The sequence below is a fragment of the Corapipo altera genome, unplaced genomic scaffold (genome assembly GCF_003945725.1).
Source record: "Corapipo altera isolate COAL_440 unplaced genomic scaffold, ASM394572v1 61411, whole genome shotgun sequence".
Taxonomy (NCBI): Eukaryota; Metazoa; Chordata; class Aves; order Passeriformes; family Pipridae; genus Corapipo; species Corapipo altera.
In genome coordinates, this window is record NW_020884875.1 from 29,894,883 (window position 1) to 30,183,240 (window position 288,358).

General features: G+C 37.9%; 1 protein-coding gene across 3 annotated transcripts; it reads right to left on the reverse strand.

The window, feature by feature from the left end:
• Positions 1-15,774: 15,774 nt before the first annotated feature.
• EDIL3 (EGF like repeats and discoidin domains 3) lies at positions 15,775-239,314 on the reverse strand. Of its 3 annotated transcripts, none has more exons than XM_027635017.1 (11): positions 239,057-239,314; positions 178,342-178,467; positions 149,850-149,879; positions 127,549-127,677; positions 110,033-110,146; positions 87,067-87,248; positions 69,971-70,126; positions 68,762-68,906; positions 63,897-64,081; positions 29,934-30,089; positions 15,775-19,639 (listed from the first exon to the last, which is right to left on the reverse strand). In XM_027635017.1, the coding sequence occupies exons 1-11, from the start codon at positions 239,121-239,123 to the stop codon at positions 19,490-19,492; spliced, it is 1,440 nt and encodes a 479-aa protein (XP_027490818.1). In that variant the 5' UTR covers positions 239,124-239,314; the 3' UTR covers positions 15,775-19,489. The 3 variants fall into 3 exon arrangements, with proteins under 3 accessions (XP_027490818.1, XP_027490817.1, XP_027490819.1); XM_027635016.1 differs by having other exon boundaries at positions 178,342-178,470; XM_027635018.1 differs by lacking the exon at positions 149,850-149,879 and having other exon boundaries at positions 178,342-178,470.
• Positions 239,315-288,358: the final 49,044 nt, after the last annotated feature.

Here is a 288,358-nt window from a genome sequence, read left to right on the forward strand (position 1 = left end):
TTAATACTTATTGTCAAACACAAAAATATGCACTGTGTTCCCTTATAAGATTCTACGCAATTTTTTTCTCCCTTATATTTATACAGCAAATATTTGTGTGATATTGCATTGCAAAGCCCTCCCAGTGGCTGGAGGGTGCTGTCCAAAGTAGGTAAACCTTCTGGCTTAGAAGCAATTTATCAATAGGTAAATGGTTTCATGTTTATTTTCCTTCTGAAGCTACTTCTGTCTGTCAAAAACACGACTTTGACAGCAATTAGCACAGTGCCATCAGTGAAAACTACCCTCTCCTTTGTAATATTGAAGCCTTCTCTTTGGCTCTGACAATAAAGCTAAAAGTAATCCTCTGCTTCTGACACCATCTCATGGTGAAAGTAGTTTTGTGAAACTACTTTCACATATATGTGAAAACAAAGCAGGTATACTTTGCTGGTTCCTCTGTGTGTAAAGCAAGTCACCACAGCTGGCAAGTGACAATTTTTTAAAAGCTTTTAAAATGTCCCTACAGCTGCTTCTGTCTGAAAGGACTGATTATTCATTACTGCAGATTTTATAATTTTTCTCAGACTGACACAGTTTAATTTTATCTATTGGGAACAGCGAGGAAAACAGAAACAACCCACCCACTGGAACCAGTAGAAGCACTTGGAGGATGATGGAACATAAAACAGTACAGTATGTACGGTCAGGTGGTTTAATGATACAGTTTTGTTATGTCATGATAATTAGTGTCACTTGCATGAAGGCTCATCCTTAAAATATATCGATTTACCCAGAGATGTTCTGCTTCAACGGTACCCTTAAGGACAACTGTGAGTAACAACAAAGTCAAAAACAGGTTTGAGTTGGATGGATATTCAGACAGATGGACAGACAGGTAATTTGCATGAGTGTATAATACATAAGTTGGGTCCTACTCATTAAAGAAGGAATTACAAAAAGAGAGGTGGTGAATAATTTCTGGTGTTGTGTGATTGACTTCAAAACTGAGTCTTCCCCCACTGCACTCACTGTGCTACCCATGGGATCATTACCTTTGTGATTCAGTGTTCACTTCTCTTTCCATCTTGAATTCCTTATGTAATCAGTTTTGTTAATCTCAGTCTTTCTTCTGTCCCCATTGCCAGTAATTAGGAAGGGACCTGCACACCCAAGAATAATTTCACCAAAGTAGGGTTATTTCTCATCATCTGAGGATCTGTCAACACTGTTCCTTAGATTTGTTGCACCCACATATTCAAGTTGTAGAAAACAATCATGGCCAACAGCCTTTCCATTTTCATGCTGCAACAGGATAACAGAGGAGCTTTACAGCTGATTCTGTGCTGACATACTACCAAAACTACTAACAAAGTGTAAAGTGAAAAGGGGTTTTAATTTTAAGAAGCTCGGCAAGGGGCAAGGGACGTGGTTCACTGCCATCAACAGCAGAGACATAATCTTTGTGGGACAAGAAAGCTGTCAAAATATCTAGCTTTTTACTTCATCCTTCATCATGATAAGGTGAAAAGGGTTTTACAGAAAAGTACACAATTTTTACAGCATTGTTACTGATGCACTTAAGCCTTTCAATAGGTTTGCAGTTCAACAGCCTGGCACAATCACAAGGTTTCACCTGCAGGCAAACACCCTCAAGGTCTTTTACCACCTCCAGTCCGCCTTTGTACCTGAAAAAACATGATGCCACATGCTATGATGAGCTCCAGCAGAAAACAGAAGCCATCCTGCAAATCCTTCCCAGTCTTAAAAGACTTTTACTGAATCCAAATAAATACAGTTTGTGATTGCAACTGCTTTGTGCAGGCAGGACCTTTTCTCTTTCTATTGCTTTGGCTAAAATATGCTCTGGCATTTTTGTATCTTGTCCAGCATGCAGAAAAAAATTACTGAAAGAAAGATGCTCCCTTTGACAATGGAAAATATAAAGCACGTGACAAAGATGTAAATGACTTTACATGAATGAATGAACTGGAGAGCCATATCTTTTACCCTCATGTCATAGACTTATTCATCATCTATAGAATAATTTTAGTGATAAAACCATTCGTCTAATGAATTCATATTATTGTAATCATATCTATATAATTACCTTCAAAATCCCACCGTATTGAAATTCCAGCATTCCCTTCATCCCTTTTATTTTTATTTTTCTCCACCTCTACTTGCCTATAGTTCTAAATTGTACGCTTATCTCCCAAAAAGATTTTAAAAACATAATGTATTCATGTAAAAGGAGATCATATTGACAATTGAAAGGATCTCTTGAATTGCATCTCTTCCAGTAGTCTCATTCAAGCTGTGCTGCATCATTTCTTTGTCAAAGAACAAGCAGTGCACAGTGTATCTTCTGAGCTCCTTGTCTTTAGGAGCTGGGGAGAATAAAGCAAAGTGAACTCTAATACCATACAGATTTCAAGGTAAACATATTTAGGAATTATCCTTAACATTAAACAGGAAAGATCAAGCAAAACTAATCCATTCTCCAAACCAGAAATTCAATCTCACTAAAACAAAAGCAAACAAACATAAACCTGCCTTTATTCTTTCCTCTGCTGTCCACATGGCCATTTTCTGTCTGGAAAAGGGAAATATCTATCAGAAGGAAAATATCAGCATAACATTAAAGTAGTGCCAGTGAAGCCTGCTCAGTTAGAACCTGATGTAAAACTGTTCCAAGTTAAGGGACTATCAAACTCAATACTGTTAAAACACTGAGAGAAGCTCAGTTTTTCCTAAACCAATCCAGAGGCTGTGCATTGCTATCGTGGCATTTTGACAGGTACACATCAGTCCCAGTCTCTCATGGCTCCCACAGCAACTCAATGGCAAAACCACATTTCCTTTGAGCCGATGGAAGTTCCTACAGCTGGTATTTTAGGAATCCCAGGTGTAACTGGGAGCTTGCAGCCACATGGGCAGTAGATGTGTGTCAGGACCCTGCATTATGGATGAAGGTCACTTCTCTTTGCCTGCCCATTGTACTTTGGGTGTGGTTTGTCACCGGGTTCAGGGTGATAGTGTTGTCAGCAAACCCACAATTTGCCTCCCAAACCTACCATTTCCAAGGCTCTGTGTTGTCCCAAGACAGAGGTGAAAAATTTATACGTCAATATGGATATTTTTGAAGGAAGCTCTTGTAAAGAACAAACATACTTGTTTTGCAGGACTAACCTTGAGCTACTCAGTTTTTTTATGCAGCCTGTTTAAATATGATTTATAGTTCTCACTGTTTGTGGCTATATTTGGGCAATGCTACGTGTATAAAGTTAAGTGCTTATAAGCTATTAATTTCAAAACCTTCCATTAATTAGGAAAAGTCTGAAGGTGGACACACATTGTCTAAAACAGGTAAGTTAACCAGAGTCAGCATTTACACCTTTACCTTCTTAATACTATTTAATAAAAGGGTTTATAGTTGTGCATCTAAGGTGACACATATCTATCAGTCCAAACTCTTCGCAAATTTAGAATCCATAGATCTCTCAGACAATTGTGATGTTCACTAAATTGGTACGTGTTCTGGTTGTTGACTTCACAACCTATGCACTTCCTTTCCATGAAGAAATTTGATTTTGTGCTAATATTTTTTTTTTTTAGCACTCACCTTCGTACTGGATTACTTGTGTTTGAAATGACTTGGCTCAAGTCTCTATTATATTAGTTAAATCATGTTATAAAAAACATTGAATTAAAGGTCTCCTGTGCATTGGTTTGATGACTTGAGGTTTTGAGGAAGCAGTTATCCATTGTTGTACTTCCTGAATCACTTCTGTTTTGAAGGAGTCACTAAGTTAATTTATGCTTTTAAAACTGCTGTGATTGTTCAGTCTGGCAGCTGCAGAGAAGGTCAAGGGAGGTAAATTTGTGTTTCTCAAGCTGTAGGACTTCTGAGAAAGCCTGGGTCACTGACTACTGCCAGTCCAAGCTGAGCATAATGGCATCCTGCCTCCTGCCTCAGAGAGCCTGGCAGTGCCACACAGGAGAATGAAACACACTCTCTGTCATGCACTCTGAGGTATGAATTGGTAGCCTCTTGGGATGTAGCTGGATTTGCCTTAGAATGAAATCCTCAGAAGTAAAACAGCTTAACTGCTTTTCATCAATAATTACACCTGCCACGTCATCATCATCGTCATCATGGCTAGACTTTGCGAATGAAGATTTGGAAAGGGCTCTACCCATGTTTGTTTCAAGCACTTTGGTGGCTGAAAAGGCCAATACAAGATAGGCACATCCGGTTGCAAAAGGTACAGCAGAAAGACTCCTTAGGAGGTATATTCTGCCTTGTAAATCAGGGCCTACTGACGCAAGGCAGATGTACAACATTTTTCTTACTAAATGGAGCCCTCAGCATAACAAAGAAGCTGCCTATCCTGTGTGGGTTGACTTTTCATCTTCCTTTTGGCATGACATTTGTGTCCTGCCCAAACTCAAACCAATGGGCCAATAAAGCCTTCAGTTTCCACCTCCATATCTGGAACTTGTCGTGCCCACATGGACCAACTAGTCTGGGTGCTGAGAACATTTTCCTAATCACCAGCCTAAAGTTTAATTTGCTTGATAGATCCCTATTTTTCTGAGAGTCCCACGACCTTCACAAATTGTCCATTTCATGACAGAGGAGTTTCTGGCCCTGCCTCCCCCCTGAGTTTATGCCTGTATTTGTGAAAGTGCGACTGTGCATGAAAATGTTAAGCAAATTATGCTAGACATTTCCTACACTTTGAAGGGAAATGTTTTCAGCTAGCTATGTGGGAATACTTCAATATTTAATAATAAAAAAAAGTATGTAGTATTGGAAATAATGAAGTGCAACAAATGCTCACTGTTTCTGGGTTAAGCTTCTCTTCTGAGGAGGGTTTTTCCTCGTGACTCCAGAACAATAAATTGTGTGAAGACTAAAATAGTCAAAAATAAAATATACACTTCATTATTATTTAGGTTGAGCTTGAATGTACTGAAATGGAGTAGCAGTTGGTTGTATTAAAAATATATTTGAAACAAGGGGAAAAGAGTTCATGTTGAACACATACTTTCTCCAAAGAAGTCTTCAGTATTTTTATGTGAAATACCCAGACACCTCTGAAAATGATATGATTAATAATAATGATTAGAAGAGGAATATAATAATCTGAACTTATTTTTCCCCTAATTTCTATTATTAATCATGTAAAACTTCACCTATAGAAATTAACCTCGAGAAGATGTTTTTCAGTGCTTTTCATTGTGCATCGCTATTTCTTTATTTCTTTTCTTTTTTTCAAATAATGAACATAATTTTATGAGCTGCATTTCACATATCTTATAAAGAACAAAATACTGCCTTGATTAGAGACTCGAGGTACAAAAAGACTAGAGTGTTCAGCATTCCTTGTCTTCCTTCAGGCTGCGAGGATAAGGCATAACCTCTCTCCTGATGGTAATTGTTTTCTGCATTTATCACATTCATTTTTCTTCTCTCTCAATATATGGCTGCATAAGGATGGAAGAATAGGAATGGCTTCAATAAGAGGGACTGAGTAAACCTTGTCCTGAAACATCACATGACATTCCACAAAACTGTACGAGTCACCCTCTGAATTAATAGTGTCAGCCGTCTGCATAATATCTGACTGGAAAATCTTAGACTTTATGAATTTAAACTACATCACAGAAAGTGAAAGAAAGATCTGAATTAGACACATGTTTAATTTTTTATTAGTACATTTGAATGATGCATTACTCCAAGGCAATATTCTCAGGAAAAAATATGGTTCTAGAATCACAGAATCTCAGAATTGTTGGGGTTGGAAGGGACCTTCAATATTGTCTTGTTCCACCCACTACCATGAGCAGGGACACCTTCCACTAGACCAGGTTGCTCCAAGACCTGTCCAACCTGTCCTTGAACACTTCCAGGGATGGGGAGTCTATAATCTCTCTGGGAAACCTGTGCCAGGGCCTCACCACCTTTATACCAAAGACTTTCTTCCTAATTTATAATCTAAGTCTACTCTTTTTCATTTGAAGGCAAATCCCCCCTTATTCAATCACGGTGTACCACTATGACTCTCCAGGATCCTTTTAGGTGCTGTAAGGCTGCTATAAGGCGATACCTAATAGTTCCACTTCCTTAATTCCTGCTTAATTTGGATTAGGATCAACAAACACTATTTAGGGACCACAACACATTAAAACACTTCAGCATATATTGAATTTGAGATACAAGCTAATGGAATCAGGACAGAAAACAAAGTGGGACAAAACAGACCACTCTATCCACAGGTGAACACAGAGCTGATGGCACTGCAGAGGCCAGTGGAAAAAGACCTGTATGTCTCTGAGGGTGTCCCAGATGTGGCAAAAATCCTGATCTAAACAATGCAGAAGCAGAGAAAAGTTGAGTTTGATGGTAAAGTCCAAGCAAAAGGGACACCTACAGATGTGCAAAATACATATTTGACTGTATTTCAGAATCAGTTGGGTTTTAGATGGTGACTTGCACTCTTCACTCATGAGACCAAGGCAGGTACTGCTGTGCAATGGAGGAATAACCCATAAGTCCTCTTTCCTCATGTGATAGGCTGAATCTGCTCACAGCTTCACTGACACCAGGGGATCTATTTTGCTGTGTTGTCAGGGTTTTGGTTTGGGTCTCCCCAGTGCCCTTAGGTGCTCCACTTGAGCCCTCTGCAGAGAGAAGGGGTGGTCAGCTCCCTCCATGGCAGATTTCCCTATTTCCCTCTTCCCTCTGTCATGTCTCTTGAGGAGGATTAGGAAGGGTGTTGTGAGTGTGCCTTCATCTCCCCTGCTCTCTGTTGGGTCAGTCACACACCTGCCCATTCTGTGCCACATACTGTGGAAAGAAAGAGGCACCATCAAAGCCATAGGGACATGGGAGAAAACCCCTTAAAAAACTTGTGCTCAGTTGCCACCTTCCCTGAGAACAGCTTGTGGAAAGTCCTCCCTCTGGTTTGCAAACAAATCTGATGGTTTTCTTTGTGTCTTGTGTTCTCACCATGTATATATTGACTGCTTTTTTTTAAGGATTCACATTGCAAAGCCAAACAGCGTTTCCTAGGTAAATAAGCAAAGTAACACAGAACGTATTAGCACATACTGATTTTTCATTATAGTGAAAATTAGCTCTCTGGTCTTTGTTTCATTGTCAGGAATAATTAGCACCAGACAAAGATCTAGTACCCCTGTAAGGAGCAGTGCAGCTGAGATCTCATGTCTCATTTGCAATTATGACTAAGGTAACAGTATCACGCAGCAGGCTGGGATCCTGCATAATTAGTTAAGAGACTTCAGTGCAATAAGAATAGAAAAAGTAATGGTGAGGATGCAGGCAAGGATGCCAGTCATGCAGCTGTTTCTACTTCTGCACAGTGCAGTCTGTGCAGGAGTCTCATGCAAATCTGTGCACCTGCCTGTGATTAAAGTCCATCACATATGCACACACATCTGTGGTGCTGTGCTTCCCTTAGATCATAGAGAATAAAATGCCTCTTACCTCCTGCTTCTCAAATAAATCTCAAATTCTGGCTTGCACATTCACTTTTTTCTCTTCCTTCAACTCCTCCACTCCTTAACTTTGGGTTAATAAAAGCTGTGGATTAGTATTCACAGGAACGATATTTCCTATTCTCAAAGCAATCAATTCCACTGCATGTATTCAGATTATCTCACATTGAAAACAGATAAAGAAGAAGCCCCTGTGGAATAGTTGAGATGTGTATTAAGACAACATCGACATTTGAAATAATTTTAGCCAGACTTGTGTCATATGAATTAGTCTTCCAAGGAGGCTGGGTATAAAATTAATTTTTTTAAGTTAATTAAGGGTAACACAACTGTTCAAAACTAGAGACTGGAAAACCTGGAGAGTCACAGAAGTGCTGGGAAATTTAGTTCAGATGAATATCTACCCTTTTCCCTTCCTGTCCCTCTACAATGAATATTCAGTCTCGATAACTTGGATAAAAATTGGTAAAACCAAATTTGCTGCTGCATAAACTTGAGGCAGCATTTTTGAACGGGAGATGCTGACTCTGCCCATGCTATTTTTGGCAGTGATGCTCATAGTTCATAGAGCCTCATGGTTGAAACAGCGGCATGCAGGGGCCACCCAATCCTCCCCTTGTCTCCTTCCACCTTCAGTTTCTGTGTGCTCTGAACCACAGAGAGAATGGCAAGTCTACATCATGGGCCGTGTCAGAGATTCTGAGGCAAAGGGGGAGCTGGAGTCATCCTCAGAGTGACTTTACCAGTACTGTTGGTAAATCTCTGCCTGGACTCCTACTGATGGGAGCTCAGTTACTGCTGCACAGCCAGGGAAGGACGCCTGGAACCTCTCCTTTCTCTATTGTTAAAGTGCAAGCACAAGGATCTGTGTAAGATCCACTGGGATCAGGCCTGGCCTATCACCATTTTACTCTAGAGCTAAAGGGAAGGACTCTTACTTGGGGAAGAATATAAAAAGGGATGGTTATCAAAGTGATTCTCCTCAATGTTCCCTGGTTTGAAGTCATGTTACACTGGCTAAGAAAGCAAATCCAGACTGTCTGGAGGCAGCAAAGCAATCCTAATAAGTCTTTGCCTGTTGTTGCATCAAAACAGTGCTTTGCTGCATTTCAGGAAATGGTCTGGTCTGCAAAAGTGTCAATACTTTCAGTTGATTCACTGTGACATTGGAATACAAACAAAAAGATCATCACTATGTACAAAGACCTCACAATAAGAGAAAAAAGGCAGCTCTGGCAGATTCCTCAGTAATTAACCAACAAACTGTGTACCAATGGAGTTTTTTACAGGGCAGTGCAAGACAATTTCACCATCACTTGTGAAAGATGTCAGGTGAGAACTAGGGAGTGTTCATTTGATCCCTGGTGGTACAGAGCTGTTGCATGTGTCCCTGAAAGGAGCATGGCACCCATCAGAAATTGCAGCACCTCCCATACTGGAACATTATTTACACATTTCACTTTCCTTCAGCCTAAACAAGGTCCTTAGTTTTCTGAAACAGTTGCTTGACATCAAGGTGTTGACTGACCATTTACTGGGCTGGTGGCATCAAGGATGTTTCAAGTAGCCCTTCTATTTAGTATAATGAGAATAGTAGAGCAACACTCCACATCTTGTTGTGGACTTTTGGCAGTCCATTATCTGACTTCAGGAGTGTATTAATCCATTTAGGCAGTCTAAATGCTTGGCAGACATGAATACAAACAGAAAGCAACCCATTGGAGAAGAAATTAACTGCAAATGCCTGTGGTAGGGGCTGGGGAAAAGATTGCTGAATGTTTAAAAATGCTCAAACGGTTTCAGTTGAAGTCTTTTATGCCACAGACAGATTAACTAGGACATGTTTACTGAGCCATTCCTGTTCCTCACTCTGTGTTTACAGATGTAAACTGTGCATGCCATTCAGTCAGCTCAGCTGTTGCACTGGGACCGGGCATATTTTCCTTCCAACCTCATCACACCTTCTTCTTGGGCTGCTCTGGTTTGGAAGTCTGGTTTCTGACTCCCAGAAATATTTAGGGAATGCAACCGTTATGGTTAAAACATGTTTTCAGTGAAAAGTCATTTGTGAATAGATGGGTCTCATTCCCACAGCTGAACAACACTTTCTGTTATGTCTCAGAAACTGGAAAGGAATGGGAAAGGTGGAGCAGCCAATTCAGATGGTGAGTGATGTGCTATATACGTGTATTATATAAATATTGGGTCAGATTCTTCTGGAAGCCACTCTGGCTCCTGAATGTCTTTGTGAACAAGAAAGCCTTCTTACTTATTCCGATCACTGGGCAGTGATAGCTTTTTTTAATGAACCACTTGCAAATCCCTCAGTAAAGGGAAAAATGGTTTAAAACAAGGAAGCACTTCTGACTTTCAAGCACTACTACCTGTTTCCATGTGGAAAAAACATCGCTATCCTGTGAGCCTCTAAACCAAGATATCTGTGGACAAACTTTTTAGCAGGGCCTGGTGTGATTGGACAAGGGGCAATGGTTTTAAACTGAAAGAGGGTCAATTTATATTAGATATAAGCCTGAAGTTTTTTACAATGAGGGCGGTTAAACACTGAAAGGGGTTGGTCAGAGAGAGATGGTGGCGGCACCATCTTTGAAAAGGTTGGTTGGACAAAACTCTTACCAACCTGATCTAGTTCAAGATGTCCTTGCTCATGGCAGGGGGCTGGACTGGATGACCTTTAAAGGTTCCTTCCCAGTCAAACTATTTTTTGATTCTATGGTAACAAACCAGGGACATAAATAAAATACCTACAAACAAGCACACTTCCCCTCATTTTTGCTTAAATGGAAGAAAATTATATTGGCATACATAAGAAGAACAGCTAGATTAGGTTGATGAGCCTAATTACCATCCTTGGAATGTTCCTCTTTGTTCTCTGTATTCCCAGATGTAATATGACATATATGGCACTGACATATAGAAAATGCACACACATATATATATTTATATAAATATATACACACACTATATTTACATAAGCACTGCATGTTTTATTTGCTTAGTAAAAAATTCTCCACTAGTGTCTTTTCTGAAGAAGCTGTGAATCTGTTTTATTAACACGAGTCACATGTAATAAAGAAATTTCTCCAAGTCAAAAATAGCGAAGGCACATCCTTTGAGAGAAAAATAGAACAGATGTAAAAAGTGAGGAAAGAAGATTCAGACAGATTATTTCTCAGTGTGCATAATTCTGGATGCCAAAATAATGTATGTTTTGCATTTAAAGTTGTGTTGGGTTGAGTACAAACATCAGCCAAGCCCCATACAGCTGCTGGCTCACTCTCTTCCACAGGCAGGAAAGGGTAGAGAATAGGAAGATGAAAATTACTTCAGTTGCTCTTTCCTTGTTCACAAATGCTGTAACCCCATTGTAGAAAGCCACCAAATTTCTGAGGCACTATGTGCCCTAAGTGAAGTCTTGCGAAGCTGTCACAAATCACATCCTTATTTTCCAAGTACCTCAGTATAGTTTCCAGGAGGATCTGCTCTTTCATTCCAGGTACACTGGTGAGATTGACCACCCTGTAGTTCCCTGGGTCTTCTTTAATTCCCTTTTTAAAAATGACAGATCCGTTTCTGTGATGGGAACAGTTCCAGGCGTGGAGAAAAACATACAGCAATTGACAGGATTTTATTATATGGACCTTACAGTTATTATATGGACTTTACTGTTACTGTGTGGTTTCTTTGTATTCACACTACACAGTGCACAGTCTGGACATGCCCAGGCTTGCATGAGTTTGCCCGCTCCCTGCTTCCCCCTCTCCTCCCCTTTTTGCCCGTGTCCCTATCCTGGTTTGTCCCCCCTCTTGTCTGTCTCATGTTCTGCCCTATGTTCTGGCTCTTTCCCCTCCAGAGCTGATAAAAGACCGCATGCACGTGTGAATAGAGGATTCTACCTGCATCCCACCTTTGTGTCCCGGATCCGTGCAGTGCCACGGTCTCATCCCCCCTTTGGACTGCAGCACTTTTCCTCTTTTCCAGGCAGTGGGATGTTTACTAGACTGCCATGACTTCTCAGATATGATGGATAGTGTCTTAGTTTGCTAGTTCCCTCACAACCTGCATCCTGTCAAATCCACTTGTGTGCCTTCAGATTCCTTAAATGGCCTCAAGTAGGTAGTTCTTCAGTCCCTGCCTTCACCTTCTGCAGCTCAAACAGCATAATTGGAGCACTTCTTGGTGAAGACTGAGGCAAAAAAATTTTGAGTACCTCAGCCTTCTCCACATCCTGAATCTCTTGCTTTCTTCCAGAGTGGAGCCAAATTTTCACTGGTTTTCCTTTTACCAACAACACACCTATAGAAACTTTTCTTGTTGCCTTTAATGTCCCTGGACAGATTTGATTCTATCAAGACTTTAGCTTTCCTAACCTGATCCTGGCTGTCTGGTCAACTTCTCTGTGTTTTTCCAGGCTACCTGTGATTGTTTCACTCTCTATAGGCTTTCTTTTTTTGTTTTGAGTTGGTTCAGGAGCTCCTTGTCCATTCACACAGGCCCTCCTCCCTGAGGGTCTTGAACTTAACCACTTTGTTGTCCCTGCAGCCCAAGCTGCCCTTGAGCTTCATATTCCTCACCAGCCACTCCTGGTAGGTTTAAATTAGATGTTGAGAAGAAATTCTTCCCTGTGAGGGCGGTGAGGCCCTGACACTGGTTGCCCAAAAAAGCTGTGGCTGGCCCATCCCTAGAAGTGTCCAAGACCCTTGGATGGCTCTTGGAGCAACCTGAGCTAGTGGAAGGTGTCCCTGCCCATGGCAGGAAGTGGAACTGGATGGGATTTAAGGTTCCTCCCAACCTATGATTCTGTGATTCTACACTGGGGTGGATTAAGACTTCCATGAAGAGCAAGGCTTGTGAACATGAGGCTGCTCCTGTCTATAGAGGGTGTCATCTACTCAGATTTCCCGCAGTCTGCAGCATATCCCTGTCCTTACCCTCCCTTTATTCGTGACCCACAAGTTCTCAGTCAGCTCCTCCTCCATCCCCAGGTATAGCTCCATGAACCAGCTCCAGCTGGTCTCTGGCATATAGGGTTACACCCCCTCCTTGTCTCCCTTTCTTGTCCCTCCTAAAGAACCTGTGTCCTTCCATTCCAACACTCCAGTCACAGGAGCCATTACACCACATCTCTGTGGTGCCAGTAAGGTCAAAGCTCTGCAGATGTGCACATTTCTCCATCTCCTCTTGTTTATTCCCCACTCCCCATGTGTCATCAAAGGGACATTTAGTTTGGTTCCTCACTGAAGCCGTTTCACTGGTCAGAGTGGCTGGAATTCCCTTGTCCCTTGGGGAATCCCCTTCAGGTGCTCTCTTGCTGATCAATCAACCCTGCTCAGGCTCTGGGCATCCCTTACTGGCACTGGCATCAAAATGGTCAGAATGGGATGGATTGAGGTTCCTCTTCCCCAGAAACTTTAGAAGGATAAATCAGGCCCAGCCAGACCATGTACAAGTCCATCGTGCATCGGTCTATGGTGTCTAAATCATATTGTCTCACACTTTCACAAGAAAATAACATGTATCACTTTTTAAGGGGCCTTTTATCCACTTCAATGGATCACATACATATTTTATGTCCAGCAGTTTTTGTACTTGATTGCATTTATCATGACCAAGGCAATATATTTCTCCACAACTCCTACTGACCTCTCACAACATCCTGGAAAATAAACACATCTTAAGATGTTCATTTAGTCTACTTTTAATTTTTCAGTTGAATGCAAATGGTTAGTGACCTTTCCTACTGTCTTTTGAGGGCTGATTTCCTTCATGTAGTCAGAAATGTGCCTGCTGACCTGATGTGTCCAATGTGTGACCTCAAATAACCACAACCCATCAGCGAGACCAAGACTTGTCTCCATGTTCTTACGTTCAGAGGAATTTAAATATATATACATTTACAGCTCACCAGGCACTGATACATGCATCATTGAAAGATAATTTGCAATAAATGTAATTATAATGTTACACAACAAAGCTTTTTGCAAATCCTTTTTTTTGTTTTATATTCTTAATCTAGAGCAATCTTTTGCATCCTAAAGTATCTCTCTATTAAGAAAATTATGCAAATTAAAAAGACGTTGGATCAGTAAAATTATCTTCTATTTTCATTCATTCATTCATGGCTAGGCTTCGCGAATGAAGACTTGAGATGGATTCTATCCATTCTTGCTACAAGCATACTGATGGTTAAAAAGGCCAATGAGAGATAGACAAGCCCAGTTGCAAAAGGCACAGTGGAAGGACTCCTTAGGTGGTATCGGTAAGACACGGTTCTTTCTGCATTGTCTTTTCTCCTTGAGAATGATCCTGCTTGCGTTCTCAAAAGAAGCATCAGCATTATGAATAATAGTGTGTCTCCATGTCTCCCAGTTGGAGGCCAGAGTAGATGTTGATCAATATGGCCAAGGCTGAGATGTTGTTTCAGGGAGTCCTTGCATCTCCTCTTTGGGGCTCCTCTCTTGTGGCAGCCAGTGGCAAGTTCGCCATAGAGCACAATCTTAGGGAGGCAGTGGTCCTTCATCCTTGAGACATGTCCTGCCCAACGCAGCTGTGTTCTCAGCAACATGGCCTCAATACTTGTAACTGCTGCCTGTTCAAGAACAGATGTGTTGGTCACATAATCTGACCAGTGGATGTTTAGGATTGTACGGAGACAGTGTTGATGGAAGCTTCTAAGAGTCCCAGGTGGTGGTGTTAAATGACCCATGATTCAGACCCATATAAAAGTGTAGACAGTACAATGGCTCTGTAAACACTGAACTTTCTACTTTTCTTCAGGTGTTTATTACACCAAAATCTTTTATGGAGTTTTCTGAAAGCTCTCTGTGCCTTTGCTAACCTGTTGTCTATCTCTTTGTCAGTCTTACCGGAGGAGATGATGCTTCCCAGATAGTGCTATTTTAAAATTACCTTCTCTTTTTATCCATTTTGCTTTTAAGAAGTGATCACAGGTCACTTAGCGATCACTAAGTGAACAGACTTGTCTCCTGCTGTTTGAATCTAAGGTACAAAGCAAGTGTCATTGTGTTTACCACAGAAGCATCAAGGACTACTTCTTTCACAATGATGTAGAGTGTTGATATGCATGTCAATCCCTTGAACTCATTAGCAGCAGGTATGTGAGGGTGGGCATTGATAAACAGTTGCTATTCTGAAGAGAATTACTCATTATTTTCACTCATTGTCTCCTCTAGAATTCCTGGGGTTATACGTTATGGGGAATGAGAGGAAAACCCACTTTTCAATTCTCCAGGAAAACTCCCCATGTTTCATGAAACAGCCATAATTTATAATTAAAAGTCAGAAAGGTTCAAGATGCATATTTTCAGAAATTTATGGCTGAAGTGCTAATATTCATCCATCATTCTTCAAAAGTACTTCTTTTCTTTTTTGTGTGTGCAGTGTTATTTTTTTATTTTTATTACTGTCAGAAGTTGGAAAAACTGCAATTCTGTGACTCTTCTGTAGAAAGACAATATACTGTTTTGAGTGTTGGCAGACACTGTCACCAGTGCATGGTTGTGAGGGGTTTTTGTCTCTAAAAGACTATTTTTAGTGAAAGAGCACAAGCATGTCTATGTATGGGCTTATTCCAGGAGTCAATCACTGAAGCTCCATCTCCTTTAAGTAAAAAAAAAAAAAAAAAATTATTTAAATTTGGGCATGACTGCCTTTCCATGTACCACTTTAACTGCTAGGTTTCTTCAGAAATTGAAATGACAGAGTTAACTAGACTAGGAAATTTTGGGGAGCAGGCCGCACAGCAAATAAAAGAGAAGAGAGGCAGAGGCATGAGCAAGAACCATCCCTGTTTTGGCATCTCATAGCAGGTTTGGGCTGCTGCTCTTCTTTGTCTTCTCAGAAATTAATTTGCCTATGCAGGAGTGGAGAAGAGAGGATAATGACTGATAAATACCCAGAAATTTGACTTACAGGAAATGAAATTGTCACTTTACATTTCTGGTGCTCATTCAGAGAGAAGTAAGACATGGGAAAAAAAAGTATTTTTAGGCTCATTGAAACCTTTGCTCTTTTATGTGGAAGAACAAAGGGAACCCATTGAAGTGAGCACAGCACCACGGTTGATTTTTTCAAGAAACAAACTCACCTACCGCAAAAACTTCACTAATGAATCCAGGAAAATGCCACGTTGTGTCTCTACTCTGCATTTGCAGCCAGTGATGCTGAGATAAGTTGTATCTCCTTTAAGGTACTGCAACATAAGTGCTTCGAAAAACGACCTCATTTTTCAAAAGTTTTATTGTTAAGTTTGAAGACTAGACAAGGTCGTACTGGTTTTACATTGCTCCACGTGATTTAAGTATATACAAAACCACTTGAATATCACACAGCTTGAAAGGTTTCAAAGGTCATTGTGTCCGAGATACTTCTGTACTTACTGACACATCAGAAGCCAGCACTGAATATTATAGTTCATATTTGTTGTATAGCAAAGATACACTCATCCTTAAGTCTTCAAAACTGAGACTTAATTTGTATGCAGCCATTCCAAAAGAGAAAGTCAACCCCAAAACCGGAGCCAGTTAATGTGATGAACCTCTAACACAGATAAAACAGAGCTTTATTTCCCAGGCTATAAACATAGCACATTACCCAGCTACATAAAGGTGAAGCCTGCCTACAAATACTTAACTGGTTCGGGGTGAAATTTAATTAGGAAAACATTTTTAGTCTTGTTCAATGTCATTGTTACAATTAATGCAGAAGTCAAGGATCACATCAGAGCATTTCTCCAGTCACTCTTAAAGGGACATGCACTGTCCTGCACCTCTGGTTTTGTGATGTTGGTTGCTTTCACTGGGAGAGAACAGTCATGTTAATTTATAACTTGTCCCCTATGGCAATGGTGTTCTGCTCTCCTAGGACACAAAATAAAATTGAAGGGAAAAAGCTTCATTTTGGACCATAATCTAATTCTTATCTGTTGTGCTAAATCTCAAGTATTTCATGTAAACCAAGAGTTATTTCAGACTTAGGCTGCTGGCACTGGGAGTAGATTTGGTACTATGGCTGCACAATGCCATTCCAAGAAAGCTTTTTGGTAACTGAGGAATAATGTCATGTAGGTTGAAATTGTAAGGGATGACATGTATGATTCTTTTGTAAATTATCACAGAGTGTTATCACAAGGTATGGAACTCTCCTTGCAGGATGTGAAGACTGCTGGTAGGTGAGAGCTGGCACAGGACATCAGGATGAAAATATTCAACACTAAATTAATACAAAATAAAATTACTATGTTCCATACCATGACAACTCTACATGTAGATTAAGGGATAACAATTAAATTACTAAATGAAGAAAGACTAATTCAAAACCAAAACTGAAGTCACAAAGGATGAAACAAACAAACAAATCACTTAAGAACATGGAACAAACATTTCAAAAGAACAGTAACACAAGTCATTAAATGAGGGAGCATAATTTTCTGAAATGGCCTTCTGTTTTTTGGATACAGTTGACTAGAGAAATAGCTACATATTATTCTTCATATCTGTAATTAAATTCAGGGTCAATTACTCTCCCATAATAGGAAAATGCCTTTGAATCTCTTTAAGAATGGTGTGTGCCTTTAAGAGATATATATTACTAATTTTTTTTATTATTATTTTTCTTAGAGCTTAAAGTGCAAAAATGGGGCAGTAGGTAATTTGGGGATAAACTTGTCCTCCATTATTCAGATTTTTTTTACTGGTTAGAAGCACCACCAAGATTGACTTTCTCTTTAAAATCGCTCATTATGCTTGAAGACCACTCCATATATACATCATTAAGGAATGCTGTTAACACAGTCACAAACAAGACAGTAACAGTCTAGTGGCTTTTGTTATGCAGCACAAAGTAAAAAATAAAGAACAAATTTAGCAGTGTTGCACAGGACCTCAACATTTCTTACACATACTTTTACCTTTACAGGACTCTTGTTTAGAAGTCTTTAAATGTCTAAGCCTTATAAAATAAATACTTGTATAAATACAGTTTAAGGATTAAGTCATTTTATAGAGGCAGGGTGTTCTGTTCGCTAAAATGTGACAGTTTAAATGACACTATCAGAAAACCGCCACCAATATATCCCCAATTCTTGTATGTAAAATTCCTGGCTGCTATTCTGGAGTCTTTCACAGTTCAATGGATAATATATATTTAGTCTGTGGTGGAGAATGTGTGATTAAATGCAGGTTTTTTTGAAATCCAAACCATTTTGTGTCCAAGGTAAACTTTGTACTTTGCAGACTGTGGGCCAGCTAGCTGTTGGCCTGGGAAGCAATGCCCAGGTTCATACTTCAGAGTTATTAATGAGAATGTAACAGTGACAGAAAGGATAAGTCCAGTGACATTTGCTAAAACATGCAGCTGCATCTCTTTCTCTTTCTTCCTCTCATTCTCTCTCTCCATATCAGCATGTTATGAAATTAAAAGGTTGGCAGTAATCATAAATGCTGTTATTTCAGGTAAGAAATAAAAAGGTTCCTGGTCCATTGTCCTAGGATTTTTTTTTTTTTAGACTTAGGTGATACTTTGACATAGTCACAGAACACTTTATTCTAAGGAAATTCGGATTGCTCTTCAAAGGTTGGCATCGTTACCTCCATCAACAGGGGAAACTGAGTCATAAGGGAGAACACCCCCACTGCTGCTCCATTTTTTCTTCTAAAAGCTACTAAAATTTTGAAGTGGGGTTGCTTACAACACTGCTAAAACAGCATAGCATGTGCAAAGCATTTCTGTAGATGGGGCATGGTGAGGCATGGTAGAAACCAACCTCCTCGTGGCTCACTGGTGTGTGTCTGAAAGGACTTTTGTAGGAGTGGAGGGTGACAAGGGTCAAGGTTTTCTAATCACTCCTATGACACCTCTCACCTTCTGGGAGGAAGGCTGTGACCTTAAGAAGAGCACACAGAGAGCGTTTTCCTGGAATTAAGGGAATCATTCCTCTTGTGTGTCTTTTAGCACGTGGTTCCTCCACTACATTTTCCTCCTCACAGAAATTCAGGGGGATTCTGAAAAGCAGTAACTAGGTGGGCAGCTTTGTTTAGGGCTGTGTGGTCACCCCTGGGTAAGTAATGAAATGGGATTTCTGACACACCGTGTACCTTTACCTATATGGGCACCCAAGATGAGACACCACGAGTAGCATGGTGTCTCATTTCTGCCTCGTTGAGAAAGCACATCTCAAGCAAAATTGAATAAACTTTGGCAAATTCATTAATTTCATAATACACTGAGAGCAGATTTGGTTACATATGCAAACAGGTGACCTCTGACAAGGAAAACATCAGCAGTGATACTAAACAGAAAAGATGGAGGTCATGTTCTATAGCATGCAAAATAGAGGAGGAAAATGGGGTTTATCAGGAAAACACTCTAAGTGCATGGACTCTGCTGTCCAGACGAAAGTGATGAAAGGTAGCTTGTAACACCACAAGTACTGCGCTCCACAGTACCAAGGAGTATCTTCCAAAATATATAAGTACTGACAGTGTTTGATAGGCACAATTACTATAATGCAGTCATCCCCAAGTAAACTTATTGCTAAAAGCTGCAGTATCACTTTTTGCAAGTAAGATGACAGTATGATTTATGAAGAACTTGTCAGCCCAATGTTCCTAAAGCTGCAAATAAGAGTTGTCACACCATTTCTCTTCCCTTGTAAAAAGGATGCTGCTGTTTGGTTGTTTTTTTCCCTTAATACATTTCAACTTGTGTGAACAACTCAAAGGAAAACTAGGAAGATAATTCCACAGCAGAAGGGATAAGACTAACAGATTTCAAGGACAAAATTGGATTGGATCACTTAAAGGGCAGGCTTAGACCTCCGTGCGAAAGACAGTTAGCGGCCTACCATAAAATGAGCGAGCACTTGGTTCATGGAACACCGACTCAGCATCCTACAGGCTTTGCACTGTTTCCTCCACAGAGGGACCCTGGTGGCAGTGGGACCCTCTCAGTTCTCGGCTGTGCAGCCCAGCAGCTCTGACCGCAGTGTGATCCGGCCGTACCACGACCAAGGCAGGATCCGCACGTGCCGCGCGTGGATCGGCGGGTCGATGACGTTCTTGCGGTGTGTGTCATTGTCAAAGTTCCCCTGGAACACCTGAAGGGAGGCAACAAGATGATTTAGGAGTGCGTGGGCTGAGGAATAGCCCCTGATGCACCCATGGGCATTGCTCTGTGATCAAATTTTATCATCCGTGCATTGAATTTCAGTTTTAAACAGACAGAGACAAGGTTTAGATGGGATATTAGGAAGGAATTCTTCCCTGTGGGGATGGTGACGCCCTGGCACAGGTTGCCCAGAAAAGCTGTGACTGCTCCAACCCTGAAAGTGTCTAAGGCCAGGCTGGACGGGGCTTGGAGCAACCTAGGCTAATGTAAGATGTCGCTGCCCATAGCACAGGGTGAGGCTGGATGAACTTTAAGGTCCCTTCCAATCCAAGCCTGTGATTCTATGAAGTGATGCTGCAAAGAGCACCCGCCTTTACTAAGACTTTGGAATTCCATGGCATGTAATGACACACTCTGGTAGATACAAGCTTTTGATTCACAGAATCTCAGAATATTCTGAGTTGGAAGGGACCCACAAGGATCATCAAGTCCAACCCTCAGCCCTGTACAGGACCATCCCAAAGAGTTACACCACATGCCCCAGAGTATCATCCAAACACTTCTTGAGCTCTGTCAGCCTTGATGCTGTGATCACTGCCCTGGGGAGCCTGTTCAGGCTCAACCACCCTCTGAGGGAAGAACTCTTTGCATGATATCCAACCTAACCCTCCCCTTACACAACTTCAGACCATTCCCATGGATCCTGTCACTGGTCCCCACAGAGAAGAGATCAGTGCCTGTCCCTCCTTGATTCAAAGCTTAATCTGCTACTGTCAAGATTCAGGGCCTGGCCCCAAAATTTAAATAAAATACATTAACATTTAAAAAATTAAATGTGTTTCTACTTGGCATTTGTATCATCTCAAATTAATCTCAGGAGATCATGTTATTGTTTCCAAGAAAATAACAATAATTAAAATTAAGAAGAAATTTTATTGTATCACTTATGAATGGATGTAAGTACACAAAGCCTTTGTAAAGTTGGTGATTATCAAGGATATTCTTCTCACGTCAAGCAAAAGTCAGTAGATAAATTAAGGGCATTTGGTTGTGATCAAATGAAAAAATCCTAGCACAGTACAGTGCATGCTATAATCTTATTTCCACTAGTATTGCTTAAGCAACACATGAGTTCCCAAACTTCTGTCTGTGTTAAATCAGTGCCAGATTTTTGCCCCTGACAGATACTATTTAAATTCAAAGGCCATAACACCAATTTTTGGCAAAATGATCAGATTATCCCCTTGGGTTATTTTCAGTTTTTGTGGGAAGTGTTCATTCTCTTAAAATGTCAGACAATTCACTTCTCATTGGTAAAAACTGAGTCTGATGGCTTTTTGACTTGAAATGAATGGCTGTCTTTTGCACCATGCAGAGAAGAATATATGGACCTCCTGGAGGTGTGCTTATACGACTAAATTAATGGAGATTACAACTTTCCTAGAAGTTCTTGGGAAAATGTTAGAGTTTGAATTCAGAAGAGGTTGATCTACTATTTTAACCCTTTTGTAACATGTTTACACAGCTTCTGGTCTCTATGCTGCATGTCTTGTTTGAATTTTGGAAGCCTTCCTCCAGTGTTATAAATTTAGCACCCCAAATGAAACATGTGCCCTCCATTAGTGATGCTCTTTCACAAGTGATGAATTCCCCTTCTTGTCTGGCATCTCACTAACACGGAGATGGCGGCATTAAAATATGTAGCAGTTCAGATAAAATGGATAAAATTGCAGAGAAACTGAACGCAGAAACACCAGTGTTGTGACTCTAAGGAGAAAAAAAATATATTTACCACAGAAAAAATTGTTTTCTGCCTGAGTACAGTGTTGATTGCATAAATCAGCTGGAGCTTGAGCTAACAAGGTTGCACCTGAAGCTGAGTTTCACTTGTAGCACACAATAAAAGGCAGTAAGCTCATTATTGAAATTACGGAGCTGCAACCCCCCAGCATACCCAGCTAGGAAAGCTTAAAAATAGTTTTTCTATATATATGTGACTTCTTGCACATGCATGTGATATATCTGTTGATATTTTTTACCAAGCTAGATGATAAGTAATGCATAAATACAGACAGTTCTTGCTGCAGAATTACTGCTACAGAACTGCAAAATACTAATTTTATTCACTATTTCATTCCCTCTATGGAAGACGCATTTCAAAGATAGCATTTAAATGAAGGCTTAGAAAAAAAAAAGTGGTTTACCAGGAGACCTCTTTACAGCCCCAGTATTCATATCATAATATAGCTATGCAAAATGAATAAAATTATGTGATGCAAACCCAGAAACACATTCACCTGAAGAAGATAGGATTATATAATTTACTTACAGCAGGAAAACAAGAACTAAATTTTATTTTTAACTTATACATAACTTCATTACCACTTGAATTCAAACTCATCTGTTTCAGAGGTTACTTTTATGCAAATATGAAATTCACTTTCCCTCAATATTCAAATCTGGTTTCAAGGAATAACTAAGGGTGCTAGATCAGAAAAAAGATTTCAGGGAAATAAATTTACCAAAAAGAGAGGGAATCTTTGTCAGCATCGGCCAATGTGATCAGCCAATATATAACATTCTAAGACAAACGTACTGGATTTTTTTGCTGTGGCCAAGTGGCAAATTTCTCATAGGAAAAAAAAAATTTGTCACTTTTATTTTGTTTCAGCCTCAATTCACTAATGGAGTGAAGGAACTTGGAAAGAGCACAGAGGGCTAAGGACAAAACATGACATCTGACATCAAAAAAAAGCTATTTGTGTAGCCAAAAGTAACTTTATGTTGCTTTATACCCAAACAGTCAACTCTAAATAAACCACCTAAGCAATTGAAAGCTCTTGAAGAGCTGGTACCTCTCAATGACCACTCCTCAAATTTGTTTCTGAGTAGTGTTTTTCAGGATACACTACCTCTGAAGACTGCAATGATTTACCAACATTCGAGAAGCTGATGTTTGAATTACAACATATAGCTGTATGTAAAAATATGCTCATTGACAAAAAAAAAAAAAAAAAAAAAGAAAAAAACAGAAGGTGACTGAATGAAGTACAGAATGTGAGTTATTAATGCGTGAGAGCATAAAGCCAGTGAAAAATCTTCATTTTGAGCTCTGTGTTGGTGCAGATCTGCTCCTGCCTTATCCCAAATGGCAAATAAATAGAGAGAAGCATCAAGACAGCCACAAGAACTGAAGAATATCCTTTTGCAAATTATTAAACAGATAAGTCCCTTCAGCCCGAAAGGAGATATTATAGATGTCTATAAAACCCTAAGTGGTGTGAGGAAAATGGACAGTAGGTAATATTGCACTGTCGTCTTGTAATGACAGCAGGGTCATCCTGGGCCACCCAAAGGTCACAGGTCCCCATTCAACACATAATTAAACTGTGGCACAACTCTCACAGATTTTAACCGCTGTTAAAGATCAGATAAATTGTGAGGGGCAAAGCCAGCAGGGGCTAGTAAGGACACAGATAAAAAAAAAAAGCCAGAATCTGGGAAATTGCACCAGGGAAGCATAACAGCCCTACTACTTAAATTATCTGGTGTTTGCTACAGGATGCTCCTTCCTTTGGACAGAGCTTCAGCCTCCTCCCAGCCAGTGACTCCGCACATTGCAAGGTGCATTTTTTTGGTAAAAATGGACTAAAAAGCTCCTGTTTTTTGACACTTCTGTTGTAGAATGTTACAGATTTTATACTGGCTATATCTATTTATGTCAGTCTGCATTTTTAAAAGGTGTAACTTGCTAAAACATTTACTCAGCAGCTGCGGCAATTTTAAACATACAGACCCCACATCCATGTGTAGCTCCTCTGTAGTTTAGTCTCTTGCAGCTGTTATTAAAAGAAAAAAGGTAGAAAATGCATCTGTTGTGCTTTTAAATATGATAACAATTCATGATCATTTTAGGCAAAAGAAAATGAAAACCCGGAAAATAGGTACTGATACTCTCTGCCAAAAAAAAAAAAAAAAATTTCTGAATTATAAGCAATTCTTGTTTATACTTGTGTATAACAAGCAATTTGAATGTCTTGACTTCAAACATTCACTGAGATTTTTCAACAGAACTGTTTTATGGCATCAGCAGTAAATCCAAATACTGACAGTGTAAGTTGATTAGAATTTAAAAAAGAAAATTGTTCTATGTTTTAAGACAGAATAATTTAGGAAAAATATCTGAAGACTACTAGATTGAGAAAAATGGAATTTATCACCATCGATGTTTGGTTTGCTCCAAACTTGTATTTAGGGCACATCCACAAGACCTGTTAACAGGTGGCTGTAGCGGGTGAAACAGTTTGTGGTGCTGTACCAGTGGATGTTCACAGAGGATGAAAATTCAGAGAGCCTGATTCTCCACAGAGAGCCTTTCTGGAGCTCATATCTCACAGAAACTTGTATTTACATAAAACGTCTTCATAACCCGTAGCATCTGCTATTTATAATAATGGCTGAGTTGAGACTGAATAATGTGCTCTGAGATGGTGAAGTCACTATGTCGTCTGCTTTAGCTTAACCATATTTTTCACTCTGAGCAGAATATTTTAAACATCTCATGGAGCAGTTAATCCTGCCCATATTAGAAGAAGATTGTTTTATAAAGTGTCTACACCTGACTTTGGAGTTTGCTTCAGTGCAGAACATCTCAGTGGTCATATAAATAAAGGGGACATTATTCATTTAAAATTTAAAAAGAATTTGCATGAAAAGCAATTTCTGACAGTCGTATTCCTTTTACTTTAGCAACATTTTATATTTGATTACTATTCACCAAAGAAGACTTGCTTAAGCAAGGGAAGGAATCTGCAGATTTGAGGAGTCCAATTAGTTACTTTGAAATTTTTTGCTGCTGGTGGAATGACCTCTGCACCACCTTTCTACAGGTGGACTACACAAAGCGAAAGGTGTTGATTCCTCACCAGAAACAGAGCTACTGTTTATAGGGATATTACATTCCTTGGAAGATGCTTTCCACTGTAAAAGACTGGTGAAGGATTTTTTAATAAACATATATAGATATATAAACACACGCATGTAAGTGTGTGTACATGTATTTTGGAGTGATTAAGAGAAGAAAAAAGTCATCCTTTCCCTCTGTTGTTGTACATAAAGTGCATTTATATATGATACACATGATTATATATTACATGACCTTTATTATTTCTTGAGGTTCAGAATAGATACAAGCAGATAAAACCTTTAAACTTATGAAACATATTATCACATTCTTCCTATCTTTCCCATTTAATCTACATACTGATGGTAATAAAATGGGAATTTAGTCTACTCTTCATAGTTTATAGGAGGTTCAAAGTCAAAAAGAGAAATATTTTGAAGATCAACATCCCCCCAGAAATTCAAGGTAGACTGTTTATATGAGCATTTTGTCTTCCCTCAGCTCTTGGTGTGGTATGAGGGAGACAGATGCCTAGAATGAGTATAGCAAGGTTGTCATCTGACAGAAATCATCTTAATACTGCTGAAAATAATAGAAGTTATTTGCAATTTAAACCAGTACAGAAAAAAGTCACTTAGAATAGAAATTACAAGTATTACTGTAAATATTAGTATTAAATAGTAATAATAATAATATTACTAAAACAAAAGCTCTTTACCTGTGCCAAGTACGTAGATTATGTGTAGGAATGAAATCTACCAGTGTAAACCAGGTATTAAATAATTAAACGACATCAGAAAAACCATTAGCAAATCTAGCAGGAAGACTTTTTAATCTGACATGATCTAACTTTCCATTTGTAAGTAGGTTCCTGTCTTCTATTTCTCTGGCAATATAATGTACATACAAAAGCATATAACTTATAACTAATTCCATCATTCTGTACCCAAATCCAGTCGCCATTTGCATACTGGATATCGTCTACCTGTAGCTAATTGCACTGTTGATGGCTGATGATGACTGACAACGATGCAGACTGCCAGACTTCTTTAGGCTACTTTACATCTTCCTGTAAAAAACAGCCTTTGAAATGCCATTTGACACTGCGGCTGGCCTTGAGTTACCTGCAGCAGGATGTGCAATTTATAAATCACATGTGGAATGTGAATTTAAAAAAAAAAAAGAAGGTCAGATTTGGGTTGGATGTCCTTAGTTTTGGAAGCATAGTAAGCTAGTGACCTCTAGTTGAGAAAAATAAGATAGCTATTAGCTCTGGTCCTGTTTCTAAAATATATTTTCTTGCTATATGACAGCCTGCAACGTAGTTTATTTTACTTCTTGGAGGCAACAGGTAAAGCTTTCATATTTTTCCAGGCAACTCATTCAAACCATTTAAAATGAATGAGAAAGGCTTAATTTTCTAAAGTTTTATATTTTTTTTATGCCCCCAGAAAAACTTTTGTCTGTACTCACAGAAATTCAGCACAGATGTGAAATGAAATGACTGGCCATTAAAACAGCAGAAGCCAAACAGGAGCTGGAGGAGACATTGTTCTTGGAGTAGCTTTTTCATTTGAAATGGTGCAAAGAAGAAAACTGAACACTGTATTTATTTCTCCTCTAAACCACTATTTTATTACAGACTGATCAAAGACACAGGCTGCACACAGTGTGTAAGATACAATATTTGATGTATTTATGCAAATATATATACAAGATACAATATATTGTATTTTACACAATATAATACAAGAGAACAATACTTTTTTTCCTTTGTAAAATCACATCACAAATGATGAAGAGGGAAAAGGGAACAGCCTCAGGAATTCAGTGAAATCTCTTGATATGTAGGACTCATCCTATAAACTGAGGAATAGTGAGATGCTCAGCACCAGACAGGATTAAGTTCTCAGCTCTTACTTAAATGCATTAAAGTCACAATATTCATCCACAAATCATTATTGCCAGTCTATGAATATCTCCCTAATTTATGTCCCTGGGACTTTAAAAATATGGGTTTGTTTGTTTGTTTGTTAGTTTGTTTTTTCATCCTGTCTTCCTTTTCCTGAAATGTTTTGGAATCACCTTTCTCCAAAATTTTTGGATGATTATACAAGGATGACAGGACGAGTATAGAATGAGTAAATCACCTGAAGAAGAAATAAGGAATCTGTACATTCTATCCTTCATAGAATAAATCAAGATATTCAGTTAATAAATAGAAGCTAATGAGGGTGAAGTATGAGTAATTTATGCTTGCTGTTTTTGATAGTTGTCAATATCTACCTTTTACCTTCTTTCTGTATCTCCCGAATACAGATGAAATATTTCTCAACAGTTTCACTTTGCTGCAAAAACTTGTTTTCTTCTACAGTGTTCCTGCATTTGGGAACAAATCTTGTGTCTCACCTTAAGATAAGGAAATTGTTGTGGATCCTGTGTGAAGATGACACTGTCAGATAGGACCAGTGATGCTATTTCTCCCCTGATCCTCATGGGTGAGGTACAGCATTGCTGTAGTTTGGTGTCAGACTAGGAGGGTTTGCTGGGTTTAATGGGCTCCTTTCCCCTGGTCAAAGAAATTTAAGTACTCTCAGTAATGAGACGGACAATGGAAATTGATTTACTTGCTATGAGTACGGATGTGATCAAGCTTGTTCCCATTTCGAAAGGTGGGATCAAAATTCAGAGTGGTCTTGGCAAACTGGAGAAAGAACAATATTGTAATTTAATAATGATGAGTAGCAAGCCAAACCTAGGAAGTCATAACCAATGTCACAGGTTATGGAGAATGATGGAACAGGCAGTAGTTCTGTGCTAAAGATTGCATCAAGTTTGTGAAAACACACTTCAGGAAAAGCTGCTCCAATCAGAATACAAAATAATGATCTGATGTTGAGAAAATAAACACTTTGAGGGAAGACTGAAAGAAAAAAGATTGATTTTTCCCCAAGAACAAACCAAGAAGAAATAGGTTAAAGTATTCCAGCCAAGACAAACTGGAAAAAATAAGATAAAATCAGTCTTTTCTGTCCTCTGAGGACAGGGCTGCTGAGGGGGATAAGCCGCTTTCCACCTTTAAGGATATTTAAACACTGGAGTTGACTGTTTACATCGTAGAATTTTCATCAATATCTGTTTCTGTGAACATATTAAATAATAATCTGATGGAGAATAGTGCAGGATATGAGTCTTATATGAGGTCAAGGACAAATAATTGAATTAAGCCTTAGCTCTAGAACTGAACAGACTTATTTCCCAAATTCATTCACTTCTGTAATGTCTGCCATCAGACTTTTGACTTTTTCAGACTTTTGTGATATGGGAAAAACTAAAAATAGAAAAGATATTCTAGATTTGTGTTTCTGTATCAAAGATCTAGGTCTTGACTCTTACTAAATTATCTTTCTTTACTTTGTACAAATTTAGATTCAGGAATGTTAACTTCTACTTTCCAGCAAAGTGTATTTGGTCTTATTCTGCTCCTAATTGCTCTTGATCTGTTAAAGAATCATAATAATGTGCATCTATTTTACTCTTAGGGATGTTAATTAATATAGGATGTGATGTGTTTTAATGTGAGAATGATTAAGAGTTTTCCATTGTTCCTAAAAGAATATGTGTATAGTAATTAACAACACAGATGATGATGAAAACAAAAGAATTTAGTTGCTTTGGTAAATGGTACAAACAAGTGCAGACTGGAACAGTGGTGTTAAGTCAGAGTGCATTTTCTTTTAGATTTGGTTGTGACTGTATTTATCACCAGGGACTTGGATGCATGTTCTCCTTTACAATAAAATGAGTGCAATAGTTCACTAACAAAAGTTTGGCTTGGAGAAGACATTTCTTTCACAGTAGAACATCCTCTTCTCTTTTTAAATGACAGGGAGTTAAAACAGGACGTGAACAAAGCACTGAAGTGACTATTTGTCATTTATATTGAATGTATTTATGGAATTCCTATGAAAGGTGAGCTGTTTGTTTTCAATTTTTATCTGATAACCAGTTATATGAGAGACATCAATAATCATCAGTGTCAGGACCTTCTAAACTGAAGGTCCTGGCTAAAACAACTGATTTAGTTTTCCATATTAAAACGCCTTAGAATTTCACAGAGAAAAATGTCAGTGTGAGTTAAAACCACAGTGACTTGACATTTGGCTCTTAAGTGGGACTTTGCAGATCAAGCACCCATCATCTTTGGGTGATAATCTTACAAACATAACTTGACAATGCAGACAGGGACATACAGCTATGCACATATTTAACCCAGTAATTTAGGACACTTTCCCCCAAAAAATAGATATATATTTGATCAATCATTTAAAATCAGAGAAATTTAGAAGGTGCAGTGGTGTAAACCCTTATCGTTAGATCTTCTTGTACTCACACAACACATGTCAATACATACCAAAATCTTTCTCACTACTTAAAAAAGATTAATTTAATTGACCAATGTGGTGGATATGATTTTTTTTTTCCTGAAGAATCTTTCCTTATATTAAAAAATACAAGTGCAAATGGAAACATTTATCAACCTGAATACCCAGATTTGAGAAGTTATCAGACATATCAGCCATCTGGTATTTCAATAAATGTACCTCCTGTTTCAATAAGACATAGCCCTACTAAGACAACTAATAAATAATTCACATTTTGTCAACTTGCTTAACTTTCTCTTAAGCAATGCATATGCTGTAATATTTTTCTTAACACATAATATTGTGAACTGAGGTACTTGCAGTATGAAAGTGTTATGCAGTTTAAAGGAAAGGTATAATGAATAAGGAAAGGAAAGTTAAATGTTTCCAGGTAAATCAATCAGCAAACCTATACTTTCCCTATGCTGCTCATTAAACATTGGCAAAGGAAGTTGTGAAACTTTTTTAAATGCTTTTATTTATTTTACAGTGTAATAAAAATAATATTTTCATTGGTTATTTGAAACCCATTAATTTCGAGAAAGAGAAAATCAGTCCAAAATGGCTACAGGTAATGAGGTACATTAAAGATGTGTTTCACAAAAAAATACTGAAAATAGTGCATGGTTACTAAAATTTGCACTCAAACACTGTTTCTGAATATGCAAATAAACTGCTATTTACACGCCTTCCCCTTTGGAGTTAAATAAAGAAATAATTCCAATAAATGGAGAACTGCAAAGTTTTATGTCCCATATTTAATAGCATTAAGTCACTGATAGGTGTAATATTGCTGCACTGCGAATGCCATGGTGTTATATGATTCTTTTTTAATCCATCTTGACTTTTATCTGTGGGATCCCATGGAAATGGAACCCCATAAACCAGGTAGTGTGCAATAACCTACAGACTGTGGGGTCAACACAACCCAAATACCAGTTTTGTCTGTGCTTTACCTTATCCTTCTTCTGCTTCTCATCTTGGTATATTTTCCAGTGCTCCCCATCATTGCTGTAGGCAAGTTTGTAGGACCCCACAAACTGGACATGACCGAAATCTTTAGCTCCCTGGGTAATGATCCCAGTGATTTTTGTAGGGACGAGCAGGTCGACCTGAATGGAACAGAAATAAACAAAATAGAGGAGAATGTCATTAGAACAGCTTCTATTTGCAGTCTGTCCTTACACCACACCAAAGCAAAATGGTGCAGCTCTCACCATGGCTCTCCCACAGAAAGTAATTTTCCTCCTCCAAGCTCTAAGCCAACTTATTTTATTTTTCATTTTTTTGTACTTATTGTTTTTACCACCAAATGGCGCAACAGAGCTAACCTCATGCCACTTTCTAGTGTGTTGAGTGTCATACACTGTCCCAACAAAACAGCGAGCACCATTGGGAATGATTTGTAGCTAAAAAGTGTTCCCACGCTCTCCCAATAATCAGATTCCCCAAGTGCCTTTTAATTTCCTTTACAGCCCCAGAGCCCATGCTCTACTAAGTTTTTTAAAATATTTACTATCATGCTTCTTTTCCTGCTGAAATTTCTTCTTTCTTTATGCTTTTCTTTCTTTTTTGTCTCGAGACTTCAAACTTTCTCATTTCTTGATTTTCAATTTTTTTTTTTGAGTTCTTTATTTTGCAATCTTAGCACAAGACTTTTAAAAATGCAAGGCAGGAATCCTAAACCCTAATAAAATCTTAGCTTCCAAGTGCCTTTTATGTGGGTCAGCCAATCTGTAATCAGTTTTTTGGAGCCAGAACCCAAAACTGAATATAACATATTTGTGCCAGATGCCTTGGATTAAAATGATCAAGGAAAAGAATGCAACAACAGAAGTAAATTGACCTATTAATGTATTTTCAGAGAAAGAATGAAGAGTTGAATTCCCTATCAACACTGACATTTTCTTGAAATGTGAGAGTATAACTTAGGTTTCCTTCTGTGTCCCCTAGAAATGTGGCAAGCCAATAAAAAAAAGGAAAAAAAAAGGTAGATTTATTTCAAGCAATAAATGACTGTGAAGCGGCTGGCATTTTTAATATTGTCCATTAAATCTGGCAAGAGAGACTAACAGTAAAAATATTACAGTAGAATGAGAGGACAGCTAAATTCCTTGAGAAGAAGATTAATATGTTTATACAGAAAAAAAATACTAAAAAGAGAATGTGAAGAAATTAAAAATCTCTGATTGATCCAAATGCTGAAAATCCAGTGTTGGATTTTTTGGAAGCAGCCTGATCTGGTGGAAGGTGTCCCTGTCCATGACAGGGGACCTTTAAGGTCCCTCCAATCCAAACCATTCTATGATTCTATGATGCTATAAAGAAGAAAACACAGAAAAGTGTAAGAGTGCATTTATAAGAACAGAAGAGGAAAAAATGACTCTTTGGAGCAATCAGACAAGGAAGCCTGGAGATCCCAACATTTGACCAAAGAGTAGAAAATAATGAGTAGTAAATACTTTTAAGAAAAGAAGTAACTTAAAAATATTGAATACTGAGATACCACAACCTTTACCAGAAAATGTCAGTATCCATCGATGTCTCAAGAATTTTGGTTTTACCAGAATGAACTAATTTATTGCCCTCTGGTAGCAGCACTGTTGCTCAGGAGAGCACCCTAGGATATGAGGAAAGTATCTTTGAGAGGCAAAACTCTTTCTGTGTTCTGTTTGTTCAATGGAGAGAGAGAGAAGAACTCTCTCAGAGCAGTAGTCAGTTTTGGGTGCTTTCATGGATGGCCTGATAGTACTTCTTTTTTTCTATAAGGAATGCAGTAGGGCTTGGTTCTGCAGCCTAAATATGTCTCTGGGAAATGAACACTGCTAATTAGTATAAGTCTTTCATGAATTAATAAACATCAGGTTTCCAGACCTTCCTTCCAAATATTTTGGAGTTTAAATGAATAGTCTGTTTTTCCAAAAAAAACCCCAACCCCAGCCTGATCTGGTAAGGAATCACTAATTGGTCAACACTTTCAGGCAGCTTTTGAACTAAACATTTGAGAGTCAACTTCAGATTCTCTTTATAAATAATTTAGACATTAGCATTTTACAAGTGTAACCTCTTTTTAGCAGAGAATACTTCTTGTACTAAAAGTCAATGTCTCTCCTGTTAACTTGAAAAAATGCCTACACAAAACCAGTTGTTTATTTTTAAAATGATGAAAGTAAGCTGGAAGGATTTCACAAATATTTAACATGGCCATGACACTTGGAGTATTTCTCATTGAAATTCAGAACAGAGAGAGAAAAAAATTCTCATTAAGATTGAGGGGATTCCAAAGGTAAAATCACAATAAATCTCTATTATCACATGATCTAGTGTTAATAAAAATATCCTACTAATGATTGTTTTGTGCTTATAGGACGTATCCATTGGTCGTGTACTCTTGTTCAGGAAAATGATGTGGGAAGCTGGAAGGTAATTTAGCATATGCTCAGTCTTTTTCAAAAAGACTTATATAGGACTATGTAGAATATGTGTGTATGTGTGTATTATATTAAAAAAATGTGAAAGAAAAGAGCAGTATGAAAAGACAGACTCTGTTCCAGGTCTTGACAATACAGACAATACCTGTTACTGGAGATGGAGGAACAGAATAAGGGATATAGCACCACCTTCTCCTTCTCATATTTTAGCACCTTATTTACTTATTTATTCATAAGCTGATGTGAAGCTTTCAAGCCACAAAGATCATTATTAACCCAGTATTAAATAAAACCAGTTTTTGCTCTGTTGCTTTATTACCTTCTACAAATGGTTAACATGCTTTTTTTCATTCTGTACATTGAAACTACTTTAGAACAGAAAGGTGAGAAGAATTTACACCATTTGTAGGCAAAACATCTGCATTAAAGTAGCTTAAGTGAAAGTCATAACTTCCCATCAGGACACAGAGCATATTTATTCAGTTAGTGTAGATTACAAGTAACAGACAATGAAACAAATTACTGGGGAGAGAAGCTGAATTAACGCACAACCACTATGTATTCTTCAAAGCTGAATGTGATTAGGATTAGAATGTGACTCTGGGTTTTTCAACGCAGCAGAATTTAGAACAAGGTAGGGGCAATTAGTCTGCAACTGATAGGATCATTACCTGCTTACAAGAAGAACCATGGTTAACAGTTAATGTACATTTCTACAAGGAGTTGATCAAAACGCAGTTTAACATCTTGTGTCTGAAAGAACCCTCTCAGGCTATAACTATTCCCTTTTCTCACCTTGTTTCAGATATTACAGATGATTCTGTGTGATTTGGAGGAGAATTAATTTAAAGAATGTACAGAGATAAATCCACCTGACTATGAAACATTTTCAATGAACCACTGCCTGGATGTGCAGCATGAACTCCATGTCTGTGCAGTTAGATGTGTAGTGATGAGTACTTGTACTGGAAATCGGTCTTCTGGATCAGGAGAAACAACCCCTCTGTTGCCCAGAGAAGCTGTGGTTGTCCCATTCCTGATCTGGAAGTGTCCAAGACCAGACTGGACAGGGCTTGGAGCAGCCTGGGATATTGGAGATTGTCCCTGTTCATGGCAGTGGGTGGGACTGGATGGGCTTTTTAAGGTCCCTTTCCACCCAAAATGTCTTGCAATTCCATGATTATGAAAACAGTCACAGGCAAGCCTTGCCTAGTCCAGAGCTAATCAACCATAACTCTCAGAACTCTGAGTACAAATAGTAACCTAACACTGCCAAGTCCACTACTAAACCATGTCCCTAAGCACCACAGCTACACAGCTTTTAAATCCCTCCAGGATGGTGAACTCTTGTTCCAGCACTTTACCACCCTTTCAGTGAAGAATTTTTCTCTGATCCAACATGACCCTCCCCTGGCACAGTTTGAGGCTGTTTCCTCTGGTCCTGTCCCCTGTTCCTTGGGAGCAGAGCCTGCCTGCCCCTGCCCCAGCCCCCCCCCCCCCCCCCCCCCCTCCGGGGGTTTGGGGAGGGGGGAAAGCCCCCCCCGAAGCCCCTTTTCCTCCAGCCTGGCCCCCCCCCCCGCTTCCTCAGCTGCTTGTCATCAGACTTGTAGTCTAGGAGGGCACATGAATAATAAGCCACGTGTGGACAGGACCCAAGAGAAGAAATGAGCACCTTTCATGAGGTCATGTGTGGAAGGCGAAGGACCAGACAACTCACACAGTCTCTCCTGGAAACAGAGAACCGTGCTGCAATTCTGGCTTAGGAGAAGACAAGTCTCAAGAAGGCACTCTGGATCCCTTTCTACCCATGGCGTGGGGAGACTCAGTTCTAGTTCCATTTCCATCTGAGAAACCATTCCGACATCTTGAAGGATGGGGAAAGGGAACTCCAGGGGTTTCTTCAGGGGTTTCTTCTGACCCTGAGCCTGGAGGGGAGAGGTGCCCTCCCCTTCTCCCCCCACCCACGTGGCTCCATGGCTGGCACAGAGACAGCACACCGGGTGTGGAGAGGAGGTAAGAGAGCGTTTATTGTTGGGGATGTTACATTTATAAAAGTCTCAAGGGGCTTACAGGAACACCCAATCACAGGAAGGGGTTAACAAGGTCCAATGAGAACACCTTAGGACATCTTCCCAAGACATTCCTGCATGGGAGATAACAGTTGTGGTGGAGGGTGTTGGAAAGAAGAAACATGTGTTTGCAAAGAGACCACAAAAAGCCATTTTAAGACATGTTTAAACAATGGTTTTCCCGTATAATGCCGGTTTACTGCTACAAGGCACAAATGGCAGAAGTCTCCATGACCTCACACATTAGTGGGGAGTTTAGATAAAGTCACAGAATTCCAGAAACCTGAGTTGGAAGGGAACTTAAAACTCATCCGTTTCCAACTCCCTGCCATGAGCAGGGACACCTTCCACTAGACCAGGTTGCTCCAAGCCTGGTCCAACCTGGCCTTGGACACTTCCAGGGCAGCCACAGCAGAAGAAAGGACCCCAAGTATCCAGAGAGCACCAGACGCTATTTCACAGTGAAGATAATGGTGAAATGGCTCACTTGATCTTCAGCTATTCATCTCTTCATTTTAGGATTATTTAAAATGCTCATTTTACTCCTCTCCTTCTACAGATAACTATGTTCCTGCTTCCAGTACAGTTAATTCTATGCTCAGCTTCCAGTACAGCTAATTCTATGCTCAGCTTCTCTTGTTATTTTTTTCACCAAGTTTTCTTTTATTTTACCTTTCTGATTTTGTAGACTGTTTTTTTTTTCTTAAATCACTTGTCAGATAACATTGATGAATTCTGGGTAGCTGTACTGTACTTGGCCAATAGAAAAGTACCAGGATCAAAAATAAAAAACCTAGTCCAACACGAAGTGGGAAAACTGTTGGTTGCTTAAGGTTCTTACCCTTAAGAAATTGAGTATCTCACTCCTAAGAAATCGAAAAAAAAAGAAGATTGGCCTGGTCTCCAGCTGCTAATTCACCAAGGTCCAGATCACCAAGATAACATATGCTGGTCTTGCAATGAGGTCTGAGATATTCTGGGATGCTGAAGATAATGGCAGGGAGTTATGGATGGGCACCTGAATCCCACCAAGAGAGTCCAATGTACTTAACAGGTAAACAACCTGTGCTGAGCAGGTTATTCACTGTTTATTTAAGACCTCGTGATTCCCTTGAATTTCCCCAGGGCAAACTGGTGCGCTCAGAGAGTTGCCACCTGCACTCAAGCCTAAGAAAAGGAGGGCAGGATTGCAGTGTCTGCATCATAAAGGCCAGAAAGGCAACTCTCCTTATCTTATTGCATCAGATGGAGGTGCTTTACATTTTCCTCCATGCCCAGACTCTGGAGATACAGGAAAATCAGTGATGACACAGTAAGGTTTCCTGCAGATGTGCAACATATGTATGTTTCTAACAATGTTTCAGCAGCATTTCTTGTTTGCAAACTGTGGAGGTCAGCATTTCAGGCCGTTTTCCAAATGCTCATAATAAAACCAAAACCATCAAAGGCAAAGCCAACCCAAACAATTATATGGCTAACTTCATCTAAAAACTTTGAAGAAAAAAAAACCCCAAGCATCTATATGCTCCCTGTAGAGAAATCTAATTTTCATCACAACTTCTTACATAGGAAGGTTTTTTTAGTATAGTCACCTAAATATACACTACTAGGGTAAATATTTATTAATACAACCTGAAAAAATTACAAGAAGAAATTAAGTTATGAGACAAAAGGAATTGCTCTAGAAGAAGCCATAATAATTTGATAGAAAGAAGCATTCTGTTCAATATTCTGCTATACAGGATTTTAATGCTTTCTAGGTAAAATAAAATAATATAAAAATAAAATAAAATAAGATTTATTTGCATTTAATTGGGTCTGTATTAGCTAGTATATGTTTAAAATTAAACTTCTCACGAACCCAGGTAGAGATGGGTTGCTTTCAGAAAAAATAAGACTGGAGTGTCATTCTTTTTATTCTTTAAAAATGTGGTATGTGTTTTCCTGGCTTTTTTTTTCATTTAAGATTAGACCTTCAGCATGATTTTAACACTGTGTCTCTATATTCTTAATGTCTCTAGTCCTTTAGGGTAAGATACTAAATACTGCTCCTATATTCTTATTACTCTTAATTGCTTTTCCCTTTGAATGACTTTATGGCAGCAGTAACTGCACTAAAGAAATAGGTTAAAAGAATGCCATGTACCATCAGCTGTCTCCAATTCAATTTAGAAGTGATAAATTGGAGAGTGAAGCCTGTTTGAAATCTCCATGGACCATAAAAAAATATCTCTTAGGCTAATATGCTGAAAATTTTGGAATGAAACACACAACTAAGCTGACAAGTCACTCGATTTCCGCAAGCAACTTCTTGAGTAGCAGCTACTTCTTAAAGAGTACAGATTGTGTGAATCCTTCATTAACTTATTTATATACTTAGTTATCTCTGTTATGTAGATATTATGGGAAGAGGAGGGAAAAACCTCAGCTGACTTGCTATAGGATTTTTTCATCATTTTAGTAAAAATTCAGTCAAATCAGATGTATATGATAACCATGTGGCCATTTTTAGAGCAGTATTTGCTTCTTTCAGAGCAAGTTTTCATTACCACATTTTACTAAGCCCTGAAAAATCATATTTCATTGATATTTCAATAAGAAAAAAAAGGCAAAAAGAAAATTTTAGCCTTAAAATCCAGATTTTCAAAAATGCCTAGGGGAATTGTCGCCCATTTCCTATGTGAACTCAAGGCGCTGAGATTCTGAGGTTGTGTCAACACCCTAGTAAATCCTGCCTGCAGCTCACACAAGATAATACTGTCTTCATACTCATCCTGCAAACCAGAATAACTCCTGTGGGTCTTGGTAACTCTCACAACTTATCAGGGAGTACCAATATTCCCAAGGAAATTGGTAGTACCAGGCATGTTCAGGTCTGAAGTAAAAGAAAATTCAGAATTTTAAAATTACAATATCAGTGATGATTAAATCTACAACCTTCCCTACTAATATTGAATATTTCATATCTATGTACAGAAGTATTTTCACTGTAAATATGATTAGAGGATTTTTGTAGAGATGTCATAGTTGACTGCACCACTAATAAAACAGTGTCAATCTCTCTGTCTGCTATGAAATATTCAAAGCTTATCAGTCCTTGAGGATGCTAGAGGATTTAAACATTTAATTTTTAAAATTTAAAAAGTTAAATTACCAGTGATTAGGCAGGTCTAGACATCTGGTGGAGCTAAAAGAAGCCTTTGAGCTGCATTAGTAAACTCCAAGACCTGACAAAATCTGGAACAATGTTCTGTGTTAGGTCAATCTATTTTCTTGTGGAAAAGCCAAGGACAGAACAATACTTAGCCATTAAAATAAAGCAGAGAGAAAAAAATATGAATAGATCATGAGTAGTTCATGACGCAACATGTTGATGGTGTTCTGCTGCTTTTCTGTCAAACACTATTGCCAGCAGTGCAGTGCAATTCACTAATCCCAGTACCTAGTTATGAATAGCAATAGATAAGGTAATGGTAAAAAAAAATAATTTGCATTCAGTTCTCTACATAACAGTAAAAAAAAAAAAAAGAAACAATTTGAAAAAATTGCCTTTGAAATAAAAAAGTTGCATAGAAATGGATGACAGTAAGAAGTAGCTTTCAGGAGTGTAATTTCTCGAAGACCTAATTTAGAGTAGTTCTTGCTGTGCTGACAATAATAGTGAGAAGTTTTGATCAAATGTGTTGGCTATGAGTAAAGGTAAAAATAAAACAGAAAAGAACAATTACAACAGTAAAAAAAGTTAGCTATTTACTTTTTTGCTTTACTCTCCTCTAATATATGAGTAAGGAATATGCTGAGATGCTAGATGGGCATGCTCTACTCTCTTCAGACACAGAGAAGAGCAAGATAATTCTGTTACCTCTCCTTATTTTACCAAAATATATCTCAAGTGGATGAGGAGATTTATCAGTAAGATTTACTGTGTGCCAGTTCTGTGGGCTCAGTCCCAGTGTAGATTCCTCAATTTTCTGTTAAGGACCCTTGTAGGGAACCTTGAATGCTGGAGTGGGTAAAAGAGCAGCAAAATACTGGCTAAAATAGAGAGAAGAAAATTTGGAATTTAAGCAGGGAAAATGGGGTTTATTTAACAGCAAATTTCAGAATGACATTTAATAGCCAGAAATGTGAAGAGTGAGTTAACATTTTATAACAATGCTTCAAAAACCAGCCAGGAGAAATATAGGTATCTCTGGTTTCATTTGTCTTGGGGTTTTGGCAGATTATGGGTTTTAAGCTGAAATCAAAGGCTGGTGATGCAACGTCTGAGAAAACAAAAATCCTTCCCTACAAATGAAATACTGCTCGGTCTTCAGTAGGGAGGATAATGAGACACTTTTTATTGGAGGGCTGACAGATATCTTTGTAAAAATGTTGGGATCATAAATGGGCTCACCCACACATGAGCAGCTCATTTTGGTTTTTAAAATGAAAAATAATACTGGCAATATGGAAGTTCATTATTTACCTGGTTGTTGGTTTGTTTTTTTTTTCCTCAGGCAATTAATAATGTTGCAAATATTTTCTGCAGCAAATAAAAATGTCCCAATAATCTATGAGTATCTGGGCTGTAGATCAACAAATAAACTGGAGACAGGTTTGCACACAAGATACTGTAAAGCAACTCATAATTAATATAATTACTGAACTGTTGAAATACTAACTAAAACCTGCCTGTAAGCAAAGTTAAATCTGCCTAGAAGATAAGAGGGGTTAAGGTTGAAAGTTCCTCCTTGGTCGTAAAAGCTCTGACTGCATAACTCTTACTTTCACAGGAAATGCAGCCAAGATAGCATCATTCAGCCATTCTTTTTAGGAATGACTTTGCCCGTCTCTCAGCAGGGATTATTATGCATAACCTGTTTCATACAGCTATGCTGCTGTAGCTGTAAGCTAAAAATGTCAACATTGTGATACTAGACTTTGGAAACAACAAAAAACTGCTAAGTTTAATTTTTTTTTTCATTGCGTGTTCCCCTCTGAAATGTTAGGACAAGCTTTTATTTCCACTGTTAATAACCAGCAGAAATGCACAAAATCAGTGCACTACAGTGTAAAAATTGGGTTTGTTTTTTTTTTAGCTAGAGAAGTATTTTTCCAGGTTTACAGAAGAAATCAGGTTTCTTTTCCCTTTTAGGCTAAATGGCTTGGCACTTCTGAGGCGATAATCTCATAATGTACTTGCTTGAATACAATTAAAAGGTCTATTAATCTTCATTCTGCAGGACATAAGAAAGATTATCTGTTATTAGTCAAAAGGACACCCTGGAGCCCCTATTACGGAGCTTCACAAACAGACCTCTGGTCAAAACAAGACTGGGCTACTGGCAGGACAGATCCAACCCTGGAACTCAGCTCCGCCTTTGATCTGACACAGATATATTTTCCTGGCTTTCAAAACACCCTGTAAGGGCTTATCTGCTGTTCACCAACTGCGGAGCCTGTGGAGAGCACAAGGCATGACTGATTTATGGGATTAATGCTCTGCTAAAACTGTTGGCCAGGCCTGGAGTTAAATGGTAAAATATTTTCCTCTTCCCCAGAGTTAAAAAGAAAATAAAGAAGTCACTATATACTGTCAGAAATAAATAAATAAAAAAATAAATCCAGTTAAGAAAAACAAAAACCAAGCAACTAAACAAGCAAACCCACCAACTCCCTCCAAAACAAAACAAACAAGCAAGCAAGCAAGCAAGCAAAAAACCCATCAGCTAAAAAACCCAAACCAAACCAAACAAAAAACCCTCAATATCCTGAAAGATGAAAGATGAAGAAGTTTTTTTTCAAAGAGCTGATCAACACCTTGGCCATTAGGCCTGACTGGTCCAGGTGCACTTTCTGTTCCAGGTAATGAAAAAAAGAAGGGCCATGAGAATGGACTTCTAAATGTTCCAGATAAAAGTAACAACTGAATAACATTTATTACCACTTTTAATATAAATTCCATTCTAAAGCTTCATGATGGAAGTTCCACAAAAACTGATTAACTGGGACTAATCACAGGAATTTTCAACAACAAACTTGTGTTGAATTAACTTCCAAACAGTTCAACACAAAATTTTGAACTGGAACCCACTGATGTTCTAGCAGTTAATTCACACTGCACTATATTGAATTAAATATTAAATAAAGCTGATCTGTGACCAGAGCTTTAGTATTCAGAAGTGATAAAAAATCGATTTGTCTCTGAAATGTGAATGTTAGTTTTCACAAAATTAAGTGATTGACCATTTCAGTAGTAGAATGCATTTCTATTGGAAGTTCAAAATTATCTATAATGTTGTTTCATTTTCAGAAGGACAGGTATAAAAGTAAAAATATGAACTCCGAAGTATCTTGAATTTCGTGGCAAAACCTAAAATGTTGCATTTTCACGTAGAATGGTTTTCATCTCTTTTCATACAAATGAGAAGAGATTGTTGAAAGATTTGTAATTTTTTATAGAAATGATGGCTATTCTGTTCTTTGTACTATTGAATAATTACTCAAAGGGGTGCTTTAGTGTAAAGGCAACAAGGTAAATCAATGGAGACAAGTAACTACCTAAGCTTATCCGGACTTTTCTAAGTCTGAAAAAGAAAACAACACAGAAGGCGGGAGGTTTGTGGACATGGAGCATGGTGTTTGAAATTATGTCTATTTTGGAATTAAGTATCTCTGCTTATGCCTCAGTAGACCATTTTCATTAGGAAGAGAACTGATTGACTGTGAATGACCCCTATAACTCATATTAGCCCTGGATATTGTTTTTAAAATTATTTTTTCTTCTGTTTTGTAAAATTAAAACACTCCTTTTGCACTCTAACCCATGATGAAACATAAAAAGAACACACATAAAAAGTCCACAGAAAGAACACTGGTCTAACCACTTTCAGGGTTATAGAAAAACGAGACTGTGTTTTCTACAACTTAAACACAACCTGGAGCAGGTTCCTACATATAAAGCCTCTAAAAGCCCTTCTGGAATACAGAGAATGGACTCAAAGGCTGTTAATGGCCCTATATTGAGATGACACCTGAAAGTTTCTGCTGTAGATATGTTAAAAGTATGAAACAATATTACCACCATTTCCAGTATAAATAACTATATGTATGTTCTAATAATCATTGCTGCTTTCTACGTTTAACATAATAAAGATTTAGGTAACAGCAAATTATAGGCCATGTTCTCACTGAGCATGTTAGTAAAACCCATTTATTTTTTGATATATGAAGAGTGCCAAAGATTCCTCAGGAGTATTTTGGCTAAAACTAATTGCAACTTTGAAAAAGAATACAATTGGGGGTTTTTTTAAACAAAGACAGCAAAAGAGAAATGTATAGCTATGGCTGCAAAGGTATAAACAATCCTTGCAAAAACATAACTGCGTCCTAAAAATAAGCAAGGCTGGATCCCAAAGAAACTAATATCTGAAGCAGAGTATTTGCAAATTCTGTATTTGCACATACCCACACAACCCCTACTGACACCTGGTACAGCTCACAAGGAACTGTACACAATACAGAGAGTGAGGTTTGCTCTACCGTAAAACAGCAAAAAGATAGGAGATGATAAATTATTAACAAAGTTGAAATCTTAAAAGTTTTTAACACCAACACACAGAGAAGTCTATGAAATCACAGCTTTAAGAAATCTGAAAAAACCATATTTTCAGCTCTGAGTAATGCGTTTTTCTTGCAGATCTATCAGATATTTCTTCCCTTTATTTGTTTTTCTCTTGTGTTCTTAGTGTTGCCTTCTCAAAGATTAATCTTTTAAATGGTTCCTGCAGCTCTTGCTCTGCCAGGTGGGTGTAAATCTAATTTACTAAAACCCAATGTTTACCATCAAGGAATCTACACCATTTTGAAAAGTAAATATTTCAGTCAATCAAAATTTTCAAAACCAGAATTTTTCAGTCAACTTTCGAGCACATGGGAAATGTTGTGACACATCCACTTTCATCTGTGGGGGGTTAAAATTTTATTTTAGATGTATAACTCAGAGAAATAAATTTGAATATCTACCAATTGCACATACCAGCAAAAAGTCCAAATAAAAACATGTCTGAATGTAGATTAACTTCTAATAGAAAGTAAAGAACTACACTGTCTGGTAGACAGAAATAAAAGATCTTTGATTTTTTTGTTGCAGCAGATTGTCTGTTAAGGAGTGTTTTTCATCAAAAATTCAAGTAAAAAGTTATATTTTCACCACTGCCTTTAAGTAGATATTTCACATTCATGCATTGGAGCTCCATGGAGCAGACTGTTCCCTAAGTATTTGCTCTGTAGGCAGCAGAAAATATACCTCTATTACTATAACACAAATCAGCAATAATTCTTGACTTGAAGCAGATTATTGTGCTTATATCAGATGGCTCAATGAAAAAACATAATTTTCGAATTTGCTACGGCATCCAATAGTGAAAATGTTTGTTTTTCTCATAGAAAACTGTATTTCAAAAAGCACAGGCATTAATAGAAAATTCATATATTTTGAGCAGCAGCTTCTTTAATATTTTTCCTCACTGACTGATTCCCAGCAAGTCTTTGCAGAAATCTCTTGCTGCCTGCCTTGCCTTTAACCGTTTGCCAAGGTTGCACTCAAAGGGAATATAACTGCTGTGTTTTCCCCAAATGTCTTGTTAAACTAATCAGCTTTAAGGGCTTTGTGGAATTGAGGGTGGATATTCTGCTTGGAGCAAGCACTGCACTGTGTTTCAGCTGGGATTAAATGGTGTCTTTGTTTTAAGCACAAAACACACACAAAAAGGGGCTGGTTAACCTCCTGCACTTGTGTTAATGGAGTTTTCCCATAAGCTTCAGCAAAAACCCTGGCTACAGGTGCACAGGTACTTGCATTAGAGATCCTGAGTTCACAAGAAGTGAACTTGACCTCTTCTATCATGGGCCAGGAGTCTCACCCCAAAATACAGATCATCCTCCAAGACTACTGAGTTGGGTATTTCAATCCTTTTAAGCTGCAAAGCCACTCGCAAGGCAGATGAAGATTTTTCCTATAGATACTTTTGGTTTTAACAGCAGGGGAGGTTTAGATACAAGATATAGATTAGATATAAAGAAAAATTTCTTCCCTGAAAGGGTTGCCCAGGACAGGGATGGAGTCTCCATCCCTGGAGGGATTTAAAATCTGTGTAGATGTCATGCCTGAGGACATGGGTCAGTGGTGGCCTTGATAGTGCTGGGGGAATTGTTGGACTCAATGATCTCAGATCTCTTTTCCGACCTAAATGATTCCATGACACTATACACCCTTAAGGTTTACCCTGATTTAGAAGTACTTTGTGACTTTCCATGGTAAATGGTCCATATTCTGAACAAGAGAAACAGGGAAGACTGGTAAAACAGAGAAAGTATCTATTACAAAAAGCATTCTTTTCTCAATACAAATTGAATAGCCTGTTCAAAGTAGTGATTTTATTTGTAACATTGTGGAGCAAGCAGATAATTTCTAAATTAGCAACAAACAAAAACATGATAATATACTAATTATCAGTATTTCCAGAATTAGTAATCAGGTTGTATGCAATCAGGTTGTATGCAGAAGAGTATAAAAGTCAGAGGATAAATCAGATAGGAACATTCATGCTTTTAAAGTTATCTTTTCTGCGTTCCCTGCTTCCATTTTTGATGACACATTCAACTCTAAAACAGAACCTGAAAGAAAAGCAGATTCATTTTCTGTGTATAAATAACTCACATTTGAAATGGACAGTGGCCTTTTAGAAAGGAAATAAAAAAATCCCCCAAACGATCCCTTCCATTTTCTTGGGACATCTCACAGAAAGCTTCATTGACTGGGATGACAGTGAAATTACCTGCAAGCAGCAGTCTGGCTGTATTTTGATTGCACAGAAGCCAATTGGGGTCTTTACACCTGCAGGGTTTTTGAAAGAGCTTTTGCTTGAAATGTTGTAAGATGGCACCTACTCTTGACAGCAGGTGGGAAGAGCACCCTGCAAAGACTCTTGAGCTGTCTACAGCACAAAACATCACAGATGTTGAGTGGTATAGGGAACACAGTTCAGTCCTGACACTACACAAATGACTCATGAAGGGTGGATTACTATAAAAATATTCCTATTTATTTCTAATCTATATCTATAGATACACGTGCACACACACAGGTATATATACTTAAATATGCAGAAATACATATGTAAAACTTAGGCAATTTTTGCTTAATGGTTTTCTTAATCTGAGAAGTTGCTCTTTGTGCTTTCTCCCCAGAATATTCCTTAATTCAGTTTTCCATCAAAACTCTAAACTATTTGCTCACTGAGACTAAACCCTACCATAGCACTCTGTGTCCCTATGCCAGGGACAAATAGGGATTTTAAAATGTATTTATATATACGTATATACATATAGGAATATAAATGTATTTATAATAAATTTAAGTGCGATCAGTGAAAATACATGGAAGAAGAAGGGCAAGTTTTAAAAAGAAAAAACATTGCTGAAAGCAAGTAGGAAAAGTTAATTTCTTACAGTAGAGGAAATCAAAGTCTGGGAGACACTATGAAAAAACGGGAATACAATTCTCTGGGGTGGTGTGCCTGATGTATCTGGGGCAGCTATAGAAAAGAGCTTACATCCACAGCGTGAGAAGTTCCAGTTTCATTTTGGTGCCAAGGACATTTTGGAAAATATTAAGTCCCTAATATTTTTTGCCAAAGCCATGAGAAATGTTAAAAACATGCATTTAAATTATTTTTTTGTTTTTAGTCTGAAGTGATGTTTCCTCCTGTAGGTTCTGGATGAATACTTTGCATAGGCACAAGCCCTTTAACTATTCCTGTACTAGGATCAATAATTGAGCCATAGAGCTTCACTGTGGAAAACACCTTCCGGAGAACATCCACAAAGGCAGTTTCTAGCCCTGAGCAGACAAGTGACACCTCCCCTGACAAGTCCAAGCCATTCTGTGAGTTTACAGTTCAATATTATCAGAAGCCAACAATCACCTGTCAGTGCAGCTCCATTTCTCCATTTCCTCAATTATCTTCATTTTTGACCTACATTTGAAAGTCCTTCAAAGCAAATCTATGAGCAATAGGATCAACTTAGCCCTGTACTAGCCCACCAGGAATCACAGAATCAGGCAGGTTGGAAGGGACATGTGAGATCATCAAGTCTAATCCTTGATCCACTACCGCTCTGGTTACTAGACCATGGCACTAAGTGCCACATCCAGTCTCATCTTAAAAAACCTCCAGGGACGGAGAATCCACCACTTCCCTGGGCAGCCCATTCCAATGTCTGATTACCCCCTTTGTAAAGAATTTCTTCCTAATATCCAACCTAAACCTCCCCTGGCACAGCTTAAGACCATGCCCTCTTGTCTTACTGATAGCTGCCTGGAAGAAGAGACCAAACTCCACCTGGCTACAACCTCCTTTCAGGGAGCTGTAGAGAGTGATGAGGTCTCCCTGAGCCTCCTCTTCTCTAGGCTGAACAGCCCCAGCTCCCTCAGCCTCTCCTCATAGCACTTGTGCTCCAGTCCCTTCACCAGCCTTGTTGCTCTTCTCTGGACCTGCTCCAGCACCTCAATATCCTTCCTGAACTGAGGGGCCCAGAACTGGACACAGCACTCCAGGTGTGGTCTCACCAGTACAGAGTACAGGGGAAGAATCACTTCCCTGGACCTGTTGGCCTTCTTGGCCACCTGGGCACACTGCTGGCTCATGTTCAGCTTCCTGTCGATCCAAACTCCCAGGTCCCTCTCTGTCTGACTGCTCTCCAGCCACTCTGTCCCCAGCCTGTAGCACTGCAGGGGGTTGTTATGACCAAAGTGTAGGACCCAGCACTTGGCCTTGTTGAACCTCATCCCGTTGGAATCAGCCCAAGTCTCTCTGCCCAGGTCCTGTATCCCTGAAAGCAGGGGATACTTGGCAAATTAAGAACATGATCTACCTGTTTATCACAGAAAACATACCAGTTGGTCACATAAGGAATATCTATTTTCTCTACAAACCTTGCCCCAGCTGCGTTCTCACTGATGTATGCAAGTGATATGCTATTTATTATGCACACCACCACTTTCTTAAATATTGTTGGAATATCATAGGAATAGCTTTCTTTTATCACTGATTCCTGTGCCAGTTTACATGTCCTTACTCTTATAAACAAGTATACTGACTTTTCTGAAACTTAACACACATATTTTAGGTCAAAATAAGACAAAGAAGACATTTTAACTGGGCGCTGAAATTGCCTTTAGACCATTGAGAAGTGCACTGTTACACATAAGTTACATTTTGTGCATCTTAAATTTACCACCACAACTGTTAAGAAGTATATAGCATATGGAACACCGTGTTTTATTCGTGCATAATTTCTCAGGCAGTGTATCAGAGAAGTCAGGCTTATCTCTATACAGCAGATGAAATGTAATGATCCTGGAGAAATACGGAACTAACCTTTCTGAGGAGAACACCCTGAATTAAAATAAATGAGATGAGACTTGCCAGTACTTTTTATGTACTACGTTAACATAGAGCTCTGTAATATATACATTTTTATCTGCACAAACTTCAGGAGCTGAGCCTTTTTTAAACAGGATATCAAATCAATATGAAGCAATGTGACATGGTTTTCTCTTCCTAAATGCTACTAATGTTACCTTTACTAAACTACACCCTAGTTTTTCTAAAGATACTTCTGCATGCAAGCAAACAAGATTCATAGCTATATACACAATCCAACTTTAGCTGATGTGCTGCCAGACTAATTCTAAGAAATTGCAATTTCATCCACTGCAAACTAGAAACAGTAGCACTTCAAAGTTGTACCTATATCAACTATGGTTTAGATTGCAAGGAACCATGAGACACGAACCATCTTCTGCCTTTTGCAGAGCTTAAATTAGTGTGGCTTTCACAGGTTCCAAAGGAGAATACATTGTGTCCCACTCCCAGTTCCCAAAAGCACAAAAATTAGCCTTGCACTTCGCTTGTTCCACTGCCTGGAACAAAGCTGGGAGCTGTTGCAGCAGCTACACCACCAGTTACAGGTAAAAACTGTAAAGGTTAAGCTTCCTACAGCTGCTCAATTAGGAGTATTCTTATCAGACTGCCTGTTTAACAATTTGTTTCCAAAACTGTTTTACTAATGAAAGGTAGCTGTGCAAAATCCTAGCCCTCTTTGTCCATATTGCAGTCTGCTTAGTTATGTTAAAAAATAAACTGTGATTTTTTTTTTTTATCCCTGAAGAGTAAAACCAGCAGAATACTTCTTACAGGAAAGCATTTTTAAAGTGCTATTCACTATTTTTGACTTACTTCTTCAAATTTAACTTATAATATGTTCATCAGCATAAACTATCCCACAGAGATCTGATTATTAAAGCACTCACTTGAATTTAAACGTAGATTAGAAATATGTTGACACAGCCAGAGATTAAATACATACAACTGCATTTGATCATTAAAGTAACAAACCTAAATACAAAGGGAAATAAATTATGATGTAACATGCTGCAACTGGTTTGCCTGATATTAAAATTACTTGTGTCGGCGTAGTTAGTGCTGAAACTTCTCTGGTTTCATAATTTTGCCCCTATTTTTGATGTATAAATGCTAAATGAATACGGATGCAGAATATTTAAAGTTTTGACTGACACAAATCTGCACCAAATGTCAGCATCACTGAGATGGATGAAGTGATGGGAGGCAAAAGGACAGTTGGTAAAGATCTGTAAAATGCAAACCTTTATCCTTTCAAGGGGATAAAACATGCACAAGAAAATTAAATTGGGATGTTGACACCACAATTATCTGTTTCAAGACACCACAGTTCTCTTAATATGAATTATTTTTCAAGGTAGTCAGGCTGTACTGGATATTTCTGTAGTACAGCTCACTTAACTTCTAAGTTAACATGAGTCTGGCACCTGTGTCACAGAAAATTGGAAAAATGTTTAAAAGATCCTGCCCTTTTTTTCTTGAAAGTGACATACTTACATCATAAAATCAATATATATCTCAGGATACCCTTATCAGCTTGCTAAATCCCACAATTTTAGCATAGTAGACAGCAGTGGAAAGGTGTGGATTACAGCTATTCAGCCAAATCTCCCCATGAATTTGAAAAGAAATCCAGACACCATTAGCGACATTACCACCCCAGGGTAATTCTGATTTAATTTTTATTCTGGCAGTGTGACCAGCGCATGACTGCAATGTACCATCCAATCTAAAGTTCTGCTTCAGATCAATGAGTTTGAACACGATATAGGGCTTCAGATGGATTCTGCAGAAACAACAGTCAACATTTCAGCTCTTGTGATGCAGCTAATCAAGAGCAGCTCATCAGGTCTTGCAATACATTTCATGTTAAATATGTATGAAACTCAGTGAAAATAAAATGAAAATGCATTGGTGATGTTATTATGACAGGTTAAATATTTCTGCAAGTGTTTGAAGGTTTGGGGTTTTTAAATTATTTTTATATATACATGTAATTTTAATTGATAATTGTTTTGCCTGGAAGTGTTCAAGACCAGGTTGGACAGGGCTTGGAGCAACCTGAGATAGTGGAAGGTGTTCCTGCCCATGGCATGGGTGTGGGATGAGGTGATCTTTAAGGTCCCTTCCAACTCAAATCATTCTGTGATTCCATGATTCTATAAAATTTGTAAAAATGTATAATTGCACAAATATGTACTAATTTGGAAACCTGCACAACAACTAGCACAAAATAAATATGAGGAAAATATAAAGTTGTAAAATAAGTTATCTAAACAGGTATTCAAATATTAATTTGCTGCATCCATGCAGTATCCATTGAACCGCTGTACAAAGTGAACCATCACAGCGTGGTGGTGGGGAAACCAGACCTAGAAAAAGTATATCTTATAGGAAACATTTCCTTTTCCTTCAGGTGATGACAAGAACAAACAAGGCAGAAACACTTGTTTGCTCTTTGGTGGGTGGACAAGTTCTTATTTCTATGCCAGTTTCCCAATTCTTCTCATGTTCCCTATAATGTTCCCTCAGAGCAGTTTGTATTGTTATGATGCAGTGTCAAGCGTTTAGGGTTTCCTTACAACATCTTAGCTCAAATCACTCATTCTTCTTACTTACTGAAAGCTTCAGCTAGTACAAAGCTCTTTCATCTTGAACAGAGTGGAAAATCTTTCAGCTTCTGTACAAGCAAGAGACTCCTGTGAGCTCTCACAAAAAAAATACTGAAGCTCTCTTTGCGTGAAGTTACCCTTAAGTACCTTGCTACAGCACTCACATTTCTGAATGCACTCATCTATGCTTCCTGTGATGCTTGTAATCCAACACTAAATCCCGTGTGTCATCCTTATCTGTACAGTGTGTTCTGACAAACACATTTTACATGTAACAAACAGGTGAATTTGGTGGTTTTGATACTGAGAAACTCGTGAAGACCATGAGTTGAGGAATCAGTTTTAATTCTCTATTTTGTTCCCCTGCTAACATTTATAGTGGATATAGCCAGTTACGGTCTATGCCTTGGTTATTTACTCATCAATGTGCCACAAACATGTTTGGATGTTGCAGTAAATTAAGCTTTTTGTACATAACTTATCAGCATCTTGCCTCTTCCCTAATAATTCAATTTAATAGTCTAATAATTTAAAACAGGCTGAACACTAACATCATTTGTATAAAAAGCTGCTGTCAGTACTTTTAAAATTTTACTGACCATCAGAAGCACTTCCAAATTCTTCTGTGAAAAACTATCTTTTGCCAATTTGCACAATAATTTTCTGTTCCTTTATGAAGTGCAAACCCCTCTGTGCAGTTTTGCTTAGTAATAGAAAGAATATTGTGAGGATCATTTGTCACCAACACACATAATGGTAATTTAAGAGTTTAGAAATATTGATAATGAAACTAATTAGGTAATAACAATAAATATGTCACTCTCCTGGCTACTTGCTTAATTGCTATGTATATAATTCATCGTATGGTGAAGGTATTTCAGCTATATAACAGAAAACAGAGCACAGAGTTTGAAAGGAAGTATGTAGACATCCAAAGAGGAAGACATAAACACAGAGGATTTATAAGATATAAGGAAGCCCCTTGTCAGGTATTTATCACCCTTTTTGTCCACTGGCCAGTGCCTGAGGGACCTTAGTTCAGTGATGTGGATAAAAACAGTAGATCTGTTAAAATCAAGTTCCAAATACCTTGTGCTATCTGTCCACACAACCAGGTTGTCTGATTTCCAGGCCCTGGATTTTCTCCGTTTCCCAAGGGATAACTGGAAAAGGCATGTGTTAACTTCAGGACATGGTATGATGGTGGCCCAGTACCATTCTTAACACTGAAATTATTATGTAGGGATATATTTTGGGTTATTAGCCTAAAAATAACAAAAAGAATCAGTTGGATAGTTATATTAAAATGACTTCAAGTAAAAATACCGAATGGAAAGTTGGGGGGAGACTTTTTTTCTTAAATGTAAGGTCCTAAACAAAGCTAACCACGTCAACCCAGCAGAGTCAATGGAGACAACAGGATGTTCATTTTTTATCTCTCAGAGGCATTTCAGGAAACAAGCAATTGCTCTTTGACTCTGTTTAAGTGAGACTAGGGAGGTGGAATGCCAATAACTTCTTTAGATTTGGCTAAAGAGTTTTATGAAAAATGCAGACACACCTGTGCACAGTAAAGAATCATACAAAAATGAGCTTTTTACAGGATTATAAACCAGGAAACATCCCACCGAAAACCAGAGCAACAGTTGCAGGATATGATGTTGCAGAAATAAACCTGAAATCTCTATAAAGCTTGAGTGGCATCCAAAAATTAGTCTTGTGACATTATTCCAAAGTCAATCCCATTATACAAGCACAGTGGAGAAAACTATTTTGATTGTTGAGACTACACATGTGCCTCAAATTTGGTCTGATACACCGAGCACTTACTTTCAGCTAAATGAAAGAGGTATTTTTGAAATCAATTCTGCTAACAATGGAATTGCACAGACATCTAAAAAAACCCAACCAAACAAAAAATACAAAAGGCAAAATATATGCATAAATATGTGTATATATATATATATCCATAAATGTATATATATATACACACGTATATATCCATACAAACATATTATTAATTCATACATATATATACACACACATATATACATATACATGCATATATGTATATACACATGTATTCTTCATTCATTTTTCAGATCCGGGAGTTTCTTGAGCCTCATTTATTCTGTCCATTTAGCAATTTTTCTAATGGGTCTCTTCCTATCAGAACTGAATGAGATTGTGTCCAGTCTCCCCATGAATTCAAATCATCTTCTCACAGCCACAGAATCATTTGCTGGAGTTTCTCTGGTCTGTCATGGGCTGTGTAAAAACAACACCTAAAACCTGGCTGTTGATATTCTTTAGTTCCTGTTGTACTTCTCCTATCCATGCACAACAGGCAGTGTCTCATTATTGACTAACAGGCAGTACAGAGAAGAAAAGAAGGAGTAGAAAGCATGAAATTCCTAATTCCTGAGTTCATAGAGGCTGTAGGTGGCTGGTGGTATGGACTATCACCACTGTAGTGAGCTCAATGCTAGCTCTTAATGTGAATATACTCTCTTTTATTTGTATAAAACTCTACCTGCTAATCTCCTGTGACCCCACATAATTCTTATATTGTGAGAAATGCTGCATACTGCATTCCAAACCAACTTTTATTCTGTATTCTTCCATGATTTTTTTGTTATGATACATACAGGAAACTTAGAAGATTTGACTGAGAATGAAAAAAACCCTACACATGAACACACACTAGCTGGCTACTTGTACCTCTGCTAATAGTAGACATTGTTTATGTTGAATATTGACCTTTCTGTAAAAAGCCCAACATTTTTTTTAATGCTTTAGTTAATGGCAGTTCCTGAGCTGTAAAAATCCTCCAAAATAGCTCCCACAGCAATGTGACCCTGAAGATGGTGTGATAAACTAATTAATGTAACAAAACAACCAAACTGCCTGCCTTTTTGCTTTAACCCCTGCTACATGACAGCTGGAATCAAGTGCAGTTCAGCAATGAGATCTGTATTTTACAAGCGATGCCTTTTTAGAGTCATGGCATTTAATTTCTTTTTATGCACTTCCCTTTAATCTGTGAAATAATGCGATGACACAACACAAGGTGACAGATGATCAAATTGTCTAGAAAGCTCCTCGCAGAGTCTCTATTTCAGTTTTAAAGACCACATTGACTAAATGGCTCAAGTGCCATGCTAAAATGAGATTTACAGGTCTCTGTAAAATTAAGGAACAGATTACATTTGAATAATTAATTTTAATGTTTTCATTTATTTTCTTGCATATTAAAGTTTAACTTGTTTATATCTTTTAATGGAAGAAATAAAATTTTCCCACAATCCAGTTCTTGTTTTAGCCAAAATGAAAAGGAAAGACTCCTGCAATGTGGGAGGACTGCAATGCAAATTGGTTAGCCACAATTTCCACCTTCCAAGTGAGATACCATAATAAATGACAGATTTTTTTTTTTTAAATTCACAACGGTGGATGTTACTCAACATGACAGCATTTATTTCCAATTGCTCCATTTTCCCCTGAATGCTATTATTCCACTTGAAATTTAACTTTTCAGAGGGTCAAAAAATTACAGTGCTGAGGTCCTTCTCTACCCATCCTCTCTTGCTGTAATAGAGGGTGTCATTATTGTTTCATTGAAACTAAAAACAGATAACTTTTTATGACATTTTACCAGAAGAGTGCAATGCAATCAGAAAATTGAAAAAATTATAGTGGAAAAAAATGTGCATCTGCAGAGATATAAAGTAACTCAGACATGCAAAATTCTTAAAAGACCCTTCCTTCATTCTCTTGTATTTTGTCTATGGTATATATTTTAAATGGAAAATTACATTAGAATTACAAAAAAAGATCATGTTGCTCATATACGTAGAATCAGATTCCCTTAGCAACACAAAATTGCATACAGTAGGGTGGGGAATAATGAAAATAAAAGGAGTAATGTTAAGACTCTCTAATAATAACCTCCAAATAACTCTTAAATTCTCATAACAGAGAGATTTAATCTTTAATATCCAAAGACTCTCTAGGACTATGAATTATTGCTGTGAACCTTGGAAAACAAGACTTCTAAGCTCCTCTCAAATAAAAAAAAAAACAACCCCTCTGATGCATTTCAGAACACAAAGCAAATCCTACTGTGGTCCTGCAATTTATACGTGTGTACATTTGGGAGATGTGAAAAGAACAAATGGTTTGGGAGCAGATGCTGTGAAAAATGGTTAAGCTAATAACTAAAGAGGCAGTTGTTTTACAGCAGCTCTAAGGTGTATTTTGAGTAAGGTGGTCCTCCCAGTGGAGGTAGACCTGCAGGAAAGAAGCAGGCAAGCTTGCCTAAGGAGTAAAATGAATGTGCGATTTGGTTTTTTTAATTACCATGCAACCCTCTATCAGTAGTCACCTTCCACTATCCCAGGTTACTCCAAGCCCTGTCCAACCTGGCCTTGGACACTTCCAGGGATTCCAGGGGCAGCCACAGCTTCTCTGGGCAACATGTGCCAGGACCTAACCACTCTCACAGACAATAATTCTTTCACAGTATCCCATTGAACCCTGCCCTCTGGCAGTGGGAAACCATTCCCCCTTGTCCAAAGTCCCTCTCTAGCTCTCTTGTAGCCTCTTTAGGCACTGGAAGGGAGTTCATTAACCACAAGGTCTTCAAAAAGCATTCTGTTAGGTTTTTCTTAACGTTCCTTAGATGAAAAGAGTTATAAGTCTCGTTACCTCTTAACAAGGATGACTCATTAAGATGGGCCTAAATATTTTTACTTTTGCCATTGGAAATTGCAGATCTGTGTTTTCTTTATGAAGGTGTTTTCTTTTCACTAGCTATATATAGAATTAATTTCTAATTGTGAAAATATTTTTCTACTTAATTATACAACAAAGAAAGGCTGGCTTGAAATAGAATTAATATATCTTGTGGTTAATTAAACATGAAGCTTCCAAGGAGATCACTCCAACAACAAAAGCAATTAAGCCTTGGTTATGTATAGCACGTAATTAAGCAGGAAGTTCTTGTAATCCCAAGGACCAACTTTTCGAGCATGTATTCCTTTAAAATAACTTATTTTCTGTCTTGTTTTAAAGAAAACTATCAAATTTAAGTATAAACACTGCCAATTCAGGTGTCTCCTCAGCTTTGTCCTTATATCACATATGAATTATAGATTAAAAAATATCGCTCTGTTCTGAATAAAATTGCCTCCATTTCTGTCTTTATGCCTGTTGATTGAGTGAGTAGATTTACACAGAGACACAAGCCCAAAAAACAGTAGGAAAGTCCTGATGAAAGCCTGTTTTGATACTCTATATTACAACTCTCAAGGTGCTCTTGAACAAGACCCAGATAATTGGAGAAATGTTTAGTTGCAATGTTTTCATGTCTGTGGAGATTTCCCTTTCAGATTCTTTCTCACCTCCTCTGCTCAGATTTGTCTTTCATGTCATGGTTTCTGACAGGGAAACTGCTCTTTCGTTACTTGAGAATGGAGTAGCATGAATGTTATTAAGCAGACTGGAAAGAGAGTCTCGCACAGAATGTTGCTGTCGAGACACATCTGAGTTAACATGGAATGCAAAACCAAAACAAAAGACAAGTATTCTGCTGTGACCAACACTAGACTATGAATAGGGTGCTATTAGGGAAAAACACATGATGAAACCAATGAGTAGGTTAAGATTCAGAAACAGCAAAAGAAATGTTCAGATTTACTTTAATGTGCTAAGAGCATTCAATTTTTCTGCTTACTGCTAAGCAAATGTCAGCCCGGTTAAGCACATTTTCCCCTCCTCTAAAGAAGCCTGCAATGTAGTTTGTTGCCTTCTAATTTGGATTAATCTGAAGTTCCTTTGCCACCACTCCTTCTTTAAGTCTTAATTTCATTATTTACTTAGTTAAAAAGATAAAACCTCTGTTCCCTATTTGCCATGTTATGAACCAATCTGTTTCTATGTACTTCATGTAGGAAACAGAAAAAGTGAAGAGCAGATTTTGAAAAAAGATGTTCAGAAGTCAACTAGGATCTCACAATAAAGCTTCACTTTTGTTCTTAAAGTAGCATAAAAAAAATGCAGAATTGAGTCTTATTCAGTGAAGAATAGCTTTCCTTGACTTTTGTATATTTTACTTACAAGATCTTGACAGCTACCTGAAGAAAATATTAAGTATCTTGCTTAGTCAAGAAGTAACATCTGGGAAAAAAAGCTCAGGGCTAATAAAATATCACATTCTGGTTAATAAAGCACCAAGCTCTTGGAAAACAAAACTAGATTCAGTTCTACTCCATTGTTTCACTCCCACCGTGCACTGACTTTTGCCTCATCTGTGTTTACATCAGGTATTTTTTACTACTTAAAGATACTTGATCTTGACAAGATTGCCTCGCTTCTCTCCATCATCTGTATTTTCTCTGTCATCCTTTTTTCTTGTCAAGACTCAAAGTTTTGTAAGGAAACAACTGTGACAACTTGTGCTTGAGTCTAAAACTAATTCAGAGGTAGCTATGAAAACAACAAGTACTTTTATTAGGAAAAAGTGGATGCTATTTTGAAACATTGCCATGGAAGAAGAGGGCATGAATAAGAAACAGATTTGCACACTTTTTTTCTTCTATATTCCTACCTAGAGAATTTTGTAGCCATTTCATTACTTTAAGGGAGGGCAAGGAAAATACACTTTAGTTTCAAAAATAGACACAGAACATTATTTCAAATCAGTGAAAATGATAGCTTGGTAAAACAGGCAGGCATTTAAAACAGTGGAAAACTAATGTCTTTCCATTAAAATTTCGTGGGTGGTGTTCTCAGAAGATGCTGCTACTGGCATCAAGCAATATCAAAATTTCCACTGTAAATACACAGCAACAAAAAAAAGCCACTTCAGACTCAGATCCTGTGTACATCAAAGTTCAGAAAAACCAGGGACTTTTTACTTATACTCCCAGATTTTCTAGAGTGAGATCAAAACCTGTTATTGTAATAGGAAATGGGTCATTACTCAATTTAACCGACATTTGCAGGGGAGTGATACACAGAGAAAAACTACAAGTCAGTAAGGAAACCGACAGTATCCTCTTGCAATCCTTTAGAGCTATACATGATTCACCTGTTTATGGAAACTTCTCAAGTAATTTTTCTTAGTGATGATGAATTTCTTATGTTTCAAAGACAGGTTCTGAAGCACTGATTTAGCCCCTTAGATTTTACTGAGGGCTTAGCAGAAAGAGTACAGAATATAATCCAATGAACAGACTTTGCGCAATACAACATTTTCCTCCCACAAAATATTAACCACAGCTAATTTACAGGTGAGATAGAGTCCTTCCTTTGTACCTACCTGTCCATGGTTTAGTGGAAGTACTGGGTTGATGCTGTACTTGATGATCTTAAAAGTCTTTTCCAACCTTGATAATTCTACGATTCTATGAAGGTGACATCATACAAATTTTGATCACAGGATATAGAGATAGTGTATCTATCTTATACCTATTTCCTGGACATCTTGCAACAAAGAGCTCTTGTAGTCTGCCTGTCCTTCTAATAATCTCTTTGTATTTCACCAGAGTAAAATCAGTGATTTTACTGAGGCTCCAGATTTTGCTACCTAAATGATAAAATACAGCCTAAATAAAGCATGGAAAAGGCAAAATAACTCAAGATTTTATGCTGCCTTATTTAATTTCAGGGCTTAAATTCAATTACTACTATAAACATTTCCATAAAATGAATTGCAGAAGAAAGCTTTGCAAAGTCAAAAGCAATTTAGAAAGGGCAATGCTGAAATGCATAATTTAGCTACATTATTAATGTGAATAATGTATTTAACTTGAAATGATTTAGGGGGAAAAATGGGGTTAAAGTGTGACCTCTGAAATGGCCATCAAATGCTGCTGGAAGATAACTGAGAGTAGGCATATAACTTCTGTAAGGTATGTTTTTGTTAGTAGTCTTAAAAACACATTGGCAACATGCAGAGAATTTAAAAAAAAAATGAAAAAAGCTTGCTGATTATCTCGAGCTGCATACTGTCTTAAAAATGAATAATGACCATCTAGTTTCAAGATTAAGTCTATGGTTTACGGGCAAGTGAAGTAGTGAATAAAGTGACCTGTTTGGCATTCTAGCCTAGGCAGTGGAAAATCAGTAAATTCAGCAATGTGAAGTTTAGAAGTGGGCATCATTATTTATCTGCTTCTGTCTTTGACTCAGAACTCTTTGACCATTACTACCTTATTCCACTACAGATATCTTTTCATAAGAAAATTTATCTATAGTGAGTTTCTGGCAAAATATGGGAAAGAAAATATTAAAGTATCAATAATTTTTTCCCAATCTACCTTGAGGTGTTGCTGTATCCTGTGAACTATCAGACTGTGAACAGAGTATCACCCTGTGAAACTACTCAAACCAAGGACATGACAAAGCTCAGTGTCCAAATTAAATCCTTCAAGAAGAAATGACAGCTGCCTTGCCAAGGACAGGAAGAAAAGGAAGGTGATTTTGCAGTGAAGAGGTAACATGACCAGTGTTGACTGTAAATATCTTTCTGTATTCCAATAAAAAGCACAAAGGGAGGTCGATTTTTGCACAACTTCCCTTCTGTCATCTGAAGTCTGAGAATATTAAAATTGTGAGAAATTCTGATAAAAAACCAGTACCAACTCTGCATCTGGAGAACCAGAGACAACTCTTGTTACCATTCCACTAAAGGACACTGATTCCTTTCCCGACCTATTGGTGATAGCTGTGGTGTATTGAAGCTGCAGAGAAATACATGTCCTTCATTTAAAATCTAAGTTCACATCTCCTACAGAACACTGCATTGTCCCAAGACTAGTCAGGATGAATGGCTTAGCAGTCCAAGCCTTCTAGAAGTCATGCAATTACCTCATCATGTTAATTACTAGATTGGTCTTAAATGAACATTTCATCCTATTCTAAATTTCTGTCTTCCAAGTCAATATTTAATTAAGTTGTTGTTAAGCATTTTCTGGAGGGCTTTTTTTTCTTTGTTGTTGTTGTTTGGTTGGGTTTTTTTTCTGTTGTTGTCTGTTTGTTTGCTTTTCTTTTCCCCCCCCAGAGTGTGGGGGTTTAGTGGGTTTCTGTGGCTGGGTTTTGGTAGCCAGGGGGCCTACAGGGGTGGCTTCTGTTAGAAGCTCCTAGAAGCTTCCCTGGTCCCGTGGAGCCAATGCCAGCCGGCTCCAAGATGGACTTCCTGCCACTGGCCAAGGCTGAGCCAATCAGGAGTAATAGTAATGCCTCTGTGATAACATATTTAAGAACAGAAGGTTGTTGAGCAGAAAGAATTCCTGCCAGGGAAGAACACAGTGAGAACATGGGAACAACAATGTAGACACCAAGGTCAGTGCAGAAGGAGGGGCAGGAGGTACTCCAGGCACCAGAGCTGAGGCCCCTGCAGCCCGTGGTGCAGACCATGGTGGAACAGCTGTGCCACTGCAGCCCATGGAGGAGCCCATGCTGGAGCAGGTGGATGCATGAAGGAAGCTGTGATCCTGTGGGAGGCCCAAGATGCAGCAGGGTCCTGCTGGAGACCTGCAGCCAGTGGAGAGGGAAGCCCATGCTGGAGCAGGTTTTTCATGGGTAGGACCTGTGGCCCTTGTGGGGGACCCACAGTGGAGCATCTCATTCATGAAGACTACATCCCATGGAGGAGTGACCCACAGGACAGCACTTTGGGAAGAACAGTTGCCCGAGGGATGGACTCACATTGGAGAGGTCCATCAAGGACTGTCTCCCGTGGAAGGGACCCCACTGGAGTAGGGGAAGGACTCCTCTCCCTGAGCAGCGGCAAAAACACAACTGACCATAACCCCCATTCCCCATTCCCCTGCACCACTGGGGGGGAGGAGGGAGAAGGTGTTTTTTAAGACTATTTCTCACTCTTTGGCTCTTATCCTGTTAGTAATAAATTTAAGTACTATCCCCACTTCGAGTCTGTTTTGCCCATGAAGTAATCAATAACTGACCTCTCAGCTTTATCTCAACTTGTGAATCCTTAGTTGATTTTTTTTCTCTCTGCTCTGTCTGGTTGCAGAGAGAGAGCAAGAGAGCAGCTTTAGTAGGTTCCTGGCATCTGGCCAGGGTCACCAACTACAGTGTGTTAAAACAATTTAAGCTGGTGGTCAGACTTAAATCACTTATTTGGCTACTTTAAACAGTACTGGTAGTAATATGTGCTTTGCTAATGATGCAATTCAAAAGATAATTAAACAATTCACAGAATTTTCTCATTAGGAGTTGTTTTCATAATTTAGGAATCAATACAGTGATTTCCTATATAAAAAGCCTCTAAAATTCTTTACGAATAAACAGGTTAATGCAGCAAAAAGGAGGAAAAAGAGCCAGGTGCAGTAACAGACAAGAAGCAAATACCATGAGAAAAAGGAAACAATTTTTTTAGGCACAGAGCTAACACCTATCATTAAAATAAGCTCAGCTAACCAATACTAGATGAAAAATAACCTTCTCTTCCAATAGTTAAAAAAGGAAATATTCACCTTCTGTAACTTTCCTCATTCAAAAATTTGTGTCCTAGCTTAAAATAATTGTCCATCTCTCTCTGTGGTTGATAGAGTAAAGATCCATTTCCAGTCCTGTAAAGTCCTGTCTAAAAAACCCAAAACAAACTGAGAAGAAGCTGGGTCTGGCTCAGCATTTTAACAACCTTCTCATTTGATCACTTAGAAGCTTAAACATTGTAAATAAGTGATAGAAAATGAGCACGAGTAGATCCAATGATGGTATGATAAAGATGGCTTCGTAAATGTATAACAAAAAGAGGATAATTATTTGGAATACAATTTTGCCTTTGTTTTCAAACAAGAGGCATTTTGATGTGAAAAAAGGTGGTTATGTATTAAACTGAAAGACTAATTTGATTGCAGCACTGAGACAATTCTTTTTCAACGGCGTCAATAAAAAAATCTCAGTAATATTTTCTAATACTGGAGTTTAGGTTGGCAGGAAAATACCCAACCCAAATCTATTATATTGCTGGCAATCATAACATTTTTAAAATGAGTAGGTATGATGGTTGTTTTGCCCATTTTCAAACAATCTGTTATCTTTATCAGCAATTGTTTTTTTCTCTTAACAGTACTTAGTTGATCCTATCACACACAATCAGTCGAAGAAACATTAGATTATGATGTTGCTGTTGCCCTCAAAAACCCCACCATATCACTAGTTTTAAGATAAACTACAACAAAACCGTTGTACTATTGTAAAGTTGGGACTAGGATAACACACAAAACAATATATGTAAAGAGGATGGTGGAGGGAGGAGAAGAAAATTAATAGTAGAGTGGATATGGGTTTTGAGGAAAATTTTAACTCTTTTAGATGACAGTCTGGGCTAGGAAAATGAGATATGGAATGGCAAAGATCCATTTACAAGAGCAGTCTCCAAGCATCTGAAAGATCTGTAGCACTTATTTTCAATAATCTTTATAGACTCGGTGCTTCATTTTTGGGCTTAAGGTAGAAAGTTCTGTAACACTTCCTTTAATGCCAAATACTGAAGAAATGGGGAGTGAGGTAATCACATGGAATAACAGTCCTGGATTGTGTCCAGAAGGAGCCTAAGCACTCCAAAAACTAGCAGCATCATCTTTAAAAGAAGAACAAGAATATCTTTGAGGAAGCACGAGAGGAAATTCATCCCCAGTTTACAACTGAGCTACCATTTTGGTCATCTCATCCATTTAACTTTCCCTTCACATCAAAAAAATACTTTCTTCCATCACTAGTGATGGTGTTTGGGGTAAAGGAGTATTGTCTAGGGAATCTGGAATTTGCAGAGCCTAGATCAAAAGAGATTTTCAACAACTGCAGCACCAATACAGGCGAGTATTCTTCTTGTACCTGAAAATGCACAGTCTGTGCATGGAGACACAAAATACTTCATATTCCCGTCTCGGAAGCCAAATTATGAATGCATCAACCCAAACCACTTTAAAACAAAAAGCCTGCTTGTTAATAGCTGCATATTAAAATACATGGAGGACTCAGAGTTTTCCTTTTTGGTAGAAAACTGAGTAAAACAACTGCAACTCATGACAGAGAAGAATTTATCTCTAGTGCAAGTGGCATTTAAGCATGACGCAAACATCACCTCTCAGCAACCATTATCACAGCAGGTGCCCTGAGATATATGTCAGCTTTTAAACAGAGGAATAATAGATAGCAGAGACATTTAGGCAAGGATATTTCCCAAAAATTGTTAGTGAGAACAGATCTTTTCAAGCTGTCCATATAACACAACAGTAATTTTTAAAGGCAGTCAGTAGGCTTTTATCCAACTTTATAGTCTTTCTAGTTTAAATTATAAAATATAAACCAAGAAAGACGTGTGGAGAACATTCAAAAGGCATGGAAAGCTAACACAGTAAATATCATATTACTAGGCCAGCTACTTTAGCAAAATCCAGAAATCTGGGTTAAATGCCTTATTTTAAGCCTATTTTAGGAAACCATGGAATCACTACTGGGCTAATTCCTTGCAATATGTAATGACTGAGGGAACAGGGCATACAGATAAGTTTGCTTCCACCTGCTTTTTCTTACAGATGTGTTTTGATTAAACTCTGTGGAAACAGCATGATGATAAATTTGCAGTCAATGTGTTAAAAGGTTGCAATACAAACCACTGTGTTTTAAGGAAAAAAACCCCACCCAAACAAACAAAAAAACAGAGAACTACCAACAAAGAGAACAAAAAGGAACCGATGAATTCAAATGATAGACATTGTATCTGTTATAGAATCATTACTTACACTTGAAGCATGTGAGACCATCTTTACCCATGGATTAAATTCAGAATAAGCAGCCTACAGTAGAAGCTAATGACCAGTTTAAGCACTGAAAAAACAAGCAGTTTTAGGGCCTTTTGGGGTTTGTTTTCTTTTTTTTTCAAAGAAGTGTTAGGATCCTCTGAATTATCATTATGCAGAATGATCTTCAGGAAAAGGTAAATTGCTCATATTCCTGCAAAGTTACTGAACTGAGTACACAGCCATATGACAAATTAACTAAAAGATGAGCATTTCTTCACAGCTTTCTTTTTGACCAGAAAATAAGTAGTATTCTTGACACTTCAAGGACACAAAGAGACTGTGCAAGTGCTCAGATTAAATTTGCAGGTTCAGATTAATTCAAATATAGCAAGACTTAGAACAGTATGAAGAATTTTAAAATATAAAGATTAACTCTGCAGGCCCTTGCCATCTGTACTTAATTAAAAACCCACTGTTACCCATAGGAGCAAGAACACACAGCAGGAAATTTCTGTCGAGTCTCTGTACACCCTTGGTTTCCCCAATGAGGCTAAATATGACACAATTGTCTCTCTTTCATGTGGAAAATAATTTCATCTGCTTTTCTGCCATAAAACACAAAAATAAATTTTTCCTTCTCTTCAGAAGTTGCTAACTGCTGCTTCAACAAGCTGCTCTAAAAAAAGCTTTTGGCAAATTCCAGGATCTTCAGTTAAACAGACGAGGTAACTGCTGCTTCCTCTCTGCAAAATGTTGTAAACTTGGGAGAAAAAAATAGTAATAATATTACTGACTTGCTTAGCAACTGTAGGTAAAAAAGCTAATATGTCATAATTTATATGTGGAAAGATTGCAAGGGGTTCGTAGCCATGTCTAGTGCTATTGAGGCTTCCCACCGAAAACTGCACTGCAAACTGGCAGCTGACTGAAAACACTGCCATTTTCAACAGTTCAAAAAATGTAAATGTGTCACTGACTGGTCAAATAGGCTTCCACACCAGTGATTTATTGCAATTTCTCACATTAGTGACTTGTATAAATCACTCTTGGGCTGAAAACCACCCCATGCATAGTTTTATAATGAATTTGCGTGCTGAATCAGCCTTTCTGGCCCCAGTCATGTCAGGAGGTGGTTTTGAGCAGCCTCAGTTAGACAAAGATAATTTCTATGAGCAGGATTTGCTAGAGTGCACAAAGCTGAAAGTAAACATGCTTCTCCAAGGAGCATGTTTGGAAGGACAGAAGGGAAGAAAAGAAAATTAGTGCCTCTCAACAAAAGAGGAGAATTCAGTGAAACAGATCTGCAACTATTGTTTTTGTTCATTAAAAAAGAAAAATTTGTGGCTGCTTGGGAGAGTAGAGGCATCCCCTCAGCAGTGTTTTCTGCAACTGTGGTATCAGAGACATGAAGATCAGTTGGGCTTCCTACATGTGGCAGAGTTAGGATGGTTACACTCAGAAACAGAAGAATATGGATATAACCCTAAACCAGAGAATCGTCCCCATACCTGAAACACAAAGGAGACAAATGTTTGGGAAAATGCGCATGAAACTTTACCTGCAGCCATTGTGACTGGTCGTTGTGGCCCGAGGTCCAGGCATTAACCTTGCCTTGCTTGTCCAGCCGGGCTTTCCTGGGCTCCCAAGCAAACATGTCCATGTTGAGTGTACGGAAAACACTGGAGGCAGTGATTTGAAAGTCCTGTATGTGTCCTGATTTCATCCCTAGGGGCTCAGAGCAACCTGCAACAGCAAGATAAGGTCAGGGGCACTATCTACTTATCTCTGTGAGTGGTTTAGATTTTTCTGTTGTGGAAAAAAACCCTGCAGTTCTCAAAGAAAAGGATTTAATCAAGACTATTGTAGAATGAACAAATAAATGAAAAATAGCCAAATTGAGGTACTTTATTTCAACAATTGCTTGGGTGAGTCAAAACCAAGATAGAGAATTCAACTTATCTTATCCTGGCATAAATTTATGAAGACAAACAAACTGAAAAGACAATTTTGTCTCTGCTTATCTTGGTTTTATTTTCCCATCCAGCAGCTTCCTATTGTTTCCCTTGTTCAGCTTGATTTTCTCATGCTTTCATGTCACCCTGCTTCAACCATGTGTTTGTCTACTGAGGAAATATTAATTTTTCATGAAGCCACTGCTGAAGTAAAATGTTAACAATACTGAGATTTTTTACACTTCTAAATTACTTGACATCTGGTTAAAATTCTAGAAAGCACAAAAACCTGCTGAAGGAGCGGAAGGCCACAGAAAAACAACTGTGAAGGAGGGACAATAGTTGGAAATTATAATTTAAGAGAAAACAAGAGTTAATGGCTTATTTGTTTGTGGACATCCCACATAATTGAATTATTTTGGTTGTAGCAAAATATAGATCTTAGGCTTCTCCTTTCTCTGTTCTCCATGAAAAGAGAAAAAAAAATATGTTTTCTCATTTCCTTCCTGCCCCAGTAGTCAAAGACTCTTTGTGTTTCTCCCATAGGTTTAATACACAGAATTAAGTGGAATTATGAAGAGATTCAATCAGGAGTGTAAGACCATAGGCCCTTCATAGGAGGTTAACAGCAGGAGCAAATACACATTACTAGAGACGCACAATGTTAACATCTTTAATGCAGTATGTCCTGTATTTAAATTTTAAATATTGATGTTTTGTATTAAATTTTTTTAAAAAGTCAAACAAAGAAATTAGAAACATGTGAGAAAATGAAGTTAACTTTTTTTTAAAAAAACCCAGTCTTTCAGAACTGATTCTCTGTGCACAAACGAAATTGCGCAGCCTTGTCTGTAGAATGGACTGCCTAGTTCAAAACAACAACAAAACAATTTTCCTGGGAGTGGGAGGGAGCAATTGATAGTACAAATGAGACAGACTAATCTATTGCTTTAGAGAAGGACTTTCCTTATTATTAAATTCTGAATTATCACTCCACAGGATCACAAGGGCTGTCAGCAAAGATGTTTCATCCCAGGAACCTGAAGGAGGCTCCTGACACAAAAACAGGGGCTGTCAAAGTTGTGTTTCAGTGCTAGCCCAAACCATCAAAAATAGTTCTATCTTTTCTGAGCACTATTATTGATCTATGAAACAACAGCTGTGTCTGCCTGTGCATGCGTGCATGAATTAATGGGATTTTACACTTGCCTGCCTCCTCTGCGGCCCCAGAGGGAGTGGGAAGACAGTTGTTAAAGGTAACAGGAGAAAGTGAGAAGAGCAACAGGAACCAGAAGAGACAAACATGATGCACTTGGGTGGCAGTAAAATGCCTTGGTGCTGTGTCACAGAGAGTAACAGCACACCCTGTCTTTTCCCAGCTTCAACAGCAGTAGACAATGACTATTTGGATGGTCTAATTTGTGTCTAAAGACAGTCATATCTCACAGAAATGCAATTACAATAATGCTCATGTTTTCCCAGGACATCTCCTCACTGCTCTATATCTTTCAATTTGCTTTGCCATGTCCCTGTGACATGACAATTCAATTTCCACTCACATTTTTACCACCTGTTAAAGTTTGTGAGAGGTCATGCAAACATACTTATGGCTTATGCCCAGTGGAGCATCTTAGCTAAGAATGTTTGAGATGCTTTGGATATCTCCATCTGTGATAAATAATACCTGGTGCCTCTGTATGTTTAATGCTATCTAGGTATAGCTTATTATACTTCTTATTTGATCTGACTTGGGGAAACAGGAGCAGGGGATTAATGAGGATGAGTGTGGATTAGCATCTGAAAACTGAAAGAATTCAATTTTTTCAATTTTTTAGTGTGTGGATTGTTGACTCTCCCAAGGGTACAATCTTTTACTCTTCAGCCTGAATTATGTACCATGACCTTAATCTAGCTCTTCTTTCAAGAAAGCTCAAACCCTCGAAGGAAATCTTAAATATCCAGTGCAATGAAGGCAAGCTCACAGAGGGATGTGCTTGCAAAGGTCTGCATACATCTCATCTTGGACAAAAATTCACATAGTATTGGCAAAAGCAGCATATGTCAATTATTTGAGGGCAGAGGTGAATTTGTTTTGATTAATACTGTGATATTTTTCTTTTTTAAAAATTGAGAGATTTTACAATTTTTCTTCATGTTAATGAATCATAGAATGGCCTGGCTTGGAATGGACCTTAAAGCTCATCCAGTTCCAACCCTCTGCCAAAGGCAAGGACACCTTCCACTAGACCAGGTTGCTCAGAGTCCCATCCAACCTGACCTTGATATAATGACCATAGGATTCCTTTTCAGACTAGATAGTGCTGAGGACAAACAAAGAAAGACGAATGTGGTATTAAATGCAGGTGTTATGAAGCCCCGTTTTGTGTGAGCTTTGTGTAAATGGTACCTGTAAATACTGTCAAGACAGAGAAATAGTTACCAGGGATCAACATGCCCAAAGAAGATGAAAGTTACACACTCAGGAGATGCTGTGGGTGTCACAAGGATGTTCAGGTTCTGGGGACCAACATCCCTCTGCAAGAACTGAGAAACCCAAAACACCAAGAGTTGGCTGAATTGGTGCATAGGCACTAACATACATGATTATCAATAGCATTTGTCAGGGACTGCTTGCAAGGGCGTGGATGTTTGAATTTGTGACTGAATCCATGAGTAAGCAACAGTGTTGTGCGAACAGTAGTCTGTTTTTAAAACAGCAGCTTCATGCTGCAGCTATTAATAACAGCTTAATGAATAAAGGCATTCTAATAAACAGCAGCTGTGATCTGTTTCTCTCCTCACATCAATACTCTATGGAGGGAAGGGAATTTAGGACACAGAGATGTGCAAAACACAAGTGAGGCAGGAACACAAGGCCATGAAAATTAATGTCTAATTTATTGATGGCCAACTCCACTAGCATTGATTGTGGTTTTCAATAAGGTCTGACTGTGGGTCCTCATGAGTAAATCTATTTACGAGACTGAAGTAGATTGTATTGAATATTTTGTTGAAGTTTGCCCTAAAAAAGAATTAGTTTTTATGATGATCTGGTGCTTCAAGTCTCACTACTGTTCAGTAGTGACCCTCTCCTCTAACACCAGGACATGTTAAAGAAGCCAGAGCTCTCAAAGTGCTTTTCTGTCCAAGACAGACCACTTGGAATTATGAGTGAATTAGTCTCTATAATTCTACTCTTCTTTCAGTAAGGCTGAAATTGTTCTGCTGAGCGCTGGCTGCCTACAGTTTTAAGAAATGATGACCTTGAAACCACTGAAATGAATTCACTGCAGTGGCTTTCACAGTTCTTTGAGCAAAACAATTCCTGGTCATTCTGGCAAGGACTTACTCTAAATTGTGGTTCCAGAAATGGAAGACATAAAAAAAAATAAATCTAATAGACTAAAGCAGCTAGACAGAAATTTCTATTTACTTTTAAACCTATCTGTATTGGAAAAGGGCTACACTGAGATTAATGTATTAACTTTTCATTTCTCAATCTGGTTTTGATGCCACTAGAGGACTGAGAATTATTTAACTCCAGCTGTTTTGATGTATCATTCGTGAACTGGATGACTATTGTTTGTACAGTAAGCAGGCAGCCACATAAAAATCATTCCTAAACGAATTCAGTGGAGTGTTCCTACCAGTAAAAGGTTTATCTCTTGAAAAATATAAAAAATTTACATGCTTTGCTGAATTTGTAAGAGAACATGGTTCATGCAGAGCGTGGCTGGAGGTCAGGCTTTACATTTCATACCTACTCTACGAATCTTAAGAGGGTTTATATTGGCTCCAATTGTTCATTACTTTTAGCTGCGAGATGCAATCCCTGCTCCTGCTAAATCCACAGAACAAATCCAAACTGAAATCTTGATTAAAGCAGTCCAGCCAAATGTTTCTTGTTGCACTTTGAGTGGTCCTGGAAGGCAGTGGAAGGATGTTTGTCCCCTGGAGGGTGTCACAGAGCACATTGGTGGTGTCACCTAGAAGCTAGGAGGAATTACCCACGTCAGGCTTGATCCCTGCTGTTCCAACACATAGCAATGTACAACCATCTCTAGAGTCTCAGGAACCATTTTCAACCCTTAGTTTAGGCTGTGCTGAGTGCACCTTTGAGTTAGAGACTCCCTGTCTTGTGGTCTGCTCAGTGTGGCACATTAAGAGTACCGATATCCATTGACACTCACTAAAACTGTCATAAATGAGCTTGTCCAGGTCACGTATGACTGGAGGTGCACAGAAAAATTTACCAAGTGTTAGGTTGACACAACATTGCCTTACTACTATTACTGCCCTACTGTTGTCACTGACATTGCTTAGCTAAGTGTTGCTGGTTGTATAATGCACACAAGAAGAGCTGAGTAACCGTGTGGACAAACTCAGGCACAAATGAAACTACGTTTCACTGGGGACAAAACACATGCACAGTTTAGACCTGCCCGGTGCTTGACGACTGCAGGAACCCCACCTGTGAGTTCACATCCCAGGAGCTCCATTCTCAGTGTGCAGTGCCTCCTGCACACCTGAGGGTACAGCCGAATGTACTGGGACTTGATGGGTGGGGTGAAGGAGTTGGTGTAAGGGGTGTTGTTGTCCACATTCCCACGGAACACCTGTGACGAAATAGCACACTCACAAAAACATGCCAGGAAGATTGATGGATGTTCAGTTAATTTTCATGTCTCAAAAGCATCTATTTTGACTGCCCCTGCAAGCTTTTCCCAAATAGCAGTTGTTTCAGCATCTCTAGCGCCCGATACAAGTTTTTAAGCAAAATGTCCTGCCTTTGGGTCACATCATGACATCTTTGAACCAGGGTTTCTATCTTGTCAGTCCCAGAAGCTGAAGCTATTAATGCAACTAAATTATGCCTTCTCTAATTAGTGTATTAAATAGTCTCAATTCAATCTAACCTGCAATTATTTACACTGATTGGCATTTCTTTTTTTCCTCTCTAGTTCAAGAACCTGATCCAGCTCTCACTGAAGTGACTGTAACCCCTCCACTGGTCACAGGGGGAGCTGAATTAAACCTATCAGCATTCTTCTATACACTCCTCACTCTAACCAGATATCCTTTTACTGTTTTCTTCCCTCATTATATACCTCCTCACACAACATTTTAATTTCCTAATAGAGAAGCTGTGTCTAACTCTTCACAGTGCATTAGTTCTATGTAAACTTACACAGTAAACGGTTTTTTTTGCTCCTTTGTATGCATGACTCCACCAAAAATAATTGGTAACTGTAAACTCTAACACACACATCCCACTGGATGATACTGTTTGTGCAGCACAGAGATTAGCATTGATGAATGGGTTCTATGTTTTCAAGGGTTAACACTAATCTGCCATTGTAATAAAACTAAATTGAAAACAGAGTAATGAGTAATTACTGGTAAACTAATTAAAATGAAAATCAGTTAAGTGTAATAAACAGGATTATTCTAGCTTGGGGAAATAGTATTTATAAAACCATCAATTAAAGTATAAGAAATTCTTAGCAAACAGAAAATGCAAATTTGTTGATGCTATTTTTTTTTTAATTCAGAGAAAAATAATGATAATGAAACCTATATCATACTTCCAGGCAATTAGGCTTATGTAACACTGACACCTCATACTTCTAAACGCAGTTAAAACATAAGCAATATTCAGATACAGATGACTTAATCTTACCATATCTTCCTTTGTGCCTTTTACTTTGTACATTGTCCAGGAATTCCCATCATTACTGTATGCAATTTTATAAGACTTTACGTATTCTGGACTCCCAAGCCTCTTGGCACCTTGAGTTATAACTCCAGTGACTCGCATCTTCTTCTGCAGGTTTATCTGAAATAACAGTATATTTTTATCACTAAGCATCTGAGGGGCACAATTCTGATCCTCGATTCCTTTGATTCTTCTTTTCTTTCCTTTCTTAAATGACAGAAAAAAAACAGCTGTAGCATTTAAATTACTGCTTTTATACTTGCATTAATTCCTTTTGTCTTTCATTAATTTGATGCACAAATGCACACAATGAATGGAAAAAACTGAACCAAAAGCCTGGACTATGCTTATTTCATGTGTATGTGTACACATATGTATTCATATATTGTGGTTATACAGAATATTATTGGTGAATTACTGGGATATTGCTTATTTCTGGCATTGTCATGGTTTGAGATAGCCCCCAAATCCTAATTCCCTAGTCTAAGCCCCCTCCCACATCTCAACCTAATGTGAGACGGGTTTTTCCAGACAAAACACAACAAGACTCAGAATGGGGGAAAGGGAATATATTACAATGACTGTACAAATAAATACTATAACACATTATACACACGATCACAACTATCTCTACCATGACATATAGTATTTACAATGGATCAGATCTCTTCTCCCCTCCAAATAAAAGTCCAGAAGGGAAAGAAGGACAGATCCCTTCCAGTCTCTTCCAAGGCAGCAGGTTTCTCCTCATCTCATGCATGCAGCAGCTGTGGTTGGCTTTCTGCCAGCACTCACGAGGGAGGTATCCAGGCTCCCTCGGCCCCTTGACGCAGGCAAAGGGGTCTTCCTCCATGGACTACGTCACCCCAGACAAGGTCGTTCCACCACGGTCATATCACGAGCACAGGGGGCTTCGTGACAGTTTGGCATCTCCAGGAGATTCAAGCTCCTTGCAGGGCCTCTGTGCCCTGCCTCAGGCTGCCACCTTGGCAGCAGTGCGAGGGGGGAGCCAAGGTCACCCCCTCTGCATTCCTTTCTGTCCCGGTCCAGCTTCCCAGGACGCTCTGAGCTTCTCAGCTCTTCTCTCTCTCTCTCTCACTGGTGCTGCATGTCCAAAACTGCTCTCCAAAATAGGAGTCCAGCTCCCTCTTTTTCTCAGCTCTCCTTCCAGGAGTTCTTTCTCTGGTGCTGCATGTCTCTGTTGCTCCGTCTTATCTCTTCTGGCTCTCTGCCACCGTTTCTCCGGTCAGTGCTGGCTGCTGCTTTCTCCGGCCGCTGCCCACGATGGAGAAAACATCTGCCAGCATAACTACAGGTACCTAGCCCAGCTTTATGCTGTTCCAGGTCCCTGCAGCTCCCCCAACCTGGGGCTGGGAGGCCCCAGAGGCCCCGAGGGGCTCAGAGCCCCTTCCTCGTGACTCTACAACATGGTCACTTCTCCTAACAACCCAAACTACAACTCTTCTCTTCCGGTCTGGTTGTGGTATGTTTACATTTCTGCAGGAGTGTCCATTGGATAGAACTTCAAAACTTCCAGGGGTTTCCACCCCTTGGGGGTTACCACTTTTTAGCCTCTGGGGGAAAACAAGGTTTAAACCACTACAGGCATATAGGGTTGCTGCTATATTTATTTCCTTCCTGAAAAGTAAATACAGTAAAGTGATAATTTACCAAAGGTTGCATCTTCTGATCTATTAGAAGCCAATTTACAATACCATACAAAAGGTCCTAAGTTAAATCCAGGCAAAATGTCTTTGTGATGTTGAAGATACATGGAAGTTCTGAAAGCAAAGAAGTATACTTTTTCTTGGTTCTCACTGAAAATTCATATATCTACAGATCAAGGTTGTAATGCTAATCCTAAAACAGTCAATAGCAAAATATCAATCAGTGGATGTGGACATGCCCTGTGTACTTGTCTGAGTTGATGGCAATACTTTGAAGGACAAAATAAAGATGTTCAGAATCAAAAAAGGAAGAATTCAACAGTATTCCACCAACCTTAATTTTGACTTTTTTATCCACCTATGGACATGGAAAGCCAACTATATTCCCCAAAAGTTCAGAATGTGGTATTCAAACCAAAAAATGTTGTCACTGTCAGCCTCGTCCCTGTGATGGAGCCGATCTGTGGCAGCTGTACTTCTACCTCTGGTGGGCAGCTGAGATCTGCAACTTTTGCACCAAATAAAGCTTAACAAAGAGTTGTCACATCATGAGAGCTGAGTGAAGGTGTGTGATAAGAGGAGGTGAATGGAAATACTGGAGAGCAAACTACTGGGCCCAGGTAAATAATGAGTGAACAACATTAGCACTCGCCTCCTCCAAATGAGTCTTATCTCTGCTCCCCAATTAGTGAAGCTGGCCCAGTGCAATGTTTGGACTGTTTGGAATAGCAGTCCCAGCAGTCCCAGCACAGGTAGATGGGGACTTGGAGACAGATCAGGTATCTGCTGTCCAAACACCTTAACCTCTTTATTCTTTGCAGTGTGGTCTGAAGACTTTCTCCCCCTTGGCAATATAATCTAACCTCTGTTAAGGATGCAAGATTACCAGACTTCAGTGTTTCAATATCTCACTGTGCACACAGTGGGAAATAGGAGGAAGTCTGGCTATTTCTCTGCTGCTTTTCTGAAATAGATGGCTTTTGGTGTAGTTTTACCACAGCTCTCCCCATAAGAAATTAATAAACACTCATAAACCTTCTAAAAAAACAATGCTTATTTTAAGGGTTTTGACTCATTGAGAGAGGAAATCTTCCTATTAAAGATCAGATTTTTTTACAGGATCTTTCCCACACAGGTTAGGGAAAGCTGAGGAACATTTTCAGTTCCAGTGAGGAGAATGGGCTCATGCCAGGATTTTAGACAGGTATAAATTAGAAGAGATCCATGACTTTTTACAGTCTTGGAAACCTTCTTTTGCCTAGTTACTGGTTTCCCCAGGGGGGAAAACAAACCCAAACAAATATGTTATATTTGTAAAAGGACAGCTATAGAGACTATCAGTCCCATAACTACATTAAAAATATATTTAACATGGAATAGTAAACAGTTAAAGATTTATGGAAGTCTCTTATGCATATTTCACTCTCTCTATATGGAATTTCAGAATATTAATAAACAGGTAAGTAGACCAATTTTTCATGTACTTACAAAATTGCTAATAATGAAGTGAACGCCATCTCCAAAAACAAATTAGAAAGCACACTCAAACAGAAACCAACCATTGATTATTTGCTGACTGATAGTAACTTCACATTTCACTTAACGGGAAAAGAAAGGTATCATGCAACACCAAATAAATTTTCTTTGATCCAATGATGCATTTAACTAATATTCTTTCAGCTTAACCACAAACTTTTCTTATTCCAGATGATAACCTTGGGGAGTTTTTCAGATGAGAACTTATGGGGGTTCTTTTCCCCCTTGTTTACCCACAGAGAGTAATTTTGTAATGAAACCATGGCTTTAACAACTGGATGATCTATTCCCCCACTGGCTCCTTTCCACACCCCAGTCTCCACATCCAATGCACAAGAAACAAACCACTGCACTTCAGAAGTAAAACAACAACAACAAAAAAACACCCAAAAGTAATCTGTCGAAGAGTTTCACACTGTAACTGAAACTCTAAAAAAAAAAAAAGTCACACTGAATGAAGAGAAGATTTGGCCAGATGAAAGAAAAAAAAATCTAATTTTTAAATAATCATTTAATATACATCCTGATAAACATACAAAGAGAATCTTTCTTTTCACAGGAATTCTTGATCAGTACCCATCCTCCAAGGAAAATTCTAGTGAAGGGGGTGTGTGAAATGCTTCCAGATACCTTTGGTTTGCTTATATAGAAGTCCCCACTAGACTAATGTCATGTTCGTGTTAGCTCTGGTAGCTCCTTTCGGTGCGTATGGATACACCAGGAATTAATTGTCCCTTTGGGTCTTTGGGTTCTTTTATGTGTTTTAAATTTTTCAAGCCAGAGCATAGCAAAAATTGCAATGTTACAACTGTGGCAATGACTACAATGAAGCAGGTGATGAAATCTTTCTTACTTAACGTACTTCAGTAGGAAGCTGTGAAGAAATATGAACTACCTCTTTTAACAGTGAAAGTTTTTCCAAAGGTGTTTTCCTGTGGTCATTGTGAAGAAAAACAGTTCAGAAAGCTCTGCTTTGTGGATTCAGATCTGGGATAGAAAGTCATATATTTTAATTACATGGGTGACTGTGTTTTAAAACAAAGAAGTGAAAGTCACCAGGACAAGAATAAGAGTTTAACATATCTTTTCAGAAAAGGTAATAGCTTATTTACTTATTAAGGATCCTTTATCATTACCTAAATAAACAGGACAAAAATCAAGGATGATAGAAGATCAATAGTGTTTTGAGAGGTTTACCCCAGTAATTCAGGCAATAATGCACAGTAAAGACATTGTAAGAAGAAGATACTTGCGTAGACATTTGAAGAATCTACTTAAAGAAAAGAAAGAAGAAAGAAAAAAAAAAGAATCTGATCACTTTTATCAGCCCTACTTAAAATTTAGGGTTATTTTGAGAGCAATGAATTTGGACTTGACACTTGACCCCTGTTCAGCAACAGCTCAGAGGAGTTTCATCCAGTAACTTCCACGGGACCTAATTCACCCAAGAGTGCAGGGTCTTCCCAAGAACTGGGGAATAAAATCAACTCCCATTAATTTAAGAAGTCCCTGAAATTTCTTCTAATCTCGTTCCTTTCAGCCAGCCCAATCCTCCCAGCTCAGTGATTAGACAACTTTGACGATCCCAGTAGGTTAGAGAGTCATGGCCTTTCCCAAAAGGAGGAGAAAAAGTAACCAGTGAGCCATGTTTACTGCTCTCAGCACTGATTCTATAGGACTAATTATCTATTAGCCAATTTTCATAGGGTATAGTAATGTTTTTGACTGCAATGCACCATTTTCAAAGGCAATTCAGAGCCAGTCCTGCAAATCTGCATTTGTGTGTGCTGCTCGACTTGTAGCTGGGACTAAATGTGGGAGTTTGTTTTCTCTAAAGAGTGCAAAGGGGTCCACAAAACAGAGACCATAAATAACTTCTCAGTGTGCTTAACAAACCTTAGAACTGTAGAAAAAAAAAAACAAAATTCACTGTCATAATATGTGAATGAAACAGAACAGTAGGGATTAGGGACAGGACAGGTGGAAGATGTTCATCCCCCTCTTCAATTTGTGATCAAATATCAGTATTTTCAGTTTGCAGAAGCTATATACTTGACAAAAAAAATAAAAAAACCCACCCAGTTGCACCTCTCTTATCTATATGATTATGTAATGGAGAGAAGAGGGATGAGAAGACAGAGTGCCTCTAGGAAGACACCCTATCTGATGCGCCTGTACAGAATACATAACCATGTTCCCCTCATTTGTTATCACGCTGTTAGTGACAACACCACTAACACTTCATATGAAACAGATTTGTCTGAAGTAATCCTTAAGAACAAGCTTGACAGAAATGCTCAAATTAAAACCTTCATGAAACCTGGGGTCTTTGAGACTTAAAATGTAGTTTTACATTCATAAACAGAATGCATTTTATGGAGAACTAGGTTGTTTACCTGTTTCAGTTATGAGATAGAATAACATTGCCATAAATAATTCGCCATCTTTTCTAGCATAAAGTAAATGCATTTTTACTGCTACTCACCATTACTCATACAAAAATAAGGTTGAATAAGAAATCAAGGTTATACTGGCATTAAAACAACCTTTTCCTGATGATCTCATCAGTTTTTGAAGGATTGAAGTTTAATTTTTTTGTCTCCTTTTTTTCTTTAAAGTCATAATTCTGACAAGGTTAGATAGAAAGCACCCATGGAAGCATTTTGTGGTGAAATATAGGGACACTTGCCAATAGAAATGTTTGTAATAATCTCAGGAAAGGAACAACCTGAGAAAATTCCTTCAATATTGGGAAATCCAATGTGTCTTAAAGCTCCCTCCCATGCTTCCTTTTCAGTCTCCAAGCTCCAGAGCCCCTGAACAGGGCTGAATGTTGCTGTTTCATCCTAATGCCACGTTAGGAGTGCAGAGCTGGGCTTGTACGTGATAAGGAGTGGGGAGGTAGCAGCAGGTCACTTACTATTGACTCCCCTGTTGCAAAGTCCTACTGACACCCGAGCACAAGGTATTCATCTGTCTTGCCTGTTTGTGGCTTTTTGATACTCTCCTAATCAGCACTGTCAGCAGAGCTGTTCTGGATTTAGTTGAGGCCATTAATGTAGTCAGTATAGTGGCAGTGATACATGTTTTAACTGGAGCCCAGCTCAGTTAACACAGTGATTTATCCATAGTAGCATCACAGCTGTTGCTGACATGCTGGAAGGAGGACAGTTACACGGAGAAAAGCCAACATGTTTTACCTTTTAATATTCACATTGCAATGTAAAGTATTGACTTCTAATAGCCTAGGAGAACTAACACGGTCATTTGCTACAAATAATAATTCCTAACGTGACTGTGGAATTGTACCTGAGGAAAAACAAATTAAATACTTTAATATATATTTACTTTATATAAATACTTTACTGTGTATATTTATAATATATATACTTAATATATAAATACTTTAAAGAAAAGTTTCTGATCCCAAACGATTTTGTCTCATTTAAGTGGACGTGGGTCCAGCAAAGTCTTTTCATAACTTTGCTATTAGATCCTCTGCAAACTCATCCTCCTGATGGTGTTGTTTTTAGTCTGTCACACCTCAAGGTAACAACAAACGTTCTCACAACCTTACTGTACTCAACTGCATCTCAGGCCCAGTCAACCCCCTAAAAGCCACTCATCACCTTTGCCATCTTCAATAAGACTCATTTACATACTTCAAATTAGGCATGCTGAATCAGAGATGCAAATTGACCCACTAATTTAATTTGTCTCTCTGTGAAAAGATCAGAATATAGGTTAAACCCTGCTTGTATGGAAAAGAAAAATATAAAGATTTTTGGTCCATGCAATGCTAATGTGGAGGAACATATGTTATGGGAATTATCAAAACCAACCTATTTCATTTTGCTTTTGTTGAGAACTTTCAATTTATGCCTCAGAGAGCTTACATAATTAGACAGAATAAAAACTGCTTAGTCCATTCCTTTTTACTATTAAGCCATTATTTTAGTCCCCAAAGGTAGTTGTTATGAATGCAATTAACTGGATGACATGAATTATTCAAATACTGGCATGTGGAGACTGTCATCTCAAAAAGAGGCCCATAATCAATCTCTTGTCTTTCAGAGGTTTATAGCCCTGCAAAATTTCATCTTATTTACAAGATATTGATTAAATGAGTATTAACTATCTAAAATTTAAGGTCAGCTAAGAAACACCAAGGTCGTTTATTGCTAGTATTAGTTTCTTCATATACTTTTAACTTATGAATACTCTTCTTGTCTTTGGCATGCTAATGTCTCCTGGAAAGAATTTCCCAAGAATGTCTATAATACTTCTTAAAGAATCAGTCCAAGAATATGTAAATAAGAATGTCTGAAAATATCTGTATGTATTTCCCCTTGTAAAATAGCTTTGATCAATAGGATTTAGAAGACAGGATGTCAGACTCAGGTCACAGAAACAAACAGATACTTTTCTTTTTATGCTACATGAAACCCCCCTTCTTCAGGGAAAAGAAGTGAATTTATAAGGTACAATATTAAAATCACAATGAAAATATACTCAGAGAAATTTCTGGTTGTGCAATAATTTTAAATATCAGAGGTACTTTCTCTAACATACTTTCCACCTACTTTTATGGCTCTTTGGCAGATGCGTTCTGCTAACAACTCTGGTGACAAATAATACCTTCTCTCAAAGCTAAAATGGACAACTGAAAAAACTTCCAAATCTGATTTCATTTGGCTTCATTCTTAGACCAAGAAATCATAGAATTATAGAATTATTAATGTTTGAAAAGACATCCAATGTATTGATTAAATGAATAATAACTATCTGAAATCTAAGCTTAGCTAAGAAACACCGAGGTCGTTTACTGCTATAATTAGTTTCTTCATATACTTTGAACTTATGAATACTCTTCCTGTCTCTGGAATGCTAATGTCTTCTGGAAAGAACTTCCTCAAAATGTCTAGAAGACTTCTAAAAGAGTCAGTTCCTCTTAAAGAATCTTAAAGATTCTGAACCTCCTTTTCCTCAGGCTGAACCCCTCCAGGTCCCTCAGTAAGTAAGCAGATGGTAAGTAAGGAGGAAATGTGCCAGAAAATGACAAGTCCGTTGCACAGATGAAGAAATTATCTGCTTTAGTTTTGAAAGATGGGGGCTAAAGCAAAAACTGAAATAGCAGGGAACATGCAGGAGTTCAGAGTTCCCTGTCCATGTAAGATCCCTACTGTGAGACAGCATTGCGCATTCCCAGCTTATCTCAACACAGTGGGAAACTACTTAGTTCCTCAACCAGAATAAACTCAGCAAGTGATAATAGTGCTCCCAAACGGTGCACAACCTGTATTAAAATACACAACTTTACTCTCTTTTTTCCATGGTCAAAGTCATCCTAATGAATGTTTACCTATTAAAATTGTCTTTTCCAATGAGCCTGGCCACCACAGCAGCCTATTATCCTTGCCCATGCCATCCTTTTCTTTTCCCATATATCTGCAAGTGTCTTTTCTAGTCACTGTTGGGTTTTTTGGTTGTCAGTTTATAGAGGATGAAAAGTACATTGAAGTTGCAGATGTAATTAGTACTTCTGACTGAGATGGGAATGCTAAACATTATTAGGACTGTTAAGACTGTGCCCACATTATGACAAAATTTGTGGGAGAAAGACAAGTGGCAAAGCAGGAGTGTATGAAAACAATCCTTCCCACATATATTACCATCTTTGAGAATAATCTCTTAGTTGCTATGAGACTGGTTGTGCAGGGAGAGAGGCCAAGGTTTGAGATGCACACAAGAGGAGTGACGAGTTAGATCAGTAAGCACACAGGGGACAGATGGCTTTGTGATGGATTAAAAGATTATGCCACTCAAACAATTTCTCCATCCTCAGATGTTACAGAACACAAAAGGTTGGCTCAAATGATGAATGTCTCCTGAACCTTGCGAAAGTACTTTGTTGAGTATTTGTTGAATAATGACAAACATACTCATAAAATATTTTTCATTGTCTTTTGAAATTAAGAATTAAAGGACAAAAGAAATTAATTTCTCTATCTATTGTCTATAACTAAAAGTTACCCTTCCATGAGACTTCCCTTATTTCTCTATGCATTTTTCCTCAGAATTCTTTCTACAGAAATTTTCAGGGAAAAGATTAGATTGAAAACATCAAACATTTCTTGGTATTGTGATAGAAAATTTTTGAAAAGTCTCTCTGAAAGACTCAAGGCTTGAACAATGTCTTTTTATCTTAACCACTCATGGAAGAAGAATGTTCTAAGAGTGTAAGACTAAAATATGCTCCTATTTTTCAATCCGTAGAATTGATGATTGACTGAAATTAAGTGACCTTTGAGATGACAAACACATGCTGTCATTTCCAGGGGAGGCCAAGAGCATGAGTTTACTTTAGTAGAGAAGGACCTGGGGGTCCTGGTGGACAACCCACTGTCCCTGCCCAGCCACATGTCCTTGTGGCTAAGAAGGTCAGTGGGATGTTGGGGTGCATTGGGAAGAGAATTTCCAGCAGATCAGGGGTGACTCTGCTGGAGCAGGGAAGTGGTCCCTTCCAGCCTGACCCATTCTGGGATTCTGTATATAGATGTCTTGTACCACACCAAAAAAAAAATTCTAATATACTGTCATATGATTTAACTTTTTCTTGAGCTTTTGTTTCCTGAACCTAAGCTATAATGACGTAGCTTGAAAAAGTGTTTTTCTAGAAATCAAGTCTAGTAGGAAAGTAACTAAGAGTAAGGACCCTTTGCTCTGCCAGTTTTGAAAGAGAGTGTTTAGAAGATGACCTGTTTGACTATCATCTATCAACATGGTATCATCTTTCAGATTTAGATCCTGACCCCAAAACAGGGGGACTCTGATCCTCATACAGCACCACCACATACGTGCTGGGGCATCCCTTTTTACTGATGCAAGAAACCAGGTGGAGACACATTTGTTCATTTCACTGTTACCACTTTCTGGTTTGGTTGTTTTTAATATGAGGATGGTAAATGTGGAAAAAAAAAAAGTATTTAGCTGAAATGGATGGAGTCACAGATGCAGGAAATAATGTGTTTAAAGGTCCTATTGCTTCAGCCCTTTATCCACATTACAGGGAGTAATTAAGGAGAGCTGGCACATGGGCTGACAGAGCACGTGATGGATGTGTTCACAACAGCATCAAATCTCAGTTGCAATGGGGATACTGACTCTGAACTGACTGATTTTGCGGACCTGAAACCTCAATCAAAAGTTGTTTGAATATGTTGTGCATGGGTATTTGTGTGTACGAGGAATGAAACTGGGAGATATGATATGAAATAGATATCAAGATATAGGACTCCAGGGAGTTTATGGATGATTACACTAAGAAATAGGTTCCCCGTCCTTTTTGTTTTCTCTCCTTCTTTGAGTACATAAATTATATTTTTGGTCTGTAAGCTAAGTGTGCAGATGCTGAGAGCAGACATTGGTATTGAGTTCAGTGAAGCCACTGAATCTATGGCAAGCTTTGGTTAGCTGATCACCTCTTCTAACTCCTGAAGTTCAAAGATGGGATAGTGTGATAGTTTTCGCCCTAGGCCTTCCTGGAGACCAGCTTGTAACCAGGAAGGAACAAGGGTAGTGACCAAGGAAGTATTCCATGCTATTCCTTTACGTAACCTGGGGTATAAATAAGGTGTAGATAAGAGGGCTCGCTCTCTTCTCTTCTGGCAAGGTTCGAGAACAGTAGATCTCTACATGGTCTTGCTTATCTGAAGTTGAGACCTGTATCGACTGCTGCTGTCTGCCACGCATAAGGGGAGAGTGCTGGGCCGCAGTCTGACTGTCCTGCTTTCTCAGGGGAAGTGATGAGATTTTGCCAGTTCTTTAGTCTGTTGGTTACTGGGTTTTTAGATTGTGCATACCTGTTTTGTTTCTGTCCCTTTTCATCCTTTTTTTGTCCTTTTTTTCCCTTCTCCCTTCACCTCTTCCCTTTCAGGAAGCTATTTGGGGTTTCTGGGTTTATAGGTATATAGTATTCTCACTGTGTATATCTATTTTATATGTAATACAGGTATATTTTGCTATAGCTTGGCTGTTTGATTTTTTTTTTTTCCCCCTCTCTGGGAAGCCAGGATCTGTTGTCAGGTTTTGGAGACTTGGCGGCAAGCCAGCTCTAAACTTGCACAGGTAGTTTTGAGAGAAGTCAACTGCACTTGCATTATTAGTTTCCGTTCTCTACTGTCAAGGGCTCTCAAGGACTTACTGCCACTCTTCAATATCCTCCAAGGTAATTCTTCAATGATATTAAGTCAAATATTGGAGTACTGACAAAAAACTTTTAACAGTTTTTTCAGCGTCTAACTTAGCAGGTGAAGTCTTCCTATATGTTGGGTATCACCATACACAATGACTCTGTGTGTTATAAGGTTCACTGGCCACATTATACCAAGATGAGAGCTATATTAAGTAATATTAAACATTTAAGCTGTGACAACAGATATTTTTGGAGGCTGATACAACAGTACTCTTGAACGCAGAAATGAACTTTGACAAAATGAATGGTTTGACAGATGGTAGTTTGCTTAGAGCTCTCATCAACAGATGTCTGAATGAATGTTCTGCAAGACCTCTGTGTATTTTCAGTTTTATCATTTCATTAGCAAATAGCTATCACCTGGTGTATACTTGCTCTTTGGAAGCTCTTGATGAGGAAGCTGTTAATCTTTTTTTCCTTGTTTTTTTTTAGGTTAAAAAAACACCCAGTACTTTATGGTTTCCTGCTTGAGGGTAACAATGATGGAACTTAGAAAGTTTCTATTACAAGTATTTTTTTTTGTGTTACACTAGTTATGATTAGGTCTGTGATATTCATAGTCACAGGTCTAATTATACCATGGGACTGCAAGCCTCAAAATTGTGAGGCTGAGTACCAGAGACGGAATTGAAACCAAAAGTGGTGTGGAGACAGTTGTATAAAAACCAAAATAAGACAGAATAAAAATATAAATCTACCTACCAGAAATAATATTACAGTATATTTAGGCTTTTTTTAAAAAAGTATTTAGGCTTTTTTTAAAAAAGATTTGACAGTAATCACAACAAAAAACTAAAACCAAAAAACAAACCAACTAAACAGAAAAACAACAAAACCACAAACAATAACAACAAAACACTAAATAAAGTAATTCTAAATTAGGCAGAAGTTTTGGAAATATTTTGCCCTGAAGCTGCTGGAGTAGATTCCTTTCCATACCAGATCACCTGTTTTTATTAACAATCTCTTCAGGAAGATTATTTACTTATAGTTTCAAGAAACATGATGAAAAAGTTTTATTAAAACTGCGAAAAATTATTGAAAAAAGCAAAAAAATATTATTTACAACAGGTGCAATGAGCAGGTAAAAGTAAATGAAAGTTTTATTTTGGAATGGAATACAAATATATTGAAATTACCAATTAGAAGTTAGACACATTTTTGATCAAACTATTGTATCTCAGAATATAAAGTCTCATCTGAAACTCAGCACATAGTTTTAGAAAAGTCATTTAGGTAATAAATTAGAAAAAAGCAAAAATTAGAATGCTCTTTTCATATATTCTAAACAAGACTTCTATTTTTTCCCTTTTGAAATTACATTTGACTTTTAAAACCTGACCCTGGAAAAGAACAAAAATGTGAAATAGACCTGGAAAGGGATGAATTCTTGGAAGAGAAAAAAATCCCAAACTCAAATATTTTTGATATTCTTGTATTCAATAAAAACTAGAGTAAAAAAGCTAACTACTCAACCTGAACTAACTTTACTTCCCCTTTTTGATTCTGCAACCAAACCAAGCAGTCCAGCTGTTTTGTAAATGAGTCTTTCTACTTATCAAAATAATAAAATAAATGTTCAAATATTTTATTTAAAAACCCATTTGTAACCACACCAATGTCTCTAGAGAAAGAGTTTATGCTATTTTAATGAAAGATAACAAAATAGATTTCTTAATATTCTATTTAATAACTAACATTTGTATCCAACAGTCTCCCACAACAGTTCAGGTGTTCAATCACATCACTTACACAATGGCAGGGTACACTGTAGTAAGCGCATTTTCTTAATATTCTCTAAATGTAGGGTGTGGTCAAATCTGCTTTTGGTGGCTGTGGGTTAACACCTTGTAAAAACAATTTCCATGTCCAAAAGACCGCAAAATACTTAAAAAGAAGAGGTGGTAGTCTCTTAAAAAAACCCAAACCAAACAAAAAACCCACCCTATAGGCAGGGATCCTCTTCACGATTCATGATTTTGGATACGATACAAACATAACAGAATCAACAATCCTGACCATGGAGATATTTATTCTGATTCATACTGCCTTAAATAATAAAAAAAAAAATTAATATAAAAATAAAGATGTGTGCAAGGAACAAGTAGGGATGAAGTGAAATCAGGATGAAACAAACCAACATATTTTAAAGCCATAAATGCAAAAGGATAACAGAGAAAAGAGAAAATGCTGTTTTTAAAAAAAGAGTTGACAAAAACGACTCATTGCTGGACAAGGTAAAGTGACCATTTTGGTTATATTTCAGGACTAAGTAATTAAAAATAAAAGCATGGGATTTTAATACCACTAAGAAAGTGGTAAGCAGTACACAGGTGTTGTTTTATTCCAGCCGAATCGTGAGGAGAAACAGAGGCCAGTAGAACTTTAAAAGGCAGGTATGACTGACTAATTTGCTTTTGAAAACATGGACATTGACCCTTTAAATCACAAGCCAATTACAAGCATTGTAGTGCCATTACTAATTACATACTGAGAGTGTAAATTTAAAATGGAGATTTCAATTTTCAGTTCATTGGGAGAATGCAGAAAAATGAAATTGTATACTAATTCATGTATATCAGACCCCTAAAAGATTAGAGAAAAAAAGCTGTGCACTCATTACAAGTGAGTTATAAGCAAAGCACTCAAACCTTTTATTTGCCAGGATGCATATAAATAAAGAAATTAAATTATAAAGAAAATTGATAATGATGGATCAAGGCAAAAATAGCTACAGACCTGCACATAATTATACTTTGCCTGACTTTGCCAATTATACACAGCTTCCCCTAGAATCTATCTAGCATTGGAAACTACAAGAACAGGTTATTGCTTCAGGTTCACTAAGCTAAATGTTCATTTACATTTCCCAAAGGGAGACTTTCTGATTTTGTAACTTTTCCCACTTTATCTCTGCCAAACATTCACACCATTTTTAATGCTTTCCTCTGGACCAACTTCTTTGTCACTGGGAGCAGCATGGAGAAGATTCCATGTACAAGCTGCTCACAGTAGGGTCTGAGGAGGAGCTGGTGACAGGATAAAGTAAAAACTCAAATAGGTACTTGTCAGAGGTTTTTTCTCCCGCCAGACCAGAAGGAAGGTAGCTGGTAATTTAGCCCAAATCAAGAGTGGGTTGACTGCTTTGCAACCCTCCACAAACGTTGATGAAGCGTCTCCCTGGCTACCACAGAACCTGTGCGAAAACAAGTTGTAGGATTTCTGCTTCTCCTCTTCCCTCAACAGGAACTGTTCATCCACATAAGGGTCAGGCAGTTTTTGGCTCTTAGAGCTCATTTTATGCTTGAAGAACAGTTCTCTGACATAAAGAATTACTATGCAGTGCATAAAGTGTGAGTGTGTGGAGCTCTGTACCCTTGACAAATCAAAACAGGGTTCCTGCAGAACACCAAAAAGCATTTTTTTCCCTACAAGCATAATTCCCCTAAAAATTCCATATTTTATGGTCCCAGGTGTTTTAAAGAGAAAAGTCTTCAGAAATGGAAAGAAAGAAATCCTGTTAAGATTTAAAGCTCTCTTCTGAAATTATAGAGTACTTTAAGTTTTGCTGTGAATTAAAAAAAAAAAAATAAAAAAAGAGAAAAAATATTTGGTAAGTTTTGTGAAAATTATAGACCAAGTTTATTATGCAAGAAGAGTGAGATGAAAAAGAAGGAACTGCTCGTTGCTTAGAATACATTAGTCATATTACTTAACTCTTCTAGAAAATCCTTACACACTATGGTTGTCAAAATTACAGAATAACCTGTATGGGATAGGAATTACTTAGATTACCACTGACTCCAAAAAAAAAAGAATAAATTGTTCTGATCTGATGCCATGGGCTGAGATTTATAGACCCATTTTCTCCATCAGCCCAATGTCCCTCCCAGGTAAGAGGAAAGGGAAGATTTTCCTGGGAGCAAAGGCCAAGGCAGACCCAAGTCTGGTTTGGGTACATACCTGCACAGGGATCTGGGGCTGCCTCCACTGTGGGTTGCGGCTTTGACAAGTGCAAATATCAGCAGAAGCGTGAGACCATCAGACATGCCCATCCAGTTCATCTCCCAGAAAAAGATGTGTCTGGGAGTTCAGTGCTAAATGATTTTGAATTTTTTTCCCGAGTTCATTTAATAAAGCCCATTCTCTAAAGAAACCCAAAAGCTACTGTAATACTGACATTTTCATTATCCATTAAAGTCACATTAGCTTTCTGCTCCTGTAGAAATAATTCTGTCGGAGTCCCTTAGCCTTACTTTTTCCAGTTCTTTCTCAATGTATAAATTTTAGACTTCCTAACCCCTCTGGTCTTTATGGATAAAAACTGACTTAAGATACATTGAAGGGTCTTTGTGTTTTCACTCTGCAATAAATAACAAATAGTAACACTGGCTTTGTTTTCCAGAACTGACAAAATTCAACATTCTCACCATCCCAGTTCCAGAAAACCTCATCAAACAGCACTTTGTGTCTGCTCTCCAAACGAGAAAAATGAACGGGTAATCCCTTGTGCTTTTTCCCCAGAGCCACTCAGGAAAAATTACGAGTGGCAGTCAGGACAAAAACTTGAATATGACAAATATTATGACTTGCTCACAAAGGTAACTTGGAGTAGAGTGTGTCTGACACACCTGAGGGACATTATGGGCAGTTCAACTTAGTGCTGACAGACAAGATGCTCAAATACCATGTTTAGCTAAATCCTGTCTTCACTGGAAGGGAAGCATCCTCTTCACATATTGACTATCCCGATTAATGCAAAAAGTTTTCCCTTAAGTATCTAACTGACTAACCTTTATTAACCAACAGCTGAAATTGCCAAAGCTTAGGCCAATTCATATATCATGAAAACCTCATAAGAGCAAAGAGCTACAGCAATCACTAGATAATCATTATCTTCATTAAAATACTGCCACAGGACTTCATATTCACTGCTTCCACTGAAATCATTTGTTGGGCACAGAGAAATCCAGTTCACAATGAGGGCACTGCCATTTGAATCGTTCCAGCAATAACACCCTTGAGTGGGAATGAGAAAATCTGTATTTTTGGCCCCATGGATGTGGCTGAACTAACAGCTGTTCCAGCCTTAATTAAAACACTTCTTGTTACTTCCATTACGATGCACATGATACTTAACCTGTGTGCCCAGAGCAGCTCAGCAGAGAGGACGAACTCTTCCTGCAGGCTCTGGTACAGCCAAAACCACATTAAAGCTCTCTAGAAAGATGCCCACAGAAGACTGCATATGTCAAAACATCTTCACCATGAGATATTGCTGTGATGTGCTTCTAAGGACCCAACTACTAAATGTAACCTCTGTGGAAAGTAGCTTCTTTGAAAGTAGCCTTTATAAACTTGCTTTCCACAGTTTAGAGCCACAAAGGAACATATGTACATTTTTAAATAAAAAGATTTGTGCTTTTGTAAAATCAAGATTATCACTGTTTTGCAACTAAACAGTCCCTTTTAGCCTAGGCCATGTTTCTGACAGTGAATAAGAATCTAGCTGTTCATTAACCGCTTGTCTTCATCAGTTTCTTAAGTGACACTGGCAATTGAGTCAAGGAGATTTTTTTTTCCCCCTCAGCTCCATCTGTTACCTGAATCCATGGCCATCTGTCATTCTCTGCAGCAGTCCAGGCATTCACAAGACCCTTCTTATTAAGCCGTGCATAGTATGGGTACCATTTCTGGAGGCCAAAAAGAGCTCGATGGGTGGATGATGCAGTGATTTGTTGGTTTGACACAATCCCTCCTTCTATCCCTAGTGGGCCAGAGCATCCTGCAAATGCAAAAGGAAAAAAGAAATGAATGCAACTCAAATGATCGAGTCTTCTGAGCCCCAAGTGGTTGTAATTGCAATAGCATAGAAATAGATCCAAAAAGTCATGCCAAACACAGCTTAGAAGGAACTTAAAATACTCAACTAGCATCTTGGTTTTGTAGAAATTAAAAAAAAAGAAGTAAAAAGTACTTCTGGTAATTAACTGTTCTCCTTGTAAAATTAATGTAATGGATTAAGCTTTTAGTTTACTCTCTCTGAAGAGTTGAGGGTTTGAGTTTTGTGGACACAATTAAAAAAAATAATCCTCAGATTCAAATATTGAAATGATTGCTAAAAGCAAATTTAAAATTCTGCAATTACTACCAAGTTCCATATGGTTGCTCTTACCCCAGAGGTTAGCATTTAGCCAACATACCACAAATTGTTATTGCTGGTTTTTTTTAGAAATAGGAAACTAGACACATTATTGTTCAGTTACACCAAAAATATTTACCGGTCTTATACATTTAATCAGCAACCACTAAGTCTGTACTTGACTGTAATGTCCCAGTGTTCATAATTTCATGTGTGGTATTCATCATTAATTTATTCACCAGAAATACTTGTAGACATAATATTTTAGAAAATCAAGATAATTCTGCTAACTTTGTTTTCTGAAGCCACTCCATTTGAATACAGGAAGAAAAACACTCAGTTATTGTGAACAATCCAAACTGAGAAAATGTTGAAAATTCATTGTATACAAATTTATTGGCAGTCTATCTACTATTCAACACCCCCAACCAGTTCCAAGTAAATGAGATATTTCTTTACTCAATTTCAATGCAGAATCTAAAGAGAAGGTAAATTCAGGAATTATTCTGGCAGCTAGTATTTGTCTGTTGTCCAAAAGACCTTCTGCTTTGTGGGTTAACTGCACTTTGTCAGTTTTTGGTACCACAGGACAGATGTTTATCCACATTTCAGATTTTCTCAGGAACCTTGCAGTGTTTCACCTCAAGCAGTACCCAAGAATGAACTCTGAAATGCCCACATGGGCAGAAAGTCACAAATAATTTAATTCCTCATTAATTTAAAGGCACAGAGAAGAAAAAGTGACTGTTGCAATTTGCTCCTCTTGCCAGGGAGACAGTGCAGGGAGCCACTGGTAGCACAGTCCCCAGGTACTGTGTGTCACTGGTGATGGAGAAAAATGTAAACTAAACTGAGGTTTTAAGCTGATTGTGGAGGAAGTGCCATGAAAAAGCATTTACTGGTGCTTTGAAAAAAGGTAAACCAAACCTCCCATAAGGGTGGGGTTCAGGGTGTGATCCTTCAATGCAAAGCCTGGATAAAACTTCCAGGGTATCCTTAAATGAAACCCTGGCCCCACTGAAATTAACGACTGACTTGCACCACACTATGATTTCACACATATTTTTAACACTCCATGAAGCTGGGCTAGAATCTATTCTTCTTTATCAACCAACAATAAAGGCTTTGCATCCAGCACTTGACTAATAACGGTGCTCAGAACATGACAACACACAGTTCTCTCCCATTGTGGTGCCAGGCATGCAGTAGTGCCACAAGAAAACAAATCCTTTGTCACTAGCACAGACAGGCTCAATATAGAATGTATTCTATGTTGGAAAAGTGTCATTCTTCATTGTATTTTCATCACACTGTTACTTAAGAATTGAAAGACCTATTCCAAGTCTTAGCTCTGCCTCTGAAATATTTCCATTGAAGCAGAATAAAATTCTTTGGTAGATGAACTGCTATATCTGCTCGCAAGTCAGAGGTAAACAACTTTAGTTTTTTAAGGAAAGTGCATATCTTCAAAAGTTTCTTATATTTACTTATTAAAATACCTTTGCTATTTCATAATGGAAAAGAAATGCACACGGATGTGTCTGTGTGTATGTGCAGCTCACAATGCACACAGGATACATGTATGAAATTAACCACCCTTAACAGCTGCAGTCATAGATTGATAATTATTAAAAAATAGAGATGTGAGAAAGCAGGAGAGGTCTCCAAGGGGACATTAAAAAGGAGACATGTTGAAGGTGTTAGGTGTGTTAGTACATCTCTTGTTTGAGATGCATTAAAAGTTTTTTGAAACGTGTGAAATCCTTATAAGAGAAAGTTGAATTTTCCTTTCCGGATTGAAGGCAGTTTAATTACCAAGTACAGCACTTAACTCTTACTGTGACCATATATGCTCAGAAGTGTTTATCTTCCTTATCTTTAAGAGGATTATTCCTGCAATCCAAAGCAAATCTCTACCTGCAGGGAATAGGCACTTTATTGTACAAGCTCCTTATTATCATTGCAGCTCCAGTCATGGTTTGACATGTTTGTCACTTTTTCAATGTGAGTTACACGCAAAATTTACCACTCTTAAAAGTTACAACCACCACGTTAGAGATATTTTGGTGTTCAGTTCAGGCATTACAACGTGTGATGTGTAGGAAGTACGAGAATGGATAATAATTTCTAAACAATATTATAATTATAAGTACATATCTTAAATCAGAACTTTTTGGTATTTTTTAAATTTATTCAACAGCCAGGACTTCAGCAGAAGTCTCATTAGGATACTGTGAGTAAGCTCTACCACTGTTATACCTTCCCCTTCACTCACCCTTTAGGTCTTTATTTTAATCAGACAGTATTCAACAAGAAAACCTTTCAATTTACTTTATTTTATCAGTTAAAATGAAATATTGAACACATTTTTGGGTAGTCAAATACCACAGCAAATGGACTTCTCTTACCCATATGCTCATTAATTTCTTCCAAATACTCCACTAGATTAGCAAGTCATTCTTTCTTCTTATGAAAATTCTAGTGGGGTTTCTAGTCTTTAAATTCGCAAGAAATTCACCTTTCCTGAAAGCTCTCAGCTGAATGACTTATCTCTGGTTCCATCAAACGTTTTATGTATAAAGGACTGGTTACAGACTAGTTTCTGCATAAGATATTAAGTTTCAGACGCAAACAATATTTTTCTTCAAGTTAAGGTGTAAGTTATTTCTTTAAGTGTTTAAGAGCTGTGATGTGCCATTGACCACTAACAATGAAGAAAACAAGCAACGACAGCTTTTTCAGATTGTTTCTTTTTTAAGGAAAACTGAGATGCATATTTTAAGCAAGTACAGCTGGATTATATTTTATTGTTATATCCCTACTCCTATTAAATCCATAGTTCATTTAACAAAAATCATGACAGCTTGAGAAATAACAGCATCACTGCAGTGTGCAATTTAGACTGGTCAACATTAGTTACTAAATAAAAAAACCCATTTTTATTAGTTAATGCTGACACATTGGGGTATGACAATACACTTGATGCAAGAAAGATTAAAAAAAATAAATTAAAAAGCAATAAAAAGCTGCCTGACAGGTTCATTATACAGATTCACAAGGAAGATTTTGTCATCTGGATCTTTTGTTTTAGTGTCATTAAAAAGCAAGATACTAACTCATGTAATACTGGTTTTAATCCTACAGTGACAATTACTGTTATGCACTAAATAAAATCCCTTTAAGGCTTCTCCTGTTCTCATCAAACACAATTTACTTTATATCCTATATCCATAAAATGTCACTGTCCATGGAGGTAACAGAATGCAAAGATACCAACAACTAAGTGAATGTGAGTGGATCCAGGGAATGATGGGAAAAGCTAATAACATGGGAAAAGTTAATAACATAGGAAAAGTGAATCTTTCCAGTTCTCCTAAGATTCCCCACCAACTAACATGAAGACAGCAATGGTTATAAACCTGCCTTGAAGAATTCTTATACAATCTCAAACTTAATTAGGTCTAGAAACATTATGTACCATTTGGCACTACAAACCAATTGATTTTTAGTCCAGATTTCACTTGTAGGCTGAGAGTATAGGAATAAAACAGCTCCCCAGACAGAGGATGAGTTCTATGCTTCCACTCTGATCTCTGACAACAATAAATCCCTCCAGTTGAACAATAACAATGGTGTAAAAGGAAACAGAAGATGACAGTCAGCTTACTGTGTTTTACATTGATATCTCCTCAGGAGAAAATTGAAATAAGGAAATAAGTCATTGAATCTCTCTCTTTATTGTGAAAAGACAAAGCCTTTTATAATAAAGAGTTACTACAGTAAGAGATAATAAGCAGAAAGTGTTGGGTAAACATGAGTATGTTCAATTTGAACTTTTATATTTATGTCATTCCACAAACTAAGCAAAACCTCCAAATGGTTTAAAAATTGCTTGAAAATGTGAGGATTATGCCTCTGCAAACAGAATGAAAAGACTTCTCGATACTGATGGTGAAACATGCCTGATTTCGCAGCAAGAATATATTGCTTTTCATTCCCTCAGTTGGTCTGCCTCTAGCCAACATCATCAAAACAAACAGATGCAAAATTGAAGGCAGGTGGAAAACAAATCTTCTTTAGGTATCTGCAATCATGCCTTCCTCCCAGCACCTAGTTTTCTGGAATGAGACTACTCTGGCTGTGCTTGGCATGGCCTGGTGACGCTGTTGAATGCAGCTCCTGACAATGGAATTACAGATGACCTCTGGTACAACAGTAATTCATGCTGCCCCCACCATGCCATCCCAGCCTCCTCTTTGTTCTTCTTGTTCCTCCTGCAAGGATGCACACATCCTCGCCCAGTTTGTTCTGTCAAGGATAGCTGTTCTCACTTAACAGTGAGTTTGACTCTTAGGAGCTGGGTAGGTGTATATAGATACGGAATTAGCAGTCTGTTATCAAAGTGCCCACCGATATGAAACAGGATGTTCTTGTAGGGTTTGTTTTTTCACAACCATGACATGATAATGCTAAAATCTTTTTTACAAATCCTAAGTAAAGTGCTTTTGCAGGGAGATGGTTGGATACACACTTTTAGTAACATGACGGTTCCTGGTTGCCAACTTCACCACCGAACAATGGGATTACTCATGATCACAGACATTGCATTAATTAATGCTGATATATGCATAAACTAAACATACAATCTAGTATTCAAGCTATTTCTTCTGTATCTTTCACACAGAGGCTTCAGCTTTCTGTCCATAAACATTTTCTCACACTGGGATTCAACTCGCTCTGATGGACATTCAGAGGGATTTTCTACCTTGAGTAAGTGTGCAAAAAAATTATGTTTCCAACATAGAACAAAAACATATGGAGATGATAGCTCAGACAGTGAAAGCAGATTATGTCTTTTTTAAACAATGTTGTGATTGAAATAAGAGGATAGTTATTCAGGACTGATTTGCTTAGTTCTAGTTTGGCAATTTCTCCATTCTGCTCTTTGAATAGGATGGATAGGATTGCAAATTCCCCACCAAAACACACAGGGATTAATGTTGGGGAACTGCAACCTACAGTACAGTTGAAAAAGGGACCTATACAACAGGAGTAAAATTAAAGGAAGATACAGCTTCTGAAGAAACTGAAGACTACTTAAATTGAAGACTACTTGAAGCTGGGAAAACACAATGGGAGAAACATTACTTGATGCTTGTTCATGTTCTTACACTCATTCATCAAGCATTCACTTCTGATCAGACAGGACTCTTGGACTGCCACTAGACCAAGCATGGTTATTCCTATGCTCAAAAAGAAGGGTACATCTAAAACCTCATATCTACAAAGCTGTAATCAGAAAAATCACAATTTTTAAAGTATTTCTCCATGAAGTGATTGTTTTTGTGTTGAGCTCTGTCATGTTAATGCTACTGACATCATCCTCAGGCATGTTCAAAATGCTTTTGATGGAGCTGGCCTGAGAAGACTTACAGAATGAACACATACTGTTTGTGTGTCCCTATCTGAGAAAATCAGAGCACCAAACCATCTGGAAAAATCTCTATCCAAAGAAACATGAATTACATTACAGCCACACCATTCTGACAAATGTTTGCTGAATACCTTTTTTTGAAATGATCCAGTAGTGAACATTCAACAACCCCATTTGGTGTTTGAGTAAGTCCAACCTGAATCCTTCTTACTTCATTTGTTATTTCTTGTCCCGATTCTCTGAATGTGGACAAAAGTGTCCTCTTAAAATAGCTTACAGTATGTGCCTCCTCTCCTACTCTCTGATTTACCTGGGGGATGCCAAAAATCACAACTTAGACCAAGCACATGATGCAGCACCAGCTGTGAATTATCACAATTCTCCTTGCTCTGTGGGTTACTGGCTAGCTGGAGGTACAACCCAGCAGTCAACAATTTACTGATACACATTGCCTTTATTTTATTTTGTTGCTAAGCAGCAAAGATGAATTTTTGCAAGAAAAAAATATTATTTTGTAATGAGGACTTTAATTTCCCAAACTCTGCTTCTGAACTCTCATAGAGAAATACTTCAATCTTTATGTGAAAAATTATTTTGACCTTTAAAGTTGGCACTGCGAAAAATAACATTTCTACCATGTTGGAGTGTTGTCATTAACCATCAACATAACTCACAGTCACTTAAATACTACTAAAATTATTCTGAATAAAAGAAACTATGGGGCAACACTGAAAAAAACAAACCTCCTTACAAGAATGAAACTGCATTCATATTATAGAAGGTAAATTCATAGTAGTTTTCAAGTCACCCTGTAAAGTAATTGCCATACTTACACACTTCAGGGATGACAGACACAGAAACCAGAGCTCCTAATCGCCACATAAGAGTAATTAATTATTATTATTTTTATCTTAGGTTGCAATGACATGACAAGATACGTGATTCTGAATTGTGATTTTTTGGTGGATCTGGATTTGGGCAGAGTCCTATGAGTGGAGGAGGTAGCTGTGGATCTATTAATTACCACCTTTATTTCTAATGATTACAAATGGTTATGGCACAGTCTACAGCCAATTAACAGTTTAAGCACAACTTAGTCATTTAAAAACAAAATTAGGAACCAAACTTGATTTAAAAATGATCTTCTTTATTTGCTTCTCCTGAATCCTGTACTGGCCACGCACTTCTCTGCTCCCTAGGTATGGATAGAAGTATTTCTTCAAAGAATACAAGAAAACTCAACAGCTTGCCAGCTCTTTTAGGAAATTTGTTATTTAGACACAGTGTTCTGAGAGAGTTTAGCCTGACTTCAGGAGAGCTGCAGACAACTTCTTTCAAAGTTTCTTAGTTTTATATTTACATTCACATGTCTTTAGTGATGTGTAGGTTTCTTTTTTGTTGTTGTTTATGGAGCATGTAACAAAAACAAAAGCTTACCTATGTGGAAAATGTAGTGTATCCTCTCCTTCCCCTAAGTTCACTCCAAAGGAGTTGTTTGTTTTTGATTTTTTTTGACACAAAGTAGCATTACTACAAAAATTCATGATTTTAACCTAAAGTAGCTAAACAACTACAGCTGTTTTGAAGGTAGCTCATAACACATGCATCCATATGCTTGATGATTGCTCCCTGTTAAACCTGCCTGTTAGAAAAAGCAGCTCTGGAAAAAAACAAAACCCAAACCCAAACCTTGTCTTGGAAGTGAGACTGAAACAACAAGATATAGTCACACTGAAAGACAATCTTCATTTTTGTAGGAGGTCTACAATGGGAATCAGTGGGATTACAGCACCAGTGTAATTAGTATTCCTGCCAGCCTGCCTGATGATGAGCATTTTCATTTACTAGGAGAAGAGTATGTGCTTTTCAAGAGGCAGTTCTTATTTTGCTGCCTAGAGATGTTCTTTCTGTCTTTGTGGTTTGGCACTGTTTGATTTCTTCCCCCCTTTAAGAACACCAACTGTTTCTAGAAATGATAATATTACTTGTTGCAAGATGTTTTCATTGAAATTGCTTAAAAATTACCAGTGGCACTAATATGAATTCTACATTACAATGAATTCTACATTACATGTTCTTCAGAAAGAAGGAAAAAAGATGGGAATATCCTACAATATGTTGCTGAAGTGGTGTGTTAATATGAGCTATATCCACAATACTGGACACAAACTGCATGCAAACGACTGTTATTTAAATCTGACTACACAGAAACAACCGCTCTTATGGTCTCTAAGCTGTTTGTATCTTCTTCTACAACACATCTAACTATTTAATAACTGGAAATTCAGATATCTGCATTTAGATCTTGTTCCCCGAAGCCATTTGATGTAGATATAACCTTATATTCATGTAAAGCAGCTTTAAGGATCTAGGCTTGAAGCCCTGTTAAAAAGACAGAATTAATTGAAAGGTCATGCACTTTTATGAGGGTGGAAAAAGAAAATCATAGCGAAGATTCATAAAGGTTTCTTTTTATATGTGCAGTGGAATTCTTTCATTAGTATAGCAGTGTAGTAAAATGAGATGATATGTTTGTGACTCCATGGTGTGTTTTAAGAATAAATCTGTAACTCTAGATTTTTTTAATATCCCTTAGTTTTCTGTGTATAGTCTTATTTTTTTTTCTTATCAACATCTCTTTTCACCTTAAAAAGAACATTATTCCTAAGTGTTTAAACTGAGCAATAGTTAATTGAGCAAAGCAACCATAAGGAATACAATCCATGCAACCCAGCTTCAGCCACCTAAAAGTTCCTTATCTACACCAAACTAACTGCTCAGGCTCTGCTTGATATCTGTGGGAGGTAATACACAAACCTAAACCAAAATTTTAATTATTTCATCCTTTCTTTAGAAAGCATCTAACACAGATATAATCAGCTTTTCTGTATCTACTAAACAAGAATAAACCTGGAACACTATCTTCAACTTAGAGCCTTGGTTTGAGAGGCTAAAATTAATTGAAATGAATCCAATGAGTTTTGAAAACCTTGCAAAGGCATTGCTTTAAAAAGACATGATCATTTATTTTTCTGAAAGGCCAGATTTACTAGGCAGTCAACATACTTAGGCTTTCTGGAAAGATTTTAAAATGGGAAATTCGATGTGAACACAAGAAAGCAGGGTTGCTTTTATTTGTAGGGGCTTTTTTTGTTTGGTTTATTTGGTTGTTTTGCTGTTGTTGTTGTTATTCTGTTTTGTTTTGTTGTTTGTTTTTTTTCTGTTTTTTTTTTTTTTTCTTGGGTTCCATGAGTAAGCAGAACATGTTATACAGATGTGCTTGCAGTCCCAATTTTTTAGCATAAATTTAAATATGAATATGTGAATATATTAATATAGTTCGGTCCCAACTTGTCCAAGTTTGTTAGAATGATACCTGACAAACATAAAATTCTACTTGTTTTCCTATAACGCATCAAATTTTTGCTGATAGCTGCATGGATACCTGGTATATTTTAAGAAGTAGAAGTTGTTCTAACTGTAGGAATTACATCTTCATTGCAGAAGCTAGAGGCCCAAGGAGACTTTTCATTTTACCAGAAGATGCTGCCTTTGCATATGTGTGCAGATCATATGTGTGAACTTACACCACGACAGACTGAAGAAGAGTTGAAATCTGAAGGCAGTTGAAGTACTGGTTTGGCTTTGTACATTCAGTCATTTTACTTCAGTCATTCTTGCACACATATTTTGTGGAGGTATTGTGAAGGACAGTCATGTATCTCAGATCATTATCCAATTAACTGTGTCATGGTTTGGCTTCACTAGTCCAACAGCACTGATTACAGCATACCAGTCCAGCTGGAGGTGACACAGACATGAGAGGTATATGTATTGGTATATGTATTTTTTGTAATGTATCGGTCTCTTTTTTTTTTTTGGCCAAGCACGTTCTCACTGCTATCTCATCTGCTCTTGAGTTCATGACAGTTCATTCCTCTTTCTAGTCCATCACAATGCAAAATGAAACCAGAAAATGGAATGTGCAAACCCCTTTTTAATTTTTGTTTTGACTTCAGTAGACTTGGAGAACACATAGTGTCAGGGACTATTTCAGACAGTTTTTGTCTATTACTAGATAAAAAATGAAAGTCACAAGGTTTGTAACTTCAAGGTGACTTCTAACTACAGAACGAAACAACACATTTTCACCCAGATCTCTTAAGTTTATAAAGCCATTCAGCTCTGAAATCTGATTAACAGGAGGCATTTATCTCCACAAGTTTGCTTCACAGATTTAAACCAAAACAAAATGGATCTTCTTGACCTATCAACATTTTGATTTGTGAAGTATGACTTCAAACCAGTTAGTAGCCAGTGTGGCATTGCAGCACTGAGGTGAAGGATATGATTAATCTTGTTTCACGCGTTCACATAAAATAACGTATGTCAAAGGCAACATCTTCACCAATTTGCAGCAGTAGCAGCTAACGAACACGCAGACACTTCTGGACAAGTAAACTTTTCAAATGATGTTGTGTTAAGCTTCAGGTCTGCAGGAGGTGACATGAAAATGAAGTAATTAATTACGTTTCATGCAACAGAAGACAGCTTTTCAGATAGTAATGGGAAAAAATGCCACCTATTTTCTTACATGTCCAAAGAGATTAAATGCTTTTTGTGCTAAGGTAGCATCTCCACCAACAGCAACGCATTATTCTGTTATCACACTGGTCAACATGTGTATAAGCAATGGCTATCAGAATAAATCAAATACAAAGAAATCGGATGTTATGTTCTAATTCTCAAGAGTACCATTACTACTAAGTGATTATCATGTACTTCTATTATCAAACCTTCTCTTCATACTTTTATAGGAAGGTCATAAAATTAAATTTTGGCCTTTACTATGCAAGCTCCACGATGAAGACACAGACTTAAAAAAATTTAGGTGTGCTGGTTTAAAGGTAAACCGGCAGGGGAAATGAACCCAACTCAAAAGAGAGATTATAAACCAGAATAACAATTTAATAAAATAATACAGTAAGTACGATTATACAGACGAACAATTGCTTTTAACCCACAAAACCCAAATGTATAACCCAGCACTCTGGGGCATGAACAGAGTGGTGTTTGTTGGCCCCCCTGAGTCCAAAGTAAAAGGAGAGGGGAAAACCTGTTGGTGAGAGTGCTGTTGCAGTCTGGTCAAGAGTGGTGGTCTGCAGTCTGGTTGAGAGTGGTGGTCTGCAGTCTTCCTCTGGATTCCACGAGTGGTTAAAAAAGTCCTAAGACTCCAAGATTATATATCCTCCAGTTCAGGCAGGAATGCCCAGTACCTTCCTCAGGGCTGGGAGTTCCACAAAGGGTGTGAGGATGGGAGGCATCCTCCTATCTTGAAGGCCTCTTAACACCTAGTTTATAGCCTAAGGAGTCAGGCATGCTGTGGGCAGAGGGTGTAAATGGTCTATTGATAACAATTTCTGAGAAATGGTATGGAAGGCTATAGAATACACAGTTTTGGGTTACACCCATACAGTGATGAACTGGTCCCAGCTGTTTTAACTAGGACAGAAGGCAACTCTTAGGTAGTCTGAAATAAAAAAACCCAAACAACACAACCCCCTCATCCTCCTGAGCCCTCCAAAACAATGGAAGAAAAAGTATTTCAGACTTCCTTCAGACTTTTTTTTTTAACCAGTTTTTCTGTTGGTGAGGTTATTTCATGGTATGGTGTTTTCAAGAATTGTGCCTAGATGAAGCAGATGGATTTCGGGACTACAGAGCTCTCCTGATAGATCATCTCATCTCCAAAAAACCAGCTCTAGGGTGCATTGTGGAAACTACAGGCAAGTGAGTCCACTTTGGTACCTTGTAAGCTGAAACTTCTATAATTAAGATCACTAAGAACCCAAGAAAAACTTTAAAAAAGAGCCAACATGTCACCTGTAAACAACAGTTCTTCCCAAGCTGGTGAAGTTCTTTAATGGAGACAATATGCAGAGGGATAAAGGAAATACAGTGGAAACAGCACATTTGGATTTTGAGAAAGCATTTGATAAGGTTCCACAAGAAAAGCTTTTGCCAGGGTGTGAGGGAGAGGCCCTGCTATAGACAGAAGTCTAATTAAAGAACACAAAGTGGCTTTTCAGGTTGAAAAGTCAGCAGTGGTATCCCCAAGGGTCATTGCTGGAGTCAGTTTAACTCATCAGTGACCTGGAGGAAAGAGTGAGTGGGGAAACTATCCAACTCGAAGTTACCAAGCTTTCTTTATCAAATGCCATTGTGATGATGAGCAGCTTCAGAAGGACATAGAGAAATGAATGACTGGTTAAAAGGGTGACAGATGAACCCCAATGCACACAAATGGAAGATAGAGCACTTATAAAAAAAAAATCTCTAAAAGGTTCCCATGCTATATTGAACTTGTAAGTGGCCATTACAACCGCAAGGAAGAGCTCTCAGAGTCACCATCATCAGCTCTCTGAAGTCATTGGCTCAAAATGCAGTAGCAGACAAAAAAACCTAATAAAAATTTAGACACTGAGAACAAGGTATAGGAGTGTTATTTTACAGTATATGAAATGTGGGTGTGACCACACACAAGGTTTAGTTCAGGTCTCTGCACCCCAAAAAGATGTAGAGCTAAAGAAAGTGTAGAGCATGGCAGTTCAAATGATTAAAGGGGAAAAGCATGAGAAGGAAATAAAATCCTAGGATTTTTGAAGTTGGCTGAGGAGGGATACAACTGGACTTTACATAAGCATAAGACAAGATGAATATAGAACTGTTCATCACATTACTGAAATTAGGAGGCACTCACAGAAATTCACAGGAAATTTGCTTAACCCATGTGAAAGCAAGTAGATCTTTACACAGTGGCTAGTGATCTTCTGGAGCCTTCTTGAGACAGATACAGCACCCAAGGGTTCAAAAAGATTCAGGCACAGTAGTTTCATGGATGATGCTAAAGAGACTGACGAGAGATATACCTTTAATATTCCTGTTAAAATATGTTTGTCAATACCACAGGCAAAGGTTAAGCCAACCAAATTGTTGGACTACCTGACCTAATATGATGGGGTTTTATGCTCTTAAGAAATTACCACTAACCTGGTAGTAGAATTTAACTAAGAATCAGGTTATTCAGGTATATAGCCTATTTAAAAACAAAACTCCTCAAGAAAACACACTACATACATAATGAATACATACAGCAATTTAATTAGAATAGAAACTAAACACTGAAAAGCTACTATTTCAGAGAGCATTTCCTTTTAGCACTGTTTATAGTTTTTTGGCGTTCTACAGGAAAACTATTTATCCAATAATTTAATATTATACTATATAATAGAAAAAAAAAAAACAGGGGATTACCACAAAGAGAGTTGTATTTCTAAGCTGACAAATAAAGAAATAATACCCCCTTTCCTGAAATAAAATAAACAAGGTCAACAGAGGCACTAAATAACTGTGACTTTTTCATTTCAGGTGTTTGGAGAAGAGGTGGAAGGTTTTAGAGAATATCATGTAGTCATACAAATCCAAATAATTTAGCATTTTTCTTGCACAAGTAGTGCATGAATAAATATTTGAATTTATTGTGGAAGAAGTCTTCTCATCTAATTTACAAAGGGCCTAGACGTTTGAAGAAGTACAGATTGACTTTGCAACTTTCTTTTATAACCATGTAAAGACAACTATTAATAAATATTATAACAAAAGGCAAATGGAAGCTACCTGTCAGTAATAAATAAATAGGTGCAACTCTCTGCACTAATTCTCCTTAATTCATTAAACTCTGATAGCTGAATCCAGCAGACCTTATTCTGCTGACAATGTCTGCATTAAGAAATTCCAAATAAAGCTGCACAAGACAAAATTGCAGTGCAATTACCATAGCCAAGTTGTTTGGTTCTTTTGATTCTGTAAAGTAGTAATAGCAGCATTATTTGTAATAGATATTATTTATCCATAATGACTTATCAAAAAACTTTATGTTAAGAAAAATTAAACATTACAGTTTAAATCCCCAAGAATCCTCAGTGCCAGTGCAAAAAGCTCACATGACCCCTGAAAATTCCTAATGTCTTTCTTGTCTAAGCCTCACTAGGTAAATTTCTTGTAGTTTCCAATCCTTTTGGCTTAACATGGACTACAGCATTGTAATGTTGGATGCTGATTTGCTAATTCATCTGCAATAGAATTGACAGAGCAGGGAAATTTGTTTCTCAAAAGGTCTTGTCTTTTGCAGGAGGACCTAATCTCAGCAAAACTGACATCGAGGAGAGGACTGTGAGCACTTAACTACAGTATCTCTTCAGCAGGCATTTATTTGCATTAAACAAGATGACAAAGGATGAACTGAAGTTTGGAACATGGAGCAGCTTGAGCTGAAGGTTTATGTGTCTTTCAAGACCTGTAAAGTTTAAGTGAACAAAACTGTTAGCTACTTATAAGAGAAGGAAATTCCTTCCTTCCCTGATCAAATCTGGAATCATGTTGTTCCTGCCCCAGCTCCCAGGGCACTGGGAATCCTTGACTGTGACTCTCAATCTGGAGGTGTGTAAAAAAGCCAGTTCTATCAGAGTTTGGAATCTGGTTTTCCTCAGGCCCCTTCTCCAATCACAGAGGAGGACAGTGACATCTCAGCTTTCCCGAGAGGAAACACTCCTCTGCATTACATTTTTTACAAATGGGCACCGTGGGCAGGCACAGCTTTTGCTCTTCAGAAAAATTACTTTTCTCCAATTTCTCATACTGCCTATCTTGTCAAACTCCCTGCCCACTAACCTGTCTTAGTGAATTCCTTGGGGTCTGATTCTCCTTATACTTTGCAACTGTAGCAAAGGTGACACCAATATCACTAGTCTAGGCGATGACTAAAGGCTTTCCGCATTTGAGTCAAACCCCACAGTTAAAAAAAAGTGTCTGAAATGAGGGCTCTTCCTCACTAAACACTAATTAACCCCCCATAAAAATACTGTTTCAATGTTTAAATCAATGTGTAATTAATGCTAGAGAAATGTAACCTAGCCAAAGGGGGCAAACACACCACACTTCATGAATAAATCCCATTTTACTTCCAGAGGCTATATTTTTATGTCTAAGGATAAAGCACAGCTTCTAAAGGACATCATGCAACCTGTGCCTCATCTCACCTGTAGAGAACTCAGTGGAAGGCCCATCCTACATTCAGCAGAGATGAGGCTGAGCAGATTCCATAGTGTGCTTTGGGAAAGAAATTTAATTCTTGAGGATTTTCCACCTGATATTTTTTATCAAGGCAAAAAAATTCCTATGGCTAAAAATGGACCAAACCCTATAATTAAATTTGCACCTGATGGAGAAGAGAAATGTATTATGAAAGAAATTGTGGAAGGACCAGGGAGTAAGAAAAAGAAGAGGAAAAGATTTCAGCAATCACAATAAAACTCCTATTCAGCTTCCTGTATGGACTTTTACTCCTGCAGAAGAACAAGGACATTTTTCAGGAACACTGAAGAAGAAAGAATCCTATTTTCTGATAGTGGACATTAAGATTCAAATTTGCTTTCGAAATTATAACTTTCCCAGCATTATTTGCCTTTATCTAACTTTGACATAATTAATTACAACACAATTACTTATTCTGCTACACCTAAGGACAAAATTTGAAAACACAGATAGATAAAATTGAATTGCATAAAAATAGGAACAGAGTAATTACAAAATTAGGCTTCAGCAACAGGAGCATAAATGGAAATTGATATTATTAAAATGGTAATATTCTATATTAGATATATTATATTACAAACTACACACTGAAACTGATCTTCAGTTAAGGTATGCAATGTTACTATCTAATATACAGATTTGCCGACAAAGGAAAATCATGTTTGTGGGTGAGGTCTAATGAACAGATTTTACTGGGTCAGTAATGAATATTAATGTACCATCAGTTCAAAAGGGTAAAAGTTTTGTGCAATATTTTTCTCTAAAGAAAATTTCTAACTACACTGCATTAAGAGCACTTAGCATTAATACAAGATATTTAGCATTAATACAAGAAAACAATCACCAATATGAAGGAAAATCAAATGAAGAGTAATTCAGTCAGCTCTTCTTGACAAAATAGTCTATCATAGTTGTGAATTTTTAAAGTTTAAACTCTAATTCCTTTAAAAAAGTCACTTGTACCTTTCAGAGTCCCTGTTTATAATCATCATGACCAAAATACTGCATAGCCTTTCTCTATCCCTGTTGCATTGCCACTGAATTTTCTGGACCTGCTCATCTCCTTGCAAGTCCTCGGATCCTCTAATGGGATGAAACAAATGATCATGGTGGTGGCTGGGGACTAAAACAGCCATGAACTCCCAGCACCAGTTCTCCCCTCCTACGCATCTCACATGTCGCCGCACCAGCAACGGGAGCTCTGCCGGACCTTCCGTCTGTCCAAAGCAGCAGAACCTGCAAATTATCCCTCAGTGGGAAGCTGATCACTGAACATATTACATTTACTTCTGAAAACTGCAGGTGGGAGAGCTGTGCTGAACCTGGAGATTTTATTTCATTAAGGGCTAATGTAACTGTGTTTTGTTCCGTTTTTTTTTCTTTCTTTAGTTCACACGGATTTTTCATCTCTCTCAGCTTGGCTTGGATTCCAAGACTAAATGAAACTCCAAAGAGTGAGTCAACTTTCAAACTTTCAACTTTTGCAAGGCTTATGCCATATTCACTCAGAATTCTACTCTGTTCTTGGTTTGCTGCAAAGACAATTCCATTATGAGGAGTTTGTACAGCCCTAAAGATGATTTTATTCTCATTGCTCATTCCTGTGTCCACCAAAGGGAAGTAGCAGACTAGACCAGGTTGACTCATCTGGCCAACCACCCTCCCTGATTTTATTTTGAAATAAGTAACCTATGTCATATAAACAATGTCTTGAAATAAAGTATTTTCCAATTTTACCAGTACCCAAAACAGAAAAAATAGTCCTGTGGCTTGGCTATTGGGAACTTTGTTAAACCTACTGCAGCTGTAAATTATATATTTAATATATCCTTACATATTTATATGTAATATACCCTTTTAATGTATTATAGTTATCAGTGCTTTTTCATTCCATACTTTTAAGTGATTTTCCATCATAAAAAGCTATGATTTGTTTTGAGCTTGCTTCTACAGGCTGGTCTTTATTTCTTTTATAGTACCAATCCCTTACCTGCAAATTATTTTCATTTCTGTGAGGACATAAAAAAAAGAATGTGAATTATTGACCATGACAGGAACTTAAGAGCTTTAGAGGCTACTTTGAGAATAATTGTGTGCTGTAATTTTTCTTTCAGGGCTTAGAAATGCTGAAATATTCATTGTCACAGGCTTTGCCACACATAAAAATGCACATAAAAATTCTCCCAACAAAGGAACAGTGGATAATATTTATAAGATAAGTGCTCTGTTTTTTGTGAGTGTCTATGATTCTATGTTACTGAAAAGGTAGGGTCATGCTGCTTCCTCAGTAGCAGGAACAGACAAGTGGAAGACAGGTGGAAGGAATCCCTGGCTCCTCTTTACTGAGGGTAACTGAGGGATACTGTGAGGCAAGGATGACACAAACCCTGAGAAAAGCAGATTTTTAGAAAGAAAGTTGTTACAACAATGTGGTTCAAGTTAAAGTCAACAATACAGGGTTGAGTTAATATTTTGATTATTGACGCAACCCAAAATCTACTATTACACTGGATGATTCGTGCAGTTAGGAGACATTTAAATGTGTAAAATATTCGTGTTGGGCCTTAAAGGCTTGCCTGAGTATTTTACGAGATTCTCTCAGGCATGTTCAGCAAAGATTGAGTCCTCCACTGCCTAATCAAAACAAGATATTGAGAAATTAGTTTTCAAAGGGAGACACTACTGTGCAGTACAACTGCAGCAAGATGAAAATGCACCCAAAGGCTCAGGATTGAGGACTTTGTTTTAACATCAAACACTGAGAGATTAGTCTCATTTTCCCATTCTTGCTGAAAGGAAGAACTACAATTATGATCTGCTGAGCCCAACCTTGTGCCTTGCATGGGATGCCTGGACAAGGATGGTCTGCAACAGGAGAGCTGAAGTCTGCTTTGTTTGAAGACTCAATATTAGAAATGTTAAAACTTTAATTAATATTTCCCACTAGGTCATTGAAATGTCTGAGAGAACATTTCAATGTTAACTATGTGTTATGTCATTTCTATAGTATTTTTTGCCTCTTGGCACTTCCACACCAACACACTACACAAAAATGCCTGACAGACAATATTCACAAAATGGTGCAGACTCGGCAAAACCCATCATTTTCAGCAAGGGATTCAAGATGGGTTTTGTCCAATGCAAATACAGAAACTGTGTTCCATCTATGACTAGCTAAAATAATTAAAATATATTAAATATTTTAAAATATATTAAATATAATTAAAAATAGTTAAAAATTTATATACATTAAATATATACACATAAAATAATATATATATATTATATTATAGATAAGATATAACATATATAATATATAATATGTAATATAGATTAAAATATATAAATATAAAATTAAAAAATATAAATGCATTTAATTAAAAATTTATATAAATATGTACGTCATTCTTACTACTGACATTTAGCATCTCTTTCAGCATTAATTTAACTTCTTAAATAATTTTTTGTTTTATTCTTATAATATGTTCAAAAAAGGACAAATTACCAAGATTGAGTTGAATTACATGGCCTTAAGTCAGATTTGACATGTAAAAGTTTTCCTCCTGCACTTTCAAGGTGTATTTCTTATATATTTCTGTTCTGAGACATTTCTGTAATCCAGGGAGCTCACACATCAAGTTTACTATTAGCTTTGTATTAAATGGACACAATTCTTTTAGGCACAAATTTTTTTCCATTCTTCCTTTTGTCGGACATTACCAAAAAAAAATATTTTCTCCACAGTTAATAATACATGCATACCTATAAAATCTCCTTAATTTTTCCATGGAAGTCCTAAATTTGTCATCTAAATAAGGATAAACAAGAATATACATATTTACTGAATTTTTATATATTGTACACTTGGTGAGTAAGCTGACAATTCTGGTTTTTAAATGTTATGATTTTTGAAGCGAAATAAAGCAGAAAAAATATGAAAACTAAAATAAACTCTTCTCTTTGCCTTAAATATGAATTAAGAACACTTTCTACTCTCTTGATTAGACCACAGCCTAATTAACATTCTTTAACTGTTGTTAAGTCTTGATTTCATGTCCAGCCTCTGTCCCCTGCCATTCTTTTGTACCAGCCCAGTATCAGTGTGTCATTAATTACCTTTTTTTTTTCTTAATTATTTTTTCCCTAGGCCAGTTTTTTTCATTCTGTGTCCAGTTTTGGTTTACAACCATTTCCAACTTTATATATAACACCAGTATTTCAGCTCATAAAACTGGTAGATTTTCCAAACAATCAAGAATATGCTTAAAGCTCCAAAATGCACAGTAATGATACTATAGGGTGCCCATTGTATAGTACCATCTGTTAGAATAAAAGAAATAATAAAAAAAAAAAGAAAAAAGAAAAAAAAAGATCAAAAATTACCTGTGGAACTGCTCACATATTACTGCAATTCACTACCCATGTTGCTCATAGGAGATTTTAACATTACAGATCTGCACCGAATGAGGCAAACAGCCTGACATTGATGAAAGTGGCCCCCTGTTGCTTGCAAGAAAATTCTGTGATCCACAAAATAAAAACTCCAGCCCCAGGAGAATCCGTCTTGGAAGCAATACTTTATTTATGGATAATCCAGAACTAAGGAATGGAGACAATCATAACTGATGGCTTAAATTCACCACAGAGGCAAGAAATTGGTTCAGGGAGTGGAAGAACAGAAGGAGATGCAACTGCATCAAGGAAATGCTGAGGCCTTGAGAAATGTGGGAAGTAATATTGAATTAATACAGTTTAGATTTTGCATTCAGAGGATGGGGAAAGGTACTCTCTTCCCATTCCATTTTACTAAACATTTGCAGGTAAATTCTGTGGAGACCAGATATCCTGTGAAGTATCTCTTAAAAGAGTGATAAGCTTATTTCAGAATGGTTGAATATGTTTTGAGGCTGTCGGTGGTCTCACACTCCACTTTGATTTTGTCTCATCCCCTGCTTTCCAGCAATGAGAAGCAGCTGGTTTAAATATCATTTATGCCTGAATTGCTAAAGATAGCTGTATCAAGGATGGAAGGAAGGAAGGAAGAAGGAAAGGAAGAAGGAAAGGGAGAAAGAGTAAGGAAACAAAGAAGGAAAAAAGAAAGAAAGAAAAAAAAGAAAGAAAGAAGGGAAGGAAGAAGGAAAGGAAGAGAGAAAGGAAGGAAGAAGGAAAGGAAGAAAGAAAGGAAGAAGGAAAGGAAGAACAAAAGTAAGAGAGAAAGAAGGAAAGGAGGAAAGAAAGAAAGAAAGAAAGAAGGAAAGCTATCAAGCAAGCAAGCCTTTCCCTCTTATTTCAGCTCCTGGATTTTGGGTGGGTATCCCACAAGGGCCTCAGGACCCGAGTGTAACAAAACAGTTGTCTCACACCTGAAAAGTGCCACATGTGAGATAAAATGAAAGGGAACTATTTAGAAGATTAGCTAAGAGGAATTAAATGGTGGAAGTAAAGGGTAGAATTAAAAAAAAGAGGGAAAACTTAGCAGGACCACTAGGAAAAACAGCCTGGCATGAACTACTGGAAGCTATTGAGTAACATGACAAGTCATTATTACAAAGCACTGGTATTTGGGCTATAGTAAACTAGATAAACTATTAAAAAATGTAGTTTGCATGATGCATTTTTTTCTTTTTTATTCTAGATGTAGGATATTTTACATATTCTATGATGTGGCTTAGCAATCTTTGAGCTTTGTGAGGTAATTCTGAGACAGCAGTCAGTAATTTACATAATTAGCATAACAGTATTTAATTATATGATTACTGTAAATATATGTAAAACTCTAATGGCATAATTATAATGTGTAATAACTACTTGTAATTACATAATTAAGTATGATGACATATCCAAATTTCTAATGGGAAAAAATAGGATATTTACAAGCCCTGACATAGAAAATGGTATAGTGCACAATTATAGTGGTGGCATAAACCCACAAGTCTCCCTTTTTAATGCTAGCTGTGCTAAAACTACCCCAAAAGTAGATGAATTAACTAAAAGTTTGGAAGCCGTGCCATAATATTAGTGCAAATGTGTTGACTTTCCTGAACATGGACAGCTCAGTGATTACAATCCGTACAAACAGGTGTTTGCATGTGGTAGACAATGGAGTACTGAGTCACAGTTGCCAGCATTTCTCTACAGAATTATCTCCCGAAAGACCATTTCATTATGTATATTGTATATACATATATATTTGTGCCAGTATAATTCTTCCAAAATATGACTCAGAAAGATAGATTGTAGGTAGCTTTGTTTTGAATTACAAAATTAGTATTTTGAGTTGGTATTTTGAATTACAGAAAATTTTCTCTCAAAAATAGAAATATGTAGACATACATTTTGTAATTCAATAGCAGAATTCTTTCACAGTTTCAATAAACTTGAAATTTCTACTTTTTGTACATATACACTTTCTCTTATATTCTCTCAAAAATAGGAATATGTGTGTGTCTATATATATATAAACACACAAAAAACTCCCCAAATTCAGTATAATATATGAGATATGAAACTTCATGCATGAAATAATTTTTACATATACATCTGTAAAAAAATTAGAAATATAAATAATAGTTGATGGTTCAGAAAATGCAATGATCACTTCAAGTAACAGCTCTGACTTCCTAGTTTCTAGCATAACAGGAGATTGGATTTATGTGATCTATTATTTGAGCAATGTTCACGATGCAGCCAAAATATAGAAGGGATAAACTCTGAAGAGATGGATGAGATTCCTGCTGGAATTCCAAATGGCAGTTCAGTTTCACCTAGTAAGGAAATGCACGAATTGCTTCAACAGCAAATTTTGAAGAAAACTTTAATAGATGTTCATTTTTTTTACAAACTCTTTGAGGTAGCCATAGAGACCCCTGAACTACTCAAAGCAAATCCTAATCTTCTGTTTCTCTCTAGGACTATGTACACATTATGTTCAGGGCGTCAAATTTTTTTTTTTTTTTTTTTTCTGTGGTATGCAAATCTGAGAATTCATTGAAGCTACTTAAAAAAAGCTCACATCTTATCATTTGTGGTTATTTCTTCATCCTGTTTTTGTCTCCCTTTTCTCCCATACATCCACAAAGTGAGCACAGGAAAAGGAATCATATTTTTCAGTTTTGTTGTGGTTTAATTTGTTTAGAATTCAACTTCTAACATTTTTTTCTTCTTTACAGTATTTCATACTCAAGAGCCTCTAATATCTGTTATTAACTTTTAAACTATATAACATTTAATTCCACGGCAGTTTATTCTATGTCTGTTATTTCTGGTCTTCGAGCTTACTTGTCTATCACACATGAAGAACTCTGTAGTAACAACTTTAGGAATCAGACCTTTATGGTGCATTGAGAGTCAATGTTACCGTAAAATCATATGAGATCTGTCCCAGGACAGATCCTGGAGGAACTCCATAAATGATTTCTCCATAAATGAATGGTCCAAATTTCAGAGGCTATAGACATGTCAGAAAAAATAATTTATATTTTGGCCCTGTTCTTACATTTGTTGATATCTGCTAATAATTACTGTTGAAACCAGGATATTTGGTGAACCCCTTGTTGGAATTTTTCTACTTTACACTATTTAATCCTTCTTCTTTGACTTTAGATAATGATTTTTCATTTTGCAAATGTTTCCACAATATCAGATGCTTTACTTGAATTCAGATTAGGTCTCTGAATTTCCCTCAATTTTGAAAAAAAAAAGATGGCTATTTTGAGTATTCTGGATTTGTAATGTAGAGAAAAATTTCCATATTTCCATAGTATATTAAAGTTTTTTTCTGCAAAAATAAAATATTATATTTTATTTTATTACATAGAATTTACAAACATGCTGTACTTACTCTGTTGACAGTTTCTTCCCATAAATTCACCTGGGCATTCACAGGAATAGTTGGCAACAAGATCTGTACAGATTCCGCCATTCTTGCAGGGTTCAGATTCACATTCATTCACATCTGCACAAGGTACATGGGATAATGTCAGCATTAACAGAGAAAAGGTAAAAACGGTAAGCACATGTTTTAAAGAACTAAAAAAGCAAGCGTTATTATGTCCCATTATACAATATAATTTAGTGTTTCGCTCAGGGATTTCCACTGTAACTCCAAGAGGATATTGAGGCAAAAGTCACACTTTGGCCTTAAAAAGACAAACTGAAGTAGTTCTAATGGATTAATCAGTAGTGATCCCTGCAACTTCAAGAAGTGTAGCTACTTCTTTATCAACAGATGCCAATTAAGAATGTCTCTCAGTTCATCTTAATTCATTAAACATGTAATTGACAAAGTTGTTTAACTGTCTAAAAAATTTCCTTTCTGTGCATGAGTTGGTGGGCAAATTGAAACTGATAACTCCATCTAGAAGCTTGTAAATTTCGTTAAGTTCAAAAGACAGAAAAGCTGGGTAATTTCACTTGAGTTTCTGTCTTCAAGTACACTTTGTGAAACACTGCGAGAATAACACTGTCCTGGTGTTTTTCAGTGTAGTAAACTTGAAGGGCAATATAAGATTCTTTCAAATGTGATACGGTATTTTTCAGTCACCACAAATAAGCAGAATGAAGGATAATGCCGTATCATAAATAAAATCCTCAGTCTCTGCATTTATTCTGCATGGAGTAGAAACAGTTTGTAAGGCTTTTATACATCATTGCCTCAAAGGGCTGCACCATTGCTGTTAAATATTTGCAACATGGTAGATGATATGGTAAATACAGTAGATAATATAGTAGATAATAGGGTAAATCATTGGTGAGTGAAATGCCCTATGAATTGAAGTCATAATCCTTGTTGTTGTGTTGTTGTGTTGCTTCTGTCCTTAAAATGTAAATCAGGTTTGTGCTACACACACAAAAACTAAAGAAGGTGTTAAAAAAAAGTCTAAATCTTATGCAGTACAGCTTGTGCAGAAGAAGTAGAATTCAGTTGTGTCAACAAAGTTGCTTCATTTTTGGTAGTTTGAGCATGTAACGTTTGTACTTTCAATTTGATTTATTTTTCATTTACTAATCATGTATGTTCAAAACCTCAATGTTTTAATACACTCGACAGGATAAGCTTCCCATTTCTGTGAACAGAAACGCAGGAACAGACTTTCAGCTAAACATGAAGGTTAGTTCCAATTGTTTGAACCAGAAAATATTCAGATTTTTATACCAAAATTGATGATGGTAACTTATCTCTGAGCTTCTTTTTAGTCTCTGAATGTTTTACTATTTCTTGCTTATAAAGATATCATATTATAGCTTAATGAAAAATTAGAGTTAGCTGAATTTCTGTCAATTAAAAAGGAAGAAGAGGCGTAATAGCTTAGAGTGCAAGATATAAAATCTGCCAAGGGAAATGACTGAAGAAGAGATCTGCTAAGTTCTAAATTAAATTCTTCATATGTATTTATAAAATTTAAAAAGATTCTTCAGCTTCCTGTTTGCCTTTTTAAGCAAAGCCCATTAGCCTTACATTTTTATTAGTTTATTAAGAATTTTAATACAGGTTAATGTATTTGTGGGGAAAAAAAAATCAAGGTCACAGGGAACTAAAAAACATTACATGAACATATGAACTATCTCTTCCTTGGTGAGATACAGGTGGTATTTATCCTCTTAAAAGCTTTCCTGTGTAAAGATAATATCTTCTTGAGTTGTTTCCCCCCCCCCCCCCAATTTCATTTTGAAATATGTAGGAGAAAATACACAGGTTTCCAGAATATTTCATACCGTTTGTGTGGTGATGGAGAAAATAAAATGAACTTGAAGTACCAGTACTCTCAAAGTAATCCTCATATTTCATCCCCATGGAGCAACTAGCAATGATCAGTGGAGAAACATGGAAGTTTTCCATTACTATCTTTGTTATTTGGCTCCAGCAATGATTTTTTTCCCAGTAACTTCAGAAACTTCAGCCCAATTAGTTCAAACAAATGTGTCACAGAGAACTGCAGGCTTTGCATCTCCAGTGATCCAACTGCCAACTGTAATTAGAACTGCACTAAAGGACAGAGAAGTATTCAGACTTTTTTTCTTTTGTTTGAAGGGGACTTTTTCTTTTGGGTACAGGACTATTGTCTAGTTTTTTTGTGTGTTCTGTCACTGTTCTTGCCAACATACATATATCTTTTAATATAGGGTTGTTATTTCTTCTGTTTTTTCCACACTTCCACGATTAAAGCCCCTAATTTTGTATTTACAATTGCTGAGAGAGAGGAGTTTGGTTTATCTCATAACTCATCCTCTTTAACAAACATTCCAGTCTCTTCAAACTGAGACACAAGGTTTGGTTTTAGTTCAGGGCAGATTCAGATCAGATTTTGAAGTGTTGTTCAGGTAAAAATCTTATACATTGCAGTAACTAAAACACAGAGAGCTATGTATTGCCAGAGAAATCAGAGTTCCTCACAGAGGTAGCTAGAGAAATGCAGAGTGAAATAGACTCATTAAGAGGTAAAGTCTTGAGGGTCCAGGTTAGATAAAAAGAACCCAAATCTCAAACAATTAGAAAAAAAAAATAAAAAAAATAAAAAAAGGAGGTAAAAGAAAACTTAAAAGAACTCCAAACTATAAAACCCCTACCCCCACGCCCAAACCCCCAAGATTTCTGTACCGAAAGTGGATTCTGAGATTGATTTGATCCAGGAATAAGGAAACATTGATCATTTTCTGAAAATAGATTGTTCCTTGAATAACAGCTTGAAGAGCTAAGAGAAGTGATTAGGAAGTAAAGGCTATGCTGAGGTTTCTTTTTATGCTGAAGAGGGTTAAATTTACATTTCCTATCTCCTAAAATCAATCCATAACTACAAAGCCATTAAGGACACTTCTGTCTGAGGCACAGCTGTGGTGCACCCTGAAACACAAATATACTGCCAGAAACTCTGAAAGTAACAGAGAACTTGGCTATATCACAAAGTGATTTGGAGAACCATCAAGAGGTAGATTTCTGTCCTTTTGTCTTCCTTTGATGGATTCTATATGTATATATTTAATATATCCTCTAAGTATTTAATAAAACATAAATAAAACCTACTACTCTACTTGCAAATCTAATGTAATTAAAAATATTTAATACTAATTTTGGACTTTACCTATTCAATACAGTCATATGTGTTTTCCTGAAAAATTATCCCACATGGAATAAGCATATAAATTATTTAACTGTTATAATAAAACTTTTAACTTTTACTTACGGTCATTTAGGTTCTTCAGCAAGCTACTTGGTATAAAGTTGAGTTTTTATAATGAAGAGACCAATAAGCTCAATTTACCTGGGTGGGTTTTTTTGCCAACACATCCTGTGTTTTGGCTGCAAATGTACAACAGTGCCTTGTTCCTGTCCCCTGCTTGCTTGTCCTTTACTCAGTCCAAATTCCTGATCCCTGCCATCTGGATGCTTGTTTCTGATCCAGGACTGCCTCTTGCAGTACAGACTTCCTGATGTTCCCTCCTGTTAACAAGCACGTTCTTTCCTTTTTCTTTGATTTTGGTACTCTTTTTGGCTTCTGGATCACACATGGTCTGCTTCTCTCAGCTCTTACTCATGTTTTAAGTCAGTCCTCTATAGGATAGAATGGTTGGCCCATCATACATACAGCTTTTAACTTCAGGAGTCCTTACTGGAAGGCAGCGTGGCCGTTAAAAAAAACACTGGTTAAACATAACTTTTATGCTTTACTAACATTGCAAATATTTTTTCCCCCAAAATAAAGTCAATTTAGTATATAGAATACAAATACCTCTGTATCTTAACTGGCTTCTGTGGGCACTCACAACCATACACTGGATAAAGATCAAGTCATAATCTGAGAAACTTGACACTCCCTCCCATCCCCCAAATTTTAATATTCTTAAAGAAAACCAGAAAACTTCCCTATCTGGTTCTACTTCAAAATAAATTTGTTGATAACTAACAGTATGTTCAAATATCTCTGGAAACTGGTATGGTATAAGGTGGAGAAACATGTAGCATGCAATAATTATCTTTTAGTTGGACTTTAGTCCAGACTACTCTCATAGATGCTTGATGGCTCTCAATTGATTTTAAAATAGCATTCTAGGTGTTTTTTCTTTATTGTATATTGATCCTCAACGATTTAAGTTATTTACATGTATAAGTCCTATCTCAGTAAGGTCACACAAAATGTTGCTTGCAGAACTTTGTAATATCCTGTTATTATTTAAACTTGAGTTTTCAGACAGTCAAATTTTCCATTATTAATTTCCTATTAAATACCATGAAAGTCAGCTTACATACTATTTTTTTATTATTTGTACCAATTTTAATATTTTTATGAAACATTAAATGATAAAGTTCCATTAAAAAATAAAAACTATGTTGGTTCTATTCTGACTCAAGGGAAACAATAAAATTTAATATGACTATCTTAAGAGCAAGCTACTCAGTGATATGAAAAAATTTGAAGGATTACAGCAATTCATGTATAGAAGGACATATCTTCTATAAGAGTAGGAGGATTCTGTTAAATTATTTACAAAACGAAAAAAACAATGAAAGCATTCTTTCTCATATTCCTACAGATTATTAAACTCCACCTAAATTGTAAAGGTCTCCTAAAGGAGGTTAAACTTGGTGGTTTTTTCTCAAAAGATAATAAGTAAATAAATGTATTTAAACAGAATAAAAAATCATCAGAAAAAAATTTGCACGACAACCTTCAAATTTTTGACTAAAAGATATGGAAAATATAAGTAATTGATAATTTATTTTACACTTTTTAAGTATAAGTTGAAGAAAGTTTCTAACCTTACTTCTGAATAAGTGTTTATCTGTAATTCGTGTAAACAATACTTCAGCTTTTATTGTTCCTTGATTTAACCAGGATTATAGAAAGACAAGCATTAGTATATTGCTGGCTCAACCCCAACATGAAACATTTAAAAAGAACGGGGGCATATACCTGTGAAATACGTGAAGTTAGTACATATTATTAAATCTGATCTGGATGTATTCAATGCACATTCAACACAACACAGATATCTCTTAGAATTCAGTGATATGATTGCTTTTTCAAAGCTAGTTTCCTGACCACAGTAGGCTCTGAAAGCACTGTGCCAAAAAACCTGCAGGAAACTTGAAGTATAATGTCATACTGAAGGAACTCACAGTTCAGATATCCTTACTATCTGATCTTCAAAAAGAGAATAGTTTTACACTTGATACAAAAAAGTACAAACCTCTTGCTCCCCACCCTTAGAGGTTAAACGTTGCAATACCCCGACTCTCATAATTCTATGTATAGTTTTCCTCGACCTGTGAGCATTTGGTACAAGATCCTGTGGTAAATATCCTCCAGAGTACTCCACCATGAGGTTATCTGTTAGAATTTTTCCTGAAACATTCAGTGGAAAAGGGATGGGCTATAGATGTCATTTATCTGGACTTCCGTGAAGCCTTTGACATGGTGCCCCACAACATCCTTTTCTAAATTGAAAGAATGGATTCTGTGTAGGTGGATGAGGAATTGGTTAGCTGGTCACATCCAGAGGGTTGTGGTCAATGGTTCAGAGTCCCAATGGACATCAGTGACAAGTGGTGTCCTTCAGGGGCCTGTACTAGGACCAGTATTATTTAATATCTGTGTTAATGACACAGACAAAGGGATCAAGGGCACCCTCAGCAGGTTTGCAGGTGACCCCAAGCTGAGGGTGCAGTGACACACATGAAGGATGAGGCCATCCAGAGGGACCTGAACAAGCTCCAGAAGTGCCCCCTGGAAATCTCATGAGGTTTAACAAGGCCAAAGGCTGGTGCTGCACCTGAGTTAGAGCAATCCCTGGGATCAATCCAGGCTCGGGATGAGCAGGTAGAGCGGCCCTGGAGAGAAGGACTTGGGGGTGCTGGTGGGGGAGAGGCTGGACATGGCCCAGTACAGAAACCCCCTGTGCTCTGGGCTGATCCCAACAGCATGGGTAGCAGGGCAGGGGGGAATTCTGCCCCTCTGCCCCCTCAGGTGAGACCCCACCTGCAGAGCTGCCTCCAGCCCTGGGGGCCCAGCACAGCAAGAACATGGAGCTACTGGAGTGAGTCCAGAGGAGGCACCAAGATGATGAGAGGGATGGAGCAGCTCTGCTGTGAGGAAAAGCTGGGAGAGTTGGGATCGTTCAGCCTGGAGAAGAAAAGGCTCCAGGGTGACCTAACTGTGGCCTTCCAGGACTTGAAGGAGCTACAAGGAAGACAGAGAGAGACTATTTAAAAGGGCCTGGAGTGAGAGGACAAGGGGGAATGGCTTCACACTGACAGAGGGCAGAGTTAGATGGGATACTGGGAAGAAATTTTTGTCTGTGAGGGTGGCGAGGCCCTGGCACAGGTTGCCCAGAGAAACTATGGCTGCCCCATCCCTGGAAGGCCAGGTTGGACAGGTCTTGGACCAACCTGTTTTAGTGGTAGGTATCCCAGCCCTACCTGGTAGGGGGTAGAATGGGATGAGGTTTAAGGTCTCTTTCAACCAAAACTATTCTGTGATTCTATTAAGAAGAGAGTAAGTCAGACAAGAGAGTTCCTAAAGCTGTGTTCTGAACTCAAAAGAAACATTCTAATTAAATGAACACTGGAAATAAAAATAATTCCTGGACGTAACTCAGATTTTTTTCCTTGATGGTGCATGAGTTTTTGAGACACCTTTGTAATCAGTAATATACATTAACACCTAAATACCTTAGAAAATAACTTTGGACAAAATTCAATTGCTCCTATCTAGAGTTCCTTCAGAAACTGCCTCTTAAGCATTCTTACATCATTTTTTTCAAACAATTTTCTCTCTTCTTAGGCTTCTATAGACTAATTTACACATTTTTAAGTATGCCTATGAAACTAGCCTTCTTAAAAAAAATAAAAAAAATATTGCTACCTTCTAACAATCCATTGTTGTTTCCCCTCCTAGTGTTTCTGAAATATAGTTAGGTCAACCTGTTTCAAGAGAAACTGGAACATATAGCTATAATTCTGTTTAATTTGATTCATAAAAAATCAGAGGTTCTGAGAAACTGAAAAGGAAAGAGTATTTTGAAGTTTTTTTTTAATTGACACTTTCTTAAATGTAGTGTGGCAAGTAAAAACTTTAATTTTGACAAACCAGCATTTTTTATTATGACTTCTTTTTCCATCAGTTAATTTATCATCTTTTCCACCTATAATTTACATTTCTGTTCAATGTTAATCTGGTATAGTTTCAGTGAATGAGTTGTGGTATCTATCTATAAAATCACAGTTTAAAATAGATTTATTTCCTATAACATTTCCCTACCTTTCTTTGTGTTCTGCAGTGGCACTTCCCCTACACAACCCTCATTTAAAGAAAAATTCAAAACTAAATTTAAAGTTTTGAAGTGAGTACATTTCTATACAGTAGTAACTATAACCACAGTTTTCAGAATGCTAAGATTAACTAATTTAAAAAAAAAATCAAGAATAAAGCACGATTAAGTATTTTGCAGAATAATTTTCCACTTTAAAATAAGGCCAGTAAAAAAGGTAATAACATCATTAGCCTCTGTGAGAGGAAAGTACAGGGACAACCTTTACACTGTAAAGTTTATATATCAATCCAATACATATATTTAATCCTTTATGTGCTATGCACACTTTGTAAGGTGGTTTTCCATCAAGAGAGCATATTGGACTAAAAAATTATTTTCAGTTGTTTTACCTAGAAACTAATAGAAAATTAGTAAAAGAATTATGAGAACAATTTCTTCACAGTCTATTGGAAGCTTCTAGAAAGAGTATAAAGGTGCTTTTTTACTTAGAGGATTTTAAACAGGCTAGGAGCTTTACAAGAATCTTTGCAACACTGTCTTGTGGCATTCGCAGTGATATTTGTGACATTATTTTCATACCTTTTTTTTTTGTATTTTTAGATATTTTCTATCCCTATTTCAGTTTTGAAAACTCATAAAATAGATGATACAGAGAAGTTCCACTCTGCATAGGTGTCTACAGCCTGCCTTGCAAAATATTTATGTTTTTGTAATAGCTGCTGAAAAGTTATTACAATTTTCTCTGTAGAGTCACACTTCCAACACTGGACTATGTCAGTATTTCCTGATGTTCTATTTACCTGTTTAAAAGCATATTTAATGGTTTTTCATCTGATGTAATTTAAATCTAATATAATTTTGGCATAACATAGCCAAACCCTTTCTTATTAGTCTTAAAAGAGTTGGTACTTTAGAAGTTTCAATATAAATTGAATCAGATTTTTCATTTTTAATTACTTTTAATGAATACTGATATGAAAACCGTCATTCCATTGAGTAGCTTACCATTTAATTTTACACTGTAGAAGTATGTCTTCAGGATGACTATTCCTAATGTTTGCAATTAACCTTATTAAAGTAATTGTCTATTTACATAACAAGCATTTGACAAATAATTTTTAAACTCTAGTTGAAAAAAAGTCTTACTAGAAGATGAATCAACTTGTGAATCATTTTTCATTACAAACAATGCTCCAAAAACCTCAGCTTCACAAGTAAGCTTCAATTATCCGGCATTAGACTGTAATCTCTAATGATTGATTTGTTAAAACAGTGTAGGTGGGTACGTGGCAAGAAGTCCAATTATTTTCGGAGCAAGTCTGACCCTAAATCAGTAAATTAACATTATTTTCCTTCACATATCCCCAAATCACTTTATTCTTTCAAAATGTAGTTGTTTATGCATTTCAAAATAGAGTGAGTGCAGGGTTACACTATTTTCATGTGAGTAAACAGTCATGGTACATGTTTTTAAAAATGTTTTTAGACCAACAAATCCTGGAGGATATGATGCTGGATGTTCTAAAATGCTGACAACAGATGGTTATATTTGTTTACATGTCTGTATTTGACGTACACAGGGTGAAGTATATTCAATTATATAAATCCCATTTAAACTATCATAAAAAGTTGTCTGTGGGACTCCAGTGCAGTTACATTCCATAAGTGCACATACATGTACTACATAAAGGTAACTCCTACTCTCTGCTAATAACTTTCAAATTCACACTCATAGTTGCTCATATAAAACATAAATATATTCATGTTTTACAGTTAATGAATCTTGTAAGATTTGATCACAGGAACAACTAGCACTGTAAACAGGAGAACAGATTAATAAATGAATGGATGGCCTAATAAAAGATTAACTGAACATCTGTTATTCACTATAGAAATCACTATGTTAATTATAACCATACATATATCCTTAGTCCAAATATTCATACATTTGTTTATAGTATATGCAGAAGAACAAGAGAAAAGATCTGGCAAACTACAAATTGGTCAATGTCATCTGACAGCTCTGTTATCTCAGGGCACATGCACTCTGGTCGTTCTTCATGTTTGACAGAGTTATATGCCCTGAACTAAAAACATGTCTTAGAACTGGAGTTTGTATTTATGGCAGTTGATCCAGACAATGCCACCTTTGCTTGATGATCACATCAAATAAGACCTATCCAAACAGGTCTGTGCATTTTCCACAACTATGTTTAGCAGCTAAGGATTTGCCTTCCAGTCTACACTCATAATCTGTACCATAATCTAGAGCTGTGGGTGCTACAACTCCTGTAAAAATCTCCATTTTTGCGGAGAGATAGGAGGAGGTTTTTTCTCTGTTAGAGGACTGAAACCAGAACTAAGCATTGTAAACTCCTTATTTTAGATTTGGGCAAAGGCTTTTTTCACCTTTCGCTCTTTTCCTAATTTAGGTGTATACCTTTGCAGTATTATTCTGAAGCTCCCTTAAATATTAAATATCACTGACAAAACAAATAGAAAAGATGAGAAGAGAGCAGATTAATTTCTCTCTAGCAATGAAAACTGCTGGTATGGAAAAGAATATTGCTTTTAAGTAAACTCTAAAAACTTCGTGAGAGTAATGACTGTAAATGTAAAAAGCTCTGCTAGGTACATGAAAGGATAACATAGAATATGTTTTCAGAGCCAGATGCCACCTTATTGCCTTGCGTAGAAGGTAAAATGAAACCTGACGAGATTACAAAATGCCCATTTGCCCACTGGAATGTTTTATATCAATTTCTAGTACATCAAGTCCTCGGAATTTTAGACTGCCAAATTGTTTTAGATTATTTTAATCCAAAGGGATCTGCTTCTTGTGCTCTCAGATTGCTGTCACACAAAGCAAAGCACTATAAGTGGAGATGATCAAGAGATTTTTTTTTTAAAAAATACACTCCTGATTCAAACTAAAATACTCATCCAGATGACCTACAGAAATAATTGTATATTATTTAATACATCAGAATAAATGCAATCCAGGAGAATATCCTGGGTATTCATATACAAATATGACAGCACTGTGAGTTTTCTTGAGATATTCTATGAATACAAAGGGAATTCATTTGTAATGCAGACTAGTGTATATTAGAGTATTATCTCATTATATTGAGCTTCAGGCCCAAGCAGTGTTTTTTCAGGTTTTGCACACACAGGTAGTGAGTCTGTTGCAATATCCTTCTCCATCTCTGTATGACACTTGATCACAAAAGTGTATCCACATGAAAAAATACCGCTTATAACTTCAAAGGAGTATCTTACACTATTGAATGTACCTCTGGATCTTCCTTCTAAAAAGTTCTTTGGCTTTTTCAAACTTCTCACTTGGTCTGTGGTATAAAATCAACCCCTGATGACTCAATTTGTTTTCTTTCATTTTTCAGAGAAATTGCCATGTGAATTGTTCAAGTTCCAAACAATAAGTCAGTCATAGGATTTTTAGCTAGTTCAATGAACAGTGGAGATATCAATATTCTAAACAGTATCAGGGTACTGCACAGCCTTAAGCCAGCATGAATTCCTAACACAAATATAATATTTTAATTCCATGTCCTTGACACAACTACACATAGGGATGGTTGGGCACAGTAGTTCTTACACTAACAAGAAAAATATCTGAATTGCAAATCTCCTCTTTTTTTTTTTTCCTAACAGCTGCTTCCTGCACAGATGGATCAGACTATGCCACTGTGTGACAAATGATGAGTGTTTTCTCATTAAATAGTGAGATTTCATTTCAAGGTTTAATTTCAAGATTTAATTTATCTTCATTATCTTTTTCACAGGAATATCTGTAAAAAACCTATGGGCAAAACAGGGAGTGAAAGCAGTTCTCTCTTTAAAGATGTGGGGTGGCTGTGTTATCCTAAAGCACCACAGTAGCTGCAACTGTCTTATAAGTTTCTGTGTCTATCTAAATGGGCAAAAAAGTGGGAAGAAGGAAAACAGATACTTTGTCCAGCCACAGTTTTCATGTGTTCTTCCTCTAACCATCCATGTCTCTAGTATGGTTTATCAATTGCTTGGGACTCAGTGTACCTTCAGCAAGTCATTACAATACTTATCTTATAAAAGGAAGAATGCATGATGTAGACGTTACAACTGGATAACCATTATTGATTTTAAACTGGACTCTTTATTATTTATTCAATATAAGCTTGTATGTGCAAAGTATCTTCATCTGCTACCTTTTTAATGCAGAACATGAACGAATTTAATTTCCTCCAAAATCAAACAGCAATTTCTGTATTTTTGGAACATTAATTTCTTTCCACCATAAAAAAAATACTAATCCTTAAGGAATATAGTAATTAATTAATGGGACCCACCTACAAAAGAAGCTTATCATGAGTATTGACAACCTAAGTGACTTATTAACCATACAAACATACATCTTCTTAAAAACACAATTCATTAAATAGTTCAGTCAGTGTGTCATAAGAAATGCAGCCCTCTGCTCAATATCCCCATAAAACGCAAAAGCAATCTGGAAGGTCTATTTCCTCCCACTATTACACCTTGTGAAAGAAAGTTAGCCATCACCAAAGGCTGCTTAATAAAAGCCTCAGCTATATATCCAGTTCTGGTTAAAATAGGAAAAAAAAAAGAAATATAATAAATATAATAAAGCAACTTGCAAAAAATGCCACATGAAAAATATAGAAAGCACTGTAAGGACCTTGTAACAAATAAATGATACTGTTTTATTTTCAGGACGGGTCATTGTCGCAGCAAAATACACTAAAGAACAAAAAAGCTTTTGAGAATGACACCAAGAAACCATTTAAAAGTATGAGAAAAACTATCATGTGAAACAGAAAAGGCAACAATTTTAATTAGTTGCGAAGAATTAAGAGAGTGCATGACAAATGTCTGCAAAATCATAAGCGGTGTACAGAAGACATTCAAAATCTGCTTTTCTTCTCATCTTACAACAGACAATGACTGAAATGTTTAAAGAATCTGAAAGACAGCAGGTTTGAAATTGAAAAGGGATATTTTTCAATCTGCTGCAAAATTAGACTGTGAAACTCAATGCAATGCATGAGAAAATTTTTAAGATTAGTAATTCATCAAGAAAAAAAAGCTATTTGAAGTGTGTATGAATAAAAAGACTAAGCAGTGCAATACAATCAAATGCTAAGACGAGTGAAAGAAAATTGGCACGGATATTATACTTCTAACCTATGACTTTAAGCCAATTTCTGGTTCTTACTGAATGAAATAAAATCTTCCAAGTAGGGGGCAAGATATGCCCCACCTTTTCATGACGCCTTCAGAGACGTATCCAGTATTGTTCTATTACCTAAGGTTTTATCTTTTTCCTCTCTAGGCTTTATGTAACCTCAGCTCAAACATCTACTGCTCTAAACAAGATATTTATTTGGACTGCAAGGAAAACAAACACCCTTTTCCAGTAGCCCCAAAATTGTTGTCACTGTTGCTCAACCTCACCACACATTTGCCATGGAAAGATTCATGAACAACATTTTCTCCATTTTCAGTTGACAAACCTATAATTTTTTTACCTCATTAGAGCCTTTGTTTTTTCCAGGCAGTTCCACACAAAAATTTTTTTTCTTTTGAGAATGGGGTAAACATTTACTGTGCTCCTGCACTGTTACACAACTTCTATTTTAGTCCCTTTACACAACTTCTATTTTAGGAACATTTTACTGACTTTTCTTCCAATAGCCTTTGATGGCTATTTGCTTGTTTTATTCTTTATTGGTGACCTCCCTTACGTGTCTTTCAAATTACCCACTTCCTCTCACATTTAAATTAAGCAAAATTCTAGAAGGTTCCCAAGAGATCAATGTACATCCTCTTCCTCCTTCATTTCTTGTCTGTGCTCCTGGTCAAACATAAGAATAGTTTTCAGACTTCATCTCTACAATGATTACAGGGACAAGCTTCCTAGGACATACTTATATGTGTAACTTTCTACTATATTATACAGCTTATTACTACTCCATCAAATACCTTATTGATAATATAATTTGTTAAAACTATGCATAGAGCTAATTTCTATGAAAATTACCCTCACTCTCCCCAAAATAAAAAGGAACACCTGGGTTAAATTTACAGTGCCCCACACAGACAATTCTTTCCAACAGAGAAACCATAGTGTTTATCAACAGAGGCATGGAACACCTGACGTGGTGCAACTGCACGCAGCCCAGTACATTAAATTTGCCCACTTGGTTCTTGTGATGACTGGCTTGGAACAACCTGTATCTGTGTGGGATAACAATCGATTTTAGCCTTCAAAATAAGACAGTTGCATGAACACCATCTGTGGGGCATTGTTTCTGGAGTGATGTACTGCCACACCGCAGTGAGGAACAGTTTGGCAGGAGCACTCAGCCACTGCAACACACAAATTCCACATTACGGGACTTTCTGCACCTTCTCCACATATATTTCTTCCTGAAAAGTCACTATAGTCACTACAATTCTGCACCAAGGAGGAGCAAGCCTAGGTCTACAGACAGGCTGGCAATGAGGTGCTGGAAAGCAGTGCCGGGACCCCAGAGAATGGCTGGAGCTGTGTCAGGGAAGGTTCAGGTTGGATCTCAGGAAAATGTTCTTCCCCCAGAGGGTGGTGGGACACTACACAGGCCCCACAGGGCAGTGGTCATGGCCCCAAAGCTGCCGGAACTCAAGAATTGTTTGGACAATGCTCTCAGGGGCAGGGTGAGATTGTTGGGGTGTCCTTGGCAGGGCCAGGAGTTGAAATTGATAATTCTTTGAGTCCCTTTCAATTCAGGAGATTCCATGATTCTATGGTTTGACTCTGCTGGTAGAGCTGAAGCTGTAGATGATGCATCATGTCAACTGGTTGCAATATTATGGCCCCTGGCCTTTCCAGTTGCAACTGCACAGCTAAAAGCAACAGTCTTATGAATAGTTGGGGTGATGCCTCAACATACAGTCAAAATGTGAGTGGGTGCTCTGCCACATGGCCCCCACCTGTGTAGTTTCCCAACACATTTGTGTACCAGATGTGAATATCACAGGCCATCTATGATGTGGTGGTAGGAAGCAGAGAACTCAGTACAAACACTGGGAACGGTTTGCTTATATTATTAAATGTGTTTGATTAATAACCTTTATTCTTGGAGTGCAAGACATTTAGTTATGTCTGACAGAGTTAATGATACTCAGAATATAAAACCACATGCAAATCAAACCACTAAATCTGAACTCTATCGTTTCAAACTTGAATTTTCCTAACAGGATCTCTGTCATCTCAACTAGTTGAGTGGTAGCTAGTAATATATACTGTGACTAATGTTTCAATTTCCTCCTTTTTCCAGCTGGCAATCTCTGTCTGATAACCACAAGAATGTATATTGTATGTATCTTTCAGTGTTCTGGATTTATTTTTTATTTCATCTGGAAAAAATGTCCATTTCATTCTTCAGGGCATTACCATGGACTTTGTCTTGTTCTAGGTTGTTTTAATATAGAATCAGAGGATGTTTTGGGTTTGGGTTGTAAGACGCTTTAAAGATTGTCTAGTTCCAACCTCCTACCTAGGTTTCAAACCTGCCCAGGTTTTTACCTGAGGTAGACTTTCCTCTCCAAATCCTGGTTACTTTATAAGCCTTGAAATGGGAAGTTGTTTTTTTTTGTTTTGGTTTGGTTTGGTTTTGGTTGTTTGTTTTTGGTTTTGGTTTTTGTTTTGTTTTGGTTTGTTTGTTTGTTTGTTTGTTTGTTGTTTGGGTTTTTTTTTGCCACTGGATAATCAGAATCTTTTCAGACAACCATTGCCAATTAATATCAGTTTTGTATTAAATCAAGAATATGCAATCAGTGAAACTGCTAATGATCTCTTTTACAATTTACATATTAATTATTTACATGGGTAGGAGGTCAACAAATCTCAGAAATATTGACAGGATGTTTGTTGAAGTGAATAAAAAAATAATAGCTTTGGGAATATGTCTCAACTGCAAAATCAATCACCTACCTTAATTGATTTCACAACATAATATTAGATATGAAGAAATCCAAGATAAAAAGCCTTGTTCAAGAGAATGATAATGTGATTTTTGGAATTCTTGATGTGTAGAAGAAGAAACATGCCGTGCAATGAAGTAATTTTAATTTATCTTTTTATGATAAATTCGACAGACTTCTTACATGATTTACAGTGAGTTCAGAATTGAATTACAAAACTTTATGAAGCTGAGGAATTTGTATCAAAGGAACTCTGTGAATTGAGCTAAAGTGATATAACATAAAAGAGTCATATTAAGTCCACCACTGAAAATTCCATACTTCTCCCTGATTTTGAGACCTCCTTGGCTGCTTCTCACAGCTCACATCCTTAGAGAGCCTCTGAATATCTACATAGTGCATCTGATTTATTACCAGACCTTAAATCAGATTTTCTGAAAAGGGTTGATTTTCATTGTCCCTCAAAGAGTAATTGCTCACATTAAACTTGTCTTCTCTCAAATTTCTTTAGCTGCCTCCATGGGTTCTGGTCTCCCCTCAGTGAACTTGGATCAGTTGTGTGAGAGCTTTACTTTGTTCTGAAGTTGATATAAATACACTTTGCTGATTACCAGGATCATTTGCTAACTGTTACATATCTCAATATTTTTGAAAGGATACTGGTGACCCAGGAAATAACTGTGATAAAATCACTCCAAAATATTTTCGCCAGATTAACTCAGTGGAACTGCCTACATTACCTACGTAATTAACTGAGAGAGTGACCAAAGTTAATGAAATTGAATGTCTTTGGAGACACTTTCCATTGGGTATTTAAGGGACATAATGAGCATTAAGTAGTTAGTTGAGCTGGACTGTATTAGTAGTTAGTTGAGCTGGACTGCACTGACACTCCAAATTATAGACAAGTATCTAAATGGAGCAATTAATTCAGGCTGGATTCAGTACTTACTCAGCCTGATCTGAATGAGTGAATTAATCTTTCACATGCAAATGGAACTAGATTCTTGAGTTTTACTTGAGTTTTTATCTTCTGAGTAATGGTTGGCTTCCAAATGCAGCAATAATTTGAGATTTTAAGAACTACGCTGCTCTTGGTTAAAGAACCAACTCATGCACAAAATAAACCCCCAAAACTTTGGCTCATGAGTCTCTCCTTAGGCAAGCACTTGTTCTAAATGAGTTTTGCATATGGAAAACCGCCCAGGTTCTATTCAGCTGACAGATAATACAGGTTATGTTTATAGGTTAGCATGTGACCTGATCAGTCACTTGCAGATGAACTCCCTTACTAACTGGTTTTGATCACTGGTGGGGTGGTGTGAGAAGCAGACTCTGTGGAAGCACTACCCAGTAGTAACTAAAACATCCCTGATTAGCAATGCTGTTTCCAGCACAAATTCAAAACCCAACCCCACACCAGCTACTGTGAAGGAACTTAAGTCTGCTCCAGCCAAATCCAGCACATTCAAGATTTCTTTTCCTGTATGGTTGCTTGTCAGTTCTGTAGCTACACACTGTAAGTCTAGGAGTCTCACCTAAAAACAAGAAATACCCTTCAAATAAGTGGTAAGGATTAGAAAGAGATCCCGGAACTCTGTTGTAGACAGGATTAAATGTACATTCAATTTAAGCCTAGTGCTTCTATCTTTGAATTTAAGTCTTGTGAGTTAAAACATTTCTTAATAAATTTTAAAGACATAGGTAAAGAAAGATCTAGAAGATCTATTTATTCAGAAATTTCTTTTCAGTATTTCTTTCCTCTTTTTGTCTAGCATTAATCAAAGCAAACCCACAAACAATACTGAGATAAGAGATCTCTACTATTTCAAATATGCTTTTCCATTAAATCCATGTAAAATGTATTTACTTTGTTGTTGCTGTGCTCTAAAGTATGTGTAGCAAATTATACACTGTTGTGTTCAGCAGGTAGGTAGGTCATTTTCTGAAGGTAGTAGTAGTATTTAGTGGTTTTAGCTGACTCACAATATAAAGGGTAAAGTCTGATATACTTAAGAAAATCAGATTTCCACATTAATCCTTAACAGACTATAAAAAAGTTCCTATCCATAAATACAATAAAATTTACCATGTGGAACTTACTGTGCTGGCAGTGAATCCCGTTAAATCCCTCTGGACATTTACAAACATATCCTATGAATGTGTCGCCTCGGTATGCTTCACTAATTTCACATATCCCACCATTATGACATGGATTAGGAATGCAGGGTCCTGAGAGAGGGGGGAAAAAAGAAGAAAAGAATGTATACACACATAGCAACAAGCATAATAATTTCAGTCATTTATAAGCATTCATTAAAGAAATAAAATGCCTTATGGATAGCTTTATATTCCATCATCATCATCATCATTCCACTAACCCAGTTAAAACACATCCTTCACTTACTTCAGATAACTTGTCAGTATAGATTTTTATGAACAAGAAAAAATATGAAGCATATCATTACTCATTAATCACAGCATTATTTTTTAATGTAAGAGAAGACAGGAGATAGAGAAGTTAAATCTTGCTCTCCTATTAAAGATAAAGGGCATTCTAACTTTTACATCACTGAGGAAACAGGTATTAATCAAACATGCTTATAATGTACAGAGTGATATGTACAATATCCCCGAATGATTGCTACATGTCAAGTTAGTAGTCTGAAGAGATTTTTGCTATGGTTTTGGGTGACTTTCTGAATATGTGATGATCTAGGCCAGCACTTTGCAGCTACTAAACCAGCTATTCCTTTTCCACTGAGTGCTTTCGTAGCACATCCACATCAAAATGATTTCAAAAAGCTCTACTGACTAAATATTCTTTTTCCCCAACAAATCACATGCTAGGATACATAAAATTTCAGCAGTGAGATCTGATCTGTTAGGTTTACAATTACTATAACTTTAAATACCTTTAAATAACAGAATTTTTGGCCTAAGGTCTAAAGTTTACTCATTTAACAGCACATGATACAAGCTTTTTACATTTTATTATCTTATTAATACCACCTGCAATATGACTCTTACCAGGAGAAAACACTTGGCATTTTGGTGATATTTTTTTTTCCCAATCTCATTTTAAAAAACTGGCAATCATTGATTAGAAAGCCTCATGTTCAAGTCTGTGTGTGAATTCAATATAAAGTATGTTATTTGCAACCTTTGCAACACACACAGAAAGATGGTACTCATTGCCTATTGAAATGCAATCTCATAATCATTCAACTGCATCCTTATTAAAAAAAAAACACAACAAAACAAAACCAAAACCCCAACAAAACAGAAAAGAATTCTATGACATAATTTACTGAAAATCAGCACTGGGAATTACAGAATCACAGAATCATGAAATCACTGAGATTGGAAAAGCCCTCCCAGCCCATCAAGTCCACCCTGCGCCTGCTCCCCACCTTGTCACCCAGCCCAGAACACTGAGTGCAATGTCCAGTCATTCCTTTGACACCTCCAGGGATGATGACTCCACCATCTCTCTGGGTAGCCCTTTCCAATGCCTGACAGCCCTTTCCAGCAAGAAATTCCTCCTAATGTCCAACTTGACCCTCGTCTGGTAAAGCTTGAGGCCATTTCCCCTTGTCCTGTCCCTTGTTCCATGGGAGCAGAGCTCAACCCCTCCCTGGCTCCACCCTCCTGTCAGGGAGTTGCAGAGAATGAGAAGGTCCCCCCTGAACCTCCTTTTCTCCAGGCTGAGCCCCACCCCCAGCTCCCTCAGCCACTCCTGGTGCTCCAGACCCTTCCCCAGCTCTGTTCCCTTCCCTGCACATGCTCCAGCCCCTCAATGTGTTTCTTGTCTGAGGGGCCCAGAACTGTCCCCATCACTCGAGGTGTGGCCCCAGCACTGCCCAGCACAGGGACGGGCACTGCCCTGGGCCTGTGACACACCATGGCTGGGAAAGCACAGGGACCACTGGCCTCTTGCACACCTGGGCACACCTGGGCTCATGTCCAGCCGCTGTCCCTAGCACCCCCAGGGCCTTTTCCAGCTTTCCAGCCCCTCTTTCCCCACCTGGAGTGTTCCATGGGGTTATTGTGACCCAACACTTCATCATATTGAACCAATGAATGATTGAATTGAGTGATTTAAACTTAAAAGAGCTGTAAGTTTAGTGTTTCTGAGGGTCTGCTGATTAGTTCATGTTTTCAATTACAAATTGTGGGCTGAGAGATGTTCATAGCAGCAGCACTCATCAAATGTTTCATTAGTGAAAACCACACTCTCCAAGAAAATATTAATTTGCAGAAGATAAAAATTAACTGAATGACAGCATATTCCCAAGTTATAATTGCCAATGTTGTTGCTGACATCCAGGTGCACATTTCTATTACAAGTTATGTCATCAGCCAAGACACATCCCTGAAGAATTTATGCTTTGTTTACATCATTAAACACAGGATATGTCTCACTGAACTCAAAAAACAAGGGACACAAATATACAGTAGCTTATTCCAAATGCATTTGGTACTTAAAAAGGGCAAAAATCATGAAGATGAAAACAAGGACCCTGGCTGCTGCCTGTTTTGCCTTTCTCCATCCACATTCTGCATTACACATTAAAAGTAATGGTACATTACATTCTTAATTCTAGACAACATACATCATCAGGGCAAGGAAGGCTTATGTGTTTCAATTATCACTGGTTCTGTTCATGCTCTTTCTCCATCAGAATATTTTGGGAAAAATCATATTTCATAATTTGTACTTTTGGTCTCCCAATGAATATAAATGTGGGGTTTTTTTCGAGCCCCTATCACAGTGCTGCAATTTGGGGAGTAGGTGCAGGTAGCCTCATATATTAATAGTTTCTATGCAAGCAGACCTCTAATCTTCCAAGAACAACAAATCTTTTAATGATTACTTTTTCATTTGGCTTGCTGCTTTGTCCATATAGCTTGTTAAGCACGTGTTCAGCGAACTTCCATTGATTTTCTTTATATTTTGCATTTTCTCAGATCAGTCCAAAATACAAAGGCTTAAAAGGTCATTTGAGGTGCACAGTAATAAGTATACTGGTGCATGGCAGTATTTTTAACCGATGTTTGTCTTCTATGATGCCTTCTTTCTGGAAAAAAACCCCACACCAACAATATGGACTTTTTTTCCCCTAATTATGGTTGTTATTTGGTTATAGATAAATAATAACATTATTTTCAATGCCAATGTTAAGTATTTTGCTTTAGGTATTTTTGTTTGCTTTTATTGTTGTTGTTAATAGAAACTGGTAGTTCAAAAATTATTTTTAGAGCAACAAAACATTCTCATTAAATGTACTGAAATTAACAAAAAACAATCACCTAATTTTCACTAGTTAACATTCATTTATTAATAAGGACATGGGTTAGACTGATCTGTGTTCTAAAGCAATGACTGATTGAAAATTAAAAAGCTTGTATCATCCTACCTTGTTTCTCCTAATTCTCCAGAGAACTAGCCTCTCAGTTCACACATCTTCAGAATATTTAACCCAAACATATGATTTTTTTTATTATTTTTTTTTTTAACTGAGTGTACAGGATCCTTGATACAAGTTCTGCAGTTTTGAGTGTCCTGAAGGATTTGGGCCCTAATCCTGCCATCATTCCATTTAAGACCCCAAAATGGTATGTAAGGTCTAGGTACAGCTTCCAGATATGAGGGGTTCCAGTTAGCTTCCATAGGGATATGTAGGCTTTTAAACAACATGGTATTGAGCGCAGTATAATTAATTGCCTCACCTTCTGATTAATGTTTTCTCTTACTCAGGTCTATAGCAGCAAGTTCAAACCCATTCTTTTTTTTTTTTAGCAAAAACAACAACCAAAAAGAAAAAAACTAAACCACACAAAAAACACAAGAACACAAAAAACCCCTCCAAATAAACCAACAAAAGAAGAAACCAAACCTGTCAACTAATTTTGAACAACAGTGGACTTCAGGGACTGGGTTTTTAAAATCAATAGCATTGTAATACTTTTACAGGTAATCTTTAAGTGGCTTCCAATACAAAGAGAACAGCATTTGATCAATATTAATGAGCAGAAGAATTCAATGGTATGGTCTCCAGGCATTTTTATCTGTGTTTATATAAAATAATGTCAGCAAGATTAATTGTGCACTCAAAGTAATAGATCTATTCACTTTTGCTGTTCTTTTCAGTACTTTGTTCATTTCCAGAGGTATTAGCCAACATAATAAGTGGAGTCCAAAATACATCATTCTCTTATTCAGTTGAAATCTCATGCTATTTTTGAAAAAAATATTGAAAGTTAACTCACAGCATAGCAGGTTTTAAATTTTAGATGTTCTCACCAAAAACCTCTGAGATTTTATAGACGTATGAATCAAAAAAATACATCCTCAATAGAGTTGCAAAGTGGCTTAAGACAGAATCATGTTATCTATTTTCTTCTCTGATGAGTACGTTCAACTGAAATTTCATAAGAAAATCTTCTACCATACAATACTGAAGTGCAAATTACATATTTGAGAGAAACCATTAGTTTGCTTTTAGGAAAAAAAGCCAGGGAAGCAAAGAAACCAGTTCAATGATAGTCATCTGTAAAATAACCCATTTCTCATGCTTCTAACAAATAGTATAAGCTTTTCTTTTTTTTTTTTTCTAAATATAAAATCTACTGATGCTTTGAAGACATTCAAAAACACCAGGCAGTTTCAGAGGATGTTATTAAACAAGAAATCTACATCAATCACATCTTCCTCCCAGTGTTATTCCCCATACCTGAAAGTGAGCTAAAACAGGAAGGTGATCAAACATAAAACCCTATCATTTCTTACTAAGTCAAGATTAAGTGATGAATATGAAAAATATAAAGAGAGAAAAAAAAGAAATATGTACTCCAATGGAGTAAAACATGCAAAATCACTAGATTTTTTAAAAGTAAAATTAAAGACAGTGAAATAGAAATGTTAACACTTTTGATAGTATTTATCTATCCATTTTCTCTTCATATAGAAATAATGCAACTTTTATGAAAAATACTAAATTTGATATTGACCTTGATATACATCAAGATGAAGATACTGTTAACAACAGAGCTAATTGCTTCATTTATTTTGTGGAATACTACTGAAGTAGGACTAATAGATAATGTTGCTCTCATGATATAATAAGCTACAAATGCCATCAAAACAAATATTGGGAGTTATCATCAAACTAATTAAAGGTATCAAATTATGTTAGTTTTCATTTTAAACAAAACCACTCTGTAACTGCTTGCCTTTGTAGCACTAGCTTTTCTGAAGTCCTTCTTGGCTTTACACAAATGTCAAAGAGGGTGTTTTCCTCCCACTAATAAGTTTGAATCTTCATCGGAGAGCTCTCACACTGTTATAGCATCAGTAGTTTGAAGTTTTCCTCTATGTTCTGATCATACATGTCTCTTTAGATGCTCCCTCTGCCAAAGCAAATTCTTCAAAATAGGCTGTGACAGAGATCACTCAGCAAGAGCTCCTGTGTTTTGAAATTAATATGTGCAAAAGCAGCTAGAATTAGCCTCCCTGCTGCTGGAGCTAGAATGGCCCAGGCTTCCCATGAGGAAGAAGTTAAGGATTATCTCACTGAATTAAGCTCAGTGTCCAGGTAATCCAACACTCTAACCCTTCTGCTTATCAGTTCCTGCACCCTGACAACAAAGATGAAGGATCCTGCAATGGGAATGAGTGAAAATCTGCACTAGATATCTTATAAATACCTGAGATGAGCCTAAGCTCTGAGTCTTTATATTTGACATAATTTTCCAACATGTATGTTTTTTTCACACTGTTAAAAATCATACCACCTATATATGCACAGATGATAGGCCACCTTTTTTCTGAAGTATATTGACCTTTTTCTTTCCTCATCACCCTTTTAAAAACTCAAAATGAGTTTTTGAAAGGTCTGCCCTTTCAAATGTGAGATTATAGAATTCACACTTCAGCAGACACAAATCCAAAATACAACATAATCCTATTCAAAAGAGACTGTCTTCCACAGAGACACATTCAAATTCAGCAGGAATGTTCCCACAGGTTTTAACAGAAAACTCCTTTATTGCACATAAAGGGCAGGAGTATAACAAAAGCTTTTGAGGGTCTCTGATCTTGTCCACATTTACTACTTTGTCTAATAATTCAGCTTTGTAGTGAAGGCTTTACCTGACACAGGGGCTGGTTCTGAATGTCCCCAGCTGTGTTCCTGCATGGCAGTAGTGATGCTTCAGAGACTATTTTAACAATTTGACAGAAATGATCCTGCATCTGCTGAGCTCTGGGGATCAATAAATCATACCAAGACACACACTTATATCTCATCTTGCCTATACATTCAAGCACACAACGACACAGATCCATTCCAGCGATGCAGTGCAGGAGTCAGGTCCCACCTGTACCTGCACCTTGAGCCTCTGCACCACCTTTGTGATTAAGACTAAGCTTCTGCTCAGGTATTTTGTAGATTTCACCTGCATATAGAAGAAAACTACCATTGTCCAAGACCACTCTTCTTGTCCAAAGCACAGCATATTTATTCACCACGTTTCAGCTGCGTGCTTTGTAGGGCACAGCTTTGAATGCATTGGAAGAACCTGTTCCCAGCAGATGTGCTATTGACCTTCTACCAGAAGGCACTGCAATCAGGAAAATGTCTTCCAGAAAATATGCTTATTCTGCCGCTTAAGGATGATGCATCTGCAGTGATGATTGAATATGCTGTAGTGCACTATTTGTTCTTTCTTACTTAAATAAACATCCAAAAATTTAGGGCCCAGCTCCAGTTATACTGGTGCATCATGACATGGGTCTAAGAAAATAAAGGAGTCTCTTGGTTTAACTAAAGCCCATGGAAGTTGAACTTGATGTATTTTGAACTATCCTGTCCTTCAAATCTTCTGAAAGTATAATATTCTTGCTTGTCCAGTAAACTTGAATATTTGTGAAACAAAGAGATAAAGGAATAAATCAAGCCACAGTAGCTCCTATGCATCAATGTATTTTGCATGATTTCCTTTTTGAATTTGCTTCCATTGATTCTATTTTACCATTAGAATATGAATGTACTTTGTGTCAATAAATATGTATTAGACCTTGCTTTTTGTTTGGTTATTTTAACTTGAAAAGAGTAGGCACTGCAGAACACCATTCATAGTTTATGTGGAATATTGATAACATTAACTGATAGCGATATGTTATTTCAGTTAATGCATGTAAGCAGTAAAACAATTAGGAGCTACAAAAACTGTCATCTCATTAACATTCTCAAGATACCAGCTTTGGAAACAAAAATAAATAAATAAATAAATCTATTCGGCCTGGTTCATAAGTGGATTAGTATCGTATTAGATTCTGTCTACCTATTATAAACTAATGGCACCAATCCAGACTTAATTGCACTGTGATTAAATATTTATCTTGTTTTTAATACAGGAAATGGAGCGTGCTGATTATAATGATCAAGGTGTCTTCATCTGGATGCAGCAAAAGCTAAGGTTCACCCCTTGAGTGCAAAATGCTTTAGGTCACTTCTGCACATTCCCTTCTAATTCTACTCTGTAGAATTCTGTTACAGGGAAGAAATTTAGGATGATTGTCCAGCCATCTCCCAACCTTTTTTTTAACTGAATAACTAGAATATTTTCTGAAAAGATGCAGTTTAAACTTGATGGCTACACAGTGCCTTCCTCAATAGTCTTAAGCTTCTCACCTTACTCTGTCATTGATTGAGAAAGGCAGATTATACCCAAATTTGAGGCATGGTCAGTGTAGCAGGCGGTGTAGTGATACCACAGAGGATGAGACATGACAATTCTCTAAAAGCTGGGGAAAGAGTTCAATGCACTACAAGACATTTTCCCCAAGTAGTCTCTCATTATTTCTCCCATACTCCTCAGTATCTAAGCCTGAGAACTTTCCTTCCCCATCTTCAAACCTGTTTTTCACCTCTTTATACCCTTTGTCACCTAAATATGTGTTTCTGAACAATGCCCACAGTATTCTTACCCCACCAGCTCTCTCACAAATCTGCTTAGCAAGTTATTGTGTGACTTATTGTGCATCTCTGCATCACCTTCCACAGGAGGATTTTACCTCCCCAGAGAATACTTACTCTGTTTACAGAAAATACAGGTTCAGGGCCTTTTTCTTTTCCTGCTCTAGCCTTACACTCAGGCAGCAGCATCATTATTTTTTTCCTAGATGATCCTATTTCTGTCATGACTTTTGCTCTTGCTGACCTAAGTGTGGCAGATTAGTTGTTACACTCCATTTTTTGTTTTTCACTTTGTACCATTGTTAAAGCCAGCTTAATTTTCCAACTTAAGTCAGAAATATTTTGCACACTCATTTTTCAGTTGTTTCTGAAAGATCAACTGTCCAAATACAGAGAATCTTTCATTTTGTAAAAAACTTGGCTGAAAAATTTCAAATACTTGAATTTTTAATGTTGGAACATTGAGAGAAATGTTACAGTTTTCAGCTGGGATGTTTGAGAGATTCAGTTCAAAAGAGCAGCCCTGACAACACTAACGTCTACAGATTCTACATTAAAATAAACTCTCAAAATCCATTTTCTATGTGATTGAAACAAATTCATATCTCTGTTTATTGCACTGGTATTTTGTTTAAGTAAAACAGACCCAGCAATAAGGAAACTATACACAGTTTGGTGCCTAACGCAGAATCTCAATGCTAATTGGATTTCTGTGCAACAGTGCTATTTTTATCTTCATAATTCTTGTCATTGTATATGAAGGCATCAGTTTCCATTGTTTCACTGCACTTTGCCAATGATCAGGACTTCCCATCCTTTTTCATCATGTTCTGCTAATTACTGGAAAACAGAAAAAACCTACAAAGCCTATGTGAACCTTAATTATAACAGCAAATAGATTAAAATCCAGTTAGTCCTCTTGATGAGCACTCCAGTAGGAACTAAAAAATGCAACAGCCTAAACTTAGGCTATTCATATTTGTATGAGTCAGGTCTTAATTACTTATGTTGCATTAATGACACAGAAACAGCAGAAAAGAATCTCAGAGGGTGATTATCCTTAGGATATGAAATATTATTAAAAAGTGATGAAAGAGAATCACTAAATGTGAAATATATATAGCCCAAATGGGCATAAAGTTGTCCACAGCAGAAACCAAAGGAAATAGACAAGACTTACATTCCAGTCATTTATTTCCCTGAGGATGTAGGACAGAGGAAATATATTCTTTCCTGTTCCATCTTTTTCCCAATCTGTCATCAAACCCTTCCAATTTAATGTAAAAATCTAACCATAAATCCCTGTGAATTCCAGATTCTGTCACTATTCTCTAACTCCTACTCCTGTCTGAGGTAGATCATTGTTCCTTCTCATCTCCCATTCCTGCTTCATATCTGTCTCTTGTCAACTCAGAAAGCCACACACTGAATAAGAATCCCAATTTAAAATCACAACCCATGTTTGCATTCATGAGCCTTCAGACTGGAAGATATACAGTAGGATCACTTGATACCTGTTTCCTTAGCACCAGCAACATCCACAGCACAAATATAAGTTAATTGTTCCTGATTAATACGGTCCTCATTGAGTTAGTTGTACCTGGGTGAAAATACTGACCTGTTTTAGTGGGTACTGGTAATAATTTCTGTTCAGCAATAGTGGAGATTGGTAGTTTCTGATATAAAATGCTTCAATTTAAAATGACAATTTGTGTTATTTGCACACAAGGTAATAGTTTGTAATAACAAGTCCAAGTACAGTTCTCTGCACAGGTAAATTCTGCCTTCAACAGAGCCTTGTGCCAGAGCTGGGGCATAAGCTGCAGCATTCCCAAGGCCACTAATCTATTCCTTTAGGGAATGGCATGGCATTATTCACCTGAGTGACTCTAGAAGATGAGGACATGAACTAGGCATGAGTAACTTCCCCTTACCGCAGGATAGATGATCTGAGTGCATGCTAATATTGTCTCTCTAATCTAGTCCAGTTGGTAGCTGGACATGGTTCCTGAAAGGGGACCCATAACATTGGTCATCTGGTTATGGAATGGAGTCAGGCACAGAGAAGGATGTCTGCTTGAAAAATATGGATCTGCAGCTGGGTTTTGAATGATGAGGAATAAGACCAGCAGGAGATGCTATGAAAACAAACCTAGCTACATGAATTAAACACTTTGAGGCAAGTTCTTTATTTGGAATTTCCTGACATATTATCTGTATTCCACTATCAAAATTTTAGCTGGGAACAAGACTTGATGATAAATACATTGCTTTACACCTTCTGCCCCTACCCCTGCTCATGGGAGGTTAAAGCAGAATGTACACCTGACAGGATCATTGATTTGCATTTTTTCAAAAAAAATGCCCAGTACCCACTGTTTTGCAGGGAAAAAAAAAGTAGAAAGATTTTTTTCTTACTTAGGGGGCAAGATTAAAAAATGAAAATTGAGAAATTCCAGGTCAACATAGAAAAATTAAGAATCTGATATTGAAGTGTTGTCACTCTTTCCCTTGGAGTATATTAATAAATAAACTGTTCTGTAATTTTAACATGATAAAATACTGTTGAAAAGTTGAAACTAATGAAATTCATGAATAACTGTAACATTCACTTGTAATATTACTGTGGAGTGTTAATTCATGCTTTGCAAGTAAATGTTGAAATATGGTGCTGCAGGCAAGTTGAACATATAAATCTCTATCCAGACCTTTTTGTTCCTGGGCTATGGCTCATTCATTGCAGATAGTCATTCCAATAAAACTTATGAATTCCAAGTTATTTCTCAGCTTATTTCACACAATTCAAATAACTTCTAAAGTATATAAAGTTAGAATTCATTTTAACATTTTTTTAACAATAGATAACTGGACATTCATGGGAACATGCTACATTTAAATAATTATTACTTTTATCACAACAGTTATCGCACAGACACAGCCTCCATGGTGGCCATGGAAGTTTTGTCTTAAATAAGTAAAGAAAATATATTTCTGGACAGGACTATGAAAGCTTTTGCCCTTTTCTTTACCTCTAGTCATACTGACAGTTTCCATTTAGCATTTTGTTACTTTGCAGTTCAGTGGATCTTACGCAAATTATTTTGCTATGATTTTGTTTTGAAGTCTCACAGTATTTATTTGTAAGGAAGACTAATGAAGGTAACAGTTTTATATAGGTGGAAAAAAAAGTTGTTTCCAAAATAATATTTTTAATTACTACAACTGTATAGATGTGATGAAATTAAACACAGTACATCAGAAGACAGCTGAATGCCAGATGTCCTTTCTTTCAACCTATAATGGACATTCATGCTCTGAGGTAAAGCACTGTTTATCTTAAAAGACTTTTAGTGGAAAACAAAAACAGATTTAATGGTCTTCTCAACACCACAGTGATACTCCCGGAGTTCAGCTGGTGTCTCATGGATCAGTACAGACTGGTGAAAGACTCAAAACAGTTTGGGATAGCAGGGATTTTTTTACTTGGGAACATTAGAAATAGGCAGAAGAGCAGTAAACATAGTGCAGTGCAGGGGGAAACTCATTTCTATGAGAACTGGGCACTAGATCAGCAGCTGATGAGGCAGAGATTCATAACCTAGACCAGATGAAAGAAAACAGCCCATGTCAAAGCTACCCTAAATCCTGCTCTTGGTCCTCCAGGGTGCTTAATTCCCCTTGTAGGTAATTCCATTATCTGCCAGCTACAACATTCCTGGGCTTTGATGCACTAAAAATCCACACCAATGTAAGGTATTACGAATATCCACGATCATGATCAATAAAATACTGATGCTTCAGACGTGAAGAAATACTCTTTTGTCTGATATTTATCCATTTTTTCTGATGTTTATGAATTTCACCTACCAGCTGGTTGAATAAGATGTGCTACAAACCTTTGCTTCTCACAGCCCTCTTGTAACCTATGAACCCACACCAGAAAATTATCCTGAATGTCACATCTTTCCCTGATTATACAATCAGTCTCAAAGGAGACTGAATTTAACTGAAGTATCACATTCTCTCAGTTCAGCCTTGCTGTCTCTACTTTGCCACCTACAGAGAGCTTTCCTTGGCACTTCCTCTGTACTTACTTTAGCAGTTATCCAATCTGCTCAAGCTTAGGCATATGCATAAGTTCTTTTAATACTCTGACAAAATATGAATTACTGAAAAGTTATGGTTGTAAGAATTATCATCTTTTTTTTTTTTCAGGGATCAGAGTAGGTTTTTGTACATTTGTTGTTTTTTACTAGACCACAGTTATGGATAAAAAATAAATTTATTTAATGACAAGAGATATGAAATGTTAGAAGAAGGTGCCAGAACAAACATACAAGATACATGATTGAACTTATCGTTAAAGGTTTTCTTGGCTGTTTCAGAATGTCAGCCCAAACACAAAACTGTAGAACTTATGCAATAGAGGCATTCCCAAGGGAGTTATTAGAGAGGGATGTTTCCCATTCATCCTGCTGTTTAACATCATAGCATAGGGAACAATAATAGTGATAACATACAGTGACAATTTGGTTTTAATATTAAAATACTGGACTTTGTTTCTTTTCTTCTCTCGTTAATCGCACTGGACAGAACAAAACATGAGCTTGCAATACTTAAATCTTTACATTCATTTCTAACCTGATTAATTTTCTATTTTTTTTAATTGATTTTATCATATTCTCAATTTAAGGCTTTTCTGGTACCCTTCTTCAAACATGACACTGGAGCACAGCAGCCATACCAAGGGTTTTTGCAAGATTCATATTGGTTCACTTTGCTCAGAATCTACAGATCTTACGTTGAAATAGTCAGCACCAAGAGCATACAACTCCTATCTCAAAACCATTAAATTTCAGGAAACCTCATCACAGCCACTCTTGTTTATTTAATATAACCACAATTATTATCACCCTGATCTTTAGCAACCATCAGTACAACTCTACATGGATCCAGATTTCTGTAGGCTCAAAAACTTTGCAGCACAGAACAATCAACATGCTAAATATATAATGGAAGGAGATACCACAAACTAATGTGAGGAAAACCAGATTGCAAACATAAGAAAGCAGCAGCTATACAAAAAGTGAGGTCCAGAAACCTCAGGATACAATTCATAAATATGTGCATACTCATATGTGCACAGACACCACAATACTGGGCCACACAAATTCAAGATTCACTTGTAGTCCTCCCCAGAGAAACCAGAAAAAGGGATTCACTTAAATTCTGAATTTATTCCTAGCTGACATTAACCAAACACACTCCTATAGCCATACACTGCATCTACATGTAGAGAAAATAAGGGAATAACTGCTCTTTTTGTTTTAAATATCTAACTTACTGGGATGACTCATTCTGTACAAGTTTGTGTTTCTTTTCTTTGGTTGCAAAGACTGACATAAATTGGACTCTTCACTCTTGAAGAGGAAATCGGAATGAGATGACATCTACGCATGCTGTTGCTGTTCAGCCTTCCAAAAATAAGACTACTGCCCAAACATTTCTGTCACAATTTAGTGCCAAATGCACAACTACTGATAGTGAGGATTTCAAATCCATATGTATGCCAAAACTAGCACTCATAAACATATATTCCACTACTAAAACCTTACAGTAATTAATATTATTATTTGAGTTAAAACATCTGTCATGGAAGGGTTTGATTTGTTGTCCAAAAATATGACAAACATATGAAAAACAAACTTAGCATCTTTAAGAGCATACTTAATTTACAGCTTTTAACTTTGCTATCATGTACTGTCTTGGTGCAGAACCAGTGGTTCCACAAATGGGTCATTATTAAATACATCCATAGCCCCCTGAATTGATGTGCAACACAAAGCCTTACTAACTAAAAACCACTTAAATTTGCACTGTTAAGGAATAAAATTTCTTCCTCAGTACTCTTTATGTTTTCACATTCAATCTAAAGCTTTTAAGATGGTCATAAGACTTTAACACAAGCACAAAATAAGCCTCTTTGTGATGTTATTTCTTGACTAGAGTCCTTTTCATCAAGGTTCTGAATCTCCAACCAACCACCACTCCTTTTTGGTTTGCTTTCATTAGTATTTGCCTTTTTTAATTTCACTTCCCAGACATCTAATGCCTGGATGGGAATCTTTGAGTGTTTCAATCCATTTTAATTACAGTATCTCACCAAAGATGGCTATTGCGTTTTTTTTCTTCACTTTAACTTTCACCACACATTTCCACCATACTCCCCTTTCCACTGAGCGCACACATGTGACTTCACGGCGAGATAGATCAAGATGCTAAACCAAATGAACACTGGCTCTATCAGAGAAATTGCATTATGGATGCGGTACTTCCAACTGGAACAGAAACCTGATGTAGCTCAACACAGGTGCTAACACAGGCACAGAGGAGAGAGGAAGAAAGCATCAATGCGCTGGAAGAAGGGGTAAAAAATTAATGGATGATGTGAAGGAAACAACACTCGTAACGGCAGCCAGATCCATGCAGATCAATCCACTGCTGCCTTTCTCTCTGTTTGCACATCTTCAGACTCACTCCCTCTGTGCTCATACTCGACTCACTGATCCCATTTTTTTGCCCATTAACTTCTTTCCCCAGGAACTTCTTGTCTTAGTTTGCAACACTTCTCAGAGGAAAATCTGTCTTGTAATTTGTAACTTGTTATCTGTTCTCTGCCATGCTTAGCCTTTTCACAGAATCACAGAATGATTTAGGTTGGAAAAGTCTTCCCAGACCATCAAGTCCAACCTGTGACTGATCTCCACCTTGTCATCCAACCTAGAGGGCTGAGTGCCATATCCAATCATTTCTTGAACACCTCCAAAAAATTGTGCTCCAAAAAAAAGAGGACCTTTTTTGTTATAATTCTCCTGTACTCTTCTTGGAAGCACAGACAACTCAAGGAGCAGCAGAGTACACTGAGATCCCTACAGCAACAGGAACAGCAGTTTGTTCATCTTGCCTGTTCCTTCTCCATCTTCAGAAGATGAAGTAATAAATATAAAATATTAATCTCTAATTGCTTTAATCATGTCTCTCAAACTGCTATTTCACCTCTTTTTATCTGCCCTAACAAGGTCCAGGCACCTGCAAAGCCTCTGCTTGGGGAACACTGCTTCCAGATGGAAAAGCACCTAAGTAAAGCTAACCTGTGATATAGATCTGGTATCAATAAATATTATGTACAGATGGTTTAAAAGAATCTTAGAACCACAGGATGGTTTGGGCTGAAAGGGATTTTAAAGCTCATCGAGTTCCAACCCCCTGCTGTGGCAGGGACACCTTCTACTAGACCAGGGTGCTTAGACCACCATCCAGCCTGGCCTTGATCTGAGCTAAGTTCAGTCTGAGGCAAAAGATGAAAAACTTCATCTTAGAAAACATATGTCTCAAAATTCGGGTGAGAAAGTGAAAAGAAATCCAAAGAAAAAGTCAACGACATAAAGCAGTTTCTATCTTGCGAGATACTGTATGATCTTCCACTTGTATTTGTACACTAGGATGAATATTTTATACCCACCAAAAATATAACTCTCAAAAACTATGCAGATTATGGAAAAAAACCACATGTATGAGTTTCTCAGACATCTGCCGGCACTGCAGGCTTACCTTAACCTCCTAGCTCCCTTTTTGTCAATCTTGAAAAGAAGTGGAGCCATTTTGCCAAACTGTTGTTTTTATGATCTATGGACAGACATTCACTAAAGGATATGCTGAAAATACTAATTAATTTCCATTTCTGACCTAAGCAAGATTTCTTGCTTTTAAATGCAACGTGCTACTCTAATAGCCCTCAGTACCACCTAGCATCCAGAACTATATTTACTGCATATGCCTCATTTCCATCAAAATAGGGTTTAATATGACCTTTATATAATTTTCTGATTTAGTCTATATTTTACTTGAAATAGATGGAAAAGTAATTAACAAGTTAGATTCAGGCACTGAAAAAAAAAAAAACAGAATATGCACTTCAAGAAGAAGAAGAAAAGGAATTTGAATTGCTACAAATATGTAAACCAAGTTCAGCAAGAGAGCAAGTCCCTGCTACAAACCCTGGGAGAATGGTAGATCCTTTCCCTTGGAATAATTCTGAAGGATGATTTCCTCTTAGAAATGTGTTAAATAGAAATAGTTTTGCACACCACAGCAAAATCACTGTGACCCAAGAGACAGCTGCCACAAAACCACAACGCTTCTACAGTGGGCAGAAAACTGAAGTCCTTGAGACTGAACAGGGTGCATCCTTGATGTTTTGAAGGTGACACAGAAAGCAGATTAAGTATCTCATGTGTGGGTTTTTTTTTCCTTTTTAATTTTCATTTCAATGACTTATAAACAAAATCTGGTTTGTTGTTTTTCTTTTCTGATAACCACAGAATGGTTTGGCTTGGAAGGGACCTTCAAGATCACCTGGCTCCAAAAACCATCACAGTAATCATCAAAGAAGTTCTAATTTCAACTTTTTTTACATTCAATAAAGGTCATTATAAATGACATTATTTTCAGGAAGAAATCTAGTTTCAAACTCACAATCAGTTGAGTATTTGTAGAGAATACATATGGTACAGTTATTATACAAGGATATATGGATAATTCCTGTGTAAACATCAATGTCAGTAAGATCTCAAATGTTTTCGTTTGAAGTCATAATGTGACTCTGAGAATCACTGACTCATGTCCAGAACTTTAAGCAAATGGATCTCATCTGCCTTTTGGTGAGCAATGCAGCAACAAATGGTAAAAACATTTTCTGACATGGAGGAAGAAAAGACAATGAAAAATTGGCTACAATATTAATCTGTTCAAGAAAAAGACCTATTGAATATTTGAATCATAGAATCCCAGAATGTCCTAGATCATCCAGCCTCACCCTGTGCCATGGGTAGGGACACCTTCCACTAGCCCAAGTTGCTCCAAGCCCTGTCCAACCTGACCTTGAACACTTCCAGGGATGGGGCAGCCACAGCTTCTCTAGGCAACTTGTGCCAGGGCCTCACAGCCAAGAATTTCTTCCCAATATCTCATTAAAACCTACTCATTTTCCAAACTATCTAATATAAAATTATTTTAAACAGTCCAGTATAAAGTTATCTAGAATGGTGCCAAGTAGAACCATTCTAACTTCCATCACAAATAGTTATTGAAAAACAAACCCATAAAAATTTGATATTATGAATATCAAAGTGAAATTAAACCGGTACAAGGTTAAACCCAGGATTTTAATAATATTATGTCCAGTGTTTTAAAATGAAAATTCAGTGAATTTTTAAATAGAAGCATATTTAGAAAAAGAAAAAGCATTTTTTTTTGCCAAAACTGTGGCTATTTTATAACATTTTTATAATATAAATTCAATTTTTCATTTGTTTTTGCTTGTCGATTTGTTTGGTTTTTTTTAAACTCACCACGTCCCATGAGGAAAGTTATTTCTGAGGAACCATTAATTTCATGAGAAATGCCCTCATAAGAATAATTCATAAGAATTAAAGCCTCTGTTCAGTAAGTCAGCTTTGAAGTACCTATTGACCAAAGTAATTTATAACTACTTTTAATTTTTCATCTTTTTCAATGTATTTTTATTTCTCCAAACCATAATTTTTTTATTCTGCAAGTAGGTTCCAAAAGAAACACTAAGACAACACACTGTGGTGCCCTTCTTTAAAAGGCTTCTTAAAGACAAGAAATCCAGGGAAAAAGCAAAACAATAAAAAACACGGAGTTTTTCTAACAGAAACAAAACAAAACACATAACTTTTAAGTAATTTTGATTTCAGATATTGGTTAATATCATGCTCCTAGAGTAAGGAGAGTGGGCACTTAAAATTTTTAGACATCTATTTTTCGTAACTTTGATAACTCTCTAGTGTTATGTCTGGTACAACTTTTAGCCTGAAACTTCTGGTACTTTACTTTTCCATTCTAATTCCTTTCTGAAATTCCTTTAATTTTCTTTTCTGAATTAGACTTCATTCTAGAGATTTTTCCAGTTGAAGTCTCAAGGCATTTTCAGCTTTTGTTGGGTTTCAAAAGAGATTGTCTATTATCCCTTGTTATTTCCTTATTTAGGAAAGACATGCTATAATTACTTTTATATAAAAGTTGAAATTCTAAATAAAAAGGGAACAGATTAAATATCACAGGGAATTGTAGAAGAGTCATATTATTTTTAAAGGGAAAAATAAACTGTTTGGAGATATTCAATGCAGCTGTCCATACACATACATATACCTACATACTGTGCCACAAGGTCTTTGTAGGGATATTTTTAAGTAATGTCTTCAGAAAACAAGTTTCTGTCATATATTGAATCCTAAATCTCTACAACAACTAAATTAATTTAAAACAAACTCACACTGTAAAAGACTGCAATGGAAAAAGATGTCTAGACCAATGCTTATGCAGAAGAAATACTGGGGAAAACCATGTTGAAACTGTGAGGATCATCTGAAAAGCTCCTCTGTTTATCTTTTGTTAAAAAGCATCTCAGATGAAACACATTTGATGGGTTATAATTACAGTTAATTAGACTGAAGCATTCTGATGGAAATATCCTGTGAACTATCATTTCTATAAAGAGAGAACCACAGGGCATTTATTATTACAGGATTAGTGACCTTCAATAGCAACCTTCAATAGTAAACTTCAATCTAGTGCCTGCAACACAGAGTAAAATTTTAGTAACTTCACTTCTACAAGATTCCTCCTGGATGATGTTGTCAGAGCAGCTGGACACCATCCAAAAGAGTGGACTATGGAAAATAACATTGTTTTACCCCTCTGATCAAATAGGAAAAGCAATTCTAGTTTTGATCCTGATGACAGGTCAATTAAAAGTTTATAATATTCATAAGATGCAGAAATAATATTCATAGTCTTCATAAAGCTATTAGCTGCAATTTGTCCCATCTCATGTTCTTTCACAAGTAAAGGTATTGTTTGGAAAAATATTTGTATGAATAATACACAGATACATTTCACAAAATGGAGGAAACTTTCTGCTCTTTTTTTAAAATTTCTTTTGGAAAAGAGTAAAATCTGGTATTTGATAGAACGTCCTGTACCAGGCACATCCCCCTGAAATTACTGTGGAAGTCTCTAGGTAAGTGCATGAGGCTTTGGATGCAGTTTCTGTTTATTTTTCAGCATGCCTACAAATTCCAGACTGCATGGCTACCTTTCTACTCTGAGGAAGAGGAATGTGCTTTAAGCAGAACTGTCATGGTTTGAGATAGCCCCAAAATCCAATACCCTAGCTCCATTCACCTCCCACATCTCAACCCAATGTGAGATGGGTTTTTCCAGACAAAACACAACCAGACTCAGAATGGGGGAAAGGGAATATATTACAATGACTGTACAAATAAACATCATAATACATTATACACATGATCCCAACTATCTCTACCATGACATATGTATTTACAAGGGATCAGATCTCCTCTCCCCTCCAAATAAAAGTCCAGGAGGGAAAGAAGGACAGATCCCTTCCAGTCCCAAGCAGGAGTCTCTTCTAAGGCAGCAGGTCTCCTTATCTCATGCATGCAGCAGTAACTGGATTGTTGTAGCTGGATCTCTGTTCAATACACACAAGGGGGTCTCCAAGCCCCTTGGCCCGTCGTCTCCAAAATGAGGGTCTTTCTCTTCCGTGGACTGCGTAGCAGGGACAAGCTCGCGTCACCACGTCATACCACGAAGCTCAGGGGTCTTCGTGGCAGTCCCTTTCCTCAGGGGATTCAAATTCCCCTTTGCAGAGCTCCGTGCTCTGTCTCAAGGCAGCGGGGGGGCGAAGCCCTCCTCCACATTCCTTTCCGTCCCAGTCCAGCTTCCCAGGACGCTCTGAGCTTCTCAGCTCTTCTCTCTCTCTCTCTCTCTGGTGCTGCATGTCCAAAACTGCTCTCCAAAATAGGAGTCCATCTCCCTCTTTTTCTCAGAGGGATCAAAGGAGTTTGGGGGGATCTGGTATCAGTTCTTACCCCCAGAACTCTGTAACTCTGCTGCAGGCTCTCTTCTCCTCGGCTCTCCTTCCAGGAGTTCTTTCTCTGGTGCTGCATGTTGTTCCTGCTGCTCCTCTGGTTCAGGTCTTATCAGTTGGCTTTTAGCCATAACCTCTGGACGCTACCACTGTTTCTGCTCTGTCTCTGCTCACTCACGATGGAAAACATCTCCCAGCTCTCAACTACAGGCACCTAGCCCAGTTTTATGCTGTTCCAGGTCTCTGCAGCTCCCCAGCCTGGGGCTGGGAGGCCCCAGAGGCCCCGAGGGGCTCCGGGCCCCTTTCCTCGTGGCTCCTACAACATGGCCACCTCACCTACTACCCAAACTACAACTCTTCTCTTCCATTTGCTTGTGGTATGTTTACATTTCTGGAGGAGCGCCCATTGGACAGAACTTCAAAACTTCCAGGGGTTTCCACCCCTTGGGGGTTACCACTTTTCTTAGCCTCTGGGGGGAAAACAAGATTCAAACCACTCCACAGTTTTGTAAATGTCAATACAAACGGAGAAATAAGTTGTGTTAAAACAATTCTGTAAGAATGCACTGATCTGTTACTTTCAATTCAGCAACATCTAATAGCAAAATCAATAGAAACTATAAATTATTAAGCATCTGAAGAGCTAGTACTGTTTCTAAAATTTTAAGACAGAAATTAATATTAGATTGTACTTTATTCATAGATTTATCTCCTAGAATAGATGATTTCTGTAGTGGAATCCAAGTGGTTGTCTTAAGAATTCCACTTCCCTCCATTTACCCATTTTCATCTGATCTGTCTGGTTAGCTTGGCCAGCTCACAGTTATGGGCTTTCAGGAAAAACATCACTGATGTTCAAAATGCAGAGACGGAGGCCATGCCTTCGTGAGATGATCCACTAATCACAAGAGAAATGATGGCTTTACAACACACAACCATAGCAACTCTATCTCTAAGAAGCATGTGCATTTAAACCACCTCCATAAATGGAAAAAGGTTGGGTTTTTTGCTCTTTCCTGTGTAAAAACATCTCCTTTTTTGACTGGCACTTCTATTGAATGGCTGCAATAGGTTTCTACTCAGATATTTTCCATAGAAATTTCAAGACTGACAGATCTCTCAAGAAATGTATAGTTGAAAGCTGATGCTCAGAAATTATAGTATGTGGTCCATGTGGTTGTGTTAGAGCTCCGCAGTTCTTCCCCAAATTCTCCCTTTCCCGGTTTCACAGTGGTTTTTTTCTCATCTCAGTCATGGTTCCTGCTCATTCCTCTGCTACACTCGTGTTAAATGCTCTCTTTTGCTTCTTTCTGTATTCAGTGCTAATCTTCACTATTCTCTCTCTCATATTCTATTCTTCACTTTGCTCTCTGTCCTTTCATTTATTATTCTCTGCTCTACCCTAATTATTTATATTGCTCCCCCATTGTAGGTTAGCATGTAAACAGTGTTCAATCCTTCCTTACCATCTTCATCTCCTCATTCACTTATCTCACTTTTTCTCTTTTGGCCCTCTGGAGGCCTTTCCTTCTTTTAACAAGCCACTGTAAAGTGATTCCCATTTATTTGATGTTTTAGCTCACTGAGTTTGTACAACTCAATGCTGTTTCAAAAACGTTAAGCTGCTCAGTGGCATTCTTCTTTGGTGCATTGTCTTCTTTTTTCCTTTAAATACTCCCCAGCTAATGGATTGCCAATTAATTAGAAATAGTAAATCTTCACTCTAGAATAAACGTTACATGTTTGTGAGTCTTGAGGAGCTCCTAAATTAATTTTTATGGCTTTGATGGTAACCATTCCCACTCCTTGGCAGCTTGTCAATGGAAATAAAAGTTCTCTGAGCAGATACCCAAGCCATCATTTGGAGAATGTTTTCTTTGACCAGGATGTTCCTGCATATGCTGTCCTTCCCCTCTCTCACTACTTTTTTCCCTATTATCTTTTAAGGATGTCAGTTTTGAGGGGTCATGCAGATGGCTGAGTTTCGCCAGGATAAAGACAGGTGAAAAACTAACACTAGAAAATAAAACAAAAATGCCAAACAAAAAAACCCAACCCACCAACCAATCAAACAAAAAAAAACCCCACAAGCAAAACAAAAAAAAAAACCTGTTTTTTTTTTTTTTTTTAACGCCTGATTGCCTTTGACCTGTTCTGTTGTCTGAAGCCCAGTGAATATGCCATCTTAACCAAAGAAGAGATGAAAACGAAGGAAGTTGAGAAGATTTTTAATTGCTAGTGGAGGAGAATATCTCCTGCTCTTCTCAAATTGAGGGGAAAAAAGACAAAAGGAAGGGGGACCAGACAGAAGAAGAAAGACCCCAAATCTGATATGTCTATTTAGCATGTTATACATGAAGTAAACCTGTTTAAAATGGTTTATGAGAAAGAAGCTTCTCCAAAAATGTTTACTGCGAGCCAGATGTAATATAAATTATTCATACCTGATGAGGTTGGTTCCTCTTCAATTGAGGCTATACAAAAAGGCATCAGGGATGGAAAGGGTGGTAGGGACAAGGAAGGGGAAGGGAAGAGACAGGAAGAAAAGAGAGACAGAGAGAAATACAAATGAAGAAACCATATAGTCCTAATTGTTATATTATTTACGTTTTCTTAATATAAGTAGGTATCATGAAAAACTTTATTCTCTCCATTGCACACCCCTTCTATTCCCTTCAGGTCCTTGGCAACCACGATGGGGTGGTGACAGCAATGAATTACTGATTCTGAAATTGAGTAGTTAGGGAGCAAAAGTGGTAGTTTTGGGGTGTGGTGTGTGTGTGTCAGGGACACAGTTACCCACTGGACTCTCCATTTCAGTTGTCTGGGGAAAGTGATAAAAATCCATATCTTCACCTTTCCCTTTTATGAATAGATAACTATCTATAACCAGCACATTCAAAAGGAGGGAACAAGCATGTTCACAGTAAAACTGCATTTTAAAAGTAGGTCAGTGACCAGAGTTCTTTTCCTTCCTGTAGTCAGGATGTTTTGTGTACACATGCATCACAAAAACATTCTTTTCACAGTCTTGCAAATTTCTCTGTGACAGCAAAAGCCACGTTCAAGTGTTTCTCACTTGGATACTGTAAGAGAACCTGGAGGTGAGAGAACTCTCCATAGATAAGATATAGAGGCCCCCTTGAGATATTAAACACATGTATCCATACTTTTATATTTTTCTCTTTTAACAAACACCTTCTACCAGTGGCAATGGAAGCTCCTTCTGCTTGATTTCTTGCAGAATCAGTTCAAACAATACTCCCACAGCCATGACAAACACTGACCCACCCTGACAGCCCTCAACTTGCACTTGGCACAGATAAAGATTTCAAACATTTTCTCAAAGACCAGCACAATGCTTGGTAAACTCATTTATTTTCCTTCACTATCACTCCCATTTATTGTGCAGGGAGGAACCAGGACAGGATCAGGAAGACGTTCCCTCTTTTTAGTGAAAATTTGTCAACTGTGTTTGAGACCAGCAATAAATCTTGGTTAATTCAGTACAATATTCTATATATGCAACTGTATGAGGTGACTAACACTGAACACATCAGTTATTCCTTATGCAGAGTAGCATGGTGTCCTTTTGTGGACTGTCAAGTCTAATCAAGACAAAATCATGAATTACTGTCTAAAGCACCAGCCAAGTATCTTGTCTCTAGCTGAGATAAATAGGTGATTTTTATTTCTAAAGCTTGGTGTTCAGATAAACCATGAAGAAGGGTACACAACAACACAACATTATGAAGTACATAATCTAAAATGACCTAAACAGGACACTTAGCTAAGCCTTCGCTTTTGTAACTCCTTATTTAATGTTTGAATGTGTATTAGGAAACTAGATTAATCCATTATGCAGTGTATGTAAAGATCGCATTAAGCTTTCAGTAAGTTTTTTTTTTACTGTGTAACTGCTGAATTTAAGTAAAATCTGTATGTGGTAGTAGAATTTCAAGACAATTCAAGAAAGAAGGAAAAACACTATCCTACTGTTTTTAAATAGAACCAATCAGATAATCTTTAATTCAACAACATGACAGCTAATTACAGAGACACAGAACAAACAAACAAAAAACCCCCACACCTGAATATTTGACTCTCAGAACAACAGAATCTGAAGTAAATAAATAACAGAATTTGATTGCAGCCAAATCCCTTCCTGTGGTTCCTCAGATTAGTCTCGGCCATGCTGTTCCTCTTGGCAGGAGGAAAGAGTGACCAAGTTCCTTCTCTGTGTTCCGGGGCAAAAAGGCCTTTATTTGAAAGTCCCACGGCTTATATCGTCTCGGGGGGAGGACTAGAAGGAGGAACGTGATTGGGCTATGGTCCAGGGGAAAGGGATTGACTTGAGGGCTTCACTAACCAATAGGGGAAACAGAAGGACCGAGGTCCCATAATAAGTTCAGGATTGGGGAGACGGCCAATCCTGTTTGAGCAGAAGCAGGGCTGTCTGTGTTTGGGGAGGGGAGACAATATGGTTCCAAGTGGAGGAGGGGGCCACGCAGACTGGGGAAATACATAACTCAGGGAAAGACCGTACAATAAAACACAAGTAGTGGTTGTTTTTCTGCTTTGCTCAGTCCCAGGGAGCTGCCACTGTGATAGACCCGTTTCTAAAGCCACTCTTTCCAGGTTTCGTAATCCTGGCATTCACCCACAAATAAACAAACTACAAACTAACTAAATAAAGTAGGTTGTAATTTGTCAAGGTGCCACTGGAAGGGAGGACTACACAAACAGAACAGAACAGAACATGAAAGTTGGAAGTTCCATTATTAAATTTTACAAATGCCCCAAATCTGTATTAGCTGCAAGCTCTACTGCTGCTTGAACAGCAAGTAATTCAAACTACTAGAGACTGTGTATTAAAACTGGTTAAACAAAACTGCCTAATTATACAAAGAATATTCATTCCAGGAACCATTTTCTTCAGACCGCTATTTGAATAATATTCTTAGACTTAATTTTCGGGATGAAAACCAGCATTAGCAATTCAAAGCTGAATTCTGTTACTACTGTGACGGTTGTTTCAAAGGGACCACTCTGCAATTAGGTACATATCTAAATAAAACAGTATAGCTGAATCTCAGCTGAATAAATTGCTCAGATGCCAAGGCAGCTAAGCAAATAATGTCACTTTTCTGTTTATTTAATTAATATTGGCTATTTGATTGTTGGTTTGAGGTCTTTCAGGAATAGGTTATGTTCTTTTCTTGTCTGAGCTGCTGAGAACTGCTTTTGCAAAAGCCCTAGCTCTCTTGTCAATACCGTATTTCTTAACTCTAGACAGAAAATAAATATGGATATCAAAACCAGATATGAAAATGTAGTTATGAACTTGTTCATACTTCATTCAAACTTTTATAAAAAATCAAATTAACTTAATCTCTTGCTTTATGTGGCAGGATATTTTCACCTCCCATAGCTTTAGAAAACATGTTTAAAAAACAGCCTTCAGAAAGCTATTGAATGCTCAGAGAATACACTGCTTTTGTTATATCATACCAGCTCAAATGCAATGTCAGCACTTTGTTTTCCATTCGTTAAGGAAATATATTAAACTACCACACCAAAAATTTCCTACACATCATTACCTTTTTTTTCCATCAGCAGTGATTTAAAGCATTAAGTTACTTTTAAAAGCTATTCATCTTTATAGTAATTATCTGTATTTTACTTTTCACTTGTTCTAGAGGAATGGAGAGGAAGTAAGTTGGAACTACCTTGAGCAAGTGGGATGGCACGGGGTAGTGATTCACTCTGGTGGGTGGTGGATCCCCATCAGCCTGGTGTTTTCCTCTTGACCTCAGAGAGGTGAGATTCACACAGAGTAGCCACTTATTTAACAAAAAAGTGCCCCAAACAGTCACAGGCATCCCCAAGTCTCATAACAGCACTGTGTGACCTTAAAATGTAAACTTCTCTGAAGCTTTAACGCATTTTTGACAGCATATTTCTTCCCCTTTTAATGCATCACTGACAAAATATAATAAGACATATGGCAGCAGAAACATTAGATTTTATCTTCTTAGGGAAAATCTGATGATCACTTGGGAAAAGCTGATCTTTTTTTCCTTAGAGGTGAATAATACTGCATGACATTAGTGAGAGGAAAAAAGCCATGAAGACACGGGTAAGTTTGCAAAGCCTATACCAGGACACATATCACCCAACATTATCTTAAGAGATATAATACAGGAAAGCAATGCTTGAGTAGTATCTGAATATCTATACCAGATTCCTGATTATTTCTCTTACTGTGGTAGAAGCCTTGATGGGCCTGGGAAAAAAAAAAAAAATAAAAATTGAAGCATTAATAACAGCCTCCCGTACTATGTTGTATCTTATGACATATTACATTAGTTTTGTATTATATTGAAGCTTATGTTAATTTTATATTATTGTGAAATATGTTTGCCTTTAGCATTCAAATAAAATGTAAGTGTCATATATAAAAGAATAAACTTAGATGTATGGCATTATCTCTATGGGAAAGTCTATGCAAGAGCTCTATAATATTACCCAAATAAACAGCAAGATCCAAGAACAAATAACATTTTTCTGAATGTGACATCGAAAATGAATTATATGCTGTTCATCATCAAATCTCAGGATCTCAGGGGGCCTGCAATGCCAGGAAGACTAACTTGATTGACTTCCTAAAGACCCAACATCAGTCATTAAGGGTGTGATTTTAATGCTACAGATGTTTCATTGAAAATATGTGTTTAACAAGACTGTCTCTTCACTTGCTCCCCATTTGACAACCTACAGAATTCAGAGGGCCTTGGAACAGGGTTGCTGCCTTCTGTCTTCAGCAGGCCAGGTTGTGTTTGCAATTATTCTTGAGAAACAAAATAAAACAAAACAAAAAATACACACAAAAGTCCCCAAAAAATAGACCAAAAAACCCCAACCCAACCCAACCCAAACCCAAAAACCTGTCATAAGTTTGATGTTGGAATTTTTTCCCAGAGTTGCCCCCTCTCCCCTCAGTCTGTTTCTTCCAGGATGGGGGGAGTTAGGAGAGGGGTCGCCTCCTTTTTTTCCCCGAGGGGAAGTTTGGGGATTTTTTTCCTTTTCCCTGCCGTGGAGGGAAAAGGAAATCGTGGAGATCGACTGAGAGAGAGAGAGAGAGACACACGAAGATGCATCTCAGAGCAAGGTAACCTTCCCCTGGGGCTGCATTAACAGAGTTGCCTGAGGTGAAACTGAGCCTGTTGGAAGAAGAACCCTTTCCATGCTGGTTGCTCACGTGGTTGCAAGCAGCTGTTGAGCTTCCCAGGACAATTTACCCTCAGCCCCCAGGTTTGCTGTGGGCTTCTTTCCTCTCTGGGCAATTAGGACTTTGTTTTGTTTCTTTTGAAAGTTTTGGTTGCACCATTTGTTGTTTATTCGAGTTTGTTAATAAAGAGATGTTCTCTTCCTTTTCCACGCTTTAACTTGAAGCCACTTAATTTCAAAGTTGTAATCATGTTAAACTTAGACAAAACCTAAATGACAAAACAACAAAACCAAATAAATAAAAACAAAACAAGAAGAACACACCAGGAACTGCTCTAATGCATGTGAGAGATAACTCACTATGAACTGATAAAACTCTGCCTGGGTGACAGATGTTATATGTAAAACACGTATATTAATTAAGAAATCCTAATTAGGCCTGTGGAACTTAGTAGAGGAATTGTATCACTCTTCATGGGTTTATGTCAACTCAAAGCTTATGAAAAACTTACTCTTTCTTCATTGTTTTATTTCAAAAAATAAAATTTTTAATAAGAAGTGGGTATCTGAGCAAAACTTCAGGTATTATTAAAATCTAGAATACTAGTATATTAAAATGACAGTGTTAGAAAAGCCAATAAGGGATTCTAATTAATTCTCATTAGTCTTCGTTTTCTTCTAAGCATCGGGACCCTGTGCTGAATGAGGACATGTTTAAACATGAAATAAAAGGTTTATTTAGGTGAAAGTTTGCATTTTGCAGAATACAATATTAGATAATGATTTTTTTTTTGTAAGTGCGTTTACACCCCTGTAGAACAAGGCAGTCAGTGGAGTGGTCCCCTGAGCCTACTATTTGGTAGGATGGCCTTCTTAAGGAAAAGAGTGTAAAAAAATATTTAGCTTTAAAGCAATTCCTGAGTTCTTAGTCAGATGCAGTTCTTACCAAGGATTCATGTGTTGCCAAAGGCATGACAGTACTAAAAGTTGTAATTCTGAAGCAAGAAATAGTCTGCCATGACTTGAAATATCACACTTTTACACAGACTCACACACACATGCTGTCATACCCAGTTTTGAGAAGATGTGAATGTCACAAAAGAGAGGAGAGTGTAATGAGAAAGTGTCCTAGAACTTTTACACCCCAAAATGAGTGTACTCAGATAGCTGAATGAATAAGACTATAAATCAGTGTACAGTAATCTTTGTTTCTTTAAATGCCGAAGAATATTCTCCATCAATCAAATGCATGGTCTTAAAATTAAATCCTAAAAAAGGCAATAAAATATACTTATGGAAGTAGGTACCTGCTAGTGTCTGTTACACTTATGGATATGAAAACCTACCTGAGATATACCCTTAGTTATACATAGAAAGCTTTACCTTTCAAGTCAATCAATTTTATATTTTCACATTTCAATCAGTTGCCTGAAGCTTTTTCTCTTGATTGTTTTTGTGTATTTTAGGGAAAATTTTACTAGCTATTCTTATTTGAATGGAGAATTTTAAAGTAACATCATATACCACACTGCAAAGTAATAATGATGATAATATTTTTTTTTATTTTGTGGATATTCTCCCACTTGGGAAAAAAATACCGTAAAATCCCCACTCAGATGCTCACAGAGTGTTTGAGTCTGGTTATGGACTGGTGGTAGACTCTGGATTAGCTCTCTCACTGCAGACTTGATCTGTACCCAAGTGCTTACTACCACACCACTTGATCTTCTTCAATATCCAACGTCCAACAGTATAAGTTAAGACTTAAAAGACAATAAAAAAATGCTCAAAGTGGATCAGAAAATTACAGTTAAATAAACCTGCAGCCCTTAACACCAGATGCCAGCTTTAATGCCTGAACTTTCTGTGACACTATTTGTTCTTATTTCACCCCAGAATGATTTCAACCATCTGTCCTGCCGCCGACGAATTGCACCTAGACTGCCCATCTTGCCTCATGGGAATACATAACTGAGAAGTTCAGTAAACACACAGGATTTCAAATATTAAGATTTCAGGATAAATATGTATCCTGCAACTTTCAGTGATTTCAGGGATTTTGTCAAACTCTCTAATTTGCCAGTTGTAAAGATCGTTCTGCCATCCTTTCTGGGGAATGAAGCTATATAAACCAACTAGAAGGCCACAACTTTATCACAGAATCCTTAAGACTGGGAAAGACCTCTAAGATCATTGAGTCATGATACGAAAAGCCTTTAGATTGCAACCGGACAAAATGGAAAGTACTTAATAGTCACTGTTTCATAGAAAATACAGCATAATAAATAAAACTGCATAGAATCAAGGACATACAGTTCTCAGTGCAAATGACTCACTTCATTCACAGGTCCTACAAAGGAATTAACTTCTTTTTTTTTCCCTAAATCCAAATCTGTAGTACTCTGTTCAGCATGACTGAGGGCCTGCATTCTGCTTTACCAAGGTGATTTCCATGAAACACAACATTCATCATGGGAAACTTCAACTTTAAATTACATATTGTGTCAAGAGGAGAATTCAAAAGAGCAGATGGCAGATAAAATGAGAGACATGGTGTCTAAGGAGTCCCATGCAGGGAGACATAATGCTCTGATGCAGTGTGTGTTTTTAATAATTTTTTTGGTGACTTCAGGAATGAAAAAAATACCCCACCATAAAAGTACAGGGCATGAACACAGACGTGGCAAAGAGAAGACTTGAGTCCTGGTGTAAGAAATGCAAAGCAGATATTTTCAAATTAATAACAGTATTTTCATTTCTAAGGTAAAGTTTGGGGACTGGAATACATTTGAGGAATAACAGACACACCAGTATTCACTTCAAATTCTTTTAATTGGACAGAAACAAAAGGAGAGCCTATGACCTTTGCATCTAATACTGGTTTTATATTTAACTCCAGTACAGTCACAATAAATACCTAAATACATCTGAATCCATTATTGCTTAGTATTGAAAAATGAGTGTTGAAAAATATGTGTGATGTAGACTGTGGCAAAACAGTGTCAATAATATCCAGTTTCAATAAAACACTGCCCTTATCTAGATCTCAAAGAATTTATTAACACATAACTCTGTTAACAACAGTGACAATGGGTCGTATATCAATTTGTCTAAGGATATCTGCAGAGGTCTACTGAACCTGGACCTCTCCAAAACTAGCACACTGTTCTGCCCTAAAATATGATTGATGAAGAGTGTTTACATTAAACCTGAGGCAGGTTGTACAAATTGCTGTGCATTTAGCACGCCAACTTCTTTGCTGACAACTGTAATTTGACAAACAGAAATTTCCAAATGGAAACATGCCTAAACACAATGTAAAAGGAGACGTTTTGTTGACACTAACATGACTTTGCTATATGCAAACAAGGCAAGAGATAACACTGTGATAGGAGGTAAAAAATCACACCAGGTGTGAGATTTCTTTATTCTTTTCAGAAATGCTATGTTCCTGGCCCTTAATTTGCTATCTGCATACCATTTCTAATTTTTCAGAAAATAATTAAAAATTGAATACTCAAGGCTTTTTCTCATGAACAAGTGAAGATAATTTACACTGATTTTTCTTGTTTTAGTGAATAAAGCCACTAGAAGTCAACAGTTTATCAGCCTCTGAATTCACCCTGAAAGAAAAATTTTCACAGCAGTCATCAGTCAGCACTCTAGTGCTCCTCCATGCCTTTCAGTTTTCATTAATGTAGGAGTCAGGCCTATTGATTTTGAGCTTTTTATTTTTTTTTAAGATTTTTTTTTTCATCCCCAGTATATGGATTTTTCTGAGACCCACCTCACCCCTACTTTTCCATACATTCCTCAGAGCAGATTTATTCATTTTCCGTGTAGGGTTTTGTGCTGTCAAAGGATGCTCAGCACCCTCTGTGGTGAATGCATTTCGGAAACATTCCCAACCAGCACCTCCTGCCAAGAGAAATAAGAGTTGTCGGGCTTTTGGTGAGTTGTGTTAAAATTCTGCCTTTCATTCCTTTTCATTTTCCCGTCTTCCTTTCTGCAAACAGATGGCAAAACTTCTTAGAGTACTTCCACACATCCCCATCTCCACTGCAGCCCACAACAAAAACAAGGATTGCCACCCTTATAATCTGTTCTTGGCACTGGAGATGCTGGAAATGCTTTTTACTTGGGATGTTTCAGGTCAAAATAGTTACAATCAACACTTTTATCCTTGCTCCTGCATTCTGTAATGCCTTGTTTTCATAAAAAGGCATACAGGAAATGCAGGATGCACAAAGGAAGATGAACCACTGAGTACAAAGCAACTTTCCCAGGTGGCAAAAAGCAAGACAAAGGGGAAATGGCCTCAAGTTGCACCAAAGGAGGGTAAGGTTGGATATCGGGAAAAATTTCTGCACCAAAATAGTGATTAAGCATCAGAACAGGCAACCCAGGACAGAAGTGGACTCATCATCCCCGAAAGTGTTCAAAAAATCAGTAGATGAGGACTTAGTGCTGTAGTTTAGCGGTCATGGTGGTGTTCAGTAATAGGTCAGGCTTGATGATCCCGGAGATCTTTTCCAACCTTGATAATTCTGTGATTCTATGAAGACCCATAATCTTACCTCTTATCTGTTGATGTGGCACTTTTTTGTTGGGCTGTCAAAGTGCTGGACAGGCAGGGAGTTGGAAATGGATGAGCTTTAAGGTCTCTTCCAACCCAAACCATTCTCTGATTCTATGATTATTGAAATATGCTACATTTAAATGACTAATTATAAATACAGTGATGGAATAATCTCTAACATTCAAGGTAAATACATTGAAGTGCTCTAAGTGTGTGATACTGGAGATCTGGGAAAATGACAGGCAGATATCACATATTTAAGAACACCTGGAATGGAACTGGATTGATTTTCATTACAATTAGGTACACTAACAAAAAAGAAATACTAGCTTTTCTTCTCCATCATAACTGCTTCAAGACAGAACCTGAAGAATAATCTTTTGGTTTTTGTTTTCCTGGTTTTTTCCCCCTATTTATCTATATATATTTTTTTATATATGTATATATATAAACCAGCATATATTAAGCAGAAGTGAAATTATTTGTATTTAAGTCAATCAAAAATTTCCATGCTTGTAGTGAAACAGTTCATCTTAATTTCAATCCTTTCAAGAAACAAAATAAAATTTGACCATTTTTTAACACTTGGAATATTTTTTTTAAAATTCAAAATATTGGCATCAACAAACACTGTCTCACAAAAATTAAAGGGAAATTCAGTAATATATTTTCCTAAACATTTTCCTAAATTTTTATGGTAAACTTTTCTTCTGTTACTTTTTAGGTCAAAGATATGTTTTGTTTTTAAAGTTAAAAATTCCTTCTGAATTTAACATGAACGCATGAATAATTTGCATAGTCCCTGTGGCATTTTCCAGTTAATATTCATGCAAAGAAAAGTTCAGGTTCAGAGATGGGTGATCTAAATGCTAACAGATGCAATTTTATCACATTGTCAATTGCTCAACTTTATACAGCATTATTAATGTTAACACGAAATACTGACTTACTAAGTCAGTGGAGTTATTTAAATCTAGCAAAGACTTAAATTAAAGACAAAAAGTCAAAAATTAATCCCAAACAATACTAATTCCCCCCCCCCCAAAACCTTTTTTTCACCAGGAATTTCATGATGACTTCACCCAACAGAAAATAATCCTCTTAAGGAAATGCACTAGAATATAAAATTAGAATATTAAAATTTACGTTAAACCATGTATTTTAAAGTCTGTGTTAGTCACTATGTGCAGCATTCTGCAATCACACTCTACATCAAAGATTATTGTGACTAAGTACAAGATATGTTGAAGAAATAAGACATAAAATATAGTAGTCATGAAATATTCATCTGGTGAGCAAATCCTTCTGCTTCATAAATATTCCATGTTGTAATCTAGTGAATTTTATCCATGACTCTGCATTAAAAAGACACAATGACATGGTACAGATTTAAAAAAATACATGCATATAACTTAGATAGAAGCAAATACTCCTACTCTGTGTAGGCTGAAAGACCAAAGTGTCTTATTGCTAAAGCAAAAATAGTCAGTATTTGACTGAATTTCCTCCCGTTATGTATCTTCTTCTTGATTCTTTGTACCACACAAAGCTCTTTACATAAGATCCATTTCATAAATGCAAAAGTGACTGACTGAATTTATTGTCTCCTGCTGACCTGGAATAAATCAACAAAATACACATTTATATTTACCTTTCACTGGCTGTGTTTCTTTTACTGTACTTACTATCTTGCAGTTTGAGAATTATTCAAATGTCCCCTCACACTACTCAGGGACAGACAATTAAGACCTATCAGATATCCACTGATATCACTAAAGTGTAGTCTAGCCAGGACAAAATTTGAGCTTACAACTCCAGGATAATTAATTCCTCTGTAATTAGGTCAAGTTTTCCCAGCAGAAAATGATGTAAATGTAAATTTTGCTACAATTTTGCCACACGAAACACAAACCTCAATGAGCAAAGAGATTTGTGAGGTTCTTTCTAGCTGTTTTCCAAAACATCTTAAATCTTTGTTTCATCTGTGGCCCCACAACTTTGGGTGAGGTCTGTAGTTGCTGGTCTGTGTTTGGCTATTGTGCATCAACCTGGTCAGTCAGGTCACAGGAGAGGGATTCTTTTTTTCCTTTTTTTTTTTTTTTTTAACTGCCAGAAGCTTCTGTCTTCCTCAGCTCAAATGAATGAGCTTTCTTTTTCTTCTCATAATCTTATACCTGATTTATCAGGCAACTTAAAAAGTGACAGGAAACTGAGCAACTTGGTAAAAACCAAGGAATAGCAGATGACATTTCCTTCCTAATAACATTAAGGAGGAAATATGTTAGTGGTAGATCCATGTTATACACTAGAAACGGAACTAGCAAATTGGTAAAAAGGAAACAATGAAATCAAAATGCTTTCTGGTCATGTTTCTTCTCCTTCACCTTCTAAAGTTCTTTTGCCTTTCTTAGTCTCCCTGAAGCCTTTAAAGGATAATTCTAATCAGCTTTCCACACACATCCTGTAGTCTGCATCACCACTCAGAAGTATGAGCCTGTCACCTGCTGCTATTCTGCAATAAAATTATGCTTATGGGTTGAAGATGCTCAATGGTACTGGAGAAATTATAATTTCTCATCCAATTTCATTTGGGGCACACTATAATAACTGGATAACAGCCATTGCTAATATTTGGTTTTAAAAATGAACACATAAAATTATTTTGGTGTTTCCTATCATGCTGCTAAACCAGATTGTATTAAAGTAACCAGTTCTTGTGCCTACATTTCAGCAGAAGCTTGAAAATACTGAAGAAAGAAAAAAAATTAAAGACAAATGTTGCCAGAACAGGAAACACTAGATATAATAAGAAATAAGGGGTAGACAATTCTGTCACTCAGATGATGAAAACATAAACAGAGCAGCACCTGGGCAGAATTTATATATAGAAAATAAACACCGTGCTGAAAAGCTGCCCCCTTTTTTTTTTTTAAACATATTACGCTGACAAAGATAACAAAGTTCAGTAAATTGGAGACATCCACCTCAACATATGAAGTGACTTCTCTACATGAAGTTGTAACTGTATATTGTACCACACTGGTAGCCATCTAAAGGGTCAGGGAAAAAAGTACTCTGAAATTTGCATAATCTAAACAATTTTCCAGTTACTTTTAGAGTAGAGACTGCCATCTATTTCAGTTGGGTTTCTCTCACCTCATCAAACTCCCTTCTCGAAAATCCTCTCTTCTTTTTGGGCGTATCCCACTTGTATGTTCACTGAGAAAGCGAAGCTTTATTGGGCTCTTTGGGCTGCCTGCAGCAATATTTGGGTGTGATGACATTCTGGGATTTACAGAGGTCAAACTGCACTTCCTAATGGCCCTATTCTGGTCCTAATGTTGATAAATCCTCATAGTCAGTCAGAAATTTAACTCTATTCAAGTTACATGCTTGTGAATAATGAACCCTGAACACCTGTTAAAGGGTACATAGATTATGTTTAACAATTTTTTTTAACTTGTTCTTCTGTCCCTGAGGAATGGTACCTGTATTTTCAGCCCCTCTATGATCATTTTGCCCTGACAAAGGATTTGGGAACCCATCTGTAGCCTGAGAGTTTTCTGTACTCCCAAAGAGTGGAAATTTGTGGTCCTGCAGATGACACAGTCCTACAGATCACTCACACCACTTACTAAACCGCAAGAAACTTAATTTTCCCGAAGTTTCTTTTGAGCTGTGGAATCAGTTCCCTCCCCTTCTCTTTTGATGATGCTGAGTTACTTTACTAGGTTGTTTTGATGCCTTTTATTCAGGTTCCCTTCATCACTTTGATCTCACCAGGTAGGCCCTTGCTGTTATGTTTCACTGTACTGCACTCTGGTTTTCTATTAATCACATCCTCTTTGCTGCTTCAGTTCTCACCAGACAGACTGTTGCCACACCGGGTAATGACATAAAAAAAAATAAATCCAATATTTATAAAGCTAAATTGTCTCTTTACTATTCAAATATGGTTGTGAAGACTGTAAAGGTGCAAACAAAGTAGATTTTATTGAGTCTTACCCACAAGTCCCATCTCCTCCCCCGCTTCACCTATAGACTTCTCAGGTTCCAGGTAGACCTGTTGCACCAAGATAAGTGACTTTGGACAAAGGCTTCTGCCAACACCACATGTCTCACAGAACAATCAGCCCTACAGAGCTGAAGTAGACAAGAAACTTTGCAAAGAAAGGCAACAAACGGGGCTGAGATTTAGGGCTGCCAAGTCAAAGCAGAACAGTGCCGCCACTACGGACCACTTTTGAATGAACAAAGTTCATGAGAAACAGATGCAACACTTTGTTACAGAGTATGAAATTAAATTCAGTGGAAAATGAAATTTTATAAAAAATACCCCATTTAATTCAATGCTGATTAACTAGATTATTGTAGTTTTAATATATATTTTTGCTAAGCAAGGATCAGATATTTCTCCTAAAGTATTTCCATCAGTTTGATTTCTGCAAGGCCAGAGAAAAACTGTATAATTTAATTCTTTCTGTATTTAACTGTGAGATGCATGAAAGAAATGCTTAACACATCCCAATTCTAAGCAGTATCAAGATTCATAGCCTGTTAGTTTAATATTCACACTCTTTATTTTAGTAAACTTTTTATTTCATGGTCTTTGGGCATTCATATATTCAGCTGCAATACTTGAAATATAATTATTCTATTTCATTTTGAATTACTGATTCTTTGGAAGTGTTTAGGTCCCTCTTCCACCCTGAGAGGGCGAGTGATGAACATACTGATGTTTCAGAAGGACATGATATATTTATTTACTTTGTTTATGCTGCATTGGTCAGGATCTGTTGTTTTAATGTAACCAAGGCTGACCCCAAAGACACTACTAGTGAGGACAAAGTTAATCCACTGCTCGTTTTTGTTGCTGACTTAGGCTAATATATTGTTCAGTTGCAAACTAATGACTCCTGCAGATGTTTCTTATTTCATGCCAGAAAAAACAGAAGCTAAAATTAAATATTTTCTTTTTTATGACTGTCATTGTTCCCCTTATAAATTACAGCCCATTCAGTCATATTTTTGAATAAATCGAGTGACACTGACAGTTTTCTTATCTACAAAAATTAATCTTAGAGGACCAAATTCTGTCCTCATTAGGCTATTCATAATGAATAACTGATGATTAAAAAGTTGACCTGCCTAAGAAGGTGAGGAAAGTAACAGGAATTTTTAACCAAGACATGCCTCTTTCTCTCGATTCCAGCAAGAGCATATTTGTATTTAAATATGTTGACATGTCTCTATCTTCATGTTTTTTCACACCCTTACTGCCCTCCTCTTGCAAATGGAGAAACCAAGGAACAACTTCAAGAATGTTTTTTGCTTAAAAAATAAAATTTTTTGCCAATTCAAATTGAGTTTGCCAGAACTGGGTATGCTGCTTTATATTTCTAAATAACAGGAATATAATACACTGACATTTAGCTCTTAAAAATATTTTTCTTCCTGTTTTTAGGGGGCTTTAATCTTGATCCACAATCATGATCCTGTAACAAGCCTTGATCTCATCACTGCCTGTGTCTATGCAGATCTTGTACCAACACAGGGTTGCAACAACTCCTCAGAACCTTTTCTCAGGTGTATCTGTGTAGCTCAGATTTCTTACTAACAATGAAAACTCTGCCTCAGTAGGAACGTTTTTAGTTCATATTGTCCCAACATGAGGAAACCAGTTAATGTAAAGGAAGGACTCATCTACCATAAGAATTGTGGTTTTGTGTGGAGAACTGAATACAAAAAAATGGTTTTGAAGATCTGAGAATGGCATGGTTCAGGTATTATGGTGCCTTTTAAACATTAATACTTAGACAAGTATATTCTACTGAGCCCTATAGTACTCACTTTAGGTTGTCATCTTAATTAAGTGCAAGTTGTTGGAAGTGAGCCTTTTACCCTTTCTAAATCTCTAGTTACTTTAAAAGATAAATAAACTAGGAAACAAACATTTTTTAATGAATATATATGTTACTATAACAACCTAGAAGAACTGGACATAGAAAATCTCAGTTCTTCTGTTCTGGTTCATTTCTAATAACATCTTACCTTTTCCTCGGGATCTTCCTTTCTTGGCACTTCCCCATTGATGGCTTTTGCTACAATACGCCTGACAGTCTGGGGACTAACACACTCTTTTTATCTTACTTTGTTGTGGGTTTTTTTGTTGATCTGGTTTATAAAACACATTAATTGTTGATTCATAGCAATAAATATGCATTTAAAGCTGAAGTTGCTTCCAGACTAGGCTGGAAATGAGACCAAGGCATTTCCTACAAATGAGGAACTTCTCTCTTGTTTCTGTTTATATCATGAAAGGCACCAGTCTCCATGAAAACTACTAAGTATGTTTAGAAGAAAGATTAATTCTAAGGCAGTTACCACAGCAGCAGCTGTTCTTTCCTCTCTAATTTTCCCTACACTCGCAGCTAGAAAGACCAGTTGAGCGAACACAGTCAACAGAAGCCAAATAGTAATTGCTGTTCAAAGCTATGAGGAGCTACAAAAGGTACTGGCTGGGATTTAGACAAAGGACTCAGGAATTTACGGATATCCTGGACTTTCCCTCTGAAGCTCTGAATCCATGCACACATGCATCACTCCCAACTCTACCTTCCAGAGGGTGGAATGCTACACAGGATAAATAACTGCAACCCATGATCTTTTTGGTTGGTAAAAGGAATAAAAAAAGCATTACTCAGATTGAAACACAATATTTGAAGCATCTCCATGGGGATTTGAAGTCTCAGCATTTTCATCTCATAGTCTATGCAGAAAACGCTTGTATGGCAAACACAAGTATTCCAGGATATTTTGACCAGCCCTGTTAGTTTCTTAGGAAATAAGTGTAGGACATCATCAAGGTTGAGAGAACTGGGATTACTCAGCCTGGAGAAGAGAAGGCCTTGGGGTGACCTAATTGTGACCTTCCAGTACCTGAAAGGAACTGACATGAAAGATGGAGAGAGACTATCCATTCAGACTGACAAAGAGTGGGTTTAAATTAGATTTTAGGGAAGAATTTTTTGGTTGTAAGGGTGGTGAGGCCCTGGTATAGATTACCCAGAGAAGCTGTGGCTGCCTCATCCCTGGAAATGTCCAAGACCAGATTTGACAGGGCTTGGAACAACTAGTGAAAGGTGTCCCTGCCCATGGAAGGGAGATAAAACACGATGATCTTTAAGGTCCCTTCCAACCCCAACCATTCAGTAATTTATCTGTCCATGGATACGGACAGATAAACAAAGAGATTGTATATGCATGTCTTGTACCCATCCATTTCTAAAACCAAAACCCTGCATGCGTTCATGCATATTTTTAATTAGATTTCTGTCGAAAACATAGATTAGAAGAGTGAAACTACAGATATTTGCACCAATTACGCATGAAGCAACACATAAACTGAATAGAATCATAAATACCAAGGAATCTGAAGTGTGATTTCACCAAATCATGAAGCCTAAATTCTACCTCATTCTTTTCCTAGTTTCAGAGACAAAAAAATCTAAGATCATATCCAAATCAACCACCCCTTGCACATGCTTTTCCAGGCTTCAGAATGGCCTGACTTACAGTGGTATCAAAATGAAGATGGTATGGATGACTGGAAAGTTTGTACCTCAAATCAGTATTCTAATATTACAGATATAACCACAGAGGACCAGTTGAAATATTAATTTCAATCTCATTGATTGTTTTCTTCTAACATTAGAAATAATATATTTACTTTTCTAACTCATGGTGCAATAGCAATTCTCAAGCAGGTGTTCAGCTCAAGTAATACATGTGAAATACTCGTTCTGCAACCATAATTCAGCATAAAATCTCGTGCCTTAATAAATTTGATCACTAATATACTATAAATATAAATTAATTACTTTTAAACCTTATTTTATAGCATCATCAAATTGAAGAAAGTTCTACATCTGTGATAAAACCTAAAAACTCCCATTATCTCTAAATTAAATTATTCATATGCTTCATACAGTCAGCATTTCACTTAGGTCCTCATTATCCAGCAGTCGTGAGGATACAGGAAGATGAGCACATGGCACACAGTGCCTTCACCTCAACCAACCATCCCAGTTAATTTACTAGGTAAAACCACAAACTTATTATGCAGTTCCTGTGATTACACTTATATTGGGCAGAGAAAAATAAAGAAAAAAGAACAAAACAACAAACCAAACCAATTAGGAACTAAAACATTTAGTTATTTCCCTTACCTAAGTAAAATGGTATTCTGTGAACAACTGAATCATATGCTGAAAAAAGTAAAAAACTCTTTTGGTGTGTGCCACTCAATTCTTGTACATTCAGAGTTGTGCTCACTTCAACCAGCAGTTCTCATTCTTCAGTATACTTAAGAATAAAGTATGTTTGTTCAAGATAATACTAGTTGTATATATTCCATTTTAAAATCTTAAAAAAAATCATTTAGTATGCTGGAACTGCACAGAAAAAAAAAATATAAGAGAGTAGATAAATTATTCTACACTGTTTTAAATGCTTTAAAGGAATTTTGCATCTGTACGATGATCAGCAAAGACCCTTAAGCAAATGACCTAATAGAGATTTTAAATCAAAAAGTAATAAGCATAGGAAGGCATCAGATCACACAGTTACACCCTGAAAAGAAATTTCTGCGATACTCATAGAAAATTTTCCCAGTTAGAAATACTAAATTTATTCAGAGAAACATTTGGGCACTCTCATTCTCCTACTTTTGAACATAAGTATTTTTGTTACTGGAGAAAATAAAAAGCATTTATGAACTATTGCATCTGTTTTTAGGATCAAAGAAATATTTCCTTAATTCATCATTGTGGTGGGGCAAAAAACAGTTTTCCCCCTAGAGTTATAAAATGGTAACCCCCCAGGGGGTGGTGTCCCTTAGGGTTGAGCCAACGAGCGCTTCTGCAAAATATAAACATATTACCCAGACTGGAAAAGAAGGTAGTTGTAGTAGCTGTTGGAGGAGAGTGGCCATCTTGTAAAGCCACGAGGAGAAGGGGCTATGCCTCCCCCCAGCCCCCGGCTGGGGGGGTACAGGGACTTGGAACAGAGTTAGACTGGGCTAAGTAACTGTAGCTAGAGAGCCGAAGGAGTTTTCTCCACTGTGAGTGGACAGAAGGAGCAGTGGCAGAAATGGCACTTACTGGAGGCTATGGCAGAGCCAGAGGAGTTAAGAACAAGCAGCAAAGACAGGCATGCAGCAACACAGAGAGAACTCCTGCAAGGAGAGAGAGAGAGAGAGAAAGAGAAAGAGAAAGAGAGCTGGCATAGAGCAGAACTAATCTCTATGGACAGAGTTGTGGGGTAAGAACTGAAAACCAAAACCCCCAAACTCCTTTTGAGATCCCTCCTAAAGTGGAGGGGGTGGACTTCTACTGGATGGAAGTCCTAAAATGCAGCATGCACTGCAGAGAGAAGAGCTGAGAAGCTCAGGAATCCTGGAGCTGGACCGGGATGGCCAGAATGGAATGCAGAGGAGGGCTTTGCCCCCCTGTTGCTGTTAAGCTAGCAGCCTGAGATCAGAGCACAGGAGCTCTGTAAGGGTGTTTGAATCCCCTGAGGGTAAGGACCTTCAGGAAGGCTTCTGCACTTCGTTGATATGACATGGTGAAGTGACTTTTGTCCTGGTGAACGCAGCCCATGGAAGAGAAAGACCCTCGCCTGGAGTCAAAGGGTTGAGAGGGGCTTGGAGGCCTCCCTCCTGTGTAATGATAAAAATCCAGCCACAGCTGCTGCATGGGAGAGAGAGACTGCTGCCCTAGAGAGACTGCTGCTCTGAAAGTGGAAAGAATCTTTTCCTTCTTCCCTCCTGGACTTTTATTTAGAGGGAAAAGAGATTTGATCCATTGAAAATACTGCTTTATCATAGAAAAGATAGTTAAGATTGTATTTGATGTATTAAAATATTTATTTGTACAGTCATTGTAATATAATTCCTTCCCCTCATATTGAGTCTCGTGTGTTGTCTGGAGAACCCATCTCACACCAGGTTGAGATGAGGAAAGGGGGCTTGGACTCGAGAATTGCATTTTGGGGCTCTCAAACCATTACAATAATTTAAAAACAAGTAAACATACATGAAGAGAAAAAGGTAAGCAGAAGTGATTCTAAATCATGATGAATTTTGCTCTGCTTAATGAACCCTTTATATAAATAGTTTAAAAAAAAAGCTGGAAAAGAACTTAAAGGGGAAAAGAAAGAAAAAACAATAACGTCCATCTGTCTCTGGCTTCAATATTCAGCTTTTAATTTTTGTTTCTTTTATTCTGGAAACTGCACTGCATTTAGAACTTGTATTAGCCTGAACACCACCAAGTTTTTGATCTGATCATTTTTCCCTAAGAAGACTAAAATCTTCTAATCTGAATCTCCTAGAATTAATCTGAATCTGCCAGAATTAATACTCATTAAAGACCAATTTGCCTTTTCAGCTAAAGAATCAGCTTCCTTCTGGAATTTTTATTTTAGTAAGTAGCTTCCGTGCTGTTGAGTCACATCCTTCTACACAAAAATCCAGGAGAATACTATGTTATATAAAACAGGAACACAAACAGGAGCAGAACTTTAAGAATATTTCTTAAGTCTAAATTTTATGAGCAAATTATGTTGTCTAGTCTCTTCAAAAACACCAAAACCAGTTACTTAATATTAGCCAAGAAACTAAAGAAAAAGAAACTATAACTTTCACCCCATTACTGGCAAAAAAGAAGAGTAATTAATCACTGAGCATGATGATACTTAATTATCCCTAATCATCAAGAATTATTAATTCTTAATGAGCAGCGTATTTTAAAAGTATAAAAAGTCTTGCAATGCTTCATTTCTTTAGAGTCAGACAAGATATATGAAACTCTTATTTTAATATTTTGCAAAGATAGTGGCAAACATACAAAAATAAGCCTAATACAAGAAACTGTCTGAAGGGCACTAAAAACCAATTAGTAATAATAAAATATGTGTGTTTTCCATGTTTATTTAAAAAATAATAGTATTGTGATGATAACAATAACATCAATAATATTTCTATTGTTATTGTTTTTATTCTTAATAATAACAGAAAAATATAATAGTAACAATAGTAACAATAACAATAACAATAATAAAGGTGGTGAGAGACCCATTTTAAACACCAAGACAGGGATACTGAAGTACAAAGCCAACACACCATGGAACATCACTACAAACAGTCCAGTAGCTGTGTCTGAGAGTCTCAAAGGCATCTGGACCACTTCAGAGCCACTTGTGGTTCTGAAATGTGCATGAAGTTGTGTACCGGAATATTTATTTCATTAGACCTTGGCGTGTCATGTACTCTGCTGTTTCAATCTGCTACAGCTGCTGCCCACCAAGACATCACTCTTTCAAAGTGGTTGAATTATTCACATGTGCTCTTTCCAGACAACATTAAGAGCACCTATCCAAAGAACAATTTCCCTTGTCTGTCAACATAAGCTCTCCAGGTTTTTATGTGCTGCCTATTTCACTGGCAGATCCAGCAAAACACAACTGGTTTATTCTACATACCTTTTTTTTGAAGCTGGTTTAAAATATGTAAGGTCACGAATTCATCACATTCCTAGGAAAATTATTCTTTTTTTTTTTTTTAGTTCCTATTCCTTCCTCTGCCTTGCTCTGTCTCTTCTTCACCCCGGAAAGTACAGCAAAACCCAATGGAAATGCAGTGTTGGAGCTCTTAATCAAAACATGATGTACTATTGAGTCCTTCATCTCTCCGATTGAAAGCAGGGGCTGGAGATGTTTTGCAAATAAATGGGTGCTCACAGACCCTGTTTATCTTTGCAAGGCCTCATCCTGATCAGTACGCCTGGTAACAAGAGGCCGGATGCTTTCGATTTGTCCTTTTAATTAGATGCATAATAATACATAAAATCTCCTTCAGTGTGTTCCACTGTTCCTTTGTCAAACACTCCAGTGCGTGACTGGAACTGCTCATTCCTTGCCAGTTTGCACTTTCAAATAACAAATTTGTAAATGGAAAAAAATAAGAAATATTATATGAATTTCAGCACAGGGTTTATTTGATGGGCTATTTTTCATGAAAGTATTAAACTTCTCACTACCTACAAACACTGTGTATGGTCATATCAAGATCAATGGTATCATGTAGGCTTTTAATGTTTGCCATGTATTTCAAAATGCTCTATGAAAGACATAATCTGATTAAACTTAAGAGTGTATTAATCACTTTTTTTTTTTTTCAATTGCCAATGACATTTTGGGCTGCACAAGGCAGAGCATTGCCAGGAGGTCAAAGCAGGTGATCCTTCCCTCTGCTTAGCACTGATGAGACACATCTGCAGTTCTGGGCTCCCCCAGGACAAAAGACAGAAGAACATATTGGAGAAAAAGCCCACAAAGATGGAGAAGGAACTTTCACACAAAGAGTAACCAATAAGGGCATCCTCAGCAGAGATAAAGAAATCATTATCCCACTCTAATCATTGTTTGTTGAGTCACACCTGAAATAGTGTGTTCAGATTTGGTCTCTGCTGTGGAAATGAGATGTGAATGGGCTGGAGAGGGTCCAGAGAAGGGCCACGAAGATGATCCAAGGCTGAGAAGTCTGACATGTGAGGAAAGGCTGAGAGACCTGGGTTTGTTCAGCCTTGGGAAAAGAAGGCTGAGGGGAGACCTCACCACCATGTTCCACTATTCAAAGTGTGGCTACAAAGAAGATGGAGACTCCCTTTGTACAAAGAATCACATGGAAAAGATGAGGGCTCATGGGTACAGATAACTCCTAGGCAGCCTGTGATTGGACACAGGAGGAAAATTTTTGCCAAGAGAACAATCAACTATTGGAATAATCTCCAGAGGAAGTGCTGGATTCCCCAACATGGGACACTTTTAAGATTCAACTGGAGAGGGTTCTGGGTCATCTTGTCTAGACAGAGCTTTTGCTAGAAAAGTTTGGACCAAATGATCCTTGAGGTACCTTCCAACCTGGGGTTCTGTGATTCTATGAATACTCATTATTGAACCAGTCTCACTAACTGTGACTTGAGGCCTTATTTTCCCAACAGATTTACTGGCAATCAACACCAAAGGCAATGGTTTTGGCAGAAACATTGCAGAATTATGATTTACAACATTTTCTGCAATGCATTCAATGTCATTTATTAAGCCATTCTACTTGCACGCATTCAGATTACTCAATTTAAGTTTCTGTGCATTATGCATTCTTCAGGCTACTCAGAAACTAAAAATTAGGGCTTAATTCATCAAATTATTTTTATTATTTTGTATTGATTGCTTTTAACAGCATTTCATAACCTTTGAGAACATCTTGATTATGTGATAATTTCTGTTTAAAATATGTGGTTCGTAGCTAATTCCACATAAAACACTTCTATAACGGAAATGTGAAACTATAGGCTATAGGCTTCAGAATAGAATACTGAGAAATGCCCTCAACATACTGAATGTCCAACTGCTATAGACTTACTAGAAGGAATATTACCAGTCCATACTCATACTGCAGAATCTTATTGTAAGGAAAGTAACACAGAAGTGGTTTTCAATACCTTGAGTGTCTTTCCCACCAGAAACACAAAACCAGAAATCAGATTCACACAAAATCATTTTAATTGGGTGCCATACTGATAGGGCTCCACTTTACTTTCATTGCTCAGAACTGGAAGCACTCACGCTTTCACACTTTGCCCACAAAGAAAGACAGAATCAGCTCAGAATTGAAACAAACACTACAGAGAGAGCCCAGCAGGAAAAGGTTTGTTTTTTCAATCCCTCCTCTACCACTCCCTCTCCCTCTTTTCCCAGAAGAGACCAACCTTTGACCATGAAACCTGATTATTCTTCCTCAGTTCAAATAAACACAGGCCCACCTCACCAATCTGATGATGCACCTTTTTTTTTACCAGTAGAACCACTGAAATAATCTTTAAGAATAAAAATATAAGCAAACAGAAAATCATCTCCTTTTCTATTTTTCCAAATATATCAAGAGTAGAGCATGACACTTCACTGAAGAAGAACCCACAGTCTTATAATAAAATCTCCCTGTTGACAGTAAGAAAGGTGGTGAATAAGTCTTTGCCTAGATTCTGTCGCTATAGAAATAAATATAGTCAATTTGGGTGACATCACACATTAACAGATGTAGAAATCTGGAGTCCAAACTCTATTTTCCAATATCCTGGTCAATCTGCACCTAGGACTGTATTCTACTAGGGAGAACATTGCCAACAGGCTAGGTGATGTGGTTATTTCTCTGAAGTCAGACTGTCAAGCGTCGGAAGAAAAGTCTCACAGAAATAAAGATGACAGAGCCCAGGACTTCTCAGTGCTACCATAGTGACAGCACAAAAGACAATGAGAAGAAACTAAATTTCACAAAACTACTCTTAAACTTATTTGGGTGTTTTGGGTCTGTCTGCTGTTTCCTTGCTTTTTTCACTGTGCAGATGATTAAACACTGGCATGACAAGCTGCAAAGTCTCCATCCTTGGCAATATTCAAAACGCAACTGGACATGGCACTGAGAAACCTGCACCCCTGGATCATCCATGAAGAAAGGGGCTTAGACTACAGACCTCCCAAAGTGCCTCACATCTTCAACTACTCTGATTTTGTGAGTCAGTGCTTTAATTTGCATTATTTCAGGCTGCCTTATTTAGAAGTAATACAGCTACTTTCATATCAATTGCACACCAGCTTCACATGACAGACAAGAAGTTACTAGAAGTCTTTTGTTAGAATGGTTTCATTTCACTAATTCCACCTTAGAAAATCCATTACTACATATGTTCAATATGTGGTGCAAGTAACCCTCCTTCTTTAAGAAAAATCATGTATTTTAAGACTATAAAAACATCTTTGAAATCACTCAGTCATTTCTGTTCATAGCATTAAAAAGAATCTGCAATATTGACTGGAAACAAATGACAGGAATTTTATCTGTACTAATTTTTTTCAGAAGCCCTTTTCCTGTCAGTGTAGAGGTCAGGACAACAAAAAGAGAGAGTTGGGTTCTATAAACAAAGATGCAAAGCAAGCAGATTAGAGCACTCTGGGTCTAATCCATCTCACTGAATTTTTATTTAGCAGCATGAAAAGAGAGGAACTCCTTTGATTCTTGCTTCTCTGGCTCAGAGAGAGCAGCTGTCAAAGAAACAGTTTCCTTTGGATTTTGGAAAGAATAAACTGATACGGGAAGCACTGCAATGTGATAAACAAGGAACCCACAATCACTTCTTAATCACTTGGCAAAATAAAGATATCAGCTGGCATCTCTGTTTCACCTTTCAGCTCTCCTCCCTTCACTCAGCTGCACTTAGACCCAGGTTCCCTGCATTTTATAAGATCATTAACTTGCCTTTCCATCCTTCTAGAATGCACACAGACATTTTTACCATGCTTTTCAATAACAAGTTCCTTTCAGCAGGTACTGAGAGTTGATGTAAAAGACACAGATACTTTCCAAAAGGACACCAACAACCTATTTGAATGCAGCCTGGGAGAGTGTTCCCACCTCTTCTCTAACATGCTCACGGCTCCTCTACCCTTTACATCATTTATTTCTCCACTTACACAAACCAAACATGTTTTCCAGTTTATCCTCTCAGACAGTTACTGAATTTCAGATTTGGGAGATCAAAACTGAGTGATTTTAAGACGCTTATTTTTCAAAAGTGAACAACATCGTCACTCATGGTCTGAACTCTGGTAACCTCGCAGTACACTAAACTTAGCTGCTCTTTTTTCATCATCGATCATGTATTTCTGTCCCTGTTTTCCCCTGTGCACACACTAAACAAAACTGGAATGATTTCTATGTCAAAAAACCTTCCATCCATATCATTTGAATGTTTACAGACACACCATCATTGCTCCCCCCATGTACTGTCCATGGCTAATCTGTTTTTCCTTCATCAACTACCCATGATGATCAGGAAGCACATTAAGAGTTTTTTTGAACAATATTAATTAAAGACTTTTAATTTTCTGTAATGGTTGTTGTTTATGGTATTTCTTTAATTTACACAATTCCTGAGAATTACTCATGAGTTACTTAAAGGATGTAAAGTCTGTCAACTTCTCTGTAATGCACTTCAATGCTAATGTTAAATAATTGAAAATATTTTTCAATCTAGTTTAAAATTAATGTTTCCATATATCTACATAGATGTTTGCTAAAGAGTTAACTCAAGCCATAGCATTCTCATTATCTTTGGGATAATCCTGCTATTTGGGATGCTTGATATAATAACCTTTTACCTGTTTAGCTAAATCCTTTTCTACCTTGCTGGAGGATGTGCTACACTAAAAACAACTACAGTGTACATTTTCCGATCTGCCTCTATTTTATTCTCTGCCGGTTTATCAGATATTTAGAATCTGTTAGGATACACTGACCACTGAAATGACCTGGCTGCAAAAATAGGGTGATATTACACATCTGACGCCTCACCTCAACTCCTTTAGCATGACTATGTACAATATATAATATAAGGAAACATAGGAAATAAGGTGGAGTTGCCATTAGAGAAAGAGTAGGATCAGAATAGAATTAGCAATTTCAAACATACAAATTACTATGACAAACATTTTACAAAAACTTTGGTTGTTTTAGATACACTTAAAGTTACAGGACCAGAAAACATGGAGTATGGCAGAAAACTCATGATTTTTCATTGATAAATGTGTAAAAAACCAGCAATAATTAATATTCTTAGACTGAAATAAGGTATTATGATCAGGCCAGTTCTATTAAGACAGCAAAGGAGAGCTACATTTTCAGACTTTGAACTATCCATACAGCTCCCAAACTGTCTTTTATCTTTGTTAATCTATTTAGCCTTTACATGAGTTCATAACTTCCTATCGGAATGAGATTCCTTTTGTTTACCCACATTACTGCATGAGTAATGCATTAATTAATCCCTGTTGTCTTTTACTGTGAAATCCTCATATTTTAAGTTATGTCCCTTGAAAATTTGTGACTTTCCTGCTGGTGTCCAGAGATCAACATTATATCCTGTCATCAGGGCTGAATAAAGTCCAATAGTGGAGTCTGTAATGAGGGGGGTACAGAAAACACTTTGCTTCAAGAGCATTCCTTCTTAAATCTTTCATCCAATAAATACTCCTAGTTAAAAGTGATCACTCAGGGTCTGGCACTCCTGGACTCCTCACAGACCACCTTTCAACAGGTTATTTTACTTGAAATACTCTCATGTTTCAATTAACAGAGTATAATTTACTAATAGCTTACATTTATCACCATCATTTTAATAGGAAAAAATAAAAATATTATCTTAAAACACCATTTTTTTCAATCACTTATATGACTCCCTAGGGGAACATAATGCTGAATACCCTTTTACTAAAAAGTAAGAGAATATTTCAAAACTTATTTTTAAAGTTTTTGACGAGGCTAGACTGTGAATCCATACATGTAGCATAATCACATAAGACAAATACAAGCTACATCAACACTTTGGATTTTAGTTAATATAGAAATATTAGCAAGTTCTTTACTTAACCAGTGTTTTTCAGTAGATATTCCCTATGGATTTTAAACTAGCAATGCAACATCCTGCCTGTGTAAGTGTTGTGATTGCCACATACCATCAGTGTGTTTACTTATGCTTTACTCTGTTTACCAAACTGAGTTTTCGCTGAGTGCTTAAGATTTTAGTTAAGTATATGTGCATTTTTTAAAGCCTTGTTAATACTCCTTTGTTAATTACGGTGGCAACTCTCACAGTACCCTTTTATCTGAGATTCACTCATGCCATCCTCCTAGTTAAGTGCAATGCAATTTCCTGCCAACCAAGCACACAATAAATCCAAAAGTTTCCTGAAGTAAAGCCATGTCAAGGCCATTTTAAGGCAGCATAACCTACACCTGTAGGATAAATTCAGGCACTTCAAGCACTCATAAAAATGATAGGGAAAGGGATGGAAAATGGGATTTTGTTGCAGTATCTTCTGGCTTCTTGTATGGCTGCACTAAGTGAACAAGCACTTTCTTGTGCGATTCAAATGTTAGATAGTAACCAGCTACAATGACATTTTAGAGACAGAAAAAAGTGCAGTTGGTGTCTGACAAAAGTTGGCCAACCACAGGAATTAATTCCATTTGTTTGTAGAAAGCTTATCTTCAGGTAAATCAAATTAAATCAAATCCAAACTGCCTTAAAATTGCATTGTGGAGACTTAGAATTCACTCTCAGAACAGTGGTAGCATTCCTGGACTGAGTTCTGCTTGCTGTTTCTCATGATAGAGATATACTTAATCCTCAGAATATCATATTCAGGTTGTGCCTGTGTAGACTTTATTTATTTATCAAAAAATGAGAACCACACAGATTTAGGACAGTTGCAACCTTAGAGAGGTGCTGAGCCCAGTCGTGACATTTTAAGCATTTTGCTCCACATACATCTTTGGGTTAATATAAGAATTCAGTCAACTTACAATGATCTGTCTACCATCTTTTCCTTAAATTTTGATTTAAGTTTTCTTAAGAAAACACCCAACCTGCCAGGTGTTTTGGAGCTACCACTCATATTCAGGTTTACTCTGAGTCAAATGCACATCACAGAATTTCTGTACATTTGCCTTGCACTCTATGGACTCATCTAATGATTAATTACAGCCTCCAGATGGGTAACTGTTTTGAAATTCAAACAAGTGTCTACTAAGTGTTATTCTGTTTTCTCCTGTGCTGTTGCTGTCATTTCTCATGTTTAAGTAATTAATCTTTACTCTGGACATTGGCATAAAACTATCAGAAATGGCATTGGCTGCAGGAGGATACATAGGAGTATCTATTTACAATGATCTTTGAGAAATGTTGGACATTTTGGGGCACCACTATGATCTTTTTGTAAAGTAGAGCACTGAACTTTCCTGAGTTCTACAGATAGTCTCAAATGCTGTTTTAACGGTTTGTTGATTATTATGTAGATATCTATGATACAGATGTAAGGTTTACCAAACAATAATGAATAATGTAATGAACCCATTGCCACAGAAAATGCCATGGATGTGATCACTGATTGGGCAGTCACAGATTAATGGAGTATTTAAAACAACTATTTCAGAGTTTAAAGTTTCCACTTACCAACCTCCACAAGGCTAGAGCAGTTGGGGTCCATGAAGCCCTCAGGACACTCACAGGAGTAGAAATCATCACTCAGCCCTGACAGACAGATGCCACCATTCTGGCAGGGGTTGGAGTCACACACATCCGCTGTGGGATAAAGGGGAAGAAAAAACAAGGTTCTTGTTATAAAAGTCACCAAAAGTTATGCACAAGCTCCAAATATGGCAGATTACTTGGAGCCAAGAAGAGAAAGGAATGAGAAACTCTATGTCCCTTGAATAACTTCTGGTTAATCCAATTTTATATTTATTTAACAGCACACCTCTGTGTAATCATCTTTCCCTAGTCTTCCATTACACAAAATTTGATTCCCTTAGACTCAATGACAGCTATTCATTTACAAATACAATGGCAAAAGGTAATCTTTTGCTTTCTCCTGTGTAAAGACATGTATATAGCCTCGGAAAGGAATTTACCCAGAATTTTACTTCTCTTCATTGTAAAGCTGAGAGGTGATTTCAATTCAGGCTATTGGCTTATCACCTGGTTTTTGAGCAAACAACTGTGGCTGTGGTTACATCGCCATGTGCTCCACATTTACACACCCTGAAGTCACTCGGTGGTACAGCTTTGATTCATATCAGCCACTGAATTCAGGCCAGCAGACCCACTAACTCCATTGCAGGGATGGAGGCAAAAGAACCTGAGAAGCCACAGTCCCTCAGTGCCCCTCAGCAATGCCCTCCATGTCCCAGAGAAGTTTGACAAGTTACTCCATAATCCATTTTGACTACAGAATCAGAAAAAAAAAATAAAAAGAAACAAAGCTATGTTTCACGTCAGTTGTTCAATTAGCATCAAAGTAATCAACAGATGCAAATCCTTAAAGATGCATCACAGGATTGTTTTAAAGTTCTACAAATACAAAGAAATGCAAGACTGAATCCTCACACCAATAGGATAAGTGGAATTAATCCTAAAGAATGCCCTAGACTTTAGTCAGTTTCAATTTAATACTTTTTCTTGATAATCAAACATGTATTTAGATGCATTTTTATTTAACTCAAACTTCATTTTAGAAGACAAATTTGTACTCTCAATTGCTCAGCATTGCTTTTAGAAATACTAATAATTTGTGCAGTAAATGCATCTGAAAGAAAGATCCGGTAATTATTTAAAAATAAGTACATTATTTTGCATGCTTTTTAAATTGAAAAGTTGCCAGTCCTTTAGCATGGCAAAAGGACTGGCAGTTTAGCCATGTAACTGAAAAGAGTTAGAAAAATTCCCTTGTTTATGTGAGTAGTACTGACAGTATTGCATGTTTTGGACTATAGTGGTGGTAAGAGAACTTAATATTTCAAAATCTTTCTGGCACATAAACTTCAGATTAGTGCTTCAGTTTTAACAATCGTGAGAAATGCAACTGACATATGAAATTGCCTTTACAAATTCTGTACATCAGTTGCAAAAAACTTGAGTTGTGCTGGGTTACTTTTAGTTTTATTTAATTTTAATTTGTCTTCTCTAATCTGGCCTTGTGAGACAGAGAATTGTAATGAGCTTATGTACTTGGAATTAACAGTTTTGTCTTGAAGACTGCCCGGCTGATGGAGAAGCAAAGCTATTTGAAAATAGTAAATGACATAAAATATTACCTGTCTAAGTATCAGACATTATTTATCTTCCTAACTAATTCTAAATAAGTCAAAACTTTTCATTTTCTCCTTTTGTTGCATCACTGAGGTAGCAAAAGATGCTTGTTTATTCCTTTATGGGGTTTAGACATTTGGTTGTGAAAGAACAGATAATATCAAACAAATGCTCTGACAACTGTATTCCCATACCTCTAATTAAATTAATAAGCTAAACAGCATCTGGAGCAGGAACACTTATTATGCAAATCCGTATGGATATTCTGATTAAAGTGAGAGAGGACATATTTGCTACGTATTTCCCAATTCAGTGTCCTTCTGATTTTAATTATGCTATTGAGAAAGAAAAAAGAAAAAAAAAAGGAAGATAAAAGACAAATACTTTCTCCATTTTTAAATTTTATGTTAACTGACAAGCAGACTGCATACTCAGTTTTCCACTATATTTCCAGAAACTGAAATCTCCTACAATGACCAAAGAGTGCACACTTAATTGTGTAGTTTTCATTTTTCTGAAAATCCATGCTGGCCTTTTCAGTCTGAAGTAAAGTGACCTGACCTGCAGTTTGAGACTAATAAAGCAGAGGCTGTCCTCTGTCAACAGTCATTTATTTCCATGTTCAGGAAATAACTGCACTAATTGATCTTTAGACACACCACCTTGGTTTGTCATTCATGGGCACAATTTTTATAATGACATGATGTCATATTACAGAAATAATATGAATACAGCACACATCTAAACAAAATAGGACAAAAAAAGGAAGAAAACACAAGAGACAAAAGGTTCCAACAAAAAAAAAATTGCCTGGCCTGTCTCACTATGCTAAACAGGACTAAAGAGGGAATGGTTAAAATACACCATGGTATGAAATCAAATATGATGCAGTCAGAAAAATGAGAAGCTGCACAATTCTAATTAAGACAAGGTACGAGGCTGTGCAAATTTTGATACTTAAATTAGTAAAAAATCACAGAAAATATTATCTCCCTTACATATAACTTAATGTGTGTGAAATTGTACTGAACAAAATAAATATCACCTTTGAATCAACAATATTCCCCTTGATTTACATTTTGTGCCTCTTGAGAGGATGTTCATGTTGAAATATTGAAATTAATTTGTTACACATTTCCCTCAGTTTGATGAACAGATTCTGATTTTGAAGGTTGTTCTTAGTAAGAAGAGCTTATATGGGTGCACTTTGTCTTAACACAACTGATGAAGGGATTTGTTACCATTAAAATGCAACACAGCTTTTAACACAACAATGGTTTTAGAATTTCACATGAGAACCGTTGTGAATGAAAGAATAAAATAAACACCAAAAAATATATCCTTTACAGTAGCTCTTACAGAACTGTGCTCTGTGCTGACGACTTTCCGCAGTGACAGGCAATTTGCTGTTTGTGTAACAGACTGTGTAATATGACAAATTTCTGTAAATTAAACAAACACTCTAAGAGAAACTCAATTATTAAAAATAAAAACATAAAAATAAAAATTATTATTGTACATAATTAAGACACTCTGAAAGGAGTCCAGTAAAATGCAACTGTCAAATAAAAACAATCTTTCATACTTTTTCTTTCCTGTGTCTGACTAACCCTTCACTTTTCATTAAGTGGCCACTCAGGTGTAAAAGCGTGTCTGAAGACTGTGCATAAACCATGTGCTACAGCTATTGCTGCCTTCATGTCATCCCTAGGAAATTCTCAGTCAGTAAAATCTCATTGCATCAAAGCCACTGAGATTCAGTGCAGGGACTTGTGGAGCAGAGTCAGTGAAGGATGAGCTCACACACCCTCACCTTTTTGCCCCCAGGCTGGTAGAACTCATAACCACTTTGAATTTACCTCTTTTAGGGAATGTTTGCTTTGAATCAATTTTATATATGAAGTTTATTTTATAAATTAAATTATGTATGTATATACATACACTTTTCCTCCTTTTTGATGACATAATTCATGGACTCACTCACTCACTCATGGCTAGGCTTCACAAACAAAGATTTGGGAAGGGCTCTATCCACGTTTGTTACAAGTGCACTGGTGGCTAAAAAGGCCAATACGAGACAGGCAGAAATGCAATCTGCATTATCACAGACCTCACTGTATTGAGGGGCAGACAAAACATTCAGAGTATACTAAATTTGGTTTTGTTTTTTTTTTAATTATTATTTTTCCTCACATTGTTAATTTCTTCAGAACTTCTTAAGTCAAATAAATCCTCGAGTGAATTGTTCATCCTCTCTTTGGAAATAGTAATTGGTTAAGAATAAAAAGAGCATGACAAAAAGAATAAAATTAAAGTGGAGATCCACACATACTCAAAAATTAGAATTTTAATTCTCCAAACTCAGGAAAAACTATACGGCAAAACTCAAATAAAATGCTATTATATTTGCTCTCTAATAACAACTAGAATATTTTTTTTAAGACCATGATGTTTTTGTCCTTAGCGAATAACTCAATCAATGAGCATGGATCTCTTTTATAGAAGCACTTGGAGAAGAACTATTCTTTAAGTCCATTGCACTCCATGATGTACCTTCACATAACCACTCTTAAACCACATCCTTTTCAATAAAATACTGAATTGCTTCTTTCCACAAGCAAGCAATGGTGAGGAGCTGGGTAAAAACTGTAAACCCAATCTTTGTTGAACTTTAAGCTTTTATATAACATATTATTTTGTCCTACAAAACCCCACAAAAATTGTGTGATTCTTTACTGAGGAATGTAATCCTTTACTTGACAGCAAAGGACAACCTGAAACAAAGAAAATCAAGTCTTCCATATAAATAATGCAGCACACCAAGATGTTAACAGTTAGCCCTTCAATCCTTGTCAAGAACAGAAATTCACAGTTTATGGAAAAAAATTTTGTAGTATGAAGGCTGAAGAAGATGCACTGGGCAAAGAGAGAAGTTCCATCCCACAACCACCTGCATTTTCACGAAGCACTCCTTGTTGTAAAAGTACAGAGAACAGTCAGCTACCATTACTGTACACTGATTCATTTGCAGTTCACTAATGTTTGTCAATTAAAAATATGAAAAAAAATTCCCTCAGCTATCTTCTAACACCTAGAATGATAACTACTAGGATTTCTCGCAGAAGTGTTGCTGTAAGAAACATCTGCTCGAGACAATGACATGATAACAAAGAAAGAAACATCTTTAAATAGTCCTGTGGATTCACAACATTTCAAAACTGTAAGGAAAGAAGTGACTAAGAAAGACCATTCAGGTGTTCAGGTCAGATTTGCTTACATTATTCAAAAACAGAGAATGTTGCATGAAACAGAAAGTGTACATGGAAAAAATTCGACCCTATTTCTGCTTTCATATAATATACATTAATATAAATATGAATACACTTAATATGCATTGCATAATGAGGCACTGAAATTTACAGTAGCTGATACTCAGCTAAATGCACTGGTGTTGTACTTGCAAACATAATGACATATGAGTTCAGGATGTTAGCCACACAAGTTTTTAGGCAGACACAATGCTCTTTACTGGTAAGCTGTGTGATGTGTGTTATAAAGTTCAGGCACTTGGTTTCGCCATTCAAGGGAACAGATGGACCATCATTCCTGTCTAAAAAGCAGCTATACTTTTATTCAATTTTCTACATGGCTAATGGAAATAAGGCTTATTTTTAAAGCCCTTTCAAAAGAAATAAAAATAATAACCATTCCCTTTCATGGGGATAAAACTAATTTCAAAGAAGAAATCTCCAGGTGGCATCAAAGAACAAACAGCCTTGAAAACCGCCAGTCAAATCTGGTCTAGGGACAGTAAAAATGAGCCTCGGTTATGAAGCCCAGAAGAGCACCTAAACTTCAGCAGAAGACTGAGAAAGTACTTGCTACCTGTAGCAGTTTCACATTAAAATCAATTTTCAGGAAGAGAGCTTTACTAGTTTTTTGAGTTACAGAACCATCTGTCCAGTGCCCAAGTTCAAACCTGTTTCTCCACAGCTAAACTACTGCTTAGAAGAAGAACCATTAATCATGTTGAATACACACCTGTGCAGAGATGCAAAATGTGAACATAGAAACAAATGAGTTCTTAGGTTCTTTTAAAGAAATTTGTAAGCTGGTTTTTTTTCAGATTTTATGGTGAGACAGCTAATTTGTTTTTTCCTAAGTTAAAAAGACAGTTGGAATAATTATCTCCCTTATTATTTGAAAAATAAATTTTCTATATACCAATAGCTCATCTACACCTCCTTCTGCTTGTTTTCTAGGCTGATTTGCTTACTATGCAGGTAAAAAGTTCAGCAAACTTGCTAACTAGAATAATAACGGCACACTGTTTAAACAGTTTTATAAAATGCATGAACAGGTAATATCAATTCTTAACGTCTACACATGAATTGGAAAGAAAAACTACATGAGATTGTTAATCTTGGAGTAAGAAGTTCATGATTTTATCACAAGTCTCACAAAAATCAAAGTAGTTACTTCTGAAAGCCTCTGAGATCACAAGAGACTGTATGTGCTTGAATAAGCTGTAGCTTGTAGTTGTGGTGGAGAACTGAAAAGTGCTTGTGTAAACCAGGTGCAAAAAATTTCTCTAATTTTTACTTCTGGTCTTGTAATCTGAGGGGATGCACCAGTTGACTTGTCAAACCCTGAGTACGAAAAGAAAATCAGATTATTCTAAGCAGAGAATTATCATTTGTATTCCACTCTGGAACTGGGCTGAAACATTAATCCTGGGTGAAGATGAAGTGCTGACTTAAGCTTTGGATTTAATCTAATAGTACAATACTGTAAAAATGTGTCTCCATTTTAAGAGTTAGAATAGAGCTCTAAAATAATATCTGCAGAGATTAATTTCTATTATAATAAATCCCCTTCTGACTTAAAAAATATAATCTCTTCCCTTTCCAAAGGTCTACAGTATGAGCTAATTTATTCATTTGAATGTGAAAGCGCAGTAGGCCACTGTACTTCAACCTGCTGTTACAGATTTTTATATGTATCTGATGTTTGACAATATGAAACACAACTAGAAACAGAAAACAGCTTAAAAAGTAAACTTTTCTCTCTTTCATGGGTTACAGAGAATTCATTTCTATGCCAACAGGCTCTGTAGGGAAAAAAAAAAAGAAAGATGAACTATTCCTGTCGTTTCACATCTTTATTAGTATAAAATGGATCAAAAGCGATTAAAGGGGGGGGTGGTTATATAACACACTTCTGAGTATTTTTACAGCTTGTGGGAAATCTTTCATGCTCATGCTGTCATGTGGATTTGGGGAGAAGCTGTCACCAGCCGAGACACTGCTTTATCAAAGGAAAAAGAGATATATTCCCCCTCTGATTGATCAGCTGACGGTACCAGTGACACACCAGCACCCACCACCAGCAGTGATATTTCCCACACAAGAAGGGAGAGAGCTGATAAATGCCTTTAATGAAGATACCCCAGTTCCCATCAACACAGTCTCCCACATCTTTTCTCTCTGCATGCTCAACAAAGTTGGCAAAAAATTACCGAGGTACTCCTTGCAGGTATTCCTTTGATTTATGGTTGTCACACACGTCACCTGTGTTTACATTGTTATTTGCCACTTGCTAACACTCAGGTGGGTAAACCTGAGTTTCTGCACCTGTTCAGGTCTGTGGGATGAAAGGGGTTTATGAAAAGGGAAAGAATAAGAGTTTAAATTGAGACTTCCTGCACAAGGCACTTAGGCTAAACTGTCATTAATTTGTTTCATTCAATTAAATCTTTCAAAAGAGATTCCAAGTCAGAATGTAAATATACTGTCATTTCCTGTCACTTGTCCTTTGCTTTTAAAGATGGTCAGGAGATTGTAGATTATGTTGTTCCCTTGAAGTTTATTGATTAATAAAATATTTACATTTATTGCAAGAATTACTAGGTTTTGCAGATCTCCTGAAACAGTTTTACTGGTTTCTGTCAAAAATCTGCTGGACTTCTGCCTGCTTCTCTGCTAGCTGTTAGTAGGCTCCACCCCTATATCCAGACCAGGTGGTCAATATAGGAATCTAGATTTCTTATTTGACTTAATCTACATTAAGGCTTTTGGTCATCATCTTTTTCTAAATCTTTACTTAAAGTACCCATGGTTCCCAAGGCTCTGGAAATGCCTCAAACACCTGATCAGGGAAGAAATCAGATGCAGGGCAGCTTCTTTCTTGCCCATCCCCTGTTTTCCACAGAGAAAAAAATCCACACCCACTGCCTAATCAGCATCACGGTCCAAATAGTGTCCTTTAAAATTAACAATCTTACAGTTTATGACCTTCCCATCCTTCTTGTCCTTCTGGACTGAAAGTATTCATACACATATTCATACTGGTCTTGATAATTATTTTCCAGTTTCTACTTTTGCTTCATTAGAGAAACAAAATTATTTAAAACAGAACCCAAATACTTATTGTGGAATTATAAATTTAAATAAATATTCCCAATTTTCATCCACAGTTTTCCTTTCCATTCCTCTTTCTTTATGCTCCACAGCATTTGAGATTAGCAACTGGGAAGCACCAGAGTGTGTGTCTATGTTTATACATAAACACACATATATATTTATACTTACATACTTATATGTACTTCATATATATGGAAATGAATTTGGTTTGTTCTACCTTTGTATTCCCTATATTGGATGTATCCATTGACTGGTTGCTAGGCAATTATTAATCTCAACACTGGTGAATTTATCTTTTCCCATCCTCAGTAAATCCAAATTTCAAAGCTGAGCAATTAAAAAGTCATCATTAACAGTTTTTAAAACTCTGATTATGTTTCATTATACCCTTCTATCTTCACCAAAATGAAATACCATAGAACACAAATTCTAAACATATTCTCATTACACTTTGAAAAGTATTCACTGACCTCTAGTTACTTCTATTTTTGGATATCCACTCTTAAATAGCTTCTTTGGTGATATCTTCTTACAACACATGCCAACACTATTGAAGAAATAGTTCTGAATGCAAAATACAGTTTCTGAATCTACACTATGTGAAATCTGTGGATTTTGCTTCAGATTTAATCGTTTCCCTCCATGTGATCCTAAAGGTGCCATGATAACCTGGTATTAGTTGAGAAGGCTCAGTAACCATTAGGGTCTCCACTTTAGCTCGACTTCTAGGTTGAGTCCTTGGGATTAAATCAAGCTCCTCCAAAACCAAACCCCTCTGCAGGCAGGAATAAAGCAAGTGTAGGACGTGAGGCAACAAAGGATTCCTTTCCAAAGCCCACCAACACATGAGATGACCATTTTACCAAACACACCAGCACTGAACATGCTTTCCCACACGGACACCCTCTAAAATGACGTCTTCTCTTACACCAAACCCTGCAGCTAAAGAGAATAAAGCAAAATATTCTGTAACTTTCCCTTGTTATAATTACCCAGTCTTGTTGTATTCATTTCATGCATTTTTGGCCCCATGGATATTAAGATCCATCACCACCAAAGTCCTGTCACCATCAAAAAAGATATGTCACTTGAGGAGGTAAAACAGTATTTTTGATTTTCATAATTTGCTTTCTGGCTTTATAGGAAGGTGATTCTACTGATCACACTCAGAATATTAATCAGGCCCTGCAGATATGTGCCCCTCCTGTGAGAGATATGAAATAATAAGGGCATTACAGCTATCAGCTACAGTAAAGAAGTGATTCTGTTTATTCTGGACAATGCGGCTGGCAGTAGCATGTAAGCATCCCATGTGGATGAATGATGAAAATCCTTTAGGTCATTTCTGCTAAGAGTCTCTGGAAAGGACAGATGCAATTTTTACCTTATTGCGTTCACCTTGTTCTACAAGCAGAATGAAATCCGAAACTTTCACACATATAAAGACTCCTGTATAGATTCTATAATCTGTACAGCAGTATGTGACACACAGACATCTAAAACAAGGATTTAGCCAAGGTGGTAAATTAGATTATGACAAATTCCATCTCACTGTGGCCACACTGCAGTAACAAACCGCATTCTTGGCAGTGGTTTTTAATTTAATTTTTGTTATCTGTTGTAAATTGTAAACTAAAGCTAAACAAATGTGGGTAGCAGCTTGTATGCCCTTGCTGCTACTTATGGACAATATTTGAAAATGAAGAGCTGGGAACAGTAATTGAAAAAGGATGAAAAAGGATAAAGTCTGGCAGAGAACAGTGTAAATTAAAGATGTTCACAGAGTGACTGAGATTGTGATACTTTTAGTACACTAAATGGAAGAGGATCTTAACAGTTATTTTAATAATGATACATGCAGATCCTTGACTAGTATGCTAAATAACTCTCCTCTTTCAGCTTCTGAATACAAAAAAAACGTTCTTAGAGAGGTTCTCATCTGACATTGCAAAATATCTATCTGGAAGAGTGAAGTGCGTTATAACTGCTTCTAATCTCAAGGCCAAGTCACTTACCTGCCCTTCAAGATCCCAGATACACCCCAGATGCCACAGCATGCCTGGAGCAGACCTGGAAAGAAAGTTGGTTTCCCACTCTGTCTCACTAGTGGGAAGAAACACAAGGAGGGTTTACCTAACCTATCTATTTTGGGGTTTTTTTTGGTTTATCTGCAGCTTTTCTTTCTTAACTGCATCCAGATAATGTCATGTAGTTGTAACTAGTGTAATGAAATGTTAACATGGTTAAGTTTGTATAGAATGCCCACATTGTATTGTTTGAAATTCAATTGCTGTTCTTGCACACTTAATAGAGTCCTGGGTCTGCATGCACAGTATGTATTTTTAAAACACAGGACTAAGTAGAGAGTAAATCCCAAAGGAAGGGAAAAATACTAAAAAGGAGCTGAAAATACTGGATATTATGAATACACATACATAAATAAATCTAATCTATTTTTAAAAAAGAACAAACAAAAAACCCCAAAAAACCACAATGCAAGTTAATTCCTTTTTTTTTTTCATCCAGTGTAGAGGAACAAAGGGAGGAAGGTGATTACAGTTTAATAGATAAAAATAAAGCCATAAACCTTTGGCACTCTATATTAATGCCTTCTGATCTTTTCCACATTCCTACAATTTGTAAACATGGGATGCCACAACAGAGGACAGTAAATTTTTAAGGGTAAGAGGACTTTACATGGATTTACATGTTAGCAAAACAGTCATACAACATGCGTATTATGTGTACATACATATGCTTGTAACATAGATCAAAATATACAAAATGTAAAGTATACAAGATAAAATTATATAACACTACTAAATGTAGATTAAGGATCCAGAATCGAAAACACTTATGGTCATGAACATCTTTTCTGTCAGAAGATTTAATTTGAGAACAGTTTCTGATAGCAATGAAAAAAAAAATCATTGAAAAATCACTTTGTTTCGTAAAACTTTAAAGCCCTTCCAGTTGAACAGATGAAAGAATGATGATTTTACTTCTCAATTAAGTCTGAGATAGAAGTAGTTTAAATTTATTACATTTAAAAGCACAGTATTAGAATATTGTTGTGTAAGGATGCTCAGGCCACTGGATTGCTGTAGAACAGTAAATTGAGATTTTAAAAAAAAAGGAATAATTCAGATAAGAGCACTAGTTTAAGTTTTAAGAAATAGTATTTCTAGATTTTATCTCTAAAGGGTTTTTAAACCTGTAAAATACAGAAATATCATTATTTGAAAGAGCTTGAGTGTCATCAACACTTTTAAATATTCCATTCACAATTGTACTTCAGTTTATTGTCTAATTATCAGTAAATATTTATGGTAATTACTTCTACAAAAATAAAAATTAATTAATCTGAAATTTACATAATATTTCTAACAGGAATTCAGTACACTTTGTAGTGACACATTTGAGTTTCTGACACTGATAATAAAATACCTCCTAATAAAAACTGAAGCATTATACAATTATGAAGATTTCCAGTTTCAGCAAATCAACATGTACAGACACAAGTTTGTGGCATGTTCCTGAGAAGTAAAACTTGCCTTCTAATGAGGACAATTTCTCTCTCTCACATGCTATCACTGTTATAGATAAGGTACCTTAAAATACTCTCTTTAAATTCATCATAAATCCTTTTGCTCAGGCACCTACAGAAACTAAGCAGATAAAGTACATAAAAGCATAAGGCTTGAATGTAGAAGGGCACACTTTGGGGACGATGTGCTTTTGTATACAAGTGTAAAGCTCTGTGAGTTCCACAGAGAGGTTCCACTTAACAGGCCAAGATCATAGATGAGGAGACTGAGAACCCCCTCAGCAGGTTTGCAGGTGACCAAGAGCTGAGGGTGCAGTGACACACCTGAAGGAGAGGGTCATCCAGAGGGACCTGGACAAGCTCCAGAAGCGGCCCCTGGAAATCTAATGAGGTTTAACAAGGCCAAGGGCTGGTGCTGCACCTGGATCAGGGCAATCCCCAGGATCAATCCAGGCTGGGGATGAGCAGGTAGAGCAGCCCTGAGAAGGACTTAAGGGTGCTGGTGGGGGAGAGGTTGGACATGGCCCAGCACAGAAACCCCCCGTGCCCTGGGCTGATCCCACAGCGTGGGTAGCAGGGCAGGGGGGGATTCTGCCCCTCTGCCCCCCTAGGTGAGACCCCACCTGCAGAGCTGCCTCCAGCCCTGGGGGCCCAGCACAGCAAGGACATGGAGCTGCTGGAGTGAGTCCAGAGGAGGCATCAAGATGATGAGAGGGATGGAGCAGCTCTGCTGTGAGGAAAAGCTGGGAGAGTTGGGATTGTTCAGCCTGGAGAAGAGAAAGCTCCAGGGTGACCTGATTGTGGCCTTCCAGGACCTGAAGGGGCTGCAGGAAAGGTGGAGAGAAACTATTTACAAGGGCCTGGAGTGACAGGACAAGGAAGAATGGCTACACACTGCCAGAGGGCAGGGTTGGATGGGATATTGGGAAGAAATTCTTATCTGTGAGGGTGGTGAGACCCTGGCACAGGTTGTCCAGAGAAACTGTGGCTGCCCCATCCCTGGAAGCATCCAAGGCCACATTGGACAGAGCTTGAAGCAATTTGGTCTAATAGAAAGTGTCTCTGCCCATGGTAGGGGGTGGAACTGCATGATCTTTAAGGTCCCTTCCAATCCAAACCATTTCATGATTATATAATCACCACCAAGCTCATTGTCCTTGTACTTCAGCTTATTTCCCATGTGCTCATAGAATTAACTTTATTCAGTTTTCTTTCTCTCTTCAACCAAACACAACCAAGTAATTAGAGAAGCCTCATTATTCACCACCAGAACATATAAAGGAGTTATTGTGACTGCGTAAATAGATTGCTGCAGCCTGATCTTGATGAAAAAAGGGACTACAATAATAAAGACTGATAAATAGATTATAATATTGGAGCCTGGAATTCAACATATTTCTTCTCAAATGAAGGTGTTAATAACAACCCAGAGGCTCATTGGGGAATTCCTTTGTTTTTCCCTCTATTTGTGATCTTCATTAAGAGAATCACCTGTTATTTTGAGCATGCTGTAGCTGTGTGTTTGTCACTGGAGCTTTTTATTTGTTTCAGTACAGGTTTAGATATTTATTTTTTTAAATAGATGCTGGTCGTTCCCCTTCCCAAGTTCAAATTATTGTCCTTAGCCCGTGCAGGCCTCTGTATTTCTAGGACCCATGAATCAGAATCACAGTGGGTTAACTGCTGCCATTTCTCTGCTTTGATATCCTTGACCTCAAACTAACTTTCTGAAAACACATTTTTTCACTGAGCTGGCCCAGACCACTGCCTGCCACGAGACAGTTCCACCCAGAGTTAGTCACCACTGTGGGGCTGGGACATTATTCTTGCTCTAAATTCAGTTTTCTCTCCCTGGTTTGGCACCAGCCCTGTAGCAATACCCAGGCACTGTTACCCCTGATGATCCTGCCTCGTTACTGGCAAAGAGAAGGAGTACATAATGCAGAGCAGTGCTGAACATCCTGGATGATAAAAGTATTATTTGCACAACACTTGGCGCTCCTGCAGGTTTTAAGGACTAATAAATCTCCCAGCGAAGTTAAAAAGTAAAAAACTCTTCCAGAAAGCTGAATCAGTATCCTGGTGCTATGTCAGGAGCTGTTATAAAACAGCTTTTAAAAAGATCAGCAGAATCAGTTTAAATCCAAAGGCTACCTGCATGTGCCAGGTCAAATTAAATCCATTAATTTGATGGTATTATTCCTGTCCAATATTGTCAACAGCATCTATATTTGAATTGTTTTCTCCACCACTTAATTTAACCACCAAAATAATTTTTAAGACAATTTCTTAGAATTTAATTTCCTCATGGTATAGCTTCTGTCCTCTCCTCCAATTTCCTGTCTCATTTTTCAGTCCAGCAATGTTTAAACCACATTTCCTATTTCTCATGTTTTTCTGATTAGTTCTTCACTTTTTAGCCAGATTGATTTTTTTATTATTTCAGCTTCAGTCAGTAGTGTTTTTCAAGTCGTGTATAGCCTTTTATGATTTTCTACTTGCTACTTATCTGTTACAACTTTCTTGCTATGAAGTTCAAAGCTTTTATTTTTAAGAACCATCTACTCTCGAGCCATTTAGATTGTTATAGTGGTATATCAGTTTTATCTCAGTAGTATTCCTAATTGCCAGGTTACTAAGCCAGAAACGGCTGCAAATAGCTCCTGCTAGTATTCCTCTAACTAAAAAGAGGTATGAAAGACATTTAGAGAAATCAATAAATAAACATTAAACAAAATACCCCTAAAAGGAGTCAGGCGTTTATTACACTGGACAAAGGTATTTGCTGAATTCTCCTCCTATATTATTCAGAAATAAAGTGATTTAGTTTATGAAAGTTGCATTTGAAGTATCAGGATATTGCAGAGAGTTCAAGACAACAATTTCAGCATTTTGCAACCTTGTTCTTTTTTATACAACTACCCTGGTATGTGACTGAAAGGAAGACAATGAGACATGAATATTTTCCTTTCAGCAGCTGCCAAGGAAGCCTAACAACACTGTCTGAAAAGCTCAACAATTGAAAGTAATCTACAAGGCATGACAATAGAAAGCATCTTGGGTCATTATTGATCAAAGCCAGGCACTACTTCACTCCACTGCAGTCCTATTGAAACATGTTATAAATGAATAAATAGAAGCAAGCATGAAGTAAATTTAGTAGGTTTCACCATCAGAAGTGCAATGAAGACAACAGGTCTTCTCAGATAAAACATATTAGCATATAAATTAGATTAAAAACCACGATTAAAGCAGTTTAAAAAAACAACAACATAGAAATCATAATATTTATCACTAGTAGAGATCTCTGTGCTAATAGTCAAAATCACTGGTTGAAAATCATAGCTGTAAGCATTTCTGGAAATGCTTATCTACCAGCATGAAATCTAAGTCACATGAATTTTAGTTCCTGGGGTACTGCACTGCTTCTGTTTTTAACTGCAAAATTATCAGTACCTCCATAATCATCCTCTTCCTCACAAATGCACCAGATACCTGGTCTTAAAGAAACCAGATACTTTTTAAGAGGTCAGGTCCAAAGCTTATGGATTTGTGTTTGTTTGGTTAGGTTTTTGGGGGTTTGGTGTTTTTTCTTTTTCTTTTTTAATTAGTTTTGTTTGGTTGGGATTTTTTTTTGTAAGAACCTCTGATCTTGCCACAATAGAAACGTGAGTAAACAGAAAAAAAAAATGATGTGTGGAAATAGCAAACACATCTCTGCTTTTGGCCATCCTAAAACCAAACCAAACCAACCAAATCAACCAAACCAAAAAAAACCCCAAAACAACAAAAAAATCCCACCAAAATGTAATGAGGCCCATTACTGAGTCCCCATAGATGACTCATTCAGTTTTGTCTATTACCAATATGAGAAATAAATAATCTGGTTTCATTATAAGCAAAATAATTTTACTAGAAAAACAGAGGGTGGCAGGACTTTTCTTTCATTTAATTCCAAGGTTTTTTTAGGTGCCTCGTGGAGACTGTAAGGTGAAAGGCCCATCTGGGCCTGACGCAAGGAAAATGTCATGGTCGGAACAGGGAAAAAATATAAAAATGGAAACTATACCCTGGCCATGTGGCTGGCCTTTGTGTGCAGAGAGAGCCCCCTGTACATGTACAGGGGTGTGTGTCATCAATCAATCAGGAGGGAGGGTGACACCCCCTCCCGAATTCAAAAAATTACCTTTTAAGGTAAAATACCTGTTACTTGTTGAATATTTAACATCTTATGTAATCGAGAGGGTACAAAAAGAGTGCGTTTTTCAAACCACGTGTGCTTTCCAGGCCATGTGACTTGGGATTGCACCCAGCGCTGCAATAAAGGATTTCTTGGCGCAATTTTCCTTGTCCTGCAAGTATTTTTTGCCGTTGCATAAATTGAAAGGAAGAATTTTTCTGACACCAAGTCTTCAAATCTCACTGTCTTCCAATCAGTACCATGCATTGTCCAAGAGCTGATAAACCTCTGATACACCCAAGAGAGATGATGTACCCAAGCTATATCAAGGAGAATCAAGAATTAAGCAGTAGAGGCTGTGATAGCATTATGCCTGGCTCTATATAATGAACCTATTTTATTATGAGTGACATAGGTTCTGTGCACATCAAAAATCCCCTTTCTGTGGTATCAGATTCTATGATTGCACAATTCTATATCCAGTTTTTCCTACTGCTGTTATAATGAAGGTATACTCCCTACATTTCTCTTCTAATAGTGTATTAAGTACTTTTGCTAATGAAACCCATAGATTTTAATGAGTTTTAATTGTGGGGTTTTTTTCCTTCCTAAGCAAATTTGGCAAATGCCTGGATGTTTTCTGTTAGCTTGGGGTTCGTTTTATTTTGTGTTCTGCCTGCTATTCACTGTTAACATTCAGGTCTAGGCTTCAGGTGAGCACAATACAGAAGCTTAACAATCATCTTTTCAATGACAGACTACAGCAGAGAATCTAAGCAGGCCATTTCTTGGGGCGGAACAAAACCAAAATATCTCAGTAGCCATAAGGAAAGGAGATCACAGGGCACCACTGAGAACAGCTCTTATGTGTGCCCTCATTTCAGCCCAAGAAAGTGAAGTTTTTTGGTTAAACTGATGATGACTGAACTTTACTATTGTTCTTTGGCAGTATTAACAAATTTTTTGAGGTTTTTTTGGTCAGTTGGGTTTATTTAATTTGGTTTTTTTTAGTTGTTTGTTTTATTTTGATTTTGGTTTGTTGCTTTTTTTTTGGGGGGGGGGTGGCGTTTTTGTTAGCAGTGTGTGGTTTTGGTTTGTTTCTTGATTGGGGATTATTAGGCTTTTATTTTTGCCTTTTTTTCCCCCTCCTCTTCCCCCCTTGGCTTTTTTGCCTTTTTTTGCCTTTTTTTTTTTGCCTTTTTTTAATTAAGAAAGGCAAGGGGGAAATACAATACCTACCCATTCTTCTCCATACCAAGGCACATTTATATGGACTACTGCCCTGCTGCAATCCACACAGGAAAAACTGATCTTATCAATTGCTAAGAATCCAGAGAAAATAAAATAAAAAAAAAAGACATAAATACCAACAACAACAATCAAGCATATATTATGCTAGTTGGCTATTCAAAGAATGCTATTTGAGATACAGCTTTAAAAAAGTCTGGAGTTCAGCCTTTCAGAAAAAACACTTCAACAAGTTTAGAGGCCTTGGCAATTGGGTATAGAATTCCCAGATAAATGATTCTTAAATTTTAGCTTCCACTTCCAGATCTGCTGAATGAGAAGGGTTATAATAACCCAAACATTTCAAAGATTTACCTGACTTAAAGCACAGCCTGTTACACGTACATCAAAGGGTCTCTTCCAAGACCAAGCAGCCTCACTGAACTGAGCATCTTGCAGGCTTTGTGCTCCAGGTCTTGGACACCAAATTATGTGGGAACCAGGATTACAGGTACTCCCAAGTCACTTCCATATACACATAGTTAATTTTAGTCCTGAAATTCATAATTCTGCAGAAATTTAGTACTTATTATTCTTTTTGCATTCAAGCCCTTTAGGTAATGCCGCTACCTTCCCTAGCTGTTTGGACACAGGAATGTGCACATGTGTATTCAGGAAAAAACTCTTCCTCTCATTTCCCTGCTTTCGCTCTCTTTTTCTTTTTAAATAAACAAAACTATGAGGATGTGCCAAGACTTGATTTAAATGTCCATATGGCCAACATATTTCACAGAATCCCAGAATCAATAAGGTTGGAAAAGGCCTCCCAGCCGATTGGGTCCAGCCTGTGCCTGATCCCCACTTTGTCAACCAGCCCAGAGCATTGAGTGCCATGTTTTGTAGTTCCTTGGACACCTCCAGGGATGGGGACTCCACCACCTCCCTGGGTAGCCCCTTCCATTGCCTGACAAGCCTTTCCAGCAAGAAATGCCTCTTGATGTCCAACGTGACCTTCCCCTGGCACAACTTGAGGCCGTTTCCTCTCACCCTGTCCCCTGTTTCCCGGGAGCAGAACGTGACCCCCACCTGGCTCCACCCTCCTATTAGGTAGAAAGGAGGTTGTCTACCTGAAATGTTCTGCTTATTTTAAGATGGACTGTATTCTGAACCTCACTTTACAAAACCAAAAGTAGTACTGGAGTAACAAATTGATAAGCAATATTATAGATTAGTCATTAACAGCATCATCAAAAATGAAGCATATGTCTCTCCTCCTATCTGAGGCTGCTTGGAGGGAACACACTTGTTTCCTCATCTTTGTCCCTGTGTCCTGCTCTTCTCTTTGCTTTCTTAACTCTCAGCAGTCCAACTAGGAACCACAGAGAACAGGCAGGTGTTGTGTCAGCAGCACAGCTCACACTCTGCCTGCAATACTCCAAAGTGGATTTAAGAATGCCAAAATTAACCTAATGCAAATTTAAGCTTGAATCCAACAAGGACCTTGCCCTTTGGTTATTCATTTTACAACACTGGTGTTTCCACAAAGAGTTTGTTCTGAATTTCTAAGATCTTCCTATCTAATTCCCCCTTCTGAGAGAGAATTCCACACCGTATTTATTCTGCAATGCTCTACTCTCGTGTAGTAAATAGGCAGCAATCTGAGAATATATTCCATAAAAATGTGTGATAACTGACACTAAAAAAATTATCCTGGGAGAAACTCCAGCAGAGCAGTGGCTGATTCTGTGTCTGCTGCTGCCCAGCCTTCCACAGGGATGCAGAGGAGAGATTCCAGCCCCTGGGCCATGAGCAGCACCCTGTCAAACCACCAGCAACCAGAGGAACACCTTTACAGAGAACTAAATGTTAACACTTCTCATTGTCAAGTAGAAGGTAGTAGGTGTGAAATAACATTTTCTCCTCTGGGGGTCTCCTGGAATTTCATGATTAGTATGTTAAAAAATAAAAAAATGTGAGAACTCATGATAATTTTAGTTTCTAAATATGAAATGCACTGAGAAGTCAGTGCCTATGTTTTTATTGCTTATTCAAAAGACTAAAAAGACTACAGAGTTTGTGAGATTCTCTTGAAACTGTTTTTTTTAATAACAATGCTCTTATGAGACTTTCTTTCAGTAATGATGAATCCCATGGGATGCATTTTTATGTTAGATGGTGAAAAAAGTTATTCACATTCAGGAGGTGCTAATTATACATGATAGATTCATAAGCCTGTTGTTACTTTACATTTCAAGGCCAAAGGGATTGAAAAAATAAAAAAAAAAATGGTGATGCACTGCTGACTGGTTAGTGATTCCTTAATTACATACCTATAAGCCACAGACTGTTGGTTTAATTAAGTAAATAGGATATTTATTCAATTATGAAAAACTCAAGGAGAACGCTTTTTCAGTCTGCAATATAAATCCTTGCTTTTTTTTCTTTCAGAATGTAAAAAGATATATATACCTTCCATACTTACCCATACCTTGATTTTCACCTGTTCTATATCAAAATCCAATGTGAAAAATCTCATCAGTGTCACCAGAAAGTGTTGATTGAGGAATAAATGTGGTATGAGGAAAATAACTGAACTCATTCTCTTCAAACTTACAAAGAAAATGAGATATTAACTAGTGTAACAAAGCATATATTTATTGTAAATAACTCACCATGCTCACACCTGGTCATTATTTTCAGTCCCTCCAACAACACTTGCCAGACAGAACGTTAAACTATGAAAAATCCTATTTAAATAATCCTTGTATACTCCTCATATCATGAGCCAACAGAATCATTTTCACCCATAACACATCTCTTTCATCTCTAGTCCTATCTCAAGTTTCAATTTTTCTTCAAGCAGAAATTAAAAGGGGGGGAAAAAAGCAGAAGGCAGTAAAAGATAACACCAGATAACCAAAACTCTGTGTACAAAGAGATTTTCAGTCATCCAACAGTTTTGCTGTTATTATCACCTTCTCCGTGGCAAAAATCAAAAATGATTATCTGACCCATAATTAAGCATAGATTCCGAATGTTTGCTTTTTGGGATCAGATCATGTTGTTCTCTCTGCTCCTTTAAAAGGTCATGGAAGATTATTTAAAGAAAAAAAAAATGAAACTACCACTGTATTACACAGAAGCACGTGGGAGAAGCCAATACTGGGGGCTGGTAACTTGTTCTGAGATCTTGTGTTGGCACAACTATGAATGTTGCTACAACACAACATAAATATAATATTAATTCAGCTGCTGAATTTTTCTGTTTTCAATTCAGTATTGCTTGGTGTACCTCATGCACAGTCAGCATAATGTCCTACATGGAAATGATCTGGAAAACAGGGTTTGTCCCCTAAACTTGACATTAAGTTATCATTACTACATTGTGGTTTCAGGAAAAAAAACAACAGAATGTCTCACGGGGAACTTGTGTTGAAGTTGTTATTAATTCCAACTCAATGTGGCAACAAGTGGTGGAAGAAATTTTAGTGAGATGATTTTAGCTGGAAATTTAGTTAGATGGGAAATTTAGTTGCTGGGAAATTCATTAAATGAAAATCCCCCTTGGTATGTAAAAAACCAAACTGTCATAGCAATCAAAAGGGTGGTTATTTACCTGTATTATAAATACACTGCATTTATAAAATGTATAATTATATACATTTATTTGTAATTGTGCAAATAAAGACATTGCTAGTTTAATTTTCAAGGAAACTAACCAATTTACCATTTCAATCAGTAGATTGTATTTTACAAGAAACTTCACCACTGTGAGACATAACTGATACTGGAATAGTATTTCAATATTTATATGGCTTCTGAGAATGTAGAAATGTTGGCCTTATGCCTAAGCTATTCGAGTAAGATCCTTTATGATGCAAACATCTGGCTTTGATTTAGGCTATGGGGACTTGCAATCTCTTAGTTTTCTACAAGGAGTAACCAGTGTAAAAACAAATCACTGCAATGACTCCAAAATTTAATTTATCATTAATACAATAAGGTGTGACAACTGATGGTCTGTAAGTAATTGCATGTCCAGTGAAGCCCAGAAAACATATAACCTACATCTGAAATAATGAACAATCATGGCAATTTATGATGAAATATGATTAGTATGATGAATCATGGTAATTTATGATGAAATTCATAACTCTCCAGGGCTGACATGAAAGCCTACTGTGTGAGATGATTACACACCATTAACTACATTTTTAAGCTATTCAAACTGTTTCTTACGAGCTCCTAATCCTTGAAATTCTGCATAACACACCCAACGGCATTTTGTGGATACAGGTGTAGAGCTCTCGAACTGTATGATTTTGCACAGAGTTTGAGTTTAGTTTTTGTTTACTTGTTTGTTTTTGTTTTGTTTTTGGTTTGGTTTGGTTTGTTTTGTTGGTTGTTTTTTTGTTTGTTTTTTTTTTCTGAAGACACATAAAGAAATTATCTAACCTCAGTTATCCATTGCATTTGAATTATTCTTGCTGATAATCCATCATACCCAAAGTATGTGAACTACTAATGTTAATATGCAGTTCTTTTATTGTCAGCCCAGTGCCATCTAGCCCAAAAGACAGGTAGGAATCCAGAATTTTATCCATTTCTTCTCAGTCCACTTACCTTAGATATACTTCTAAACAACAATATTAGACCTTTATATTATATTTTTTTCACACATGATTCTCCACTGAAAGCTTTTGCATTAGTATAAATTTATCATAAGCTTTGGGATGAGCCTGTCTTAACTGTCTCCTTCAGCCAAACTCCTTGTTTTAAAGAACTGAAAAGTGGTGTAGCTGGATGAAAAAAAATCCCACTGCACTCAAACCACATTGTAAGAAAATGCAATTATCAAACAAACAAGTACAGCAACTTCCAAACACTACTTTGCCAAAACTGAACTACAGATATGACTCAATTCTTTGTTACGCAAAACAGTGAGAGCCTGCTGTGTTGACTGCACTCCCACACAGCAACACCAAGAGTCTTTGTCCCAAATTTTAGAGGTTTTAGTGTTTTCTTTAAGTACTTCAATACAAGCAAGGAATTAAGTGTCCTTCTCAAGTAGTATGCTTCATAAAATTAAATTCATAGCTCATATGTGAATTTGGAAAACAGAGATGATCATAAGCACAATAAAGAAATTAAAGAAAATCGAAGGTGCATTAAAAGGCTCTGCTTTTCAATAGGAAAGTACAATGTGACTTAAGCTTGAGTCATAGTGTGGAAAAACTTATGATTTTTCAAACACTCTAATGTAGAGAATGCCATTCTATTACAATATTCAGTTTTTACGAGAAAAATTGTCAATGTACAATGGATTATGTAGGGACCGAACTTTCCTGGTGCTAATTAAACACAGAAAGAAGGAGCAGTGTGGCAGCAGCCATGTACCAAAGGCGCAGGAAAAAAAAAAACAGCCCAAACTTCTAAAGTTAAAAGGGTATTAATTTTTTTGTAGAAACGAAAAATTAATTCTGAAACTTACTTGGTGTGTTTTCTAAGGGCCTAAGGAGTCAAACAAGCAATCACAAATATAATTTATCTAAGAGCTCATCCATCCCCATTAAGTAACAAATATGGGAATGTTATACAGCATCAGTTACAGTTACCAGCAAGAAGTGACGCTTACAACAGACAGATATTCCTGGGTGCCTGCTTCTTATTAATTGCTTTACAACAAGCCAGCAATTAATTATTTACAATGATTATCTTTTTTAAAATTTAGAGGCCATGTGAAACATGCAACGCAAATACACTGCTGAAACTGCATTAAAGGAGGACAGAACACACTTCTTCCTCTCTTCAGATTGAAAAATACAAATAATCACCATTCCAGTCAATGACTAGGAAAAAAAATGAGTTGGGAATTAAAAAAAAAAAAAAGGAATGCTTGAACTAAAATTAAATAACTGACAGTCGCACTGATTGCTTGCTCAGCTTAGCAATTCTCATTTTGAACCAGAGGTTCCAAAACAAAACTCTAAGGAAAAACTGGGAGAATTATTAAGTTGATCACATCCTGACTTCTAAGTCTTATGCTGATGATCCTTATAGGGTCCACATTTTAGTTCACTGTAAAGTTACAAAAGGGATTGATGATATGGAGTTAAGAATTATCCTGCAAATATCATTAGAGTTTCTGGGGAAAAATTATAACATTGTAATTATATTTTGCTATTTTCATCTATATCCAAAATATAATTTAGAAGTTTTGTTCATCCTCTCTGTTTCCCCACTTGTAGTGACCCCTTTCCACCTACCTTCCTTGGAAGAGTATGGTTGATAAAGTGGTTTGTAAAAATAGACATTATTAAAATACATCAGGCAGGCTGACTTTCTAAATAAAAAAACTTGACTTTTAATAAAAAAAAATAGATCTCATTTTACAGAAAATTGAAGTAGAAGCCTTCATTCAATCGTCTCGTTTCACATGTTACACTGTGCTGGTTTTGGCTGAGTTACTTTGGTTCATGACATACATTACAAAGTTAATGTGCAGGTTTCTACTCAGTTCTTAAGTCCTGATTCTTGTTTGAAAACACACATTTAGCTTTTGGCAAAACATATCATAAAGAGGGGTCCGACTGACTGAGTCAACACTGACAGGAGGAGGAAACTCATTTCACAGGTCATATGTTTTCTGTGGCAAACAAAGTCCATGGAATTACACACACAGATAGACAGATACAGACAGGCAACCTCACAAGCCCAAAGGAGTTAATCTGACTCATTTTCCCTAGGTAATCAGGTGCATGGTAAAAATTCCCCCAGAAAAAAAGAATGAAGTCCTGTCTCCTCCACATAATACCCTGTCAGAATAGGTTGCAGAAAGATTAATGTTATTAGTAAGTTGTCATACAACAACTCTATATTAATTTGAGCCTCAACCCTACAGTCTGTCTCCTCGGATGTGTGTTATAAGTCTCATTAAAGTTAATGAGGTTTTGACGGGCTTCAAACTTAAGAGATTGGATTTTATGATTGTGCACCTGACATTTAAATCAGCCTGGTTTAGTGCCACCTTGCTTTGAAGTTTATATCTTCCCCTTCACAAAGCTATTTCCCTACAGTGAATTTCAGGCATCTGTGTCTTTACTTATGAAGTCAGTTTACTCACATGAATACAAATACTGTATATTCCTGCTATGAGACAACATTTATTTTGAAATGTCTGCTGTAAATATCACTTCATGGGGTTTTTTTGCTATCTAAAGACTTTCACAGGCTGACTGGAATGTAAATGGAGCCTGCAAGTACGCTGGACAAAATACCTTCTGAAAAACTTCCCAAACTAGTAGGTGATTAATATTATTTCACCATTAAAGTGTCTTTTTCCAAAACAAACACCTCCCCGACAAAGTAAACCAAAACTAAAGAAAAAAAAACAACAAAGAAACTCAAAAGCAGCAGAATCCGTCTGTGTGACAGTGCTACACCTCAATGGAAGGAAAAAATTTGCCACAGGCAGAACACCAGGACTTTGCACAGTTTCATGTAGGAGAATCCACAGATGTTATTCACTGACTTTTATTATTTTGGTATGGGTACTCACCATTTTAAAAAATGCATTATGGAATTATGCATATTTTCTCATTAGAAGTGCCTCATCATGTCTTTGAAACTGTCACCAAAGCACGGATTAAAGCGGTTCAAAGAAACTCTGGAAATAGTTGTCGAAGATCATTGTTCTGAAATTCAGTGGAGAAGGGAGAACTGCATTTAACTCAATCTGAAAACTCCAACAATTCTTTCAAGATATGAAATGAGGAATTGATCTGAAGTTTTTTATGTGTTATCACAAGAGCTAAAAGAGTATCAATCAACTAATATATTAATATAGATCTGGATGCTCAAGATCATGCCTGACTTTCTGACCTCACCCTCCTCTTTAGATGGTTTATGAGATAATTTTAAATATATGATTTCTCACCCAACAAGCCTTAACATATGTAACTTTGTTGGTGAGCAATTCTCCACAAACAAAGGCCTCCTAAATCTTAGAATCTAGCACTATTTCAAATTCTCCCAGTTCACCTGAAGCCTGAAAGATTACACCCATTTAAAGTTGCCTTCTGGTGGAACTGAGGAAAATTCTCACTTAGTGAAAACAGGAAGAGATGTAGGAATGTTACCTATCTCACCTAACCTCAAAAGTCTTTGCTATCATGTTTGCAGCTAATTGTCTGGCTATGTTCTGTCCTCAATTAAATTTTACAACCAAAAACAGCTGCAAAATTCAACTGATTTATCTACTGTAACTTAGATACATTTCCATTTGGTTTGGGGGGGTTTCTTTTTTGTTTGTTTTGGTTTTGGTGGGGTTTTTTGATTGTTTGTTTTGTTTTGGAGGTTTTGTGGGGTTTTTTGTTTGTTTATTTGGGTGTAAACACATCAATTAACAAAAGCTTATTTCCAGAACCTTAGAGTAACTCTGACAATTTGCACAGAATCTTCTGGCAGAACTAAACTCAGAGTAGAGCCTAGCACTCCATCCATGACAGCCTCACACATAAAAAACATCCAAAAATGCCAAAAATCATCACTTACTCTGAGCATATATGGACCAAAAGGTTTTTGTGAGCCTTTAAAAATTATTTAGTTCTGAAGTTACAATAATGAATTGTCCATGGCCAGCTTGGATGGGGCTTGGAGTAACCTGGTCCAGTGGAAGGTGCCCCTGCCCATGGTAGTGGGTAGAACAAGATGATATTTAAGGTCCCTTCCAATTCAAACCATTCTGGGATTCTGTGATTCCATGAATTGCACCAAATCCGGGCATAACTATGCTGTCAGATACACAACGAAAGATTACACAAACCTTCCCTTGATTTGATTTTGTCTGCTTTTATTTTGCTTTAGTTAGAAAACTAACATTTATTAGAGTAGCTGCCCCAATTCATTTGTATAACTAACTAAAGGCAGCTGCATACAGATAGGCAAACACTGTACTGTAATGTAAAATTAGGTCCCAAGTGCTCAGTAAATATTGAATATGTAAACTGTACTTGTTTTGTACTAGAGATTAATTGCTACTTCTGTGTGAATATGCTTCATAGGAAATAAAAGAAAAAATATACAAAAACTTAAGTAACTGAAGATCCAAATATTAACTCTGACATGGGCACCAAATAAATAAAAACTCTTTTTTTAATTTTTAGATATGTAACAGCATTGACAAAAGGAACACTAAATGCTATCTGTTTATATATTACCTATAAATAAACCATATTTGAGAAATGTTTCTATTTTGGGAAGTGACTAGATTGCACTGAGAATACTGGGGAAAAACAGCAAAATAGAAGTAAAAAGGGTATAGACAAGTATGACTCAATCCATCATAAAATCCTGGATGACAACTTTGTGAGAGCAAACAAAAAGAAAATTTAATCTTAACTTGATACTAAACATTTTCTTACTACCTTAATGTGAAAACACATATTTGAAATAAAATTCAGCCATTACAAGTAATGATTATGGAGAAATTATTTTTCAAATCTCTCTAGCAGTAATTTCTGGATGACATACAAATATTAGCATATAAAATGTACTTATGTTACATGCTTTAAAATGCTACATTGCATTTAAAACAACAAATCTGCTAAACTTGTACAAGCTTGAATATTTCAAACCGAGGTGTAATAATTATGTACCCTAATCAAAATTCATGAGTCATATGGAACCAGTGACTATCCATACCTAAGTATGTTAAGGATATGAGATTGGATTCACTTCTCTATTTTTAGTTTTCTACAACTTCTAACCAGCTTCTCCCTATGAGCTTTCCTGGCTTTCATAAATCAGCTTAATTAGCAGATACTCAGCTGGATTGTATTCTGTGTCAATTTTTCAGCTTTAAAAACAGACAAGTATTCATAAAATGTATGCACAACATCATTTTACCTTAGTGGATAAAACTGTATCTATGTGTAAATGCAATTCCTACTAAATCCTTTTTTGGACTATGCATTATTCAGGGGTATTTGGAGACTTAAATGGTGTAACAACTCTACCTCAGGAAGGACTAAGGAAGGACAAAGACTTGGAATAGCTTCCCTGATGTACAATTTTTAATTATTGTTATTGCTGTCATTTAGAAAAGCTTCTAAAATGGATTATTTCCTTTTAAATCTCACATTGGTTTGCCTGGCTTTCAGGTTCATGCATTTTTTAAAGTAAATACTATCAAAGAGTATGGCTGCAAAAGTAAACAAAAACTTCTTTTGCCAACAGAAGCTCCTAAAGGTCATTGCAGTATGAGTAGAACTCTAAGATTCAAGACAGATGCCTGTATCTCTCTCCAGAAATTCCTACTTGATAAAATTCTGAGATGTCTGACCCTCTCAAAAGTGCAGATTCAGAGCTATGTCACTCTATATTTGCAAAATTGCTTTGACTTTTCAGGGTTATTCTTACCAGTCAAAATAAGTCTGCAGTTACAGCAATCTAAAAAAGCCCTACAAAAATCCATTTATTTGATGATTATATTGTGCATACAACTTTTTCTACCTTGCAGCAACAACAGCATACAAATGGCATAAGAAAGCCAAACCATACATTCAGGAATAGCATTGAGATGCCAGTACTTGCTAGAGGAACTATGTGTTATAAAGTCAAAAAATAAACAATACTTCTGTGCTGAACTCTTATTTTTATCAGTGTTGTCAATAAAATATTTTTCAATGTTTTGACTTTCCATAACAGTCTTCAGATGACTGGTCAAAGTATAGACAAATACAAACCAAACAGCTTGATATGATTTAACTTCAATCTTTCAATCTGTCATTTGCAAGAAAACACATGAACATGAAGATATAAGCAGACAACAATATAAAACTGAATTTAGATGAAATCATTGATGTATTGGTGACATTAATTCCAATGTAATATGTCTTGAGTTCAACAGATATGCAACACAAAGGAGTTTCTGTGCCACAGTCATTTCTTTGGAATTACACTGATAGCGGATTCACTGTTCCCTCATCCATTTTCTCCTAATCATCCTATTTCAGTACAGTTAAGGACATATTTGAAAAAATGCTTCTCCTGGAAAGAAAGTAAGTCAATTTTACAGTATTTCTGTCTCTTGCAGAAATAACAAGCCATCCAGGAGCACTCCACATTCCTTTTGGGAGAGAAGATTTTAGAGAGAGGACGGTTAGTCCACATCACACCCAGTGAACAGTGGGTAGCAGTCCAATACTTGATAGTGAAATCATTATCGTTTATTCTTCCTTGGTCTTACTGTCAGTCATATCAGCAATACCAGTCAAAAAAACCCAAAAAAAACCCAAAAAGAAAGCAAAATAAAACAAAAACAACCCCCAAACAAAGAAACAAAAAATCCCCAACCATCAAAAAACAGCCACAAAACCCAACAAGGAATCAGAATGGGTGGTAGGAAGAATGAGTAATCAATTAAAACACAGTAGTAAGTGCAAGACAGCACTTACTGGGCAGTAGAAGGACAAACCAGCACATGAGAGCCATAAAGCACAAGACTGGTCCTAAGTGTGTGGGGACACATAAGGAGAATAAAGCCAGATGATTTCAGGTTTCTCAGCCAGCATTTGACAAAGTTGATAGCCTGAATTTACAGAATCACAGAATCACAGACTAGCTGGGGTTGGAAGGGACCTATGGAGGTCACCCAGTCCAACTCCCTGCCTAGGCAGGGTCATCCAAAGCAGGTGACACAGGAATGTGTCCAGGTTGGTCTGGTATGTCTCCAGATAAGGAGATTCCATACCCTCCCTGGGCAGCTGTTCTAGGCTCTGCTACCTCCACTGGAAGAAGTTCTACCCCATGTTGTGGGGGAACTTGTTTTTTTGAGTTTATGGCCTTTGCTCCTCGTCCTGTCTCTGGGTAGAGTCTGGCACCATACTCTGACATCCCTTCAGGATATTGGTGTGGATTGATGGGATCCCCTCTCAGTCTTCTCCTCCCCAGAACAACATGGTCCAGCTCCTACAGTCTCTGTTCATCAGGGAGGTGCTCCAGACCCCTCATCATCTCTGTGGCCTCTGCTGGACCCTCTCCAGTATCTCCTGCTCTTTCTTGAACTGTGGAGCCCAGAACTGAACACAACACTCCAGACGTGGCCTTACCTGGGCAGGCCAGAGGAGTAGGATCCACCTCTGTGACCTGCTGGCCACATTCTTCCTGATGTACCCCAGGATACTATCTTTATTCAATTCTAAAAATCTTCCTCAGTTGGAAGATCAGTAGAGCAGAGGCTCAGATATATATTTTTTTAAATTTCCACACACAACTAACCTGTGTTTTCTGCCTTTTCTTTGCAACTTCAAACCTGTTGCCAAGCATCTTAATATCAAGATGCTAAATCCAAACGGACAGGATATTTAAGGTGTTCTTCAGAAACGAAGTTGTAAAAATGTTAGTGCTTGGGATCAATTTCTGTCACCTTTGAAATCTGGACAGAAAAATACCAATGACTGCTTCCAGTTTTCTAAGAAACTGCAGTCTATTTTAGGTAAAAATTTGATTACATACTTTATTAGGTTATATTTTACTATCTGTACTGATTGTGTCTTCTGGGAGATCCAGTTTCCATTTTAAGAGCTTCAAAAGTATTGCTGTTGTACCAACAGATGCTCACAGAACACCAATAAGAGAGTTCCACCAGACTGAGAAAAGAAGGAACTACATGATGCTGAATAGTGTCTTTGGGATATAAATCCTATCTCTTTGTGGTATCAATTTAAGACAGGTACAACAGGATTAGACAATTCTGGGCTTAGGAGCTCTGAGGTTTTTAGCTACTCCTGGTAACAAATATTTAATGTGGGGCATATGACTGCATATGACAAATTAATTACAATTTCCTCACATGTTAGTAGCTGAAAGTAAGAGAAAAAAATGTAAAGTTTCAAACCATAAAAATGGTCTTAGTGTTTGCCACTTAATTGTGTCTAAATAGCTTCTGAGGTCTTAACACGTATTTTTATCACAACACTTTTAAGCACATGCGATAACTTGACTGTCTTCCAAAATGAGTCTTCCAGACACTTAAGTCTTGATTTTAGGATTAAGATACCACTTCCAGAAATTTAAATTCTTGTGGTGGTCAAAACTCTACTTGTGACTGTATCCACCCATGAACTCCCTACTTGTCATATAAATTTTTCCTCTCAAGTTCTTACTGTGAACATTTAACCACTGCTGGCTCTTCAAGATACAAGCTTAACTGCAATACATCTGCTTTTTAAAAACGTGTCATCTGAATAACGATATTGTTAGAAATCTTCTTCTGTATTTAAGTCATACCCTTGGTTCTGTGTGATGAAAAATTAATGAACGGTAGATGAAAAAAAACGTATTAAGTAAAAATTTCTGTGAGCGCTTCCCAAATCTCTTGAATCTTGCAGTTGTTATGGTCTCAAGATGTGAATTGGAAACAGAATTCTCATCAAAGTCAGTAGTGCCTTGCCTGTCCCCATTCCCACTTCTCTATGCCTTAAAAAATTCTGAAATCTCTACACAGTTGCCCATATTGTGGATTAAACACTGAATCACCCAAAACTACCCCTTTTGGAGAGCAAGTCTAGGAAAGTAAGTGTTCAAATCCATTCCTGCTGATTCCCCAAGAAGACTGCTTCTATCCTTCTTATTTTCCCTTGTTCTGGATTACTAGGTAGGATGGGCAGAGCTGCTGTTTACACAGACGAGAAAAGGTACAGGAAGAAAGAACACAAAGAATAGAAAAGAGATGGTGTTTGCAAGGTAAGCTGATTTTAAAAACCAACAACAAACCGCTGTGGTCATTCTCATGTTCCTGTCTGGGCACCTCCTGTCACCAGAGACAAAATTATGAGGGGGGCACAAACAAAAAAGGTCTCAGCAGTGCAGGGGAAGAAAGAATACTGAGTACAGAGTAGGATCTCTCCATCCCCCTGACTGAATCCTTAAACATCTAATTCAAGAGAAACAGACATTAGCAAAATCCTTGGAGGAAAGAAAAATGCTTTCTTAGCTTTTTTCCCCTCAGATTACTTGCTCTGCCCTTGCCTGCTGGGTTTTTCAGAAAGAAGTGCATTTGCAAAGGAACACTTGTCCTCTGCCTTAGCGGTTATCACAAAATCTATGTTGGAAACCACACCTCAAGCTTCCAGATATCTACTGGTTTTTCCCTCTTTCCTATCTGCACTAAGCAAATGACATTTTTTCTCTATGTTTTGCACACCTTTTCTTTTTCAAGGAAATCTATGCTCAAGTTTTCCCTTGCAGAGACAGCAAACTGATTTTTTTGGTAGTAGTGGTAGTACCAAAGTATACAAGAAACCCTTTCAATCCTGAGTCTTATACCAGTCAAAGAGAGGAAATTCATCAGTGTCTGTTTGACACTGTTGTGTCTTTAGTTTTATTCAAAAATTGGCACCTTCTCAGCTGAGATCCTTCTTGGATTGTCATATATATTCTCATTTTTATCTTGGAAGCTCGCTGCATCCCTTGGAAATTAGTAAGACAGAGTGGTACATGCTACATCTGAATGGATAACAGCTATGTCAACACTCTGCATTGCCATTTGAGAACAGAATGTGGTTTTGATTGACACTTACTCATGAAGCAGCCAGACTCTCTCATGATTACTTTATCTAAATATCATTTTTCCTTCTTCACAGTACATCACATTCCTGAAATCCTCACTGCATTCACTTTTAAGAGATAACTTATCACTTCCACTGCTACAGCTTGCAGTTTGTCCACACCTGTACATCCATCATGAGTTTAATTGTAATAGGTATTCCCGGATAACTCCAAGCATGGGCAATTTCACCCATTTCAGATTGATCTATAAGAGCTATTGCTATAAAAGTTTATGTGAGGAGAACTCCTCAGAGGGTTGAGACACACAATAGTCTTTCCCTATTCTCTATGCTCTTACACTCATGTCCCTTTTGATGTTAAGATAAATATTTGTCTGTCTGGAGTCTCTGGGAGAACTTTTTTCTTAGTGGATGAAGCAGCAGTAGGTTGTTATGCAAACACAGAAAAATACGTTTTGGTTACTACTTGGTTTTGTTGCTTATGTGATAACATCCTGAAATTTGATATCTCAAAATAAATGCAAAATATGCAGTAAAATTAACCAGAATAGGATGTAAATAGCAGTTTCAAAGTAATTGTACAGGATTTTGATTTTCACTGTTGTTTCTAGCAGCTTTGCCTGCTGATGACCACAATAAAAGCCCACTAGAAGTCCTTGTCTGTGAAGGATCTGAACCCCCAGATTCCAATCTTGCAGCACCCCAGCTACAAGTTTCGTTCTTCCTTCTCACCACTGGATGGAATACATGGTTGATTTTCTCTCTGTTGAAAAGTAGGGGTTTATTATTTTCTGGTGCTACTTGAATAGAAGAAATAAATGCATTTATCTACGTGAAAGCAAACATATTGCAAGATATAAAGCCTTAATTCTGGATTTAGGCACTAGGGTTGCTTGATATGAGCAGAAATATTTGTATCAAAGACATGGATTTCCAAAGCCATGTCACAGTGCGTAAAGAATATAAGATTTTAACAGCCTGCTAATACTTCCTGCTAATTCACCATCAAAGGTGTATTATCTGTTTTCTAGTGTTGCTGAAGCACTGGTTAGATAATTATGGGGATCACAGCAATTTACAATTAGAGACTTTTTTTGTGAAAGTATGTCTGTATTGCTTTTTGAACCTGAGCAAAAGCTATGGCAGCAGAACATGAAAATATGTCCCTTTTTACCAAAATACTGAATGAAGAGGCACTTCCATCCATTTGCTTTAGTGTGAGACCACCTAACCCAAGAGTACAGGCAAGGGAATGAGGTGTGCCCACAACACAGTCACCTAATGACTTATCACATACCTTTCTTTACTGGTAAATCTGTAAGTTCTGCCTAATCTTCTGATCAACTTTGATCCAGGAATTTTTAATACCTTTGTTTTGGTTTGTTTGTTTGTTTTTTGGGGTTTTTTTTTAGATTCCTGTACTGATCAAAAAGGTTTCACTTTCCCTGAGCAGCATGTACGCATGCTCAGATATTTGAAAGAGAAGGACAAAAAAAATTTGATTATATCTGTAAGCACTATATACAAATATTGCCTATATATACTATATAAATATACTATATACAAATAACAGAATTCTGCATGACCATTGAGATCATTGCATAACAGCTCAAAACCTGCTGTAGAGACATCAGTTACTGAACGAGGAGATGCACTACTAAGTGAAAAAACACCCACCACTGCCTTGTGCCATGATAAAAATCCCAACTTTTAAGACAGAAAACAGTATGTAATGAATTCCAATCACTTATGACATCACAAGTCAAAGACAAGCTAAATAAAGGCAATTCAGACAAAGTTAATTTTTGCATTTTCTACCTTTGTAGTGCTTGCCTGACTTTGCAAACTTAATATTGTTTTAGTACTTTTTTAATTTGTAGATACTTTATTTTTTTTTTTTAAGCAGAAATTAGAGCAGCTGAACAGGAAAGATGTATCAACTCAGACTTGATGAAAAGCTATAAAAATTGAATGAAACTGACTAAGGGGAAACAAAGAATTTTCTTCCAGGGACAGAATAAATTAAATTTCCTCAGTTCCTAAACCTAAACCATGGTACTTAGTTATTTCTGTAAGCCTTAACTTTAGACTAATATTTAGAAACCATTAAAATAACCTCTAAAATTTACTACTATGGCATGGCTCACTGGGAATGAAGCACTCAAATGAGAACACATTCCTGAAGGGAAAGTGGAGAGCAGGAACAGCCCAATGTTAAATGAATTTTAAGATTCTTCAAGGTGGCATCATCTAACTAATTAAACTGATTACATCTGAGAACTTGAAAGGTCTAGAGATAAATTCTTAATCTTAAGTAGTCTTAAAAACCTTGATTATTAATCTGCTAATTGTGTGAAGGCATTTGCTATTAACTTCAGCAGTTCAGGAAGAGAAAATAAAGCAACTTTTGTCTATTTCTCAGAGCCTTTTAAAATAATAAAGCGAATTTTTAAACTCTGATTCCCACTGCAGTCACTGATAGTAAGTAATTGCATTCTTTATCAGAAAACAAATTTAAAGTTAACAGAAGGATAGTTAAAACTATTCTCAGAGTTCCAAATGATACTTTTGCTCATTCCAATTCCAGTGGGAAATATTATTCATCACAAGACCTGTTTGGGAAGGAGTTTGTCCCCAGTGTGGTCATGATCCTCTTTACTGTGAAGGAGAAAGTTTTGTATTTTATGTTCTTAACCCTATTTATGACCAAGTCTAAAGAAGCACCATTATCACTATGACCAAGCAAGAAGTATTATCTGAGTTATATAAAAGTGACAGTGAACAGCAGGAGGAGGGAGGAAGGTATCAATATCATTATGGGCTCCTTACAAGTGAACTATTCTTTCAATAGATTAATAGGTTCTACTTAAATTTGAGAAGTAACTTGAACTCAGCTCTGACTTTTTGAAAGGGCTTTTCCCTTACTGCACAATTTCTCTGAAGGTTTCAAAGGCAGAAATTTATTTCACACAGACGTGGTACATCTCCCTGCTAATAAGGAGGACTCTCTCTTGGTTTCCCTCTATCAAATACAAACTGGGGAAAAAACAGTTTTCATGTTCCCTTTTGTTTCAGAGCACACTACAGAAAGATGTACCTTCTCTTCCTATACTGTTCATCTCTACCTTCCAACTCTCTCTTCCTCCAGGGCTAAACTGCCAGTAAACCTAAATATATAACCTATATAGTCCTGTCAGGTATAGCCCTTCTTCCTGAAGGATGAAAGAAGGATGTGGAAATTGCACATATTTTTATGATCATACAGACTAAAGCTACTCTTGAAAGTTCTCAAGTGAAAAGGAAAGGGTAACATGAACAGAATTGGTTCCGTGCCTTGTGCAACATCCCTTGTCCACACAAATGTCTAGACCTCAGATTTACAGCTCCTCTTGTATGTTTTCCTTCCCAGGCATAAATAGAACCTTACTTTGGTATGATTGGTCAGGCACCCCTGCACGTCTCCGATTTCCAAGGACTTCTTTTTTCTGCTTTTCTAAGTAAAAAGATATATGCCATTTAATTAAACTAATTTTTAAATACGCATCAATTTACTTAGTCAGATATTAAGAAATTCAAAATACTTACCTTCTTTTGAGTTTTGTGAAAGTATATGGCTCTAGATAATTTATTTCACGTGTTGTCCCATCCCTATGCCAAAATATGCAGCCCAAGTATACATCATCAGTTATCAGGCAGCCCACTTTATAAATACGCTAAATACCAGTAGCAGTTTAAAATCCATTCTTGCAATCAAAATACATAATTAGAAAAGTTTTTACAGAAGTATTTAAAATATTTTAAGAATCCTTTCTGACAAGCCAAATGTGATTTACAGTGGCAACACAGAAATACATTAAAAGTTGGTTAAAAATAGAGGGGGAAACCTAGATAATCTATTCACATTTATTGCTCAATCTGTCCTGAACTTCTTGCACAAGCAGCTGAAGAAAAAATAAAAATGTTGGAAATTTACATCAAAAGTGAGACACAGATTCAGTTTTGTTGCTGCTGTATGCTGCCTAAGGTAAATGACATCCTTATGCAGTTTATAAAAAGGATTTAGGGAGCCAGAGTCTATAATACTGCTATAATACTGAAACACAGAGCCCAGAATACCTTCACACAATTTTTTACCTTTCAAGAACTCTGGTCTTGGAAATATCAAAATTCACACACAAGCCAAATACGCATAAATAAAACCACCTACAAACATATGTTTGTAGGTTTTACAGGTATTATTAGACCACAGACTTTTTGGGTCCAAGATCCCCATTTTATGTTAAGCATAATGTGTGATTAGAGCGTAATGTGTGATAAGAAATACTGTGATCTCTGTTATGTCTTTATGTCCCTTACTGTACATTATTTATATGTAAATGTATAATACATCCTAATATCTGTCTGGACAGTGGGTTCTCCACATCGTTTATATAGTCTGAGTGTATTAAACCACAAAGGACGTTACATTTTACTTACACACTTATAAACCTCCATGTTTATGCTCTGGAAGCTGCCAAATGCCAGTTTCCTGGAGTTCAAAAACCATTTGGTGAAGTGCAGCAATCCACACAAATGCTAATATGAATGTGAGGTTTTAAAAAAAAGAACCTTCTACACCTATTTTTTATGGTTATTTTGCTGTTTCCTGTTAATCTTCCCTCAGCTGATAAGAAGAGGGTTTTAATTTAAACCTGTTATTAGTTAGATACTAGATTAAATATTATTTCCATATATATTACAAAACACTATCACTACTACTGGTTTGTTATGGAATTTTAGTAGTTATGAAGCAATAAAAGGTGCAAGAGATTATTTCTCTAGTACATTACGATAAGCACCCGAAAGCAGTAAATGTTTCCTGACATCTGAAGGTCTTCCTAACATGTCACTGAACTCAGCAACACTGTTGATAGTATAAGTAGACTCAGGATCAGTTTTAAAGTGAGAACCCATTCCACAAACTTTTTTAACAGACCTGTTTCATCAGCCATATTCCATAGGCATTTGAATTGCATAATTTAGTTGCTACCATAACCAGGATCGGAAGAACAAGGAACAAAAGAAATTATACCAGAAAGGTTAAAAGAAAAAAAGCCTCACATGAAATTTGACAATGTTTTGCACAAATGTCTCTTGGAGTCATAAAGGAGTAGGCATGGAAGAAAAAGAAGAAAAGTCAAATAAGAGAAATATTCCTAATGAGTGATGGAAAATGTTATGCAGAAGCTAGTTGAGGTAACACCTATGCTAAAGAAGTGTGCTGTAAAAAGACAGAGCTGTTGATTAAAATGCAATTGAATCTTCTCTCACTACCTCAAAAGGAGGCTCAAAACAATCTAAAGAAGGATGAATGAGCATCTGACACTTCCCCTAACTACTTTTTTTCTGCCTTTTTATTGTGCTCTCAACCACTTTCCACATAAATTTCTTTATTCTTTCACTTGGAGAAGGATCTCTTTTGTTCGCCTTCCTCCTTCCCACCCATGACTTTTCTTCTCTAAGCAACAAACTAATAAATAAAGCTATAGGGAAGAATAAGCTGAAGATCAGAAAGATACTCTGTTGTATCTGTCCTCAACATTCTTCCGTAACCACTTCCAAAGAAACCTTTTATTATGATAATACATTTTATGTTGATACCATTCCTCACAAAAACGTAGATGACAACAGCATTTATGAGGACGTCTGTGCTGCCCTTTTGCTTTTTTTTTCTACCAATTCTCAGGCTGATGCCATAATTGCACTGGACACCTGGAGACACAGTCAGATGTCGTGGATATGACTCTTCCAGAGTCATCAGCAACCCTCAGCTTTGCCTCACACATTCCACCTATCACAGCATTCATGACAACAGACATCCTGCCCATGCCTCCCAGCTTAATTAGAAGTGTCACTTTCCTGGACTCAGATGCTATGCAGTGAAATTGTAATGAGTCTAATGCATGTCTAAAACCATCATCTTTACAACAGACACAGAAATACATCATTATCGCAACAGGTCAACTACATCCCTGTTCTCCACATAATTTAATTCCACCTGCTGCTCTTTGCGCAACATGCTGGAGGACTTATATCCACCAGCTCAGTGCTAGCAGGGCCTCCTGTCAGCATCATTAGCAAAGACAATGCAAGGTGAATCTAGACTTTGCATGGATAATGAGCACCCTGAAAAGAGTAACTCCAGCAAAGAGACGCATTTGTTCTGAAACTTGTCATTGAATAGGTCTTTTAGTGTTTCCATTTGCAACCCTGCTGGTGGTACAAAGCTTGGGAATGCTACCAATACTGAGGCACACTAGCATAGCAGAGGAATAATTGGATGGACTCAATGCAGTAATACAGATGAGACAGCATTTACAAAAACAACATGCCAGTTCTCAATATGTTGGGATTAACATGTCCCTCTGAGCTGTAGGCTCAAAGAGCTAGTCAATCATATTAATCTATCATATGATCCATACTGGTTTTACTCCATGAAAAAGGCAACTGGCATGTTGAGGTGGTATTAGGTGAAATATTTCTGGTAGAAGTGGAAAAACCTGAGCATGATGCCGAAGATCTCACTTAGCTCACATCTGGACCATTATAAACAGTCATGGTCACCGATAAAAAGTAAATTTAAGCACACACAGAGGAGCAAAGAGCTTACCACAAACATGAAAATAAGAGTGGGGAAAAATCAACACCACATTCTGATTAATTTCAACCACTGTTCTTTCCTGATGTTTTCCCTACATGTTTCTTTTACAGAATTACAGAATATTCTGTGTTGGAAGGGACCTATTACCACTACTGACTGCCTGTATGTAAATTATTCATACTTAACATTCTGAAAATTGGAAAAAGTTTTTGCATATTACTTTGATGATTGCTAATACCCAGCTTAGGAACTGCTGCATTACTAGTCAGTAGACATTTTAACCAAATCAAACGAAGGAAGGAATGTATTTCTGTTAAATAGAGCAAATGACACATGATTTATGTGAAACACACTGGCAAAAGGAGCAGGTCTATCAGAGCACCATTTACGCCAGAGGTGGGAAGGTCAGATGTGGAACCAAAAACCCTAAGCTTGTATTTATTGTGCATCAAAAATTATGGTTAAAAAACCAAACCAAACAGCCCCCCCCAACTCCCCTCCAGCAAAACAAAACAAACAAAAACAACCAACCAGCCAACCAAACCAAACAACCAAAACCCAGAAAACTTAATCAGGCAACTGGTAGCCACGTACGAGAAACATACCCAGTGCAGGTACTACAGTCCTTATTTTACTTTACAGAAAACATGGACTTGCTCTGCTCAAGGTGTCCACAACTCACCCATGTCATGTTCAGCTTAATGTAATACATATGCCTTTTACACCTTCCCAATCTTCCCTAAACCTGTTGATTTTGATCAAGGGCACACATTCACGGGTTTTTTTGGCTCATAAACAACCCATCTGGATATGGACAATTGTTACCTCTACAACTGCAAAGGAGTAGAGAAAAAGGCATGTGAGTTACTTAAAACTTCTAAGCATGGCTTACTTTTCAATCTAAGGACTGATGGCAAAGCAGCTTGGATCAAGACATTTTGTACTTTTCCTAAAATTCTGTCTCCCAGAGTAATTTCATTCTGTTCAAACAAAATGGCAGACTGCACAGGAAAGACCTGAAGTTTGACACAAGGTAATCACTGAATGCAGTAATTTCCATTACCATCCTCCATATGCACACCAAAACCTGTAAAATAGACAAAGCTGCTCTGCCAAACCCATTATCACAGCCTGGAATACTGTACACAATAATGCTTAGAGGGTTTACACTTAAAAAACCTACTTATTTAGCTTACACATCAGTTACTTAGAATTTCTAAAACAATATTTCTGCTTCAGACATGACTAACAGGAATAACTAAAATTCACTTAGTGATTTCTGTCATAAAAAACCCACCAAGAAATCCCACATGCTTGAAAGTGGAAAATTTTACTGAGTGTTTACTTTATTTGCTTCACTTGCTCTCACATGTTACCGAAGAACTGTATGAGAAGCACAGTCAGATTATGAAGTTCCTCACAGTTTTTAACATCTCAACCCCAGGTGACCAAGACTATCAGTTTATTGAAAGGGCAAAAACAAGACAGTAAGTTCAAAATGACAAAATTATTGCTCCATTATGAAGAACTAAATAATTCAAAACAGCATTTATTAGAATAAATATTTTTTTTTCTAAATGAAGAAATCAATCTGCAGTAACTGTGAAATTTAATTTTTTCACCATTAACATGGCTGTAAAGAGGAAAAAAAATAGTATTTACTAAATGGACAATTAAAAGAAACAAGAAAAAGGTCATTTTACATAAAAATGGTCGGTTCCATTTAGATATTTTATGTCGTGGTACAGTTTCTAAATACACAATACCTTGCAAAACACTCTAGGATTTAACAGCAAACACTTGGCTGTTCGATAACATGACAAGCATCTCTGATTACACAGATAAAAGAGCCTGTTGATCTTTTTATGACCCTCTCTCCCCTCTGCTGATTCATGGCTTATAAGTATTTGGCAAAGGGTAGCTTTCAAATTTCCTCCCAGGATGCTATTCCAGCTCCATCTGTCCCAGTTAACACCCTTCACATTTCATTACTAAGCTAAGGGTGTGTTTGTTCATGTGATGAGAAGGAACCTGGGAAAAAGGAAGAAAAGGGACAAGAAAGCAGAAATTACAGAACACAAAATCTTGACAGTGTTCTGTACCTTTTGGCAGAGCCCCGGGCTAAGAGCAACACTGGGACACTTTTTACAGATGACACAACCCTGTGTAAGGCTGTTTCTCTGTGACAAATTTGAGTTTTCCATCTCAACGTGTGTAATGCAGAGTTTCACCCACTCTTGTGTGCATATGTCTTCACACACACCTTGATTTCTTTTAAAAAAAACATAGCAAACTCAAGAAATCTGACTGCCTCAAAACTTCCCATGACACACCAGCTCTCTGTTTTAAGTAAAGACCTGCTCCACACAGACTGTTTGCAGATGTGACCACCCTGCAGTATTGGTATCTTCCGTGTCATCGGCTAACTAACAGGCAAGGTATGCATAAATCAAAGAGCAAGCTGAATATAAAGAAATATTTGCCCAGGTGTTACTAGATAATGGCAGTAGTTACATGTAGTTAAGAGACAGAAAATGCTATTTATACTTCCCAGTTTATTTTCTTGTTTTCATTGGACAATTTTAATTTAACACATCAGAAAATATTTAGAGAAGGTCTGTGCTGCCCAGAGTTTCTCAGGTAAATCAACAGCAAGAAAATCCACACTAGACCTGAAAAGAGCAAGGGCAGGGCAGTTCAAGTTGTGTTGGTGTGGTGCAGGTGTGTGCCACCACATGGCATCACAGTGCAACATGTGCTGGGTAGCCAGCACTAACCTCAAATAGTGACCAAAAATTCCTACCATCTGTAGTTAATCTCTTTGTGCAGAGTTTTGGCAAAGTCTGTCTAGAAAAGGGTTTTTTGACTTTGTTTCACTCCCCTTGCACTTTCACATATCTACACCAGTATCTTGAGTTCAAACTCACCAAATTCTTCTCTGTGAAGAAGCTGGATATTGCACAAGGCACCAGAGTTAGGAGGAGCAAGAGATGCAACTTGTATAAGGAGATCCAAGAGTTTATACTCTTGAAAATTTGACCCCAGGGTATCAAAATTATATACAAAGTGAATGAACCTACAGTCCCTTAACAGGCCACAGGGAGCCACAGAAAGTTTTGTGCGTATCTATTGCTCTGGGTAATGAGCTGTCAAAATGCTTTACTATTCATGAAGTAGGTCTTCATCATGACAAATACTCTAAGAATACAAAACAAAAAGTACTCCCAGATGCAAACAAATACCTGGAGTCCCAGGATAAGGGAAAGGACATTTTCACCAATTACCCTGGTGTGAATGCTTCATTTTAAGTTGACTTTTATTCAGGCAAGAGTCCACTTTTACAAGCAGTCATACCTGACAAGTGAAACGTCCTTACTTTTCCTAAAATCTGTAAAAACCACATAACTTTGATCCCCATCTCCTGCTGTTAATGAACATGGGGAAGCTACTCACTGTAATACAGGGAAGTGCTACAGGAGGTCTAAAGTACAGATTCATCAAATTTGTTTACAGATTCATTTCCTATTGAATTTATTTATGTACTCATTTGGTGATTTTAGTTTCTTTTTCTTAACAGATTTAGTTTCATCCTCAAATATGTGTTTGTAACATGTAGCTAAAATTTCTTTCTGGTTAAAGTCAAAAAAACCCCCAGTGTACACATTTTAAGGAACTGCATTTGTTTAGGAAGCATTTGATTTACTCTTTAAATGCCTAAAATGATTCTGTTATTGTCTATACTACTAAGTTCTCTTTTTCCTTTGACTTCTCTATCCTAGTCTACCATTTTGATGACTCTGCTGTCCTTGGGTTTTTCCACCAGAACAGTCCTCAACTGAAATTGTGTCAGATGATTTAAATCCTCTTGTGACAACACTAGTGAAAGAAAACACTTCATCCCCATCTCAGATCACCACATCACTGCTGAACATGGGGAATTGTCAAGTCAAAAAAGCCACTGCTGAAGTGCAGTCAAAAGTTCATCTTCCATCTCAAAAAACAACAAGGGGAATGCTGGAGTGACTGGGTGTTTTTTCATAAATATGAGAAGGAATATATGTGCTTATCTTTAGGATTAAATACACTCAGATATCAGTAATTTTCATAGCTTTGTATCACTTGAGGAATATTCAAAGTTGCAACCTTGATAGTCACTAAGACCTTAGTGAGAGACAGTAAGATTTTTTATTCTAGGCACTGCATTCAGGAATACCCCAATTCTCATGGTACATCCAATATGAATTCTCATCTTTTCTTTGCTCTCTATGAATTCTCATCTTTTCTTTGCTCTCTCTCTGCCTTTTATGAAGTGCAACAGTTTCATCTTTTTGTAAGAAAATACATACTATATATATTCATTTTCTTCAACAGATAGCTGTGGAAGTCTGGTAATTCATATAACAGAAACTCTTCTGTTATATTACTCAGTCCTTCTAATTGCAAATTTTAAACTGACCCAACAAATACATCTAAGTATCTTCACATGAAAAAATGCTTCTAATTCTAGTGCGAAAAATTACTATTTCTGTTTAATGGAAGCCTGTAATCAGCATGATTTACTTTCTTACTCCTAAGTTCAGAAGCTAGGAAGTGAATGAAAGAAATAGGAAATGGCTTAAAAATTACTATAAAACAGCTGAAATCAATGGAGTGTGTTTGAAACCTCTGACTTTGAAGGACAAATATTTGAAAGCTGTAGGTAGGTCTTGGTGATCAAGAAACAACCCCTTCAGGTGTTAATCTTGGAACTGTCACATGTGTCAAGCAATTTGGTGGTTTTAGTTGGATTTACTGACTTTGGTGGCTTGGGAGGAACATCACCAGAAACTCAAAAAGAAGGAGGAGAAAGTTCCTTCTTCTGGATGAACCAAAGGTTGTATTTTTCTTTTCTTTATTGAAATGCATGGTTTCAATAACCTCAGTGAAATTCCTATGAACACTGTATCGGGATTAATTATGCTGATAGTTTTGGTCTGTGTTTGGCCCCACCACCTGTGAAAGTTTTGCTCTTTCCCTGCCAAGTTATGGGAAAACAAGCACAGATAAATTGGAAAGTTGTCCTTGAAGAGAGCTTCTTGTATAAACTGTTTTAATTGGTGTCCTGTGATTGGTTAATTGTCCTCCAAAGTCGCTTGAAGGAGAGATTGAGGAGGATGAAGGACACCCCCATTTGGAAAAGACCCCCCTGAGTACAGTACGCAGGCACAGGGAAAGCCACACGTGCGCAGAAGAGATGCACTTACATAACCCAGAGGTGGGACAAAGGGCCTCTGGTTGGGTGGTGCTGGCCACACCTGGGAGGTTGTGGTCACTCAATTAATTGTATAAAAAGCAGATAGCTCTTTCTTGGAAGAGAGCTAGCTTTACCTCAAGGACAATGTTGCCTTTTGGTGGGGATGCCTGCCAGTTTCTGAACTTACTGACTCTCCAAGGATGCAGCTTCTGCTATGGGTAATTCTAGGCATTCTAGGTCGGTAAGATTACTTTATGGACAACAGCTGGGTAACTGGGGAGGTCGTGCTGGGGGCTTATTTCTCTCCTCCTTCCTGCCTTTTGGGTTTGTTCGTTTTGTTGGCCACCTCAATTCAAAATATTGGTTTTTGTTAAGCTTTTAACAGCGTCATGGTTTCAAGATTTGGTATGTTTCGAACCCTCCCTAATACAGAACACAATCCTGATTTCTGATCAGAAATACAGATGACCTCAAAAAGAGGTTGCTCCCTCCTGCTCCATGAGAATGTAGAGTAGCCACAAAAGTTGCCTGAAATATGTTTGAAAAAGTAAGACTTTTTTAAGCAGAGTGTATTTACTGATAAAATCAGCTTTTTATGAGTAAAAAGAATCCAGAAATTTAATGACAAGCCACACCTTTCCTCTCATCTACTGCTAAATCAAAATTCACCTTTGCTAATTTCTAAGAATTACACAGGTAATGTATCCTGGCACTTGAGTTACAGCAAGTTCAGCTGTAACCTTACTAGAAAAGCAAGAAGCTAGCATACAGAGAGCCATACAAAAAACACAGGGAATGTAGCCCAAGCAGGAAACTCTCCAGGCAAGCTGATATTAGTGAATATCATATCTAGTTGCCTGAAACATTACTCATACAGTAAGACTTCCCAATATCATCATACTCGAGTGCATCTTGACTTTATTATACTATTCCTTGATGCTCTACAGCTTTAAGGTGCTGTTTTTGTCAAAAACCTGCAGCCAGACCCTCAGCTGGCGGAGAACAGAGATGCTACAAAACTCTGGCTTTCAACCAGAAGCAAGTAGGGCTACTTCTGTAAACAGCAACTGCTGACAGCAAGATATGGAGAAAAAAGCATAAATAACCCTAAGTTACTTCTACCTCTGTGGCTCCTTTCCTCTGAGACTCTGCTGTCACTATTTCCACAAAGGTATTCTGCCATTTTATTTTTTTCTGCAGGACTGAGCAAAAGAAAGAAATTCAATAAAGCTGCCTTTCATCTTCTCAAAACCCATCCTTAAAGCTCCCTGTGTCACATGGTATCCCTGACCTTTAGTTACACCAGGAGATCACTATGACCGCTTTGACCATCACAGCCTCTTATTTCATGAGGCTCCATCGCTGCCCAAGCAACATTTTCTTTTATCCTGAGGCTACAATGTTTGAGATTCTTTCATTTTTCTGTGTGGTTGGCTAACACAATGCTGTGGTACCAGCCAGTATGTCCCTAGTCACCGTGAGAACAGAATTAGACAGATCTCTTTCTCTTTTTCTCTTTCTTTCTCTTTCTCTTTCTCTTTCTCTTTCTCTTTCTCTTTCTCTTTCTCTTTCTCTTTCTCTTTCTCTTTCTCTTTCTCTTTCTCTTTCTCCTTCTCTTTCTCCTTCTCTTTCTCTCTTTCTCTTTCTCTCCTTCTCTTTCTCTCCTTCTCTTTCTCTCCTTCTCTTTCTCTCCTTCTCTTTCTCTCCTTCTCTTTCTCTCCTTCTCTTTCTCTCCTTCTCTTTCTCTCCTTCTCTTTCTCTCCTTCTCTTTCTCTCCTTCTCTTTCTCTCCTTCTCTTTCTCTTTTTCTTTTCCACTTTATCTTTCTCCTGTCTTACTCTGTCTAGGCAAAGTGCAGCTCTCATATTCTACCTCTTACTCCACACCAAAAGTTTGTTAAGAGGATTAGGAGCTTGCCGAAGTTGTAAAAGCTGAGAGCTATTGTTACTTGAAGTTTGTTGCAGGAGTTGGACCTTGTTGGAGCTTGTAAAATTTAAGGGTTTGATAGCCAGCACTTTTGAAACTAAATAGTGTCTAATTGCCAGAGAGAATGTAACTATATCATAAAGCATGAGAGTTCCCTGATACGTGGACTGGTGTCTTTGTTCAGGCTGATGAGAATTTATAACTAACATCATGCCCCCTACCAAATGGGTCATGACATTTGGGACTCTTAGCCTGTTGCACATTTTTCTGGGAGAGAATCCTTGTGTGATCATTAGAGGGAAATGCAGAAATCTGAGCATTAATCCTGAATCCAATCCTTAGCTGATGGCTTTTTGTGATAACAGGTGAAATGGTATGTCTCAGAGCATATTTTCCAAAATCGAAAATTGCAAAATTACACCTTTTTTTTTTTAAATTCTAAGTCCTATTGAATGCTCTCAATATGTAACGAAGGCAATCAAAGGCAATGAAAACTGCCTGGCTTATTGAACCTACACATTCTCATTTTTCAAACAAAAGAAGCATTTCAGACTGAACTAAGGGAAACTAATGATCAATGGTAAGTAATCAGGACCATTAAATTTATGCATATTTTTATTTATCTTCTTATGCAGATTCTGCCGTGTTTACGTACTGTTTTCATTAATAGACCGGTGCAGGGTACGTTCATTTTACTGGCTAATTTGCTTGAAACTAATTTCTCGAGGCACAGCCCAGTGAACTAAAGTGCCCATAGGTTTTGTGAAAAATATAACAGCACTTTCCATTAGTTTTAAAGATCAGCTGCTTTATTACACAAAATACCTCATTCCTTACCTCAGTCAAGAAATAGGGATGTTTTAAATTAGATAATTAATTATTAGAAAGTGTCTGCTCTTCCCCCAGAGTGTAACCAAAATGAATCGCCATTTCAGTTCATTTTAACTTCTTCTCTTAACACTCATATAAGCAGAGTTGTTAAACTCTTTGTGTGATCACCGAATCTTAAATCTATAAACCTCATCATCTCAGCAGGAGGTTTTCATCCGAGGTCTCTTGAGCCAAACCCAGATTGCATTTTAAAATGCAGGCTCATAACTTCATTCTAATGTGCTTGAAGGCCATGGTTTTCTGTACCAGTCTGGAAATCGGATATTTCTAATATTACCACCTCCAGGAGAAAAACATTCAAGAAGAATCTCCACATATTGCTACCCAGTGGTTTTTTTTTCACTTGTATTTCATAAACAAACATAAAGGAAAGTTAATAATGCAAGTAAATCTTTGTTTTGGGGTTCTTGCTGCCAGCCCACACAACTGCAAGATGATAAAGTGAAAACTGCAAAACAAAAAACCCCACAAAATTGAAAATCACAGCTTGTTTAATGTTGCTTAGCCTACTTTATTAATGATAAGCAACAATTAAAAGCAAATGAGCAAACAAAACCAAAAAAACCACCAGATGCACCTTGTATGTCTTAAATTTTATTTTGCCAGCATCTACATGAAATGTAATCCTATTCTTCATGTCGAAAGGAGAGACTATTCTTCAGAAGGCAGTTGAACAATGGTTTAAGCTCACACAGACACTCAAAATGGGGGTTATAGAGGGGCATGAGTCTTCATGCTCACCCCCAGTAAGCGTCATATTTACAGAGAAAGTGATTCTGACTGTCCTGCCATGCACTGCTGTGAGGAGTCTGCCTCTGTCTCCTCAACCTCCCCCTCCTGCAGGCAGTGGGAGCTGCATTTTGCCCCTGAACCTGCCCTGTCCATGATACAGCCCTGGTCCCACAGGTCTCCTCTGTGTGCAGGGCAGGGGAGCCAGTCCCCACATGGTCTCCCTGAGCTCACCCCCAGTTACTCAGGCCTTTCCTAAACTGGGCATCAAAAATGCAAACACCAGTGCACTCAGAGGGGCTGAGTGCACAACATCCACTGCTCTTCCCCCATCCTCACCCCAGCCATTTCTTCCCAGAAGGCCCTCAGGCAGGTTGGGTGTGATTTACCCCAATAGACCCATGCTGAAAGCTCCCAGGTACCTTGCCTATCACATTCCCAGAAATATGCTCAATGATTCTCCCAGGAACCAAGCAAGGTTGATTAGCCTGGAGCTTCCCCCTTCAGCCAACCTTTCTGACTTCATGGGATATGGATGCAACACTTGCCTTTCTTTGGTCACGGGGGTCCTCCCTGGACCTCCCAGAGGTTCCAAATGTCCCTCTCTGCAAAGGCACTTGTCCAGCTCCCAGCACCCTTGGATGCAGCCACTGGCCCACTGGCCCAGGGTGAGGTTGTCTCAGTCACCCCAGCTTGATGCTCACCCAGTGCTGGTTATTTCTCTCCTTGGCCCACCTCTCTAAGCACAAATGCCTGGCTGGGGAGGACTCTGCCACTATGAGTGGTTAGTTCCTCCCACGCCCACTGCCACACCACCCCACATTTTCTCTGTCAGACCATCCCAATAGCATCACTGACCACAGTCTCCTTGCACCACCCTAAACTTAAGTGCCCCAGACAAGACATCATCCTGTCTGTTTCCTGCAGGGAAGTCTTCTTTAACTATCACCCTCCTTTTTTTTTCCCCTTTGCTCTCTCACCTGGTTGGTACCTGTAACTGAAAAAACAGACTTGGGGAAGAGAGCTGAGATGTGACATCAGAAATGATGAGTTTCCAGCCTCCCCCATCATGGAAGTTTCTCATCACAGCTCATTTGGGGATGGTGCCTTAGACTTCTCTCCTCATTTGCAGTTAGCTGTTGGCTTTGCGGGGTCTTTGCAAGACCCTGTCAGTCTCCTGTTTGTCACACAGCACATTCTGACAGGCACCACTGCCCCCACCCTGGGCATCTCCACAGCCCAAGGCTGAGGCTACAGCATCCTCCTTCGAGGTCTCTGGTGTTCCAGGGAAGATGGTCCAGCCCATGCCAGAGCCAGACTTGTTTGGCACATCAACATAAATATTCTTGCAGGAGAAAACAGCCTTCTGCAACACTTACATTTGAAAGACAGTGGAGTTCATTTTGGATATAGTGTTACTGAACAGGTATGTTGCAAAAGGCTGACTTGGCCACTTTGTGCTAGAAAAAGTTGATAAATATTTTATATAATTGCTAACAAGCAACCCAGATTAAGGGGCCCAGACAGGATCAAAAAGAGATTCTCAGTTATTAAGGCACAACACACCTAATTCAGTGCTGGTAGTTTTTCCTCTCTGTTTTCGCATGAGACACAAATCCAAACCTGAATATGTAATCTAACAGCCCAAAATTTCAGATAGGTTTTATCCCATTCTCCAGTAGGCTATAATACATCAATGCATCTGGTTTTTTTTTCCTGAAGGTTCTCTAAAACTATAAAATCCTAAACTATGTTTATAGTAATAAAAAATTGCACATCTGATCCGAAGATTTAATAACTTAGTTAGGATGTGAAGTGACAGCTTGCAATACAGATAATAGTTTTTGGCAAAGCTGCAGACATTAATCTAGGGACAGCTTTGGTGTAAAGTTATTCTGCTGTATTCAAAAGAGGTGTCTTTGCATTATTAAAATCAAGAGAAGACACAAAAATCCATATTCCTTAAAAAAATTATATCTGAAAAACAACCTACTTTCAATATCAAGATTGGATTAACACGTACCAGAGCCTTTGGTCTTCGAACCATCCACTGAAAAATCAAAAGTCCCCAAGTCCAAGTCAGTTCAATTTACAAATCGAAAAAGAAAATAAAATGAAAAGAGATAAAATAATAGTCCAGAGAAAAGAAGCACTGGGTTAAGGTATAACATAAAGCTGAAACCTGAAAACACTTTCAAATAACACCATGTTTGACACAGTGGAGCCTTTTGTCTGTATTTCCTGCCCTGAGTGTACTGCAGCTAACTCTAGTTCTTGGCCATTATGACTTGTAACACTGTTAATGTTCAGAATTATTAGAAGGCTTTCAATTATCTAAAGAGTTCCTGGAAAAAATAAAAAGTCCATATAAAGCCTTTGTGCAAAGGGTGAAATTAGGACCTCATGAAAACCTCAGGCTCCAAGAAACAAAAAAAATCCAGCCAAATACAAGAGAATTACACCTCTTCCCACAAAAATACGTGAATAAATAAATAAATTTATTCTTTACTCTCCCATCCCAGTAGATGTAGTCTAAAAATTCAAGGTAGTTAGTGCTAAACAAACTAGATCACTACAGAGATACCAAGGATAAATATATTTGTTTTTAATGCAGGAAAACATTCCCTGGAAATTTTTTGACAGCCTGAGATAGCTCTACTGAATGCAGAAACCTGCAAACATCCCCACCACTCTTCACTTTTTGGTGGATATTGCAGAATGTAAATACTATATAATGACCTGCCCTGTGTTAGTACTCAAAGATGTGTTAGAAAAAGCCAAAAGCCAACAAAAATATTGCATGGTAGTACAGTAATGACCTGTCCTCCAGAGATAATACATCCCTGTACAATTCATGCACTGCTGTTTATAACCAGACTACCATGAGATCTGACAGGATCAGGTGGTGACACATCCATGCTGCTCCAAGAACAGCATTGACAATACACTACAAATTCTACAGAAGTGTAATTTCTTCAAAGTCCTCATTTCTACCAGGAAAATAAGGGTTCTGCTGTTCCTTAGAGAGCATCAAGACTAAATACTCTCCTTTTTCCCCTTACAGCAGTAGGAAGCACGTGGCACAGGAATGACCCCATTCCTTCCTCAGTCACTGGCAGAAGGATGTCTACATGTGGAATGATGTCTACCTGCGGAATGGTGCCAACCTCTGGCTGTTCCCCAAAGCCCAAACTCCAAGTGAAGCTAAAGAGCAGGGGTGATTCAGGGAGGGTACTAGTCAAAAGAACTAAGTGTTTTATTTTTAAACCACATCAATTTTGAAGTGGCACCTTTCATAAGACCAATTTCAACAGACATACACTGCAGCCTGTAATCTACCAGAAATTCAAGAACAGCTGTAATATGTCTAAAATCTTCAGTAGTTTTTCTTCTGTATCTTAACAGAAAAATGGGGCAGAGCAAAACTAGACCCTTTCCAAAACTGCTTTTTCTACAGAAAATTTGTTCTGAGATCCTATATTATATTAAAGGTTTTTAAAAATTAGTCATAGAATCATAGAATCAGCTGGGTTGGAAAGGACCTCCGAGATCATTAAGTCCAACCCTTGATCCAACACCGCCATGATTACCAGACCGTGGCACTAAGTGCCACATCCAGTCTCATCTTAAAAACCTCCAGGGACAGAGAATCCACCACTTCCCATTCCAGTGCCTGATTACCCTCTCTGTAAAGAATTTCTTCCTAATATCCAACTCTCCAGCCTGTCCAGGTCCCTCTGCAGAGCCCTCTTGCCTTCCAGTTGATAGACATTCCCCCCAGCTTGGTGTCATCTGCAAATTTACAGATGGTGGACTCAATCCCCTCATCTAAATCATCAATAAAGATATTGAACAGAACTGGGCCCAACACTGATCCCTGGGGGACACCGCTAGTGACCAGCTGCCAACTGGATGCAGCCCCGTTCACCACCACTCTCTGGGCCCGGCCCTCCAGCCAGTTCCTAACCCAGCACAGAGTGCCCCTGTCCAAGCCATGGGCTGCAGCTTTTTCAGGAGTATGCTGTGGGAGATGGTGTCAGAGGCTTTGCTGAAGTCCAGGTAGACACATCCATAGCCTTCACCTCATCCACCAGGTAGGTCACCTGACCATAAAATGAGATCAGGTTGGTCAGACAGGACCTGCCCTTCCTACACACGTGCTGGCTGGGTCTGACCCCTTGTCCATCCTGTAGGTGCTGTGTGATTGTACTTAGGATGATCTGCTCCATAACCTGGCCAAGCACTGAGGTCAGGCTGGCAGGCCTGTAGTCCCAGGTCCTCCTTCCGGCCCTTTTTGTGGATTGGTGTGACATTTGCCAACTTCCAGTTATCTGGGACCTCCCCAGTGAGCCCGGACTTTTGGTAGATGATGGAAAGCGGCTTGGTGAGCTCTTCTGCCAGATCCTTCATCACATTTGGGTGGATCCCACCTGGTCTCATAGACTTGTGAGGATCCAAGTGACTCAGCAGGTTGCTAACTGTTCCCTCCTGGATTACAGGGGGGTTATTCAGATTCTTATCTCTTTCTACAAGCTCCAGAAGCCAGCTGCCAGCTGGCTTCAGAAGGCAACTGTTACAGAAGACATATATTATGCTATAAACAGACTGGGCACTTGCAATTTCAATTTTAAGAGTTTCTTCCACATCATTTTGAAATGAAAAAGAAATTAGGATCTCCTGCATATACAGTAATGAATGAGAATAATACTGAATGGCATTAACAGAGTTCTCCTGAAGCAGCAGTTCCAGATGATTCCCTGTTTGTGAGAGACCTGTAACTCTTTTTGTAAATATTTCCACTATTCTAATGCTTCTCTCTCACACACATAATGAGATGTGTATGCAAGCAGTTGCTGTGCTTGAGCTGGTACTACAGGGGATCTAATACTACAAATTTTAGCAGACATAAGTCATCAAATCTCATTATTCCTCTTAAAAGTAGATGCCTTTTTCCACGTGATGCATTGAGCTTTGTTTTCAGATTTCAGGTTGTGTAGTCTGGGGTGTACAGACATGTCAAGAATATAAGGTGGGGGTCAACACCACGAAAAAGCTTGATGTGACCCAAAAGACAAAAGATTGTTATGAAAGATGCTAGCACAAGGCTTCATGATTATCTGCCAGACTACACCATTCATAGGCTGAAAGTGGAGCTTCCTGAAACTCAAAAATCATTAAAAAATGAAAAATGTTTTTTTGCTACAATTCTTCACCTCTGTAAATGCTGCCCCTCTAAAGACAATAACTACAAAAAAAGTTCAGAAAAATTATTATAATTAAAGTTCAGTGAGCCTTATTCCAGTGAAGTTGCGATACAGTTTTGGAATAGTCCTCCTTCCCTCCTCTGCCTCAAAAGGAAATTTTTACTTAGGATTTAAAACTCTGTTAGCATTTAAAACTCTGTTAAGATTTTTCTACACGTACTAATGCCATAACCACAACTCATTACTGATGGAAAAGGAACCAGTGTACCTATTTTTAATTATTTATTGCTTTTACAGGAAATTTTTTTAAAAATATTTATTATGAAAAACAAATAAACAAAACAACAAAACAAAAATAAAAACAAACAAAAAAACACAATGAAGCAGCAGACTAATTGGTCAAAATTAGTCAATCACTAGTCTCAGACATCTTGAAGAGTTTTCTCTTTATCCTCCTGAAGTAATTGAAGCATGTAATGATTTTACTCATTTCACTTATTCTTTCTTCCTGCTCAGCCTTCAGCTGGTCTGAGTGGAGGAGCCAGAACCACATTGACTCACCAGTACTTTTAAAGCAGTTTTCTTGCTTAGAAATAAGCCAGAGCAGAATTTCTAAGACAGGCAGCTCCTCCTGTTCCACTGAGAGTACACAGGAGGTCCGGAGTCTCCTCTGTTTTGCAAGGCCCAGGAGGGATCTTTATCCACTGGATAAATATTTGCAGCAAAATACTTAGGGAAGGAAAACACAGTAATCTGTCCTCAACAAAATAACCTACTAGGTTAGTTAACCAACACTGAATCTGCCCCAGGATGGGAAGATGGCCACTCAGGGCGGGGAGATAGCTGAAGAAATACAGAATTTGCTCCTCTGCCTTCATCTATCCAAGGAAATACAGACAAGAACCCATGGATACTCATGGATCTGAACTCTCAGCGTATTTCCACAGTGGGACATACAGAGCTCTACACAAGGCAGGAAGAAATCTGGCATTCCATGCCTTAGGGTCAGTCCAGAAATCTATTCCTTGGAAAAAAATGTGTAAAACTGTCACTGAGAAAACTATCTGTAACTCCTCTTCTCTGAGGAAACCAGGTGAGGACACATCTGGTGTCCAACAGCCCTGTCCAATCCACTCCCTCCTCCCTGTGCCCACTTCCTTGCACCATCAGTGGCACTTGGTTGGTCCTGCCCTGAGTTATCCCAACAAGATAAAATACCAGGAAATTTTACTGCTTTGCATAAGACCATCAGCAGTGTTGAAATCTGGGTGAAGTCAGTGGCAAAAGAATTAGATGGGCTTGGCCATAGTGTCAGATCTTACAGGGCATACCTACTCATCTCAGCCATGTCTGGCAGTAAAAGAATTTGGAGATTTAGGAATTTTACTATAGATCAGACACTTGTTCCACTCCTCTGTGTACAAGATGTTCTGAGCCACATGTCAGAGCTGTACCTTTTACTTTTCCAAGACCCAGCACTTGGCCTTGTTGAACCTCATCCTGTTGGAATCAGCCCAATTCTCCAACCTATCCAGGTCCCTCTGCAGAGCCCTCCTGCCTTCCAGCTGGTCGACACTCCCCCCCAGCTTAGTGTCATCTGCAAATTTGCTGATGGTGGACTCAATACCCAGCAGTGACAGAAGTTGTTGTAGATGAGGGAGAGACAGATTGAAAGAAATAAATGCTAAACAAAAAATAAATCAAACATCTCCTATTTCTTATTTTTCATGCTCATGCTTGGTGTGTGCAAGTCCTATCCAAAAGTATTTCTTGTGTTGTCTGTTGTAGCTTCACGATTGCAGAAACCCAAGACATGGGTAATCAGATGGCAGAAATTACTGTTACTTATACACTGCTGTCAGAGCTCTCCATAATTATGCAGGTTGACACAGCATCCTGACAATGATAAGAAAAAAAAGCAGCTTTTGTAGAAATTTTGTCAGCCTACTTACACAGCAAATAAAATTACTGTAGCTAAAAATTGGCAAAGCAGTCATCTCTTTCACGGTTTTTTTGTCTGTCAAAAAGTTACTATTGTGAGAATACTCAAAAGATATATAAAAAACCCCTCTCTGTCTAAACTGTAGAGAGTAGGGCCACAATCTGGCTGTGCACAAATGCCTTGTGCTGTTTAGAACTGAAAACTACCAAGGAAATAGTGAATTGCAAGTGGAGAGGGACAGGAAGAACAAAAGAATGTTATCTGCAAAAACACTAAAACAAAGTCCTGCTCTGTATTTAAATTAAAAATTTGGAACTCTCAGGTTCAAATTCATGGTACTTTAATAGTCAACACATGCAGTCCACATCCCATGTGGGCAAGGTACTGTTGACTGTTTAAACTCTTGTATGTACAGAATTATAGTGTTCTGATAAAAGCATTTTCTTGTTAGAAATTTTCTCAGTAGCTTTAACCAAGAGTCATCACTTGATGCAGATACTGCATCCTGGATGGGTTGTGCCTCTGGATCTGACCCCAGACTCCCACACACCCACCTGGGACCAGAGACAACAGAGAGCACCCCACATCCAACATATCCAATCTCCTATCTCCTCTGGGGGAGGTCTGGCTCCCTCCCCTGCTCCCTGTGGTCTCCAGGGTCTCACACAATGCACACGTTTTTTGCTCGTTGGTTTCCTGCCAGGATGTGCCAAGGATCCAGCCCTGGTTCTGCTCGAGGAGCACTGATCTGCCTGATCCTGCTTATCCATCCGCTGCTCCTCCCTGTTGTCATCTGCACACTTCCAGCTGGCTGCTTTAAATATTGTGTTTAAAAATTGTAACTCCTCAAAACTGAAAATTTGATGTTCTGCTGCTGCAGGTGGAAGAGCTGAGATAGTCCAGGATTCTCCATTTAAATGGCACAGATGAACTAGTACTGTCTTCTCTATTTTCAGAAAACTTAACCAAATTCTTACATCTATCTATGCATTAAAAAAACAAACAAACAAACAAACAAAAAACAAAAACAAAAAACCCCACACCAATCTCTTCCCTACAAATGGTCCCTTATTAAAAAGTTTTAGGGGAGCAGAGTGAGGAATACTATCATTATTCTCAAAAAAACCCAAACAAACAAAAAAACCCCCCCAATTCTAGGCATTTTTTGGTTATATATAACTATACTTTTGTTATATATAAACCAAATTTTTAGTTGAAATACAGAGCTCTGCAAGCTGAGTTCACAGGATGAAGAGATCTTATTACTAAAACTTCTAAGTATCAGACCAGATGTGAGGCAAATAATTGGATATAACTCTCTAAAGTGAAAATATACCTAAAATACAGTATGTATCCAGACAGTCACTACACTTTATGTAAAATTAAGATGTTTTCAGATATGTTTCACATGATAATGCATTCACACACATGACATATTAGCTAGATTAGCTGGAGACTTTATTAGATAATCATGGTTTGCTTCATTTCTCAGTTTTTAAAACTTAAAGTATAAGAGCACCCCCGCTGTGATGAAAGGTAACACAGCTTGCAGATTAGAGGGAAGAAAACCCACACAAAAAAACAAACAGAAAAACCCTGCAAATATATCCGGTATATTCCCACAGCAGCAAGATTGGGATTTGATAAAACCTCAAAGCATGAGGAGATGGTGCAGGTTCTGTGCCTCCAGATTTGTGGCATACCAGGTGACAGTTCAAATCCTTGCTCTCAGAGCATCCTAGTCCACAACTGCAGCTACTGCTTTTGAATGGACCCATGCTCCGGTTCTGCAATGCAAATGGACAAAAGCTGCTCAACCGTCTACACATATTGCTAGAAAATCAGCCGTACCCTGCTGTCACTACACACTGTAAGTAGTTCTCCCTTAAACATAAGATCCAAGTCTTCTATAAAGAGAATAACCTAGACCCATCATCACTTATTCCTCAGGCTGACAAAACACACTGACTTTAGGATCCTGTTGCCTTTCCCCTAGGTTCTCCTCTTAACTTTAAGTGAAAATTGTGTGTAGGTCATCCAGTATAAGACAGCATTTTCCAAAGGTTTTAATTTTGCAGATGTTGATGTTCTTACAACCCTTCTTTGGGTTTGAATCTTTTTTTAACTCATCTTTTATTTTCTAACAGATCATCTGAGTAAGGTTTCACTGTGAACATTTTGAAAGCTGAAATAAATTAATATCCGTTTGTCGTTCAACTCATATTTATTCAAACTCAAGCTGGGCTTCAACTGTGCTACAAACAAGCTCAGTGTCATAGAATCACATAATCATAGAATGGGTTGGGTTGTGAAGGACCTTAAAGATCAACTCATTCCAACCCTTGCCATGGGCAGAGACACCTTCCACTAGCCCAGGTTGCTCCAAGCCCCATCCCACCTGGCCTTGGACACTTCCAGGGATGGGACAGCCACAGCTCCTCTGGGCAACCTGTGCCAAGGCCTTACCACCCTCAAGCCAAGAATTTCTTCCTAATATCTAATCCTGCTTGTAATACAACACTAACCATCATTCAAGATTCCACAAATACTCCTGGCTCTGTGGCTTACCTGAGTGTGAAACATTTAAGAACACAAGAGGATTAAAACAGTAACATACTAACTCCTATGTGACTCACAGTAAATTTGAGAATAATATAGACTTATCTCCTGACTCTTATAGTTTCTTAAACTCCACTTCCCCGGACATCTTCACTCTGAAAGGGTATCAGGGTGTTGTGAATTTTTTACTGCTGTTGTATGGACACGTGCAGCATAAACAGTTAATTTAAGGTATAAAAATCACCCTCTTAATAGAAGGTCATTGTTTTTTGAAATAATTTTCAAAGTGGATCATTTCCTTGATTTTGAACCTGATGATAACTGGAAAAATGTAGAGGAGAGAACATAAGACCGTATCCCTTTTCACTATGCTGCCATTGATACACAATCCTGTATGAATTGTATCCCTTGAAAAAAGACGTAAAGGATAAGGACATAAAGGGTAGTGAAACAGGTAGCTGGACACATAAAAAGCCCCCAACTAATAATACCAAAACTACTAATTCCAGTTATAACAACGCATGGCTTGACACCAAATTCTGTCCTGGGCTGACCAGACATGTACAGAATGCAATAGTATATCCTCTATATGCTTTCTGGAGGCTATACAAGCAGTCATGGAAAATCAATTTGAAAACAAATGTAATTTGTTAAAAGAACAGTGAAAATCATTATGCAGGGTCACACTGTCGGAAGTTTGTGGTGAAGCAATTGCCATCCAAAGATGCAAAGACACTCAGTAAAACAGAATAATCTTGGTCTTTAAAAGTCTCTGTGATCTTTTCAGCCTTTTAGTATAGTTACATGAGAACAAAGCCACAGTTTACCTCTCATTTTCCAGCACTCTTACTCCTTGCAGCTCATTCCAGCTGCAGAATGAGGCTTTATAGAAACTTCTAAGCCTCAGAGAGAGTGAAGGTTCCCACTGAAATGGAGAAAAAGCAACATCTTTGAAACTGTTTCTTCCAAGTCGCAAAGTATTTATCTTGGGCTGACAGGACACAGACATAAAATAAAGAACTAGGCTTGACTGGTTTTGGCAATGTCAACATCATTTTTAGACACAGCACACATAAAAATTCAGCAGCCTGCTAAGTGGAAAAGGATGATACAACTTAGGGATCAGCTTCACTATAAAGATGACACAAATGGTAATTTTTCAGAAGGTCCTGTTGCAAAGCCATTTATCACCAAGACATGGGATATACTGATTTACTGTGCACTTACAGCACTATTACCATAGCTGATCAGCTTATCCTATGGCCTGAGGTAAATCTGGGGACTGAAACAGCCATTGGTTTTAAATTATGTTTTCCTTTCCTTTGATCACAATATTTACTGACTGTTCTGAAAGGTATTGGCTTATTTGTCCCTAAAAATAATACATGGTGGGGATTAAGGAACCTGTATTAGAATACATGAGATACACTACATTTTTTCCACCTGAAATAATCTCTTGTAGTCTGTGTACTCACCCTGGTAGTTTCTGTCTCATCCACTGCAGAGCAGAACACTAGAGTGGTTCTCGTTCAAATTTGACCAAGGAACAACAGCAACAACAGTAAATGCAAAAGCTTACAGCTGTTTTGAAATACGTGTAAAAGGACATTGCTTATTAAAAATGCATCTACAGCTGTCTTGCAAACTAAGGGGTAGAAGTCACTGTATCCTTGAAGCCTGGTTTTATCATGTACTTGCATATAAACACGTCTGAAGATCAGGCTCCTATTACAGTGCATGAGACTGCAAATTTATTAGACTGGCCAAGAAGAAGAAAATTACAGTCTCCCATTGAGATGACTTTTTCAACATTATCATTATTTCTCAATTTTCTCACCCTTCTCTCTCCTTTAAAAGCAACAACAACAAGACAAAAAAACCCCAGACTTGCTGATATACTGTGTATTTGTACCAAACACAAAAAGCAAAAGATGTTTTTAAGACATTATGAGTAAATAGGATTTTGACTTCCATCATTACTTTGCAGAGCCCCAACAACAAAAAGCAGTTGGTATTGTTCTTTAACAGTAGGTTTGAAATGCAGGTCAGTAATGAAGTCTATGACTTAACTTTGATCTGCACTTGGAATTTACCCCAAAGGGTGGGGAAGAACCAGTCACTGCACTTCCACAAATTTTCATCGTACACCATTATTACATTAATGGGCTCTCCAGCAAGTGATGTTGAAACAATGTATAGGCAAGTTTTGCATTGTTCAAAACCTGCTTTCTAAAGAGTTTTGGTTACTTACAGAGTCATTGTAACTTTCAAAGGATCTATTAAAAGTAAACGTTATGACAGCCTGCAAAATTAACCCAGTATATCAGACCTGTCAAGCAACATTTTGCTCTGTTTCAGCAGAAAGAAAAGACTGTATAATTTTTTTCTGTTTCATTTGAAGAGCCAAGGACAAACCTTCAACTGAAAAGCTTAAGCAATCACAGAGCAAATGGATTTTTTTTCCTTCCTATTTCACTCCTGCTAGAAAATCTATTAAGTTCTCTCTGTTCTGAAGTTACCTAAAACCGTGACAAACTGTAGAATTTAATGAGAAAATGTCCCAGATGTGAACTACAGTCCTACAGAAGCCCGATGCAAAGCACTTATGACAAGTCTAGACTTCGTGGCACATACAGCTATCATTTGTTTAAAAAAAAAAAAAAAGAAAAGAATTTGGGGGATAATCTGCAGGTACAAGGACACATTGCATAAGCTATCACGTGTTCACTGTAACTGTATGAATGTTACCGGATTTTGAGAATCCACCGTGCTGAATAATTTAAGGTCTAATAAAATATTCAGCTTTACTGATACACTGGTTTCATTTTAAAAAAAAAAAGGTGAGGGGAGCAGGTCTAAAAGTCAATGGGAATATTCATCAGGACAACAGTTGTTCTGCTAAGCTCGGGAAAGGTACAAGTGGGAGGATAAAAAGGTCTCCAAGCCGGGTGGAATCCCAGGGAGGGACAGAACATCCGCGGCACAAAGAGACGCTCGGAGCTCGCACAGGAGGAAAAGGCCCCGCGGAGGGACGCGGGGGACAGGAGAGGACCCTTGATGGTTCCGAGGGGACCCAGGGTGGTCCTGGAGCCCAGCCCAGCCCCTTCCCCAGCAGGTGTCCTAGCGGGAGTCATAGGTTGGACCGGATGATCTCAGAGGTCTTTTCCAACCTAACTGACTCTGTGATGCGACGGAATGGGCAGTGCGTGATCGCCTACCGCCCCAGGCAGCCCCTTCTGCTGCGGGGACCGGTCCCACAACCCCTCCATCAGCTCGTCGCAAGATGAGCTCCTACAACTTTTTTAATGCGAGGAGGGAAAACCCTCATAGCCCGCACTAACCAATTATTATAAATAATAAAGAGAACTCCCAAGAGCTCTAAAGTTATCTTTCTGGGTTAGGGTTGGCTTTCTAATTCTTTTATTTTTATTTTTTTTCCCCTGGAAGGGGGTGAGACACCCAGAAGGCGCCGTTGGTGTTTTAGGTGGAGATGCCCTAATTAGGAGGCAGCAAAAGGGTGGCCTGGCAAGAGCTACTCGCTGCTGCCGAGATGCTGAAGCCCCCGAACGTGTTCGCAAAGTGTTCCGCGGTTTGCTGGGTATGTGTGTTGGAGCTCAAGTCTCCAAATTTACAATGAAGACTGGTGACTGGGGAGGGCTGGCGAGGGGAGGAAGGGAAAAAGAGACGTGGAGAGCTCTGCGGATATTAAACGTAATCCAGATGAGAGGCTGGGAAGATTTAAGCTCTCACGTCGTTTCTTTCCCCTCTATTTAAGCATAGTTTCAAAAACAGAACGCATCTGAGGATGGATCTTCCTCCGGCTTGTGTTTCAAATGCAGATATTTAAAAAAACCCCATACTTATCTACAGAGAAAAAAAAGAGAGAACAGACGGCGGTAGCCGGCTCTGAGCCGCCTCCCCGCACTTGCACTCGGACTTTGCGGGAGCTCCGGTGCGACCCCAATCCCCGGTCCGTGCCCGCTCCATCCCCGGCGCCCCCCGGGCGCTCACCTCGGGCGGGGCGCGGCGCCGCCAGGCTCCCGCAGAGCGCCAACCAGGCCAGCACCGCGCGGCTCATCTTTCTCCTCTTCCTCCTCCTCTCCGCCGCCTTTGCCGAGGGATGAGAGCGGTGCCTCCGCCCGGCGCTGCGTTGCGAGGATGCTAAGGGAGGGTCCAGGTTCCCCGGCCCAGTGTAGCCTCCGCTACACTCCCACAGCCGCTTTCAGCGCCCTATGCGCGGCGCGGAGCCCGTCCCGCCGCCCTCTCGCTCTGCGCGCCCGCCAGGTGCCGCCGCGCCGCCAGCATGGCCCTGTCTCCTCCTCCTCCTCTCCCTCCTTCTCCTCCTCCTAGGGGCGGTGCCGCGGGACACACCCAGGTCGCTCCCCGCCCGCGATGCGGTGTGGGACGTAGGATGTGGGATGCAGGATGAGGTATGCGGAATGGAGCGCCCGGACAGGGATGGGAACCCCTGGCTCATCGCGCGGATGCTCCCGCAGCGCCCTGTTTGTGCTCCCTGTATCCTTGGAGTTCCTCTCCCGTGGCTTAGTCCCTGTGGGTACCCGCCCTCTTCTATGAGGTTCATGCAGGTGTTTTACCCTCCACACAGGTATTTTGCCCTCCACAGGTGTCCCGTAGGTGCTGTCCAAGTCATGCACTGCCTCAGCTTAAAACTCTTCCTGAATATCCAGACAGGGAACTTGGATAGAATCACAGTCATGAAATGGTTCGAGTTGGAAGGGACCTCAAAAGTCTTCACATCCCATGGTCAGGGACACCTTCCACTAGACCCAGAAGATGTCTGTTCTTCCACTCCTCTCCCTCCCCGGGTAGGATGCTGTCCTGCCCGCTACTAAGAGGAAGTTAAAGCAAAAATGCAAGATGTGCTGAAATTTCAGAAGTAGTGCAAGGGGAGGACGGGAAGATCTGCTGTGAGACCACTATGTACTTTTTTATTCTTATATCTTTTCCCTAAGTGGGTATATGGAGCTACAAGAGTGAAAAAAACCCACAAAAACTAATTGCCCAGTGGTCATCAAAAGTCTCTTCAGACATTTTACGTCTGTAATTTGCATCCGCTCTACATTCCCTCATAGCAAAAGACCCAAAATTAATATTATATTAAGATATAATGCAATTACCGAGTGAGAAGGATGTACTGAATAGCAGGATGTACTGAATAGCACTGCGTTGTTAAGAAGCATTTCGGCAGAAGCTGTGGGCTGGTTGCATGACAACAAGAAGAGACATCGTGAAATTAGGAGGAGTGGAAACTACCCGTTAAGTCGTTTGATCTGTTGGTTATTTTGGCTGGCACCTCAAAGTAATTCCAGCATTTCATTTTGCAACCCCTTTGTCTACCATTAAACGCCTGTCAGTGGCAGGGTGATAGCCCTTCCCTAAAGCTCTGGTTTTACATCTCAGCTAGCAATTAATCACATTTTTCGTTGACATTGAAAGTGTTTTGGTTTCAACACACTGCATTGTCAGTAAAGATTTAAAAGGATCAGGCTTTTTTGTGCTGGTTAAACTATGAAATTAACAGAAATAACACACCTTCATAAAAAGCATTTGACACCCAGAATACCAGAGCATTTTCTGCTTTGGGTGCAGACCAGTGGTGCATGCACCAAGTGTGCACTGCACCCTTCATGAGGGCACAGGCCTCTTCAGTGGCCCTCAGCCAGCAGTGGTGGGGCAGTGTAGAATTATCCATCCAGCTAGGACAGATAAAGGGAAAAAAAAATCTCCCCTACATTAATTTAGCTCATACCGGTGGAGAAGATACGTTTTCACAGGCTGCAAACCAGCATTTCTGTGTGGACACTCAGTAGCTTGTTACATCCACCAAAACTTCCACTGTCTTCACTATAATGTGCACAATTCACCTGATAGCACTCATGTGGGCTGCAGTCATGTCTTGGTTTAGCTGCACAGACACACCTACGATTGCATCACTACCTCCACAGCAACTTGGATTTTACATGTTAGTCTCCATGTCAGAGATCTCCCTGAAGAACTGCTGTCTGGAAGGAAAATACTTTTATTTCTCCCCAAGGGTTGCTTTGCTGTGAATATAGAGATAGTGGAAATTTAGGAAGCCTTAACAAAGCTCCTGATATTAATGCATTGTTTCTCCACAGCAGTGCTAATTTTACTGCTTATCTCTGTTTTACAACCAAGAATCCAGCTGTCATAATTACAAGGCAAGCTGCACTATAGCTGCTGTGGCAGCCCAGCATGCCTGCACCCCCAAGTGGCAGGCTTGCCTGGTTTTTTTTTATTTTTCTTGAGGGAATAATCCTGTAATGCACCCTCTTTATTCCTCCAATTAGGATAAATCTAAAGGGCCTAACTACACTCGGTACTGGGAAGCCTTTTTCTGTTGAAAGCCCTGTGCAGCTGATTAAAATGACACAGTAATAGTTTTGTCAAAGCTAGGGTATTGTTTATTCAGCTAAAAGGGATGAAACAACAAAAGGCTTTTATGTCTCCTTCTTACCTAAAGTGCAATGTGGTTTTGTTTTCAGATTTTCAGTCAGTTTTATTCAATAAAATCCATTTCCCCACCTCAGAATAATAAGACTGTTCCTGCAACTTTCTTGTTGCCATACTCTGCTGAGCTTCTCTTTATCTGCTGCTTCCTCCTGCTTGTTCTCCTGTGTTCCTGGAAGGACCTTGGCTGGGGGCTGCTGCAGGAGGTCTCCTTCATCTGACACTTTCCTTCTATCCCGTTTACTTTACTTAGCACAGGGTAACACATCATCCGGCTCCAGTTCAGCTCTCTGAGGATGGCTCTGACGTGTAGACTGTCCCTCACAAATCAAATGTAGTAATGACTTGTACCTAGGTTTTCTTAATGTGGATTTCATTAGATGTATAAGCCACACTGTGCTACTCACTGTTATAGCCTGGGTTTCACTCAATAATTCCTTTGCTGTTGTGCTGTGGGCTCGCAGTTCTTCAGTGCTGCATAGCAAATATTGTCATCAGGGTTGTTGTGGTTGCAGCATCTCCCAGCACTCTCCTTCTACAGTGGCCAGTCCCTGACCTGACCTTCTCAGTGAAGAAGCTGACCTGACGTCCTTCGTTGTCCTCTAAAGTCCAGAAAGAGTGTATATTTGCCATTTCTAGAGTATGCTTTTCTTGAAGCAATGGCCTCATTGACAGCAGGAAAACATGCCTTGTGTCTGTCCTTTGTAAATACTACAGGTATGCAAACATCATTTTTATGGGGAAAACCCCAACACCAAAGGCATCCTGACAGTTCTCTTTCCCTTATCCTGTTACATATCTGCAAATCCTTATTGTGTTCCCAACAGTAAAGGCACTTTGCTGAAATATGGACAAGATGGGACTGGGATGGTACAAACCATTGCAGCTGAAGCTGACATTCTCACCTTTTATATCAATATTAATATTTATACTCAATACATAAACACTTTTTTATTTTTTTTTTTTTCAATTTATCTGCAAGGCAAAATTCTTCCTTCAGTCATCTGAATTCGTGATATACTTTCTGTCTTGGAATTTTAGACCAAAGTGGGCTCAAGAGCTGCCAGATATTAACCCTTAATAATTCTATCTTCCTTTTTTTGCCATCCATAGTGTGAACATAGGACATGAAGACTACTTTTCATTTTCCAAACTGTTTCTACTCTTCAGGATAATTTCTGCTGAATTTTACTTAGCTGCATTTTTCTACCCAAATATTTATTTTATTTGTTTATTAGTCACTCAGGATCAAGAACTCCTGTGCACCCATTTTTTTTAATGTTCTTAAATCTAAATGATCAGCACTTTTTAAGCACTTTTAATCAGGAATTTCTGCCTAACAGAATTACCAGATAAGGGACCACAGGGACTGCCGTGGGGATCTGCAACATCCCTCCCTTAGGTTAAGGATCCCTATTGACCTTCCAGAGTAGAAGAGGTAGAGTGGAGAGACAGATCAGCTGCTGTTTATCTAAGGCAAACCCCCAATATTTTCAACTGGGAAAGAGCTATTCCATGTCTGCTAATGTCCCCAGTTTTTCCTTCATCTTACTTTCGTGAGTAGCTTATTTTTCCTGCATTATTTTCTGTCTTGCCTCACATGCTCAAATTAACCCTTTGAAGTCCTGCAGTATATTAGACAGAAAAAAATTATATCTATTAGAAATATAGGCAGTCACAGTGCCCTTATATAAAGAGCCATCAGTGAAGGAACAAGAATAACAGATCTGAAAGTATGACATGAAGATGTTTTTAGCATAAGAAACAGAATAATGGTTAATGTTCAATAGCAGTGACATCAGGTCTAACACTTGTTACACAAAAGATGAACCGAGTAATTCCCACCTGTGCTGCAGCAGAGACAGAGTAACAGCTAATCCTTACTGTTTGCCAAGCTCTTGCTGATTTTAACTGTCATCTAGACAGGGTAAGTGTAACCTGCCAATTACCCTGTAACACCTTTAGGGTATCTTGGATACGGGCTTTGTTTAGGAGATTAGCTTTATCACCGCCTGCCATCACAGCACTGGCCAGATTGGAGCCTTCTTAAAGAGAGATCAGGACGGGTTCAGAGACCAGGGCGCACAGGCAGAGATTATATTGCCACCTCCGTTGTAATTAGGGCTATAAAATCCGTTGCTGCACGCTGCAGAGCTCCCCATAATGTTTTCTAATAATATGCACTTTGTTCTTGGGGGATTTGTCACCACAACTGGCTGCTCTGATTCTGCGAACCTTTGCTGTGTATTTGAGAAAAGTAGTGATAATGCATCTGTCTGTCACCAGGGCAGCAGTGCTGCCAGAATTATTCTTTGGTTGACACTGCCTCTAAAAATGAGAGCAATCCGTTCTTTCATCTCTTCCCAAACACAGCCTGATCCCCCACTTCTTGAACACGAAAGGTTTCCTGTTAAAGTAAACGTGGGTTTTGTGGAAGATCCTGCTTTCCCTCAAACCTGTCTGGTTCAAAAGCATTGTCTCTCCCTTTCCATCACAGGAAAGGGAGAGAGGCTGTGCAACACAAGGAAACACTCAAACCCCACTAAAAAAAAAAAAAAAAGAGTATTTTTTCCTTCAGTCTTTTGCAGCACAGATTTTTTTTTTTTTTGTTACTATTTATAGAAATAAGCCAACAAAATCAGTGTCATAGTTGGTTTTGATTACCTTTCTTTTATTTTGGAAACAGGCCTTTACTGTCTACAGAGGACTACACTAAAGAACTCTGTCTAAATGTCTGAGAGTGTTTTAAAATAAATCCTTTGATTCGCATAAGATGAACTTGTAATGCCCACAAGAACATAAAAGAGGAGAAGGGTCCACAGGGTAAGGTATGAGCACAAACCCTGAAACAAGGTACTCCCATATTTTGTTACATAAAGCCTTTAGCACACCACTGAGGCTGCGGAACCATGAGCTAATTAATTTCAGCTGAAATTATTCCCTGCCCATTTGTGAAAGGAATTTAGATTTGTGGATTCTTTCAGCATAACTAAGATGTGCAGAAGCTGAATGTGTCTGTTTATATGTCTATTCAGTGCCTCTGCATACAGTTTGTCACCAGCACCACGTGGTTCCTGTGTGAGAAATATCTCTAATTAAAATTTTGGAGACAGTTAAATAAAGTGAAACAAAGAACTTTATAATCAGTGTGCTGGGTGCACCAGACTCATGGTCAGGTCTGAGCACACCCTGAATGGGAGGGGCGAGCTCTGTTAAGATCCTTTGATTTACATAACCACTCCCTTGCTCCTCCCATGCCAAGCTCCACTTCTTTTCTTCCTTAAAAGGTGATATCATCTTCTTCTTGCAGTCCAGTGGTTGTTTTAACCAACCTATCAGGTTGTTTCCCTACCCCAGCTGCATGGTCCCCTGGCAGTGAACCCTAACTGGTTCACTGCCTTACATACATTTTCTGGCCCACCTTCACACCCTAACTGGAAGCAACAATAAGTAACTGTAAGCAGCCCACCAGTCCTCGACCACAAAATGGCTCCCCAACTCTTCAAACAAAATGGCTTCTGGGTATCTTGACATGAGGTGTGCCTGTAATAAAACCGCCTTATTTATTTCCTGCACCTCCGTTTTCTAAGTATGTCAGAAATCTGAGCTAAGGATTAATGTCACTCCTCTGTATGGCTGAAATTAAGGTTAAAAGATAAAGTCATGCGCCAAACTGGGACTCCAAAAGTGGGGATGAAAATCATTCCCTAAATTGGGCCTGAAAAGGGTTCCCTAAACCCAAATTGGGATTGAAGAGGGTCCCTAATCCCCCAAGACACCAACATGGGGAGGAAAAGGGTTACTAAAAACATATTGGATCCCAAAATTACCGGTAAAAGGGTCTCTGAAATCCTGGGACCTTCCAAATGTGGGCAAAAAGGGTCCCCAAAACCACCTGGAAACTGCAAATTGGGAGTGAAGTGTCATACAAGACCCCAAGGCCCTCAAATTGGGGCTGCAAAGTTTCCCCTGAAACACCTGGGACCCCCAAATTACGGGTAGAAAGAGTCCCCCAACCTCTGGCAATCTCAAACTGGGGGTGTGGGGGGGAAAGGGCCTCCAAAAACTTCTGTGACCCCCAAATCAGGGGTGAAAAGGTTCCCCAAACCTCTGGGAATCCCAAACTGGGGGAAAGATGTCCAGAAAAACATCTTGGACCCCCAAAATTTCTGCTAAGGCCTCTGTGCCAACAAGTGGTGATGCTGCCAGTGATGCTGCGATATGCCTACTTTCAGCTGAACTGAAGTCCCTTGGCCAGAGGACTATGGGGTACCTGCATTTGTGAGAGGTTGATGAGGACCCAAGAGTGTCTGAGACACTGCTTCTTCCCACACTTTGCCACCCACATCAGTTTCTAAAATGCTTTTCCACTCCACGGTGAGGAGGAGTCTGACTGGTATCTCAGATATTGTGTTCCCATGCCTTCCATGGCCCATGTATTCCAGATGCAAATATGAAAGGAAATCAGTCAGTGGAAGAGAGACTGTCTATCTGAACAGACCTCAGTTCCTTACAGAACCAAGTTAACACACACGTCTCTCCTCCAGTTTGTCTCTCTCTCCCCACTGGTCCACAATTCCCTTTTTTTCCACTTGCACAGTGTCTGCCTTGAACTATTGAAGATTGTTCTTCCCCACAGGTTTTCTTGTGCTGCCTTTTATAGCAAAGCCAAATCACCATCATTAGTGGGAATGTTGGAACATTTACACCTTTCTAAACAGCTGTTTAGGGAAAAGGGACCAAACAACTCTCTGAAATCTCTAACAAAGCTGGCCTTACCTCTCATGCCCCAATATCAGGACATATTTCCACCCTGAATCATTGCAGACACATCTCTGAAGCACAGTGCAGTGATCCAGGTTTGCAGAAGATACAAGAATTCCTTCTCTTTAATATGTATTGCGGTCTCAGTGTCCTAGTTAGAACAGCTGAGACCGATTCATCACTGGATGGGTGTAGCCCAAAACTGTGTATTCTATAGCCTTCCATGCCATTTCCCAGAAACTGTTATCAGTAGAGGCCTGCGAAATTGGAAGATGTTCCTATCCTCATACCCTTTTACGGAATTCCCCACTCTGAGGAAAGGACTGAGCATCCTCATACCCCTTTATGGAATTCCCTGCTCTGAGGGAGGGACTGAGCATCCTCATACCCTTTTATGGAATTCCCCACTCTGAGGGAAGGACTGAGCATTCCTGCCTGAACTGGAGAATATATAAACTTGGAGTTTTGGAACCTTTCCACCACTTGTGGGATCCAGAGGAGGACTGCAGGCCACTGCTCTCAGCCATACTGCAGACCACCACTCTCGACTGGACTGCAACCACCACTTTTCAACCAGACTACAACCACCACTCCTGAACAGACTGCAACAGCACTCCCACCAACAGGTTTTTCCCTCTCCTTTTACTTTGGACTCAGGAGGGCCCAAAGAACACCACTCTGTTCATGGCCCAGGGTGCTGGGTTATATATTTGGGGTTTGTGGGTTAAAAGCAATTGTTTGTCTGTATAATTGTACTTATCGTGTTATTTTACTAAATTGTTATTCTGACTTATAATCTCTCTTTTGAGTTGAGTTCATTTCGCCTGCTGGTTTACCTTTAAACCAGCACACTCAGAAATCAGAGTTCCCTGGTTTTTGCTAAGACTTGACCAAATCAAGCTGAATTTCTACAAACTGCACAAGGGCTGTGCTAGACGAAAGTTGATAAAATTCCAGATACAGCTTTTCAGAGGCAAATCTGAAGTTCCCGCATTAAATTTGTAACAACCAAGGTGTTGTTTTGGTTTTAATGCTGAAGCTGCTGTTTTGTAAAGTTAAACATGTTGTACTGAGGTCTGCATCCTACTGTTACTTATATCAGAACTTTAAGGAGAACACCATGAATGAACTTGGTGAAAGAGTTTATTTCAAACACCTACAAAACATATTTTCATCTTAGCAAGAATATGCTTCAACCATTTAAGCTGTAAGGAGTTCTTAGGGTGTCAGATTGTGCGCTGTTGCATACCTTTGCCATAAATAAGAAGAGGTGGGGGTTTTTTGGGTTTTATTGTTGTTAATTTATTTTACTCTGAGGGAGAAAAAAAGATTTGAAACATGAGTTTAGGAATTTTAGGAATTACTTTGTCATACTTTCGGCACTAACTTTCAGCACAGTTAGTTCATCGACACACAATTTCAGAACCCTGGGGAGGAACCATTACAATACACCACAATAAAGTATTTAATGGTATTGTGCCATCTGCATCTCAAGGACTCAACTGCAAACTTTGCCAAAAATCTCATGATTTCAAAATAAGGGAATATTATTAGAGCTACAAGGTTTGGCTCTTGATCTCTTGCCGTGGAATTCATTTCAAATCAACATTACAGACATGTGACAGATTTCAATTATTAGTTTTGTATGAATCAAAAGAACAACTAACCAACATTGTTTCTTCCATCTGCTGATACCTGGCAGTCTAACATGACAGTCTGTAGGTAATTCATGTTGGAATTTGACAATATGAGAGATTTTAGAAAAAATTTTTTGTGGTACCGCAGTGAACTGACAGAGTCATGCTGCCTCAGTGTATGACAAAAATTTTTTGTCATATAAAATTATTCTTAAGTGTTCTTGGGTTGGTGGTTGGTTTTTTTTCATTGGGTTGGTTGATTTTGTTCTTGTTGCTGTTTTTGTCTTGAGGTTAAGACCTGGTGACTGTGTGTTAGAAATTGATATTCATCACACACAGATCTCTAAAAAAAACACTAACAGGGAAGGAGATGTGCTAGTTCTAGTTAAATTTCTGAAAGGTAACATTTTTCATGACTGGTGGAACAGTTTTTTGTGAGATGGGAAAGGGCACACTCATCTAAAGAAGACAAGAGATCCTCTTTTCTTTTCAGGTTGTTAGTGGTATAGCAGCCAGAAAACTTGCCTGACACAAGAGGCTGAGATTCTGACCCATGCTCTGGCTCAGGCAATGCAGCTGCTTCATCTAGGTTTCTGGTATATCATTTAAATATCTTGACTGTTTCTTTTCCACCAGGGAACTCCACTTTTCCAGTGAGTACTCTGACTCTCACGATCATTTTGAGAAATCTTCATTTTGTTTCACTTGATTTTATCTCTACTGACAGTCAAAGCATATTTTCCAGGCAGCTGCTGTACAAGATCGGGTACAACACATCCCTTCCCTGGAGAATTCCCAGTTTAAGATTGCAGGTAAAGACACAAATTACTGTAGAGAAAAAAAGTGAATGGGAAAAAGAATAAGTATAAAACAATTTTTTATGAAAAAATAAGACATATACATGCAATTCTCTCTGTGTTTGTGGTGTCAATTGTGTTGGATTGGGTGGTTTGAGTTAAAAGCTCCTTCAACCTTAGACTGACATTTGTATTCTCACAATCTCTGGAGGATTTTGCAGGTCCTGGAGCACCAGCAACATCATCTCTTTTTTTGGGGTTCAAAATTCACCTCTCCTTGGAGCAGGAGGGTGCTGCAGTATTTTAATAATACTGATACTAATAATAAATATTATATTATATTATATTATATTATATTATATTATATTATATTATATTATATAAAGTATTATATAAATAATGTTAATAATGTTAATAACCATAATAATAATAATAGTTGTGGAAATAATAATAATAGTAGTAGCAGTAGTAGTAGTAGCAATAATAATAATAATAATTCCTCTAAAGGAAATAAAGAGAAACTCAAAGCAAACATATATTTAAGCATAGGAATATATAGTAAACAAGTTTTATATTTAAATGTACTCAAGAATCAGAATTTTCACAAAGGTAGTTTTCTTTCAACTCTTTTGGTTCCAGTCAGCTAATAGGAAAGATTAATTCCTGCTATAAAATTCAATTATAAATTATGGATGGATATAATATGGAATTTTATTATGGGTCAACTTATTTTTTAATATAAGGAGTCAAATATTTTAGTATTTTGTAAATTAGACTGGTTTTTACAAATCTGGTGTACTCATTCACCAGAGCTGTAATGGTGTATAACGTCCATTGAACAATAAGTTTCTGTAGCTCTGTTAATTAAATAGACAATATTAGAGCACTGCAGCCATGGAGAAAAAGCATATTAATTCTCAAAATCCTTCTTTTCATGGTGGGAATAGGAGAGAGGAAAAAAAAAAAGCAGAAGTGGATAAGAGTAGCCGAAGACAGACTTTACAAAAAGACTTTAAAAGATCTTGATCACTAAGCATTTACAAGTTGGTGATTAAAATGCAGCATTTCAACCATATATATGCATACGACCAAAAAATGGCCCACTCACGCACAGATTTTTTCTGTGTCAAAACCACTTCTTCAACACTTACAAGGTTTAAATTCACTTTCACAGTCCTCCGAATAACACGAGAATATTGTGTTTGAAATAAAAAACAAAAAAAAAATGGCCTTTGAGCCTGAAGAAAAGTCAGATTCTATCAGTTGGACAGAGAAGACTTGTGCTTGAATAACAAATGTTATTTGTTGACTCACATATCATTCCTGTTTCTGGCAACTAAATTCCTTGGAGATAAAAGGAGTGCCCCAACCCACCAGTCCTTTGTTTTATTCATTCTGTTTATCTGATCATACCTGATGATACAGAACTGGGGCAGGGGCTGATCCACCTGGAGGCTGTGTTGTCATTCAAAGGGACTTGGACAGGCTGAAGAGTTGGGTGGAGAAAAACCTAATAAGGTTCAACGAGGGCAAGTGCAGGTCCTGCACCTGGGGAGGGATGACCCCAAGGAACAGCACAGGTTGAGGATGACCTACTACAGATCAGCTCTGTGGAGAAAGACCTGGGGGTCCTGGTGGATGACAAGTTGGCCATGAGCTGGCAGTGCCCTGGAGGCCAGGAGGGACAATGGGATCCTGAGGTTCATCAGGTAGAGCATGTCCAGCAGGTCAGGTAGGGGATCCTGCCCCTCTGGCCTGCCCAGGTGAGGCCACATCTGTAGTATTGTGTCCAATTCTGGGCTCCACAGTTCAAGAAAGACCAGGAGACATTGGAGAGGGTCCAGCAGAGGTCACAGAGATGATGAGGGGTCTGGAGCATCTCTCTGATGAGCAAGGAGTGTGGGGGCTTGTTAGTCTGGAGAGGAGAAGACTGAGAGGGGATCCCATCAATCCACACCAATATCCCCAAGGGATGTCAAAGGATAGTGCCAGACTCTGTTCAGTGATGCCCAGGGACAGGATGAGGAGCAATGGCCATAAACTTAAACACAACAAGTTCCCCCACAACATGAGGCAGAACATCTTTCAATGGAGGTGGTAGAGCCTGGAACAGCTGCCCAGAGAGGGTGTCAAGTATCCCTGTCTAGAGACATTCCAGATCCACCTGGACACATCTCTCTGTCACCTGCTCCAGGGGACCCTGCCTTTGGCAGGGGGCTGGACTGGATGATCTCCAGAGGTCCCTTCCAACCCCAACCATTCCATGATTTTGATCTACAGATGCTGTTATTTTGTTATGAGGTTGAAAAATGCACCCTTTACACCGAGGTGCAATGACACATGTGCTCATTAGAGAGAGTAAAAACTACACTTGTACCTGATCCACGTCAGACTCCCAAAGCTGAACTGCACAAGGGAAATTTGCTGCATCTCTCTAGTTAACAGTATTTGTAAATATTTTTATATTTGTCATGTGTAAATGATGTTCTCAATAATAAAAAACTGATTTAGCTTAAGTAATTTTTAAAGGCAGAAAGCTAATAAATGTGTTGAATAGAAGATATGTGTTTACCAACACCTGTAATTTGCCAGCCTTTTATCTCTGTTGTTCTTTGAAAGGCTAATTGACTGATTAATTGATTGATTGATTGATTGATAATTGGCTGATAACCTCCCTTAACACGCCAGTATCTTGTCATCTCTTAATCCACATACAAATGATCCTAACACATGGTGTTAAAATATGTGTGCAGAGCACTGAGTCAAATTAAAACCAAATACAAACAATGTGGAAAACCATAGCCTGTTTTCACTGGACAAAGATGAGGATGTTTCTGGTAGACATACAATACATAAATAAAAGCAAAAGACATTCTTCCACGTTGGCTATAAACCCACACAGCATAATGAAATCTTATCTCTTATTTTTTTAAAATCTGTTTTATCCTTGTAAAACAATGCTCATTGGTTCATATTTATTCTCCTTTATTTTGTATGGTGACTATCTTCCCTTTTTCCATGAAAGCATTATATACAGGAAATAAGTGTATAGTAAAACAAGATTAAGAAAAATTGTTAAAACCCCTGAATTATTCTAAAGAGGGAAGGGCATTTTGTGGTACACTGAGCTTTAAACATCAAATATGTGCTTCCTACAACTTTAACTTGATATATTCAGTTCTGAACTCCTAGTCTCTACACAAGAATTGTTTCTCCTTTTATACACTCTGCCTTTAACAATAATTATACAGAAAAGATCCTTCCACAACAATGTGCAAAAATCCAACAATGATTCATCAGGAACACCTCCAATTCAATCAAACCTAATTAATGGTGCAACAATCTTTTGTTTCCTAAAGGTTCAGCAGCTATTTTTAAAAATACTTTGTAATGTTGATTTAGAATTATTTGTCCTTCACTGTAATTTTTTTAATGTTATTTTATTTTTTTTAGTGTGTTGATTATCTATGGGCAACCTACACTGATTAGCTTTGGATTTTCTCAGTTTTCTTCACAAAAAAAGGGAATTCACAATGCTGCCTCCTGGAGCAAATTAGGACTTAATTGTTCCCCATTTGTTGTGGTTATTCTACTTAAGAGTGAAAACACAAGTGAGAAATACAGGTCATTCCTACCAGAAGTATGAAGCAACACAAACATTGTAAGTTTTTTATGCCGTATAGTTCCCATAAAAAATACTAATTGTTAAAAAAATGTCATTGTTGTATTTTAGTTCTGAGATGTGTGAAAAGTCGTTCTGAATAGGAAGAATATAAGCAGCTTTAAAATTATGAGACATCTCCACATGCTGTGCAAAACCTTTTTCCATTTAGCCAATATTATGTGCTGGAAATTGTTAAACTGAATTGTAACAGACTCCCACAACACCTGAAATACCTGAAATGCTAAGCACACAGGTTCCTGTGTTGGAAGAAGCTGCAGGAGGGATAACAGAGGGATTCCAGTCTACAGGACCCTTTCGCGTTCTTTGCAGGTGTTCTGAATTCAAACTAACCGGAAGGAAAATTTTAGACATGTTTTCTCCCAGTTGTCATCATGGCTGGGCTTCGCAAATGAAGATTTGGGAAGGCACTACTCACACTTGTTGCAAGCACACTGGTGGCTAAAAAGGCCAATATGGGATAGACATGTCCGATTGCAAAAGGCACATCAGAAAGACTCCCCAGGTGGTACACTCTGCAAGGCACGATTCTTTCTGAGTTGTCTTTTCTCCTCAAGAGTGATCCTGTGTGCTTTCTCAAAAGCATCAGTAGATGGTGTGTCTCCAGACCTCCCGATTGGAGGCCAGAGTAGACCAGTTATGATGATCAATATGGCCAAGGCTGAGATGTTGTTTCAGGGAGTCCTTGTATCTTCTCTTTGGGGCTCCTCTCTTACGGTAGCCAGTGGCAAGTTCACCATAAAGCAAGATCTTGGGGAGGTGGTGGTCTCCCAGTTGTATCATTTAACAAAACTGTCTCTTAAATGGAAATCTTTTAGATAGTGGTAATAAGTTAATGCCATATTTTTTTTAGCGTACCTAACTAGCTGTTTGTCGGGTATTTGGGATTGGGTTTTTTTGGTTTTAAAGGCAGAATTCTCTCCTTATAGACATTTTACAGTAGCTGGGGGCTGGGAACTTAGCTTTGTATCCCAGACTTTCCCTCTTACATTTCCAGAGCCACATCCTACAATTTCCTCTGTTATTAACTTGATTACAGATGTACCCTCAAGGACAATCTTAAATAATTCTTGGTTCTCTTCCAGTTCACTCTTTTTTTTGTTTTAGTCTTGAAATAGACTGTAATAACTTCTTAGAGTTACTTCTCAGCTGATTCACTTGCTTTGCTTGTACCAGGTCCCCAGACTGGAAGTGTTTGAGCTGTGTTAAAAACAGACTGACTGTGACTCTCCCTCTCCCTTCTGCCTGCCCTGGCACTCCAAGAACTTCTTCCACGAAGCTCCTTAACGGGCTGCTCCTTCCAGATTCCTGGCAAACTGTCATGATTGGATACATGGGTGAAAAGTGTAGTAATGCTGCATAGCTACACAAGCTCAGGAGATCTGGAAATCCTGCAATTCAAAGTAGGAAGACATCCCACATCCGAACAGAGGCAAGCACTCACACTCCTGATGCACTGATAGTTCAGTCCAAGGTGACATATCCCACAGGATATTCTGTGCAGAATTACACAATAGTTGTCAAAAGCATCCGTGTGCTGCACCATGCTCCTGAATCACTCTGCTCTGGGCAAAATAAATGGATCCTCTATGTGGCTATTCTATTTTTTTTTTTTTTTTTTTTTTAGTAAATGGGAATGATATTGATTCCTGACGAGGCAAAGACCTTTGCAGTGTAACAGTGTAGCAGAGACTCTCAGAAGTGACATTAAATGAAACACAGAAGTACCTTTTCATGGATACTTAATGTAAAAATGTTAGGAGGACTGGAACAAGGCAGAAAGAGGAAAAACCTTCTAAATATTGTGAAATACTGAACTGAAAGAAACATCTGGCAAGCCACATTAAAAGGACATATATTTTTATTTAGTGCAAAATTAAGTGGTATTAATGCTCAGTTGGTGGTTTCTTTGAAATACCCTTGTTAGATTGAATTTAGGATGAAACTCAAAATATTTTGCTATTTCTAGCACATGGATGCTACTCATCAGAATGATATTTTGAAATATGAAGGAAGCTTATTGCAGAAAATTTGGCTGTAACCTTTGAGAGACCTTTCCTTTCACAGAAGAAAATGGTGACTGATTCATGCATTAGTATCAACATCGTTCTCCCTGTCCAGCTGTCTTATATGTTTAATCAATGTATTTTTGGTGAATGATTTCTAAGGTTCTTTGCTATGTCCTGTCAAACAGTACAGAGAGAATGCTAAACACAGTTTAAGAAATATGTAAACAAATACTTAAGGGGTTTATACTTTGTTTATTGAACAAAAGGCAGAAGAGAATGTAAAAATTCTTCATTAGCTATGTTCTGTCTAAAATAAATAGTAAAGTATAAAATTTTCCAAATTTTCTATTACCTTTAGCAAGGAAACCAGAATCATTAAAGTTTTTACATAAAAAAATGATTTAAAACTTAAGTTTCTTTGGGGTTTTTTTTGTTTGTTTGGGGTGGTTTCATGTTGGTTTTGTTTGGTTGTTTTTATTTGTTTGGTTAAGGTTTTTGTTTGTTTGGTGGTCTTGGGGCTTTTTAGTTTTGTTTTTTATTTGTTTGTTTAGTTGATTTTCATGAGGTTTTTTTTGCTTGGTAGGTTTTTTGTTTTGGCTTGGTTTTTTGCGTGACCCTCTTCCTAAAGAATAGTAATAAAGAATAATAAAGATCACTATTTTTGTACCAAGCTCTAAAATAGATGACATTGCTGGAAATAAAGCTGTTTATGTATCTAGCCTGGACTGTTTGTCTGAGAATAGGACTCAGGCTTTTGCTTAGATCCTGGTAGTCATCATGGAAGGGAGGAAAAGACTTCTGATATACAGGCCATTCACCATGACATTGTCTACATTAAATTCGTGCTGGTAGTTCTTCATTATGTTCTCTCATTCTGAAGAGGTTTTTACTCATTTTTTTTCAGGGTTTTTATTTCTGAAAAAAATATATGAATGAAGGGAAGCTAGCGGTAAAATCTTATACATTATTTTAAACTGGTAACCTGCTCTGGACTGTGATTATTAAATTTCATCATCAGTCATAAAGTCAAATAACAGAGCATCATATAGATATATCTTACTAGTGTAGATGAGGCAAGTTACTAGCTGCACATTTCTCTGTCAGACATTCAGTACTTATCATATGTTAGTCTTCTTAGTGACCATTGTTATAGGTTAGAAATCCAAGAGGGGGAATTTTTCTTCCCCCTGCCCCCACTGTAGGAGAGACGGAGCTTGAATGGAAGGGGGAGGGCGATTAGCATTACAAAAGAACCTAGCTGGCCATTCTTAACGGATGGCCCATCAGAGGCTGGGGGGAGAGGGGAGGAGTTTTTGGGGAGGGGGTTTGATGGCTCTTCTCTGAAGGGAGAGGTCAGTTTGCTGGGTTCTCTCTCTGGGACGGAAATGAGGTAGCTGTCTTTGTCTCCAGCTTGAGTCTGCTGTGTCTTCATCGGAGAGTCTCTGTGCTCGCTGGGAGAAAAGGGGGAGCCTTGAGGTGCCATCATCTGAGAACAACAGTGAGTCCTGTGGTGGTGGACTGCTTTTCCTTCTGCCCTTCTTCCATTGGGGGAGGGCACCCCCGTTGTTTCTTTTTGGTTTCTCCCACGATCCAAGACCAACCCCCAGACCCCCTTCCCACACAGTGACCACCAGGGCCCAACAGCGCCCCCTGCAGGTCAACACAGAGCACTGCAGGCTCTACACCTCCAGTGATCCAACAGCGCCCCCTGCCGACCGTGATCAGAACTGTGCTAAAGACAGAGAAGTATTCAGACTGTTTCTTTTGATTGAAAGGAACTTCTGGGTGCAGGACTATTGTTTAGCTGTTTTTATGTTTCATTACTGTTCTTGCCAACACACATATATCTTTTAATAAAGGGTTGTTATTTCTTCTTTTTTTCCACACTTCCTCGATTAAAGCCCCTTAATTTTGAATTTACAATTGCTGAGAGAGAGGAGTTTGGTCTGTCTCATAACTCATCCTCTTTAGCAAACATTCCAGTCTCTTCAAACTGAGACAACATAAACTATGAATTCCCCTTGTTTTCTTTACATCCAAAATCCATCTTTCCTTTTGTGTTTTTCCTGTTAAACATTTTTTTCTTTTCCTTTGAAAAAGAAAAAAACTACAACAAAAAGCCAGAGGGAAAATGATTTCTCAGTGTGCAGTCATGTGCAGTCAGGGATATGGAAATAGCCATTAAACTTTATCTCTTCATCTTTTAGACACACAATTCTGCAAAAAATAACCATGTTGTAGTACAAAAAGAAACAGACAGTTCCAACTCTCTTTTTTTTGTTTTGTTTTGTTTTTGGAGTTGCCCTTTGTTTTCCCTTTCTATACTGAGTTGAACATTTTACCTTCACATGCTCCCATGGACCACATAAACCACTGAAATACATGATATGAAGATTTTTAGTACAGAAATCTCTTTCACACCATTAATTTAATTAATTTTATGATGCCATTTAGTCCTAGATTATAGGTTTCTCCTGGATGGCAGAGAAATGGATTCCTTTAAGGAAGGGTGAAGTTTTTAAATTGATTTTTCTTGTACTGGACTTAGGCTTGCCACAAAAACAAAGAAAGAGATACCATAATTAGTTTTTTATAAAGGATATTACTTAATCAAAAGTGCGTATGTGGAAATTATAAGACTCTTCACATCATGTGACAGATTTAGGTTATGAAACACCACATCCCCAAAAAGTCTCAAAAAGCACATATAAACATCTCCCCTCCCAGGTCCTGCAGCTCAATAAAGGTAAAACTTTAAGTCCTTTCAATAAAAGGAGAAATACTGGCTCTGTAAAAGATATTAAAAGATTATGGAAGATTTTAATAGCAATTAATTTATGTAACCTGGGAACTATTGATAAGAAAAGGGGAGAAAAAAAAGAAGAAAACTTTTCCTAAACTTATTTTTAAAAAAACTTATATGCTTTTTCCTATCATTGAATAATCAGTTGAGAATCACTCATATTTTCTAAAAGCTAAAAAAGAAAAGTTCCATCACCCAGGCTAGAATAAAATTCCCAGGCCTCTAAAAATTCAGTGAGTTTGGATAAGGAAATATCTTGTCTTCACTGATGTCAGTGTCTAACAAGGTATCACTTTTGCTGTATAAGAAAATATAGACAACATTATTTACTTTCAGAGTTGCTGCATATTTTCTCACAGCAGTGTTGTACAGCACCTTCCTTGTATTATATATTTTATTATGGTATTATTATTATTTTTTATTTTATTTATAATTTCACGCTGTGTATATTTTCTGTAAATAAACATCCCTATGGTGATGTTTGCTGTCTCTGAGGGCTAAGCTGAGGTTATAATTTTGCTGTGCTGTGTATCACTGGTTCACAATATGAGAAAATTGGTGGTTGTCAGACAGCTCTGGTGTTTGTACCCAGACCTGCCATCATCTCTGTACACTTGGAATCAACTCTCAGAAACTATTAATAATTGCACCCTTTACCCTTTTTCCACAGAGAGCCAATCTGTGGGGACAAAGAGGGACAATTTACCCTGCTCATTCACCTTCCTTTTCTTCTTCCTCTTCCCCTTCCCCTTCCCCGCATGGCTGGTTAAAACAGAGAATTTTTAATATCTTTGGCTTATTCCAAACAGCATGTGTCTATTGCCATGTCCCTGAGTGTGTGCCAGGCCTTGTTTAAGGTTAAAGAACTCTTTAAGAACATCCCCTAGAGATCTGTCTCGAAGTTGGATAGATGTGAGCAGCAGGATGTGGGTGATAGTATGGGCAAGGTCTTATCACACTTGGCATCTCCAGCGTTTTGGAATTTTGCTCCTGAGCAGGTGTATCCTGAAAAAATAAGTAAAAACCTGGAAAAAACTATGTTGTCACCCTGGGAATTCCACTGCAGCTGAACCAGAGAACCAGCTCAGGCTGGTGTCAGTCACCCCTGCACACAAGAAAAGCTCAGCTTGTTTAGTAAAAGAAGAAATTCCTATGGAGAAGGGGAAAGAGAAAGGAATGGAGCAGGCAGAACCCTCCAAAGCAGGGCCATCACGAGGAGGAGGAAGAGGCCAAACTCAAAAATGATACAGTGACCACCTGATCCTTATCCCTGAGAGAGCTGTGGAATATGCAAAAAGACTCCAGTCATCTTCCAGGTGAGCTCATCATCACGTGGCTGCTCCAGCACTGGGATAAGGGCACTAATAGCTGGAATTAGAGTCAAAGGAAACCAAGCAGCTGGCAATAAACCGCAACACAGGGAAAGAAAAACACAGAATCAAAGGGGCTAAGTTAAATATAATTCCTGTGGAAAATCAGGAGAAGTTAAGTGCTTAACAGTAATTTTCAGAATTTTCTTTGGGCAGAGGCAAATTACAAGTGGTATTATGGTATTTTTTTTTTAAAAATTACTTATAATGTCATTACTACACAGGTAATTAATCATTTTGTCTGAACTGACTGAGCCAGATCTTCCCCTTGCTGGCTGTGTAAACCAAATGGGAATATTGTCTTTGTACTCATTGATGTTTTAAGTGTGTTTCCCTCTAAAATACAGTGCTGGGTTCAAGGTAAAATTTTTATTGAACTACTGATGGCACAATTACGGACAACATATGCCTACAGAAATGACACGAGGACCCCTAAGGTCCAGCTGTTAACCGAAGCTGCCAGATAGTTTTAAACAAATTGATTAAGTCTTTCCTACAGACACTTCTTTTTCGTATTAACAGTCTCAATTACTGGGTTTTTTTATTAAACCTCACTTTTTATGGAAAACTTTTTATAAAGTAGATTTAGAAATAGTTTAGTTATTTTTCTGATGTATTTTACCATATTATGTCAGTCAAATTTCAGTCTTGGAGAGGTAAGATGGGCTACATTGATATTTCTGAGGGGATAGCTATTGGTGGTAGAGGTCTATTTAAAGTAAATTCTTGAATTTGTTGAGGAAAAAAAAATTGGATACTACTTGAAGAACAAAGTTTGAACATCTGTTAAATGAAATAGATTTTTGCACAGATCCAGTTGTGTCTCACTGAAGTCCTGAGAAGTTTACAAGTCTTAAGGGAAGACTTAGAGGTGGATGTGGTTTAAACTCTAAGCGAACATAAAAATACACACCTGTGTTAATTTTAATCCAATTTCTCTGAAAACAGCTTATTTTTTAACAGCTGCAAGCAAACTTAAAGTCAGTTACTGAAATATAATATAGTTTGTTTGTTTGTTTGTTTTAAAGTAGCCTGAAATGAACTTTTGACATGAGGAAATTTTTACTTCATCCTCTTTTCCTTTGCAACATACAGTAGAATATAGGTGTTATTTAGCAACATCAAAATACCAAAACATACAATTAGTGCTTGCTTATTAGGTTTCATACTTGGAGGTTTTTCATTTCATGAGATTATATCACCAGAAAAATAAGTATTTTTACTTTTTTGTTCCTCTTCTTTTGTGTAGTTTTCATTTTCTCAGCAGAACTACCAGTATAACATAAAAAACACCCTGTCAATACTAGAAATTAGTCCCTTTTTTTTCAGTTATGAGATGAAATAAAAGTTATAACAGATAAAATTTTAGTATTATCTATCCTGTCTTGGAAAAACGCTTTGTCAAGAGGAAATATAGTTGTATAAGGACAGGGCTCTGGATATGATTTAAAAAATCATGACAAACTGTGACATGGATTTCAAAACTGAAATGAAATAAACAATTTTTATGAATATATTTTTTATTTATTATCAAAATAAATGACAATAAGAAATTTTCAGCTTAGATTATAACCATTCTGTTCAGTTTCCTTTGAACATAAGATTTAAAAACACATACTTTCTGAGGATGTCCCGAGTTTAAGGAAAACAAAAAATGGTCTTCCTTTGAAAGACTCTTTGAAATAACTCTGATGTTATGTATATTCTTAAAACTATTCGTGAAATAAATGCCCAAACAGTGTGTTAGTAGTGTCAACTTTAGTAGACTGTTAACTTTTATGAGTGAACAGTATTACTTTTTCCTGATAAATGAAAGTTAGTTTGTTAGCATAGATGTTAACACATATGTTGATAAAAATTTGAATAAAAATATACTTTATTCATTATAACTAATGGTCTAGAAATTGTAACCCAATGTCTCAGTTGAGCTTTCAGTGATGGTTGGGTAGTTTATTGTATGGATCAGACCATTCCCGAGGAATCCACTGCCACTGCTCGTATAATAAAGGAAAATTCTCTGTGGAAATGCTCATGTCAGTTAAAAAATATCAGTAGAAAATCAAACCCTAATTAAGATCACATTTTTTTCTTTAGCGACTGTCTTCAGTATACACTGAAGCTGCAGGGATAGAGGATTTAATGTCAAAGGAGTTAAACTAAGAAACACAAGCAGTTCTGCTACAGCAATGCAGATTTACCCATGGTGTTCATGCTAAACACATCCCATTTATGCACAGTCAGGAATCTTTATGACAGAAAATCTTTCATGCTTATTTCTTACTGTTCTGTCTACATTTTTCCTCTTAACACTTTCATTGAGTTAATAATCAAGAAAACTTTCTGTATGATGTTAAAGAGTCTGTTATGAGGGTCAAACATCTTATTCCCTATTAAATTAAACTTACTTAAGTAAATTACTTGTTTTAAAGCTAGTTGCATTATTTAATTATTGCAAATCAATATTTCCAACATTTTTCCTTCTGTGGTCTTTATAGAATCCTTAAGATTTTCTTTCTCTGTTTCTTATGTGTATTGCTCTTTCTGTCTTCTTTGAGACAAATTTGCCAATTCACTTCAGTTGTCTTTGGTTTAAGATTGTAAAAGTTGTTTGGTTGATATATTTTGAGTTAGTGAAAACACTGGTCCTTACGGTTTCATTAGTTGGCTCAGAAAAGTGAATATAGCTCATTACATTTTGATAAAAACATACAATTGTCTACAAAAAAAATATAGATCCTGGAAATAAAACTCAATCATCAAACACTGGCTCTTGAATTTCATGACATAGGATGTGTCACAGTGGAGTTGTACTTTGGATAATTTGTCAGTTAGGAGAAGTCGCTCCATGAAGGTGGGTAACAAAAGCCTCAGTGTTTTTCAAACTAACAAATAAACTAATATTCTCATGGCAGAAACAGGTCTTAAGGGTGTTATCAAACAGGGTAGAGAGGATTTAAGAGGAACAAGTAAACAAAGCAGTAATAGGCAGAGCTTGAAACATCCCATGTTATGGAAGAAAACCTCCCCTGACTTCTGCAACTCTTCACATGGACTTGGACTTTGAATGAGAAACTCAAGAAACTCTTGTAATTTTATTCTAACTTGAGTAGTTGTTGGTAATGTTCTTGAGGATAATTATTAAACATTAGTAATTTAATAAAATTTACAGGATATGATCGTGCAACGAGTGTGTTTCCCCCTACAAAAGTTTATCCAGGGAAGAAAATTAGCCTAAAATAATCCTAAAGAAAATCTAGTCTACTGTATTTGTCCAAAAAAAAATAACAAATAATTTGCTACTTACTACACTGAAATTGATCAATTAGAAGGGTATTTTTCTAAGATGAAACTTTTTTTCTTCCTGTATTCTCAGAAAATACTGGTTGTTGTTGAAAAAAAATAATAATAATTAAAAAAAAAGATTGCTCTGAGTGGTTTTTAGCATAAATACAATTGTGTGTTTGTGAGCATACTGCTTAAAAAGACAGAAGTACAAAAAGATATGAGAAAATCTCAGGTCACAGACAGAAAAAGGCAATAGATCACTGTATTTTTATCAGTTTTACAATGTTTTTAGCAATTAAATGATTTATAAAAAACACAGATCATTCCACCACTCTTGACTGTCCCAGCACATCCATAACTTAACAAGGCTGCACTGTTAGATGCTAACATTCCCATTTCTAGCCAAGGGAGAGAAACAGTCATCTAAATGATCTGCTTTAGGTCAGATGACATTTTAGATTAAGGGTGAGATGAATTATTCTCTTTTACTCACCATCCACAGGAAAGAAAATCTTCGTGATCACCTCATCACCTGAATTCCAGCAAAATCCATGGGATGGGGCTGATCTGTCAGGTGTTTGCAGATTACTAGCTGCTAAATATGTGATGAGAGGTGAAATTGCTTTTGAATGTCGATCTTCCAACTGCAATAGAGCCAGGCAGCCCTGGGATGGAAGAAAGGGAGGAAGCCTGATGCAGCACACTTAGAGCCAAAACCAATATGAACAAATACAGGCTGGAAAAGTTCTTTAATAGCAATTCAAAACCAAAGACGTGACATTGTCTCTGCCTCAGAAAAACCCTGAACTTTGCTAAAAGCTGGGTGAGCCTTTTGCATGCCTGACCTGAATCTGTTTCCCTCTGAAGCAACTCTTCCAAGCTACATTCAGAGGCAGGATAGTTGGTGAGCTGTGAAGAGATATTTTCATAGTTCATCCTTGGTAATGCTGATCTTATATTTTTATGTATCCTTTCTTCATTTATTCTTGATAAGTCAAAGTAGATCCTTGCTAGTTCCCATGAATCATTTCTAAGGTACCTGTATCTGTGTTGTAGAGTAGATTCTCCTCATTGGCAAAGTCCCTAAATACTCACTGCTGTGATCTTCATCTTAGTGTTGCATGACAAAAGCACTTTTTATGGAAAAAATCCAATTTTTTTCCCCCTAGGTTCTGTTCTATCAATTTCAGGCAAAAGGACTATTCAAGGTCCATTATTGAGAGAGAGATTTTGTTGTTCTCTTTGTGGGACTTTGGTAGGATCAAGTCCTGTGCAATAACCTGTAAAACAAACCACAGTCCAGCTCTGAGATCACCAAGAGTAAAGAGAGTTTATGAGTTCCCCAGACTTGTTCAGTATCTCAAAACCAAAAAAACCCAAAAACTCAAAAGCCAAATTGTGCTTCCTTTCTTTACGATCTATGATACAAAAGGCAATACATCAAGCCTTAGTGGTTCAAGTCCATACAGCTTTAAGTACCCTAGAAAATAAACAAGGAGGAGATGTAGGGAACCAAGACTATAAGACCTTGAGAGGAACTTAGAAGGGGAACCTGGCAAGATAAATGAGAACATGGTGAGATGTGTCCTTGTGTGGGCAAAACTGCAAAAGCCAGATATTATAGTGAACAGTGAGTGCTTGACTAAAAGTAGATATAAAGTTACTAATGGGAATTTACTGCGGATGTAACAAGGTATATAAACTATGAAAGAACTGTAATATAAATAAAAATAAATAAATAAGAACTGTAAAAAAATCTCATTGTTCCACTCTCCTTGGGGTTCGTGCCTTCATATGCCACACCTTTCTGTAACTTTGAGTTGTACGCTCTGAAAGGTAGACAGTAAACATTCTGAACTGATGAGACTCAGCAGATGTTTGGTACATTTTCCTTTGAAGTCTTTGCTCAGAATTTTGAAGCAAAAACTCCATCCCTTTAAATTCATATGTTTACAAAAATTTATATGTGATGAAGCAAAAGAAAATGCAAAAGGAAAAATGAAACAAACAAAAAAAGAACCACAAAACCAACTCTTCTGGAGAGGGAAAGGAAAGCTGAATGCTGAAAGATTTTTATGTAGACTGTTACATCATTACAGAGTTCTTACTGCTTTTTTAATTAATCAGACAATCAAAACCTTGAAGATAAAACCTAGAAAATCCTCCTTAAATTCCATTTTCTGGACTCATCTGAGGTCTGACATTCTTTTCTTTGTTTCTCAGATGGAATTAGTGGCTTCAGTGGATTTTGCATTTTAGGTTTCTCTGATCGTTTTAGAATATCAAACCTGAACTTTGGAGATACTTTATTTATTGTCGGAAAAATATTAGCTAAACTTATATTCTATCACTTTTAATTGAAAGTGTTTTACATTATTCTTTCTTTCTCTTTATGTCTGCTGAATTAAAAACCTTTGGCTTTAGGACTTCTTCTAACATTTCATTTTTTCTTTTGCAGGGTATTTTTCCATGAAAAATAGCTTATTTTAAATTAATGTAGGATGGTTTGAAATGAAATTAAAAATTAAGTTCTTAATTGGCTTCAGGCAGGATTACACCACCCTCACTAATCCTCATTCTATTCTCCACTCACATGTAAACATCCAAATGATAACTTTTCCTCCGGTAAATTAAAAGCAGAAGAAGATTTCACAAGTAGGTCATATACTGATGAGTTTCAGGTCACCAACAGTTAGTCTTCGTATATCTCATTTTACCTGTAATCATTGGGAAATCTTGTCCAGACAAGACCAGTCTGTTTTGCATAATCTTTTTCTTCATGTCACCTGCCTCTGTTTCCCTTCTGTATAGCTATTCCCAGCCTGTTTCCTCAACTGTCCCATATCTTCCTCCCACGTGGCACAATCCCAATACAAAATAATATTTGCTAACAGAAAATGTGCTCTTTTTGACCAAAGGTCTACCTACTGTAATGTACTTTTATTTCCACTATATATTCTTCATCTGGTTATATTATGCTATGGAGAAATCTGAGTCCAGATCAAATTTTTCGTTCTCTAAAAGATCCAGTATATTGGTTCTTTGCATTTCTGGTATGATCCTTTTAGCACTGGTCTTCAAATTTTTCTGCAGGTTGTTAAAATTCTGGAGAGTGAGTAAGAAAATTACTAATTTCTTTTGTACTATTATGGAAAGAAGGCAAGATAAAAATATTTTATGATTTTAACCATGACTAATTATATAACTTTCCACTTGAAGTTTTATAGATCCATTTTAGATTTTACCCTGAGAATCAAAATCTTAGCAAGTTTGTATAGTGCAGGAACCACATTGTAGCACTAAACCTGCATTATATGGGAAAACTGTGGTTTAAACAGGTTTTAAAATGGCTTTTGGTGGTCTCTTTGCAAACACGTGCTTCTTCCTCCCAACACCCCCCATGTTATCCATGCAGGAATGTCCTGCATAACCCCCCCGTGTTATCCATGCAGGAATGTCCTGGGAAGGTGTTCTGAGGTCTTTCCCATTGGCCTTTGTTAACCTCTTCTTGTGATTGGGTGTTCCTGTAAGCCCCTTGAGACTTCTAATTGGTTACTCTGTAAATCCTCCTAAACCCTATAAATGTAACATCCCCAACAATAAACTCTCTTGCCTCCTCTCCACACCCGCTGTCCTGTCTCCCTGCCGGCCATGGGGCCACGTGCGGGGGGGGGGAGGGGGAGCACCACCTCTCCCCTCCAGGCTCGGGGCCTGAAAAGACCCCTGAGAAACCCCTGGAGTTCCCTTTCCCCATCCTTCAAAGTGTCGCAATGGTTCTTCAGATGGAAACGGAACTAGAACTGGGCCGCCCCACGTCGAGGGTGGGGAAAGGGATCCAGACCACATGACACTAAGTCTTTATGTAATAAAGAAGGATGCAAGCTCTTCGCGAGATGGAGAACAAAGAGATTTATTTTAATTCGGCGCTTCCTTTTATCCCCTAAAACCACATGATCTTCTAACCAAGAGGGTTACCCATTTAGACACGTGCTTCTTTGGGCTTCTCTGCCCGGCACATCCCTCATGCCTTGGACATACCTCCTACGTCACCCCCCTCTCAATTATATAAGAAGGTCACAAAAACAGCGCAAAAACAACAGTGCAAACAATCAGAACAGTACATTGTAAACTACCAAAGCTTGCAATGACCCAACACATTGCTTGCTTGGCCTGTTATACCTCTATGGTAAACCTTATAACACTTTCTTATATTCCTAAAGGGTAGTGTAACTTGGAGAAATAACTTTATTAACCTAAAGGTCTTAATCCAGCTGTGCATAGATTTCTAATCTTTATTAATCTGAGGGTTTTGAATAACTGAGGAGAACAACTTTATTTAAGAAACAGGCTAAGTTTAGCAAAACTAAATTCTCTTTAAGTGACCCTGTGGCAGAGGTAGTGTTATTTTGTGAGGTGTTTTGTGTTTTAATATTTGTCCAGTCAAACAACTTTCTTATTCATTCACTCGCTCATTCATTGGCTGCTGCCATTCATTCATCTCACACACATTCACAGATTTTTACAGACTGCTTTTTGCCACGTTGGTCGTCCCTAAATGTAAACCTGAAACATAAACATAACTCTTTTAGAACTTCTGCGTTACTGTGGTTCTTGTTGCTGTGGTTGTGTATCTAAGTAGGGCCTTACACACCTTGAAGGAAACCACTTAAGCTCTTTTCCTGCAACCACACAGGCATAGCCTCTCCCCCAAGCTATGAGATCCAGTGGTCCCACCCACTGTCCTGAAATTAGGTCTCTCACCATGAGTAGTGGTTTGGGGGAGGCGGGAGCCTGAGGCCTGTGTTGCTTTTCATACTTACTTCTTTCAGCACTGTCACAATTTAAAAAATTGATAAAATACGTGGCTTTCCACAGATGCTCTTGCGGGCTACACAGATTCCCCCTGTTTTTCTGTCTAGCTAACATTTCTTTCAGTGTGTGGTGTGCCCTTTCCACAATTGCCTGTCCGGTAGGTGAGTGTGGGATTCCTGTGACATGTGAAATTCCCCATTCTGACAGGAAATTTCTTACCTTTCCTGAGATGTATGCCAGTCCGTTATCGGTTTTTATTTGTTTTAGGGTACCAAGGGTAGCAAAACAACTGAGCCAGTGTCTCATTACATCCTTGGCCTTTTCTCCTGCGTGTGCTGTGGTGGTTATGTATTGTGAATGTGTGTCTACAGTTACACGTACATACTTTAATGTGCCAAATTCAGGGATGTGTGTGATATCTGTTTGCCAGATCTCATTTGCCATTAACCCTCTGGGGTTAACGCCTTCCTGAGATGGCATGGGTGTGATTTTCTGACAGTCTGGGCATACCATTATGATATCTCGAGCTTGCTTAAGTGTTATTCTGGAATTGTCTCTTCAGAGAACGTGTGTTCTGATGAAAAAATGAGTGAGATAATTTTACTTGTTCTAAGACTCTAGGTATGGTGCTAAACATAGCTGCTTTATCAGCTTCCCGGTTCCCTTCAGCTATTGGCCCTGGCATCTCAGTGTGAGATCTTATGTGCATTATATAGAAATCAAACCTTCTGTGATTGACAAGAACTCAAATAGAACGCATTTCAAACAACAGGTGAAAGTTAACAATATCTCGAAGAAACGAAGTCTTGAGATGGGGTACTGACTTTGCAATATAACAGGAATCAGTTACAACATTAAAAGGTTGTTCAGAAAATTTCCCCAAGGCAATATGAATGGCAGCCAGTTCCAGAACCTGTACAGAAGTTTGGTTCATGGTCTGTACCTCTTGTTCCCACTGTTCTATGGCAGGATTTACCCAAGTCATTGCAGCCTTTCATGTTTTTTCCAGATGCATCTGTGAAGGCCCTAAGGCCTTTCACTGGTTCATTTTTGCATCTAGTTGTGGTTTTTAAAGATAAACTACCGATTCCTGCCCACAGTCTGTGTTTAGGGAGATGGATTGAAATGTCACCGTCAAAACTTGCCAAGGTAGCTGGAATCCTGCGTCCTCAGTCAGCATCCAATCCAAGCTGTCCTTCGTAGATGGAATGTAGACGATGGCAGGATTCCTTCCGTCCAGTTCCTGCAGTCGTCCTCTGCCTTTAACGACAAGCTTTGCAAACATCTCATTAGCAGTCTACACAGTTTTAGGTGGTACACAGTTTTAGGTGGCATATGGGGTAGAAACAGCCACTTAGAATTTGCAGTGGGTCTTTCTCAGTCTGATCCCACTGAAACAAAACTGCAAATGGCTAGTATTTGGTGGGAACTAGGGCTAGGTAGATTTGCAGTTCAGGATTTCCCTTTTGCCTTGTCTACTTTCTATTGCCTTGGCACAAATGTCTAATGCCTGCCTTGCCTCTGCTGTCAGAGACCTGTTAGACGTTAGATTGGAGTTCCCCTCTAGCAGTTCAAATAGAGGGTATAGTCCCTCTGGGGTTATGCCTAAAACAGGCTTTAACCAGCTGATGGCTCCCAGAAGTTTTTGCAACTCATGTAAAGTTAAAATGTTTTTTACCTAGAGCTGCAGTGGCTCTGGAGAAGTTTCTGGCTGCGTGATTTTCCATCCAAGGTAAGTCCAGGGTTGTGATGGTTGGATTCTCTCTGGAGCAATCTTTAACCCTGCTTCTTGGACAGCATCAGTTAGAGCAGTAACAAAATTTGCAGTTCATGTTCTGTGACCATGGTAATTAATATGTCATCTACATGATGGTGTATGATAGTTGTCTGATTTCAGACAACTAAAATCAGTGATTTCAGACAACTGAAATCACTGGGTTGTCTGAGGAGGGACAACCCAGTGATACCATTGCATGGGCTGTGCATTGTTTAAGGCCATGATGGAAAAGGTAAACCTTGGTGCATTCTCCGGGTGCCGGAAGATGGTAAAGAAACAGTCCTTTAAATCAATTATCACTAGTGACCAAATTACTGGAAGCATTGTAGGTGAGAGAAGTCCAAGCTGCAATGCTTCCGTAGGCTCTAAGACTGCATTTTTTACTGCTTTTAATATTTGCAGCATCCTTCACCCCTCACCTTTCTTGGGGGTGCAGAATACAGGGGTACTTTTGGGGCTGGTTGTTGGCACATTGCGGCTTGGCTCAAACTGCTTCCTCTCTTGCTTGGGAAAGCGGGTGGCAGAGAGGAGGATAGCGAGCAGCACGGCAGCAAACAATGTGATGCTCATGGCGTGGTCTCTGCCTCGCTCATGGTACCCTTGGTACAACTCAGTCCATTCTCTGTTGTTTAGGTACTTGTGGGATGTTGCTGCTAAGGGTCTCCAAGGACAATCCTTTTGAAAGTGGTCAGTGTCACCACATGTAACACAACTAACTCTGTGTCTGGCCTCTTCTTGCATTCTTAACTGGGCTCTTAGGGCTGCAGGAAAGGGTGCAGACTGGTGTTTCTCAGAGCCAACTGTCTGGTAGGGTCAAACCAGCTCAACAGTGCTGAAACCTTCCCTTTCAGGAAGGGCTTGCAAAGCTCTTTCACAGCCTGAGTTTGCCTTTTCAAAAGCCAATTGCTTTTGAACGCAATCTCTCTGGCTTTATTGTACTCAACTTGCTTGTTTAAAGCAGATTGTAGCCAATCTAAGCATCTTGAATTTGGTTCAGTACGACCTTGTAACATTTTTGTGGGGGACAGGTAGTCATCTTGGTTTGTAGTGGGAAGGTTTTCCACAGTTTTTAGGGCCTGTTTGGTTATTACACCATATATCTTTCTATGGTACTTAGATTGTGTATCTATTGAACTATAATTTCCATCCCTGGTTAACTGGTGTGCTGTGACGCCTGCTCGTGGATCATTAGCATAGTCGAAGCAATTCTTTTGAAAGTCAGCTAACCAGACTGTATACTGGGTGTTATTAAGAGCTAATTTCGTTAGGTTCTTCCAGTCGTGTGGGGTGAAAAAATAGATGGAACTCAATGTCTCCAAATACTTGAAAGTATTGGTTAAGGACATGCCAGCATCTCTTACCGACTGCCCCAATTTCTCTGCAGCCTCATATGATAGAGGCTGAAATTGAGGGGGCTGATGTTGGCTAGTATCGACTGAGCATGCCTGAATATCCTTCAAACCTCCCACTCAAAATGCCTTGTCCAGACATTCTTCCCACATGGTAACTGACCTTCTCCCATTTGCCTCTTTGCTCCCTCCCTGTGGAATCATCCTTGGTCCCTTCTCCCCATCCCCCTTTGCCTCCCCCCCTGTGGTCCCAGTAATCCCAGTTCCCTGTGGGGGAGTGATGGGTGGTGGTGGAGGCGGCAAGGGGGGGGGGGTTACCTGCCCTCTCATGCTTATGGGTGGGGCTGGGCGGTGTTGGGGCTGGAAGAGACGGATGGGCTTCCGGTCTGTTTGGCGGGCAGGATGGCTGTGCCCAGTCCGAGACACACGGTTGCTGTTCATCTGCAGCGCGGGGTGTTAAATATGCTGGGTTACCTCCCTCATCGCTGTAACAGAGCCCCCTGCTCTGATCCCATGGGCGGGGATCTCACATTTTAGGCTTGTTCCCTCCCAGTGACTTGTGTCCCCTTGGCTCTCAGCTCTCAACTCTAAGTTTAACTCACGAATGGCTCCTTTCCCTCCTCCAAGTACGTCTGGTGCACTTCTGTTACTATGCCTACGGGTTGTGTTGCTGCTAGCAGTGTGAGTGGGGGGAGTGGGTTGTGGGTTAATTGTTTCGTTCCTCTGTGTGCCTTGTGCAGGGTAGACCTTATTATGGAGTAAACTGATTCTATGTTGCAAGCTTGGCAATTGCCTGTGTTCGTGTTTCGGTTCAGAATGTGTAGAGTTAATGTGTTTCATGAGGTTTCCATGGAAACAAAGCGTCCTATGTTACCTTAGCTCCGGGTAGCCGCTAGCACACGTGGCCGCGAGTTCTTTGTTTGGCTGCTTTTACTTTCGGTTTCTGAGTTGGCTGCAGTTTCTCCGTTTGGCTGCGGTGGCGAGGGGTCCCTCGGTGCGGCTGGCGGCTCCAGGTGCAGCGGGGGGATTGCTGGTGGTTGTGGCGGTGCGGTGGCAGCGTGGGTGGCTCGATTCCTCAGTGCGGGGCGCGGCGTCCGTCCAGGGGCTGCTCCGACAGCGGTGGAGGCAGTGCAGCGGCAGCGGCTGTGGTGGCGGCGGCGGTGTTCCTCGGCGGCGGCTGGCACGGTGGTGGGCGTGGGTTCTCAGTGATTTTTCCTCAGCTTGGAGGGTCTGCTCTGTCGTCACAGACAGGCAGGAATCGGCATGAGGCGGCAGGCTGCAGTGATGAGCTGCAGCACTTTCTGCTAGGCAGAAAACCGTTGTGGGCTTCCCAGGGTCTGGCAGTGGGGCTGGGGATGTTAGAGGCGGCAGTGGCGGAGCCGCTTTTATGCTCACAACCGAGCCGCGGCAAGTGACATGTGGCGGGGCTTCCCTGGCGGTTCTAGGGTGCTCCGTTGCATGGGTCTCTGAGCTGCAGACATGGCGGCGCTTAGGGAACAGCCTTGGCAGTGTGTTGGATGTTGATGCTGCCTCTCAGCCTGACTCACTGCTTCGGTGGATGCTGGACCCTGGTCCGCTGTCTTTGGCCGCCTGCTATTACAATCTCTTGATTTCTTTTCTTCTTTCTTCTGTTCCTGTGCACTTCTCCTAATATTTTTTCAAGCTCACTAAACTAAGATTGCGTTTCTCAGACGCTGCTGAGACAACGGTTTACAGACGTCTAGGGTTTTTTTGGTGAAAATTCCCATCTCCAAACAATTGAGATGATATCCAGAATTACCGATAAATTTCCTGATTCAGGGTAAGCTAGAATAACCTAATATAGGTTCAAGCCCCAAGTATGGGCGCCACGTGTAGGAACCACATGACACTGAGTCTTTATGTAATAAAGAAGGATGCAAGCTCTTCGCGAGATGGAGAACAAAGAGATTTGTTTGAATTCGGCGCTTCCTTTTATCCCCTAAAACCACGTGATCTTCTAACCAATAGGGTTATTCATTTAGACACGTGCTCCTTTGGGTTTCTCTGCCCTGGCACGTCCCCCGTGCCTTGGACATGCCTCCTACACTATAGAGCTTGGTAATCTTAAAGAAAACTAAAATATTTGAGTTATTTGTTTGGTAAGTGGTTTTTGCTTTGACATGCAGTGATAATTTGGCTTAATTCTTTAAAATAAAGTATGATATACTTTGGATGAATCTTGTACCAGGTTTTATAGGTAAAACTAGCTTTTTGCTAGCATTTAAAGTAAATAATCTGAAATGTCTTTGATTTTCTTTTGTAATGTTTTTGTAAAAATACGATTTGGAGAGCACTCTGCTGATACGTATATGAACTCAAGCTGGCAACAAGGCTCAAGGTATCAGTATGTCATCAGAATCCAGTACTTGCAAAATTGTATGCTTTTCTTTGTTAAGCACTTTGAATTCTGCAAATAAGATTGCAGACTAGATGGTGATACTGTTCTGATATTTTGTTTCTTTGTTATTAGTGTTTAAAGCATGGTATATTCCTCCCCTTCACATAATTTATATCTCTCTTAGCATTCAAAAATGCAAAATCTGAATAGAAAAAAATGGAAAAGAAAAAATGTGAAAGCTTTCTTCTTCTTTTGTTTTTTTCTGAAAATATAAAAATATCTTGATCATGTTCCTGGTAGCAGCTTTTCTTTCTGTCATAGTTCTACCAAAAGAGCCAACCAGCTGAGGGATCCACATGTCTGACTCACATGTAAAAATGAAAAAGATATAGAGTCCAAAAAATAAAAACTTCCAGTTTACTGTATATCATTAATGCGCGGTGGGATTTTCATAGTGATTCAGCTTTAGTACAAGTATTTACTGATGAAGTCAGTGATAAACTTTCCACTGAATTCAGAATTCAGCCCCCTTGGAGTTCTCTTTAAAAAGTCTTGCAAAACACAATATGAAAGAAAAGGGAAAAAAGTCAAACTTATGATGAGAAGCAAATTAAAAAAAAAAGATACCCCTCATTTAAAAATCTAAGACCTTTTGCATTTTGTTCAACACAGCATAAAGTCAAGCTTTATTCACAATCATGACTTGAGGAAAGGTGTCTTTGCACAGAAGCCTTATTTCCACAGAAGGCCCGATGGAGGATCCAATCCTCATTCTTCAGTCTTTACAGTGCTTTTTTCTCAACTAACTATCTAGATAAGAGAGGACAGACTAATCTTCTTGCAGGTATGAGGTGTCCTTCCAGCTGGGCAGGTGACTTGATTTTTTTTACTGGACTCAGAACCTCCTGAAACCAGACTTTTGAGTGTAAAAATTTCTATAATGAAGGTGTAACACTCAGGAAAGCCAGAGAATCTTGTGGCTGAGTAGTGAAAAGTGCCTTGACTTCTATTTCTTACAGAATTGATGAGAAAACTCTGTACTTTTTATGTGTGCCAAAGGGTCTGTGGCTTGGGACACACCATTTTAGTTGTAACAAGATACACTAATTTTTTCTTGAATCCATTTTGAGACATTTGCCTTGTTTTTGCTCAATTTGAAGAGCTGTAAAAAAATACTGCTTTTAGAAAACTTTTGAACATTCTGCAGTTCATTCACTTTTCCATTTCTGAGAACAAAATCTGTACTGGTTGGAATACCTAGAAATTGTTCAAGCACTGAGGAAATCATGTACTGTTAATAATGGATGGAAAATGAAAATAGTTTCTGAATTATTATGTTTATATTAATTAAAATATATAAAATGAATGCTGGAATTTATAAAAGTAACTTAAAAAAATTGAAATATTGAAAATAAATATTTGATTTGATTAATTTAAATTATATTTTCAATTATTTTTTATTAAGTAGCTATATTTCTTTGAAAACTTTTCCTGCTGATATATTTGAAAATGCATTACCTTACTGAGTATCAAATGTGCACTTGTGACAGAACACGATTCAGGATGGGAACGGTTCCGGGTATGGAGAAAAGCATGCAGCAATTGGCAGGACTTTCATATGGACGTTGCTGTTATTGTGTGGTTTCATTGTATTCATGCTGCGCGGTGCACAACTGCACATGCCCAGGCCTGCCATGAGTTTGCCTGCTCCCTGCTTCCCCCACTCCTGCCCCTTTTGCCTGTGCCCTATTTTGATTTGCTCCCCCGTTTGTCTGTCTGATAGCCCACCCTATGTTCTGCCCCTTTTTCCCTGGCGGGACGGTTAAGAATCGGGTGCACGCCTGAATAAACAAGTCTGCTTGCGCCCTTCCTGGTGTCCTGTCCCCCCTTCGGACTGCGACAGATGGCGCCCAGCATCGGGCAGAGAAGGTTTTCGCATTAAGAAAACCTCTCCCACACCACGAGGGCTCGGACGGCGCAGAGAGAGGTGTTTCTGTCCCACTGGTCCTTCCCGGTGATCTCCAGTTTGCGGCATACGGCCCTCACACTGAAAAAGGTGAGCACTGGGGAAGCTCCTGATCCCTCACCCATCTCCCACCCGCACAAAATCAGCTTTAAAACCAACTGCAGACTAACAGAAGCCTAAGTAATTTCACAATGGGCCTCTGGTTATCAACCCCTCAAAAATTTGTATACAGTAAGCTAAAAGACTTTATTATTGAACATGGACACCCCTTAGACAAAAAGTCAGTGAAATTGCTTGCAAAATGGCTAGAAAACCGCAGTGAAGTGGTCTCAGATGATTTAAAAATACAGGACTGGGAAAAAATTGGACACCACATATGGAAACAAAAGGACAGAGGGGACAAAAACGCAGCTGAAGCACTAATTGCTTGGAGATTGATTTTGATGGTGCTGCAACACCAAATAACCAGTTCCAATGAAAATCTCCAAAAATCTGAGCAAAAATCCAAGTCTAAATCCCCTGAGAGCGGCAAGCCCCGAGGGTCCCGGAGCGGCAGGGGGGGCGGGGGAGAGCGCGGACGGCGGGAGGGAGAAACAAAGCGCAGAATACCAGCGGTTCTTGCATCATGGCGTCAACAAGCTAAGCGACCGCGCAGGCAAAGCTGGGGAGCGAACACGGGAGTGCACGCAGTGTGGAGAAACGGTATGCAAGGATTTTGCGCCTCTCCCGCTGGCACCTCCCCCCAGCCCACCCGTGCAAACCCGACTGGCACCGCCTCCCAGCCTGCCTGTGGAAGCTCGGCCGGCACTGCGTCCCCACCGCCTCCTTAGCTTGCCGCCATCGGCGCCAGCCCCCGTGCACGGCACAGCCCCCGGCAACCCCCCTCCCCACGGCAGCGCTGCTTATCCCACCGCGCCAGCAGCTGGCACTTTAACCCCTTCAGTACCACCACCCTGCAAATGTACTTGTCCATGCCCAGCCAAAGCCCAGAGGAGCAGATGGACTTACATAAAGGAACAAGCATCAACAGCTGATGATTTGAGTTTGGTTAAAGCATTCCCCGTATTTTATCATCCCAACAATCACCCTGTCTGGGAACCAATCCCCCTCCCAGTTCTGAAAGACACAAAACAAACTATTACTGTCTATGGGTTAAATTCACCTTATGTAATAAGGGTACTTGGTTCTCTCTTTGCTGCTTACACGTTCACTCCAAATGACATAAAGGACTAGATAAGTGCTTTTTTCACTAATATGCAAGCAACACTTTTCCTAGATGAATGGCAAACTTGCATTTGCCAGCATGCCCAGCAAACCTCAGCAATCACAGGGACCCCAGTCCTGGAGTCTTTTAATAGACTTTTCGGAGTGGGGCCATATATTTCCAATGAGGCCCAAACCAAGATTCCTATGAATGAATTAGACATTTCAACCTTCCAAGCTATTCAAACCATTGCTGAGGCTGCTGAACCTACACCTTCATACACACAAGTACAACAAAAACCAACAGAACCATTCATAGACTTTGCAGAAAGGCTGAAGAAAGCCATTGTAAAACAAGTTAAACACCCAGAAGCTCAGGATGCACTATTTTTAAGGTTGGCTATAGAGCAATCTAATGATGATTGCCAGAAAATACTAAGAACTCTTAGGGATCCTACTCTTATGAACATGGTCAAGGCATGTCATAATGTGGGGTCTAATTCTCATAAAGCAAGACTAATAGCTGAAGCTTTGGTTGGACCACAAACCTGTTTTCACTGTGGTGATACAGGACATATGAAAAAGAACTGTCCACAATGAATTACAAAGATGGAGCTTCCAAAGACACCATGCAAACGGTGCGGAAAAGGCAGACACTGGACAAAAGATTGCAGGTCTCTTACTAACATCTATGGAGAACTGCTACCTCCGAAAAAGTCACCAGACTTGAGAAGAAAAGTGACCTTTAATTCAATGCCAGATCTTAAACAGTGCACCTGTGAACTGTCAAGAAACAAGGCAGCACCCCCCCAACCACTTTCCATCCTGCGTAGCCCATCCCTTCAGCAAGCACCAGGAAACCACAGCAATCCCTGCAGTTCAGCTTAAATCAGATGAACTGATTATACAAGTTATACCCTTACCATGTGATTCCAATCCTAAATTCTCTCTTCTAACATGTTCTGTTTATTTTCCATGATCTCGTAGTCCATAGAGACACCATGGAGCAGTAGCATCTCGGGCTGGAAACAATTTTTAAGTTGGGAGTCACTCAGCAAATGCAGCTGTCCAAACTGATCAGGAAGATGCAGATCTGTCCTCCCCCAAGTCCATTTAAACAAACCCTTTCTAACTTGCTTTGAAATTTTGCTTTCTCTGTTTGTATTGTTACTAACTATTTCTTATGTCACAGCGAGCTGTAAGAGGACTATCAAAACAGATATTTTCTAACCGTACTTCAAGAGAATAAGAAAGAGTGAGATGTGACAGAACACGATTCAGGATGGGAACGGTTCTGGGTATGGAGAAAAGCATGCAGCAATTGGCAGGACTTTCATATGGACGTTGCTGTTATTGTGTGGTTTCATTGTATTCATGCTGCGCGGTGCACAACTGCACATACCCAGGCCTGCCATGAGTTTGCCTGCTCCCTGCTTCCCCCACTCCTGCCCCTTTTGCCTGTGCCCTATTTTGATTTGCTCCCCTGTTTGTCTGTCTGATAGCCCACCCTATGTTCTGCCCCTTTTTCCCTGGCGGGATGGTTAAGAATCGGGTACACACCTGAATAAACAAGTCTGCTTGCACCCTTCCTGGTGTCCTGTCCCCCCTTCGGACTGCGACATGCACTGATTCTCTCACTCTTTTTTATCTTCAAAAATTGGGTGGACTCTGCTTTAAGAAGTTTCCCAGTGATCTGCCAAATTTTGACACTGTTATTGTAAACTATGCTGAAATATTCACCCAAAAGCAGATTTATAGCACTACTACAGCACAGGAGTGTATACTTTATATTGCAAGACTGTCACCAATACTCTCATATATAATTTCCATTCGTAACAATTATAAAGGTTCTGGACAGAGGATAAATGAAACATGGATGGCAGAAGTTCTTTTCTACTCCTGTAAATTTTGGCTTTACAGGAAATCCCTGGGGCTCTTTGTAAGTAACTCAAGGTAAACGAGCATGTTAGTTTAGGGTAGCATACCTCTCCAATGTTGATAGTCTGGGAGGTGCCACTATTTTGCATCACACCCTTTCAGGGGAAAAATTTTCCACCTCCCTTAAAAAGACATGCTTGAATCTCTGATCCCTTCTCATATTTCCTTAAGGTATCCAAACACAACAACAGAAAATGTCAGAACATTTTAGTAGATTATTATATGAGTGGATTGTTTCACATTTAATTCATCAATACCATTGTATTTAGCAGATAATTTGGTAGATTATTTCTGTGATTTATTTTACAAAGTCTGTAACTAATCAAATTTAGTTCCTTTGTCCCAACACTTGCTGCAGTGAGTTGTGCAATTAGTACTATCATGGGGTACTTCTGGGGAGGGGATCAGAGCTGTGTCATGCCTGGGGGGAGGCAGGAGGTTGGGGCCTCAACATTGAGATGTAGCTGGAAGATGAAAGATGCTGGAATCTGCTTTTCTGAACAAGATGGATAAATAACCCAATGCCACTGAGCTCTCTTGGAGCTTGGTATAAAGGTGCACTCTTTAACTTCAATATCACAGAGACATAGAATGTTCTGGCCTGCATGGGACCTTAAAGCTCGTCTCGTTTCACTCCCTTCCACTAGACCAGGTTGCTCCAAGCCTCATCCAATCTGGCCTTAGACAATACCAGGGATGAGGCAGTCACTAATTCTCTGGGCAACCTGTACCAGGGCCTCACCGCCCTCACAAGGATGAATTTTCCACCAATATCCCATCTAAACCTACTGCCTCAGTTTGAAGGCATTTCCCCTTGTCTTGTCACTCCAGGCCCTTGTAAATAGCCCTCTCCATGTTTCCTGTTGGTTCCTTCAGGACCTGGAAGGCCACAATTAGATCACCCTAAAGCTTCTTCAGGTCGAACAAAACCAACTCTCCCAGTCTTTCCTCACAGCAGAGCTGCTCCATCCCTCTCATCATCTTGGTGCCTCCTCCGGACTCGCTCCAGCAGCTCCATGTCCTTGCAGCAGCCCCAGGGCTGGAGGCAGCTCTGCAAGTGGGGTCTCACCTGAGGGGTCAGAGGGGTAGAATCCTCCCTGCCCTGCTGCCCCCGCTGTGGGATCAGCCCAGAGCATGGGGGGGTTTCTGTACTGGGCCATGTCCAGCTTCTCTCCCATCAGCAACTCCAAGTCCTTCTCCCCACGGCTGCTCCATCTGCTCATCCCCAGCCTGGATTGATCCTGGGGATTGCTCTGACACAGGTGCAGCACCAGCCCTTGGCCTTGTTAAACCTCATAAGATTCCCAGGGGCCACCTTTTGGAGCCTCTGGATTCCACCCTATCATTGAGTGTACACTTGCAAACTGAGCTGTGGTGTTGTGCTTTGGTACTGTGCTGCTCCTTTAGACAACTTCAGGGAAATAGATTGATGTTAATTTGACAGTCCCTGTATCTTTGTCCTCAAAAGAGATATCAAAATGTTCTTTGTCAGAGTATGACTGACTAAATGGTAGAACTGTTCTACAGAGCTAAGAAAAAATTGATTGGCCTGACCAAAATATTCGTTTATTCATTTAGGTCAAGCCTTTGTTGCCATACTGTGATTAATTTTTTCTCATTAACTTTTATTTTCATAAACCTCTGCACTTCCAAGGTTTCCTGTAGGCCCCCAGGCAGAGATGTTAATCGCATAAATACCTCTCAACCTTATACTGCATCTAACCTGAAAAAAAAATTAAGTAGATTTGGGTAAATATCAGTGTCATAATCCAACATCTGTTTGATATTAAATTTGCCACTGTTCCCAATACTGAACCTCCTCTGGTTCTGAAGGAAAACTCTTGTTTGTCTCTGCAGGAAGGACACAATAAAAACAAATTTATGTCCACGCTTTTGAAAGTCTTGGGGTTTTTCTATGAAGCTTGTTCAATTGACCACCTGGTTACCAAGGTTCTAGGAATTTTCTTCCATTTAGTGTGTCAAAGTTAAATTTTGTTCACAATATCTGGCCAAGTTGGTTTTTGCAGCTATTTCTGAAAGAGCAGGATTGCATGCTTTTCTTTGAGGGCTCTTTACAACTCATACATGGCTCTTCTGTTACTGTGAAAAATTAAAGGATTTTGACCATTTATAAAATATAAGTAATGTAATAGGCAAGCCAATTATACACTAATACACAAAGAAAATGCCAGCCAAATTTTACCCTGACATTTATTTTAACAGTAGAGCAATATTTTTTTCCAGAAACATGTTTTCAGGAACTTCAAATTTTAACAGCAATGACATCATTCCATTAAAATATTTTCCTAGTAAAATCTAAGAAATGTTTACTTATTTTACAGTTTAACATAAACCAATGAATTAACAATTTGAAAGGATTTCACAAAATTAATGAATTCTTAATATAACATAATAAAATTCAGTTTTTTGAATGTAGCCTGCAAAAACTGTCTTTTCCCATGAAATTATTAAAATATATTCACAGAAGAAGTAAATAAGACATTCTGGACATCTCCCTAGTTATTTCCTTCAATTATTTCTGAAAGAGACATTAATGAAAGTGGATGACAGTAATAAAATGGGAATTCTCACTCTAGAAAAATTTTATCTCATGGAAAATAGTTCAGAGAAAAAAAGCAACTAAGAAACTAGGTTATGTAAACATTGAATGGTATGTAAATGTAGAATTTAGGTTCCAAGCACAATATATTGGAAGAATAAACCATTTATATATGGCAGCAGATAGAGACTACTGTTTTGGGTAGATACCTACCTGCAGTGTGAGCTTCTCCAGAACATATTTATGAATGATTTTGAGGTCAAAAAGGGAAGAAAAGAGAAAATATGAAAGTCTGTCATTAAGCTGTTGGTCTTCACAACCTATTTAAAGCAATTTGTATTGACGGGTGACTGGGTAAAATATGTGACTTGTGATCACAGGTTCATGGTTTGATGGTAACACATTCTTGTTTTCCCCAGCTGTACCTGCAAAGCTGTCGTAGTCATTATTATACTTCACGATTAAAGGTGATATCAGCACCACAATACATGGTGACTAACATGTATCTGCAACTCAGTGTGTTATAACATGTTAATTGCCTCATACATGGAATTACAGGACCATTGAGGATGTAAAAGCCCTCCCAGCCCATCAAGTACAACCTATGCCCGATCCCCACTTTGTCACCCAGACCAAGTTACTGTCCAGTCATTCCTTAGACACCTCCAGGAATAGGGACTCCACCACCTCCCTTCCAATGCCTGACCCTTCAAGCAAGAAATACCTCCTAATGTCCAACCTGACCCTCTCCTGGCAAAGCTTGAGGCTCTTTTCTCTCATCCTGTCCCTTGTTCCCTAGGATCTGAGCCCAATCCCCCGCCTTGGATCCTCCTTCCTGTCAGGGAGTTGCAGAGAAGGTCCTCCCTGAGCCTCCTTGTCTCCAGGCTGAGCCCCCCCAGATTCCTCAGCCAATCCTGGTGCTCCAGACCCTTCCCCAGATCCGTTCCATTCCCTGGACATGCTCCAGTCCCTCAATGTCTCTCTTGTCTGAAGGGCCCAGAACTGCCCCCATCACTCGAGGTGTGGCCCCAGCAGTGCCCAGCACAGGGATGGGCACTGTCCTGGGCCTGTGACACACCATGGCTGGGACAGCACAGGGACCATTGGCCTCTTACCCACCTGGGCACACCTGGGCTCATGTCCAGCAGCTGTCACAAGCATAAATTAGTTTTTTTGCACCTTGTGAGTGAAATGGGGATGAACTGCTTGGAGGAAAATGCTTCCCAGTGTCCAGTGCCCAGTGCAACATTTTATGGTCAATGTCAAAACAATAAGTCTGTCTGAAAGAGCAGTGGGCCCTTGTGAGTGTGAGAGTCGAAGCTTTTATAGACCAACATCTGCTTTCTGCTGGATAAGACCCTAAAGCTTCTTATTTTGGCTGATGTTTTAGTGTTTAATCTGTTTTACTAAGGAGCCCTGATATGAATGTTAATATTTTATAGTATGATGTTTCTTGCAAATAGCAAGAAAGCCCAGTAGCACGTCTGAGATGAACTTCCTGGAATTTTCTGAACAAGGCAGGAGGCCATATGGGAAGCAATTTTTCATCATTATTCACAAGAATTTTCCCATGCACAGTCTATGGGTTTTAATGGATTAACACTGTTAATCTGTTATCTCAGGAGTCTTGAAAGTTAACCATAATCTGCTTTAATTACCCATAGTCTGGGTTAATGAACATCTGAAATAAGTTCAGTAAATTTGATATTTTTCCAGTGCAGAATGGTGCAAAGTTCATAATAGGACATGATTCTATAATAATCCTTACAGGTAAAATGTATATATATATATATCTAACTAAGGAAATCTTGAAGAATGCAATGCACCAAGGAACTTGGGAAAATAAAACATGAGTAATTTTTACTAATTTAAAGATTTTATTTTCTCTGTTCTTCCTAGTATGGGAACACCAATGGATGTTTTCACTCCATTTGTTTTTTTATTAATCTTGATGAAAAATACAAGGTCCAATAATCAGATCATTTAAATCATGTTTAGTATTTTAGTACAAATGTACAAGTTATATGTGGATTTTTTGAGTAAGAAGGCAAAATGTGCACACCACTTCCGGTAAAAATATTAAAATTGACATTAAAATATGGGGAAAAAAAAGAAGAGATTGTTTTAGCAGAAATTAAAGCTTCAAGGAGAATGATAATCAGAAACTGTTTCTATATTATATTTTGATCTAAAAGTCAATGGGTCTCCAAGAGCTGTTTTGATAAAAGATTTTTCTTGTGGGTTTAGGTTTTTTTAAAAGTTATTATTTTTTTAATTATTATTAAATTTACCAAGCAGTTTTGCTCAGGATCAGTCTGTTGAAATGCTGGAATGGAAGGAAGGGAGAATTTTCACCTTAAAATTTATGACATTTAAACATCCAGTTTTGCAATTGAAGACATAACTGGCATGGTCTCTGGAGAAAAAAGGTTTTTCAGATATTCAGGAAATAGAATAACACAATAAATTTAGTATCAATACCACTCAGAAGAGGTATTTTGTGTTTATTGTATCAGCACAAGCATATCAAGAGGCGGTCTCCTTTTCAGATTAATTTTAGGCTTGTGCAGCTCAACAACACTATAGTAAGTGCAAATTTTTTCCAAAGTTTTCACTTGCAGAAGGCTATAAAATTTTATTTTTACCAGAGAACCAAAAAATTATAGTTGTCTGCTTTTGCATGTGTATAAAAACTATATAAGAATGTGGAATTGGAATGCTGTGGATATGGCAATGTTCAAGCAACATAGATTTGTTACAGGTATAGAGATCTGGATGGAAAAAAATGTACTGCCACAATCCACTTAAATATTGAGAAGCAATGAGAAGGCTTGGATAGCACTACTTTAAATTCTAAAACCTGAAGTTCTGATTGAAAATAAATTATCCTGAGAAAGAGTTTAACACTTTTGTGATGAAATGCACACTGTTTTTCAAATAACTGAGCTATCTTATTGAACACCAGGAATGATTTCTGGCCTCAGATTTCCATTTAGCTAATGACTCTGCATAGAGTATGACTAAGGCTGTCACTGTAGTGATGATAGTAATACATCAATAAGCAATATTTCCATGGTTTTGCTACCTTTACCTGTGGAATGAAAAGTCTGTAGATTAATCAGGCTGCTATTGGGGGAATGAAAATTCACAAAATATGTACAGCTGAAAAAAACCAGAAATATTTTCTAAATGTTCCTTTTGTTTGTTTGGTTGGTTGGTTGGTTTTGTTTGTTTTTGTTTGTTTTTTTACTTGAAAGAAGAGCTTACACCTAACAAATATGGTTGTGCAGAGCCCATTTTTTGGTAAACATAATAAGATTTTCATATCTGTTCACACCAATAATTAAGCATTGGTCTAGAGAAGGTAACATGTTGGTCTCTCAGATCTTCACAAATATTTTATGAAGTGTAGAGTTGTACTTATTTTCACCTGTTGGGATATTACCTAGATCACCTTTCAGCTCTAGAAACTAGTAAAACGCTAAGATTGAGTCTTTTTGAGTATGTCTTCAAGGACACTTTTGCTTAAGATTAGGAACCAAACCATGTAATTATACATACACATTATACTTTCTCTGTATTGCTTCCTACTCAGGTTGATATGAATGAATTGTTAATTAAATAAGGCAATTTTTTTTTATGTTCTAACACATGTGAAACCTAGATTACTTAGCAGTGATTACACCCTTCATTGACAAGTTCAGTTTTCAGCAGATGAGGTGTCACCTTTCAGTTTTATTTGAAAACTTAAAACATTTAATTTTTTTTTTTTTTGTTTCTGTACCCTTTCAGGCTACATTTTCCAAAGCTATGGACCATGACTAGCAAATCAAAAAATAAAAAATGTATTCCTAATGACAATAAGTCATGAAACTTTTTTCTGCATAGCAGATCAACGACCATGAAAATATTCAAATACAGCCTTAACACTACAAACCCACAAGAATTTATAGGCACAATTTTTTTCACTGTCCAAATATAATTAATTTTATGCTTATTTTATCATTATTCCTGTCAACAGGGATGTTCTTACCATCTCAGACCTTTGTTAATTCAGTTATTTGTCCCTGGGCTCACCCCATATCATTGGCTTATTTTATATGTTCCCGGGAATGCACTCACAAGCTGATAAAAAGGAATGATGTTGCATTTAGGAGTCTGAAAGTAGGACAGAGATTGCTGTTATGTAGATAGAACAGCTGGAAACATGAGGGGGAAAAAAAAAGGATTTACCTGATCTTTCAAGCAGAAGCTGCATGGAACTAAAAAATGGGCAATTATAATGATTGACTATGTTATATATTAACAAAAGATGATGAATCTGAAGGTGAAATGTTGACTTTTTTCAAGGAAATAAAGGAAAAACAATAAAAGACTTTGTCATGTGAGGAAATGTGCTTTAAACAAGAAGTTGTTTTAAAGTAGTTTATTTAATGTTTAATGAGATGTTATTTGAAAAAACTCTTTCAATTATATTTTTTCAGAAGATAAAATGCTTCGAGCATCTCAAGAAGAGATTGTGGCTATGGGATGTGTATTCCTCAGGAGTTAATGCGGTCAAATGGACTATCTGAGTGCTTTCACCTCACAGAGGAGTTAAACTACATCCTGGTGTGAATAAGTAGACAAAATGCACTTATTCAATGCAAATAAATATAAATAAATATATATTTTATATATGTATCCAAATACATATATTTGGATACAAATAAAACCACATTACATCTTATCAGTTCTCCTTGAAGTTTATTTGAGGTTTAGGCCATAAAGGGAGGTCAGACAGGAAGGAAGGAAGAAAAAATAAAAGGAAAAAAAGAAAAAGAAAAAAAGTACAGAACTGGGGAAAGTTAATTTCTTTCAGACTTTTCTCTCTGCATGGGAGGTTTGATAACAAGTACTGCAGTTTTAAAGTCTGAGTAAGTGCAAATGAAGGAGAAACTGGAACACCTGGATATAAAGGTATATTATGTAGTTTCAAGAGGTCCAAGTCGCAGTAGTGTTGTGTATAATCAAGTAGAACAAAGTAGATATTAGATCCTTGTAGACTATTTTGCTTAGCATTCTACAAGTTGTATTTAAATCTCAGTGACCTGAATGCTAATTATAGAACAAATTAATCTTTTTTACCTAAAGGAAATTTACAAACATGTTCTTTTCATGCTTACAAGTGTGTTTGTGCTGGTTTTCAATGGCTCTGTTGCAGACTGAGTAAGAGACGTGGCAGTCTCAAATCAAAATTAAAAAGAATCAGGTTCTAATCAGTGAGGTTTTTTAAAATGTAATTGTTAGAGCAGAGCAAGGTTGTCCATCAGCTCAGTGTCAAAACAGTCTGACATCTCAGAGGAAACCATTTTCTCAGAAAGAAACTATTTTTTTTTCCATTGTAGTTTGTAAATCAATACTTGTTCTCTAAAGGTATCCAGAGGTTTTCTTAATGTGTTTTGCTAATGGACAGCAAGGAAAATAAGATTACAGTGGATGCCAAATGGAAAAAGGTATCTGAATGTGAAGAAAGGGAAAATGTCCCGTTCCAATTGTTGAGGTACAAACTCGGTGACGGCATTGTAGGTGAGAATGAGGGATTAAATGTTCCAAAAGAAGTCCTTTGCAACTGCTACATTTTGGGTTGGTGAACAATGTCAAGGAGATCTATAGAGCAGGAGGGAGATATATTTTCACTGACAAAAGGCCTCGAAGGAATATTTTTGCCAGAGAAATAAAATAAAAAATTTTGGATCATTTCATATTTATATTAAGGAATTTCTTAGAGCATGGGAAAGATTTTGGGATGGGCTGCCCAGAGAGGTGATGGATTCACCACCCCTGGAGATTTTTAAACTCAGATTGGACGTGGCACTGAGTACCATGATCTAGTAAATGGACTAGATTTGGACCAAGGGTTGGACTCGATGGTCTCAGAGGTCTTTTCCAACCCAATCGATTCTATGATTCTATGATTTCTCCAAATAAATATCTTCTCCATAAATGTGCTGATTTTAGATTTGAATCCCTGCTCTCCAAAGACACATCCTTGCCTGCTTTGCCCTTGTAAATTTTCACACTGTGATAGAAAATATCAAGTTTACTTTCTGTGTTTTTCCTCACTTTTCATGACTTCATGTGTGCTCACTGTTTCTCAGGAGGAGCTGGTAAGGTTATTTTATTATTAAATGTCCAAGGCCAGGTTGGACGGGTCTTAGAGCAACCTGGTCCAGTGAAAGGTCTCCCTGCCCATGGCAGAGGGGTGTAGAGATGATCTCTAAGGTCCTTTCCCACCGAAACCATTCTGAGATTTTGTGATTCAACTATTCTATTTATTGTTTGTTTGATAATTTCAGAAATAACTATAATAACAATACTAGTCATAGTAACAATAACAACAACAACAATAATTTATTTCAATTATTAAATTACTCTTATCTCAATTCACAAAGTTTACTCTATCTTTTCAATTCTCCTCCCCAAGTAGGGGTGGTTTGTGATTTTAGGGAGTGAACAAGTGGCTGCAAGGTTATTGTTTTCTGGCTGGGTTTAAATCACAACATTGCTGTCATCACTTCCATGTGCAATTGCAAACTTTACTCTAGTATTGTCCAGTCTCAGTCCTGAGCTGTGCAACTGGCCAGTTATAAGACCTCTTCTCAGACAGACCTTTAAACACAAAAGCTGTGTTAGGCTTAAAGGCTGCAGACCGTGGTGATAAATCATCTCACAAAACCAGATCCATAGAGTGGTGAATATCTTTTTGCTGCCATCTATGCTCTGGTCTAAATAAATTGTTTTTTCATCCCCCAAAATTTACAGGATTTTCATCTGTGGAGGGTTGTAACATGACAACTGCAACAGTTTTAACCTCCTTCCTGACATTATTCTATTTTACAACACAGAACAACTTTGTCTTAACACCATTTGTCATTCTGTCCTCAACCTTGTATGTAAACTCACTTATGCAGGCATGGTGCCTAGCTATCCTCATTCATTTTGTTAGTATCATTCGGTCAAAAAATTTGTCATTTCAGCTTGGATGTCAGGAGTGACTGAGAAAATTCATACATCCATGACAAGCCAGCTTGTCAATAAGAAAATCTACATTTCTCACTGGAAACCAGAAATGGTCAAGTAAAAATACTTTATAATCAAACCTGAATCTGTGAGCCCTAGAGCTTGGCAGTGTTTATTCAACCAGGCAAGGTTTACAGCTGACCAGACTTCCTCAAAAATCTTTTTACTCTAAATAGGGGAGTGCTGGTGGTACTGAGCATCCACAACTGGATCACACAAGCACATTTTTCTGCCCTCGGAAGAGGTGTAGCATAGAAACAGTCTGACTGAGAAGCCTTCAGAGCTCCTCTGACCTTATGAGCACCTGTGTAAGATGTCAAGAGTTTTCATTTTCATCAGTGAAAGCAAAATCAGGACGTCAGGTCAAGACAACTTATACAGTGTGACCCAAAAGAAAATAGACAGTAACCATATTCTATTTCGAGTGTTTCCTACTAGAGTGATACTTGTATGTAATTTATTTCTAACTGTTGAAAACCATTCTCTGTGGGCTGTTTACAGGTGGAGAAAAAAAAAGGTGTTTTTTTTTTCTAAGGCTGGCAAAAAAACCAAGTGTTCTGAATTTTCACCCTCATGGAGAAGTCATACCCAGAAGATGTATTTCAGCATATATAATGAAAAAAAAAAAAAACATAACTGAGATTTACCTTGGTCATACCTTTCTAACAACCATGTTAGCTGCCCCTGCCCTAAGTTGTGCACACATGGTATACCACATGTAGTCTCTTCTTTTTTTTTTCTCAAAAATGTGAACCTTCTGATGGTGCAAAAATACTAACTGAGGAAGATCTTGGCCCAATGTATCTCCTGAAACTGTAAAAAGAGTACTGTGTCATTTGTTGCCATGGAGTTTTTGATTTTTAATTTTTGTAGGCTTTAGAAGTCGTTATATAGCAAACGTAGATTTTAGAAGCAGCTGCATTCATTCCTTCACCCTTTAGCACAGTAGCTACACAGATCCTCGACCTTCTTATCCCATTCCATGTTCCCCATATCAATTCCCTCTTAAATTCCGTTTAGCATATTTAGTCTTCTTTCAAGGCAGGCCTTCTACTGTTTAAGAACATCTGCTCCCTAGCCTGAACTGCAAGATAAGACCAAGAACTGGGTAACTGTGTGCACTTTGTACTCTGAAGAAGATCACGATGAGGAAGAAAAGGGTCCCAAAACGACCCCAGATCCAATTCCCAAGGAGTGGGTCGGGGGTGAACCAGGTTAAAGGTCGGGGTGTTGATAAATCAGGGATTTGACAGACAGTATTACAAAAATTGTAACATCTGACAGGAGTGGAGCACATATAACTTGTAACCTCATTGCCCGAGAGGCACCATTAAACCTTCCCTCACCTTACCTCCAATTAAGTTGCCCTGGAATTTTTTCTCCCTGAGTTTTCTTTTAGGCAACATATTAAAACATCATCTCTTTCTTTCATTTAATTTGACTACAAC

Excerpts from the sequence above, each read along its gene's own strand:
- EDIL3 (XM_027635016.1), bottom strand. The coding sequence starts at position 239,123 with ATGAGCCGCGCGGTGCTGGCCTGGTTGGCGCTCTGCGGGAGCCTGGCG. Across the intron at positions 127,678-149,849 it reads AGAGGAACCAACCTCATCAG|GACCCTGCATTCCTAATCCA; the intron begins GTATGAATAATT and ends CCCCTCTCTCAG. Across the intron at positions 110,147-127,548 it reads CGGGATTCACTGCCAGCACA|ATGTGAATGAATGTGAATCT; the intron begins GTAAGTTCCACA and ends TACCTTGTGCAG.